This window comes from Pinus tabuliformis, chromosome 7, assembly GCF_031772625.1.
Source record: "Pinus tabuliformis cultivar Carrire ecotype Pingquan chromosome 7, CPIR1, whole genome shotgun sequence".
Taxonomy (NCBI): domain Eukaryota; kingdom Viridiplantae; phylum Streptophyta; class Pinopsida; order Pinales; family Pinaceae; genus Pinus; species Pinus tabuliformis.
Genome location: NC_142293.1, coordinates 1243969457 through 1244257814, shown reverse-complemented (window position 1 = coordinate 1244257814; position 288358 = coordinate 1243969457).

Below are 288358 nucleotides of genomic sequence, written 5' to 3'. Positions count from 1 at the left end.
ATAGAATCCCACTATTGTTATTATTGTTCCCTTACATTATTATTGTTATGTTGGCTCTGATTATATTGACCCCTTAGACTCCTATATATGGAAAGGAGGTCTTGTCATTTGTATCATCCAAGAATTGTTCATTTGTGTAATGTAAAGGAGGTTTCCCCCTTGAAGAGGTTTAATTATAAGGCGTTCATCTATATTTTCCATCTTTTTGTGAGCTGGTTTCATAACATTTGGTATCAAAGTTGTGGATTCTAGGTTTTTGCTGCTTGAAATAGGTCATCGTGGAATTTTCACTATAAATTTTTCGCTACAAAGTTTGATAAGCTAAAACAAAAACCCATTTTATAACAACTCAGTATGAACCTTGCATCCAAATTTCAGATCCTATCTTGCTATGTTTTAGGAGATATAGTCTCAAACATTTATGGTTTCTGTAGGCTCCTGAATTACAATCTAAATAGGTGATCTTGGGAAAATCATCATAACATTTTCTATGAGCATCAAATTGCAATTTCGTCAAAAGCTATAGCAAGAAGATAGACTTTAGTTTTTTGTGTATCGGTTTCAGGTCCTAAGGTTGAAACAGTGACATGTGGCACTTTTTTCAAGATTTCTCTACTGAACGAGTCTATAATCGGGTCATCATGGGATATTTGACATAATGCTTCCTTACATAATCCAATCTTGATCATACCTTTGGGGCTAGAAACAAGACTCAGAGGGCTACTACAAGAGGAAATTTTAGAACTTGTAGATCTGAAATTATAGAGGTACAATCATTTCAAGGTCGAGCACCTAAAATCAAGAAAAAGCGAGATGAGGAAGTTTGATGGCAAGGATCCGATAAATTGGATACTACAGATGGAGAAATATTTTGATACACATGGCATGCCACTGTTACAAAAGGTATGTATTGCATCTTATTATTTAGAATCTGACCATACCTTGTAAAGAATTGGCAAGAATTACAACTCCTCAAACTCTCAAGATAGAAGGACACATCAAGAAGAAAAAGGTTCAAGAAGTGAAATATCACATTGAGAAAGAAGAAATGAATCTGACCATATCTTTTAATGCATTGGCCGGAATTACAACTCCTCAAACTATCAAGATAGAAGGACATATCAAGAAGAAAAATGTTCAAGAAGTGAAAGACCACATCAAGAATCAAGAAATGAATCCGACCATATCTTGTAATGCATTCGAAGAAATTACCACTCCTCAAACTCTCAAGATAGACGGACATATCAAGAAGAAAAACATTCAAACAGTGAAATATCACATTGAGCATCAACAACAAGTTCTCCAACTTTTAAAGGACAACGCCACTTTGCTTCAGAATCGAATGAAACAACAGGCACATCAACATCACAATGAAAGAAGTTTTGATGTAGGCGATTTGGTATTTTTACAGCTACATCTCAAACAAGAAATTTGTGAGAAGGAAATGTTGCCAATATTACATGCACTTAAGAAATGGTGACCTTACCTAATGGGAAGACACTTCAAGGTAAAAAATGGATCATGATAGTCTTAAATACCTTTTAGAAAAAAGATTATCTTTAGAAGAATAGAAAAATGGGTCACAAATATGTTGGGTTGTGACTAAATCATCTACAAAAAAGGGAAGCAAAATGTTCTTGCACATGCACTCTCAAGAAAGGATGAGGATGTGGAAGCTTTGTTTTGTCTTATTTCTATTATCCAACCAAATTGGATACACGAAGTGAGGGATCAATGGAAGAAGGACGAAGAAGTGTGGCGACTCATTCAAAAGTTGCAGAAGATCCCAATTCAAACAATATTGCCAGAACTTTACAAGGAAGGAAAAATCATATTGGAACTTGGAGCATTCACAGAAACAAGAACCCGACAACTATGAAATCGATCAATTTCAGAGTATCTCATCAAGTGGAAGAACTTACCCGCTGAGGATTCCACATGGGAGGACAAGAATTTTGTACAGAATCATCAGAAAATACTCGAGCGTTGAGGACAACACTTTTTGAAGGAGAGGGGCATGTTAGGTCCCTATACTACTAGTGTAACCCCTTATTGTTATTAGTACAACCCCCTTATTATATTTTTGTGCCCATTCAGTCTCCATATTGTTATTATTGTGCCCCATAGAAGCCCACTATTGTTATTATTGTGCCCTAAAATTATTATTTTTATGTTGACTTTGATTATATTATGACCCCTTAGACTCCTATATATACAAAGGATGTCTTGTCATTTGTGTCATCCAAGCATTGTTCATTTGTGTAATGTAAAGGAGGTTTCCCCTTCAAGAGGCTGAATTCTAAGGCGTTCATCTATATTTTCTATCTTTTTGTGAGCTGGTTTCATAACATATTAATACTAAGTTATTTTCATTTCCTCCATTATGGATTCCTAGCATGTATTCAAGTTTTCTTTTTTTTATTCTACGATTTGATTTGTGTATGTATTTACATTCTTTACAACATAGTTTTAATATATCATATGCATATACCTATTCACCAATAGAGTTATGCGCACAAAGTTTCTAACCAGAATAGTGGAAGAATCATTTGATGAGCACATTGTCCACCCAACCATGAAGTATCCACCAGTTCCCCCAAAGCCAAGACTAGTTTCTAGAAAAATCTCAAAGAGATAAGAAACCTCTTCATCTTATCAATAGGTATTTTTCTACCTTTATTCCATAATTTATTTTTTCATTTGCGGCATCCCAATCTTATGGAAACCTTTTTTTTTAAAGCCCACTTTTCTCTGTAGCAGTGCTTTATCCTTCAATATATTTAGCGTCTTTCTCAAGCTAGAATATTTAATAGATCTTTTTCTCCCATCCATTAAATCCTCACATTTTGGAAACATATGTTTCCAATGGAATATTTATATGAATCTTATGTATGATTGAGATTGGAAATAATCTCTTTACTCAAGTGTCTCATTCCAAGTAATTTTCCATCCTAAATATTTGTAAATAAAATTTACTTATTTCATAATCAATTTACTATATCTTGTTCATTTGCAAAAGTTATGGCATTTCCACCATCCAAAATAACACATTTTAGTCTAAAAATAAAATATTTATTTCAAAAGAAAAGTGATATCACATTTCCCCCCTGCCTTTTTATTTACATTTTCCTCGTGTTTAGTTATCCATATTATTCTTTATGGAACAATGTTGGATAGTTCTTCTACATTTCATATTCCCACTCCCATGTAGCCTCTTATAGAGTAAAATCATTCCATTGCAATTTAACCTAAACGCCAGCTCAAATCCAGAGCTAGATATCTTTCTAGTCTAGAATACAAAGAGGTTTTGCCAAGAAGTCTCCTTCAAGTTCCACCTGTAGCATTTTCCAATCAATAATATGATAATTATCATCTCCATATTTATTAAGTACATTATGAGCTATCATGTACATTATCAATTTTAATGTGATAGGTTAATGCTAATTGATAAGCTATGGGTCCAACCTAGTCCAGAATTTAAAATGTTCCAAAAAACCGTGGTGCCAATTTTGCATAGGTTCCCATTCTTAAAGTACTTTTCCTTGGTTCACCCTCAAATAAACATGATAACCAACATTGAATTCTCTGTATATTCTTTTTTGTCTGCATAGATTTTCCATCTATCCTATGCAGTTTTAATGTTTTGTTGAATCCTCCTTATTGTTTGTTCCATTCCCTGCAAAGCATCTGGTCCGAGTATCATCCTATTCACTGGTTGAATCCAACTAAGAGGATTATGGAATTATCTGCCTACATGTCTTCAAAATGACTCATTTTGATGGAATCTTGGCAACTATTGTTGTAAGAAAACTCAATTAAATGTAGAAGATCCTCTCATTTAGCAGGTTTGTCCATGACATACATTCTCAGCATGTCCTCTAAAATCTGGCTAGTCCTTTCAGTTTTTCCATCTGTTTGAGGGTGATATGTCATGTTGATATTTAATTTTGTTCCCATGCCCCAAATAATGCCTTCTAGAAATTTGAGGTGAATTTGGTATCCCTGTCTGACACTATCATCTTAGGTACTCTGTGTAACTAGAAAATATCTTTCATGAAGATATTAGGATTTTGTGTCATACCGTAACTGAATTGTACTGGTATGAAATAAACTTCGTTACTTAGAGTATCCACCACTACCATGACGAAGTCGTTTTGCCTTTCGGTTTGCAGTAATCTGGCAATAAAATCTAAAGAGATTATTTCCCACTTCCATTTTGGAATATGTAGTGGATTCAACAACCCAACAGAGTGTTGATGTTCAACCTTTACCTATTTACACTCTAAGCACTTTAATAAATATTCAACCACTTCCTTTTTCATACCTAGTTAGAAGATTTTGTTTTCTGATTGTTGTGAACATATTTTGGTACCCAGGATGCCTTGTGTATCGTTTGTTATGATATTCATCAAGTATAAATTATTTCAAGGCATGTACATTGGGAACATACAATATTTTCTTTTAAATCAACATCTTTTTAGAGTTTTCTACATAACCATGGGTGTTAATTTGTAGTATTTTTTAATGAATTTCTAAGTATTTTGGGTCATTGGTTATTGAATTCCTAATTTGTTCCATCAAATATGTATTTGTACTACTAACAGTCACTTCCATTAGAGTGTAGGCATGTCTACTCAATGTGTCTGCTATCTTATTTACCTTCTCTTTTAGATGTTTTATGTCGAATTCAAATTCACTGAGGACCGCCATCCACCTCGCCTACCTAGAATTGAGATCTGGTTGACTAAAAAGATATTTCAAGACAATATGGTCAGTTATCAAAGTGAATTTATTTCCTAACAAATAATGCCTCCACATTTTTAAGACATGAATGACATCAACTAGGTATAATCATATATAGCATAATTTCTTTCATGATTTTTCAACTTCCTTGACTCAAAGGCTATTAACACATTGTCTTGCATTAAAAATCCCCCTAATCCTTCAGAACACACTTTTGTTCAAACTATACATTGTTTATTCAGGTCTGCAAGTTTCAATATTAGAGCCACTATGTGCAAGTGTTTTATTTTATTAAAACTATCTTCACATTGAGGAGTCCATTTAAATTTTACTCATGTTTTCTATAATGTTGTGATAGGATATGCTAACTTTGAAAATCCATATACAAACATTCTGTAGTATCTAGTAATTACCATAAATGACAGGAAAACAGATATATCCTTTGGTATGGGCCAATTTACCATGGCCCTAATATTTTCAGGATCCACTGCTAAATCTTCCTTAGAAATGATGTGATGTAAATAATGTATTTTGTTTTTCTATAACTCACACTTATTGAATTTGGCATACAACTGATGTTCCCTGAGAGTTTGCAGCACCAACTTCAAGTGTTCCTTATGTTCCTCTTCATCTTTAGAATATATTAGAATATCATCTACAAATACCAATACATATTTCTACAAATATTTGTTGAATATGTTATTCATTAGACACATAGAGGTTTTTGGGGCATTAGTAAGGCCAAATGGTAATACTACAAACTCGTACTGACCATATCGGGTCGTGAAAGCGATCTTATGAATATCTTCATTTCTGATTCTCAATTGATGATATGATGTTCTTCAGTCCCATTGAAAAAATGTTTTCCCCCCTTGCTTGGTTAAATAGGTCATCAATACGGGCCAAAGGGTACTTATTTTTTATGGTTAAATTGTTTAACTATCAATAATCAATGTACATTTTGAATGTTCCATATTTCTTTTTAAAAAATAACACATGAACCACTCATGGTGGCACACTAGGCCTAATGTAGCATTTATCCATCAACTCCTGTAGCTACATCTTTAGCTCCAATAATTTAGATGGACTCATCTGATAAGGTGATATAGACACTAGGGTTGCAGTGCATACCAAATGAAAGGAAAATTGTATACTTTGTTAGGTGGTAAACTAGGAATTTCTTCTGGAAAAACATCTATGAATTCCTTAAGAAATGGAAGGGTATCTGAGTTTTGCTCCTCACTTTATTGTTTACCTACTTCTACATGAACCATAAATAATCGACACCCATTCTATGCATTGTTTTTCATTTGGAAATATGAGATTTCTCTAACTCATATGGGTTTTAGCATGCCCTGAATTATTTGAGTTTGTCCTTGATGATTCACAAAAGTCATTGTTTTTGCTAATAATTTTATAATGGCTTTATGTCTTTCTAGCCAGTCCATACTTATTAGTATATCATACAATTCTAGGGGAAGTACATTTAGGTTCACTGTTGTTAAATAACTATTTAGATTAATATGAAATTTCATTACTTGGTTGGTTACCCTTGTGTTGGTGCCAGTTCTTAGCTGTACCAGCTAGGTAGTTCTATATTTTTTAGTTTTTAATTTCACTTTTCCACCATCTATGGTCCAATATAATTTAAAATAGCCTTGAGATCAATTAAAACAGAAACAATTTGATTGGAAATAGTACCTTATATTTCAATCATTGTGGATTGATGTTCTACTTGTACATCCTCCAAGGCTGCGCTTATTCTAGGAATATTCCTATCAAGGTCATTCATTGTAGTGGCTTTATATACAACTTTCATGTTTTGTATAGATATGGAATTATGTGGACAAGCCCTCAACACTTGAGTGGTTATTTCTCCTTTCCCCTATTTCTCCTTTTAACATTTAGGTCCATGGGTTTTGACGCCACTTGAGAGTGTGTCTGTTGACTTATATTCACCTTAATGAACTTTTCTCGTTGATGGTCCTTACCAAAATTCTTAAGATATCCATGTTTTTGTAACTTGGCTCCCACTATAGACTTGGTTCTATCCTTGTTCTGCCAAAATTTAGGGCCTTTAGCCTTATTTTTGAACTTCTAGTAACACAACCTAACCTTCCTTACTGTTTCATCCATCATCTTCGTATTTCCGAACTTAATTCAATCCTTGTACATAGTAGGCAAACAATCCACAAACTGCAGTAACTTGGATTTTTGTTCTTTAATGTAAGGTACGTACCACAACAAATTGATAAAAAATTTGCATAGGTTCATCCATCGTTATTTTTCCTAACCTTAATTCATGAAACTCCTTGGCACGATCATCATAATAACGTTCACTTGAATATCAATTTTACAACTATTTTTGGAACTCCTCCCAAGATATTGTTTTTTCCTCAATCAAATGCATACTATTAGCCTCTTCCCACCAGAGGGTAACTTTACCTTGGAGCTAGTAAATGGCCAATTTGGCCTTCAAGTTTCTCTCATATTCGTAGATATGGATGTATTTAGTCATATTAAGTAGCCATGCCTCTACATCCTCCTTTGTTTCCCCGTCAAAAGTAGGGGGCTTGAGTTTCCAGAATTCCCCTTGTAGTTTTCTTTGTTTCTTTCTATTTTGCTTCTAGGATATCTTCTATCATACTCTCTCCCACTTTTAGATTGTTCCAATTTTGTGTTTCTTCTATTTCCTTTCTCCACATCGAGTTCTATTTTTTATTACTAGAATTTTGAGTCAACCCTCTAATCATTATTTCCTTCTCTTTGCTGGCCTTTAACAAACATTCGTTAATTGTTCTAAGGTAACCTTGTTCTCCCTGTAAACAACTGATAATATCCAACAACTCAGCTTTTTTTATCTTTTCCATTCCCTAACTCAACATACAATCCTGCACCTTTCCTTATACCTAAAGGAGGGTCCTCTCTCATTTGTTGTTACCATCCTTAATAACTATCCTACACAAAATAATACAACCACATAAAATAAATTAGCTATACATTATTCAGTCATATTTACATTCTACACCGTATATCTACCTTCTCTACTTAATTATTGTGGTAGTGGTTTCATTAAGCCCCAATTATTGAACTTGAGGGGCTCTAATACCATATGTCACAACTCCCATTTCCAATACTTTATTTTTTTATTTTATTTTTTATTTATATACATCTGCCTTTCTTACTCTTATAATAAGACTCTATCATGAATTTATATTCATGTTTTGCATGGTGTGATCTTCTAGGTCACTCATCATGTTTATATATAAGCTCATGCTTGGTTAACTACATATATGTCTTGTTTGTCCCCCTCTAAAAAAGCATGTAAGTGGCACAATTCTTACAAATGAACTATATGCTACCTAAAGCGTCATTTATGAATATTTAACCCAACTATTTCACCTAATTCTCCATTTAATGCAAAGTGGCAAGTGGGAAGAAAGAACAAAACAGAATGTGGGAAGAGGTGGCAGGTGGATAGAAGGCGAGGAGAGGTGGCAGGCTGATAGAATTTTCAGCAGCAGCCAAACTACTTTGGATATCAGAAAAATAGATAAATATTTGAAAACTACACTTTGGATATGATTCAAGAAAATTACATTTGAAAATTTATGAGAATTGAAACTTTGGATATGATTTCAAGAATTTGTATATGAGAATATATTTAGAAATGAAAATTCATTTGTCCAAAATTATATCAAACAAAGCCGGCGACAAGACCTCCATTATATAAATCAAATATATTATTAAGTTAGGCTAAAATGTTGACAAACATATGTTTTTAATATATAAATCAAATATATTATTAAGTTAGGCTAAAATGTTGACAAAGATATGTTTTTAACGGTGAACATCTACCTTAATAGCCATTCAACGATCTATCGAACGCATCCTGGCCAGGACTAATAGCTAGTGTGGCCTATAGCTATATATGTAGAGTATCATTGAAATATAAGTTACATTGAATTGAATTGAATTGAAATGAAATGGAATATATTTATAATAAAATATCAACCTCTTCTATGCATCCTATATATTTATCAAGTTTTGGGGAATTTTGTGATGTGTTAAGAAAAAGGGATTATTAAAACTAAAATTTCATTTCTAAGTTCCATTCAACCCTTGAAGTCATATAATTACTTATGGTTGATATCATTATACAACTATTCCCATTGTATGATTTTAGAGGATTGTTAAGTTGTTTGATTCTTACTCTTTCACGAGGGATTGTATTTGTTTGTATTTTTACAATTCAATTTCAGGATGTCTAAAATTTTATGGAAAAAAGTAGATAAAAAGACAAAGCTAAAACTAGTACTGGTGATAAAAATACAAGGCTTTTAAATAGCCTAATAATTAAGAAAGAAAAGGGTGGAAGAAGATATATTTGCGTGGAGCATGTGGATTAATGGAATGCGTATGAAGGTTGAATCATTAATAACCATATTTCTTATGCTGTTGTCGAGTTAAGTCTCCTGCTACAAAGCGAATATCAAACCTTTTAGCACTTATTATTTCATGTATCTTTTTGTTTTTCGTATAGAAAAATGTCCATTCAGGTAAAATCTTTTCTCTCTCAGCTTCTATCTCCTCAGACTGTTTCTCCAATTCCCGATACCGGGCATCCGCTTTTTCAGAATCGCGTTCTAGTTCTCTGACAATTTTACGCACTTCCTCTCTTGATTTATTCATTTCCATCAGCGAGTTGTCCAAAATGCCAAATCTCTTTTTGCACCGGGAGTAGACCATTCGAGCGATCGACATATTTTGTTTTTGCTTCAAAAGATTTTGAGCAGTTCCAACAATAGGCTGATAGTTTGCCATTCTAGCTGTAAGTCTTTTCTCGAGTTTTGCTAGCATGTCTAACCAGACCAAGTCTTCTGGTTTGATAAACTCTTCATTCTTGGCTTTATCTGCATGTTCATTTGGTGAAGAATCCTCCTCCATCTCAGAGTCATAGCCAGGTTCTGTGTTTTCTCTTTCAGTTTCATTCTCTGTGGAAGTGTGATTGTTACGGCTACTTGCAGGCACATTGGAATTTTCAGATGATTGCAATGTGGTCATTTCAGATTGATTAGAATTAGAGTGCTCCGCTTTTGCAGACACATGGGAATTTTCAGATGATTGGAATGTGGTAATTTCATATTGATTAGAATTAGAGTTCTCCCCTTCTGCAGACACAAGGGAATTTTCAGATGATTGCAATGTGGTCATTTCAGATTGATTAGAATTAGAGTGCTCCCCTTCCGCAGGCACATGGGAATTTTCAGATGATTGCAATGTGGTCATTTCAGATTGATGAGAATTAGAGTGCTCCCCTTCTGCAGGCACATGGGAATTTTCAGATGATTGCGATGTGGTCATTTCAGATTGATTAGAATTAGAGTGCTCCACTTCTGCAAGGACATTGGAATTTTTAGATGATTGCAATGTGTTGATTTCAGATTGATTAGAATTAGAATTAGAGTTAGAGTTAGAGTTAGCATTAAAATTAGAATTAGAATTAGAGTGCTCCTCTTCTGCAGGCACATTGGAATTTTTAGATGATTGCAATGTGGTCATTTCAGATTGATTAGAATTAGAGTGCTCCCCTTCTACAAGCACATCAGAATTTTTAGATGATTGTTTTGTGGTCGTTTCAGACAGATTAGAATTAGAATTAGAGTGTGGCACATTGGAATTTTCAGATGATTGCAATGTGGTCATTTCAGATTGATTAGAATTAGAGTGCTCCCCTTCTGTACTATCTGTTTTGAGTCAACACATTTTGTTTCCTCGTTACTACTGCACACCTCCACCTACAATATAGATATAAAATATGCTCCACAACCTGTTAATAGGAATGACGAACGCTATATACGCACACATTCCCTACCGTCGTAACGTTCCAACCCATGCCCATGTCGATTGCCGCAATGTTCCAACCATGTTATAATGGATAATTAATTAATTTTCACCATGTTATTTAATATTTTATTTTTAATAATTTGATTGTTGTAATTGTAAAAAAATCTCTCAATAAACTAAATAAACTAAACTTATCTCTAAATAAACTAAGTGTTACATATTAGCCTTTGTGCGCGTTAAAGTTTCAAACTATGTTCGGGGAAAAATGGTATAAAATTAAGGTGCTTTTTCTGAGAGATTTTTCAACGATGTACTACTCTGATTTAATTAATCTTAGACTCTTGAATAATAATCAAGTAGACTATTGAATAATAATCAATTAATAGTTAATAATAATTAATTAGTGATGCAATCCCCTCACCAACATTTCATATTAACTGTCACCTCCTCTGAAAAGATTGCCTGTCACATTTTCCTGGGTTATGAAGCCTTTGATCTTTGAGAAGAACATCAGTCTTGTTTCACTGCTCAGAGTTTGCTCGGGAACGGCCGCCAACGATTTCTCAAATGACTCCCATTTCCTCGATGATTCTGCCATTCATAATGGCTTTTTATAGTTGTTAAAGTAATATTAATGTTGTTAGAAGTATTATAATTTTGGTTTTATGGTAGATGTATCACGTACGATAAAAAAAACTTGGAGTTCAAAAAAAAAATGAAAATAACTTTATTATTTTAAAAGCTTTAAACTCTTACCATACACAATGCTAATAAATTTGCAATTGAAATATAATTGCTTTGATATAAAAATAAATTACATTCAAACTTAATATGTTGCTAAATCATAACATTGAATCATGTAAAACCAATCTTCAAAAAGAAAATTTTATTGGGGATTAGAATGTAAGTATTATTATGTTATGATAAACTCGAAATCATAAAAGTAAATTAGGACTCCACGCGACTTAAGATGTAAGTTTAGTTTTGTTGGAAAAATTCTAAATCCTTTAGGCTTAATATGTGAGTATTGCTTTTCCATAATATTAAATAAATGAGGTAAAGACATGGATTAACCTAATAAGTATTAAAACAATGTATCAATTTTTCTATTAAATCTTTAAAATAGTGAATAATTTAAAATATTTTTTATAAATTCATTTTTATTAATATAATTTATATATCAAATTTGTTATAAAATTAATTAATTTATATATATATATATATATATATATATATATAATAATGATACATATTGCATAATTACATATAATTAAAATATTTTAATTAAAATTTATTTTAATTTTGAATGATGATCACGAAGATGAAATAAATATAAATGTTATTTTCATTCCAAAGGAATTTATTCCTTTCTACGCATGATTGATGCAAAGTTTTAATATATATATATATATATATATATATATATATATATATATATATATATATATATATATATCAAGTATCAATTGTGTCAACTCCAAATTGGAATTACACATTCCATCGTATTAAAAAACACTTATTTAAAATGTTAAATATACAATTTAAAAAACAGATAATTAAAATGTTAATTATACAATTTAAAAGACACTTAATTAAAATATTAACTCTATAAATTTTTTTTTCTTTCAATAAAACTGATATTAAAATAACATAAATGTTTTACTTTATTTCTGCTCTATTTCATGTTATATAAATAGTCGATATTAATGTTTTTTATATCAATTTTTTTTAATTAATGTATATATTGTATTTTATTATAGTAAATTTGGAAAACTTACAGATTTCTTTATATATAGAGAGTAATTAGGTATTTTATTATATTACATTTGGAAAACTTATAGATTTCTTTATCTATATATACAAAGTAATTGGAAAGAAAACAATAACTTTTTATATAAAATTATTTTATTTAAAATTAATTATATAAATTTTTAAGTTATATATATATAATTTAGGAATGTTTAATTAGTTTTTACATTATATATCTTTTATCTAGGATTTATTATAAAGAAATAATATTGAAGTCATATAAGTACTTAGAATACTAATTTGAACCATTTTCTTTTTTTTTAAATCGAAATTCTATTTATTCATCAAAAGGAAAGTACATAGTTTTTAAAAATGCAATTAATATCACCCTCACAAGATTTGTTGACTAGAGCTATCACCATATGAAAAAGAAATAGTATAAAAACTAAGGGACAAGTCAAAATCTTAATAAGCTATAAACACTAAAAGACAAACAAAACCAGAAGAACACTTGAGTCTATACATAATCATCAGAAGTAATGGATGCTAGATTATCTGGCCTAGTCCCTAGAGGGGTTGGACGACGATATAAAAACTAAACATGTTCCTTGAAGTAGCCATCCATGTTTCCAGCTTCTCAACCTTTTCAGGTAGCAAATTTTGTCCATGCCAAACCACCACGATCCTTTCTCTCACATGGCATTGAAAGTAATGCAATTGATTTAGTGTGGTGATGAAAACCTCATGTTCTCCCTTCGTGGTCTAATCACAAACTTCCAGGTGATCCAGAATAGTTTGAAGCAAGTCACGATAGGCATCAGAGAAAAGTTATCGACCAGTTCCTCCTACGCGTCCTTGCCAATGACTATGACCCTGCACACCTGCTCAAGCCTGACGTGCTACACTACCTCTCTTGACAACACTAGCTTCACACCCACCTTGCACTGTGCTCACATCACCTCTACCTCCACGGGCTCTCCATGTCGATTAGATCACACCACTAGCATCAAAACAAACCTACTTTGGATGCTCTGTAGCCCATCCCTCTCATGCCACCTTCATCTTGATGTCGGGACCACCTTAACAAGTCGAAGCTTCCCTTTTACTGGGGCTGGGAGTGAGAATTACGAGACACATGATGTATGGTGAGTGCCTATGGAAACGCTCCCAAAACAGGACAAACACCAATCTGCAACACCTCCCGACAATCCTTGAAGAAAAGCGGGCATAAATTCAGCCCCAAATTATCAAGCAAAAGCCTACTCCTGAGAGATGGCAACCACCACACACCAGACAGGATAGTTGCAAAGAATCCTACAGGTAATAAACTCTCTAGCCAAACTGAAGCCTCTTCTTCTCCTCTCACAGGGGAAGCATCTGGGCACAAAGACACTGACATAAGTACTAGACACCAGATCAAAAACACGTGATAAATATACCCTAAAAAATTTATACTCATCACAATCACCTTTAGACCGCCCTTCCACCACCGAGCCCAATTTTTTCTCACCCAGTGGAGCGCCTCAGGATTATAGGGTAAGAACATCGCAAGCATAAGACCCAATTGATAGTCGATGAACAAAATACAGAGACCCCACCCCAAACACTAATAAGACTCAGGGATAAAGATAACAAACAAGGTAGAAATAGACACAAACGCTGACCAAATTACCATGTAGAATTCCCTCAAACCATTGACACAAGCGAGAAACCAAATACTAGGAGAGATACTTAACATTTTTAGTAATCGTTCATGGTGGAGGAGGTGAGGATGGCATCTTCTACATGACTCCCAAACTACCTGAGTAGTAAAGAAACCAGATAGATTACCATTACTGAGACCATAATCTACCAGCCACCATACCAGTACAACAATATGACAATTTAGAACCTCGACGATCATGATAAACCAAATTACCATACCCAGACACATTCACGTAGAGAGTAAATGAGTTTTTGCACACAAGACCGTTAAACTCACCTTACACCTTACATTATGGGAGAATAGGCTATCTATCCTCATTCCCATTTATCGAATGTATACATTCATTGCACGGGCATTTAGCACCTCCATGTTCGTCACCCCTATCTTGAAATAAATTGAATAAACTTTAATAATAAAAAATAGAAATATTAACAAAAAAAAATGGGCATTTAGCGCCTCCATGTTCGTCACCCCTATCTTGAAATAAATTGAATAAACTTTAATAATAAAAAATAGAAATATTAACAAAAAAAAATGTAATTGTTAATTTAATAATTAATAAATAAATGAATTCTCTTTCTTTTTATAGATAAATGAATTTTTATATAACAAAAAAATATCATTCTTTCCATTAATTATATATATATATATATATATATATATATATATATATATATATATAAATAAATATAATTAATGTATCATATATCAAAGCCCCTATATATTAAATAAATTAAATTTATATAATTTGTTTTAATATTTTAGTTTTATCTATATATCTATATATGGAAACGCATTTTTTACGCTATTTACTATTTTTAAAATTTAATAAATAAATAAAATAATGTAAAGACAAATTGAGTAACATAATAAGTATTAAAATAATGTAAAAACAGATTAGTTAACATAATAAATATTAAAATAATGTATTAATTTTCTATTAAATTTAAAAATGTGAATAATTTAAAAAAATAAAATTATAAATTCATTTTTATTAATATGATTTATATTTAATTATTATAAAATTATTAAGAAAATTAATTACATAAATTTAAGTTTAATTCATATTTAAAGGGTTTTGACACATCTTCATATATTATATATGATATATTCAATATATATAATATTGAAAAAATGATATATCTGTTTTAGTTAGATAATTAAAATGTTTTAATTAAAATTTATTTTAATTTTGAATGATGATACATTAAGATGAAATAAATCTTAAAAAAATACACAAAACAAAATCTCAAATTAAAAAAAAAAAAACAAAAAACCATTTTAAAATGTAAATAATGTTTTCACTTTAAGGGACTTTATCCCTTTCCATGCATAGTTAAAAGTTAAAATAGATAGGTCTCTCTACTCACACACCTCATGTATCAATGGTGTTCAAATTGGAATTACACATTTTCTCCTATTAAAACACAATAAATTAAAATATTAAAATTATAATTTCTTTACTTTCAATTATTATTTTTATATATTTATATATTTATGAACAAAATTGATATTAAAATAATTAAAATAATATAAATATTTTATTTTATTTATGCTATATTTGATATTATATAATAAGAAATTGATATTAAATTCTTTTAATTAATGTGAATATTGTAGTTTATTATATTAAAGTCGGAAAACTTATATATTTATTTAGAAAGTATTCTAAAAATAGATAATATTTTTTTATGTAAAATTATTTTATTTAAAATTAATTATCTAGTTTATGAGAGATCTTTTGGCCTAAATCACATGATTTTGATTTGATGATGCATTTCGAACCAACCAGTGTGATTCATCGTCAGGATAAGTTGAAGAAACGGATCTATGTTGCATGTTAAATAGACAGAGTAGAACATCCAACGGCTATAATTTTTGACCAGGCAACGACTATATTGACTAGCTAATGGCTATATTTCACTAGGAAATGGCTAGTTAGACCGGTCTCACAGAAAAAGGAGCATAACTGTATTTACTTAAAAATTAAAAATTAAAATAAGTTAAAGTAATGGATTTAAATAATTATTAAATTAATAGTTAGTTATACTATTATTAAATTAAAAGTTAATGGGAAATATGAATTTACATAAAAGGTATTAACAATTTGATATTTATTTTAATTTTTATGATGATGATGATGATGGTTAACGTCCACTGAGACCAAACAATGGTCTATCGGACCTAAAGAAACAAATTATTTATTTTGATTTAAGATTTTATTCCTATGCTCAAAAATCTTGGAGAGAAACCTCCCGAGCTCACTATAATTTTGACATCGTAAAAGGCTAGGAAGGTCAGTATTGTAACAAAGATTGTGAAACTAAGATGTAATGTGGTTGTACGTGGGGCACTCTAAGAGGAAGTGGTTTTCATCCTCGATGTTCCTATTCTCACATATATGGCAGATCCTTTCCATCCATGGCGTTTTAGGAACTGCCCAACGAACTGTTTCACTATGGAGCTCATGAGAATTTGTTCTAATCTTTGCTATATTAATTCTCTTCTTTGAGCTACTTAAAATAGAGAGATAATTTTGATCTTCTAGGGTGGGGTTGATGACCTTCTAATAATAACTTAATTTTATTTTAGCTGCTAAATCTTTCTCACACCACATTTTTCTTTGAACTTAGAAGTAACAATATCTTTAATGTTATTTATGTTTTGCAATGCATCATTTTCATTGATCTCCCAATAGTTTAACCAGGCCCTGGTGTCTTTATGCCACCCTCGATTGAGCCTTAGGTGGTTTTGGCTAGAATTTAAAGCTAGCTTAGGAAGTCTATGATCGTCTATGTTATTGAGTTTGTGCTTGTACAACAGAAACCTAAGCATAGCTAGGCTCTCAATAGGAGAAAGACCTGCTTCTATAAGGAGAATAGGATAGGGTATATTACTTTTAACTTTCAGGTTATAAGTTATAAAACGCTTCCATATTTGCTCAATATTTCTCCATGATTCTCTAGAGATGCTGCAACCCCAAACCTCACATCCATATAAGATAATAGGCGTGACTGAAGTTTCAAATAGGAACTTTTTTTTATCCCACATTACGAGGTTTTCTATTTTACAATTATTTTCAAGACAAAAATAAGCTTTCCAACCCCCATTAATCCTTTTCTCAATGCTATGGTTCCAATTGAGCTTGTGATGAATATCAATTCCTAGGTACTTGTAAGAATACACTTCCTCCAAGTTATTATTGTCATACATAAAATTAGCATAAGTGTCCTTCTTGGATTTGATAATCATAACTTTTGTTTTGTCAGTTTTAACAGTCATACCCATGGTAGAGTACAAGTCCTTAAGAAGCATGAGTTTCTTATCAAGATCAGATGGGCACCTTGCCAAAAGAATAATATCGTCAACATAAAGAAGAAGGATGACGAATATCCTAGCTAATATCGTGTCATCACATCCTGCTTCCTCTAAATAGCCTTCGAGCTTATCGATGTAAATGCCAAATAGGGTAGGGGAGAGGGGGCAACCTTGTTTAACTCCGATGTTACACTTAATATCTTTCGACCAAACCTCATTGCTCTTTAGCTTGGCAACTATATTCTCGTATAACCTTATAGCGGCAGCTCTCAACTTGAGAGGAACCTTTAGCTCTTCTAATCTATTCCAAAGGTTGTATCTAGGAACTGTATTGAAAGCCTTTCTAAAGTACACAAAGCAACAAAATAAATTGTATTTATCATTACCACATTCCTCCACAATGATCCTAAGTATAACAAGGTGGTCTATTGTTGAGTGATGCCTTCTGAAACCTGCTTGGCCTTTAGCCCGCTTACCTTCACATTCAAGCCATATGCTTAACTTCTTTTCCAAAATACTACCATATAACTTGGCTAAGAGAGGGCTGATCATAATTGTTCGATAATTAGAGGGGTTATTTGTATCCCCACTTTTAAAAATAGGGATAATGAGGCTCTCAGTCCAAGGTCTAGGGAACCCTTGCTTAACTGCTTGATTGAAAAGCTTGTGGAGGTGGGGGATGAGGACATGACCTCCAATTTTTAAGATTTCCACTTGGTAACCTTCAATGTCCTTAGCTTTCCCATTAGCGAGGCGATTAACCCCAAACTTAATGTCTTCTAAAGAGAAAACTTCTTTCATTTTGAGAAGGGTTTCCAAATTATCCATGACATTTGGAGATTCATAAAGCTTGTTAAGATAGGAATTCCAATCGTGAAGAGCAATTTTATTATTATCCTTAGTCTTCCTAGTTAGAATCTACCTCCAAAATTTCTTAGGAGCTACCTTAGAGAGGTGTAAGAGATTCTCCTGTCTTTGACGAATGTACTGCCTCTTTCCTTTTAGTTAGGGCTTTGTATATTTTTATCTTATCCATTTTAAGAGATTCATCAACAGCTTCCTTAATTGCTCTCCTCGCACTTTTACAATCTTTGTCATACCATGGATTGGTTTTGCTATTTCTTTTATTATTTGAAACTTCAATTGAGAACTTGTTAATAGAATATGAGAGGGTTGTAGTAAAATTATGATAGAGGTCTTCTATGTTGTCTATACTAGATAAAGGAAGCAAATTAGTTTTTAATTCATTTAGAAAGAGATCATTTTTATTTCTATCAAATATTAAGTTCTTTTGGCTGTAAGTATTATTTTCTATGGGAACTCTATGCATGACAAAATTGAGAGTTATAACTAAAGGCCTATGATCAGAGTTAGGTTCGTGGTCGTTTAAGATGTCAAAATTTATTATTTCGTTGTATAATTGGGCATCGGAAATAACGTAGTCTACAACGCTGCTACCAAGTCCATGGATGTAGGTCATTTTGTTGGAATTGGGCCACTTCTTTAGACCGTTGCAAATTATGAGATCCTGAGCACTACAGAGCTTGACTAGCTCCGAACCAAACCAATTTTCCCTGAGGTCTTCAGAGCTCCTTTTGTACCTGCTAGCTAGAGTAGGGTCTTCATCTAACCAAAGAGGATTAGGGTTGGAATGATTGCTTAGAATAATAGCTTGGTTGTTTGAAGTTAGAGCATTAAATTCACCTATTAAAAGGATATTACCATCATTCCTTAGGCTAGAAATATCATTCTGTAAACCATTGTAAGGGTTAGGTTTATCTATATTCTTCTTCTTATAGAAGTTAGAATTGATGGGGGGAAAATAACATATTGTTATGTAGGACTTTTTATTATTAATGTCTTTGATCTCTATCCAACTATATTGGTTGTGAGGGTCGTTTTTATAAATCCTAACATGGGGGAGATGTTCTTCTTAATGTAACATGCTATTCCCCCAATGCCTCTACGGGAGGATCACTTGTTCCAGGTAGACCATAGCGTAAAGCCATCTATGTTAGAGACCTTAGATTCTTCGTGCTCCCAAGTTTCAACAAGAAAAATAATATCAACATCATTTGAAATCCAACTTAGCTTGGGGCTTTTGTTCCATGGGAAGCCCCGACAATTCCAAGAAAGGATCCGGAGCATGTTTAATTGCTATTGATTACTATCTTTTTGGTTTCTATCTCAAATAAAGGCTTTTCTATTTTTGATTATTGCCCATTTTCCTTCCTTTCTAGCTTCTTTTACCTTTTGAACCTCCTTTCTTATTTTTGCTTGATCTTCTGGAATGAGATATTCATTTATGAATATTCCCATTCCTTTTAGACTCGAGGTTTTACTAAGTATGTCGTGCTTATGATCAGTGGAGCTCACCTTTATGCGGATTAGTCTTCCTTTATTCTCGGTTAATTTCCACAACCTTGTTGCTTCTGTGAGACACACTATTTCAATTTGTAATCTATTACGTAGTTCTGTCTGGGCTAAGGCTAAAGTATCCTCATCTACTTCCTCTTTTAAACCAAATATTATAAGGTTTAAGGCCCTTTTGTTACATTCGTGGTCTAATTCTATTAATTTTTTCATTTCATATTTAATTGGTTTGATATCTAACTTATCTACCACATTATTTAGGGTGAGGGGGCTATTAACTTTTTCTTCTAGTTCTTTAATCATGTCTTTCATTTTAAGACTCTCTAAAGTATCAGCATCTCCTTGCTGGGATGGTTGGCTAGTATCTTGGTTTTGTTTTTCTATAAACTGTAATCTAGTCTCCATTGCCTCCATTTTATTCTCCAGTAGTTCTATTTTATTTTCTATTTGTTTTTGGATCTTGTCTTCAAGAGATGCGAATTTATTTTCTAGCATGGCTTCTAACTTTTTTTGTAGCTTGGCTTCTCTTTCTTCTCTACATTTCTCTAAAGACTCTATATACTTATAAAGGCCTTGTAGAGTAACTGTGCTAGGTCTTCCCTTGCTAATCTTTGGTAACTGTGGCGAAATATTCATACTTGAAATTATATGAGCAAATATGTATTAGAAAAAGAAAAAGATAAGGAATGTGTGCACCTCATATCAGAAAACCTGACTGTAGATCGCCCGTGCCCACCGCAACCCGCAGACTGAAAAATATATGCGAAGAATATATAGAGTATGTTTTTAATTCTTTCACTGAGCCTTAGAACTCTTTCATTGAAGAATATATGAGAAGAATATATAAAGTACGTGTTTAACTCTTTCACCGAGCCTCAGAACTCTTTCACCGAAGTATATATATATATATATATATATATATATATATATATATATATATCTAAAATAAAATATTACAATTAATTAATTTAGCTAAGAAAAAATATTTATTTAATTGTTAAATTGTTTACTTCTTTTTAATTATAAATTAACATATTATCATAAATCGATTTCAATATCAAAGTAATTATTACGTTAAAATTTAAAATTTATAATATAACTAATAGCTTAAACTAAATGCTATTAAAGTCTCTTATACTATATAAACAACCCAACAAAGAGGATCAAATAACAAAGGTAAAAGAGAGATGGCTAGAGGATAACAAGGAGAAAACTAACCTATAAGAAAACTAGAACAAGCTATAAAAGGGAGGGGAGGAAGAACACGACTAGGAAGTGAGGGCTGGGATCCAACAACTACTGATCTTCCAGCAATCTTCTCTAGTGAGATTGCTCAGCCTTTTTTCAATCTCAAGGGCTTCCCTAAATTTACAGTGATGGAACTGCGAAACTCTAGTAAGAACAGTGGCCTCTTTGATACAAACATGGCTTGGGTTTCTTTGCATGCTCTGCTAAAGTGGAAGACTTCTTGGAGCCTATATCTTGTGGTCATTGTGTATTTCTATGATATTTCTATTTTGGAATTTATTTGATGAGCGATTGCAGTACACATTTTCTTAATGAAACAATCAACGTGTTGACAAAGGAATTTCAAGTCTACCATCAGAAGAGTACACCATATCACCCATAGGCTAATGGGATGGTAGAAGCTTCTAATAAGATATTGGAGAACATGGTTCTCCTATGTTTAAGGTCAACTGCGATCCGTTTCTTCATGCAACATAGATCTATTTCTTCAACTTGTCCTAACGATGAACCACACTCATTCGAAACGCATAGACAAATGAAATATCATATGATTTATGCCAAAAAATCTCTCAATATGGATATATGTAATTTATTTTTATTTAATTTAATTTATATATTTTTAACCAATTTTACATATATGATTCAATTATATTATCTAAATTTTATTATAAAGGAATAATATTGAAATGCCCATAAATATTTAAAATATTAAATTAAAAAAAAATATATATATATATATATATATATAGAAATAATAAAAAAAAAATTGTAATTTAATAATTAATAAATAAATAAATTATTTTTTTTATTAAATAAATGAATTTTATGTAACTAAAAAATATATCATTCTTTCAATATTATATATATAGAATGTACCATATATTTTCATGAGCTGGCAAAGTGGCTAGTTTTTGATCGCTAGTTTTTGATCCTGATTGTATCTTATGTAATTTTTATATTAATTCAATATAATACTATGAAGATTTTTTTCTCTGAAAAGAATGTACCATATATTAACATGTATCAAATTCCTTAAATATTAATTATAATTAATTTTTTAATAAAATTTATATATAAATTATATTAATAAAAATAAATTTTATAAATTATTTACCATTTATAAATTTTAATAGAAAAATCAATGCCTTATTTTAATACTTATTATGTTAATCTATGTCTTTACATTATTTATTTACTATTATAGAAAAATAATACTCACAAATTAGGTCTAAATAGTTTAGAATGTATCCAACGAAACTATACTTACATCTTAATTCTCGTCGAATCCTCGTTTTCTTTTATGATTTTAAGTTTATCAAAACACAATAATACTTACATGTTAGTCCTTTCTCAATTTGTTTTTGAAGATTGGTTTTACTTGATTCAGTGTTATGATTTAGCGCCTTATTAAGTTTGAATGTAGTTTATTTTTAGATTAATAGAAATATATTTTAATTGTAAATTTATTAGCATTTTAGTTTAAAAAAATAAAAATAATAAAATTTTATTTTTATTTATAAAAGTTTTTTTTAGGATACATGATACTGTTAGAACAAAATGAGGGTGATGGTGATGATGCAGCTGCTACAGCAACGAGACCAAATTGGTCTATCGTACCATATAAAGCCATCCTAAATGATGAGTCAGGGAGAAAATGGAGTAGTTCGAGGAAATGGGAGTAGTTTGAGAAATCAACGGTATGATGAAAGGTGAAAGGCGAGATGATGATGCATAATATATGGTGTTGCGTACGCATAACGGAAACAAAGGTGGTCGACAAACAAATGTTGCCGGCGTTTCGAAGGGTCTTCGGAGTCTTCACGAGTGGGCACCTTGAGGTCTCCAAAAATTCGCTAGTTTAGACGAACATCAGCCACCACAACGGTTTCATCACTTACATTTCCTCAAATTTGGCTGGCCGGATTTGTGGCCGTTATTGGGCCATGCTTAGATTTTTGTACGAAGAAAACCAATTTACATATGTTTCACATTCAGAAAAATACAAACTCCAATCATATTCAAATCAAAATCCAATGTCACTTGATTTTGGAATCTCATCTAGGGAGAAATACCAAAATAGAGAGACGATTATCCAACAACAACTACTACTCCTCAACATTTCAAATCAAATAACGTCAGCATTATATAAAAATATAGGTAAATTCTCAACATTTCAGATCATCTAATCTCAACATTATATTAAAACTTCTATGTATAAAATATCTTGCCAAAGATTTAAAGACTTCCCAAATAAAAACCACACTATTGGATCTTTTCCCATATAAAATGTTAGACCGAGCATCTATAAAGCATTCAACTATAGTGCTTTGCTCCCTCTAAATATAGAAAAACATACCTTTTGAACAGTCAATTCCGATTTTGGATTCCCCAATAGATAGTGTCTCATTACTAAGCCATCCTAAAGCGACTATCTCATTAGTAAGCCATCCAAAAGCGGCTATGCCTTTCGAGCTGCCGTAAGGGCTAAGGTGGGCTGAGAGCTAAGCTCTATATATATTTCGTATTGTATTTTACCAATCTATTTAATAATTATTATTGAATATAAATACTTTTAAATTTTGAAGTAAAGGTGGTTAACCAATTTATATGGTTATAGATGAGTATGTATAGCATTACATTTTATTTGGTTTTGATTACGTATTAGTTTGTTTTTGAGAAAATTTATGTCACTTATTTATAGTTTAACATTGACAATTTAATTTTTGTTTATTTTTTATTATTATTTAAATTTATTTATTTGTAATGTGATTGGTTGAAGTTTTATTATAAGCTTTTAGTAACTTTCATTTCGATTAGTTACTAATTTTTTATTTTTAGTTTTATTTCTTTTTTATTTAACTTTTTTATTTGGATTTGTTTCCAATTTTTTATTATTTCTATTTTCATGAAATGTAGTTTTTTCTCCATATTTTCTGTTTAAGAACACTTATTATTATATTAAAAATATATTTTATTATATATGTATATATATATATATATATATATATATATATATATAAGTGGTTATATCTAAATATAAACAATATTAGTTAATTATAATTTTTAATTTTTGGTGATGATATTCAATAAAACAACATTTTATTATTTGCTTTAGTTTTTTGATGAAATTTTAGTCTTTATTATTTTTTAATTTAATTAAGCTATATTTAAGCTAAGATGTACTTACTAAATACACAGCCTTTCCTAAGAATGAGATTTGCAACATTAAGTTTTTGTTTAACTTTATTTCCCATTAACACCTTTGTTAAAAATGAGATTTACAACATTGGGTCTTGGTTTAACTTTATTTCCCATTAATTTTACAAATATAAAAATAGAATAAAAAATATATATTTTTTAAAAAAATCCACACAGAAATAGAAGTTCCTAGCTACTCAATTATGAAAAAACGTAACAAAATAATTTTTCCAATCATAAATGAGTACCCCTTATTTTGTTCTTTTCATTATAGGTAAGAAACCATTATGTAATGAAACTAATTAAGAATTTCTACTTCGCCCTTTATAGAGAAACCTCCTTCCAATGACATAATTTTTTCTTTTTATTCTAATTTTATGTCTAAAGCTAAAGAGAGAAATGCAGTTGAAAATCTTCAACTTTAAATTTAAAATCAGCTATCTATATTCGTGAATAATTAGTAAATAAATTGATAGAAAATATTCGTGAATAATCATTAAATTAATCGATAGAAAGAATTACCAATACATGCAGAAATCTGTTGAGGTTAACCCTAATTTCGAAAATAACTCTTCTGTTAGTACTAAGAACCTAAATTCGAAATTAACACCTCTGGTAGTACCAAGAACTTCTACTTCGCCCACTATCTAGAGACCTTTCTCTTTTATTCTATTTTTACATGGGTAAAGCTAAAGAAGGAAATGAAGGTAAAGAGTTTGAGCTTTAAATTTAAAAGTAGCTATATATATTCCACAATAATTATTAAATAGATTGATAAAAAAAAATATTTTTTATTATTTTATTTTATAATCATTATTAAATACAAGGAGCTACTTTTCAATTTCAAAGTCAAGATTTCAACCTTTTAATATTATTGAGAATGTGATTTGCGACAATGGGTTTTCGTTTAACTTTAATCCTTATTAGCTTTACACACATAAAAACAAAAATTGTTAGAAGGCGGTGTCGAAGTAGAAGTTCCTAGTTAGCTTTATTGGATAAGAGTTATTCACTTATGACGAAGAAACGAAAGAGTTCTTTTATTCTTAAGTGAATAACTTTTATTTAGAGTTATTCTGTTATAGATTTACTCATTTATCAAGATGAAAATGAAAAAGTATTTTTCATTTTCATGAGTAATTCTTATTTGTTTTTATGATTGAGTAACTCTTATCCAATGAATCTAACTTAAAACTTTTACTTTGCCCTCTAACCATAAACATCCTTCTTCTGACAAGAGTCTTTCTTTTTTATTCTATTTTATGTCTAAAGTTAAAGAGAAATGAAGTTGAAACTATTGAACTTTAAATTTAGAACTAATATCTATATTCATGAAAAATTATTAAATAAATTAATAAAAATAAGTAGCAATGCATGCAAAAATCTATGTTGAGGTTAACATTAAGTTCGAAATTATTGCTTCTAGTAGTACTAAGAACTTCTACTTCACCTGCTATAGAAATACCTATTTGTTGTAACAAAATTCTTTCTTTTTAATTATATTTTTACATGTGTAAAGCTAAAGAAAGAAATGAAGGTGAATATCTTAGAACTTTAAATTTAAAATGAGCTATCTATATTCCATAATAATTATTAAATAGATTGATAAAAAATAAGTACCCTATGTTCGAAATTAACTCATTTGGTCATTCAAATATATGTAGAAAAGCATGGTTGCGTTAACAAAAAATGATCACAAAATCCCTCAACTGAATTTGCAGAGATGTAATTTAGGTTCTCTCTACTATCAGAAGAGAAACATAAATCAATGGAGAAAAATAATAATGCAAATATAAAGTCTCTTTTTAATAAACTGGTTCTTTATCCCTCTTTTTCTCGAATTCTGGTCCACTCCTAGTTTGACCCTTTCTAGTTATGATTGCGATAACTTCAAACCCTCCAAAAACCTATGACATGTAAAGAGTCATGAGACATTTTTAGGATGGGGAACTCAAAAAATCTATCTTGGCTTATGACTATGTTAGTTTTCTATTGAATTTTCCTTCTATTTAAACTAGTTTATGCCCACCTGATGTTAAGATGACCTTATCTACAAGGATGGATTCAATTATGTTGTACTCTGTGATAATTTTTTGGATAAGAATGTTGTATTGAACAACATTGAATCTTTCAAATGTGCTGCGATAACTTATTCCACCTCCATGAGTTTTCATGCTCAAATATGCTTACTCTTACAGTTTTTGCACTTCAGGACTTACATTTCATGAATTTATTTTTTTGCACCTGTAGGATGTTACCATTGTAGCAATGAGACCTATTCAAAACATTCCTAACTATAAGTAGTTTTGACACTGCATAATCTATAATTGAAAACTGAAGGTGATATACAAATTGCAGGTGAGATTTTATATGTGTCTTGGGTAATGGATTAAGTTACTAAACACATAAACAAGTGATATTTAAACACAATTAATAGTCAAACAGAGACAATAAACCATTTTAGAAACACATAACAACAAAACATGATAAAGGAGTTCACCCCTCTCATGGGATACATCTCTTGGTCCAGCTTCCAATGTAGGCCTCTTTCATTATGCTAAAAAATATGTGTTTACATGAATTTACAGTGCTCACAATGCAAAACAAATGTCCTCGGTGGATCTAGAATTGTCAAAAACCCCCATCTAGGCTCTTTCTGCACTTCATTTGGCCAAGAAATGACAAATTTATGTCTGTTGCATGATTTTACCAAATTCAATAGCTAATCGTCCTCCAATTTGACCCAAACCTTGGTTGAGGACCCCAAACCCAAAATCGACACAAAAAATTGGCTTACAATCCTGCCCAATGGGACAAATTGTCAGACAATTAAATTGTCCACTGACGCATAGTTTTCTAAAAATTAAGGTCATATGGGGCTACGTGCTAAGGGTCAGGGCTAACTTCCTGCCCTCGTTGCTCAGGCCCCTAATGAACAAATACGTGGTCATAAAACCGCCATAAAACTAAGATTGGTGTCAATTTTTCTACGCTAGGTGCATAACCATCGAGCGCACCAACTATCTCTGGTGATAATGTCCTATGGTGACCATATGGCCCAGGGATGGCCTCCTATGAGCTAGTCCCCCTTTTTCCTCCATGCACCTGGTTGTATGGTGGGTCATATGACCTCGGGTTGGCCCTAAGGGCTGGCCACTTATCCAAACTTTGCCATCAACTCTGAATTATGGTATGGTGCATGGTGTCGTGACCATGGGACTGGTGCTAAGCCCTGTCCCTTGGACCCGCCCCTTTGTTTCAATGACACGAGGACCACGGTTGGAGCTTAGCCTCGACCCTAACCTCCAATGCACATTATGTTAGACTTTAGATCAAAAACAAAACCTTTTAATGTTAGGTAGCATGGCTGTGGTGCATTGGTTTGGGCCTCTGGTTGCTTGATGCTAGGTCGTGGGTTCGACTCTAATGGGAAGCTTGGCCTAGTCTCTTAACAAAAATTTAACCCATCATTGGAAGCGATGTGGTAGCCTCCAATTGGCCCATGTGGCTCTCACTCATTGGCCCGAATATTACACATTCATCCACACAATCAACCCGAATATAATTAAAAAATTAAAACCCACAACCAATAGAATTGTGAATTTTTTTACCAATTAGAAGTGGCCAAGTGGAAATCTGCCTCTAGTATAAAATGTTCAATCACCTATCAATTTTTGTAAAATATTTACCTATTTGGCAATTTGATCAGAACACAATATCGTGAGCATCTGATATCAAATTTGATTGAAATAAATTGTGTTGGATTCAAATCACTGAGATATATCCAATTGTACAAGTTTCGACCCTTTTTGAACACTTTGAATTTTGAGCACTAAACTGATCCCTTGGATCAGTCCTCCCCATTGGAAGCTTTCAAACCCCCAAAAGACTAATTTCAGTCAACAAATAGATGACGGTGCAGTTCTGCACCCTTCCAACCTTAATCCATTTAGCTTTGCTTGGATTTATGCCTTTGAGACTGGCGCAAAGGTACTCTGCATTCCATCGTTTTGAAGTTGTTGTCCTTTTTTCAAGGATGGTATCCTATTGCAATTCTTCAATAAATTCTGGCAAAAAATATTCTATTTAAGGAATATGAAGATTCTCTCCTTCATCATCAATTAGAGGAGGTTCATAAAATCTCAAATTCTCAACATTAACAACTGCGTACATTTTCATATAAGGAGGCAAATCCAAAGGGAATTCATTTTTACCAATCTTTTCTAGAATCTTAAAATGTCCATACCTTATTGGTTTCAACTTTTTACCTTCCCCTTTAAGCCTCCTTTGTTAATGTAAATCCAAACTTCATCTCCAACTTAAAGACTATGGTCAATACGATGCTTATAATGCTTTGTATTGTACTCAAGGTTTGGATCTTTTCCAACTATTGTTGAATCATTTTAAGCACCAATTGAACTTTCTCAGTGAAACTATTGGCCTTATCAATGTCACTATGACCATTAATAGAAACATCCTTCCCAAAGATAAAATCTGAAGGATATTTTGGTAAGTAACAAAATCATGCCTCAAATGGTGATGTTTGAGTCGATGAATGCTTTGCCCAGTTATAGCATGTTGAATGTAGTGTAAGTGTTCATCCCAGAGCTTAGGATGTTTGCTACAATAACCACAAAGAATATGTACTACCGTTATGTTCACCACTTTTATCTGACAATTGGTTTGTGGATGGAATGTTGTGCTCTTTTTCAGCTTCGTGTCCATGAATCCCCATAAGCTTGACTAAAAGTTTCCGAGAAATCGAGAATCTCGTCCAGAAATAATTAATTTGGGAAACCGAAAATGTAACGATACATGTTGAAAGAACATTTGTGTAGTCTATTCATCTTACAAGGCATCAAAATACACATCTTGCTGAAACGATCCACCAGAACATAAAGATAATCATGATCCTTTTAGAAATGGGCAGTCCTCCTACAATGTCCGTAGAGACACTTTCCGAAGGACGAGAAGGAACTGGAAGTGGAGTATACAATCCTAACTCTCTATTGCTAGGATTACTTGTAGCACATAAATAACATCCTCTTACATACAGTGATACACTTTCATTCCATCTAGGCCAATAATAATAACTTTGTAATTGTGCCACTATATTTCCTACACCGAAATGGACAGCAATAACAGAAGTATGTGCTTCCCTTATGATATTGAATCTTTCAGCCCATGGAATGCATATCTTGCCAAGATGATACAAAATTTTATCATGCACATGATAATACAATTCCTCTATATCCTTTAAGTCCTCTAGAGGATATAGCAGTGAGTTCCCCCTTGACACAAAGTTGCATATACATCTTTAAAGTCATCATCTAAAGCATATTGTTCAACATAGTTGTCATGCATGATAGAATTATGCTTAAGAATCACTGAAGCACTAACAATTGGTCTAGAAAGCATGTGAGCAACCTTCTTGTTGGCCGGATAAATCGCTCTTGTGGACAAGACCGATCTCCCTAGTATTAACTGATATCTAGCAACAAGCAGAACAAGCAAATCTACCTTTCTCTAAATATTGTGATTTATAAATAAAAACCAAGAGGTGTTTTAGACCCTACCTTAAGTCCAATGCTAGTTTGTGGCTACCACGCTTTGACCGTCTGAATGAGCTTCCTTTTAAGACCCGCAAACACAAACAAGCACACATCAAATAACACCTGCATAGCCAATATAATAAATCATATTCATCATGGTGATCAAGGAATCCATGAAATAAACCATAAGAGACAGCTTATTGAGAAAAATAAATGTGATTGTGTTAACTTTAAACAAAGAATAACTTTACAACCTTGGTGCCTTGATGTTGTACAAGCTCCACCCACGGTCCAAACAAGAATCTCCTCTACTTTCACAAGCTTCACACTCTTTCCAATGAGGTCAAAAGATATGTAATCTCTCCTCTCAAGCTCAATTAGGAAGTCTAAATTCCAATAGCATTTACCCTTAAAAATATTCAGCTTTCAACCTCCTTAGTAACCAGCCCAATGCCTCATTTTATAGTGTAGAGGGAGGAAGTTACCAGGTCCACCTATGAAGGGGTAAAGTCCTCCTTCAAAGGGATAAGCTCCTCACATAAAGGGGTTAGCTGCTTTAGTTATGGGATGCATGAACCACCAAGGAGCGAACTTGCCACCTCAAGATTCCCTCTATAAGCTTCCAGAAATAACTGAAAGTGAGTTTTTAAGAATGTACTTGTGCCTTTTTGACTTTTACAGGGGTCCGCACCCATTACACAGAAACAGAGCGGGGAGGTTCGAAAGGGACATGACCAAGGGGTGCGGGACCGCAAGTAATGCTAAGAGAAAGTGAAGAACCAGAGTTTTAAAGATTTTTAAGGATTTTCTCTCATTTTTCAAGGCTTGACATGAAGAGCTGAGGTTTAAGGGTTGCATAGGAGGAAAATATGAGTGGTGATAGACTCACACTAATTGCAAAATGTCATGGTGACAATATTCTGTGCAACAGATTGCCCCCTAAAGTGCAAAGTCTGTAATAGATAGAATTTGTCATCTAAGAAGAGTGAAGTACTTTAGCATTTCAAGGATCATCTTGTGGAGAGCCTAGTTGGAACCTGTAAAAACATTAAATACAAAATATATATATATGTGATCATATCATTGCTGAGGTAGGCATTCCCATAATCAGATCAAAACTAACTAGAAAACTAACTAAACTGCTCTGATATAGGAATGATCTTGTAATACATCACAAGTATAGACATATGTAGACACAGTATGGGCGCAGCCATCTGTTTATGAATATTCCACTGTATAATGAATAACAAATTCGTTGGAACTTGGATGGTGTAAACTAGATCTAGGGTCTCGATTTCCACTTCCGGAAATAGTATGATTCTATTCATGTGAATGAATCTGTCGAAGTCGAACATGGTATAAACCACTTGATTACTAGTCAATGATGTAAACTGTTAACAAGTGTGAGAGAAACCACTAGTAATGTTAATGGCTCTCAAAGTAGTCAGTATAATCCATGAAATGTGAATAGATGAGTTGATGTCAAACATGTCACGGAATCCTTTGATCGAAGGTCAATGATGCAACCTGTCATTGAAGGCGAGAAACCTGCCATTGAGGCATGCAGATTCCAAGGTACTGACGATTTCTAGATCATCTTTCTAGATAATGAGCTGAAGTCAATAGGAAGTGATCCGTCGTAGGCAAGCCCACAACTCGAAATCATAGATCAAGTTTGAAGAAATATGTTTGAAATGACTGACTCAGGGATGGTCAAGATGGATGACAGATATTTTGCAGATGAATGGTTTATTTGCACTGACCTCTTGAACACATAATGACACTACAAATGGTTTGGTGACAATTGATCCAAAGCTAATACCTAGAAACTAGCTGAAGACTTTCAATATGGTTTGACTAACTATTATGCAAAGGATTTCCCAACCCAGGGGAACAAAAAGTGTCGTGTTCAAGAGTGGTTGAATGCTTTTTTGAGACAGACAGTATAACAAACAGGTTCATTTTTCTCTCTTTTCCCCGACCATTTCTGGAAAGTACCTCTTTATTTTTGACAAGGTTGAGGAGGATAACATTTGCTTGACTATAAGCTCATCCTTCGGATGAGTCCAACTTAGTTTAAAATTCGAACCCTAAGAAGGAGTGGTCCGTTCCTATTTATAATTGAGCAGGTCCTTTACTGTTAAATTTTAATGAGTCCAGTATAGGAGAAACCTGGCGTTTTTCAATTTTAGGGAGTCAGAAGAAAAACTTAATAAAACTCCATGGTTGTCCTTTTTCGTAAATTTGTGTCTCCCAAGCCCGAAAAGGTATAAAATAATACTTGAGAGAATCGCTTGACCATTACGATCAAGGAGTACTTTTCATAATTAGTGTCTCTGATCTGAAAAAGTAAAAAAGCGATCAACAACACACTGTTTTATAACCAATATTGAATTTGAAACGACAAAAATCTGGCAACCTTTTCATGTTTATGCAGTCAGAAAAGAGTTGTAAGTGGACCATCCTTTTAATTCTGTTTTAATGAGCTTAAAAAGAAAAACTCAACAGTATTTTCATATTTTAGGAGTCAAAAAAGAGCTTAAAGATGACTCTAATGTTTTTTGTTGAAAATGATCAATTTTGCCTAAAAAATCCTATATTCTGCACAAAAACTCGAACATTACTCATACCTGTTTAAAATAAATAAAAATTTATCAAAATGTTACCTCTTTAAAGTGAAAAATAAACAAATTAAAAATTGATTTATTCAAAAAAGCTTATAAAAAGGGTTTTTGTAAATTCATTTTTACCGTTTGACTTCAGAGTGAGAAAAAAGAGCTTTTGGGTAAGAAACTTCCTATGAAGATTGCAGAAAATCCGTCCGTTGGAATCGAAAACCGTCACCTCCAGGTAATCCACATCACCTTAATCTTGCATTTCAACAATTCGAATTTGGTTTTTAGGTTTCTATTTTGATTTTTAGGAAAAATTTAGTTTAAAAGACTACTCGCGGGGGTCTGCAGCCGCATCATGCGAAACTTGTGGACCCTGACTTTTTCCTACAAAGGGAAGAGCCAGGGGCCCGCACCTGCTGTTTAGACAACGTGTGGACCTACGCACTATCCATAACTAGAGAGTGCGAACCCCGCAACATAGGTTTTATAACTTCAATTTTTTCAATTTCTGCCCAAAAACTTTGAATTAAAATGTTCTAATCCGCCTTTTCTTTCAATATAAGATATAAAAAATGCTCAGTTAGTAGTAACGGGAGCACAAAGACGTGGAACTTGCCGCAATTAATCATCAACCTTCAATAGATGCATTGAAGGCATGCGGGTTATTTAAATTTTGGGCCATACCTGGCATGAGGGCCCAAGTGGACTTTTTGCAATGGCTAGTGGATAGATGGAATATACAGGACCAATGTTCCATTATTGGTGGCCACTAGCTCGAAATGGAGCCAGAGGACATTTACTTCTTGACTGGTTTGCCCAAGAGAGGTGAGCAATTGACTCTGTTCAAGACTAGGCCACGTGCCCAGTCTATCGATAGTCTCCGGTTAGAGTTTTGTAACGACCAAACAAAGGACAAAGGAATTGATATCAAAAGCATCTCCTGTCCTGAACTCAAAGTGATTGCATTTACTATCACCAAACTCTGCAGAAGAACATCACTGTATGTAGCCACCAGATCCCAGATGCGAATGGCAGTAGACTGTTATTGAGGCACCATCTTCAACTGGTGCAAAGCTGTGTTGGCTAATGTAAAAGGCCAATTGACTAGAGCAAAGAACGGACAACTAAAAAACTTTGGATATGGTTTCTTAGTTGTGAACTTTGGTCCCATAGCATCTTTCTGATGGAGCTTGACTTCCCCGAGAGCCCAAGCTGATGCGTTGGGTTGCAGTTATGGCCCGTCATCCTGAAGAGGGTTCAGAGGTTGTTCGATTTCATCCTGAGTATTTTCATTGGTTGGAGAACAAAGTTTTCACAATTCAGGATTTTCCTTATGCTGGGATGGATTATCGTGGTGACCCAGACATGGCTCTTCCACCAGGAGAGTAGTGGGATGACTTAGGTAAAATCATTCTCAACATTTTCTACTTTTAATTTTTTTTTTTTTTTTAAATCGTCCAAAACTGATAGTAAAAAGTTTTAAATGCAGATGTGGGTCCACGGCAACCAGCCACTCTCTGTCCCTATGAGAGAAGATAGCCGGCTGCAATAGTACCAGCCCCACGGGATGAATCTACAGAGACTCTGGCTGAATTGAAAAACCATCTAGAGCGCTTGACAACAGATATTCTGGAGACTAGCATAGATGACATCCCTCTTAGGTTAGACCACTATGTGATTGGGGTCCCAGGACCTTCCAGGAGGTTCCTTTGTAGGGTGGCCTGAGCAGTGGTTTCTTATCGTGATCATCAACAGTGATAGGATGATCGCATTTTTTAGACTCATATGACGTTTTTGCTTTTTGTACTTTCTTTTTTGTCGATCATAAGGTGTTTTTCAACCTATGATCGAAGACAATGTATATTTGACACACTTCCATGCTATGTTATATCACTATTACTGGCTATCTTGTAAAATATGTTATGGAATGTTTTTAAATTTACTGTTTGATTATTGCAAATTTCTACTTAACATTCGAGAAGCAATTGCATATGCTAATGTATTTAAATATCTTCGAATATGCTGATATTCAATATAGTGAAATTCACGTTCCAAGAGACGAACTCTCAAAAATAATGTTAATAACACTAGATTTCTAATGGGATAAACTCTATTAAGCTGCAATACAATGAGTTCAGAATCTAACCTCACAATCAAACTCCAAATCCCAAATGAGATGGATTCAGGTAATAACTCAATCACTGCACTATACTCTGCAATGTTGTTCGTTGTTTGACCGAGGCTTACCCCATGCATAGATACCAACTCATCGGAGGGTGAATAGATAACCCAAGCTACGGAAGAAATGTTTCGTGTATTACGACAAGCACCATCAACAAATTTACCAATGTATGTTTGAAGAGACATCGACATATGCAATATCAAGAGTAAAATCAAAATAAGCAGGAAAAATGACAAAAACACTCTCTAAACTAAGCACACATTTCTAATCTAGAACACACCAGCTAGAAAGAAATCTAATCTAACTAAAATCTCCACACCCAGATTTAAGCATAATATCTCTTCAGATAAAGACCATTGCTGGGATTACCTAAAGAGACACCATCAAAATCTACCAATTCATAGGCCCTTTTTGCTAGTTTTTGCTTAACAACATAAGGACCATGCCACATAGGTACAAATTTTCCAGCCCCTAGCTTATCATTTCCTTGATCGTATAACAGTTTGATCATACTGAGCTTTAATTCATTTGGCATGAGTTTTGATTGCTAGTGCAGCATCATGTTGATTCTCATCTAGCTGAGCCAAGTACAACAAATGTTTCTCCTTTTCAGAAGTGTTTGGAAGTAACTCTATGGCTATTTGCAATGACGAGATTTCACATTCAATGGGTAACACAGCTTCCAAACCGTAAACTAGTTGGAAAGGAGTGGAACCAGTTGATGTTTTTACTGAGGTTCGATACGCCCAAAGTGCCAAAGATAACATGTTATGCCAATTTGACCTATGAATCCCAATGATTCGTCGGATCATAATGACTAGAACTTTGTTGATGGCTTCAACTAGACCATTGGCCTATGGGCAATATGGAGTAGAACTATCATGACACAGGCTAAGTTGATCTGTTAGTTCAGTCATCATGATGTTTCGAAAATGACGTTGATGATCAGTGATAATCGCTTGTGGAAAACTGAATCTAGTAATTATATTATTGAAAACGAAAATTGCAGCAGTTTTTCCGTCTGCCGAAAATGTAGGCATCGCCTCGGCCCACTTGGTAAAATAATCTACCCCAAGGATGATAGACACATGCCCCCTGGCCAAGTGAGGGTTACATGTAATAAATTCAATACCCCACTTTGCAAAAGGACCAACGACAATTATAGGGTGGAGAGGAGCAGGTGGAGCATGCATCTTTCGATGAAAAATTTGACAATTGTGGCATTTTCGGACTGCGTAAATACAATCTTTAAACGAAGACGGCGAGAAATAGCCAACACGCAATATCTTTTGGGTTGTGGCATACCCAGACATATGACCGTCAGACGCTCCAGAGTGACAGTCATTTAAAACCTCTTTAGTTTCTTCATGCATTAAACAACGTCGGCAAACAGAGTCCGCCCCACGGCGATAGAGTGTATCTCCAATGATCTTGTATTGTTGGGATTGGAAACGTATTTTCCATCAATGAGACCATGAAATATCATGCTGAAAAGTTGGGTTTGGAGATAAACAATGATATCTCCATACCATGGATCAAGGGTGCTGATAAGAAACAAGGATTCGTTCGCAATGGGCTCTTCTACCACAGTTTCAGTATCAGCACACGGGAAGTCATACATCAACTCCGAAAAAACTAAAGATTTCTTTGACATGGATTTCTCAAATTCCAAGTCAAATTCCTACAGGATAACAATCCATTTGGAATACTTGCCCCCTAGCAATTGTTTGGTCAAAATGTAGATCACAGGGTTACAGTAAAAAATTACGGTAGTTCTGCGTAGTAAAATATAATGAATAAATCTTTGGACATCTTGAACAGCTGCCAAGCACAATTTCTCCACATGTGAATATTTTAGCTCAGTCGGATTAAAGTTCGACTAAGGTAGTAAATCACATGTTCACTACCGAATTCATCTTCCTGAACTAACACCATCCCGATGGTGGAATGAGAGGCAGCAAGATACAAGAAGTAATCCTGGTTGTAGTTGGGAGGTTGCAATAACGGTGCATGGGTCAACGCGTGTTTAAGTGCATCAAAAGATTTTTCAGCTATCTCATCCCAAAAGAATGGAGTATTCTGTTTCAACAACCTGGTAAAACCCTTTGTTATCTTAGCATAGTTAGGAATGAATTGACGTAAAAAGTTTGCTTTCCCTTGCAAACTTTGGAGTTGGCGAAGAGTTGAAGAAGGAGGCAATTTGACAATAGCTTCAACCTTCGAGGGATCGACACTAATGTCGTCTTTTGAAACAAAAAATCCCAGCAAACAACCCGTTTCTATACAGAAAACACATTTGTGTGCATTCAACCTAATTCGATAATGCCTACATCTCATAAAGATTGCTCATAAATGAGTGAGATGATTGGCTCTACCTAATGAATGAGTAGGTAAATCATCAAGATAAGGTTGCACAATGTGCTTGATGTTGTGAAATGCGTAAGACATAGCTCTTTGAAAAGTTGCTTTGGTGTTCTTCAGCCCAAAAGGTAATTCACTATAAGAAAACGTCCCCCATGGACAAATGAAAGCCATTTTTGGTTGATTAACAAGTAGAATGTTGATTTGATTGTAACCAGAAAACCATCCATAAAGAAAAACATTTCACTTCCGGCACAATAATCAATGATTTGATCGATATAGGGAGTTGGGTAATTGTCTTTGGGACAGGATCGATTAATATCCCTATAATCGATACATATTCTTATTGTTCCTTGATTTTTGTTAACAAGAACAATATGCGATAGACAATCCATTAAGGGAATTGGATAAATGAAACCGCTTTAAGTAATTTTTCAACTTCTGCTTTAATAGTAGCAGCTTTTCGCGGGTGGATCTGACGCAAATGTTGTCGGATGGGTTTACCATCCGGGTAAGTTTTGATTTCATGAACAAAAATTGTTGGATCAATTCCTGGCATTTCTTCATATAACCAGGCAAACATGTTGCATAATTCTTGAAATAAGGCCTTATATGTTTGAAGTTCATTTTCCGTACAGGAGGCACCTATATGAATGTTTACAACAATTCCGGGTTTAACTGAAATGTCAATAGGAATCGTTCGAGAAATATTTCCCAAATTTAACTCAGAATCAAGATTTTGCAATGGATTCTGTGGTTCCTTGACATAATCAGTAGTAAAAATAGATGAAAAATCATTTTCAAAACAATCAATCTCAGTTAAGAACAAAGATCTATGATGAAGATCTTCCCATGGTAAGTCATCAATAGACATAATTTCACGAATCCGCTCATCAGTATGAACAAGTTCGGAAAAAGTTGTTGAATCTGAGTTTGATGTTGAAAGTGATTCTCCATGGACCACATTGATTAGATCAATTTCAGTTGAAGAACATTCGGAAAATGACTGTACAACCTAATACGCAATTTCATAGGGACTCAAAGGCATAGCATTACCAAATGAATCCATCTCAGATTTGGAAGGTACGATCCAAGGATCATCATAACCAATAGCGTTTGATGAAATCATATGAATGGTTGCAGTAGAAGGCGATACGTTAGGAGGAGGGAAGGAAAAATTTCCTAGTAAACCAGAATATTTAACCAATCCTACCCCAACATCCTTATAAGGGATAGTTGTTTTGCTGACATGCTGGATACTTTCAAAAGAGGCTGGGTTAGATGAAAAGTAAGTTAGCTGGTCTATAGTTACAATATTTCCATTATGAGGAAAATTTATAAGTCGAAAGACCGATGAAACAACAACAGTCATAGTGTAAGACCAACTACGACCCAAGAGAAGGTTGTAATCTAGAGGGGCATGAACCACTTCCACATATAGATTAATAGTTTTGCCTTCAACCCCTATAGGTAAATCCCGTAGAATGCCAAAAGGACGGAACCCACGGCCATCAAAATCCTTTAGAATCGTCGGGGATTGATTAAGTGTAGGAGAACTAAGGGATCTCCAACATTGGATCGACATAATATATGTTCAAGCTCCCTCATCAATTACAGTCCTAAAGCAAGGTCTGTTTTTTACTAACACTGGAATCTGGAAAGCCATTTGATGAGGTAAGCGAGGTGTACTATTTTCTAAGTCGAAGAATATAAGGTTTGAGTCCTGAATATCAATAGCTCCTATAGCTGATAATAGTAATTTACATTGTGCTGGACATGATTGCAGCACCTCCAAAGCCGACATTGCTGAAGGGGAAATAACTAGATCTTCAACAATGTTATAGTTCTGAGCATCTCTCACATGCAGATTGAAAGCTGGCTTTCGAAGTATACCTTTAGCAGGCGGTTTGATTACTAAGTCTGGGTTAGGTTTCTCGATCTGTAGCGGATCAGAACCAGGAGTTGAAGTTGATGGGTTTGAATTAGAAGATTCTACTTCCTTACCATCAACAAGACTTTTACTTCCATAATCTTGCAATCGTGTCGCAATCCTAACATGGGACATCATCATTATGGGTTCTTCTAAGGCATTTGAGGAAGAACCTATCGTCTTACTATCTCGACTAGGAAAAGGATCCTTCAAGACAACAGGTGTTTGAGAACCTTTGACGATTTTTGCAACCTCAACGCAATGAGGGCAGTCTCTTGTAAAATGCTCTTCGTCACAAATGAGACAAGGATAACGAGGTTTATGTGTCTCGTCAATAGATTCCATTTTATCTGATTTCTCTTTCAAATTTTGCTTGTTTTTCTTCTTCCCCTTCTTTTTACTGCTAAATTTTGATTTGGTCGTAGATGATTCTACAAAATGAATATCGGCAGGAATTTCAGTGGAAGAGTCTCCTGTCGAGGAATCTGGTAAAGTTATAATAGGAGATGATTTATTTGAAGATTTCTTCTTACTTTTGGTATTAACTGAACCAATCATACCGTCAGTGGCATGAGACCCTGAAGGAGCTGCAGTTATTTGATTTTCTTTTGGAAGGTCGGGGTTTTTTTCATGTAAAGTACCCGACTGTGTATAAACGAGGTCAAGGTACTGAGCTTGAGCAATTACTTTCTCTTCAATAACAACTCCTTCCTTAGCTACATCCTCAGTGATTTTAGGTAATAATGATTTAACAAATCATTCTGCTAAGAGTTGATCTGGAATAAAAACTTTCACTAAACGACGTCAACGTCTCCATTCGTGGATGTGATCTAAAATATAAGTGGATCTTGACTATTTTAATGAAGTTAATAATTCCGTGCCATTTTCATATCCGACTGGCAACTGAAAATGAGTTAAGAATGAAGTTGCTAACTAACTAAAGTTATAAAAAGAGGCTCACAGTAATTCAATGTACCACTTGGCCGCAAGACCAATCAGAGTGTGCTAAAAAAGACGTAAATGAATCGAATCATCTATAATGGAGTTACATGCATACCAGAAGTGATAATTCATCGCATGGTTTGATGGATCCTCTCCTGATTTACCTTCAAACTTTGGGATATCACTTGGCAACTTATTTGGCATTAGCGGACAAAATGGAAGATAATTAATCAGATCGTTCGTAAGGCACAACAAATCAGGCAAGTCCAAAGTTGGAATGAACGGTAACTGAAAATTAGGGTCTCGAAAACCCTGGGTCATAAGACCAACCCTAGGAGGAGATATCTAGGATAACTTGGAATTGGAAATTTATTTGGGATATTATATCCTCCCAGAAAACCAGGATTAACCAGACCATACTGGGGTTGTTGACGTTGTTGATAAGTGTATCTAGGGTACGCCTGATACTGATAGACTGGGATTTGAATAGCATGACCGAATTGGTACTGTCCCTGGTACGGTTGATAAGTAAATTGAGGTTGACTTGTGATAACCGTACTTGGACCAGGTTGTCCTACAGGCATCTGAATTGAAGTCTGAATTGTAGGTCCAGACTGGGGTAAGGACACTTGAGGAGTTGATGCAGGAACAGTAGAAACCGGAGCTGTCGATACTCCAGAAGTAGCTGGGGTAGATTGAATAGAAGTTGTAGTAGCTGCAGCAGTCGTTTGAGGTGGAGTTCGAGGTGAACTAGGTCGAGACTGATGAGCTACACTAGGTGCAGAAGTTTTAATAGTAGGCTGGACAGGTTACTGGGTTGAACCAGAAACTAAAGGTTGTCTAGTTTGAGATGACAACTACACATTAGGTTGCAAGATCTGTTGAGATTGAGATGGATCCCACACCATGTTCATTCTGGGGTATGGACCCATAGAAGGTTGAGCATATTGAGGACCATAATTGGGTTGAGGGTGTTGGATACCTATAGTAATAGGTTTCATATTTCATGATTGGCAAGAGAAAAGCCAAATATGCTCTGCTCTGCTATCCCAAAGATCCCATATTTCCTAGAAAGCAAGAGCTGGGTAAAGTGTTTCAAGTATTGAGGACCTTAGTTCAAATTTTGTGGATGATTCAACAGTCTAAGCTGGATCATGCCATGTTTCAATTTTGAGTTGTAGAATAGAGAAAGTGGTCTGTCCAAACAGCTTAATCTTGGCAGACAAGTAGTCCAGGTAGAGAAGCAAAGGTTCCCAAAAGTTTAATCTGGGACCTTGGAAGACATAAGGGTAGAAGTAGATAGAGAGAAAAGGAAAAAAAGCCAAAGAAAAGAAAAGGCAATTGAGGGTTGCAAGTCCAAGTGCCCCTCCAAGAAGAAACAAAAAAATGCTAGGCAAAATAGTTGGGTAGGCAGTTGTGGTCGCAGAAACAATATGATCACCATTACTCAGGCATCAATAGGTCTCTTGCCAAGGCAACAAATCTATCAGCAAACAAAGTGGTGAATTCCATGAAATTACAGCAAAGAGCATCACTAACTTCTGTTCTTTCCCTCTCTACTCCATCACTAACACCCCCTTTCTAATTCCCCTCCTTCATTCATATTAACTCCTAATTCTACTATATAACCTCCCCTATCTTACCCCCACCCCTAATATTATTAACACTAAGGTGTATAAAACCCCAAATCTTATGTATATTCCCTCCCCTAGGCATAATAGCCGTGTATTGTTCAAAAGGGACCAAAATGGCATCTGGCCACTTTGGTGAACCTATTCCACCCTATTTCCCCTTTGCTGCAAGTCAATTTGCCCTCAAATCACCTCTGCACTGATAAAACCCCTCTCCAAACCCCTTTTGCCTATAAAACCTTTGCAAAGGTTAGTACCCGCCTCTGGCACATTTCCCAATCCTACCGCATGGTTGGTTAAGCAAAACATTTGAAAAAAACCCATAAAACCCACAAACTTTAATTTTTCCGCCCGCAGTATTAAACGCGCGTCTTTCCCCTCCGCCAGCCGTCGGATCAAGCCCATCAGATCCGACGGTCCACAGCAATATCGGAGCGCATCCTATGGCGGCGCTTTAACCTCCGGGAAAGTGACGTTGCGCCTTGTCACGCCTCCTCCACGCGTCAACCGTTGAACCATCTCGGAGCCCGCTCTGACAGCCTCTGCGCCGTACCTAAACCGCCCCGAGAAACCGCGGCGGTTAAGGCCTTAACCGTGACCGCTGCAGTTTGACCGCCACCTACCCGCCGCTGACTCACCGCCACGTCCTTGCCTGCTCGTACCAGCCTCTCTTATTGGCCCACCTCACTGCTGACTGGGCTGCCACCTCGCCGCCCCTTTGACCAGTCACCCACTGCCACGTCGCCCGATGACGTCAGCTGACGTCACCTCACCATGACCCACCAATGGCGTCATGCTGACGTCAGCAGGAAAAAGCGCCAAATTGGTAAAATAACCCATATTTACCAATTTTCCCGTGTTTTTTACCATTTTCACTGTGATTTCTGCTGATTGCTCTGCATGACCGTTTGAACTCGAATTTTCGCCAACCAGTCAATTAGCCCGGGCGACCTCCTCAAACAGCAACTGTGCACCTGTGTTTCAACCTCTGCTCGTCGAATTACAGGTATTTAGACCGTTTCGCCCTCCATACGACCTTCATTAAGCTTAAAATTGCTCAGAGGGATAATAGAACCATAAAAACGATATTTACACCGTTCATTTCCATTCATTCATCCACCATTGTCATTGTGAGGGCCAAGAAGTACCTGCAGAGCTTTAGAAACCTGCAATTCACATAAAACCTCTGTAATTCTGCGTTTTCCCGGCAGAACTCCTAATAGACATAATTCACCCGATTGGAGAGTTCAGTTAGGCCACAGAGAAGTTCTGTCACTAGACTCCAGTAGTATTTCAATTGCTATTGAGAGAATTCCCCTTGAATACTCAAAACATCAACTGTTTCCACAGAAAATTGCCTCCAGACTGTGTTTTTACCATTTCACCTGTCTACCTACAATTATTGCAACTTGAAGAGCTATGGAGACCCCTATTGCACTGAATATTAAGCCCATCAATGCCCCTCACCAGGAATTAGCATGGAAAGCCCTGGGGGACATGGACTACCAAATGCTGGATTGGTTCCCCATGGGAACCAAGTACAATGTGCTAATGTTGAATGAATTAAGAGCCCAGCACCTCAGTGGGGCAGATATCTTGGGGATTTGGGAGTCAAATTTGCCCATATACAACCTTCCCCAAGTCAATCCTATGCCAGAGCTCATTTATAGCTGCCAGGAATGCTATGACCCCAGCCAAAGAGCAGTCATAAGCCCCACAGGCCTAGTCCTGTTCCAGATCACCCCAGAGAGCATAAACCAGATGCTGTGCTTCACAACAGCCAAGAAATTGACCCCTCTGTCCATGCAGAATCTGATTAACACAGGGATCAAGCTGTCCAGTGACCAGATTATCAAAATTAACCAACTGTTTGTCACACCAGGCTCTGAAACAGTCAGAACCCCTCCTATTGGGCACCACTATCTAAATGAGTTGGGCAGGATGTTGGTGGATCTAATTGGCTATGTCCTAGGATTCAGGGGGTTGGAAGATGTAGATGACAGCATAATGGCAATGCTGTCTATGTTTGCCCCTGGTAAGCCTCCAGCTGTGCAGTATGATTATGCAACTTACATAGCAGAGAAAATCCATGAGCAGTTCATGAATTTGAAAAGGGAGAGACTGTTCAGGTACAGCTCCTATATATATCATTTATTCCTTTTCTACCAGCCAGCTACCTTCTCTGTTCCTTTGAGGCCACTCAATGCCCAAGGAATCCCAAGATCAGTTGTTTTCTGGACCTCTTTTTTTTCATTCTACCTCAGTATCACCCTATACATACTGTGAGTTTATTGATTTATTTGTTCATCCAGCCCTAACAGCGCTGCAAGGTACTCCTCCTCCTAGATTAACCGATGAAATGAAGAGGATTCTACATTTGAACAAATCTTACAATATTGGCAACTGGTACTTCTACCAGAACCACACAGTCATTAGGATATATGGCTGTGAATTGAACCCATTTAGGTTGCCAAGGTATGTCCCCATGAGGCTTTTTGCCTTAGAGTATTTCAGGCAGTTTGGGAACTCAGATTACCTTCACTTTCAGAGTAGAAACAAGAAGTCACAATTGAAGGTAAGAAGCCAGCTAGGTTCCTTCCTGTATAACAAGAAAGAGGAAGGGTGGAAAGAGGCACACAGCATCCTGGAAGGCCTCAGATTGCAGACCAGTTTTGAGTGGATTCCTTATGACCCCAATCATACTATCTCCCTCAGGAGAATTAGATACAGACTGGGCAACTATGCGCATAAAAGACAACCTGAAATTGAAAAGTATGCCAATGCACTAGAGTGGGAAGAGGGTACACTAGTAGAACAACTCACTGAGGTAGAACTACTTGAGAAAGAAGCTAGGAATGTGCAAAAAGAAACTGACTTGGAAACTTGTGGACAGGTGCCCTCCTCCTACAGAAAGCAAATTGGAACAGCTGCTAGATCTTCAGCAGCACAGCAGCAAACCACTGAGAAGACATCCCAGGCAGCAGGCAAAGACAAAGGTAAACAGGTGGAACAGCCACCTGTATTGACAGAGGAACAAGTTGACACCTTGCTACAGCAGCAAGAAGAAATGGAACAACAAGAACTGGGGCAGCAACAAGAAAAAGCACAGTCCAGTGAACAGCAGCCCTTGCAGCAGGAAAAGGGGACAGATCTACCTAGTAACACTGAGCAGCAGCCCCAAACAGAGGTGCCTCCCAGGACAGACACCAATGTAGACACCTCAGTCCTCCAAACACCACAGAAGGAGGATGTGACCAGGAAAAGGGAGAGAGAGACCCCCCACACCTCATCCTTCATCAGAGGAGAGAAGAGACAAAGACTGAATGACTCCCAAGAGGAGGACATAGCAGTAAGGCAAGCCATGGGCATGGGCCCACCCAGTGGAGAACTTTCGGCCAGCTCATCTCAGCGTGGACATGACATGACTATGGGAGGAGAGGTCAGCTCCTCCGGTCAACACAGAAAAGGGCAGTCAAGTATAAAACAGCAATTCATTGACATCAAAAGGAGGAGTGATCCCATAAAAGTGCAGCTGTATGATCACTTGTTAAACCTAGCTCCTAGCAACCAGCAGAGACTCATGTCTGCTTTCGATGTGAGTGAAGGCAAAATGATAATGAGCCACTTCATGCCCACAACTTTGCAGCCTCAGTCCACCTCGGACTATCTAAGAACCAACATGGAGGTTCTTGCCAAAGACATACACCCCATGGACAAGATTGAATTACATAAGCAAACTGGTGAAATGGTGTATGCCTCCCTGGCAGATGAGACATTGGAGAACTATAAACTAAAGAGCAGCCTGGATAACACAGCTTCTCAGCTGGAATTAGAAAGAGCATCATCACAAGCCAAGGACAATAGGATCAAGTCCTTGGAAGAGGTAATTATAGAAATAGGGCATGATCCTAAAGATGTCAAGGGCATCCAAGAACTCCTGAAGATAAGGGATGCAGACATGGCGGCCCTAAGAAAGAAAATCAAACTCCCGGCCACCATCCATCCACAAACAGATGAAGTTGCCCAGCAAAGGCAAGAAAAGGATGCTACAGATCTGCTGGTATCCCTATACAAAGAGCTGGTTAGGACTCAAGACCAGCTAGGACAAACTGAAGCTGCAAAGGCAGCACTACAAGAAGCACTGAAGCAAAGAGAAGAGGGCCAACCCTCCCAGCCTCCTCCTGTGATAATAAATCTTGAGGAAGTCCCTCCAAAGTCTACTCCTCCTCCTCAGCAAACAGAAGCTACAGCACCAACTACAGCGCCATCCACAGCAACAACAACTACAACATCGGAACAGGCTACTAGTTTAGACATGCAAAAGCTGCAAGCTGAGATCAAAGCCATGGAATCTCAAATGAAAGAGCTGGATGAACTTAAGAAAACCTTGGCTAAGGTAAATGAAAAGTTTGACAAGAGCAAACAGAATGAGGCAGCCAAGGAGAGAGAGGTAAAAGCTCTTAAGAGGAGAATTGCTGAACTAGAGAAAGAGCTTGCACTAGAAAAAGTGACAGCTGAAATGAAAGCAGTGCTATGGAGCAACATTGGGCGGTCCATTGCCAACCAGTGGCAATATATTGAGACCATGGATGAGCAAATGGTGCTCATCACTAAAGCAAACAAAGAAATACAGAGAGCCAGGGCAAGCCTCGGACACATGCCAGAAGCTGCTACTAGGATGATCAATATTCTGAACTATAAGACTAGCTCTCAATTAGCTGTCATGGGAATCACCAACAGGACAGAAACAATTGCTGTAGCCAAAAGAGTCATAACATTGAGGAACTTGGTTGGAACACTGGAGAGGAGGACACAGGATATGCAGACTGAAATCAACAGATTCCTGGAAAAATTCGTGGCACTACAGAACAGAGGCCTCCCCAGCATTTTAAGCAGTGTAGGAAGACTGCTCACCCTAGACAATTACAATAAGAGAATTGATGCCCATGCAGTAGCAGAGATTGCAAAACCGCCCAGCACTTCAACAGACACAGGGCCAGCCACCGGGCAGACTATGTATGACAGGGTGGAGAACCTGTTTTTACTCATGAATGAAGTTGAGCATCTGTTTGATACACCACCTAACTTCTTCAAATTCACAGAAGCAGATGAAACTCTAGGGGCAATCTTAGCACACCAACTGCCCACACAGGATGTCTGGAGAAATTTGACACAGACAGTTTTGACAGGCCAGAATCAGTAGCGCTAATTCTCCAGGCGAGTGAGCATACATGCGCAGGCACAATTTTGAAGAAAGATATCTACAGAGAAGAGGCAGAGGCTGAGCCAACTCAGCAGGACCATTGACTCACCACAAGCAACAGTCACAATCACAGGTGACAAGTCCAGGATACAGCGTACAAGCCTTAAAGACAGGTCTTCCAGCATTTATTCAGAATATCTCGACCGACTTAGCTGTTTCCAAAAGCTAAAATATCTTCTGACAGAGCATTAAAATGCCTGTACTCTGTAATCAATGCTGTATTAAATTTTGGTCATAATATCTTAAGTAGTTGGTAAGAATGTAAAATCTGAGATAACTCAGAACTCAGATATTTTGTAAATCACCGCAAGTATATATTCACCCTTCACAGCAGTTGAAGGGGTTGTTGGAATTTTCCTTTGAGGAGCTCTCGCTCGTTGTAATATTTTCAGAGAAGTAATACAAAGGAAGAATGGAATTTCCAAGGCTTGGTGTTCTTTGATGTATTGTGGTGAAAGATGAAGGTTACAGGATTCCAGGGTGTTGCATAAAACAATAAGTATTCTCAAATCTCTTTGTTATATGTTTTCGAGTCTTTTGTTCTCTTTTGTTGTTCAAATGTTTTACACTTGATAGCAAGGTGAAAGGATAGTTCCAGGACTTAACCATGATTACCCTGGACTCAAACTGAGCTATTATACATGTTTTCCTCAGATACAGTGACAGAATTGTAATTCTTAATTGCTGCATTTCAAAACTGTGTCTTTTACTGTGATAGGCATTCTCAGGGATTCAATTTTTGCCCCTGAGACCTCTGTCTTTTCCTCTTAAAGCTGTCTGTTGGGAATATATAGACAATAAGTGAAAATTCTTAAATGCTTTCACTGTTTGTGTTACCTGTTTCCAGTCATCTAATCAAAAATCTGTTCTATTAAGTACTCAAATGGCCCTGTAAGTCCCATCTTTCATCTCAAAGTTTCAAACACATATAGCCACAGACTCCATTGCCCAATGGTACTCAACCTCTCTGAAAACTACATCACTGGAATCTAAAAGGAGTTTCATCAACCAGAACATCAACAAAACCTGTGCATAATAACTAGCCTAAAACCCTATCATAAACAGTTACAAATCATAAAGAGAGAGCCCTCTCTGATCACAGTTTGGCTAGAAACAGTGATCCAAAGATTGGTTAGTGGTTACCCCGGCCGTATTCCCTTGGGAGTCATAGGGAACAACCTGGGTGTTAACAGAGGGTAGGGTTGATAATTCAAAGGTACATTTCTAGCTCCTTGGATAAATGATTGACCTGAAGGTGGTTGGAAACCTTAGGTTTGGTACTGACCTTGAGGTTTATAACCTTGAGGCACGTACTGAAACTGGGGTTGACCTTGAGGTACATATTGATATTGGGGTTGACCTTGAGTTACGTACTGAGTCTGGGGTTGACCTTGAGGAATGTACTGTCCCGAAGGTATGTAATGTCCTTGAGGTTACCCCCTCAGGCAGTAACTGAGTACCTTGAGGTTGCCCCCCAGGTGATAATTGAGTACCTTGAGGTTGCGGATTTGGAATAGTACCTGACATCATAAGAATATCTTCTATACTCAACGGTTTAGCTCCGTTATTACCAGTTGATAATCCATGTTCAACAAGTTGAGGAAATGCTCCTAAAAAAGTACCAGTGAGTGACTGATACCTAGAAGGAACAGAAGGACTGCCATACAAAATTTTTTCCAAAGATTGGGAAAACATGGATGACTGTCTCGACATATTCAAAGGAAGATAATAACCTCTAGGTGTTGGATGAAAAGGAACTTGAGGTGGTGAAAAATTGAGACCCGAATTTTCTAAAAAGTTGGTCAATGAAAGATACCAAGTGTCCCTCCTAGGTGGACTGTAAAAAATTGATTCACGCTCCCTAAGTTCTATAGTTGGTTGATTTTCGGGGATAGATAGACCTTCTTCCAGATTAACAAGTTCTTCAATAGCGATAAGTCCTGAAGGAAGATTTTGGGTAATGATTCTTCCTACCCTGGGTAAACCAAGACCACTGGAAGTTGGAGAAGCAAATCCTAATGATGGAGTAGCAGTAGGTTCAGTTTCAGGCTTAGAAATTTCAGGTTCTTTAGCTAATTCACTAGTAGAAGAAAAACTACCAGTAACATCGGAAAATCAAATTGGTTCGAAAATATACTCTGTTGCTTGAACTTGATAATCAAGATGAACAACTAAAGAAGATTCTCTTTCTTCTGGTGACCCAACTCTACTATCAATAGGAATTACAAGAGCTTGTAGCCGTTCAAGCTGGCTTGGTGAATAATAGAGAGGTTTCCCCCGAAGTCTATGGGATTGTCTTAGTAATTCAGCCATTATTAAATATTTTAATTACCTCACATGCAAACAAAGAAAAATATCAATAAAACCACCTAAAGTCTCTAAAGAACCAAAAAATTTGAATCACACGCCTAAAAAATCAAGGAGTTCAAACCACACACAAATAGTAACTTTTCGTATCGAAAACACTAGTTGGTGATGAAATCCATCGTCGCAGAATTCAATACAAAAATGGCAGTTGGAACAATTACCCCGACAACCTACTTAATGAAACAGACTGGCACAAGTTTCTTCACTAAACCATCTCGAGTGAAGAGAACCCCCCAGAGAGTCCAAGTGAGTCTAGTCGATGTCTGCTCCAGGTACAATGGGATCTTCCCTCCATCGTCACCTTAGGAAAGAATCCTATAGATTATGGTCACTATGGTTACCAACAGAAACAAATATACCTAGGGGAACAGTTTGTGATCCGATACACACGCAAGGGTAGAGTAACAAAGCTCAATCCCCTTGAAGGCTCCTTGACATAATCTAAGGTTTACCAACAAGTGACCCCAGGCTCCTCGATAATGGGAAATTCGAGGTTTACCATTTTTAATACGTGTATATCTTCTATCGTTCCCAATGAGGAAAGATTGATTACCCCACTGGTTCGGATATGATCTCGTGCTTGACTCCTTTAAGAGGATCTTCCCAGAGCATAGATGTAACAATTGGAATTTATCTCCTACTGCAAGATATAGCTACTTGTTTGTTTTAACTATATTGGAGAGTTAATTACTCCCTACTCCAAGATACTAGCCTAAGCTATGTTGGTGATAAAGAGCCATAGAAATAAGAATATTGCTAGATAAATTTTACTTTAAGCGTTATTTTTATGGTTGTTTCTTAAGTCAAAAGGTATGGAGATGAAACTTTAGGGTGTGAAGACTTGACTCCAAAACATTAAAAATGCACCTAAGATGATAAAAAATCATTTTTCTTCAATGAATTTCTAGCTAAAGAAAGAGTTGAAAATGCAATTGCTTGAAAAAGAAATCTGTCCTTAACATATAAGTGAAAAGAATTTTTTTTTTTGTATTTTTCAATAAACTCAAAAATGATACTACTAATTATGCTCATGAAAAATATCCATTTCTTTTCAACACTCAAAAACTACAAAAAACAATTTCTTTTCAAAAGAGATTGTAAAACTTCTAGAAAACACTCAAAACTATGAAAAATCTAATCTTGAAATCTACAACTTCTAAAAATCTACTTGAAGCAAAAGCTTACAAAATTTCTTTTCGAGGACGTTTTACCTAGTTATTCAGCAAACTAAGGACTAATTCGTTCCGAATAACAAATTAATCAAAAAACACCCAGCTTATGTTTTCTTTCTAAAAATGAAATTCAAAACTTTCAATACAAGTTCTTTCAAAATTTTGCAAAGAGAAAACGAGATCTATTCCTCACCAAAGGAAGATTTCACAAATCGGTCGGACTCATTAAGAAGACCAACAAAAACGAGGGTAATCTGATGTTTCTTAGGCTTCTAAACTCTGAGTTACTACAAAGACCAAACGAAAATCAAACTAGGCAAGCAAAACTTCTAAAAAATCACCTAAAACCAAAATGCCAATGGAACTTGCCTACAAGAAGTTTCTAACAAGACACATGCAGATCTGGGCAAAGGCTAAAAAAACATAAACAAATCCTAAGGTTAACTGCATGAATAGATTTTAGGTTTTTCAAAAGTTTGACAGGGTCCACAGGCATCCGGTATAACCAGATGCGGTATCGCTCTGTGTAGTAAAGAAACAATGCGAGGATGTCTGCACTGTGTTACAAATAGAACATGCGGTCCTCTTTCAAAAGCGTGAAAAACAAAAAACAATACAGGATCTAAAATAACTACACAATCCCACAAACATCAAGCAAAAACCAGAAACAGAGAAAAAGTTTCTGAAGTCAAAGTAAAAGTAAAGGCAAAAACCAAAATTCAAATCCCGAGCGGAGTCGCCATTTTGTTGGCTGGATAAATTTTTCTTGCAGAAAAGACCAATCTCCCTAGTATCAACTGATATCTAGCGACAAGCGAAACAAGAAAATATACCTTTCTATAAACATTGCAATTTATAAATAAAAACCAAGACATGTTTTAGACCCTATCTTAAGTCCAACGCTAGTTTGTGGTAGCCATGCCTCGACTGTCCGAATGAGCTTCCTTTTAAGAACCTACAAACACAAACAAGCACACATCAAATAACACCTCAATAGCCAATATAATAAATCATATTCATCATGGTGATCAAGGAATCCATGAAATAAACCATAAGAGACAACTTATTGAGAAAAATAAACTTGATTGTATTAACTTTAAACAAAGAACTTTACAACCTTGGTGCCTTGATGTTGTACAAGCTCCTCCCAGGGTCCAAGCAAGAATCTCCCATACTTTGACAACCTTCACATTCTTCCTAATGAGGTCAAAAGGCATGTAATCTCTCCTCTCAAGCTCAATTAGGAAGTCTAAATTCCAGCAGCATTTACCGTCAAAAATATTCAGCTTTCAACCTCCTTAGTAACCAACCCAATGCCTCATTTTATAGTGCAGAGGGAGGAAGTTACCAGGTCCACCTATGAAGGGATAAAGTCCTCCTTCAAAGGGATAAGCTCCTCACATCAAGGGGTTATCTCCTTCAGTTATGGGATGCATGAACCACCAAGGAGAAAACTTGCCACCTCAAGATTCCCTCTAGAAGCTTCCAGAAATAACCCAAAGTGAGTTTTTAACAATGTACTTGTGCCTTTTTTACTTTTATAGGGGTCCGCACCCATTACAGAGAAATAGAGCAGGAAGGTCGGCAAGGGACATGACCAGGGGGTGCGGGACTGCAAGTAATGCTAAGAGAAAGTGCGGAACCAGAGTCTTAGAAATTTTTAAGGACTTTCTCTCATTTTTCAAGGCTTGACATGAAGAGCTGAGGTTTAAGAATTTCATAGGAGGAAAGTATGATTGGTGATAGACTCACACTAATTGCAGAATGTCATGGTGACAATATTTTGTGCAACACTTGTTATATATATATCTTTCTTATACGTTATCACCAAGTGGAAATTCTGCAAGAAAACCATCCCTCTGAATTTCCTCGCTTGATGTAGCTTAGTTTGTGACTGCAAGTATTGCAATGGATAATGATCAGTGCGAATGATAGTTTCCTTCCCCATCAAATAGTGTTTCCACTTTTGTACACTTTTCACCAATGCATACAATTCCTTGTCATATGCAGGATAGTTAACTATTTCACCATTAAAAGTTTCAGAATGGAAACATATAGGCTTATCATGTTGGATCAAGACCACTCCCATGGCATAGTCACTTGCATCTGTTTCTATCTCAAATGGTTGTCTTAAATCAGGAAGTGCGAGAACTGGAGGTAAGATGATTCTCTCCTTCAATGCATCAAAAGTTTCTTTTTGCTTGCCTCCCCATTGAAAAACCTACTTAATGCTTGTCAAGGCATTTAATGGAGCTACAATTAAAGAAAAGTTAGATATAAATTTTCTCCAATATTGGGATGCTACCAAAAAGCCTCTAGCCTCAGTTACATTATTGGGCTTGGGTCAATCTACAATGACTTTGACCTTTGAGGGACCTATCTTCAACTCACCCCCTCCAACAATATGTTCAAAATACACTAATGAGGTTTTTCCAAACTCAAATTCAGACATCTTTAAAAAAAAATCTTTCTTCAAGACATCTAAGTCTTGTTTCACATGCCTGCCATGTTCTTCATGAGATCTGTTGAATATCAATATGTCATCTAAGTATAAAATTACAAAATCATCAAGAAAATGTCTTAAGACACAATTCATAAATCTCATGAATGTTGCAGGAGTATTACAAAGCCCAAATGGCATAACCAACCATTCATACAAACCTTGCTTTGTTTTGAAAGTTGTCTTCCATGTGTCTCCTTCATTAATCCTAATATGATGATAACTAGTTCTCAAGTCCAACCATGGAATGTTTTAGGGGCTAATATTCGCCCAGTGGGCTAATTTTCCATGATATTTCCACAAAAAAGATTCGCCAATTTCCAGTTTTTATAAAAGATGATTCACCCAAATTTTATAATATAAAATTATTTTACCTTAAAAATCGCCAACGTTATATAAGGACTATATACAAAACCATTATAAATTTGAATAATTTTATAAATATATCAATAAAAATTTTATATTTTGCATATTAGGGATTAGTGAGATTTGCCAATGTTTTTAAACTTCAAGAAAAATTTCCATCCTTAAAATTTTCGTTCAGTCCAACCTATTGAAATACACAACATCTATCAATTGATCAAGAAAATCATCAATTCGAGGAAGAGGGTAGCGATTCTTTACCGTAATTTTTTTCAAAGCTCTGAAATCTACACACATTTTTCATGTACCACCTTTTTTTGGTACTAAAAAAACTCGTGACACGTATGTCAATGTGCTCCATGACCCCTTTGTCTAGCAACTCATAGATTTGTCTTTTGATTTATGCATTCTCCATGACCGACATCATGTACATGCCAATGTTTGGAAGAGGACAATCTTGTTGCAATTGGATCTCATGTTGAATACCTCTTTTAAAAGGAAATCCTTTGGGCTCTTGAAACATCTCATCATATGTGTTAACAACATCATAAAAATCAAGTTTTAACTTTGCATCACATCCTTGGAAAGCTTCATTTTCAACATCCTCTTTAGGTTTAATCATCAAGAGTACAAAGTTCTTACTAACATTGACTAACATATTCATTTTCCCACCATTCACAAGTGACAAATTCAATTTCTTGTTATGTTCTCTACCAATGTACTCATTGATCTTTCTTCCTTCTCACTATTGGAAGGACTAGTCCCACTTTCTTTAGCGCCACCCCCCCCCCCCCCCCCACTCATCCCTTTAGATTTCTCACTATCCCTCATAGATATTTACACTCCATTATTTCATCTCAAGTGAAGCTAGAGCCTCACCCTATCTCAAAAGATCTAAGCATTTGATATACGACTCCGTTAAGTTGTAACATGGCACCAATTTATCCCCAAGCTATAGGATTGAAACTTTGTCAACACTCCTTCTGAGATAGAGCCTATCTAGTCCAAGTGTTCAACTTAGAAGCTCTTATACCACTTTGTAACGTACCCCTTTTTAATCCCACCCTAAAACGAGGGTTATAAGGAGGTAGTTACAATGTTGACCCAATCACCATGGTCTAGTTATGGAAATGGGGTCTAATACCTTTCATTTTTTTTCAACTTCCCCATAACTAAAAATGGATACCATCATCGCGTTGATTTCATTGAGACCTTTACAATAGTATAAATTTTACCTCAACCTAACATACAAATCAAGAGGTAATGCCATTCAAATATAGGAGAGATAATATCCTACCACATCATCAGTGGCCCCACCTGGCACAATCGTGGCACATTATAAAGAACTTATGTGGTTTCCCTATCACCACAAACACTACAGGTGGTAAGAACATCTTCTGATATTTAAAGGTTATCATTTCCAGATAAAAACACAGATGCAACCAAACTAGAGTGTCGATATCATGTCATTGAATAGATCTCATCCAAACCTCTTTGACTCGTGCAACCAAACAATTACACCAAGGGCCAAACCTAACCAAAAGTCCGAATTTCTCCTATGCCCAAGTAGCTCGACCCCTGACCTAGTGAATCCTACTCAATTTACTCAAGATTTTCCTTGTCTCCTAGCCCCAAACTGCCAAAACATTGTTGATTTTCCTAATGACCAATCTGGTTGGTCATGTCAATAATTTTGTCTTGCTTATAAGAATTTTATGTGGAAACGTTTCTTCAGTTTCTCTCTTAATAATTTTACAGAAACCTAAAGAATTATGACCTTTCGACCTGAAAAAAGCATTCATCATGACTCTGCTTCCTCCCTCAGTATACAAACCAAAACCATTTTGTTGAGGCCTTAACATCAGTAAAAAATCGTAAAATGTGCATAGGGGCATCACTTGAAAACTTGATCATAGTACATTCTGAAAGAAATATATACTAAGGATGTGTAGCTAAGAACACTTTCTTAGTCAAAATTATGCTATGACAAGATATGTGTAAAGTCAAGGTATGCTCTATGCTTAGAGAAACTTATTTCAATTTTCACAGTTAGTTCAACATCTCTTCCAAATTAGCAATCACAACACCATTAAAGTAAACTGCAGATAGAACATAAACATAAATAACAAAATACAAGCCAAGATAGGAGGACACAAGATGTGGCACTAGCCAGTGAAAAACCCCAATGTGGGGAAACCCTTGATCGATTCTTGTTATATGTTCTTCAATAGTTCAGCAGAGAGAGAGAGAGATAGTACATTTACAACATAAGTCAACACCTGAACTATCTAAATAAGAGAATAGATCATCTCTAAGAAGATGATACGTGAGATCAGTTGAAGACATGCTGCTTCAAATGATTCTCCAAGGCGACTCCTTCACCTATCATTGTGTTGCATCTCATCATCATGCTGCACCTCACCGTGCTGCACCATGTTGCACCCATATTCAAAATGATGGACCTCATGATTGTTCCACCTTATGCTATACTGTTGTCCCATGTGCCATTTTTTAATCATGTTGTCATACAGCATGTCTCGTGTTCTTGTAGCACCATGCTTTCCACTATCGTTTGTACTTGCTCTTGTCCATGCTTGATGTACCAACATTGTTTTGTCTGATCATACTATTGTCCCAACATCTTATAGTTGTCCCGTCATTGTTCTATCTCATCATACTATTGTCCCAACATCTTATAGATGTCCCATTAAACATTTTTGTGCTATATCATTGATGTCCCGTCATTGTGCTGTCCATGCTTGCTGCTGGCCCTATCAATCATGCTATTCCATGCTGCTATCCCCTTACAGCTTGTTATACCTTGTTTTTGTCCCATGTGACTTTGTAGCACTATGTAGCCTTACTGTCCATGCATATTTGTAGCACTATGTAGTCTTGTTGTCCATGCATCTTTGTTCCACCAATCTCTGTTACCTAGTTTTCCACAACATTGTTTTTCCAATGCTTCCTTCATTGCTGCTTATGTGGTGACTAGTTAGGGCATCTGGCAGCCCTTACATACCCAGCCAAACAACCCCTTAAGGACTATGACCCACCTTAGCAAGCTTCTTCCCTTGTAGTTGCTGCCTCCATGGATTGATGCTCAAAACAGCTGTGTATAGTTCCCATTCTCCTCAGCCAAGCTTCTTGCCTTTCCAGCTCTAAACCATACCAAGAAATAGCCCTAACCTTACCCTCAAAAATTCACTTTCACACCACACTATCACCACATCCCTTCACGTTGTCTAGGGAAGCCTCTACATTGTCCCTTTGACCCTTCATACTGCAGCTAAGCTCCACTCTTCACACAACTCTTTACACTATCTAGGGAAGCCTCCTTCTTGACTGCGTAGAGGCCAACATATAGGCTAGGTCTTGTTCTTGATAGCGTTAGTGCTTAGGCTTCTTCTTCTAGACTGCTTATATACTAGTGTTTTCCTCCTTGTACCGTTAGGGCTTCTCACTTGACTGTGTCCTCTAAATTAGGGAAACATTCTTCTTCTTGACTGTGGCTAGGGCAACCTTAATCCTCCAACTTCTAGGGCTTCCACTCCTAGATTTATCTTCCACTTAAACCCAAGATAAGTGGAGATAAATCAAGATAGAAGTGTGTGTGAGAAATGACTCTCAAGTCATCTCCTTTTATACTAAAATGTTGAGCACATGTGGTGTTTGTTTGGTTGTTGGCCGACCTTGACGAATTTTCTTATAACACAAATAAATTCATAACTCCATGAATGCTTATCGAAATCAGATGATCTTTAGATCAATCCTACACCTATCGATGAGGGATCCTAGAAAAATATCATCTTCCATAAATAAGATGATCGACATGGATTTTGGCCCTAGTTTCTGATTTTAACACTCCCTCCCAACTAGGGAGAACTCCATCCATTGATCCATATGTCCAACTATACTATCTCTGCCATCAGTGCCCTACACTACTCTGCTATGCTCTGCTGAACCATGAAAAAGAAGAATTGATCAAGAATGTCGCATACCATTCTCTATTGACCCAAAGTCAGTTTTATTGATCCTAGATCAAGATCAAAAGATAGTGTCTCAAACCACTCATACTTATCCTAGATCAGTTCATTGGTCCAGATCAACAGAGTTCATTCTAGCATAGGGAGTACGGTAGATACAACGATCTGTCCATTTCCCTTCTCGTTGGCCAGATGAGAGGTACTTCCCATGAGTCCCAAATTGCATGGGTAAGATGCCATGATAGGAGGACCATTCATATTGTCCCTAAGTCACCTCGAGGTATCACAGGGGAAGGCTGAGCCATTCACCCCGCACACAATGCAACATTATGGGAGGGTGAGTCACCCCATGGTCGCTTGTTGCTCCAAGAAGTACCCCAATCCCCCCAGAGTTCCTAGAGCTCAATGCATGCATCATGTAAGACCCTCATACGAAGGTCTCTCAATGACTCCAAGTCATTCAGGAAAGTGACAAATTTGACCTTTCCCCAGGGTTTAGACAAAATGTCTGTGACCTATACATCAGTCTCAATGTGATGGAGTGTCCTCACTCATCCATGTACCATATCCCAGATAAGGTATTATTTGATGTCTATTTACTAGAGAAATTATAGAATACAAGATTCCTCAACAATCAAATCCCGCCCCTAGCTGACACAGAGGATTACGATGGTATCCATCATGTGTATAAACATCTCGCTAAAAATCTTCCACAACTAGGCAGCTTCACATGAGATCGTACTTGTAGCTATGTATTCGGTCTCAACGGTACTTATAGAAACTGACTTATGCTTCGTTCTCATCCAGGACATTGAAGCATAAACCAAAGAGAACCAACACTCAGAAGTGCTCTTACGATCCTCCACACTTCCTGCTCAGTCAACATTCGAATAATCATGCAACTTCATATTTTCAGCAGCTCATCCCAATCCATGAGAGATTGTGCCCCAAAGATATCTTAGAAGATTCTTGGCACCAATCTAGTGAGGCTCAACCATTATGAGCTCATTATGCTAACTCCAAAACATATGTCTAGAAAAAAGTTCTCCAAGAACATCAATGTGAATGAACTTATGAAACTTAGAGGCATTTCCCAAATCAGGTACATTATACCTACCACATAGCTTCTAAAAGTTAAGCTCCATCGAGGTATTCACGGGGTTTTTGTTCACCATTCCAAATCCGGAATCTAACTCCCTCTTACTTCTGCAAATGAGAGGGTCCGCACTTGATAGAAATAGGTTGTCCTCGGAAGGTGTCGATATGAGAGGTATATCATCCACAACCTTCAAGCAATGGTTTGGATCAGTTTCACTCATAGTAAATCTTAGCTTCATCATACAGCTACCAATCCTCTCATACTAAGCCAGGGTGATTTTCTTCAAGCCATAGAGGGCTTTCTTCCACCCACACACATGAGATTCCCGATCATGAATCTCAAAAACCTCCAGTTGCTCCAAACCTTTTGACCTGCTACATGAGGGGAATGCTCCCCTTCTAATATTTTCCTTCAGTACATCTCAGACATGTACCTTCATGCTCTTTTTGAATTCAGGCATTCCTATCACCATCTGACTCATATCGAACAGGGCCCCATAAGTAGACCTTGGGTGCTATAGATGAGATGTGACAACTGACATGGTCCCCAATGGAATTCCTGCAACTTGATAGAACCTCGAACTCAAAATCATCTTTGAAAACTCCATTTTCAAATACGTACCATTCCATTGATGAATGTCAACCCGAAACCTTTGACCTCTATTGCCTAAATGGACACCAGGTTTTTCTAGCAATCAAGTACACAAAAAAGATTCTTGTAAATGAATCGAGTTACCCTTATTCTATTTGAGGGGCAATGTTCCCTACACCCTTTCTGGGATAGGTGGCATTGGCTCCAAGTATCATCCCATGGTTGTTTCCATCTCTGCTAAATTAGAGAGAGCACCCTTCTATCTGATGAAGTGCCTTGAAGAAATTCAATCAATAAGCCAGATTCCCAAAGAATCTGAAGGAGAGGGCAAATACAAGATAACTCTTCTTTATCTTATCATAAACAACATTTGATTCTTCATACTTGGGGTTCCTTTCTCTCCTTGAAGACTCGGTGGTTTCCTTGATGACCTGCATTACCTGTCATAACTTCGATCATTGAAGATGTCCCTAGACTGATTATTATCTTCATCAAGAGATGTGTCCATTCCATTCAGACACTCCTTCGTATAATGACCGAACTTATTGTAAGTAATGCATCTACCTTTCCTTTCACCCGGAGATCTAGACTTCTCATTGAAGTGATCTATAGGTAGGCCACCAGAAGCTTTAACTATCCCATTCTGGTAATATACTCTGCTTCGACTTCACCCTTGGTGAATTTGAAGAGGGATAAGGAATCCATTGATCCTTTTGTCCTTTCTAAACTAAATTCTATGATTGCTCTTTCACTCTTGCTTAAGCTTTGTCTTAACCTCAACTCTAATATCATGTAAAGTTTAGGTATGTTCTATGCTTAGAGTAATTTATTTCAATTTTCATAGTTAGCTCAATATATTTTCTAGATTAACAATCACATCAAAATTAAAGTAAACTACAAATATAACATAAATGTAAATCATAGAAGACAAGCCAAGACAAGAGGACACAAGATGTGGCGCTAGCCAGGGACAAACCCCAATGTGGCAAAACCATTGATAAATTCTTCTTATATGTTCTTCAATAGTTTAGTAGAGAGAGAGAGAGAGAGAGGTAGTACATTTACAAAAAAAGTCAACACTTGGCTTATCTAGATAAGAGCATAGATCATGTCTAAGAAGATGATACACGATATCAATCGAAGACATGTTGCTTCAACTAAATCTCCAAGGTGACGTCTTCACCTATCATCATGTTGCATCTCGTCATCATGCTTCACCTCACCGTGATGCACCATGCTGCACCCATCATCACAATGTTGGACCTCATGACTGTCACACCTTATGCTACATTATTGTCCCATGTGCCATTGTTGAATCATGTTGTCATACAACATGTCTCATATGCTTGCATCACCATGCTTTCCACTGTTGTCAGTGCTTCTTGTTCTCCATGCTTGTTGTCCCATCCTTATTATGTCTCATCATATCGTTGTCCCAACATGTTACAAATATTCCATGATTGTTCTGTATCGTCATACTATTGTCCCAACTTCTTATCCCATTAAACATTTTTGCACCACATCATTGTGTTGTCCATGCTTGTTGTTGGCCGTACCAGTCATGCTATTCCTTATTGTTATCCCCTTACAAATTGATATACCTTGCTGCTATCCCATGTGACTTTGCAGCACTATGTAGCCTTGTTGTCCATGCATCTTTGCAACATTATGTAGCCTTGGTTTCCATGCACTTTTGTTCCACCAAGCTCTATTTCCTAGCTGTCCACAACACTATTGTTCCAATGCTGCCTCCATTGTTGCTTATATGGTGACTAGTTAGGGCATCTGGTAGCCCTTACACACCCAACCAAACATCCCCATAAGGACTACAGCCCACCTTGGCAATCTTCTTCTCTTGTAGCCATTGCCTCAATGGAAGGATGCTCAAAACAACAACATATGGTTCCCATTCTCCTCGGCCTGGCTGCTTGACATTCCAACTCTAAACCATACCTATAAACAACCCTAACCTTACCCTCAAAGCTTCCGTTTCACACCACACTATCACCACAACCCCTCACATTCTCTAGGGCAGCCTCTATGTTATCCCTTTGACCCTTCATACTGTGGCTAAGCTCCGCTCTCCACACAACTCTTTACACTGTCGAGGGAAGCCTTCTTCTTGACTCCGTAGAGGTAAGTATATAGGCTAGGGTTTGATCTTGATAGTGCCATTGCTTAGGCTTCTTATTATAGGCTAAGTAGATACTACGGTTGTCCTCCTTGTAGTGTTAGGGATTCTCACTTGACTGCATCTTCTAGATTAGGGCAACATTCTTCTTCTTGATTGTGGCTAGCAAAGCCTTAATCCTCCAATGTCTAGGGCTTCCACTCCTAGATTTCTCTTCAACTAAAAACCAAGACAAGTGGAGAGAAATCCAGATATAAGTGTGTGTGAAAAATGACTCTCAAGTCACCTCATTTTTTACTAAAACGTTCAGCACATGTGGGGTTTATTTGGTTGTTAGTTGACCTTGATGGATTGTCTTATAACACAAATAATTTCATAACTCCATGAATGCTTATTAGAATTGGATAGTCTTTAGATCAATCCTACACCTCTGAATGAGAGGGATCCAAGAAAAATACTAGTGGCGATAAATAAGATGACCCACATGGAGTTTGGCCCTAGTTTCCAATTTCAACAATATGCTTATCCTTTACTTATATGTTCAATAACATAGAACAAGAAATGAAATAATTACATTACATCCTTGTGATTATACACAAATATTTAATAAAATAACACTAGAGGCTTCAACATCTCCATGAAATTGGAAAATGAACGAGATATAATCCCATAACATACAAGAATTGCACCATTCCTTAGATATGCATACAAGAAATCCAAGATTCCATTAAAAAATAGGAAATGACATCCCTTAATATCAGCAAGGCCATTTAACAAATACCATATGCATATACATATTCTTAAACATAGGAAGACTAAGTAAACACTTATCTTATGTAGCAAGTTAAAATAGTAACTCAGAGTGGGACATTGACTCTCCACCAAACCATAGATTAGATACAACCACTATTACTTGTAGTTGTCACCCCTAATATTGACTCTCATGCTTGAGGATGATTGCTTTCAACCAAAAAACCAATTCTCCAATTGCAATAGGGCATCCCCAAGGCCACATTAATTTCACCCAGTGCTTTAAAAACAAGTCGACCTCAACTAGAAACTAGTCAAACTAGATGGTTCATTCACCAACCAAACCAAACCAACTAAAAAACTCAGTTTAGGCGCCTTCTTTACCCAAAGTTCATAAAAATTGGTTGTTACTAGCCAGTTTAGGACGAAACCGACCAATTTATGGTCAGACTGTTCAGTTCCATCCTAACTTGGTCAGCTTATTTCCAAGGCTGTGACAAACCCACACAACGTGGATTAGGAAGGTTCCAAGGTGTTTTGGAGGGAAAATAAGAATTGTTTCCCTCTAAAATCACCCTCTCCAAGACTTTAAAAGGAGCTCACCCCTCTCATTTGTCTCACACATATCATTTGGAGTTTTTTTGAGTTTTATTGGGAGCTTGGAGAGTGTTAAGTTTTGCTGGAGTAGCCATCTTGGAGGCTTGCAGTTGGAGTTGGACCTATTTTGGAGATAGTTTGGAGCAATCAATGGAGTTGGCATATTCAAGAGGAGGCTAAGGAAGCTAGCTTGCATTTCTAGGTAAGGATTTCACTTGAAAAATTCCTCATTTCACTATTGTCGATGTATTGAACTTTTTTATATGTTCTATGCTATCATATCTCCAATTCAATGCTATAAAATTTTGTAGGCATCATGTTCAATTTTTATCCAAAATTTAGATTTGTGTTTCCATTTTTCTTAGCCACAATTTTTTTTAAATGGCATATTTCTTTGCAAATTTTAATTATTTCAAGCCAACATGCCTCCAAAATCCAATGAAAGTGCATGGGATCATTGTGATGGTATTGGTGGAAAGATAATATGCAAGTTTTTCCATAAATCTATTGGAGGTGGGGGTATTCTCAAATTGAAACAACACTTGGCTGGGATAAGAGGCCAAGTAAAGCCATGTGAATCGCGAAATAACTTATTACAATTAGTATCTCATTATTTTAATCAGTTGTATTTATTAGGGATTAATAATTTATTTATTTAACATATAATTAAAATCAAATAATTAAAATAATTAAAACTAAAATAATTAAACTAGAATAAATATAATAATTAAAATTAAAATTAAAGAATTCATATATGTAAGGGTTGGCTTCTATATAAAAATTTATCATTTTCTAGGTTTACATATACTTTGGTTGGAAGATTCTTCTCTCAAAAACTATCATTCATATTCTATGAATTTTGGTCTTGATGATGGACCCCCTTTGGGGTTCGAAACCTTGACATAATGAACATAATATTGTGGATAATCCAGATCATGCTACTCCAAAAAACTACCACAGAAGCTTGAAGTCTAACAAACTGGGACTGTTCAAATCTCAATAAATCAACTTTCAAAAAAATACATTAAGTAATTAATTTTGAACGAATTTTTTTTTTTAAGATTTAAAACCGTGATTCCAAGCCAAAAGAGACAAAATATGCAAAGTTTTCTCATTTATAAACCATGTAAAGGTGAATATATCAAAATGGCACCGAGTGCAATACACATGGATTTATTAAGGGCACATCACATGGGAAAAAGGTACAAAATTATTAATTTCAAGTGTCAGTTTCTGGGTCAATGAGCACCATATATGCTACGCCCACTACCCTTTCTCTAGATTTTCCTTGCTTTAGTTCTTTCCTCTATCTTGATTTGAGGTGCTCAGGATTTCCATTTATTGCTATTAAAAAATGCTATGTATATTGTTTCCTACATGCGGTTCTTTTGTTCGAAATATATACGAAGTATTCAATTGAATTGAATTCGATAACAACTTCCATCGAGGATTATTAATGGCAGATGATTTTGGAAGAATGGTTTGGATTTGGTAATTTAGTATGCAGTTCCATCATGATGTGAGGTTACGCTTTTCATGCTTGGGAATGATGAATAATGTTATTTTTCTAATTGAGTATTCTGATGAGGATGATGAAGAGTTGTAAGGTATAGTAACAATGTGTACTAGCTAAGAGGAGTGTAAGCATCAAGCATTCCACTAGATCATTGGTTGGATTTCCATAGAATTACAATAATGTGTTTGAAGTAGTACAATGTATGTGAATACGTATTGCAAGTTTTGTCTACAGACTATGAAATGCATGTGGGTGTGGCTAGGAGGTGGCAAGTGTTGGCTTTCTTGATTTTTTATTTTGGGCTGACTAAGGTTAGGGTTTAAACACAATATCTTGTGGTGATCAAGTTTAGGGCTTAAACACAGATCAAAGTTTTGCATTAACCACTAATGAATTTTCAATTCCATGCACTAGGTTGTGAATTCAATTATCATGGGTCACCTCTCATTGTAGATATAAACTATATTAGATTTTATACCAGGAACATGCTCAGAATTGTGGGTCTTTGTTTGTTTGAGAAAAAGTGGTTATGAATAGTGAAAGGCCATTAATTCACCTCAAAATGATCAACAAAAAATTCAAACCCTACCATTGATGATGTTTTCTAAGCTAAGTTTCTAATTTTATCCTCATGGAGTCATTTTCCTTGGAAATAACAAAGATTATTAAATTTGTAGTATTTTTGATTTTGAGATTGTAAAACCCAATGTTAAAAAGGTAACTTCATGTTTCTTGGGTACCTGGGTTCTTAAAGTGACTTGGAAGATTCACTTTGAAGAAAAGGAAACTGCTAAGGAAACCTATAGTGCAAGATGACTACTAGTAAGTATATTAGACCCTATTTCTATGACATAAGATTCATGCTTGGAGACCATTTTGAAAATGTATATTAGAAATGTGTGTAGTGATTTTTGGTTTCTATGTATTTTTTGGAGGGAAGTTCGTTGTAGGGTTCAATGAAAACTAATGTTTTTTCTTGGGTAATGAGTGCAAGGGTGACTTGGTCAGTATGAATTGTAGCATGGAAGATCTATAGAACTTTGCATGTGAAATGTCATCTCATGGAACTTAAGATGGTAATTTTATATCTGAAGAATGTGAACACAAGGTGGAGCACCAACCTGAATATCTATTTCTTGGCTTAGATGATCAAATGGATATAAAATTAGGAGAGGATAAGGAGGATCAAAATGGGATAAGTATCTGAGGGGATAATATATATACGCATGGAGACTTTAATCCCCTCTAGTTTTGAATAGACAACCCATGATTGCATCTAAGCGTCGGCCTTGGTCTTTAAAATGAGACTCCATACGCAATCAACTATGAAAATAACAAATATTCAGGTTCATTTCAACATAAGGCTCATCTAGTTAAGTTGAAGGATGATGCAAAATTTGGCAGTATGACTCTGAGACAATGGCTTTTAAGACCAAAGAGGGTGGTGTATTGGTCGGAATTCCTACATATATTTTTGCAAATTATAAGGACGATAGACCTTGCACATTTTGAAAGCCTGGTTTTACAAAGTGTAAGGCCCTCATGTTTGAGAATATCATCAGTCACTCACATATATTTTACATATTGTACTAATACTTTCGCTAGCCCTGGTTCTAATTCATCAGATTGTTTTAATGGAAGGATTTCATTGGACATGAATAGACATAATAATATATGCAATATGAATGAAGAAACATAGATTTTTAGGACATGACAAGAGGATCAAAGCATTCCAGCACATAATACATGTCGTGAATGTCAAGAAAATAGGATTTCCGCAAGATTGTGCCCTTGTAAGGGCATAATACCTAGAGATGTCATGAACAGTGGGTGAAAAACACCAAAATGATGCACTCATTTTGGTGCCCCAAATACGACTGAAAGAAAATTTCATATAAGAATTTATCTTTTGTTGCATTGTCATATTCTTTGTATGATTAGACAGAAGGAAGGAGATGAGAAATACTAAAATGAAGGCCAAAGTTGAGGAAGAGACCATTCAAGGGAGGTTTTGGTAGAACCAATTAAAGAAGATCTCTGATATGTAACAAATGTGGTACACTAGTCTAGAGGAGCTAATGGGAGGATCATTCTCATTTTATTCAAATATTTACTCCCTAGGCATTCTCTTTGTTTTAGGTGAGTAAAGTTAAGGAAATATGGATTGCATAATTTTAGGAGATATGTTATGTATCACAATAATTAACAGAGTTAATGATTGAAACACTACAGGTAGTGCAATTGTTTTCATATGCCAAGAGGATGAAAATGAAATGTGGTTTTTAAAATTAAGTAATTGCATCTATTTGAAATACTCTGTTACAATCTATTATGTTGATTCATCTTAGAAGTAGAGAAATAAAAAATAATGTCATATATTAAACATTTTGTCCCTCCTCCTTGGTTCCTACTAGAGCGGCCAAAAGAGATTGCATTTTCTTTATGGTTGCTCCATCTTGATCCAAGATGTGATCAAAATATGAGTTTTGTAGCTTCAATATTATTGATTGGTCATCGCTCTTTTGTTTTACAATGTTACTGAGCTCAAACTCTTGGAAACTAGTTCATTTATAACCTATGACTTATCAATTATTTGAAGCAATTTAAATGTTCTGGAACTATCAAGATTCAATATGAGGTCTGATAAATTTTATTGCACTAAAATCTACCTATTAAAAGGAAAGTAAATAAGTAAGATTTGGATTTTTGTATCACAAAAGGAAAGTTCAAATTTGTTGTATTAGTAGACCTCATTTGTTTATGATATTATAAGTAAGAAGTTTCTCTAAAGAAAATGCATGTGGAAAAAAATTCTATGTACCAAACTATTGAACGTATAGTTGATTCAAGTATTCATCACTTGGCCCTAGAAAGGCAGTGATGAAATGAAAACAAAATACCAACTACCTATTACTAGCCTTCAAAGCTAATCTATTAAATATCATGATTGTAGTACATTTAAGTATACTCTTAGCTTACTTTCATTTATAGGAGTGGCCTAATTTTTAAATGACCTATTTTAGTTCACTTTTGATAGCTCCAAGTTGCCACTTAGTTAGAGGGACACAATGTTTAAGATCTAACATTATTTTGTATTACTCTACTTCTAAGATGAAAGGACAAAATAGTTGTTACATGATATTGCAAATAGATGTAACTATTGAATTTTGAAAAGCGCATTTCATTTGCCATCTTCTTGACATGTGACAATAACAACACTAATTTAGTATTTCAATCATTGAGTCTATTACTTATTATGATACATAAAACATATCTCCTAGAATTATGAAATCCATATTTCCTTAGCTTCACTCACCTAAAATAAGAGAATTCCTAGAGGTAAATATTTGAAGAGAGTGAGCATGATCCTCCCACTTAGCTTGAATTTTGTCAATATAATATTTTTCATCATGTGCTTTCAAAATAAATGAATTAGTTCGTGATTAGGAAAAAAATATAAACCTATATTCTTAGAAACTATTCAAAATAAATGAATTAGTTCGTGATTAGGAAAAAAATATAAACCTATATTCTTAGAAACTATTCCTCCAACTAGTTCCAACACTTGTATTCATGCCTACACACTACTATGCTCTACCACTATTTCGCCAAATAATAATTCGCTATTAAGAAAAGGGGGGATGGGATGACCTATGAATTTGAAATAAGCAACAAGGGTGGTGATTGCCTTGAATTGGCTTGCCTTTGATTCGGTCACTTCATGTCTACTGATTGTTCCTCCACCGGATAAAATAATAATAACACGTAATCTAGCGTGCCATAATCTTGCACCCCCATGATGTTACCTTTCTCGATAGGTTGAGGGAAATTTTTTATCGAGGCCACCCCTTTGGACTGTTTCTAATCCATTAGACTAAACAATTTGGCCTCTTCGCATAATTTTTTTCTAAAATCCTATGTTCGGAAGACAACATCCTCATGGGCACTATTCTCACATCGATTCCCTCTAATTGCACTCAATTGCAAGCATTGTTTCTCAATCTTGGCCGAACTTTGGAACTCCAGAAATCCACTCTCCTCTCGAATCGTGGATGTCAATGTTTTTCTTAACAAGTTCGGAATATCTAATTTTTTCATGTTGCCCAACTATGGTGGTATGTTGTCGTTGAGGTTGTTGCAGGAAAGGTCGTGTAGAGAAAGAGGCCCCGATAGTTTAGACAATGACTCAGGAGTTCTTCCCTCTAAGTCGTTGCCGGCGAGGGAGACATGATATAATATAGGAAGCTCCGATAGTACTATGGGCATACTCAAAAAATTGAAAATATTGAATCGAATATCTAACATTTTCATATCAGAAATATATAGTAAATTTCCACATAATGCTCTCGGAAAGATTGTTACGAGAGAGATAGAAAAACAAAAGATTAGAAACCTTTCCTATATATTTGGGGCTTGAAACTGAAAGTCTATTTTTGTTGAGGCAAGGCATCAAAAAATGCAGATTCCTTAGGCCTTCTAAACTATCCTGTAAGGCTCCTCTCAAACCGTTGTTAGATAGATCTAATTTTTGAATATTGTGAAGATATGCAAAAAATGGAGGGGCCCAACTGTCAAGCTTATTGGTGTTGAGGTGTAGTGTCTTCAACCCCCTGAGGTTCCCAAATGAGAAGGGAATAGATCAGTGTATTTTTTGAATCCCGTTGAAGGAGGGTTTTTCATTAGTTAGTTAGCTTATGTCACTACCTTCCATTGATCCAACGACGGAAAATGTTTTGATTGTCTAACACAGTATCAATGGCTCACAGAGGTACATAGTTCTAGCTCGGAAGTTGTTCTCAAAGGGAGATGCCTTACGATGTAAAGTAAATGAATTGATATTAATGCTCAAGTATTTTGTTAAATACTTTAGCATTTTGGGCGTGAAAAGTCGTTGGTTTCTCAAAGAAAATTTCAAGCCAAAAATAAATTATGAAATATCAATCGAAAGTCAAAGCAATAAAAATGCATTATAATGTAATCAACAATGTATAAAGAAGAATATATACACTATTTTATGTGTAGAATGAGTCTTACCCGTTACCTTAGATATATACATTCAACCTCTTAGATATATACATTCAACCATGTATAATCCAGTGAGAGGAGTGAAGACCAAACTCACTCAGCATTTGTAATTGTTGTGTAAATGTACTTTTAGTTTTTTATTTATATGATTGTGGAGCAAACACTAAATTGGAATGCACGAACTCAAGAAATGCAAAGACGATCAAATCCTAGTAGAACAAACTCACTCACTAATTGTAATAGTTGTGTAAATTTGTTTTTAGTTTTTTATTTATATGATTGTTTAGATTTGTATTTAGGCCAAAATTATTTATATAGTTTTTTAGATTTTTGTTCATACTAACATTAATTTTTTTTAAATAATTTTTATTTATTTATTAGACAAGTGTTATGTCTACTTTAAGCATAAATATACTTAGACATTACTTATAAAAGCGATGAAGCTAGTTATATTAGAAAATTAAAATATATTTAAAAAAATATTATAATATAATATTTTATATATATATATATATATATATATATATTTATAAATTAGTAAAAAGAAATTAAAAATAAAATAGTTATTAATTTTAAATTTTCATCTCCATTATTATTTAATTCCTATAGTTGAAATTTTGAAAAAACCTAAACATGTATGTATGAACCTTGTTTCATTAAATGCTATGACATTTGGTGTCTATTTAATTCGATATGAAGCTATGACTAAAGGAAAGCAATTTATATTTTGGGTGTATCTCCTTGGATCTAAGGCATTGGAATCTCATACTACAATTCTGTGAATAATGTATTAACCCAATGAAACATTGGGGATTGATTTTTGATTTGGCACCATGGGCAATGTTGCCTAAGTGTTCCGCTATGTTCCTTCACGGGTTAAGGGAACATAGAGCGACGACTATTGATTGCCAATCAAAGCCACCATCTATTTTTGTTGTGATGGATATATGAGGCGATTCACATGATATTATGTTTTGACACAAAATGAATAACATTAATTATCTCAAGAGTCACATGAAACTTATTGTACCAAAAAACGAATCACACGGAATTGTTTGTTACTGTGAGTCATGGCAGTTATGTGATGCAGACCATTCAATTTTCCTGGTAACTCAAAATACTGAGGTTCATTTATATGAAACTCAAGAAGGCATTCGAAAACCTTCACTTGAGGATCTGCAAGTACTCTTCCATCTGATATCTCAAATGATCATTTTGAAGACTCAGAATACTGTCCGGGAATTCTGTGATTGCAATCATTCAAGCGGGAACGGGAATATGCGTGAAGATTTTTTTGTCGCTTTATTTCTATGGGTAGGATTGAAATGGGCAGAATTGGAAAGAATACGCTATATCAATTCTGTGGTTTAACGTGCTCTTCTCAAAATAGGCCGAACCTAAATTACATCTCTGGAAATTCCTTTGAGGGATTTTGTGGTCGCTGTTTGTTAACGCAGCCATGATTTTCCAGATGTATTCGAACTACCAAAATAGGTAATTACGAACTTAGGGTACTTTTTTATCAATCTATTTAATAATTATTGTTGAATATAGATAGCTACTTTTAAATTTAAAGTTCAAGATCTTCACTTTCATTTCACTGTCTAGCTTTACACATGTAAAAACAGAATAAAAAGAGCGAAGTAGAAGTTCTTAGTACTAACAGAAGAGTTAGTTTCTAATTTAATGTTAACTTCAATATAGATTCCTGCATGCATGGGTACTTATTTTTATCAATTTATTTAACAATTATTCATTAATATAGATAGCTAGTTTAAAATTTAAAGTTCACGATTTTTAGCTTTATTTTTCTTTTTAGCTTTAGACATAAAAATAGAATAAAAAATAATAATTTGGTCAGAAGTTTCTAGATGTAGTAGAAGTTTTTGGTTAGTTTGATTGCATAGTAGTTACTCACTTAGGATGAAGAAAAGGAGAGTCTCATTTATGATGAAAAAATTATTTAATTTTCTTTTTCATAAATGAGTGAATAATTTTATAAGTGAAAAATTTTATATAAGAGTTATTCATTTATGATTAAAAAAAAAAAACAAAACAAAAAACTAAACTGTGAACCTAATGTAGCAAATCTCATTCTTAATAATATTAAAAAGTTGAAAATCTTGACTTTAAAATTTAAATATAACTATTTATATCTTGTAATAATTCTTAAATGGATTGATAAAAAGTAGCTATTTTAATCAATTGATTTAACAATTATGGTTGAATATAAATAACTACTACTAAAATTAAAGTTCGTGATCTTCATCTTGATTTCTTTCTTTAGCTTTACCAGGTAAAATTAAATAAAATAAAAGAAATTATGTTACAGGAAGGAGATCTTTAGATAGTGGGTGAAGTATAAGTTCGTAGTACTATAAGAAGATATAAGAAGATCTTAGTACTATAAGAGGATTTAATTTCGCACTTAAAGTTAATGTCAACATAGATTTTTGCATGCATTGATACTTCTTCTTATCAATCTATTTAATAATTATTCATGAATATAGATATCTAGTTTTAAATTTAAAGTTTAAGATTTTCGACTTCAATTCTTTCTTTAGGTTTTTACATAAAAATGGAATAAAAAAAAGAATTCTGTCACTTGTGATGAATAGAAAACTGAATTAAAAAAAAAATTTATGTCACTTATGATGAATAGAAGTATAAATCTTTAATGAGTTTCATTAGGTAAAAGTTACTCACTTATAATGAAGAAAACAAAGTAAGAAGTACTCATTTATGATGAAGAAAACTATATTATTTTCTTTTTCATAATTGAGTAACTCTATAAGCGAATAATTCTAAATAAAAATTATTCACTTATAATTAAAAAAACTATTTCATTTTCTCACTTATAATTAAGAAAACTGTAATGCCCCACTTAAATCTTATCCTACAAATTGTGATAATATTTACATTATCTGAAAATATTGAGAAATATTGGTCATAAAATAAATTTATGATTTCCATTATTCAAATTCCCCACTTACCTTCTCAATTTGAATATTATGTAGGATATGGCCTCCTTCCATTAATTCAAAATATATTTATTCATTTCACATACCCCAATGTACCCTCACATTTACTTGGGAGAAGACATAGTCCTCGCCATCTTATCATCAATATATTTTATTCATTTCACATTCCCCAATGTACCCTCACATTTACTTGGGAGAAGACATAGTCCTCTCCATCTTATCAACAATATATATTTATTCATTCACATTCCCCAATGTACCCTCACATTTACTAAGGAGAAGACATGGTCCTCTCCATGTAATTACACTTCACATTCCCAAATGTACTTTTCAGATTTACTTGGGAGAAGACATGATCCTTTCCCATTAAATTCTCAATTTTATATTCATGTCACAATTCCAAATGTACTCCTAGCTTAGAAGAGAAGTCAACCAAGGATGGGTGAGAGTTAATGACATTAATGAGAGGTGGTTGAGGAAAGAGGGTATAAAAAGGGAAGGGGCAAAGAAGAAAAGGGGGAGTTGGAGTCTTGCTTAGGATTGTGGGGGTTGGTTGAGATTGTTTGGCCTTGTTATGATCTTTGGGAGACCTTGGAAACCTGTGGAGGTTTCTTGGGTTTGAGAGGAGGAAAATACCATTATCTAGTTTTGCACATTCTTCTTGAGGACACACTATATCTGGTTGGACTTGGGCACGGAGGGCTAGGGAACCTGTGGAGGTTTCCTGGGCTAGGAGTTTATTTCCTAGTTGGCTGGGAGGTAAATCCGGTTGGGTCGGCCAGAGGGAGCGTTCAGCAGGAGCTATAAGACAAAGGTATCATCATCAACCGCCGGAACAGGTATTTTTCCATGGACTACTCTTGTTAAGTTGATATCAATGGAATGCTCACCTTAATTTATGCTGCTTATGATAAAATGATAAGATGTTAAATGTTTAAAGCTATGTGAAAAGGTCAGCAAGCTCCTTTTATTATTTATAAATTAACAGGAAAATAGATCTGTTAGTGTATAACAAAATAGAGGCTCTAATAATAGGATTCAGGCCCTTACACATGGTATCAGAGCTTTGGTTCAAAACCTGGACCCAAAACCCACTAAACCCCAAAGACCGCTAGAAGGAGGGAAGGGGGAGTTACAAGATTAGAAGCTTGACAACTCTTTAGAGTTGAGATTATTGTTGCATTAGTGCATAAGACAGCTTACTGTTCTAGTGCAGTCTATCTATCTGCCTTTCTTTGGGATCATGGACAGGTTTCGATGCCATGAAAATCATTGTGCAATGTGCATTTTATTGTAAATTAATGTTTTCTCAGTCTTGTATTGAATGAACATTTTAGGGAAATGAGAAAACAACCAAGAATGTGGAATTCATAATTTTATTTCTCCATCTGGAACCGCGGACACTTATATGCGACAGATGTTGGTTGAGCCAATACAGAAGATAGGATTTGCCTTGAATAAATGACACTTGCCGCAACACTATGCCAAATAACATTTTCTTATTCCAAAGGGTTTTTAATTCCTGGGACTGGTTTAAAGAGACTAGTATTGACAATATTTTATCACCAAGTCCATACACAGAAATTGAGTATTGAATCGACCCTTATATGCATACTTTTGTAAAGATGCTTGGAAAATTCACGCCGTTTTCTTTAACGATAGGTAGTATTGTCAATATTTTATCACCAAGTCCAAACACAGAAATTGAGTATTCAATCGACCCTTATATGCACACTTTTGTGAAGATGCTTGGAAAATTCACGCCGTTTTCTTTAACGATAGGTGCATGAAAAGTGTAATTCCAGTAGTCTTACTCGTGTTTAAATTTCCAGAAGTGTTACTCGTACTTATATATACTTATAGAAGTGTAATTCCTGTAGTCTTACTCATGTTTAAATTTCTAGAAGCGTCACTTGTATTTATATGTACTTATATTTGTAGCTTAAAAAAATATAAAAATATGAAAGTAAATTTTATTACTAATTTTAGTTTCTTGAATAATCTCAAAATATTTTAGATTCAGAAAAATTTAATATTTAAAATCGATTTACAGTAATTACAAGACCAATGTTCTAGATTCAAAAATTTAAAAACAATCAAGGATGTGGTGCTACAGCCATTTGAGTTGTCTTCCGCATGAGTACAGTTGAAGGTGACATTTTAATGTGGTTCTGTTATTCGATTGGCCCAAATGTCAATTTAAGGATTTTGGTCGTATAGGTTTTGGGTGGCATCGCTTTTGAGACATGAGCCTGATCTCAGAATCGGAAAAAGGGTTGCTCTTATGTATTTCTTTTGGTTATATTGGAGGCTGAGGATGATTTATTTTCTGGGCTATGTGACAAGCAGGCAAAATGTGGTCATATTGCTTCACATGTGAAATCCTGAAATGCTTCAAGGAAATTATACTCCAGGTGTTTTTTTTATATTTACATTTAGCACAGGCTAAACTATACTGATTGTCAGCTTTGACATTGCAGAAAGCATTACTTTGTTTGACTCCTTCCCACAGATTTTTTTTTTTTTTTTTCCTTGCAACTATTCTCCCCATCTTTCAACTGCCAAAGATGGTTCCTTCTATCCTGTTATCATGCCATGTAAATATGTAAGGTCGATAACTTTATTCAGGATATAATACAAAAGAATTCAAGTTTCACTCCAGCCGCTGGACATCGGAAATATTCAACAGAAAGGTTTATGACTGTTACCAAAATTAGTATAAAAACAATGATGGATATCTCCTGCCTTAAATCTGATAGACATCATTCCGAAATTACAGCTTTGGAAAAACTTCAGAGTGTTTTGTTTCATAGCAGTGAAATCAATTTTCCTTTTTCACAATAATCCTCATATTTTTCCTTTACCTTTCATGTTATTATCCTATCTTGTTATCGAGTACCGTTTCTATCTTGGGTAGTTTGATAAGATTCATGGGTCAACCAGGCTTAGGAATTCTGTTCTTAGCTTTGTAAAAATTTCCAATATGTTATGCCATTCACCCTTTATTTGATTTGTCCTAAAAATGGGCAAAATTTGATATTTTGAATCCATATTATGATTGATTCGGGAGGTAACTTTAAATATAGCCAATGCATATTCAGTTCTTTTCATTTGTCATTTACAGTGGATATAAACTTTCCCATTTGTTTGAGGGTAAGTGCACATATGTATCAGAAAATACCCATTGTTGCATTTTCCAGGGGAAAAGGGTTCTAGGCTTCATATTTATCTTAACCAAGATTTTTTCCATCCCATATTTTGATTTCTGAGGGTTTCCTCCAAACGCTTTTATAAAATTTATTGTTTATGTGCTACAGAATCTCCTCCGCATCACTCGGTTTATTTCATGCTTTTGTGTCTCTGCAGCTTATCTGAATCTCTTCATTAACATTTCTGCTTTAGTTGAGAATTCCTGTTATGTTATCACTTATAAATACTTCTGTAATTCCATTCAAAATTAAATGCCATACATTTTACAATTTAGAATTTAAATGCCTTCATTATTGCCTGGGTCTCTGCCCAACATTTAAGATGTTTACATTACGAAATCTTTTCTAACACTTTTTGAAACGTGATTTTTGACAGCTAATGAACATAATTTTTGCTGCTAAGAGTTGAGCCTTGTGACATTTTTTGAAAAAAAAAAATTGAGATTACTAAATATGTTTTCTAACCACACTGGTAATCTGACAACCATCAAAAGGATACTCATGATGTCATCTACCTATATGTTTATACTGATAGGCTTTATAGTATCAATTTTTTCAAAATATATTATGTTCAAGATATGCCTGTTTTGTTGTTTTGGTAAAGGGGAGGATTTCAGTTACTTCATTGTAAGATAGGACAATTTCAGTGTTGTCAGTTCAGTTATTGATTTCCTTAGTCTGACAGATTGGCAGTCTCGCTCCTCGTGTTATTTCAGGGTGCTGCATTTTTTTTAATTCAACAGGACATGTAAGGTCCAATTTTTTTACTAATCTATTGTCCAGGACTTATTGAGGATGTGTGACTACCACATAGCTTGGTTTCCCTCTGTGGATAGATAGCATTTGAGCGATATGGTTTATAATTTTTGTTTGATTATGTGATATCATCGGATTAGGGATGGTAGTACTTTAAAGTGAAAAATGATATTCTTCCAATTTTGAATCTAATGTAGTTGACAAAGACAAGTGAAAGATGCAATGGTTGATTTCCATTTGACACGAGGGGTAGTCTTTCCAAGTTAATTTTTTCAAAGCTACTATGGCCACGACTGGGGTCAGAGTATTATCAGTTCTATTGAAGTGGGGTCCTGTAGTGGTTTTATTAGAATTGAACTGGTATCCTGACAATATTTGCTTCGTGCAAAAATGGAGACAGCTGACTAAACCGCATCTGTTTCTTTAGGATTTGAATTGTAACATCATTTTTCTTGGCATGCCTGTGAGTGCTGTAAGCAGTACCTTGCAGATTCACAACATGAATGGACAACTAAACATACAATTGTGTGTGCACTTTTTGTTGTCGTGAGTACTGAATTACATGGTGGAACATGGAGTAAAAGGGAAAGGAGAAAAATAAAAATTATTCTTTTTTTTTTATCCTGCTAGCATGTCAGTGACTTGTGGGGATTAGCCTGTCTAAGAAACCAAACCCAAGGGCATCTAAGCTGTCAAAATCACCCAGGGATTGCACATGATCTGGTTGATGCCAACTTTTGACATGACTACATTTTAGGTGTCTCCTCCCAGCTACCGCAGAGTTTTGAACCTGAGTCACGTTACAGAATTTCTAAAATTGTCTATGGACATTTGGCAGCATTTGTGGCAAGAAAAGGTTCAGAGGGAATTCTCGGTACTGCATTTTCAGGCCATTTTATCTTTTCTTAAAGTAATGTAGAAGAATATAAAGTTGAAAATCCATATACTTTAAAGAAAGGTTCAAGTCTAGTCAGTGCACTGCTTTGCTTTTGTATAGTAAAAGGCTAAAAAGGGTATTGAATGCATCCCCAAGTAAGAAGCAAAGAAGGCAGAGGGACTACAGGTCACTGTATTGTTTCCTTGTTTCGCTGGGCAGTCTAGTAAGTTTTTGGAATCCTAAAGCTTGTTTATGCACTGCTTTGCAAGATAGGCTGCCAGCTAATAGGACTTGATCTTTCTTGGCAGATACCAACACTTGGGCACAGCCAGAATTCTCTGCATGTACCCAGAGTTTAAATTGGGTACCATAGAATAGCATAGACCTTTTTGCTTTGAGCTGGAGTTCAAACAGAATCTTTTATTCAGTGGGCAAACTTTAGGCAAAATTCTTTGTTGTGATATGTCGAGGTTATTATAACCTTAGCAATGGCAGCAGTAGTCTAAGTAATATTAATGATGGTTGAAAGTTCTTAGAGTGTTTGAAAATGAGTGTCTTAGTTTAATAAAATATGAAGATATTTATGTTGAAAGATTTAGTTCGTTATTCTGATGGGTTGGAAGCTACTTTTGAAAAATACATGGGGTATAAAATTATAAACTACCTCTTAAGAAGGTAAAATTTACATTGGGCATGGAAAATTAATAGCATAATGGTTTCCCTCGGAAGAGGAAAGAAGAATGACCAAGCTGGAGAATGGAGCAAAGGAATCACTTTCTATGAACATGAATTTCAACAAGTAAATATGGAATGGGGGCCATGCAAGTTAAGAGCACAGAGTAAACATTCATGATCGATTCCGGATAATTCATATTTATTCCTATGTAAATCTGGGCACAGTACGAATCAGGCTTCGGTAAGCATCCCTTAGTTATTCGGCATGCTGTCATGGAGATGTGGGGTAACGTGTGCTTATGAGATACTTCTTCTGGTTTTATGTGGAATGATAATATCACTTTTAGCATTCTTTATTAAATCATTTTTATTGGCAGGCAACCAATTCTGTGTATGAGAGGTTTATAGATTTAGGGTAAATATAATACGAGATGTGGCTCTATGAAATGAACTGTTTTGTCTCATAGTCCCTTCATGATTCAACACCTTCATTTTGCTCTCTTATGGCTATTACAGTGGTCATTGCTCTCTTGCACTTTGGAAACTTCTAATTATAACTGGAGATTTGCCATGACGATTGAAGGATTGCAATGCCTTAAAGGTTGTTCCTAACATGTGGCACCATAGTATGGGAAGATTGTGTTTTCTGGGTCTGAAGAGCCTACGTTTTCGATGGGGTTCTGAGTAAAAGAAATTCGTATTACTCAGGAACTCCTATTCTTTTTCATTTGTTTTCCTCGTTGAGAGCCGCTGGTCTGCCAGTCTCGCCTCGATGAGAATGAAAGTGAACAAAACATGTTTTCAAGCGATCTCTGGAGCTTGGAATGGCTCACTTGCCGAACCCTTGAAGAATCAGTTCAATCCCAGGAGGTCATATGGCCTGATCCCCATGGTGATAGAGCACACCTCAAGAGGCGAGAGAGCATATGACATATTCTCCAGACTTCTCAAGGAGAGGATCATATGCATAAATGGGCCCATAGCAGATGACACAGCCTCAGTGGTTGTGGCGCAGCTCCTCTTTCTCGAGTCCGAGAATCCCCAGAAGCCCATCAACATGTACATCAACTCCCCAGGTGGGGTGGTCACTGCAGGTCTTGCAATCTATGATACCATGCAGTACATAAAGTCCCCTGTGACCACACTGTGCATAGGCCAGGCTGCCTCCATGGGCTCCCTCCTGTTGGCTGCAGGGTCACATGGGGAGAGAAGGGCCCTCCCCAATGCAAGGGTCATGATCCATCAGCCCTCGGGTGGGGCTAGTGGACAAGCATCTGATATTGCAATTCATGCCAAGGAGATATTAAAGACCAGGGAGAGGCTTAATGGGCTTTATGCAAAGCACACAAAGCAGAAGATTGAGAAGATTGAGCAGTTTATGGATAGGGACACGTTCATGTCACCTGATGAGGCCAAGGAGTTTGGGCTTATAGATGAAGTCATTGAGCACAGACCCATTTCATTAGTCACTGATGATAAGAAGAACAACAAAGAAGGGTCCAATTAGGGTTTGAGGTAGGGTTTAACAGCTTTTACTACAATTTTTGAACCCTATGTTGGGTTTAGGTTGAATTAAATGCAAATTTTTGTTTTATGATGTGAAGTTATTTGAGTTAAAATTGATTAGAATGCAGTTTATGACCTAATTCATCTGTTTTGGTCCTAAAAAGTTACATGGACTGGAATCCATAACAATGGATTTCTTGTTGATTTGAGTTCTCTAATTTATCATTCATTCAGGTGAGCATAAAATGACGACCTCTGTTTCTTTTTTAGCATTGTTGGATTTATTCTTTATTTATAAATTGTAGTGCCCCTGGAGTATACCCATACAATCAGTTGTTCATTTGGCCTGCAAATGGTTGGAACCTTGCCTTGCTAGGGTTTCTCAACCCTCCCGAATGCAAACCAGTTCCGGAAATATATATTCATATTACAGAAAATTCTTAGAAAGACAATATGTTGGAAAAAAGCAGCCCAAATAGAAATATATTATTTGGGGAAAAATTAGTAGTTGCCAGGATACCCAAGTTATCAGTCTTTTTGAGTCTAACACTTGGCTCCTTTTTTTTGGAGAAACCATAGCTCATTTCCTTCCTCAGTCGATCGCTATCTCCTTTGTTACTGTTATGGACAATAATTCACTGCCCAATTTGGCGAGATTCCCTGCCCATGCAAAAGCGTCAACTCTCTCTTAATAACTCACCTCTCATGCATAACTAGCTATTGACTATTGACGAGCATTACTTACAGCCAAGCATGCATTACCTCCATCGCAGTTCATGCCTATCGTTACTTCTAGAAGGTAGACTTTATGTTCCTGCATCAGATTTTCTCCAAATAAAAAATATTTGGATCTCATTGTTCAAAAAACTAGGATTTCAAAATTGCTCTAATTTCTGGTTTATATGAGATTTCCTTCCCATTGCTCGGTAAGATCATTTGTCTAGTCTTCCTCTTTTTGCAAGGTTATCATCCTTGTTTCTTGGTCACATCTTCCATATGTTTGCAGAGCTAAGCAATGTTCATCATACGTGCGATATCCAATTCTTTAGGTGAGTTAGAGTAGGTTGCTCTACCTCCACCTTCTATATTATCTTGCATGATCCAAACTTCTTCATGTGAAGTTTAAAAGTTTCTTTGGGAAAATTAATTTCCAGGAGCTGAAACAATACTATGTCACCTTTGTTGTCCTCTTTTAAGCTTGTGAGCATCCACAACCTATCAAGAGTTGGGACAACATTTACAGTGTATATTGTTCGCATATACCACCCCTCCTAAGAGAATGACCTTGAGGCTCAACCACTGAACAAACAATTGCCTCCTTGTGGGGTGAACTGAACCCTTTGGGAAACAACCACATGATGTAGGAGGGATCTCGAGCCCAAGTCTCCACTGCCCCACTCTCAGTGTCCCAGCTCACCTCTCATTGTTATTGACGGAAACCTTAATACAATGCAGTTGGCAGTAACTACAAACTTATGGATATATGATAAATTAGCTCCATTTTCATGGATATATGATAAGATCTAAATTTATTAGAGGATGAACCTGTGGGGAGCTATTTCTCTGTTGCCTATGTTAATGATTTTGTAATTGTCTAATAGTAGAGGCTAAATTTGCAATTAGACTTCTAATATTCACTCTTAAAGGTATTTTACTTGTCATCGAGGATATAAGGTTTTCCCTTCAAAACAAAAGAGTGCCATATTTAAGTTATGGAAATATTATTTCTTGATAAACACAGGGTTTGGTGATTAATGTATATTTCTATCTGGCATAAGTTCATCCTTATAGTTCTCTAAGCACTAATGATATTGATGGTGGCCTTTGTGATGTTCTCTGTTTCGTATAGCTCAGATGTTATCTCTGAACTTTTGAATGTTGCTATCAGGCCAGGGTAACTCCAGAAATTAATGAGCGCAAGAAAGAACTGATAATTTTATTCATTAGCCAACTATTATTTATACATACATAAAACGGATCAGTTCATCTTCTAGATGACTGTCCAGTTCACCCATCCATTTCGGATTAGGTGTCAAAATTCCCCCCCTTAATCTGAAGGGATGTTGGTGAGTCCAAGCATCGTTCTGAATCTTTCAAGCTTTTCTCTTCCAAGCGCTTTGGTGAAGATGTCTGCAATTTGCTCGTTTGTGGAACAATGACGGAGATGGATTGTTTTGGCCTCAACATGATGTCGAATCAGATGATATTTAGTATTGATGTGCTTAGTACGATCATGGAACTTTGGGTTCTTGGCCAACTTTATTGCAGATGTGTTATCAATCATGAGTGGAGTTGATTGTATTTGTTTTACCTGCAAATCTTCAAGAATTTTCCTGAGCCACACAATTTCTTTCGTTGCTTCAGCTACTGCCACATATTCTGCTTCTGTTGTGGAATCTGTTGGTACTGATTGTTTGCGTGATCTCCAGGAGACAGCTCCCGATCCAAGACTCATAGCATATCCTGAAGTAGATACCCCAGTTTCTTTGTCTCCATCGAAGTCTGAATCAGAGTATCCAATCAAGTTGAAGTCGTCCACCTGTGTATACTTGATTCCAAGGTCTTGAGTTCCCTTCAAGTACCTTAGAACTCTTTTTGCAGCAGACCAATGTCCCTCACAAGGCTTTTGCGTAAACCTAGAGAGGATTCCAACAGCAAATGAAATGTCTGGTCTGGTAGCAGTGAGGTAGATGAGACTTCCTACAAGCTGTCTATACTTTGTTGCATCCTCAAATTCCTTTCCTTCAATAGATGTGAGCTTCAAGTTTTGTTCCATTGGAGTAGAAAGGGGATTGCACTCTATCATGCCAAATCTGTTTAATAAATCTCCAATGTATTTCTTTTGAGAAAGAAATATGGACTTTGGATGTTGGGTTACTTCAATGCCAAGATAGTAATGAACATAGCCCAAATCAGTCATTTCAAAAAAATTTCCTAATTCTTTCTTTATGGATGCAATATAGCTTTCATTGTTCCCTGTCATTAAAAGATCATCTACATATACCGCAAGATATACAACTGTTTTGCCAACTTTCTTGACAAATAAAGTTGCATCATCAAGATCAAAATGATTGAAGTTGAGTTTCAGAAGATGCTCAGTTAGTTTTTCATACCAGGCTCGTGGTGCTTGTTTGAGGCCATACAAGGACTTCACAAGTTTGCATACTTTGTGTTCATGTCCTTTCACAGCAAATCCTTCAGGCTGGGACATAAAAACATTCTCTTTTAGATCTCCATTCAAGAATGCAGTTTTTACATCCATTTGATGCACTTTCCAACCGTTCTGAGCAGCTAGTGCAAAGAGTGTCCGGATGGTGGCCCATTTTGCTGTGGGAGCAAAAGTTTCCTCATAATCGACCCCTTCCTTCTGTGCAAAACCTTTTGCCACAAGCCTAGCTTTGTGCTTGTCAAGTGAGCCATCATCTTTGTACTTGTTCTTGTAGACCCACTTGCAGCCAATTGGTTTGGTTCCAAATGGAGGATCAACTAGCTTCCAAGTGCCATTCTTTATGAGGGCATCATACTCCTTCTGCATCGCTTCTTTCCATTCATCATGAGAAGCAGCTTCTTTGAAGGAAGTTGGTTCAAAATCTGTAGACAAATTCAATTCACAATCATAAGTAACATCCATATCAACAGGTGAATTAGAGTTATCTACATCACCTCCATCTTGTCGGTTTGTATTTCTGGTTCCTGGTTTTCCAATTTCATCAGGATGAACACTTTCAAGTGTCTTTGTCAGCCACTTTGGGGGACCTTTCTGAGATGGTCCAGGCTGCTCTGTTGATTGAGTTGGGTCTGAATCAAAATTGAGTCTCCCAATTCTATCAATTACATCACTTAAAGCATCATCCGTTGTTGGAGTGTCATGCAGGGGAGATTGTTCTTCAGAAGAAGATTCCACATGTTGATCTAGTATAGGAATGCCCCCTTCAAGATGTGGAATCTGATTATCAAACTCTTGAAATGATTTCGGTTTTGTGAATTTATCCAAGCGATCAAGTTGCCGCTCAACAACACTGTCAGATTTGGATGATTCAAGAAAAATGACATCTCTAGATAAAACAAACTTTTTATTTACTTCATCATAGAGGCGGTATGCTTTAGATGTGTTTGAATACCCCAGGAAGATACACTTACGACTTCTAGCACCAAGTTTGTTTCTATGTACCTTTGGTATTAAAGCATAACAGGTGGAACCAAAAATCTTGAGATGTTTTACCGAAGGAACATGTCCATACCACAATTCATAAGGAGTCTTGTTTCTTATAGCATTAGATGGACATCTATTCTTTATATATGCAGCACATAGAACAACATCAGCCCAAATCATTGTCTTTACATTTTTGAAGAAAAGCATGGATCGTACCATATTCAAAATTGTTCTGTTCATTCTTTCAGCTACACCATTCTGTTGAGGATTATAAGGCACAGTTGTTTGATGTTTAATCCCATGTTGGCGAAGATAGTGTTCAAATTCATTTGATGTATATTCTTTTCCATTATCAGTGCGAATAGACCCAATATGAGATTGTGCATCATTTTCAATCCACTTATGAAAATTCTTGAATGTTTGAAAAGCATCAGATTTGTTCTTCAATAAGTAAACCCAACACATTCTGGTGTAATCATCAATAAATGTCATGATATATTTATTTCCATTTGCAGAAGGAACAGGCATTGGACCACATAAATCTGAATGAATAAGTTCAAGCTTCCTATGTGCTCTTGAATGTGAATCATGAAAAGACTGTTTGCTATGCTTTCCTAGAATGCAAGCATCACATTGTTTATGTTTTCTAGGAATTGTAGGCAAACCAGCAACACCATTTTTCTTCAACAAGCGGAGACTATCATAGTTTAAATGTCCAAATCTAGCATGCCATAATAAACTTGATGGAAGTGTACCTTCTTCATGATGAGAAATATATGAAAAATGATGTGCATGAGCAGAGGTTCCTTGCAGTTTAAGAAGTCTTTCTTCTTCTATACCCCTCATGACAAGTGAATGGTCAGATGCCTTTCTTACCTCAAGCTTTCCATCAAACATATGAATGGAGTGACCTTGCTGGCGGATGTGGACCAGGGACAACAAGTTTCTCTTGAGCTGTGGGAGATATAGAACATGATCCAGAAGAAAGTCTGGAAGACCAGGCAGTTTAAGCCTGATTGTGCCAAGCCCTGATGGCTTGATTTTTGACTGATCTGCAAAGTATACTGCTCCATCAACATTATCAGTGAAATCTTCAAAAAAATCTTTCCTATGAGTCATATGACAGGTTGCTCCTGAATCAAGCAACCAGTCATTTTTCGAAGAAGCAAGTGAAGCATTAAACAAGTCTTCATTTACTCCAATGTTACATTGTGCCTCAATATAGTGATCGGATTCAGGTGCTTTACCTTTGTCTGTGTCATCAGTTTTACCTTTCTGCTGGTTTCTTCTCTGCTCAACCTTGTCCCATGGTAGTTTGCATGTAGAAGCATCATGTGATCCATTTCGTTTGCAGCGAATGCAATGAAGATCTGCCTTTTTTGCTTGAGAATGTCTGCCCCCCCTGCCTCTGAAGTATCTTCCTCTTCCTCTTCGTCCACCTCTTCCTCTTGTAGAGTCTTGAGGAGGATGCTTTTCTTTATGAGCAAGGCAAACAGTCTCTTCAGAAGATTCAGGGACTGTTTTCTTTCCAAAGGCTTTCTCTCTTTCAGCAAACTTTTTCACAAGAGACTCAAAGGTTATGTCTTTAAGATTTCGATTTGCTTGTAAAGACTCAAGATAATTGGAGTAGGTAGGATAGAGTGCTTTGAGAAATGCAATAAGAGAGATATCCAGCTCAACCTTAGTGGATTTAATATCATGCATTATAGACTTTATTTCAGATGCAAGAGCAAGGGGGTCATTATTTTTCAGTTCAAGAGTGAAGAGTTTAATCATGAGCTGAACAACTTCAAGTGCAGAATGTGAATCATAAAGTTCTTTCAGCTTTAGTAAAGCTTCAAAGGCAGTGGAATAGGATGAAATATGACGACTTACTTCTTCATTTACAGATGCTGTGATCAATGCATAGGCTTTGCTGTTCTTGTTTTCCCAAATGGAGAGTTCTTTGTCTGATGTGGGCTGCACAGGGTCTTTGTCTTCTTCTCCGACACACACTCCTTTCCACAGCTCATTGTAGATGAGGGTGTGTTTTACCATCCGAGACCATTCAGAATAGTTCTCCTTGCCAGTGAGAACTATTCCAACCATAGAGATGATTGAATGCATTCTGTAAAAACTTTTGCTTGATAAAAAAATTCTACAAATCCCTCTAATGTGTGACAGAAGGCATCAGAATTTCATTGAAATATTATAACACTTTGTGCTTCAATACAGCATAAAACAAACTGTGCAAATGTTCTGACTGATATGACTTTGAATGCTTTCGAAAACTGCTTATATAACCCCTTTGAAAACACAATTAATGTAGCATTGACAATAACTAACATGATCTCATTTTTTAATGCAGAAATACTCCACGCTCATCGAACCACCATACACAGTCTTTGATGTCAGTAATGGAAAATGTCTCGAATAGGAGCAGTTCTAAAAAAACGCAGTCATTCTTTCACCAAAAACGTAGTCACCATTACAATAAAAACGCAGTCGCATTTTTTACAATAAAAACGCAGTCTTCAATACCATGTCAGTCTTCAATACAACGCAGTCATTCTTCAAGAAAAAACGCAGTCACCATATCATCAAACACAAGATTCACCTTCAGAAATTGATTTCTAGAGAGATCTCTCATTGAAGAGCTGAAGAGTGGTCGGCGGGGGTGCCGCAGTGGGCTGGCTATCTCCCTACCGCATGGGAATCCGTCGGAAGTCCTTGGCCTGTTCACCGCTTCATGATCGAAATCAATTGCATGGGTTTTTAATTTTGAAATGTCTGTATCCAACAGGCATCTCGATTCAGCCCACGGATTCTTACACTGCTATTTACGCTTAGGATGCCAATCGAAGCATATACAGTGCCACTGCAGCAGTGCGTATTGCATCAGTGTAGTGAACACTTCGAAAGGTGAGCTTGGGCTTCGACTCTCTACCCTGTAAACAAGTTCAGCTTAAACGTTGTTGCAGTAAAAAGTGTTGAAGATGGCAAGGAAGGGTTTGGGTACTGATGCGGCAATAGGCTCGTTAATGTCATCAAAGAAGTGGAAAGAGAGCAGTTGAAACGATTGCAGAGACAATAGATGTTTCAATACCTCCTGCTGCGTCTTCCATAGCAGCCGAAGCTTCAACAGGTGCTCATCTAGCGTTACACCAGAATGAGCGGATTTGTCAGGATAGAGAGCAGAGAGCGTATGCAGCGCTGGTGCGCCAGGGAGCAGAGGAGCAGAGGTGTGTCAGGCAATGCGCTCAGGCAGCGTATACAGGCCAGAGGGCGCAGAGGCAGGAGTTACAGCTAATTTTAGGGACTGGGACCTGAGCTCTGATACCATGTCAGGCCAGGGTAACTCCAGAAATTAATGAGCACAAGAAAGAACTGATAATTTTATTCATTAGCCAACTATTATTTATACATACATAAAACAGATCAGTTCATCTTCTAGATGACTGTCCAGTTCACCCATCTGTTTCGGATTAGGTGTCAACAGTTGCATTAGATTGTAATGCTTGTAAAATTTGGAATTCTTATGGTGCCATTAGAATTTGATCTTGGACAAATTTTCATAGATGTTGAAATTAATGATATAGAATTTGGCTTTTATTTTCTTATATTGGGAATTAACCAATATATTTGGAATGGAAGTTTCTGTTCTGTTTTCCTACTGTTGTCCTACATTTTATATCTCTGTTGTTCCGATAATGCACCCACTTCAACGTTCCTAAACATCACTAGTTGGGTAGAGTAGCATTTTTCTATATGTGGATCTACGAAGACCAAGTTGTGGATTTTTCTATTTGACAAATGTTGATGCAAAAGAAAAAAAAAAAGAAAAAAAAAAAAAAAAAAAAAAAGAGAGAAAAAAAAAGAAAAACAAACAAACTCTTCATGCAGACGCAACTTCACATAGACCAATATATCTCTGATTTTTTTTTTCTTAAAAGAAAAATTATCTTATGTAAACTAGATTTTAATATCTTCCAAAAGAAAATAAAAAAATTAAAATTCTCTGTTGCCTAATAAGCTACTCCAAGAGTCATTCAGAAACCCTGGAATGCAGTCAATGAAACTTAAAGTTAGCCCTAACAAAAAAATGTTAACGGGCTTCTTTGCCAATCCAGTCAATATATAAATTTGATATTTGTTTTACATGCTGTAGCCGTCATTACAAAGTGGTATTAAGTTTAGATTCCATGCTATTCTTTTCCTTTATTTTTAAGAAAGGCCTGTTATTGCAAGTCATTCCATAACAGTGCATCTCTATTTAGTAATAATTTTTTTGTTTGTTTGTTGGACACCTTGGAAATCTGACACTACAAAGTGATGTTTATGAAATTGGAGTAGTTCTTCTCGAGCTACTAATCGGTCGTAGACCTCTAGACTTAAACCAATCCCTGACTAACAAGAACATTGTATCATAGGTACATTGTTACAATTCTCTGTTTATAAGCAGTTTGTTTCCCTTCCCCGTTTGAACTGATGGAAGACATTGCCTATAGTGTCGAGAAACCCTAGATTATATGTATTCCTGTGGTGTTAGGAAAACCTAGATGGCCTAAAAGATCTTTTTATTTTGATCTTCCTATATTAACACATGTGCTCTTATAACAACTTGTGCAGACTTCCCAACCATTGGCAAGAATGTGGGTATCTAATAAGCGGAGTTACCTTTAATCCTTGAGCATTGCCAACCCAAAATTAACATATTGAATCAGTAGATGAATGATGAATCTAATGCAGAGCATAGACACAAATTTTTAATGTATTGAAAAAATAAAAATAAAAATAGTCCTTGCTAATTTTTGTGCAGTACTTCTTTGATTTAGGAATCTAGGATCATTGTCATTAACAATAGCATAATCCTTCTCAGTTATTTTGTTTTTGTTCATTTGATCTAGGATCTCTGCTAGTAACTTTCCTTAGTTTCCTACTCTCTGTATCCTAGCATTGCGACTAGATAGCATAGCAAAATATCTCTCTGTCCATTCAATTTTAGATTATGTGATTTTCATTGGATGGCAATTTCTTAGGTTAGGAACAAATTGAAGGAAAAGAGAAAGCTAAAGAAAAAAAAAAGTTATAGATTCAGAGGTGAATAAAGATTCATATAGCATGGAATCTATGTCATAGATCCTGAGGTATTAAAGAAATTATATGCATCAAACTTATACTAGCGCCTTCTAGTGGAATTGGTAGTGCACTAATCTGTTGCTTGCCAATATTTTGGTTGGTACCACCTTATAGGATATTCGGGTTCAAATGCTATCTTCCATGACGGATAGTTGAATCTATTTCAACTCTAATTGTTATTGAAGGGTTCCACAAGGATGTCACATGAGCATTTATGATGCCCCCTTTTTAACGTAGATAGCCACCTATGTTAAGGTTCTTCCATGTTGTTATTTATCAACATTATACACATTTGGTTGGACACGTGAAAATCAATTGATGGATTTGGTATTGATGATGGAAATGTTGGATGTATGACCAAATGTGTGACTTACTTGGTTACAATTTATCTAGTGCATAACTTTTCAGAGTTATTGTTGCATCGTATAGGCTTATATAGATATGATTTATCTAATCAATGACTTAGTGGAATTATGATTTATCTGATGTAAGATTTATTTCCAGTATGAACAACAAAAATTGACACGTGGAAACTGGGCTTAATAAACATGATGTTTAAGATCATGTATCTATATCTATTTTGTGGTTGTATATATGCATGGATGAGAACTAAACTACAGGTTGGAAAGAACCGTATGATGACCAAGATCTACTATTCCATTGGGGGAGGTTGAGACGACCAATGAGGAAAGGTACGATGTACATTGTTCTATTACATTTGGTATCTACTTGATATGCACTCTTATGACATGAGTAAAATGCAAATGACAGGTGGCAAGATGACCTGACTGGATTATTCGATGACAAGTCCAACCAGGGGTGGAGGTGTTTCCCACCGTGTATCCTTTGAAACCTGGAATCGTGGGGAGGATAGCTGAACACTCCCCCTAGACGTGTGATGACGATTGCCAGATGCCTGCTGGGGAAAGTTTGGTCGAGGTATTCGATGCTTCAACCATGTCGGTTTTATCAGTGGTTAGTATGGCCGTTGCCACTGATAGAGCAGCAGAGGATGGATAGGGTGGGAACGGAAGTAGGCCAGGGTGGATAGGAAGATATAGATCAGTTGGAGACTCTTGATGGGAAGTAATGTCACTGTCCGACTTATCAAATTTTAATGCTATAACTCTCTCTGGTTTGCTATGCTTTCAAACTCCTTGTATCTTTTCATTCTAACTTCAGGACGAAGTTTTCTGAAGGAGGGGTGTATGTAATGCCCCACTTAAATCCTATCCTACAAATTGTGTTAATATTTACATTATCTGAAAATATTGAGAAATATTGGTCATAAAATAAATTTATGATTTCCATTATTCAAATTCCCCACTTACCTTCTCAATTTGAATATTATGTAGGATATGGTCTCCTTCCATTAATTCAAAATATATTTATTCATTTCACATACCCCAATGTACCCTCACATTTACTTGGGAGAAGACATAGTCCTCTCCATCTTATCATCAATATATATTTATTCATTTCACATTCCCCAATGTACCCTCACATTTACTTGGGAGAAGACATGTCCTCTCCATCTTATCAACAATATATATTTATTCATTTCACATTCCCCAATGTACCCTCACATTTACTAAGGAGAAGACATGTTCCTCTCCATGTAATTACACTTCACATTCTCAAATGTACTTTTCAGATTTACTTGGGAGAAGACATGATCCTTTCCCATTAAATTCTCAATTTTATATTCATGTCACAATTCCAAATGTACTCCTAGCTTAGAAGAGAAGTCAACCAAGGATGGGTGAGAGTTAATGACATTAATGAGAGGTGGTTGAGGAAAGAGGGTATAAAAAGGGAAGGGGGAAAGAAGAAAAGGGGGAGTTGGAGTCTTGCTTAGGATTGTGGGGGTTGGTTGAGATTGTTTGGCCTTGTTATGATCTTTGGGAGACCTTGGAAACATGTGGAGGTTTCTTGGGTTTGAGAGGAGGAAAGTATCATTATCTAGTTTTGCACATTCTTCTTGAGGACACACTATATCTGGTTGGACTTGGGCACGGAGGGCTAGGGAACCTGTGGAGGTTTCCAGGGCTAGGAATTTATTTCCTAGTTGGATGGGAGGTAAATCCGGTTGGGTCGGCCAGAGGGAGAGTTCAGCAGGAGCTATAAGACAAAGGTATCATCATCAACCGCCGGAACAGGTATTTTTCCATGGACTACTCTTGTTAAGTTGATATCAATGGAATGCTCACCTTAATTTATGCTGCTTATGATAAAATGATAAGATGTTAAATGTTTAAAGCTATGTGAAAAGGTCAGCAAGCTCCTTTTATTATTTATAAATTAACAGGAAAATAGATCTGTTAGTGTATAACAAAATAGAGGCTCTAATAATAGGATTCAGGCCCTTACAAAAACAAATTGAGAATAACTCATATTTAGGGTGAAGAAAATTATTTTATTTTCTTTTTCATAACTAAGTAACTCTATAAGTAAATAACTCTAAATAAAAATTATTAACATTAAAATTATTTCATTTTCTTACTCTAAGTGAATAAATCATTTAGTAAAACTAATTAGAAACTTTTACTTCTCCTTCACCCTCTTTGTAACGTCCTGAGGTTCTACCCGAGAGTGCGATGCGTTTGGGCGACAGGCGAGCCGGGCGCACGTGCTGTTGAGGGCGAGCTGCGGTTGAGCGACGATCATGCGACAGACTTGCGAGAAACATATGCGACATTATAATGAGGGAGCATTGGTTTATAGATGCACCATTGGGGCGTTGAACATATGCGTGCGACCGACCTATGATGGGAAGGAAAGCCGATGGTGTTCTGGGCATTTTAAGGGTGTGCACAAGGCGTTGGGCAAGTCGGTTGGGCGCCAGACTTAGCCCCAAGCCTTGGTATATATCATGGATGTGTTGGAGCGTTCATTCAACATTGGATCATCACTCGTAATCTTCGCACAAGGAAGAGAAGTGCGCAGGTTCTAGTGTGCAATAGGGGAAGGAGAAGGCGCAGTTCTCATGCGCCCATCCTTGGGCTAGTCGCACGGTAGAAGAAGTCGCACTTGGTGTTGGGCAAAGGTGCGAGCGAAGGTGCGCCCGATGATCGGGTGAGGCGTGCACGGTGAACGTGTGGCACCCGTTTGTGCGAAGTCTTGGCTTGGGTGTCTTGGTGGCTCAGGTGAGCGCCCGCCCATCATGCAAGTGTGCACAAAGGTGAACGAAGGTTGGAACCGGAGCTCGTAGAGTTGGGCAGGTGGTACTACGTGCTGTTCACACGATTTGGGAATTTTCCAAGAGTTGGCAAGTGGCACTGCGTGTGGGCAGGTGTACACGGTTTGGGCATTTGTGACCAAACGAAGAGCGAACCGGCGAAGACGTGTGACAAGGTGAACGACAGGTTGGAGAGTCGTGCGGCGACCATGCAGAGGTGCCGAGGAGCTGGGCAATTGAGTTTGCTGAAGTTGTGAAAATTGACTAAGTGTAAATTTGGGGTTTCACAAGATTTAGCTTGTACATTGTAAAAGTGAAGATTATATAATATATTGATTCGGGCAGACTCATATTGCAGGGAGTTTCCCCTCCCCTTTATACTGTGGAATTGTGTTCTTGTTATAATTGCTGTTGATAATGAATGAGTATGGGTGTTCATTGGTATAAAGGATAAACACAATAATACTTGGTTACGAAACACAAACTAAGTAGGAGAAAGTGAATTAAGGCATATTCCACGAACACAAGTATTGGTGAAAAGAAAGTGTTCGGTGGTGCCGCACCTCGCTATAAGCGGTTGAAAGACTACCACAGGTGTAGGGGCGTGATATTTGGTATTAGAGCTGGTACGTGACGAAGTGCAGGTGTGGATGCACTTGACAGTTGGCACCAGAGCAAAGTTGCTCGCGACGAAATGACAGTGGAAGCAGGTACTTGCAGGTGAAGGGAGTTGGTTTCACGTACAAGTGGAACAAGGGCTGGTTCATGGTTGCAGGGAATTTGGTGAAGCTGGTGAATGGTGAAATAGGTTTAGCAGAGGTGAAGCTTAGTCCTTGGACCAAGCTTAACGACAAGGCATGGCAGGTTTGGAAGAATGCGAAGTGAAGCTCTTTCTTACCTTATATAGGTTGAAGCGGATGAAAGAAGAGAACCCCCGGATTCGAGATAAACTGGACGTCTTGGAAAATAATGTTGAAGACGAACTTCTTCAACTTGGTTGGACAATGGAGCAAGATGAAGTTGCAGATTGTGCTATCAAGGAAGAGAAAGCGGTGATAGTTGAAGATGTTGCAGATATGACTGTAACGATGGAGGATGAACTTGAGATTGATCAAGTTGGACCAAGATCATGCAGTTTGCAGACGTGGATGAATGAGGATACTCACATGGAGGAGCCTCATGATGATGATGAAGTAAGTATTGATACTTGTGTTTCACTTGAGCGTTTGGTAGATGGATCGTATACACGGAAGAGCAAAATCAATTTGCCGATGCTAGGGAGGATCTTACAATGGATGTCTGCGATGAGACCTTATATGGAGAAGCAAGGATTGTTGATTGTTGCAGGACTTGTTGGGGTTGTTTGTGACCTTATGGTAGAAGGTGCAACGACCCGTGACAAGGGAGGAACATGATGATCGTTGTGGAGGATTGGGTCATGCTTTAGCCACTTTGGCTAAGTGCCCGACATGGCTCATGGACAGATTGGAGGGCACACTCTTGGGTATGATGATGCTTAGGTGGACTTCTCATGGCCGAGACTAAGAGTAAGTCTTGGTGAAACCTTTAGTGGGGGAGCTATGATGGAAGGGACTCGTGATGATGTTGATATGGTTGGGTGACCGAGTTCACTAGACTGAAGATTGCAGACTTGGATGAGGATGATCGATTGTTGTGATGGGTCTACTTGATTAGACTACATGGGAAACTTAGTCATGGACATCAGGTTGGGGACATGGATCATGGCAGTCTTATGCAGGGACATTGTGCAAGAGCACTTGAAGAGGTGTCACTTATGGGCATCCAATGAGAAGCACCAAGGTAGAGGTTTTGTGCAGGTGGATTTGCTGATGTGACATGGGGACTTATTACTTATGAGTCGATGGAGAGGTTGTGCACTTATGTACATCAAGACCATGGACTTGGATGGAGTTGTGAGCAGACTATGGAGCATTCCTACTACATGGAGAGTTGAAGCATCTTGCAGAGACCTTTGGGCCGAGACTTATCTGCTTGCTGAGATGATGGTTGGAGATGATTCATGGAGCTCATGATGACATGAGATTGTTGTGACTTTTAGAAGGACTTCATATATGGTTGACTTGGAGGATCTGATGCATTAAGGAGCTGAGGTCAGAGACTTTGATGCAGGATGGGGTGCATACTTTCAAGTACATGTATGGGAATGGCTTGAAAGAGTGACTTGATGTAGAGGATTGATATGAGACACTTTGGATGATGGAGTTACGATGATGATGACGCCTTGGTGACAACACTTGGGCATGGGTTGAGCCAAGACACAACTACTTTTGACACATGGGAGCTGATTGATCTATGATCATGGGCAGCACATGGATAGATGAGACAGGTGTATACTTGTTTCTACAGCAGAGTTGAGGGATGAAACATTGCAGATATGATGGAGGTTGCTTCATGGACCTGGATGTGACACACCGAGAGTTGGAGATTGATGAGATGATCTCTTCATATGGAAGAGATACACATATGGATGATGTTGGGATAGATGTGGTTGATTTCATGTAGCACATTGACACCAAACATCATGGATAGCATGTTGCAGATGAGATGAGGGCTACTTCATGGACCTGAGCATGACTTACACTTGTATGGAGATGGATTCTTGATCGGGTTGAGGATGTGACAGGATGTTTGGAGAAACAATTGATGGTGGCATGAAGATGTGCATTCTCATGGTTTGAGCGTGACAGTTGGATTAGCTACCCAACTAGTTCAGACATGGGGGTCGGCATGTACAAAGATGTGTTAGCATTATGTTGGAGTACCATGGCAGCAGTTCACATGATGACACATGATGAGGTCGACACGAGATGTTGCAGTGGGCATGTAGCTTGGATGGAGGGACCAGCCTTCCACGACGGGGAGCAGCATGTGGAGATTGTGACAGGGTGATCAATGATCATGGATTGAGATGATCTCTGATGTATGACATACTGATGAGGTGTATACCTTGGTATCGTGATCTTCGTGACAAATGGTTGCCGAGGTGAGACATGGTGGAGACGGTGGTTCTAAATATGATGCAGAGATGTTTGCAGTGTGTGGAGGAGTTGACCATGGATATTTGATGATCTTGGTGGATGGCTACCAGGATGATATGTTGTCGAGGACGACAACGATTTCAGGTGGAGGAGGATGTAACGTCTTGAGGTTCCACCCGGGCGTGCGACGCGTTTGGGCGACGGGCGAGCCGGGCGCGTGTGCAGTTGAGGGCGAGCTGCGGTTGAGCGACGGTCATGCGGCAGACTTGCGACAAACATATGTGACGTTATAATGAGGGAGCGTTGGTTTATATATGCACCATTGGAGCATTGAACATGTGCGTGCGGCCGACCTATGATGAGAAGGAAAGTCGACGGTGTTCTGGGCGTTTGAAGGGTGTGCACAAGGCGTTGGGCAAGTCGGCTGGGCGCCAGACTTAGCCCCAAGCCTTGGTATATATCATGGATGTGTTGGAGCGTTCATTCAAAATTTGATCATCACTTGTCATCTTCGCACAAGGAAGAGAAATGCGCAGGTTCTAGTGCGCAATAGCGGAAGGAGAAGGCGCAGTTCTCATGCGCCCATCCTTGGGCTAGTCGCACGGTAGAAGAAGTCGCACTTGGTGTTGGGCGAAGATGCAGGCGAAGGTGCACCCGGTGGTCGGGTGAGGCATGCACGGTGAATGTGTGGTGCCGGTTTGTGCGAAGTCTTGGCGTGGGTGTCTTGGTGGCTCGGGTGAGCGCCCACCCATCGTGCAAGTGTGCACAAAGGTGAACGAAGATTGGTACCGAAGGTCGTAGAGGTTGACAGGCAGTACTACGTGTTGTTCACACGATTTGGGCATTTGCCAAGAATTGGCAAGTGAGACTGCGTGTGGGCAGGTGTACACGGTTTGGGCATTTGTGACCAAACGAAGAGTGAACCGGCAAAGATGTACGACGAGGTGAACGATGGGTTGGAGAGTCGTGCGGCGACCGTGCAGAGGTGCCGACGAGCTGGGCAACCGAGTTTGCCGAAGTTGTGAAAAATGACTAAGTGTAAATTTGGGGTTTCACAAGATTTAGCTTGTACATTGTAAAAGTGAAGATTATATAATATATTGATTCAGGCAGACTCATATTGCAGGCAGTTGCCCCTCCCCTTTATACTGTGCAATTGTGTTCTTGTTATAATTGTTGTTGATAATGAATGAGTATGGATGTTCATTGGTATAAAGGATAAACATAATAATACTTGGTTGCGAAATACAAACTAAGTAGGAGAAAGTGAATTAAGGCGTAGTCCATGAACCTAAGTATTGGTGAAAAGAAAGTGTTCGGTGGTGCCGCACCTTGCTATAAGCGGTTGAAAGACTACCGCAGGTGTAGGGGTGTGACACTCTCCCTTTAACATTTTTTTATTCTATTTTTATACGCGTAAAGCTAATGCTAATGAAAAATAAAGTTAAACCGAAATCCAATGTAGCAAATCAATAAGTTATCAAACTTGGCTTGAAAATTTAAAAGTAGCCATTTATATTCAATAATAACCATTGAAGGGATTGTTAAAAAGCAGTGCGAAATATATGGTGACGTTAGCTCTAAGCCCACCTCAACTCTTATGGTAGCTCGGAAAGCATAACCGCTTTTGGATGGCTTACTAATGAGAGTCACTTTTGGATGGCTTAGCAATGAGACATCGTATCTGTTGGGCACTCCAAAGACGGAATTGACATGATTAATGAAAAATCTTCGATAGTGTGCAAAAGTTATATTTTTCTATATTTATAGGGAGCACATCACTATAGATGAAATCTCTATAGATGTTCGGTCTAACATTTTATAGGGAAGAGATCCAAATCTGTGTTTTATTTCGGAAGTCTTTAAATCTCTTGTACATAGACGCTTTTATATAATGCTAACATTAGATGATCTGAAATGTTGAGAACTTATGTATACGTTTATATAATGCTGACATTATTTGATCTGAAATGTTGAGAATTTATGTATAGTTTTTTTCCGTTGAGAATTTATCTATGTTGCACGGGAACCGTTCCTGAGAGCTGGGAAACCCGTTCCGGTGGTTCCCACGCTCCTTGGAACTTTGGAGCTGCATAGGAACATTCAGTTTTCTGTGGGAACGGTAAAAGAAACTTTGGACGGTTTCCGGAACTGGTCAGACTTAAATTTGCAACGCTCCAGCGTTTCCATGTGGACCCATGTGGAAATTGGAATCGGCAGCGGTCTTTTAGCTATGACAGCTAGTTTCGAACCAAACATTCCTGTATGGTTTCGGTGGAAACTGCCAACGTGATATGAAAATTGGCTACTTGAATTCACTAATTTAATAATTTAGTAGTTTTCACTTTGAATTCACCCACGAAATTGCAGAATTTAGTAATTGAATTCACCCATGAAATTGTATAGTGGATTACGAACAATATGGTAAGTCAAAAATACTGTAAACCCCAAAGAAAAGGACCTGGGCAGAGAAAGACGCACTTGCTGTTACAAACTGTATGATCAGAGAGGGAAATATGCACTTGTTATTAATAGACGATGCACTATTCGTCTTTCCACCAGTTTCTGTGGATATGAATGGGCGGGAATGTTTTTAGCGCCAAAAAAACCCTTCAGTTTTTCCATAAATGCTGGTTGCTACACCTCTTTTCACTGAGAGCTATAGTTGTTGTTTGGCGTTGAGAGCGAAGAGCTAAGTGTGTTGGGAGCGGAGAGCTGAGTGTGTTGAGAGAGCTAAGTGTGTTGGGAGCGGAGAGCTAAGTGTGTTGAGAGTTGGAGCGCTGCCCTTCAACAATAAACTACTTGTTTCGTTTTCATAAGTTCGGGTAAAAAAACAAATCAAGCATATTTTATTTTTATTTTTATTTTTGTTTTTTTATATATTCGAGTTGTTTGGGAATGCAGCATTTAAAAATTTAGGCGGAGAGCTCATGGCTTAAACATTTACATGTACGATCCAACATTTTACTCAAAGATGTTCATGGATACAACGCAATGATTAATTCAAAAGAAAATGATAAGACATGACTTCAAACTTAAAATTGGTATCTACACTACACTACTAAAAAAGTGCCTTTAAATTTGTTATGGATCACTAAATTTTTTAAAGAAATATCTGCAAATTCTTTTTCTTACCTCTGTGACTTATATTAATGTAATTTTAGTAAAGGTTCACTGTATTGGTAAATATTATATTTTTTTGGTAATATAGGAGACATATGTCAACACTTATTTTTGGTAACATAGGTCAACATATATATCTTTTTGCTATGGCAGCGGTCTTTCTATTATATATATTAATTTTTTATTATATTATTGCCGCTCCCAATTAGCCGTTTCCTGGAAAATTTGGGGAAACTTCTATTTGTTCCAGACACCCGTACCCAAGTTCCCAACGTTCCCAAGTTCCAAAAACTCGTGCAACATAGGAATTTATGTATAGTGATAATGTTTGTTTTTGTTTTTTTGGGTCTCCATACAGGAGAGATTTCAAAATCAAGCGAGGTTGGATTTTTGATTTAATCAGTGAGGTTTATGACTATGTATCTTTCAGAATGTGAAACCTATGTAAATTGGTTTTCTCCATACAAAAATCTGCTTTTTTTTCCTTAAAAGAAATAAAAAAGCATGGCCCAATAACGGCTACAAATCCGGCCAGCCAAATTTGAGGAAATGTAAGTCATGAACCATTGTGGTGGCTGATGTTCGTCTAAACATGCGAATTTTTGGAGACGTCGAGGTGCCCACTCGTCAAGCCCCCGAAGACCCTTCCAAAAACGTCCCCCTCCTACTTTTGTCGACCTTTGTTTCCGTTATGTGTCCGCAATGTTACACACCATACCTTATGCATCATCATCTCGCCGTCACCTTTCACCATACCGTTCATTTCTCAAACTACTCCTATTATGATGGCTTTTTATGTTAAAGTAGTGTAAATTTGTTTTTACAGTAGATGTGTTAGGTACCATAACAAAAAAAGGAAACTAAAGATGTATTAGAGACTTGAAAATAGTTTTCATGGATAAATTGTAAATTATATGGTCTGCTTAATTTGTGAGTATTATTTTTCTATAATAGTAAACAAATAATGTAAAGATATGGATTCACATAATAATAAGTATTAAAACCATTATTAATTGTTTTTTAATAAATTTGGAAAAGAGTAAATAATTTATAAAATATATTTTGGTAAATTCATTTTTCTCAATATAATTTATATATAAATTTCATTATAAAATTATTAAAAAAAATAGTTTTAAAAATTTAATTGTAATTAATAGGGAAGGGATTTGACACATTTTAATATATGCGGCTATATATATATATATATATATATAACATTGAAAAAATGGGTTTTTTAGTTACATAACATTTATTTATGTAAAAGAAAGAGAATTCATTCCCTTATTAATTATTAAATTTACTTGGTTTGTTAATTATTAAGTTACCAAGTAAATTTTCTTGTTATTATTTCTATTTTTTATTATTAAAATTTATTCAATTTATTATTTTAAAGAGTTATAGTAACTTTAATATTATTTCCTTATAGCAAATCCTAATTGAATGTCATATTATATAGAAACAGTCATATAAAAATTAGTTAAACATCTCTAAATTAAATAGAAATAAATATATATATATATATATATATATATAAGACCAAGCAGAATTAAGAAAGGAGGTTCAAAAGGTAAAAGAAGCTAGAAATGAAGGAAAATGGGCAATAATCAGAAATAGAAAAGTCTTTATTCGAGATAGAAACCAAAAAGATAGTAATCAATAGCAATTAAACATGCTCTGGTTCCTTTCTTGGAATTGTCGGGGCTTCCCATGGAACAAAGGCCCCAAGCTAAGTTGGATTTCAAATGATGTTGATATTATTTTTCTTGTTGAAACTTGGGAGCACGAAGAATCTAAGGTCCCTAACATAGATGGCTTTACGCTATGGTCTACCTGGAACAAGCGATCCTCCCATAGAGGCATTGGGGGAATAGCTTGTTACATTAAGAAGAACATCTCCCCCCATGTTAGGATTTATAAAAACGACCCTCACAACCAATATAGTTGGATAGAGATCAAAGACATTAATAATAGAAAGTCCTACATAGCAATATGTTATTTTCCCCCCATTAACTCTAACTTCTATAAGAAGAAGAATCTAGATAAAACTAACCCTTACAATGGTTTAGAGAATGATATTTCTAGCCTAAGGAATGACGGTAATATCCTTTAAATAGGTGACTTTAATGCTCAAACTTCAAACAACCAAGCTATTATTCTAAGCAATCATTCCAACCCTAATCCTCTTTGGTTAGACGAAGACCCTACTCTGGCTAGCAGGTACAAAAGGAACTCTGAAGATCTCGGGGAAAATTTGTTTGGGTCGGAGCTAGTCAAGCTCTATAGTGCTCAGGATCTCATAATTTGCAACGGTCTAAAGAAGTGGCCCAATTCTAGCAAGATGACTTGCATCCATGGACTTGGTAGCAGCGTGGTAGACTACGTTATTTCTGATCTCCCATTATACAACGAAATAATAAATTTTGACATCTTAAATGACCACGAACCTGACATTGATCATAGGCCTTTACTTATAACTCTCAATTTTGTCATGCATAGAGTTCCCATATAAAATAATACTTATAGCCAAAAGAACTTAATATTTGATAGAAATAAAAATGATCTCTTTCTAAATGAATTAAAAACTAATTTGCTTCCTTTATCTAATATAGACAACATAGAAGACCTCTATCATAATTTTACTACAACCCTCTCATATTCTATTAACAAGTTCTCAATTGAAGTTTCAAATAATAAAAGAAATAGCAAAACCAATCCATGGTATGAAAAAGATTGTAAAAGTGCAAGGAGAGCAATTAAGGAAGCTATTGATGAATCTCTTAAAATGGACAAGATAAAAATATACAAAGCCCTAACTAAAAGGAAAAAGAGGCAGTACATTCGTCAAAGACAGGAGAATCTCTTACACCTCTCTAAGGTAGCTCCTAAGAAATTTTGGAGGCAGATTCTAACTAGGAAGACTAAGGATAATAATAAAATTGCTCCTCACGATTGGAATTCCTATCTTAAAAAGCTTTATGAATCTCCAAATGTCATGGATAATTTGGAAACCCTTCTCACAACGAAAGAAGTTTTCTCTTTAGAAGACATTAAGTTTGGGGTTAATCGCCTCGCTAATGGGAAAGCTAAGGACATTGAAGGTTACCAAGCAGAAATCTTAAAAATTGGAGGTCTTGTCCTCATCCCCCACATCCACAAGCTTTCCAATCAAGCAGTCAAGCAAGGGTTCCCTAAACCTTGGACTGAGAGCCTCATTATCCCTATTTTTAAATGTGGGGATACAAATAACCCCTCTAATTATCAAACAATTATGATCAACCCTCTCTTAGCCAAGTTATATGGTAGTATTTTGCAAAAGAAGTTAAGCATATGGCTTGAAAGTGAAGGTAAGCGGGCTAAAGGCCAAGCAGGTTTCATAAGGCATCACTGAACAACAGACCACCTTGTTACGCTTAGGATCATTGTGGAGGAATGTCGTAATGATAAATCCAATTTATTTTGTTGCTTTGTGGACTTTAGAAAGGCTTTCGATACGGTTCCTAGATACAACCTTTGGAATACATTAGAAGAGCTAAAGGTTCCTCTCGAGTTGAGAGCTACCGCTATAAGGTTATACGAGAATGTAATTGCCAAGCTAAAGAGAAATGAAGGGCGGTCGAAAGATATTAAGTGTAACATCGGAGTTAAACAAGGTTGCCCCCTCTCCCCTACCCTATCTGGCATTTACATCGATAAGCTCAAAGGCTATTTAGAGGAAGCAGGACGTGATGGCACGACCTTAGCTGGGATAGTCGTCATCCTTCTTCTTTATGCTGACGATATTGTTCTTTTGGCAAGGTGCCCATCTGATCTTAATAAGCAACTTAGGCTTCTTAAGGATTTCTGCTCTACCATGGGTATGACTGTTAACACTGACAAAACAAAAGTTATGATTATCAAATCCAAGAAGGACATTTACACTAATTTTATGTATGACAATAATAACTTGGAGGAAGTGTATTCTTACAAGTACCTAGGAATTGATATTCATCACAAGCTCAACTGGAACCATAGCATTGAGAGAAGGATTAATGGGGGGTGGAAAGCTTACTTTGGTCTTGAAAATAATTTTAAAATAGCAAACCTTGTAATGTGGAATAAAAAGAAGTTCCTCTTTGAAACTTTAGTCACTCCTGTTATCTTATATGGTTGTGAGGTTTGGGGTTGTAGCATCTCCAGAGAATCATGGAGAAAGATTGAGCAAATCCAGAAGCGTTTTATAACTTATAACCTGAAAATTAGAAGTAATACACCCTATCCTATTCTCTTTATAGAAGCACGTCTTTCCCCTATTGAGAGCCTAGCTATGCTTAGGTTTCTATTATACAAGCACAAAATCAGTAACATAGACGATCATAGACTTCCTAAGCTATCTTTAAAACCACCTAAGGCTGAATCGAGGGTGGGATAAAGACACAAGGGCCTGGTTAAACTATTGGGAGATAAACGAAAATGATGCATTGCAAAACATAAATAACATTAAAGATATTGTTACTTCTAAGTTCAAAGAAAAAATGTGGTGTGAGAAAGACTTAGCGGCTAAAAGAAAATTAAGTTATTATAAGAAAGTCATCAACCTCACCCTAGAAGATCAAAAGTATCTCTCTATTTTAACTAGCTCAAAGAAGAAAATTAATATAGCAAAGATTAGAACGAACTCTCATGAGCTCCATAGTGAAACAGGCCGTTGGGCAGTTCCTAAAACGCCATGGATGGAAAGGATCTGCCATATATGTGAGAATAGGAACATCGAGGATGAAAACCACATTAGATCTCAGTTTCACAATCTTTGTTACAATACTGACCTTCCTAGCCTTTTACAATGTCAAAATTATAGTGAGCTCGGGAGGCTTCTCTCCAAGCTTTTTGAGCATAGGAATAAAATCTTAAATCAAAATAGATAACTTGTTTCTTTAGGTCCGATAGACCATTATTTGGTCTCAGTGGACATTAACCACCATCATCATCATCATATAGATAGATATAGATATATATAATTTTAAATTTAAATAATAAAAAAATTATTATGTATTTTTAAATACTTTTAACATATAGATAAAAAAATGTAAGTTTTCCAAATTTAATATAATAAAGTAAAATATTGATATTACTTAAAAAAAATTAATATCAACTTTTTTCTTATATAATATCAAATAAAACACCAATAAAATAAACTATTTATATTATTAAAATTATTTTAAAAAACTATAATAAGTTATTTGTATCCCTATATTGTTATAGAATAATAGTTAATTTATTAAACTTTGTTAATGTTATTATTATTAATAACATGTTACGGAAAAAGAATGAGATTATTATAATTATATTAATTATATTAAAACCATTATTAGTGCATCGATATTCTTTATTTAGAAGAGTATCACTGTTTATATAATAGATTAATTAAATATATTGAGAAATGAAATTGTAGGTTAACCATTGTAAAAAGGTTAATGTGAATTACCTAAAGATGTTAAATTTAATTTTATAAAATTTAAACTTTTAATTATGTAAAAGAAAAAACATAAAATGTGAGAATAATTTAGGAATATTTTAAAAATAAGTTGAACTCTTCACATTAGATACCATTAAAATAAGTTATATTAGTTATGAAGATATGTTTTTTTAAATAGATTACATGTTGGTATTTAAATAGATGAGAGGTAGATTTCTTATTGCAAGGTTTTATATAATAATTTGGTGTCTAATTTGATCATTATAATTAATATTAACTAATTGTGAGAGAATTAAGAGAATTAATTGTTTTATCAAGAAACACTCTACAAGCCTATATAAGATAGATTGTGTAGGCCCTAGATGTTAATATTTTTGAAATTCAAATTTTTTATTTTATTTTATTGCAATTTTGTTTTTATTTATATATATATATATATATTATTTTTTTATTAATTTTTTTTTTTTTTTCTGAATAAAGACTAATTCTATTAAGATAAGAAAAGTATAGTACAATCAAGCTTGCAAGCAAGCAAAACAGAAAAGAAAGGGAGCCACAGGTGATAGGCTATCCACCTCGCGTCTTAGAGACATTCCATGAAAGGGCTAAAGAAGACAAAGGAGAACAAAAAGAAAGAACTCAGCTAAGAGAACTACCCTGAGGGGTCATTTCCAGCCACACGACATTTTTTTCCTTTTTTCTTGTTTACTTTGACACACCCAGTGGAGTTTGGATGAGCCATGACAAGCTGTAGACTATTCCGCACTGGCGGGGGAATACCCTTATCAGAATCTAAGGAAGAAGAAAAATGAGAACGTTTCTGAGAAAACTGAGGGTCAGAGGTGACTGCTGGAGCACCCGAGGGAGTGTCCATCAGAATCACATCATTCTGCATATCTGCTTCAATATCCTCATCATTCTGCAAAACAGCTTCAATTTCCTCCTCCTCCGAACTAGAGAAATCTAGATCGTACATTGAACGGGGAGGATCACAAGGATTTCAGCAATTGGATTTGGGTTTGCGATTTAGATTCTTATTTTTATTGAGGAACTGAGTACATGTACTCTGTAGGTGCCCCGTTTGATGGCAATGGCGGCATCAGAAGGCTTTATTCTCGTAATCCAAGGTTTGAGTCCAGTGGAAATCCCCAATCTTGAGATTAATCTGATCCGGTAGTCCTTTGCTGATATCTATTTCTGCACAAAGTCTGTCGTAGGTGTAAAGACCATTTTCCTTTCTTGAGGTGTCTGTAGCCAGGTAGCGTCCTAAAGTATCTCCAATGGCTAAGAAAATAGATGCATGCCATAGATGAGCCGGAAGATTCGGGAGCCTGACCCAAATGGGAAGCTTGGTGATGACTGCTGTAGAAGGGTCGAAGTCTGGAAACCAGGGGGTGAGAAAAAGCCCAGCCGCACCCCAGAACCAAGGGCCTCCCATTAAGGCCTTCTGGTAATCTTCATTTGAGTCAAAAACCACAATGAAGAATCCTTTTGAACATAAGTAAATCTTGCTTTTTTTAGTCCAAGTGGAGTAGATCCATTGGTATAGATTTGCTGTGCGAGGCCAAAGCCCATTAAATCTGCAAAAGAGTGTTGATTCTTCAAAAATCTGTAAGCGATTTTCAATCTCAGCATGAGAGAAATTGATGGAAGGAATTTCCTCTGATTTGTGTACCAAAAATGGCTTTGGAGCCCCATTTGGATGGGCTGCTTTTGGAGAGGACTGAGGTTGGGCAGCGTCTTTGCGAGCTGCATCTTTATAAGAGAAAGAAGGGGCAGATGAGGTCTGCCCAAAGGAACCACCTCTTAAACGAAAAGAAGCCCCAATGCAGGCGTCCTTATGAATGTTGTAAAAAGAGAGAGGAAGGGGATTCATAAGTTGCTTACCCTTATATAACAATCTGAGGAAGGAGGAGGGGATCCCCAGCCGGCATTCGAGCTTTTGCAGAAGATCCTGGACTAGATCCATTGCTCGAACCCAATGCATCCTTGTCTTGCCCAGTAGTTTGACTTGGATCTGAAATTCCTGAGATTCTTCCAATAGATCTGTCTGATTCAAAAGAGGAACCTCTGCAAGAAAATCTAACGAGAATGAGGAGCAGATTCGCTGCTTGCTTCCGGTAGAGAGGAGATCTGGAGCAATCTGGCCGCGAAAATGGAATGAAGATGAGACAGAGATCCTGAAATCCGCACTAGGGGAGACCAATGCCTTGGTCTGTGCGTTCTCCTCTAATTCCTCCTTCAAGTCATCCATTTCATCGGACAAATATCCGCAAGTTGGCTCCTTTCTGTCGACTCTTCCCTGAGGAGCAGGATCGCCATAGAGATTATTCTGTTGAATGGAGGGGTGATTCTGCGTGAAGTTTTGAATCTCGATTCTTCTGAGGGGCTCACTGACTTCATGAACTAGAGAGGGCTGGAAACTCTGAGCGGGATTTACAGGCAAATCGTGTGATGCCCGCAAAGAATCACTGGTATCGAAACTCCACCCTACCAAGTCCACGGCATGGGAATTAGATGGGGAGATGGGCACTAGAGAACCTGCGTTGCAGTTCCCCTGCATGAGATCTGCGAAAAAACCCAAGTCGATTTGAACGCCGGCGGCGGCTTCCATGAATGCGAGGGTTTCGAGCCTGGTTTTGCGCTGCCCTATTCTGTAGATTTTTAATTTCCCTGAAACAAAATATCTAGCAAACTCTTCAAGTTCGTTTTTATTAATAAAATTACAAACAATATTTTAGATAAAATAAAATCATAATATAACTATGACATTAAAATAATATTTAAATAATGATTATAAATTAACATTCATTTTACCATGTAGATTAAAGTAAAGATTCCATAACTATATTTAAATTTAATTAATAAGCACATAAATATTTAATAATTACAATATAGCAATATTATTCACCTCATTTGAGCATGGATATTATTAACTTCTAAATAAGCTTTCTTACAATACCATGGGCCAATACCACTGCTTATCAATACCAAATATAAAGAAACCATAACTCATTTCAAAATAAAAAATGTATATACATATTTTATTTTAATTAAAATTTATAACATTTTAAATTAAAAATTAATACCTATACTAAACATACAATATAACATGATTCTTAACCATGGATAGTCATCTTCATTTTACCATGGATATTATTAACTTGTAAATAGGCTTTTTCACAATACCATAGGCCAATACTATGGTTTATCAATACTACTTGCCCAAAAAATATAACTCATTTCAAAATCAAACTATTTTATAAATATTTTATCTTTATTTTATTTTATAACATTTTTTAAATTAAACCTAAAAGGGAAACCCGAGGGGATGTTGTAGTGGTGTAAAAATTTGTAAAAATTTACATGTGGACTTAATTAAAAAATAATAGAAGGTCAAGGGTAATTTCCTCTGGAAGTAACATAATATGTATAAAAAAAAATTCAATTCAATTAAATTAATAATGATAATTATCAATAAAATATTTTGACTTTTTTCAGTTACATCTGCCTTCCAGTACCACGTTGTGTATCATTGATTCTAGTGTTAGACAATTGAAATAGTCTCGACCCTAAGATTGAAGATCAATACTACAATTACAATTCGGTATTACAATTACAATTCAGTGTGGATACTCAAATCTAAAGCATTAAAATGAACCCCTGATGCAGCGAATTGGAACCCCTCCTTTGGGTTTATCCCGTGTTGTGAAATTCCTCAGCAGCTCATGCCCTATAGCACACCATCCAATAATCGGCGTAGCCGGGGAAGTTAGTAGCGAGCCTCTTCCTTGCGAGAGTTGTTATCCTCCAAATTATTCATAATAATGCAAGCTCCTTGGTAGAAAATCCAGGAGGAGATTAAATAAATGAGAAACTTCTTTTGCACTTTGCGTAGAGAAAGCAACGATCAATCTTTGTTGATGTTCACAGGGTCCTTATTTCCATTCTCTGCTTATTGTATTTCACTTATATTAGAATCAAACATTAAGTCCTTATGTAGTCACTTGCATTGGGGGAAGGACATTAACTAACTTTTGGGTTTAGAATCAAACATTAAGTCCTTATGTAGTCACTTGCATTGGGGGAAGGACATTAACTAACTTTTGGGTTTCTTGTATGCATGAGATGATATTTCGTGGCACAGACGACTCTGCTCAGAAGTGGACCATGGAAGAATTGGTGTTGAACCCTAAAGCTCAGAAGAAGGCAAAGGCAGATTTGGTTGCCTGCCGAAGCTTGACTCATTCAGACATTCCAAAGTTTCGTACCTCCAAGTACTGAAAAAAAGGTGTGCAGAAAGGGCTTGGGTTTATCTTTTAAGCGATATATCATAGTGGAGGCTCCCTTCAGTCCTGGTTCTAATGGTTAAATCTACATGTTTGATTCTAGGTATTAGTGTAATTTTAAAAAGTCATATGAGGGAAGCAAGTGAAATAAAAGTATAAAAAACTTTTTGCATGATTTACTTATTTATTTAAATATTAATATGTATGAAAAAAAATTGCGTTAATATTGTGTGCGTGAATGGAAAGTTATTTCTCTTTATTTTCTAGTCATTTTATTTATTATTTTTATCTTCAATGATGTTTTGTATGTCATGTTTTTTTTGAATTTACATTTTACAAAGTTTTCTTTGCAACATCTTGATGCAATTGCTAGTTAAGTGTCTTCTAATATGAGTGAATGTGTAATTTCAATTTCAGATTGATACATGAAAGCTTTGTGTAGAGAGTGATATCCTTTACAACATCTTGGTGCAATTACTAGTTAAGTGTCTTTTAATATGAAGAAATGTGTAATTTCAATTTTGAATTGATACAATTGATACATGAGAGATATGTGTAGAGAGAAATATTTATTTTAGCTTCACACCAATCATGCATGGAAAGGAATAAAACCTCTTGAAGTTAAAACATCGTTTACATTTAAAAATTTAAAAAAAAATTGTAATTTTGAGAGAATTTTTCCATCTCGATACATCATCATTCAAAATTAAAATGAATTTTAATTAAAACATTTCAATTTTGATGGAACTAAAAGAGATGTATCATTCTTTCAATATAAATTTATATATTCTTTTCAAATATTAATTAAAATTAAATTTATATAATTAACTTTTCTAATAATTTTATAATCATATTATATATAAATTATATTGATAAAAATAAATTTATTTATATATATATATATCTATATATATATATATATATATATATATATATATATATATATATATATATATATATATATATATATATATATCCTTTTAAATATAGATTAAAATTAATATTTTTAATAATTTTATAAAAAAACTATATATAAGTTATATTGATAAAAATGAAATTATGAAAATATTGTTTTTAAATTATTCACTTTCTTTAAATTTAATAGAAAAATTAACACATTATTTTAATACTTATTATGTTAATCAATGTCTTTACATTACTTTATTTATTTATTAAATTTTTAAAATGGAAAATAATGTTAAAAATATATTTCTATAAATTCATTTTTATCAATATAATTTATATTTAAATTTTATTATAAATTTGTTAAAAAAAATAATTATATAAATTTAATTATTTATATATATTAGTTACATAAAATTCATTTATCTATCTATAAAAAGAAAGAGAATTCATTTATTTATTAATTATTAAATAATCAATTAAATTTTCTTGCTAATATTTATATCTTTTATTATTAAAGTTTATTCAATTTACTCCCCAATGGGGGTGATGAACATTGAGGCGTGCTAGATGTGTGTGCAACGAATATCTACATTCAGTCGATGGGAAGGAGGAAAGATAACCTATCTTCCCATTATGTAAGGTGTAAGGTGTAAGATGAGTTCAATGGTGTTGCATGTGAAATCACATTCACTCTCTAAGCGAATGTGTGCTAGTATGGTAAGTTAGTTTGTGACAATCATTGGGTTTTTGAATTGACATATTGTTATAGTGGGATGGTGGTTGTCAGATTGTGTTTTGAGTAATGGTCATCTATATGGTTTCTTCAGTGCTCCAGTAGTCTATGAATGTTGGAGAAAATGTCATTGTCACCTCCTCCATCGTGAATAGTTACCAAAAGCATTAAATATCTCTCCCATTGTGAGGTTCCTCGCTTCTGTTAGTGGTTTGCGGGAATTCTACATGGTAATTTGGTCAACCTTAGTGTCTATTTTTTCCCTCCTTGATATCTTTCTCCCTGAGTGTTATCAGTGTTTGGGATGGGGTCTCTGTCTTATGCTCGTCGATTATCATTTGGGTCTTCCACTCATCGTGTTATTACCCTAGAATCCCGAGACACTCCACTGGGTGAGCAACAATTGGGCTCGGTGGTGGAAGGGTGGTCTACAGGTGATTGTGGTGACTAGAGATTAGTTTTGTTTCATTTCTCACTTCTTTGTGATCTATGGTCTAGTCCTTCTGCTTTTTTCTTTGTTCCAAGATGCTGCCCTTGTGAGAGGAGAAGAAGAGGCTTCAGTCTGGCTGACATGTTTATTACCTGTAGGATTTCTATCAACTCTCCTAGTTGGTGTGTGGTGGTTGTCATCTCTGAGGAGTAGGCTTATGTTGGATAATTTGGGGCTAGTTTTCGGGCTGCATTGGTTCAAGGTTTGTCAGGAGGTGTTGGAGATTAGTGTTTATCATATTTTGGGTGTGTGTCTCTAGGCACTCACCATGTGTCCTATGCCACTTAATTCTCTCTCCCACGAGAAGAGGAAGATGCATAAAGGGAATTTAATCCTAAATCCACATTCACCTTCTCAAGTTCACAAATGATCACGTCCTAATTCATTATAATCTTTTCAAACACAGAGTATATAATATTCGAATCCGCTATCCAGTCACAAGCCAAACTTGTAAACAATATTGGGAACATTAGGCAATGGAAAAAAATGAAAGTACCATCTCAAATGTTGACGCCCATAATCTGTGTCTACTTTGTCATGATACAATAGAAGAAACCCCACAATCTTCTCGTTGAAAACAACATTATGTAGGTAGATTGGCCTTGGCAATGCCCACACTCTTCCATGAGTTTAAAAAGAATTGTATATCTTCATGATCAGGTCTTAATTATTTTGACCTGATTTACCTAGAGAACAAAGCTGATCATATACTCATTTTCAAGCTTATCCTCTCCTTGCAATGATAGCAAAACATTAACAAAAGATTGATCACCGCTTTCTCTATGCACAGTGGAGAAGAAGTTTATGATTTATTTAATCCCTTTCTGACAGTGAAACATCAACAAAATAATTATCATCCCATTCTCTACCCACAATGGAGAAGAATTTTGTGATTTATTTAATCCCTTTCTGAATTTTTCACCCTCAAGAAGAAAGAGTGATTCAATTTTCCTACGTGCTAAAAAACTCAATAAATAATCAGGTTGAATTTCTTGGTTTTTAGAAGGGTTTGGAAATGGCTTCCTCCAGACTCTTCACCAACTACCACTTTTTTGAGACTCTATGAGAGTGATCCAACAAGTGATTAAACTTCAAGGAAATAATGAGTAGTTCCTCCCCATAGATCTACATCGAATCAAGCTAGCTACGGATAAATGTGATTGGATTGAATTCTTCTAGATTAAGAGAAACCTCAATAAGGAAGTTTATGTCTTGGCCACTTAGGGAGCATAGTTGGAACAAGGAATATTAAAATTTAATAATGTTGATTTTATAATTAAATCAATCCCATAATGAACAAAATTTATATGAGCCTTAATATGTTTACGGGGAGTGGAGTGGTAAGCATTGGTTATTGATCTAAGTTCATTCCATCAATCTTGTTGCACATTATAAAGGATCCGCATTAATTAGGATTTTATGGAGGTGTTTATTTGTAATGGAGAGATTTGTTGCAGAGGAAAATTGTGAAGCAAGCATCATATTGAGATTGACACAAGACAAATGGATACTAACTGATTTAATACATCGAGCATCTTAGATGTGGAAAATTTTATTCACTACATCTATTCCTCAATTCATTTAGTCCTCAATTCATTGGAGATCTTCGCATCAAAACTTGTTGTGTCTTCCATCTTTCCATAATGTAGTATGCATATTTGGCATCAGTATCCATATCCAGATATTAACGATGATTTGAGTGGGAATGTTTCTAAGAGGGATAATCCAAATATATTTAAGATCAGTGAGGGTGATCATGGAAGCAACAAAATTATATTAAGGAATGCAATTTTTCAAGTTCTCAAAAATATTTCAATGATGTTGTACTACACCTTATGGAATGTACGTCTCAATTTTTGTTGCACTATTGCTTGTTTTAATGTAGGTGGGAAAATAGGTTTGATAAAGTTGTCTGGAAAGTGGAAGAGAAAAATGATGGAGAGAATCCAAGTGTCAAGTTTACTTACCATAGTTATGATGGTGAACAAGGTAAAATTTAAAAGTTCTGATACATTTCCCTTCATATGCAAAGAGTGTGATAGATCCTATGAGCTTTACTTTTCTTATTATTGACCAACATATCAAGCATATGAATGTTATACCATATGAAGTGTTACTGTAGATCCAAATTTTCCATTTACAAGCCCAATCCATAAATATGGAACAAAATGAGTATAATACCATGTAAGGAAAAACAAAAGTTGTGAATGTTTCAGGATATGTATTTTCACTCTTTACAACATTGTGTGAGTGAATTTTCCATTCTATTCTCTTTTGAATAAAAATTAAGAACTCTCAGCCACCATTCCATGATTAAATACAATATTTTCAATTGTGATATGGTAGCTGAGATTGCAGAGCAGCTCTCAAGGGTTCACATAAATTTGTAAGCATTCTCACCACATGTTGCAAAGGAAACGACGTAAGGCAACGACATAACAAAAAATAGAATAGAAGAAAGGAGTCAATATTTCATGCAATTTTGTTTCTTTACTAGGTGTTTCTTTTTTATCATATGTCATGTTTTAGGGAGATTCCAACCACCGTATGTTCAAAGTAGGCAATGCACAAAACTCCACTCCAAAGGATTTATGAAAATTCTCTTCATTAAGATTCTGGAACCTTTATAAGTAAACTCAAAGATCAATTATTCAACCACCATGTAGCCTTTTCTTCTTTCCTATCACCATTATCAGTAAGCCACTTTTCACATTTGCGAAGACCGTCAACTGTCAAAATGCACAGAAGTTTCCATATTTTCCATGGTCTATTCCATGTCCCCACCTAAATGGTATGAGGCCATGTAGGTTGCTTGCAAGTCCCGAAGTGATTTTGGAGAAATGGTTACCCGATAGGCATAGTTACTGCATAACACACCAATGATCATATTTGGGATGTTTTATGAACTTCAGAAAGTGAACTTGATTTTATTGTGCTTATTTCATCTTCCACTATAATACCCACTCAAAGGGAATTTGGTTTTATTGTGGTTATTTGAATTTACTATTGTAATACCCCCTCCAAGTAAAAGAATGATATATAATAATAAATGACATGGTATAGGTCATTAATCACCTTCTCTCATTCAAACTCCTGATGTAGCTTTCCCAGGGATCTTGATGTCTCTACAACCTACACTCTAAGTAGGAACTTGGAATTCTCACTTGATATGAATGTCATACCAAGAAATAAACAGAAGCAGTGAGCTTGGCTCAACATACATATTTGAATTTAGCTAGCCATAAGAGTGGAGATAAACTTAGCCATTTTTTTCAAATTTTGAGCTGCCACATAACCCAGGTGGATGAGAATTTCATTACGACAGGGGAGATTTTTCTAGTTAAATGAATTACATTTCAAATCTTCAAGAGAATGGCTAATATGTATAAAATTTTTGTAGGTTAACCCGATATTGCAATATAAATCAAAGAAGAATACTATAATCTACTTCTACTATCAATTTGCGGAAGCTTAAAGTTCGAGCTGAACAATACAACCAAAACAAGAAGAATCAATGGCACAATACACATGAAAATACTTTCGGGAAAGCCTCAGCTAAAAACCCCACACTATTGTATTATCATACATGGTGGAAATATATAGGAGTTATATAAAGCCTTAGCTTTCACAGCTAGCCAGCTCTCAGTACAATCCTCACAGATTCTCATGGGAAATCATGGCTTCTCTCCAGCCTTCCACTCTGCCCTCCAAGCTCCTATTTCCTTGCGTTGTTCCTTGTGTATGATTAGCCTTTACCAAGTGGAAAACCAGTCTTCAAAACTGTGCAATCCTCAGGGATGAATCCTTGAATGCATGCATGATTTTTCTCCATGAGAAAACACATGCAACTGATAGTTCACTATGCTTGAAAATTAACCTCAACTGGGTCTTTCTCGGAATAGACATGCATGAGTTTCTGATGAGGGAATCTTCATTTAACTGGAGTAGCACTAGTTGAGTGCATTAATGCATCAACTAACTGTTAACTCAGTACTAGTTCCTCAAACATTTTGGAACTAATTTAACTGGACTTAACTCAGTAAATTGAGTTAGCTAATTGCAACTCAAATATAACTCAATCTTATCTCCTTAATTTAAGGGATAACTCTTGCATGACTTCAAAAAGACTTCTAACTTGAATTTCTCCAACTAATTAATTTAAAATAAATTAATTAATTATTCCCAAGTAGCTGTTAAGACTAAATTCGATTTTAGTTCACAATTTAATTCAAGGACAAACTAAATTGGAATATTCTTGTTGCCATATTTCAACACTCCCTCTCAACAAGAAAGAGATTATATGCCACCCCAATCTTGTCTCTATGGAACTCAAATTTTTACTTTGACAATGCCTTTGTCAAAATGTCAGCATCTTTCTCCTCTGTCGAAATATATTGTAGCAACATGATCCTCCTCACTACACAGTCTCTGAGATGATGATACCGGATGTCGATGTGCTTGGACCTATCATGAAATACTAGATTCTCAGAGAGTTTGATACAACTTTTATTATCACAATAGATCACAGTTGGATCCATCCTCTGATCAAACAAACCAACTAGAATTTTCTGCATCCATATGGCCTCACATGCTACCTAAGTTGTAGCCATGCATTCTGCCTCTGCTAAGCCAAGTGCAACCAACCTCTGTTTCTGGATGTACCAAGAAACTACCGCTGAGCCAAGGTTGAAAATCCTTCCTGATGTGCTCTTCTAATCTTATGGACTCCCTACCCAATTTACATAAGCGAAGCCCTGTAGCTTCACTCCCTTTGTCCATCTATACCATAATCCATACTAAGATGTGCCTTTGAGGCATCTCAATACATGCTTTGCAGCCTTCCAAAACATCTTGGTAGGTTGAACCATCGCTTGAATAAAATGGTTCACAGCATAACACAAATCTGGTCGTTTGGTGGTCGTGTGTTCACCAAGTACATTAGCGAACCCACAAGCTGCCTATACATAGTAGCCTCTACCACTTCTCTTGAAGTAGCAACCTCCTTCTTCCAGTTACTTGCTAGAGGATTCTGCACAGGCTTGCACTTCTCCATGTGGAATCTCCTAAGTATCTCGTTGGCATACTTTCCCTAAGACACAAACAACTCCCCATCCTTATGCCACACTTCCATGCCAAGGAAGTAATGCATGATACCCATGTCTTTCATCTCAAATTCTCTTGCAAGGTCCTCCTTGAAAGACACAATCAACTGATCATCACCAATCAACATGAGATCATCAACATAGAGTACAATTATTAACAACTTGTCTTTCACCATGATGTGGTACAAGTTCGCATCTCCTTCACTCTTTGTGAAGCCGAACCCGGTGAAGTATTTTTCTATCCTAGTGTACCAATCATAAGGTGCTTGATTCAACCCGTACAATGCTCTCTTGAGTTGACACACATGGGACTCCCAATTAAAGGTCTCAAAAAATTTCGGCTACTCTATGTACACCTCTTCCTCAATCTGGCCATTGAGGAATGTAGCCTTCACATCCATTTGATGGATCTTCTGACCCATCTATGCTGATAGTACGAACATATATCCGATAGATAAGTACCTTGTGACAGGATAAAAAGTCTTATCATGGTCAATCCCCTCGACCTGTGAAAAGAAATGGGCAACAAATCTTGCCTTATGCTTCTCCACACTACCATTAGTAGCTTGCTTTACGTTGTAAAGCCAACGGGAACTCATAACTGACTTGTTCTCTAGTCTCAGAACCATGTCCAAAACACTTTTACGAACTATGGAGTCATACTCCTCCACCATAGCATCAACCCAAATCGGCTGTTGCACTGCTTCCTCAAAGGAATATGGCTTGGTATCAACACATTCCCCAACAAGGGCCATGTATCTAGTGTACCTCTCAAGTGACCTCCTCTACCTGCGCTGAGAAGATGGTGCTCCTACGTTCTCTCTTGCATCCTCCAACAATCTGTCAGCTTCTCTTGTGTGATTTAATCCATATCTGGAAGACTCTGCTTGAGTGGATGTCTCCACTCCTGGAACCTCTGCATGAGGCTGCTCCACATCAGTCTGAGGCTCCTCCTCCTTAGGAACGAACAGTTTGTCCATAGCCTATAGTTGGAGCTCCCTAACAAGGAAAACACACATGGCCTTCTGCTCATCAAACTTGAGATCTTTACGAACCACTATCCTCCGACTAGTAGGCAAGTACACCCAATAGTTGTGAGGTGTGTTAGTGTACCCAAATAATATCCACAACTCTTCTATCAGCACAAGCTTCTTCCGTGCATCATTTTTCACATTGAACTATACCGATGAGCCAAAGATTCTGAAGTGATCCACATATGGTCTCTTACTGGAGAAAGCTTCCTTTGGTGTCTTCATCCCAAGTATGCGGTGTGGATTTCTATTATGTAAATAGACCACTGTGTTGCATGCCACAACCCATAAGTGAAGTGGTAGGCCTTGGCCGTGCTACCCTTACAATAGTTCTGTTCTTCCTCTTGGCCAACCCATTCTTCTGTGGGTTATGAGGTGCTGTTAACTATCATTTAATTCCTTCCATTGCACAGAAGTCCTTAAGCTCTTGAGACACATATTCTCCACCATTATCACTTCTTGAGGCCTTGATCTTCTTCCCTGACTCTTTCCTGACCAAAGCTTGGAACTCACAAAACTTTGTTCAAGTTTGGTCCTTCTTCTAAATGAAATAAATCCGGCATTTACGAGAATAGTCATGAATGAAAATCATATAATACCTTTGCTTCACTGTGGATGCTGTCGAGAATGGTCCACACAAATCAGTATGAACTCACTCTAAGATAGCCTCTGCTTGATTGTCTCAATCATGAGAGGAAGACTTCGTGTACTTTCCCAAGGTACAACCTTTGCATGTGTCAACTTGCTCAAGTTTACCTCTGGGAAGTACTGTAGATATATGTTGCATTATCTTGAAAGCCCCATGATGTAAATGGCCCAACCACCTGTGCCACAACTCACCAATTTCTTGGCTTTACACTAATTCTTTTTTTGTACTCAATGTTGCACAATCATCTACCTCTATTTTATACAGATTCTTCACCTGAATCAATATCCTCTTGGTCTGACCCATGGCTATGTGCCTTAGGAATTACTTTCCTTTACTGAAGACAACATCGTAGCCTTTTTTCTCCAACATCGCAACCGATAGCAAGTTCTTCTTCAGTCCAGGCACATAGATCACATTTGTCAAGGTGAGAGGAACTCCATGCTTCATCTGAAAACCAACTGTGCACACTCCTAAAACACTATACCTTCTCTCATCACCCATCTCTATGCACATCTTGAGGTCTTTCTCCTCCAAGGCACTAAATAAATTTTTATCACAGGTCATGTGGAATGAGGCTCCACTATTAAGATACCAAACAAAACCCATCATCGATGACACCATGCATGTGATGAGGGTAAAGTCCATTTTGAACTGAGAGGCTAATGCCTCACCTTATAATCCTTCTGGGGATCCCTTCTTAGACTTCTTTGATGGGCAATTAGTTGCATAATGTCCCACGTTATGACAATTAAAGAATCTTACTTTAGACATGTCACACTTCTTCCCTCCATGAGAAGAATTCAATTTGAAATGAGAATCCTTCCCCTTCCCTTTCCTTTCCTTACTTGCTAAGGCAATTTTCTTCATCATCATTCTTGGATGAAGAACCATCTCATGTGCTCCTCCTAGTCTCCTCCTACATAAGATCCAGCCACAGTCATTCCCAATTCGGTAGTTTCTCCCTTCCATTCACGAAGTCCTGGTAGTTATTCCAACTCCTTGGAAGGCCAAGGAGAGTGAGGCTCACCATATCATCATCGGTAGTAGTTATTCCCACACTGCCAAGCTCATTTATGTAGGTGGTGAGATTGCTCAAATATGTGGAAATAGTATTAGCCTTCTCCATCTTGATTCTTCGAAGCTTATCCTTGAGCGCCAATTTCCTCTGGTCGCTACTGTTCTGGTAGAGGTCCTTCAAGGTCTTCCACATTGAAAATGGGGTATCCTTCCCATGGAGACTCGAGACAATTTGGTCTCGAACTCCCTCAAGGATGATCCATCTCGCCTTCGCCACACACTTCTTCCACTCAACCAACTCTTGTGCATTAGTTGAAGTTTGCTTTGGGATTTCTTGATCAATGAATTCCTTCAAGCCATTTTCTTCTAATACAACCTCCATTCTATCTTTCCATGTTATGTAATTCGAGCTACCTTCCAAGGCATACTCGAGTCTCAAGCCATAGAACACCATTAGCCAACCTTGAAGTATGATATGAACTCGATTTGCACCTACAACCCCAAACTTCAGACTTCAAATTCTCTTCTCAGTATACTGTTCACAGCTCCGATACCATGTAGAAAATTTCTACAAATCCAACTTTGGTACCATGTAGAAAATCTGTGTTGGTTAACTCGATAATGCAATATAAATCAAAGCAAAATACTATAACCTACTTCTACTATCAATTTGTTGAAGCTTAAAGATAGAGCTGAACATTATAACCAGAAAAGAATCAATGGCACAATACACATCAAAATACTTTGGGGAAAGCCTAAGCTAAAAACCCCAGACTATTTTATTATCATACATGGTGGAAATACATAGGAATTATATAAATCCTTAGCTGTCAGAACTAGCCAGCTCTGAGTACAATCCTCACAGATGCTCACAGGAAATCTTGGCTTCTCTCCAGCCTTCCTCTCTACCCTCCAAGCTCCTATTTCCTTTCTTTGTTCCTCGTGGATGATTAGCCTTTACCAACTAGAAAACAATCTTCAAAACTGTGCAATCATCAAGGATGAATCCTTGAATGCATGTATGAGTTTTCTTCATGAGAAAACACATGAAACTGATAGTACACTATCCTTGAACATTAATCTCAACTAGGTCTTTCACAGAATAGACATGCATGAGTTTCTGATGAGGGAATATTTTGTTAACTGGTGTAGCACTAGTTGAGTGCATTAATGCATCAACTGAATCTTAACTCACTATTAGTTCCTCAAACAGTTTGGAACTAATTTAACTGGACTTAACTCAATAAACTCAATTAAATAATTACAACTCAAATATAACTAAATATTATCTCCTTAATTTAAGGGATAACTCTTGCATTAATTCAAAAAGACTTCTAACTTGAATTTCTCCAACTAATTAATTTAAAATAAATTAATTAATTATTTGCAAGTAGCTGTTAAGACTAAATTCGATTTTAATTCACAATTTAATTCGAAGACAAATTAAATTGGAATATTCTTGTTGCAATATTTCAACATAATATTCAGAACATTAGTATTTATGCTTGGTCACATCTTGTTAATTGCAGAGACACTGTCCATTTTTATTTAACCTATTTAATATATGTTCAAACTTTCCATTTCAATGATGTTGTACTGCATCTTATGGAACATATCTATCAATTTTTGTTGCACTATTGCTTGTTTTAATGCAGGTGGGAAAATAGGTTTTGATAAAGTTGACTGGAAAGTGGAAGAGCAAAAGGATGGAGAGTTTAATATTTTACATAGTAAAATATGTTAGTAATTATTACAAATTAGAATTTGGTTTTGTTTAATTAATTATCAATTAATAATCTATACTTTATAGAAATTAGAATTTGGTTTGGTTTAATTAATTATCAATTAATAATCTATATTTGAAAAGAATGTTTGCACATATTTAATATATGGTTTCATTCTAAACATAAAATGCATGATACATTGTAATGGGGAATCTGTATAGAAACTCATTTATATTAAAGATTATACTAGAAATTGCACCAAATTTTGCAAAGGAAACGTTGTAAGGAAGAGCATAGATGAAGAAAAATATGATGTTTTACACGATCTAAATGTAAATGTAAACCAATTTGAGTGAAAGATAAATTATTGATGTGAATATATATAACAAGTTCTTGAGATTTAAGGCTACTGTGAATCTTGAAGTCAATGTTCTACAATGCTAAAATTTACATGATTTTTATTTTTTGGGTTCACTCCCTATGTTGGTTGCCTTCAAATAAAAGATTTATCACATGCAATATGGGATAAAGGTGCCAAAAATTGCAGTTTTATGCCTTACAATATGGACTCCCATGGCTAATTTGTACATTATAACAACAACCAAATGATGGAATGAAGCATAAGATGTTAGAATCTTTTGGTAACACAATATGTCCTTTTATTACAAATACAACATGATGGATTGAGGCTACACAAGCATTTTGTCAAATTAAATAACAGTTAGCATGTGATAAGATTGATATAACAATATGAATTGAAGATATTATACTCCATTATGTCTCGCATGTGAATATGGCATATAGCTAGGCACAATTATATATAGAGAAGACATATTTATCATCTAAGACATGTTATTCTTTCAATGTGGATACATCCTCATTAACCCTGGTGCCTTTTTCGCAATGAAATGATTTAGGAAGTGTTGTGTAGCTCCTAATGTTATGATCACCATATCAATCTACATCACTTGCTCTGCAACACCTACTAGCTTCTACCATAACCTCAGGCAAGCGGGATGGAAGCAGAATTAGAAGAATATGTCCCTCGCTCCATAATGCCTACTGGCATCTACCAGAACCTCAAGCCAAGGCAAAGGAAGCTAAATTAGAAGAATATGTCCCTCTTTTTACAACACCTACTAGCTTCCACCTTAACCCGAAGCTAGGGTTGAGGGAGAAGAAGTAGGATATAATGAATAATAAAAAGCAACCATCATAAAGTACTAAGAAAACCCATGAGAGTTTGAGAATGAATGTGAAGGGAAAAGAGACTTGATGGAATGGGAAAGGGATGAGACAATGGTTTCTTTGACTTTCCTTCTCTTGGGGATATCCCTGCAGTGAGAAGGAATTCTTATGTGTGTGCACTTGGCCTATTATGGCATGGTGAAGATGCTATGAAATCTTTCCAATTAACCAATTTACATAAACTCCATGGAAATATTGGCGAATTATAAATGTGCATAGACTTCGAGAAAATATTTGTGAGAAAGTCCAAAGAAAGCACTATATATTTAACATGACTATGAAATATTTAAGATTCTATGAGTGGAGCATAATGTCAATTGCACAACTTAATAGCGTGCAATTAACTAGGAAAAATTATATAATTTATCAAATAGATTACCGAGGCACAACTAGTCAAGCAATAAATTTATTTATCACATTGATTACTGAGTTTGAGTACAACTAATCAAACAAGCCTTTATTTCCTATACTGAATCAAGAAATTTATTCACATGCACTATGGATGAAAAGGATAAAAATGACATTGGATGAAAAGGATAAAAATGGTGTTGTCTACCAATGCCAAAATTCACCTCGATGACATATTTCTTACTAGAATATGGTAAAAAAAATTCAGAAAATTAGAATACTGGAGTGTTTGAATTATTTTTTTTAATGGTGGAAGTGGATTCACCACTATCAAGAACCACTGTGGCACCCAATGTCAAGAAGTTTGATAGCTATAACCGAGATTTTCAAAAATTTAGGCTGAATTTTGTCATAATATTGCTAAAATTCCATTATTTTTGAAGCTAATTTGTATGTTTTTTAGACGGCATTGATAAAAACTTGCAGCTTTATGCTCTACAAATTTATGAAAACATGTTTCTTTAAAAAAATAGATAGAAACATTGGTTTGCATTTTTCGATATTAAACCCTCTCATTTGACAATTTACATTATTCTTATTCAAAGTAAATTGTTAACAAATTGAATGACCAACAAAATCATATGCTTCCATTATAAAATAATAATATATTTTATATTAAAAATAATATTCAATTTGTTAAGCCACACAAGACCTTTTTTTAATGGTAGGATTTCCCGTCCCTGGGACGTTTTGCTTCGAAATCCGTCAATGGATATAGTTGGTGGAGGAAACTTTGTCGACGTAACTAGTATATCTAATGGTTGTGTCTCATCCTTAGCACTTTCAAATATCATCGCTACATCACTTCAATATTTGGGCATTTGAAACCTGTTTGCATTTACAAGTAATTCAAGAAAACCCAAGTTGATAATCATGGACGGGGACTTGTAGGTATAGGTTCAAGTATAGGTATAGAGATATAATGTTTGATTGAACCATGTACATGGAGGGCATCCCGGTAGATTGGAAGTTGCATCGGTTGGTACCCATGCATTCCAATAGATGGTTGTTTCTTTATATTGACACCAACATATATTTTGATCATGTTGGACAACAATTAGACTTTGTTTATTTAGATTGAGACAAGTAGGGATTAAGCTGGGACTTGGAAAACATAATTCCTACTTGTCTTACCAGAGGCGTTTGTCCCTAGTGTATAAGAGTTTGTTAAGGCCTAGTTGGTTGAGAGTTTACTAAATTGATGTGTGGTTGAGATATTCATTCAACCAAGAGATTATGTGCCAAAGCTTGATTAGCTTTCTTGGGACATAGCTTCTTGCATTTTTATTGCATTATTTTTTTGAAGTGAATATGTGTTTAAGTGTCTTATGCAAATTTAAGTAAAATTACATGATAATGGGATTCATAAACCATTTTTTTTTAATAATGGAAAAACTTACCATAATTTAGTTTTCAAATTACTCAATTGTCAAACCAGTACTGAGCACAATCATCTCTTGTTGATATCTAAGAATGCAAGCTAACTCATTACCATTATTCACGGAAAACCACGTCACTTAGAATGAACTGTTGGTCATGCATAAAGGGGAAGACTTTCACTCTCGTTAAATGCCTCTAAGTTTTCAGTTGTTAACTTTTTGTTTTTCCAAAGAAAAAACGAACTTTTTTATAAGAAGTAAAAAAAGTTACATGCAGATGAGTTAACATTCTGAAATGTCTGCCTAATAAAAGGCCAGCCTCCTCTAGAGAGGATCCTCAGCACACCTACCTCGTGCTGCCCAGAAGTAAAAACACAAGCCCTCGGCCTAGACAGCCGAAACCAAAGGATGAAAACATAGTCCAGATGACCCAGATCCAGCTGGGCCTCCTTTCAAAAGGAAAACAACCCAGCTGATCCATACCCAAGTATCATAAACACAACAGCTCAACAAAAACGGAGCATCAATGTATCTGAAAGTAGTAAAATAAACATGAGTTTTTTAGACTAGTGCTACTAGATTTCCATGAAAAAACAACAGAAAGAACTCTAGAGCAACTAGCAAAAAGAAAAGCTATGCATATGGAGGGAGATCCGACACACGGATCTGTTCCTGGATCTGCTCAGTTATTCTCCACGAGCCCAGATCTTGTTGTAGACCTGCCTTAGAAAGCCCATCTGCGACCTCATTGAATTCCCTGTATATATGTTCAATGGAGAAGACATTAAACTGCTGTTTTAAAGATTGTATTTCTTCTAAAAGGGGCAGCAACATATAATTCTGACATCTGAATTTCCCAATGACCCAGTTTATAACATTCAAAGAGTCTCCATAAATCTGAATGGTGTGGATGTTTTTTTGGATGAGGCAACAGAGCAGAAGTTTTAAGGCAGAGAGTTCGGCAAAGTTATTTGATCCCGTTCCAGTTTCGACCGCAGCCTTGAGAGTGTGAGCGTTATTAATGTGAATGCATATCCCAGCACCCGTAATGTTATTTTGAGCAGCACCGTCGAAAAAAGCCCACGGGATCCCTTCCCGAATATTTGGTGTTGTTCTCTGATTTCGATTGTTTTGCTCCTCATTCAAGGGAATGCTATCAAAAATGGCGATGCTTTGAATGGCCACTGCAGCCACGGGAGATAACTTTTCTCTAAAAATGCTACGATTTCTTGCAAGCCAAACACCCCAGCAGATGATGGGGGGCAAATTCCTCAAGTTCCTCTCCTGAAAATGATTCCACCAGTATTCCCAGGTTGCATTTAAATCGACCCCTTCCCATCTTAGTTTTACATTCAGGAGCCTTTCTGCCTCTATCCAAATCTGTTTTGTGAACGGACATAGCAAGAAAAGATGGTCAATGGTTTCTTCATCCGCGAAACACAGAGGGCATCTGCTTGGTCCCTGTTTAAACCGAACTTGCAGAACATCCCAGGAAGGGATTTTATGGTTTAAAGCACACCAGAAAAAAATCCTAGATTTTTTTGGGCATTTTAGCTTAAACAAAGGTTTTGACCACCAAACAGGAGGAGTCCATCCTTTATTCTTCACCAAGAAGATATAGCCAGCCTTTGGGGAGTAGAGTCCTGATTCAGCATGTGCCCAGACCAGAGAATCTGGCCTATCCATAATTCTGACATTTGATCTTCTCAACTCCTGAATATAACGCTGCCAATCATCTCGCCAAAAGACATTTAGACCAATATCCTCTCCAGTCTTCCAGGCCTGGCCCCAAATAGAAGTCTGCTCCATACTAGCTATCTGATTTAAACTTTTTATACCCATGCCCTCCAGATGAGTAATCAGTTCCGGGGAAAGGGCAAAATCTTCACTGCAACCTACCCAAGGGTCTCTGCCAATCCTCAGACTTTCTCCATTCCCAACTCTCCATGCCAAACCTTGTTCAATTACCTTAAAAGCCTCCGAAGTGGCTTTCCAAATGACTGAGCAATTCCTCCCTTTCTTATTAGGCCTTCTTATCCAATCTTCAATCGGGATGGGATCAATGTATTTCCTTTTTACCACCTTCGTCCAAAGATTCTCCATTGTTATGATTCTCCATCCTGATTTAGCAGCTAGAGCCTGGCTAAAATCTACAAGATTTTTTAGCCCCCAACCTCCCCAATCTTTTGGCCTTGCGATTTTGTCCCATGCCACCCATGGTAGAACAGACTCTTCCTTGGACCCCGACCAAAGAAATCTACTGCAAAGCTGCTTTATTTTGTGGAGGATTCCTTTGGGTATCCATGTCAAGGCTGCCCAGAAAACTGGTATAGCCTGCAGTACTGAATTCACCAAAGTGAGTCTTCCAGCCCTCGACAGCCATTTGAAACTCCAATGGGCAATTTTTTGTTCAATCTTTGCTACTAACCAATTCCAGTCCTGCTTCCTGTAGGAGGTTGGCTTGAGCCAAAACCCAAGGTATTTAAAGGGCTGCTCCATATTACATGTTCCAAAGGGCAGCTGAGTCTCAATTGCTGTCTCCTCTTGCCTACTGAAACCCTCAAAAATCAGCTGAGACTTTCTGTCATTTATTTTAAGTCCTGTTGCTTTTAGAAACAGATCAAGTATAGACTTTAGCTCTAATATTTCAGATATATTCCCATTTGTAAACAACAGAATGTCATCAACGAAAAGCAGATGGGTGATGAAAAGGTTAACAGCAACTTCCAAACCTTTGATCAAACCTGAACTTTTAGCCTTTGAGATAAGCCTACTTAGACCTTCTGCCACAAGGAGGAAGAGCAGAGGGGAAAGCGGGCACCCTTGGCGAAGTCCTCTTTGGCTCTTGAAGAAATGGGAAGCAGCTCCATTTATCAGAACAGCAAAATTTACATTTGTGATGCATCCCATGATCCATCTAATGAAACCTGCTTGAAAACCAAGGTGCATCAAAAGCATCTTGAGATATGTCCAATTGACCCTGTCATAAGCTTTGGCTAGATCAATTTTAAGCACTGCCCCCTTCTTATTTGCCTGCCTGAGACTGTGTATTGTTTCTTGTGCTACTCCAATAGCCTCATGGATCTGCCTCCCGTTTAGGAAGCCAAATTGTTCCTTTGAGATATAGCAGGATAGGATAGGTTTCAGGCGTACCGCAATAATCTTTGCTATAATCTTGTAGATGGTATTGCATAGAGAGATAGGCCTGAAATCTTCAAAAGAGCCAGGATCCTCTTTTTTCGGAATGAGGGCAATGAAAGTTGCATTGAACGGCCCATATATTTCTCCTTTAATTCTAGACTCCTCCACCACCTCAGAAAGTTTTGCCCCAATGGATTCAAAGAAATGAGTGAAAAGTTCTATGGACCAGCCATCAGGTCCAGGACTTTTGTCTTTTGCCATGGACTTTATAACACTCTCAACCTCCTCTTTTGTCACCTCTCTAAAGAGGTCTTCTGCCTCCTCCTCCTCCACAAAACGAGGAAAGGCCTGAGCAATTCTGATGATTTCTGGTAGATTAATATCCCCCGGATCAGCAAAGAGGGACTGAAAGTGATCTTTCCCCATAGCAGACAAATCTTCGAACGAAGATGCCTCCCTACCTTCCGAGTCCCTCAGCTTCCAAATAGTGTTTGCATTCCTCCTCCCTTTTGCATAGTTGTGGAAAAATTTTGTATTTTCATCCCCTGCTTTTAGCCAGATAGCTCTGCTTTTCAACCTCCACTCTTCTTCTTTATCCAATAAAATCTTCGCCCTCTTCTTTTCCAACTCCAAAATTTTCTCTTTAGATTCCAAAGATGCATAGGCGCCAGCCTCTGGTTCTTCCAGAACCCTCAGGGCTTCATCAATGCTTACTAAATCTTCAGATTGTTTCCTCCTCCTTTCAGAGGCCCAGACAATGGTTGCTTTCTTCAACCTTTTTAAATTTTCCATGAACCTCCCAGCGTTGCTCCCCTCAAGGTCAGGTCTCGGGTGCCTCCAAGTTTCATGGAAAAGCTTTATGTAAGCTTCCTCCTGGAGCCAGAGAGCATTGAATTTGAAAGGCGAGGCCGGCTTATGAGGGGGCTTTGAGAACTCAAGGAGAATGGGGAAGTGATCTGAAATTCCACCTTCCCCTACCCACTGCCTGAATAACGGAACCAGAGATGCCAATCTCTCGCTGATGAGGAACCTATCCAACCTTTTAGCAATTCTATGCTCCCCAGTCCTCCTGTTTCTCCAAGTAGGTTTAGCTTTTATGATGTTTACATCAATCAGCTGATGAGACAAAAGAGCATTTGTAAAGAAATTCGTCAAAGGATCCTCCCTTGCAAGAGGTCCCCAGGCTTCCGAAGTTCCCATGGAAAAATTAAGGTCTCCTCCAATGATGAGATTCTTGTCCTGTACCAAACTTTTGGAGAGAAACTCATTCCAGAACGTTGCCCTTCCTTGACATGGTCCATAGACATTTACAATTGTCAGAGGGAAATCAAACTCTGATGATACAACCTCCATTCCCAGGACATTTTGGAGTCCCCATGAGGAAAGCACTTTCAACTTTCCTTTTTTGAAACCCATAGCAATACCTCCTGAGTGACCAGAGGCATCTGCAGCCATGAAAACCCATCCCGGGAGAAGGGAGCAGAGAGCTGCTTCAACTTCCATACTCTTTCCTAATGTCTCCTGGAGGAAAACAATATCAGGGTTGCAGCGAGAAATAAGGTCTTTTAGAGCTAGTTTTTTAGGTTTACTAGCTAAACCCCTACAGTTCCAGGAGAGGCAGATCATTTGATAACCGTCTCAGGGGGTTTTGCTGCTCTAAGCGCCCCAGGGATTGTCATCTGTTTCCCATCAGCAACATCAAAAATTGCTTTTTCCTGAGTAATGTGTAATCTCGATTTTCTACCTCTGCTCTTTTTTGTGTGGCATTTTGGAGTTTCTAACCCTAATCCTCCTACCGGTTCCATGACCTCATTCGGGACAATCGGTTTTTTGCTAGAGGATCTCAGGTTATAGGGCCGTGATACAGAGCTAGGTTCACCACCAGTCTTCAAAGGGGGAAAGTCCTCACCACCCAGATTTATGGAGACTGACTCAATAGAAAGGTTATCAATTTTTTTCATCACATCGTTACATGTGTTCAAAACAGAAAGCCCCCCAATACAAGAATCAGATATAATAGAGGAATGCTTTAAAGCTGTGGACGGCATACCCGATTGATTGCAGTTTGTTTCGACATTCGGCTCCATGGTGGTGTCCTCCATCGGCTCTCCTTCCTCCTTGGAAAAAACTGCCTCTGTCTGATGAGAATGGTCCTCCCCGTGAGTCCCCGCGCGCACAGGCTCCTCTACCTGAGTCTCATCCTGCCCTATAGGCTCTTCCCAGCCCTCTGTCTCCTTTTGAAACCTCCTCCTTCGTCTTCCCAGCGGGCAATCACGCGCCAAATGACCATATTCGTGGCAACAGTGACAGCGAAACGGGAGATGTTCGTAATCGAGTTTCTGCTCAATTCTGTAATCCTTATAACGAAGAGGAATAGATTTTGCTAGGCCCTCCTTTGGATTGAGTTTAACCAGAATCCGTGCCACCCTTTTCTCAAAGGTTTGTAGGTAGGATCTATCTGCATCCAGATAAGTCCCCAACACATTCCCAATCGACCTGAAGACCGAGTCCGCCCAGAGGTATGGGGGAAGATTTGGTATTCTTATCCAAACCGGAAATTCGTCCATCCTTTCTGTTTCAGCATCAAACAGAGGCGTCCATCTCTTGAAAAATACCGGCCTATTCCCATATGCCCAATTCTGACCTTCGCCCCACTCCATAGCCTCCTTACAGTCGAATTTGACCATAAACCAACCCTTGACCAGCGCATTTGATTTGAAGGTGGCCGCCATCGAACCCGCCCACTGATTCTCCGCCCAACGCCTAAAGGCTACACCTGAAACAGGCTGACCTCTAATTCTGCCCACCAGCGTGACCCCATCCACATCTAAAACATCCTCAACCTGCATATCCATCCCCAGAACCACCTCTTCAAACTCCCTTGTCTTTAAAGGTTTTGATTTCTTGCGTTTCCCCCCTAATCTTCTAACATCAGATGTCTCGAACTTGTCTCCAGGCTCCTGAGATTGTTCTTCATACCTCCTTCGATCTCCATTATCCGCTCCTTCTGCATGCTCGATCCTATTACTTGTCTGGGTCTCGACAAGCCCTTCAATCGGACTGCCACTATTCCCTTCCCCGGCAAGAACATGAGGCAAACCGGGGCTTTCACCCAAAATATGCCTGACTTCTCTGGCCGCTTCCCCTACTTTCGGCCCCAAAAAACCCTGATCCAAATTTTTAGGGAACAAGTCCCTATTGACCGCACACTGCTGTGAACTCTTCCCAGATTCGATTCCAGAGGATTTTATACCCCCAACAGGTCTCCAGACACCGACATTTTGAACCGAGTTTATAATATCTTCTAAACCCCCAGATGGGGAGAAAATTTTTGAAGGGGATGGTAACTTACCAGACTGCGGATGAGTGCCCTCGTCTTCCCATGATGGCTTCGTGTCAAAGGTGGAGCCTTTTACAGCTTCTTTCCCAGGAGTTCCCAACAACCCCGACAGGTCCCAACTTGCTTCTGACAGAACTTTGACATAACTTGTGGCTCTGGTTGTATCCCCCACGCCCGCAGCAACTCCTGACCCTTCTTTCTTCTTGCCAAACGACTCTCCCAGAGCCTGTGCAGCAAACTCCCTTCCCCAAACGGTTATCAGGTCTTCCGGAGAGGGTTCCAGCTCCAACGCTTCGCTCGAGTTTACCATTGTTTTGGTTTTGACCGGGAATATAGCCTTCCAACCACAGCCCGAGACAGTCGCTTGGTAAACCGCTTACAGCTTATGCTCTTAGGGTTGCAGCTGGCCAGAACAGTGAAAACTTCCACGAAAATTACTGAAAGGTTAAAAGTATTGAAACCGCCCCCGTGACCAAGTAAAGCAAAATCAACAAACCGCCGTTTGAAAAGGGGTTTTTCCTTCCTAGCTGTCGCCATCGGCTTCCCACCACGCTGAGTACTGTACTTTCGCCAGCGCTGCCTTCGCCGTACCTGCGTGTCGCCTGCGGAAGCCTGCTCTACCTAGGCCTAGGGCCTAGGGCTTCAGGAACGAAACCCTCCTCTGCCATCTCTTGGACATGTGTTTCAGTTGTTAACTTATTTCCTTATGTCCAATCTCTTAACCAAGAAAAAACAATTTTAGGACACACTCCATACCCAATTTAATACATGAATTAATACTTAACTATAATGTTGAAAACTAAGTAAATATTATTATTATAAGATGTAGATAAACAGTTTACATGCCTATTCCACATAGAGAAATCTATCCAAACCTTCTTCTATTGTTTGTCTAAGGTAAGGTAGTCCATGCTAGCCGAGTTTGATTTTCCTTGACACTTTGTATTCTATTCCATATTTTTGGCAGCATGCTACCGAAGTTTGATTTTCTTTCATTCTATGTATTCTATTAAGTTTGATTTTCTTTCATTCTATGTATTCTATTTTAGATTTTGGATCCATTTCTTCCCAATCTGTTTTTACAAGTTGATGAGGTGCACTAGCATGAACACATAAGCATCTAGTTCTAGGTGGTACTCCGTGGGACCCACAATTGTTGGAAAGAATGATGATTGATGTCATCAAAGGATTAAGTATAGCGACCCCCGAGACTTTTTACTTTGTTTCCACGGGGTGAGACATTAGAAAAACATGAAATGTAGGCCGGTTGTGGGTCATGGTCATTTCATGTGGATTTCAATTGTCTTGCTTCACATGTGTGCAGCGGAAGACATGTGTAAGAAATAGGGGCTTATTTCGTTCCCCTAGAGCTTTCACGACAGACACCTATAGTAGTCTTTTTAGTGTGTTTTAATAATGTATTTCACAAAAGTACACAAGGGCACATGGACATGACCCCTCCCTTCCCTCTTTTTCATTTCTACTTTTTCTTTGATAATGTTTGTTCAACTGAAATTTTTGGTTTTCTATAACTATGGGGCGGGGGAAATAATTTTTTACTTAGAGTAATTTTATGATCTAATTTCTAAAAACCATTTAATTATTTTAAATATAAATTAGTATAAATTATAAATTAAATGACTGGTATATATTGATAGATATCAAAATATTTTCTTAATGATCATGATGATTAACATATACTAATGCATCTTATTAGTAAAATAAAAAAATTAAATAAAAAATCAAAAAATAAATAATTATAATTTTATTTTTAATTATTGGTATTAATTATAATTGCACCATATATTGCAAAGGAAACGCCGTAAGGAAGGAGGGTAAAAAATAATATAATAGAAGATAGAAGTAAAATTTTCATGCAATTATATTTATTTAATGATGTTTCAAAGCAAAAAATTGAAATCTAAACTTTGCAAACTTGAGCTATATCATGGATTATAATTGCAAGATGGGTTGATTGCTAAAAGACTTTCTGTTGAATTAAGAGAGTAATTTACTCAAATGTTTCGTCATTAGAATACATTTTGTGGCAAGTTCAAAGCTTTGAAATTTAAACTTTGCAAAATTGAGCTATATCATGGATTATAATTGCAAGATGGGTTCATTGCTAAAATTACTCTGTCTAGAATTAAGAGAGTACTTTATTGAATGTTTCATCATTTTAATATACATTATCTATCTTAAATATGAATGGTTAATATCAATATACATTTTGTGGCAAGTTTTTTTTCCTTCCTTATATGAACCAAAATCAAATTTGGGCATCCTATATCTCAATAAATTACCACACAAAAAACACTACCAAGATCAAATGCCTGAGGATTTTAGCACCACTTGCTATAATAGCAGAGCATAAATCATCTACTATTGTAAAACTCAAATCCAAAATTTGCAGATTAGTACAGAGATTGGTTGCAAAGAACGAATGTATAGTGAATGGAATAGGAATGGGAGGAGTAGAAAAGATTGATGATATGAAGCAAAAACCACCTTAGCATATGCTCCCACTCCTCAAGACTTTAATCAACATAATATGTTCCTTTCCTTCTCACAACCAACTATGAAAAGAGGCCTTCTCTAGTGAAACATGATAAGCTAGTAGCATACGGAAGAAGAATATATATGAAGAGATATGTGACATCTTATGTGATATAGATGTTATCTAGTTTAGAATTGTTCCCTTGCAACATAAACTATTGCCTATAACAATAGATAATAAATTAATTTAACTTTGAAACATGATTACCTGGGCCTACGTGAATGGAGACCTCAATTTCATGAGGTATGTATGAGCATATTATATGATAGGGCTAGTTGTAGTTAACATTTCCCAAGAGTGGCACATATAGTACTCGATAATTGGTTTAGAGCAAGATTTAATTTTTCTAGTTGTTGGAGTTGGCCAATGGATTTCGAGATTATTCTACATAGATTATAGTTATTATGTTTAAATATTTATTATTTTTATGATGAAATTGAGATTGAGATGTTTACTTTAGAAGGGATCTTATAAGTGGGAATTTCTAATCTGGAGAAATCTATGCTCTGAGTTATGCTCAGTGGTTCACCTCTCAGACCTCTCCAACCACTTATAATTCTTAAATTTGAAGGAAGCACCTCAAAAAAAAATGCTAAGTATTAATTTCTAAAACTAAATTGCAAAGAGTTGTTTCCAGTGGCACATCTCTCAAGGGCCATTTTTCTGACATAAGGAAGGCATGTGTAGTGGCTAACTTTCTGGGCCACTTATAATATTGTCTAATGTATTGCAAGAAATAACTTTAAAAGGATACATAGTATTAATTTCCCAGCTAAACAGTATAAGAGTTGGTGAATCTATATTTGTAAAAATTGACATACTTTGCAAACCCAAGACATATTAGGTTGTGTTAATGCAAAATGTAAAAACTACTTGCAAGTGCAAAGACCACAAATGAATTCTACCAAATAATTTGTTCGAGGAAAGAAATATTATATTGTCAATTATGTTTAATCAATTATGCTTCTAGCATAAATGAAGTTTTGATTCGATAATCCAAAACTTAACTTTCCTTTTGTATTACAAAAATCACTCAAATTGGAGGTTCTTCCAAGGATCTTATTGTTTCTCTAAAAGATCTATATTTTATACAAATATAATGAAAGGAAATTCTTTATATTGAGGAAACTATCCTTTCTTTTGAAGTGATTTTTTTGTTATTTCTTTAATTTATTCTAGACTAGAGTATTTAAAATAAATTTGTTGCAAAATAAAAATCATAAATTGTGAAACACATCACCAAATTAAGACTTTGCGAGGCTAAAGAGAATGAAAAGAAGAAATGTTGAATTCACTGCTTGTTGCATTGTATCACTTGAAATAGATGTGATAATATAGAGAATTTCAAGGGTGATGCCCTAATTTTCAAAGTGATAAGAGCAACTAATGAAAATATTCAAATTCATTGTTACTACTCATATTTCAATTCGAACTATGATTTTGTCATTTAACTCTGCCAACCTACGCTTGATTTATCAATCAATGGTTAAATTCCCTCATGTTTGACAAAATCAACAAGTTTTTATGTCTATAAAGGAAAAAAAAATTGAATTTCTTTCCACATTTACTTTTCCATCTTGTGCTGTGAAAAAAGGTTTGCAACAGCTTTGGTCCTTGGACACTTAAATCTCACTGATTTTGTCTCATCTCAATGTTTGAGAATATACATAATATACATAAATAGTGGGTAGTCTTGCATATCAATTGGGCATTGATTGTTTATAAATAAGGGCATTCTCAATAGTATATTCATCTTCAAGTATAGCATTAATGAAACCTGGTTTGAAGGCCATATGCTTTTACAAAATATTCCACTACATGTATTTATAGACTTCACTTCAGACTATCAAAATCAACCCCTAGATTACAAAGTACATTTTAAAATAGGTTCCTGTCATATACTGTCCAAAAACCACGATGAAAAACTACAAATATACATAACATGACCGAAATATAAAAGACTAAAGAACTAAAATTCATGCAGTCCAGGAGCAACTTGGACTTCCTTTATTGTCACTTCGAGCTAAATTGGAATGAATCCAGGTTCATTGATGTCGATGCCTTCTTCCTCATCCATCTTATCTTCCTACTTAGTTTGATCCTATTGCTCTGCATCCTCGTGCATGAGCTCATGCCCACCATGCCTTCCCTCATTCCTTACTTTCCACACTAAATTCAAGAATCTCATTTGCAAGTTGTAAACAATCCATCTTGAGATCTAACATACCTAAACGTTGGGAGAGCACTTCAGTTTGAAACTTGGATTCTGTCAAAATCATCTCATAATGGTTGGAAAACATGGTGATTACAAACTCCAAAGTTTCAACCACCATTGCGAGTAGAAGCCCAAAATCCTCCTGTGCATATCCTCCATTATGCTTCCATACTTGAGGATATTTGTAAGGTTTCATCCTCAGTTTTGGGTTACAAACGTGTCTCTGCATTTGAATTGAGACCTGATGTGAAGGTTATCTAAAGCGTAGGGACAACTGCCTCTTCCACATGCACCACCATGAAGTAATTTATTTCTCTTATAAGAGAACAAGCTTGATTTCCATCTTGACTTGTTTTTATTATCTATTTTTCAATCGGGTATTTTATTCTGTTATTCAGTGTTAAGTTGTTTGAAGAGTACAATACAACAGATTACAACGAAGCTATGTATTTTCGTTTTTTAAAACGTGGTGTTTGTATATCTGTCTCATTTTACTAAGTTGTATTTCTTTAATTATGAGTATATAACTGTTCATGTAAGTAATTTTCCTAAAGGATTTTACATCTATAATACAGGTTTCGCAGGATTTGCATATTGCAATGGTTGTGGTTGATCAACGTTATTACTTATTTCCCATTTGCATTGATTCACACATTAAATATATGCTTTAAGATAGTTATCATGTCAAACCACATTTTTGTATGGTGCAATTAGGTTATCATTAATTTGTTAATATCGTAGAAATGTAATTAATTCTTTATCTTTGACATTTGGCTTTGTTTCATAGAAATTTGATTATGCTTTAGAGATGAAAAATTCTAACCATATTGTTTAATGAGTTTAAGGTTTGTGTTTAGCTTAATACGAAAACTAGATTATTTGCCTCACATATAAATAAAAATAAAAAAGAATTAAATTATTTAAAAAAATTATAATAAGTTATTTGTATCCATATAATGTTATAGAATAATAGTTAACTTAAAAAAAAGTTGTTAATGTTAGTGTTATTAATGACTTATTATTAATAATTTGTTATCGAAAAAAAAAATGAGATTATTATAGTTATATTAATTATATATATTTTTTTACATAATAATAATGATTAAAATCATTATTAATGTATTGAGAGTCTTTTATTTAGAAGAGTGTGATTGTTTGTATAATAGATTAATTAACTATATTGAGAAATGAAATTGTAGGTTAACCTTTGTAAAAAGGTTAATGTGATTTAAATAAAGATAAAAAATTCAATTTTATAAAATTTAAATTTCTAACTGTAAAAGAAAAAACATAAAATATGAGAACAATTTAAGGATATTCTAAAAACAAGTTGAACTCTTCACATTAGCTACCATTACAATAATTTTATATTAGCTATGAACATATGTTTCTTAGTAATATATTACATGTTGCAATTTATTTAATAGATGAGAGATAAATTTCTTAGTGCAAGGTTTCATATAATAACTGCTATTTAACTTCACAATTATAATTAAAATTAACTAACTAAATGTTTGAGAATTAACGGAGTTAATTATGGTCCCAAAAGACACTCTGCAATCCTGTATAGATTGTGTAATGTTAATATTTTTAAATTTAATTTTTATTTTTTTATTTTATTTTATTGTAATTTTTTTTTATTAATAAAATTATAAATAAATTTTCAGATAAAATAAAATCATAATATATATATCGTATTAAAATAAAATAATAATAATAATTATAAATTAACATTTATTTTATCATGTAGATTAAAATAATGATTCCATAACTATATTTAAATTTAATTAATAAACACATAAATATTTAATAATTACAATGGGGGAAAATTTTAGGGGTTAATATACTCTGGTTAATTTTCTCTACTTTTTCCAAAAAAATGTTTTGCTAATTTCCATTTTTTTTTGTAAAAATGATTTGCCCAAATTTTATAGAATGAAATTATTTTACCCTAAAAATTGCCAAAAAAATTATATATAGACTATATAAAAATATTATAAATTTGAATTTTTTTACAAAAATATTTCCAAACATTTTATAGATTTCATATTATGGACTAGTGGGATCTTTAAGATAAATTTCCATCCTTCAAATTTTCCCTGATTACAATCTAACAAGATTATTCACCTCATTTCACCATGGATATTATTAACTTCTACATAAGATTTCTTACAACACCATGGGCCAATATCACTGCTTATCAATACCAAATACCCAAAAACCATAACTCATTTCAAAATTAAAAATGTATACAAATGATTTATTTTAATTAAAATTTATAACATTTTTAATTAAAAATTAATACTTATATTAAGCATACAATATAAGAATATTCTTAACCATGGATATCTATCTCCATTTTACCATAGATATTATTAACCTGTAAATAGACTTTGTTATAGTACCATGGAACAATACTATTTATCAATACTACTTTATAACTCATTTCAAAATCAAAAATATTTTATAAATATTTTATTTTAAACATTTTTTAAATTAAATCTAAAAGAAAAAATCTAGGGGAATGTTGTAGTGGTGTAAATATTTATAAGCATTTACATGTGGGCTATATTATAAAATAATAGAAGGTCAAAAGTAATTTCGTATGGAGGTAACATAGTATGCAAAGATGTTGTAATGTCCTCTAAACATTTTTAATCTGTCAAAATAAAATAAAACTAAAATTCAATTAATAATGATTATCAATAAAATTTTTTAACTTGGTCCAATTACATAAAACTAAAACTATATATATATATATATATATATATATATATATATATATATATATATTAATAATTACGATGTAAGGCGTTCCCTCTGAGAAGAACTCCCCTCCCATGTTACCTGTGCATTTGTGCGCCATTGATTTTTGTGTTAAACGATTGAAATAGCCTCAACTATGAGATTTAAGACCAATATTACAGTTACAATTCAGTATTATAATTACAATTCAGAATGGATAATCAAATATAAAGAATTGAAATGATTGAATAATAAAACGTAGTGCAACAAATTGGAACCCCTCCTTTGGGTTTATCCTGTGTTGTGAAATTCTTCAGCTGCTCATGCCCTATAGCACACCATCTAATAAGTGGGCGTAGATGGGGAAGTTAGTAGCAATCCTCTTGATTCCCATAGTTGTTATCATTCAAATTATTCAGAATAATGCAAACTTCTAGGTAGCAAATTTAGAAGGGGATTACATAAATCAAAATCTTCTTGTGCATTGCACATAGAGAAAGAAATGATCAATCTTTTTTTGATGTTATTCTGTTAGAAAGGGATTAAATAAATCAAAAACTTCTTCTCCATTGTGGGTAGAGAAAGGGATGATCAATCTTTGGTTAATGTTTTATTTTCATTGCAAGGAGAAGATAAGCTTGATGAGGAATATATGATCGATGTTGTTCGTTGGGTCCTTATTTCCATTTTCTTCTCATTTTATTTCACTTATATTAGAATCAAACATTAAGTCCTTATGTAGTCACTTGCATTGGGGAGGGACATTAACTAATTTCAAGGTTTTTTTGTGCACATGAGATGATTGTTCATGGCACATACGACTCTACTGATAGAATGGACCATGGCAGAATTGGTGTTGAACCCTGAAGCTCATATGAAAGCATAGGTAGAGTTGGACATCACCGAATCTTGAATGATTCTGACATCCGAAAGTTGTTGTACCTCCATGTGGCGGTGAAAGAGGCTTCATTTATTTTTCAATTCTTTTTCATCTTGTGTTATGAAAAAATGTTTGTAGAAAGGGCCAGGGTTTAGCTTTTAAGATATATATCTTAATGGAAGCCCTTCAATTGAGGTTATAATGTTTAAATCTACGTGTTTGATATCCTAGGTATTAGTGTAACTTTTAGAAGTTATATGATGACATGAATTGAAACAAAAAAAGACCTTTGCATGATTTAGTTATTTATTTAAATCTTAATATAAATTGATTTAAACCATCTTTGAACATCAGAAATGACAAGATTATATAATATATATATATATATATATATATATATATGAATATGAATATGAATATGAGTAAAGGAAAAATGCAGTGTAAGATTAGCTAATAATTATTTAACTACCTACAAGCCATTTATATTAATTCTAATATGATTTAATTATTTAATAAAATAATTAGTTTCTATATAATTAAATATTAATCTATATAAAACATAAATAATAGAATAATAAAAATATTAGGTCACTGCCTATAGTATTCATGTCTCGATATTACTATACGCTAGTACAAAAAAATTACAAAAAAATATTTGCAGCTTTTAAGGTAAACATTGGACTTTGGAGCTTTCAAGGGAGTGGCGTCGGTCAGCCATGAAGAGGTTTTCAATTACAGCAAAACCCATAGGTGTTGGTAAACATTCCAAACAAGTAACTAAGATCCCCAGGGTGGAGATTACAGATTCCATAGACGTGTGGTGATTCTTTCAACAACCCCCCTTAAATGCAACTTGGGGGAATCAAACCTGGTTTCAGGACCTGATAGCATTACTAGGTGAAGATCCCAAGGTAATGCACCATAGTGGTGATCAATGAGAGGACTCAGCACCTACAACAAGTTTCAGAGAGAACTAGCCAGTTGCGGAGTGAAATGAGGAGCAAATCAGGGAGTAAATCATGCAGAAGAACTAGCCAGCTGCAGAGTGAAAGGAGGAGAAAATCCGGGAGTAAATCATGCAGAAGAACTAGCCAGTTGCAAAGTGAAAGGAGGAGAAAATCAAGGAGTAAATCATGTAGAAAGGTTCTTTCATGTAGTCCCATGCTCTAACTAAGTGTCTGCATGTGCCAATAATGAAGGTCCTAGCTGTGTAGTACCTCCAACACCCCCCCCTAAACACCACTATGGGGAAAAATAGAAAATGGGCCTTGGAAACTAAGGGAAAAGGTCACCCAAAATATAGTACAACTTGTACTAAAATTGAGGAAAGAGGGAAAACGTTGTGCAAACCCCCCCCCTCAAAATACAATGTAATCAAAAGAAAAGAGGAAGAAAAGATAGTTTCTAAGAAACTATGTCCTTCACTCCAAGATGATCACACAGAGAGTGAAACTTCTGCTCAGTAAATGTCTTGGTGAAGATGTCTACAGTCTGTTCTGCTGAAGGACAGAACTGCGAATCAATGACACGATCATGTACTAAGTCCCTGATGTAGTGCATATGGATCTCTATGTGCTTCATCTGCTGTTGTTGTACTAGATCCCTGCAAAATTTGAGAGTGCTCTGGTTGTCACACCAGATGACAATGGGCTGGTGGGACTCGACGCCCAACTCTGTGAGGAAGTGTTGTAGCCGTAGAGCCTGAACGATGATGTTGACTACCCCTCTGTACTCGGCCTCAACTTGAAGAGAGAGAAATAGCAGCTTGATTCTTACTCGACTAAAAAATAGGGCCAGACCATAGACTAAGTGAATATCTCGAGGTGGACTTGCGATCAATGTTGTCGCCTGCCCAATCAGAATGTGTGAAGCTAAGTAGATTTAATGCAGTTCCTGCTGCATAGTGAATCCCGAAGGCAATGGTGCCCTGCACATATCGGAGGATGTGCTTGGCAGCATTCTAGTGTAGCTCATGTGACTCCGGCATGTATCTAGAAACTTCCCCTACTGCATATGAGAGATCTGGTATAGAATGGGTGAGGTACAGTAAGCTCCCCACTAGCTGTCCGTAGAGAGTATTGTCAACTAATGGAATGTCACCTCCATCTTGAAGACAGACCCTAGATACAAAAGGAGTCCGTGCTGGCTTGTAATCAGTCATGCGAAATCTCTCGAGGAGATCGTGTTCATACTTAGCCTGAGAGAGTTTAATTCCTATGGCATCTTCGCTGATCTCAAGACTAAGAAAGAAGTGTAATGGACCCATGTACGTCATCAAGAACCTATCATGCAAGGCCCTCTTGACTGCAGTAATGGTTAAATCTGAGCTACCGGTGATGAGGACATCATCCACATACAAAACTAAGGTAAGAAGAGAATCATGTGTCCTAAGCATGTAAACATTCAGATCATACTTACATCTTTCGAAGTTTTCTGATAAGAGAAAATAATCCATCTTTGCATACCAAGCTCTTGGGGCCTGCTTAAGGCCGTAGAGAAACTTCTTCAGTTTACTGACCAAAGATGAATCCTGAATGAAACCATGTGGCTACTCCATGTAGATCACCTTAGATAGGTCTCTGTGAAGAAAGGCATTCTTCACATCCATCTAATGTACTTCCCACCCCTGGGTAGCCGCAATGGCAAGTGGAAGGCGTATCGAATCCATCTTTGCTACTGGAGCAAAGGTCTCATAATAATTAATGCCATGCACTTGTTGGAAGCCTTTGGCTACTAATCTAGTTTTCTGTCTGGTGATTTTCCGGCTGTAGCACTCTTGGTCCTATAGACCCATTTTCATCAAACAAGTTTCCTTCCTGAAGGAAGGGGAACCAGATCCCAGGTTTGGTTCTCGAGGAGGGATTTATACTCCTCCACCATCGAAGACTCCCAAGAGGGATGCCCAATAGCCTCAGCATAAAACTCTAGATCAGAAGACTGCACGAAATGACAATGCTGAGATGGCATTGGTTCGGTGGCAGTGAGGGTAAGAGGAGGCTCAATAAACTTTGAGCTACTCCTCTGCAGATCAGAATTATCTTCCACAAGACCATTTCTAGCAACTTAGTGGTCTTCCGCATATATCTCACTTAAGCTCCTTCTTCTTTGATTTATGACAGGGGAAGTTGATTCACTGCTGAAATCCTGATCTAGGCTTGGATGTGGATCATCATATGCATGCACTGGATCTGGATCTGAAGACTCTGTCTCTACATCTACATGCTCTACCTCGGAAACTGCATGCTCTTTATCTACATCTAAGTGTACTAAATCATCATCTCAGACATGAGGTAGATAAAAGGTGTTTGCATGTGGTAATTGAGGTGCATGTGAGAGACTTTCCTCAAATTTGACACTTTGCTCAATGATGAGCTTGACCGTAGAGGAAATCAGGAGTCGGTATCCCTTCACACCATTAGGGTATCCAACAAACATGCACTCAATTATCTGTGGATCAAGAGCTTTCCTCTTTTCACAGGGGATCTTGGCCGATGCTCAGGAGCCGAAAACAGGGAAGTGGGTGACCTTCGATTTAGTGCCACTCCAGGACTCAAAGGAGGTATGATCCTTGACAGAGCTATGAGGAGATCTATTTTGGATGTAGTTAGCAAAATTAAGTGCTTCAACCCTTATCTTATGAGGTAGTGACTTAGCAAGCAGCATGCAGGAAGTCGTCTCTTTAAGAGATCGGTTCTTTCTCTCAACAACTTCGTTCTCATGTGGAGTGTATGGAATTGTGTGTTGCAATGGTATGCCTAACTCAAGGAAAAGGTTATGAAGTGATATTTTAACATATTCCCCCCCATTGTCTATACGGAGGGCTTTGATCTTTCTCTCTGACTGTGTCTCAGCTGGTGCTTTGAAATCTTCAAAGTGCACAAAAAATGCAGATTTGGCCCTAAGAAGATACACCCAAGTATACCATGAGAAATCATCAGTAAATGTAAGCACATTCCTTGCTTTGTTGATGGAAGGATGAGGAAAAGGCCCCATGATATCACTATGGATCAGATCTAGAGGAGAGGATGCTTTGTGAGTCTTTCCAGTGTCAAACTTTTCTCTAGGATGTTTGCAAAGGACACACCCTTCACAAACTCCTTTGAAGAAACTGATATTTGGCAAGCCTTCCACCATCTCATGCTTGCTTAGCTGCTGCATATACCTGTAATTTAAGTGACCAAACCTCTCTTGCCAAAGCCTACTACTATCATCAGCATGTGTAAGCAATAAGGAGGATTCAAATTCAATAAATTCAGAAAATGTATGCAGTCTAGCTCCATTGTTTACCTCACCAGTTGCAATTTTGGAGCTGCTATGTAGGTCATATATGTTCATTGCATCTAGAGCGAATTCCACTCTCTTTTCAGTGCTGGAATGAGTGATCTAATAAAATGAAAGTAGGTTTACAGAAATTTTTGGAACATGAAGCACATCTTCAAAGCTTCCATGTAAAAGTTCCACTCTACCTTTTCTGGTGACCTCAATAGGTGAGTCATCTCCCATGAGAATGGCAGGTCCTTTGCTATAATCAGCTTGTGTAAGCAATAAGGAGGATTCAAATTCAATAAATTCAGAAAATGTATACAGTCTAGCTCCATTGTTTACCTCACCAATTGCAATTTTGGAGCTGCTATGTAGGTCATATATGTTCATTGCATCTGGAGTGAATTCCACTCTCTTTTCAGTGTCGGAATGAGTGATCTAATAAACTGAAAGTAGGTTTACAGAAATTTTTGGAACATGAAGCACATCTTCAAAGCTTCCATGTAAAAGTTCCACTCTACCTTTTCTGGTGACCTCAATAGGTAATTCATCTCCCATGAGGTTGGGAGGTCATTTGCATGCATCCAGAGAGGAATAGACTTCCTTTACAGTAGCCATATGATGTGATGCACCAAAATCTATAATCCATGCATCAACAGAAGAGTTAATTGCGACTAAAGCATGAAAATTATTACCTTTCCCGTGTGGCGAATCCTTAGTTTTCTTCTTGGCACCCTAAGGGATGTGGTCAATTTGTTTCCTCATGGAGGAGGACAGATGGAATCCTCAGTGAGAATAGGTGCATTTATCTCCTTGCTTCCTTTTCTCATTTCTGGAGCCGGAGGAGTCATTGAAGGGCTTGGTGTACCCTTCCTTCTTTGGATGGGAATGTTCTTTTCCCTTGTCTTTTTGCTACTGATTTTTTTGATTTCAATTAGATCTGTGATTTTTATTATGGCTGCCATCATGCACAGCAAGTGCATGCACTTTTGGAGGTTTGATTTTCCCCATGCCAATGAGTTTATCTTGCTCAAAAGTGAGGAACTCGAGAGAAGGCATAGTGTAGTATTTACCTATTGCAAGCCTTACTGAATGAAATGTAGACACAAAGACGGAGTATTCTAGTCCGAGCTATGACATAATATAGAGAACTTGGCGACTCTCCTCCTTGGATTTGTGAATTCCACAACCCTTGAGTTGCAGAAATACATCATTATATTTGGTGAAGAAGTCTTGAATTTTGTCATAGTTCTGTGGATCCAATGAGAGCAACTCCACTTCGAGCAGATTTCCTTTCATCTCATCCTGTTTCTCGTAGAGTTCTTCAACCTTTTTCCAAATCTCATTGGGAGTACTGTAGGTAGATAGATGAAACTGAAACTCTTGGGAGATGCACATGCATATGGATCCATGGGCCTCATCCATGTGGTTGAGGTACTTGGATTTCTCTATGGCTAAAGTGGGTTCCACTTCTGCATCCATGGTAATCCTGTACAACCCTTTCTAACGAAGGTATCGAACCATTTGGTCCTTCCATTCGTGATAGTTGTACGGTGTTAGGATTAATGCTTTGGGAAACTCCATTTTTTTGTCGATCTTCTATCTCCAAGTTGTAATATCTGCAAAATAAAGTACTGGTGCACCGTTTATCTAGCAACCTGTGGACTTTGATACCATGAAGAGGTTCTCCATTACACCAAAACCCACAAGTGTTGGTAAACGTTCCAAACCAGTAACTAGGATCCCCACGGTGGAAATTACGAATTCCAGAGAGGTGCGGTGATTCTTCCAACAAGCTGCCCTCACCCTCACTAGGCCTAGAGAGCCCGTGGCATGACATCATCCCCTCTTTTTCTATCCGGATGGAGTAATGTATAGGTTGGCCAATAATTGGGGAGAGACCATGACATGAGGTGTTTACTACAACATTCACAGATCCAGCCAATGAGCAATGACATTAATGACCATTTATGCAATGACAACCCATACAATAGGTTATACCTCCTTTGCCCCTCGGCTTCACGTGGTGTTCTTATAACACTAAGGGTTCTTCTTTTGGTTCTCCGTGTATGTGGCTGAAATAAATCAATGTTGGTCATGCTTACATTGATTGTCAATGAGTAAGATTACTGAAAATTATCAACATTTTAAATGGAATTTTGAGTTTTAGAAGGGGATTTTGGGGTTTCGGGTGGTTGTTTTACTGAGGGAACATTTAAATGTGGATAGAGTTCACATTCACTCTTATTATTATTATTATTATAATTATACTCTTCTTAAATCCAAAAGTGATATCTACTAACAAAAATGATTTTTTTGACATGATATTTATTTTGTGTCACTGATAAGGAGAGCTCACATTTTAAAGAATCAATTTTATAATAAGGTGAATAACCAAAACACTAATGTTATTGGGTTTGTAATGATTTTTTTAAAGTTATTTTTTACCAAAATTTAGTACGGGTTTTAAAGAATTTGAGTTTAAATTGTCTAATTTGTAAAAGTATAATATTCTATATCTATTTATACATTCAAAAATATATTTTAAACAACACAAAATCATAATATTGTTTGAGATTATATCACCAAATTTTAATGAAAACGTCACTTGTTCAATAAATTGAATCTAAAATACACCTCATAAATATTAAATTAAATATTAACATCTCTCGAGATATTTAAAAATGTTGAATCCATTTATGGATGAAGAGTGATGATACTATCTATACATTAAAAGTAATGACACTAATTCATTATTTCAAAATTTGAATTTTGGAAAAAAAATATATGTAACCTAATTTTATGACAACAAACCCAAAAAATAATATATTTAAAATTTGTACCTACCTTCTCAAACACAAATTAACATATTACAATTAAACTTTACCTCCTTTAAATTACACTATTTTATCTTATACATATATAGTTATGTATATACTGTTTTTATTGTTCTCAAGTTTTTTTACAACTATTTCTAAATATAATTTTTTAGAAAATTTAATATTCAAATATTTATAATGAACACAAAATAAATATAAATTTATATTCAATTTTATTATATATATATAAACGCTATATTAAAAATTAAAAACATTATTTTAAGTTTTTTTTTTTAGATTTTTAAACATATCTTAGTATTATACAATAAGTAAACAACATTATTTTAAGTATTTTTTTTTTTAGATTTTTAAACATATCTTATTATTATACAATAAATAAACAGGTAATATGAAATGTTGGTGAGAAGATTGCACCATCAAGTATTATTAATTATTAACTGACTATTAACTTCAAATTATTATTAACTATTAACTCACTAATTAATATTAACTTTCTAATTAATATGATAATTTACTATTATTCAGTCATCTGAAACTAAATCTGAGAGTTGTGCCAAGTAACGCCCAGGAAAGATTTTCTTAAAGAGAACACGTCAATCTTATACCATTTTTTTCATAACATGAGCTTCAAAAAGAGGCTAATCTATAACAATTATTTAGTATTATTTTATTTATAAATGAGTCAATCGACATGGGCATGGGTTGGAACGTTGCGACGGTAGGGAATGTGTGCCCATATAGCGCTCGTCATTGAAACTGAGATTGAAGCCACCAAGCACGCAAGCATTTCTTTTGTTCTTAGCCATTCCTATTAAAGGGCTGTAGAGCATATTTTATATTTATATTACAGATGGAGGTGTGCAGTGGTAACGAGAAAACAAAATGTGTTGACCCCGAACAGATCGATAGTACAAAAGCGGAGCACTCTAATTCTAATTCTAATCCATCTGAAATGACCACATTGCAATCATCTGAAATTTCCAATGTGCCTACCAGCAGCGGCAACAATCACACTTCCAATGACCCAGATCTTGAATATGACTCTGAGATGGAGGAGGAGGGTGTGTCATCATCAGAATCAGATGAAGATGAAGTCAAAGAGTTTATAAAACCAGAAGACATGCCCTGGTTAAAAATCTTGAGAAAACTGGAGGAAACACTTAGAGCTAGAAAGAAAAACTATCAGCCTATTGTTGCAACTCCTCAAAATCTTTTGAAGCAAAAACAAAATATGTCGATCGCTAAAATGGCCCTCTCCCACTGCAAAGCGAGATATGATATTTTGTGCAAGTCGCTGCTTCAAATCAAGAAATCAAAAGACGAACTGATTGAACGTAAGCGTGAAATAGAACGCGATTCTGATTCTGATTCTGACGAGATAGAGGATTTGGAAGAACAGATTGAAGAGATAGAGGCTGAGGGAGAAAAGGTTTTACGTGAATGGAATTTCTTCTTTAGGAAGAAGCAAAAGCTGCAAGAAATAATAACTAGTAAAATGTTTGATATTCGCTTTGTAGCAGCAGAGTTAACTCGACAACAGCATAAGAAACATGGTTATTAGTGATTCAACCTTCATACACATTCCATTAATCCCCATGCTCCACGCAAATATATCTTCTTCCACCATTTTTCTTCCTTAATTATTATGTAATTTAAATGCTCTATATGTTATCAACATACAAGTTTTAGCTTTGTTTTATTATCTATTTTTTTTATGTGGCTTTTTTATGTTTTTCCACATTTGAAAACCATTAAACAAGGCATCGTCCAATAGTTTTATTGTAATATGATATAAATCATTAGACATTGTCAAATTGAATTATAAACTTTAGCTCCATCAAAAAATATTAATATAATAAATAATTTACAGAGGCTTTCATACTTCCCAAAAGAATATAACATTATAAGAAACATAATATAACTATAAATATATGGTGTTTAAGTCAATCATTGATATCACTATGATGTTTAAGCCATTAATTAACATCACCACGTTTTTTTTAATAGCCTGAGGTTGTTTATTATGTGCGTTATTAAAAAGTATTTTCAAATTTTGATTCTTATATTGAATAAAATAATGGGTTTTAAGTAATTGTTAGGTATTTTTGGATTTTGTTGGTTAGTAATGATATATATTCAAAATTATTGAAATTGTATATTTAGTATTATATTTAATTTTTTTTATGAGTATGTTTAGTTTAGAATGGGATTTTCAGAATTTTAATTTAATTATTAATAATTATTTACTTAATGATAGGGATTTAATTTTTATAGAATATTTTAGAATAATTTTAGTAATATATATAAATTAAAAGATAAAAAAGTTATTTAACTTATGTCTTTTTTTTCTTTTAAATTAAATCCATTAATTAATAAAAATCTCATATTAACTAGTGTCATACAAAATAAGTTATGGGTTTTTGGGCATATGGTATTAATAAGCAATGGTAATGACTAGTGATATTGTAACAAAGCATATCTACATGTCAAGAATCTCTACAATAAATTGTGTTTGATCTTCATAGTTATGAATATTGTTACATTTTTTTTTAAATGTATATATTTTTATCTTATATATTAATTATTTTATCATTAATAATAATAATAATAATAATAATAATATAGTTAATTCTATGTTTTTTTTAACAACATGAGAGGTATAATGAAGTATTTTCATGCTTATTATCAATTGTTGGCTATCAATATTTACTAGGCATTTAATTTATATGCTTGCATGAATATGATTGTCATTATGCCATTACTTTATTGTGAACAACGTCTCCAATAATGGTTGATATGGAAGTTGAATATCTTATCACTTCATTATGATGCATCATGTTGTCGTATTAATGGAGGTTAAAAAACTTGGAGAGAATATTTTGGGGCTCAAAATTTGTGCTTTATGATGGTTCGAAATGGTTACAAGAAATGCTCATCTCCATTAACCTTCACTCCTCCACCTTTGCATTTCTATTTTGATTTCTAGCTCCTCTCACCATCCTTTTGTCTCTCTACTCCTCTTGTTGGGCTTTCTTCCTTTTCACTAGGGGAAGGACTAATCCTACTTGCTTTAGTCTACCCCCTCATTCCTTGATATTTCTCACTATCCCTCATAGTTTTTTGCACTCCATGATTTCATCTAAAGTGAAGCTTGGAGTTCAACTTGCAAGTATCTTGATCCCTCCTAAGATCAAGCACTAATAAGAAGCTAGCCTCACTTCTTTAGAATGAAGGAAACTACCGAATAAGTAAGGGATTAATTCAAGAAGTGGTATAGGTCAAATCGATAACTACGAGGTTCAAGCATTGTAAGTATATTCCTAGCCAGTGGGTTCAAATTAATTAATCCAATCGTATCGACCTTGGCGGGCTAGGTCATAGCATAGTGGTACCTAGAAGAATCTCTAAAGTGTTATTCCAGGCTGATGAATGCAGTTATGTAATGCCCCTATCCAACAAGACTCTATGAAGCCTGCCCTTTGATTCTTTCCATCGGATCCAATGCTGGTAAGTAAGGCAGGCAGCACTCCATCCACTAAGTTTGTTGAGGCAATAATAAAGTTAAGGGTAAGGGTTGGTTACACTAGTTTTTATAGTACACAATTTTGATTTCACAATATATTTGCATTTGGTATATGTTATTCAAGTTGAATTTTTCTAATAGCAGTTATAGGTTGCAAGACATTGCATTTACCGTTTTGTTACTCTGAATTTATTATATTGGTGTATTTTCAAGGGGATCTTAGATATTTTAGATAATTTGTCTCTCTCATATCTCTCATTTCTAAACAACCTTGATTGTTGGTATTTCTATATTTGGTTATCACCATTTTGAGGATTTCTTTCATTGCTTGTTTCCATATGGATTGCATGATTTGGGATTCTCTACCCCATTTCCTCTTCCCCAATGGATAGACATAGAGAAATCTTGAGTTTTGGAGTTGGAAGTAGAGGGCACACAACATATCAAGATTTCAAGTTGGATCTTAGTCTTCAAACCATCTACACCACATGTAGACACCTCTGAGAAGTAGGAGGAAATTGAGGAGGTGGAATAAGGTATTTATAGTGATAGGGTTTTGGAAGCTATTTAGTTATCGATACTTTTTCTATTATTGTAAAATCGATTTCTTTTATAGGACACAATGGAGGTTTTCAAAATCCATACTTATATACAACAAAACTCTATTGGTAAATAAAGTACTTTCTTGACAAATTCCTCCTCAAGAGGAATGAGGCTAAATATGAAGTTCTTATGTAGTCTGATGAAATCAAGAGGAAAAGTATGGAAATTGAGACCTTCCTGGCTCACATTAAAGCCTAACTGTTATGTGAGACACACTTAGATAGCCCAGTAGATCTAGTTTTGGTTGATATTTCCACCGCCTCTTGATGGTTTCACTTATAGTTCTAAATGGTTCTTGGTATTTCAATGCTTGTGTATTTTTTATAGTTTATATAGAGAAGAATATAATTTAATTTTTTTTATAGAGAATAATATTTTTAGAATAGATTTTTATTAGTTTCTACAAATAGAGAAAATCTAACAAATGTTTAGTACTTTGATATTCACATTTTGATATTTTGGATAGAGATCCTCTTTGTCAACCACTAGTCTAGTTTCTCATGTAGTTAATTTACATCATCAATTGTCCACAAAACATTGTGAGAGACAAAGGCATGATAATCAACCATTGATGCCAAAGAAGGAGGATAGTAGCTTTGATGGATATTGGAACAATATTAGAGTGAGAATGGATAATTTAGTATAACATTAGAATGGATAGAGTTAGATTTATCATTTGGAAGGAAGGAGTCCAAGGGAAGGATAACTTACAATTGCTAATCATTCAGGACTGAGCATATAGGTATAATTCTTCATGATGAGAACTTTGTAAAAGGATACGAAAGTTGTGTGGTGAGTTTGTTCTAGAGATAGTCTATTTTTGGTTTAAGTTATTCGCACATGTTCATCTCTAATAAGACCATCTTGGAGCTAGAAGGTAATTGGATCCTTAATATGGGTACCATGACGACTGAACTAACCAAATACATCTAGTCAGATGGCATTTACTGGATAGTAATGATGACTATCAGAAGGGTACTAATGGGCATATCTATGCATAATTAATAAATTCTACTCCATGTTTATGAAACCCAAAAGAAGTACAAAAACTAAACAACAAAGTGATAATGATTTCCCAAGTATTGGCTAACCTACAATTTTCATATTATAGAGATACCAACACACCTATATCCTAGTAAATAATATAGACCATAATCATCCAAAGAGATAATCCTTAAAAAACCTTTATTTCACTTTGATGCTTTTGCAATAGTCATAATCAATTATTTTATTGGAATAATCTAGTTTTAATAATAATAATAATAATAATAATAATAATAAAAATAAATGCCCTTTTACTTTGATCTAATACAAAATATTAATATTTTCTTAATTTATAGGAGGGAAAAGATAATAAAAAAAAATCTTGTTATGTATGGAGTGAAATAATGAAAATATGGAAATATTTGAAAAATATATAAATCACTCTTGAAAAAGTAAGAATCAAGCAATTCAGCAATCTTATACAACCATGCAATGGGGATGGCCATATGGTGATATCAAATGTAAAAAATTATATGGCTTCATGGGTTGGATGAAACCTTCAAATGAAATTTTAGTTTCGATAATTCCTTTTCTTAACCCATCACAAATATATAGGATGCATTAAAAAAAAAAATTAAGAAAATATTGATATTTAATTATCAAATATTCTAATTGAATCCGATGTACCTTATATTTCAAAGGGGTGTCATATATAGTTATAAGTCACACCGGTTATAATATTTTCTATTCTTTCTAACCTACTTTCACACCCTTAATATTCTTATGAACCAATGGAGTTTTATATCTTAGAAACATCAACAATATTAAAAAAAAAAATGATATTTTGATATAACATATTTTATTCTAATTCAATACACCATTTAACAAAATGAAGTAATGTCAAAAGTATAGGTTACATAAGTGGTGTGTGAGATTCTGTGGGCATTCATTTAAATTTTGAAATTTAGTCAACCCGGGGTTGATATACTTTATGAACTTAAAATAATTTTTCTTTAAATTATATTTTATTAAACAATATTTTAATTCACGTGGCATGCGGGAAATGTTACACATAGTTTTGCTTAAACTTATTAGGTGCATTGAATTTTTTTTTCCTTATGTAAAATTATAGACGTGGAACACCACTCACAATATGGTGACATACACATGTTATGTGATATACTAAATAAATTAATAAGGATTTCTTGAAATTTTAGTTCATATTATTTATCTAATATGTTATCCCACCTTGCTGCTAGGTTGCATAATAATTCCAATTGTTAATGGACACATTAATGTGAGAGTATGGCTAAAGATCATTTAGTATTTTCTGAGAGCTCTGGGTACTTATTGTTGCTATCTTTCACTAAAATGGAGAAGGAAAAAGGGATTTCACGAAAACCTCCATTGTTAAGGTGTTTTCCTTACACTGAATTTATCTTTGCAGGTTTTAATGCTAATTTTAATTGGGACTCATTAACAAAATTATGTCTCGACGTTATTTCCTTAACAACCATTTCGTGTTCTTTGGTATTGGTATTTGTCAATTTAATAGCTAAAATAGTGCTTACTTTCGAGAGAAGTATGAATGGATGGGATCAAAAACATGAAATGAAAATATCACAGCTTATAAAATGTAGGATACGTTCTCATGTTGAATTGATTAACAAGCCATACATTTTATATGTATTTAGTAATAACTAATTTTGTTCAGAGATATTATTGATTTACTTTTGAAATTATTTTCGGTTACACAATTTATTTAGAATATATAACATTTATTTTCAACAATAACATATAATTTAAATTAGAAAAAGTTGAAGGTAAGAAACATTGCATTCAGAAGCCATATATATATATATATATATATATGCTAGCTTATACTCTACCTTATGAATTCAGAAAACAGTAAAAACACATGAAAAATACATAACAAATATAAAATAAATTAAAAAATATGTCCATAAAGAAAATTAACTTAAGACCACCTAATTCCCCAATGTTGCATTTTCCAAAGCACATTTGCATGAAAGGTTTCTATGCAAAGATATATATTAACTTGTAATATAAATTAATACAAACACATTAAAACTAAGGATGCCCATGTCCTTGTTGGTGGTCCAAGAGAAATCTTGTAGAGTGGAGTTCCATACAAATACAAAGTCCAAGCTAGAAAATGTGAACCATCTCTTCGGGAATTTCAAGATGAGTGGAGAATTTTCTAATCAAACATTTCGTACAACTAATATGAGATCCTAGCTCTTAATCCATTTGAGGGTGGATCTACATGGATGTGATAACCTCATCCCCTATTTATTTAAGCTCCAACAACAGGGTTGTAGTCTCCCTAAATGTTATTTCGTTACCTTGTTTTCATGTTTCATTTCCATCACCAACAATCTTCTTCCCATGCTTTCCATCTAATTGTGGAATTCTTCATACAAAAATATCTTCTTTGATCCCGTTCTTATAACTCTTCACCTCATGTTGAACATCCTTAATCATACATAGAATGCATAATTTCACCTCATGTTGAACATCATTAATCTCATATAGAATGCATAATTATTTTCTCTATTGGTACTAGGTCATTTCATCTCTCAAAACATGAATTCTTATGTTGGATAATTACTAACTAGATCTATACAAAGTGGCACCCTCAAATGGAGAGACCCATCAATTATTTTGTGATGACTACAACAAGGGGTGGCACAAATGACTTTGACACCAAATTATTTTTCTCTAAATTTTTTATATACCACATGCTATTGAACAAGGAATATGGAGTAATGGTCATTGAGGGGATAATCAACTCCTCTTCCATGCATGCATGCATGATGAGGTGACTATTATTTTTTGGCACAATCTTCATGATGTGAAACAATTTTTTTTCAATTGCAAGGGTGTGGGGCCATGAAATATGAAGCTTGTTGATGAATGAATTTAATAATACTTTGTGAGATATGAGAAAAATGAATTTTATGAAAATTAATGTGATTCCACAATGATATTTTGATTATATATGAGTCCATATCCACTATGGCATGATGAACCCTTCTCTAGTTTAGCATTGTAGAAATTAGGTTGTTGATTGGCAACAGGTCATGAATTTTTAATCAAAATCACAAGACAAAAACCTACACTACTAATCTATGGACATTAATTCATAATTTAGAACAAAAATCTCAAACATACAAGAAGAAATAACATACATATAACAAGTATTTTTATCTGGGGAAAGAAATTTGCTTAAAACCCCAATTCTCGCTTACCTTAATCAAATGAACAGAGATGTATTACAATTTTTTTCTCAATTAAGCTCACCCTATAAGTGAAAACCTATCTCTATTCTCGTTGAAGGCCTCTAACCCAAAATTAGTCAAATTTTGCCTCAACTTGAGCTAAGGAAAAATCAAATTGAATATTTCTTGTTGCAATTTTCAACACTCTCCCTTAGCAATAAAGGGATTATCAACCAACCCTATCATACACCTATTGAATTCGAACTTCCATCTTGACAAGGCCTTTGTCAAAATCTCAACATCTTGTTCCTCCATCGGAATGTACTGCAACAACATTATCTGTATCTACACATAGTTCTGTAAATGGTGATACTAGATATCTATATGCTTGCATTAATCGTGAAAAACAATATTTTTAGAGAGCTTGATGAAAATTTGATAATCAAATTAGATCACAATTGGATCCATCATCTAATGAAGCAATCCAACAAGAATTTTTCTGATATAAATTTCCTCACATGTTTCTTGATTGGAAACCATGTATTCGGCTTCTACCGAGCAGAGTGCCATAGATATTTTCTTCCTATTATACCGAGAAACTGTTATTAAACCAAGACTGAAAATTTCACTTGATGTACTCTTTTTGTCTCAAGGAATCCTTTCTCAATCTACATATATGAAGCCACATAATTTCACTCCCTCTCTCTATCTATACCATAGTCCATATTGGGTAGTACTTATGAGGAACCGTAGAAAATGCTTAGCTATCGTCCAAAATAACTTGGTTGGTCTAACCATAGCTTGACTTAGTTGGTTGAATCCATAGCATATATATGGTCATGTGTTCACAAGATACATTAGTGAACCCACCAACTATTGGTAAATAGTAGTATCCACTTCCTCACCTGAAGTGGTATCCTCTTCCCTCTAGTTGGTCCCTAGAGGTGTCTCTATGTGTTTACAGTTTTCCATGTAGAAAATTTGAAGTATCTTATTGGAATAATTTTCATGAGAGACAAACAGTTCCCCATCACCTTGCCATATTTCCAATCTGAGGAAGTAGTTCATGAGACCCATATACTTCATTTCAAACTCTCTTTCAATGTACTCCTTGTACGATCTGATTAACTTCTCATCACTAGTTAAAATAAATTCATCAAGATATAAGACAATAATCAACAATTGACCTTCTACGAAGATGTGATAGAGGTTGTCATCCACTTCACTTTTAGTGAAGCCTAAACCAGTGAGACAGCTATTGATCCTGGCGTACCAAGCACAAGGTGCTTGCTTGAGATTGTACAATGCTCGCTTGAGTATGCACACATGAGACTCTTTATCAAAAGTCTCGAAGCATTTTGGTTGCTCTATGTACATCTCCATGTCAATAACTCCATTGGGGAAGGTTGTTTATACATCCATCTGGTGGATCTTCCACCCCATCTATGCATCAAGAGCAATAATTGATCTAATGGATGAGTACCTTGCTACATGAGAAAAGGTCTCCTCATAGTTAGTCCCCTCAACTTGACAGTACCCCTTAGCCACAAATTTTTCCTTTTATTTTTATATTCTTTTGTTCATTGCATGTTTTACCTTCAAGATCCATCTCAAACCCAAAATTGATCTATCTTCTCGTCTTGGTACAACTTCCCAAATATTGTTCCTCAAAATGGATTCGTATTCCTTGACCATTGCATTAACCCACATAGGTGTCTCTACTACTTCCTCAAAAGAGGAGGGCTTAGTCTCTACAAGCTCAATTATTAGATTCATGTAGCCAATGTACTGATTTTGTGACCCTCTTTGCACGTGATTATTTGAAGGAGCACCCACATTCTCCATCGCATCCTAAACAAGTATCTCAACTTTCTTGGTCCTTTTCCTACCTTCTCTAGATGGTTCTTCTTTAGTGGCTATCTCCACTCTATGCTCCTTAATTTTTGGTTTCTCCACAACTTCCTTTGGATCCTCCTTTAGAGCTAAAATCTCCTCTTCTGGTGGTATCTGAAGCTCCCTCTCAAGAGAGAACTGCATGGCTATATCTTAATCAAATTTTACATCCCTTCACACAGCTTTCATCCTGAGGGGTGGAAAGTAAACACAGTAGCAGTGGGGAGTTTTTTTGTAACTCAATACCCCCAATTCTATTGCCTTATCTAACTTATTTTTTGATTCTTTGGAGACATGGAAATAAATAGGGGCTCCAAAAACCATGAAGCACGACACATATGGATTTCTCCCCATGAAAGCCTCCTTCGATGTAGTCATGCAAAGAATCCAATGGGGACTCTAGTTCTACAAATAGATTGTTGTGCTGCATGCCTTGGCCCATAAATACAAAGGTAGGCCTTGATCATCAACATCACCCTCACTTCTCCCACAGTGATACAGTTGTTTCTCTGAGCCATTGCATTATGTTGTGGGTTGTGGGGTGTTGTCAAGTCTCATTGAATGCATTCTTTTACATGAAATTTTTTAAATTCATTCGGCATGTACACACTTCCATTATCGCGCCTGAGAACCTTCACCTTCCTGCCTATTTCATTCTCAACCATTGCCTTGAATTTTATGAAATTGGAGAATGTCTCATACTTCTTCCACATGAAGAAGATCCAACACTTCTTTGAGAAGCCATCAATAAAATTGACAAAATATATGTGCTTGGCAGTGGAGGTTGTCGAGAAACGTCCACAGACGTCAGAGTGGATCCTTTCAAGTATTGTTTTGTCACCTACTACACATTTTTTTAATTAGGTAAAATGATTTCAAATGGTGGACAAAAAGGGGAGCCAAAGTGAAAAAAGGCCAAAGAGGAGAGTGAATATCAGAGGTTGAAATCATGAGGAGGAAGCCAAATCAAAAACCTAAGTCTCGAAGCTAAAAGCAAGGCAAAAATCTAAAGAGGAGTACTGAAATTTGGGACCCAATCACACATCAAAACCCTTTTAAATTCCTTTTGAAAAAAAAATTGATGATAGGGGCATCGATATTATATGGCACCCAGTCATGGAAAACGAAAGGGACCAAGGGCCCAGAATTGGGTGGAGCTCCTATGTGCTCAAAAGAAATAATAAAGGATGAAGCCATTGGAACTCTTTTTAATTCCTTTTTAAAAAAAAATTGATGAAGAGGAGTTCTAATACAGACTTGCACTTATCCATGAAAATACAAAGGAAACCATCCCAAAACTAAGGACCCTAGGGACCTTTTCACTCTTGTCTAAAACGGACACATGGCAGTATATAGTTGGTTTTGAGAAGTTGGCAGTGCAGCTTAGGGAAAGATGAAATGGCCGATAAACAACATGTGGTAGGCGATTTTAGCAGTTTGGAGGGCTTAAAGTGACAAATATGGTTGACATGTGTTATCACTAAGGAGGCACCATGTGGAAATGATGACGCCAGCATGATGCCATTTTGAAGATCTGTATTTCGGAGGTGAGATAAATTGAAAATATTTTATAATTAGTTTTTGAAAATGTTCCAATGAAGAGGGATTTGATATTATATGATTCTCGGTCATTGGAGTTCCAGAGAACCAAGGGCATAGAGTTGGGGCGAAGCACAAAGAGCTATGAGCTCATCAGAAGTGGGATTTTTTGTAAATCCAATGTTAATTCCTAATTTTAAAACTTCCAATGAAGAGGGCTTCTGATGCAGATTGGCACATGTGCATGAGATATCCAAAGAACCTAGAGCCAAGGGAATATTTATCACCTAAGTTATATGGGCCATATCATGGATGTGAATATCGTAACTCCTGTGTAAATTCTAGTTTGGAAAAGTTCTGATGGTGAAGGGGTTCTGATATGTGGTGGCTCTTGGTCATGACCATCCAAAGAACCAATGGTGAAGCACATATTACAAAGGTAGATAGGCCCTTGACAAGATACCATGGGATAAACATGAAGAGGGCTAATGGAAGAAGATCCTGGAGGCATCAAAATTTTCTGTTTTTTCAGAATGCATTAAGCCTTTTGTCACAGGAAGTGGTCCCATGGTTGATAAGCGACAAGAATCTTAATGAAGAGGATCCAAGGGTGATTAGAGTTTTTTGTTTTCGTAATGATATTTTATAAGAGTTAAGAGATGTACTGTATTCTGATACTATAGCCTAGAGTGTATGCAAGTGGATGGGTCAATCGTTATGTCACGAGACATCTTCAACACCACCACACCTGATCATGGAAAGTTCAGAGAGGGGAGATTGAACAATTAGGGTGAGAAAGTGAAAAGAATATTGGCTAGTAACCACGGAGGAACATTATGGCAGAGACGTGGCCTAATCATCAGTGGTAAGCGCAATTGGTATGGATATTTTTATGTTGTAGCTATCATTTAGTTTTCCCATGTATTTTTAATTTTTAATTTTTGTGTTTTAAAGAAGGAACCAATCTGTTATGTATTCATTTGAATATGCACACACTGAGATAGCTAGTTGATTAGACAACTCCAACCTTATAAGATATTTTTTAAATATTGAATCAAATCTCCCCCTTTCCCCATAAATATGGCAAAGAAACTCATTTGAGAGTTTCCAAAATCGTGTTCCCAAAGGTCTAAAATCTGTCTTTGCAGGTATTCTAAGTTATGTATATAAAAAGAGATTCCAACTCTTGGTTTAATGACTTTCTCATAAGATGCTAATGCTTATAGAAATGTCAACTGTGTTGGAACAATGATATGGATTCCATTTTCAAAGATTAATGAAGCAGATCAGGTGATTCCATGCGGAGTAATGTGTATTATGTGGTCCCTCTGTTTGTCATTTCATGTATGTTTATCTTCCTTTGAAATTTTGTAAAGTTGTTGGTTTCACTCTCAAATTATGGATTTAATTATGTTATAGGGTTAGAAACTGCACCTGTAAAATTACAGATTTACCAATGTTATTTTGATGCATTCTGTCAAACACTTAATAAATATGAAACCTATAGTTGTAAATAACATATTTGAGCTTAGAGGTCTCATACTTATCTAAGATTCGTTATGAAGCATTATCTCCTTATCACATTAGTTGTCATTTAATAAATTAGCTCATAGATACATTGATCATTCAATAACAAGTAAAAACGTGTTGAACACCATACATAATTGTTGTCATAAAACGTGCATATAACTGGCATAATAGGAATAGAAATATAATAAACATGATATCCATCCAATCCATAAATACATCAGTACCTTTACACATGAAAATCAAGAAAGGATTTATCATTAATGAATGTAATGAAACAACCGGAGATGGGACTTCCACGTTCCACCCAACCATAGAATGGCTGAGCCAAATCTCTCTTTAGTCATTCACCCTCGAGCCATATTCCGAGAAATAATGTGGGATCTCATAAAACACATCAATCAAAACTCATCTAGGGCTTTCAAAGACAACTCACCTGAACCCATCAAAAGAGTGATTCCACCTCACACTTAGAAATCACAAAACCATCATCAGGTCGGTCTTTATTGAAGCCTTGCATGGCTCTAGCAAATTTGTCCATCCAAGGCTCCAGGACTAGTAACTCAACCCATAGCTTTTACTGAGCTCCAGAGTGATCTTCCAACCAGGGTTCTAGGACTAGTATCTCAACCCACCAAGCGCTCTAGAGTGTTTTTCCAACCAAGGCTCTAAGACTAGTAACTCAACCCAAGCTAGTACAAGTCTCTAGAGCTTTTGTCCAACCAAGGTAATAGGACTAGTAACTCAACCCAAGCTAAGGAAACACGAGAACCAACAAAAGAAAAGAAATGAAAGTAATCCCACAATCACTACAGCTATGTAGTAAATGGAAAGGCCAGGCAAGCCATTGTCAATCAAGGCAATCCTACATGCCAATTACATATCACAAGCAGAAAACCACCTACATACTTCATGCATGTCCAAACCAATGAAAAAATCGTACATGCAACTCAATACCTACAAGAAAATATGATGTAGGTGTTGATGTCAATGCCTTCTTGCACTTTCCAGCTCTTCTTTTGTCTTCTTCCTCCAAAAATCCAAGTGTGCCACACCTTGCAAGAGTGCTCGAAGACAACTCCAAGTATCCAAGAGTATGAGAGAGAGAGATAATAATGAGAGAGAACTCCAACACTAAATTGACTAGGCCTTACCCACTGATCCTCATAAGCCTTTTTATTAATGAGGCCTCTAATTTCTTCTTTTTGCAATATTTTCCTTCATTTTCCTCCTCACATGCAATCCGTGACCCTTTACCTTCCTTGTTTCCTAATTTCAATTATTTTCATAAATTAATGTGACAAAATACCTTTCTTTTTCTTTAATGCCTTAATCATTGCCTTTGCCAATATCCTTAGCCATAAACAACTGAATGAACACGCCCTAGGATGTCCTGCCCATCATTCAACTTGGAATATGTGTCCCATAATCCATGGTATTTATATATTTTTGCATGGAATTGTCAGTAGGGTTGTTACAGAACCCTCCCCTTTGGGGGCACACCGTCCTTAGTGTTCAGTCACACATATACCTCACTAAACCGTTGGAAATAAGACTTACTACTCATGGAGTTTTATAACGCAACTTGTTGCAATATCTACAACGAAATACCCACTAAAATGTGACAAACATACTATCTATTAGAGCTTTATAATACAACTCATTACAGTATTTACAATCCACATATACACATATGCACATTTTCTAAACCAACAAATAAGGATACGATACCTGTATAAATAAAAAACGGAATCCAGAGGCTCACATCTCCACCCTCAAAGTAGTACTAGGATTCATTTCCTTCTCAGGAAGTCTAAAAACTACTGCCATATTCAAAGTTGCATCCAATGTCTAGCGTTGCAACTCGTGCCACTTATTTTCTTAGTGAACAGTTAACAACTCGTTGTTCAAGGTCCCACTCCAAATGTGCATCTAATTCCATCTAGAAATTCTCATGGCCAAAAAAATACATTCTCGACCTTCCCTTCTCTACTACATACTTCCTTGGGAAATCCGATCAACCCTTTCGCGCAATCACTCACCTTCCAAGTTCCACTATCACCCCATCCCGGGAAATCCATCCCTTGCCAAGGCTTCCTTGCATCGAAAGATAAAAAATAAAGGCATATCCCTATTTCGAAATCATCATATTGGTCATAGCATGCTCATGAAAATCAATGGACTCTATTGGGTACGAGTGTCCCGTAATGGCCCTACTCCTAATGTTCTTTACCAACATACTACGGCATGATCAAATTTCTTTTTCTACTGTTGCCAATTCTTGTAGTCTATTTCAACCACCCAACTAGGCATGTTCACACATTCCTTTTCCAAGAACATAACTTCCATTAGATTTAAAATAAATCGAAATAGATTCACATCTTACCTCATTGGTAGCTCTTCACTAAGGTACACTTGCAATTTTGCTCACTTCCTATCACAATAAGTCAAACTAACTATTTGATCAAAACTTCATGTATAAACATATCATATTAGGTTATCTCAAATACAACCATCATAGATCAACATCATAAATCACATGTAACCATCCTAAACCAAAGTCATAGATGACATATAATCATCGTATACCATAATCATAAATCACATGCATAAGAAAACTGAAATCATATATTGATGCTTATCCTTTAATTGATACTTACTTCTACCTTTGTTCTTATTTTGTATGCACACATGATCAGTTCCCACACCTGAAAAACACCTAGTGCCTTCTCCTCATCCTAGTTCACATACACATAGTGTGCATTACACACATATTACCACAAACAACATACAACTCCATGCAATAAGTTAGTTCCAGTCTTTGCAGCCTGTCACTAGGGATCAACATGAGCTCTTACTATGTCTGGTTTTGTTAGATGTTTTGCACATGATGTTCAACACAAAACATGTCACAAGTGCTTCTAGCATAAGAAGATCAGAAAAATCCTTCCAATGCTATATCACACTCCCATAACCAGTTCCTGGATTAGAAGAAATGAATGAGTGATTCTTGGTTATGCATGTTTTGAGGTTAGTTGCTGCACACAATGACAAGTTTAGTACAAAATCACTTTCTAAAATAATGGTAAGGAATTTTTCAAAAGTGAAAGAGGTTTTTGTTCAAAACATACTAGATAACAAGAACCTCCTTCAGTTTATGCACAGGGGCTACTATGTGGGAGATATACAATGACATTTGGAGCCTACATTAAAACAAAGCAAAATTTTCATAGTTTTTACTGTTTTAGTCATGTTAGTGCGGGGCAATTTTACAGCATATGGAAAGTAATTTTACAAAACCCAAGGATTTTTTTGTTAAAAATGAGCCATATAACAAAAAACTCTTTCATTCTTTTAACAGGTGTCACGGATTGGGATATGTGACTAGATCTTTACAGCTCATTTTCACATATTTAAATTTTTAATGATTTTCTGTTTTAGAGATGATTTTGTGGAACAGATTGCGAGCTACTGGAAACGAATTTCCCAAATTTGAGAGAGGTTTTGCTCCATCATGACATTATCTACAAAAAAAATCTTTTAGTTTTGTTAGAGGTAATATGGTTTGGGATATACGAGTTCATCTTCAACAACTATTTTCAGAAATTCGGCCCAAGTTTAATGTAACTAATTCTATTTTGAAGAAAATGGTTGAGCTCAATCCCTTAGTACAAGGATGAAAAAATGTATATACTTTATGAATTTCATAGTGTAGGGGTTGGATTTTGATAGAAGGTTGGACATTTGGGATTGCTTGGCACTCCATTGTACATCTGATTTCTCCATTTTTGGCAAAGGAAAGACCAAGGTTTTGCAGCAATTGTTGGGATCCTTGTGGCTCTGTGTTCTGATGGTGTTTTTATTCATGTAATTGTAAGTTCATTGATGTTTTATGTATGCCATTTACCTTCTCTTTGCTTCTGAAATTAAACAAATTGAGTGACAAAGGTAGAATTCATGAATTTGTTGTGCTCTGCCTTAAACTTTGTTTAGTTTTACATGTTTTCATCTGTCTGGAGAGGATTCTTGCAGGCTCTTGCCCTCTTCAGCTCCTCAGAGGTCTTTTCTATCCATTCATTTAATATAAAGCATCAAAACTACTTCCTACCTTGCCCCAACCGGAACTCTGCAAAAGTTTGGCCTCATCCCCGGACCCAAATTTGCCTTTCCCTTTATTCCAACAAAACTCGCAAAAAATAAAATCAAATCCTTGCAATTAATACCTAGCCTAAAATTAGTTTATATTTCAGTCATATCAAGCCCCATAGATCATCTTTTGCTGAGATTGACATGGACAGAGCCCTCTCTTGTCCTCGTAGGGCTAGCTACGAGGCTGAGCGTGGTTTGATGTTGGCCCTGGATCCTACCTTTTTAGCCTAAGGTAAATCTAGGCACTAACACAATACATGCACATACACCTAACATACAACACATACACCTATACCCATTGTATATGTATATAATACATATGCTTACATCCCGTGCATAACATAATACATACACCTACACCTGATGTGTAATATAACACAAATATGTATATAGAGTGTAACATAATGAATGCATATGTCTCAATCCCATGACAACACAACGCACATACATAGTACCACATGCTTGCAACACAACATGTACGACATGCACTCAATCCCACATGTACACAATACCACATGTACCAAGCACTACCTACACAATGTGTGCACATCATCACATGTACACGACACCACCTACACAACACCATATGTACATTGTGCAATGTGTACACAATACCACACACATGACATATACTCGACGCCACATGTACACAACTCCACATGCAAGACATGCACACAGCACCACCTTCACACAACACCACTTGAAAAACATGTACACAGTACCACATGCACACAACACCTCTTTTATAGTCATGCACAACACACCATATGTATATAGCACTACATGTACAACATGCATGCAACACCACTTGCACATAGCACTACATTTCCAACATGTACATAGCATCATTTGTACACAACACTGCATATCGAACATGTACATAGCACCATCTATACCCAACACTAAATATGAAACATTCATACAACATTATAGGTACTACACCATGTATATAATGTTACATAATCAACATGTACACACAGTAAATATACACCACACCACATGCACACAAAATCACAGGTGAAACAAGTAAAACATGTACGACATATGCACAAGAGTCATACCACACATCCAAAACCACATTGTCTCTTTACCAAGAAACCTTGCTTCCAATGTCTTATCCATGCTTGTCCCAACATGCCGCAAACCACATTGATTTCAATTTGCTGATGTATCCCTCAATATATTATGTCCATAAAAATAGCATAGGCATAATACAAGCATACAATATAAATTCATATTGACATGATATTGACCTCATATGTTTGTCATGACTACCCTTCCCACTTGATTCTTCATAGACTAGGAACCTCTTCATGTCATTTTCCTCCACAAGCAATCATTCATCCACAAGGATTATTCCTGATGACCTTGTCAGACAGTGACATAGATACATGGATACATACATTCATATACATAAACATTAGCATACCACAATCATGGTCATTTCAAGCAACGATATGCATACGCACATATCGACATATAAACATTAGCATTAAAGCATCATGATCCATGTTGACCCTATCATACATGACATACATACATACATACATGTATTCATATATAAACATCAACATAATCATGATCATAACATAATTACCAGATATCAAGGTCAAGATTAAGAGAACTTCCTTTACTCATGCACAACATTGAGAATAATCATTCCCAACATAGCCAAGGAAACTGACACCCGAGATCCATTTAATTTACCTTTTCTGGTTACCTTTCTCATGATTGTACTGCCACTATCCATTTACCACAATGGACCCAACCATTCCAACCAACTATCATACTCTTACCTTCTATTACGCTTACTCATGCACCGAGATTCATCTATTTCTTAGATTACATGTTCAATACCACACATCTCTCGTTGAAATCCATTAACTTTCCTCTTTCACAAAAAATTCCCAGTACACTCAAAACATAAAAGGAAAGACGAGAAACAACCAAGAAGGAAACCATGAAACCAATAATGACACCAGAACCCAAGTGGCATGACTATGCACCAGACATACGCAAAATCAAAAATCAAGCGCAAAAATCATAAAATACAAAATCACAAGACTAAAAATAGACACCATGACTCATTGCCCATGGTTTACAATGAACTCAACCAAAGCCTTCTTCAAAATTTCATGGAAACATCTCTTTCCATGCAACTCATTCCATTAAACTTCCATAAACACATAACTTTTAGTGCATAAATAAACATAATACACCATTTACCTCATTTTGTTGTGCCAAGAATATTTCTTGCAACTGAACACATCCACACAATCTCTCAAGGGACGCCCATCCTTTGAAAAAACCACCTGTAACTAAAGACTAGCTAATATTCCTATCAAGTACATGTTCATGAATATAAGATGCATCCACATAATGTTAGACAAAATCAAGGTTAAGAAGATTTCTTATATGCAAAGCACTCATTTGTTTGGAATTAGGGTCCCAGACATAGCCAAAGGAATTCTTACCCGATTCCTTTATCTTACCTTTACCCTGCTACAACTGAGTCTTACTATATATTGTCACATCACCCAACTATTAGTTATATAAACACATCAATTATTACCTCGTCACACTAACGCCAAGCATGTTTCTTGCAATTACTCACACATGTCAACCACATGTTCCAAATATCAAGACAATCATATCTCTCAATTTGAAATCAACCTTCACAAATAATCGTGTCCTAATCCATCATCAACTCATAGACGTTAGACATAATGCTACATCTATCAACTACATTTGAGTACATATCAATTGTCTCAACACATATGTGTTAGTAAAATCATTTTAAAACAAAATTATTGGAACACATACTCATAATATGAAATTCATCAAACATTCAACCAACTTTCATACATGCCATGTTAAATAAATCAACTAGCCACAAAACACTCAAACACCAAATATATGACATAATCAAACAATCAAGAACAAGGTAGATGACATAAGAAAGTTCATACCTTAATGTGTCTTAGGGGAGACTATCTTGTTTGCACAATCAAGCTTGGTTAGCATGATACAAATTCACAACATATCAACTCAAACATAAATCATGATATCCATAACAATAGCTAACTAACATGTTCACGTCATAAGCTCATAAGCATTTGTAGTTCATGCATAACAAAAATATATGTACAATTAATCTAGATTAGTACGACATGATATCACAAATATGTCGGCTCATACTTTAATATCACAACCATAACCATCTGCATAGGTCAAACTAGGCTAACACAATACAAATAGCATCAATATCTTTATTGTAGTGAACATAACCATCACACATATAACCAATCCAAATTACAACATCAAGATCTCAATGAAATAATTCTAATCATCAAGTTAATAGCATATAATGAAAATAACCTATATATCATGCTCATCAAGAACATATAACCTAACCATCAAGTTATCTAACATAAAACAAAAATAGAGATGTATACATCCATAGGTTACTATCATTCATGACTATCTGACACATGTCCTTATGACTATACTAATCAACTATCATCTATCATTTATGTAACCATAACATCAAAATACATGTATATAAAACTAATGCATATAACAATCCTTAACTTACATACCTGTGTACCAAACATACAATACTTGTTTGTTGATCTTCTCTTACCCCAAAGTCTAATGCTGCAACCTCATTATGATGATCTGCATCTCCTGTTCTATCTCAGCCAACACATTAGCATCATAACAACCAATAGCACCATGATGACCTAAATTGCATACCATGACTTCACAAGGCATGTTTGACCTACTATTCATGCATGACTATAACCAAAACTATACATGCATAACATCTACATATATACATATAACACATGAGTACCAAACCATATACACAACATTCTAGCTAGATTTTAGTCATCAATGCATGACCATATCAAATTTGAAAACCATAACATCGTGCATGAAAATAACCATTAATACATTGTAAACATTGCCACATGCAACCATCAATATGCATAAGCAATGCCTAACCAACTATGCATACACGTAAATGCATGTATTCGAGCATAAGTGATCAATTCTTGTAATCAAACAACAAGACTGATACATGTAATCAAAATATTCAAGAATGTAACCTAGCATACAAGGATGTAAGTAAGTGACATAAAATCAATTAGTAAGAGACATATAACCATATGCAACTAGTCACATACTCATGACAATGCATTTCATGAAATCAATATCAAATTCTCCATGATAATCATACTACAACCCTAAGCAATCGTCAAGCAAATGTAAAAAGTATACAAGTGTAAGAGACACGCATGCAACTGACATGCATGCATGACCAACACATAGCCCAAACAGTCTGAGGGGTATACCATGCTTTGATACCACTCTGTAACACCCTGCCCCCACATCTACTTGAGAAACTAGCCAGCCGGGGTAAACATGCGATGAGAGGCCACTATGATATGATTTGACCTCCTAAGTAACCTTCATCCCTTAGGTGATTCAGGAATCCCAAGAGCTAATCCACCAATCCAGGTTCCCAACCCCTGAATTACCCTATAATTTCAATGAATTATACCCAGAGTCACTCCCATGACAAGGCATGAGTGTGATGGTAAACCTATAGTCGTTCCCATAGTGCTTGCAAGGGCAGTCTCTATTAGAGAGTTCTATGCTAGAGACTACGTGATTTAAGCCACATTTTCAGTGCTAGACTCCAGACCAATTCCTAGAACTTACTGAGACTATCCAAGACATTAAATGACACCAAGCCAAAGGCTCTAACACCAAACTGGATCAAGGGATTGACCTAACCAAGCCTATCCATGACATACATTTTGTCAAACAGTTAGTAAATATGAAACTTACAAGTGTAAATAACATATTTGAGCTTAGGGGTCTCATAGTTATCTTAGATGCAATATGATGCATTGTGTCCTTACCAAATTAACTTACATTTCATCTATTAGGTCTTAGATGCATTTATCATTCAATAAAAAGTAAAAACATGCTAAAATCCATACATAACTGCTGTCATAAAATGTACATATAACCAGCATATTAGGAACATAAGTACAATAAACATGACAACCATCCAATCCATAAATACATCAGTACCTTTACACATGGAAATCAAGGGAAAGGATTTCTCATTAATGAATTCAATGAACCAATTGGAGATGGGACTACCACATTCCACCTCACCGTAGATTAGTTGAGCCAAATCTCTCTTCAATCATTCACCCCCGTTGCATATTCAAAGCATGAACGTGGGAACTCATAAACACCTTAATCAGAAATCATTTAGGGCTTCTAGAGTCCATCCACCTCAACCCATCAAACAATGATTCCACCTCATGGTTGGACATCACAAAACCATCATCATATTAATTTCTATCCAAGCCTTCTAGGGCTCTAGAGTGTTTTTCCAACCAAGGCTCTAGGACTAGTAACTCAACCCACAAATTTTACAGTGCTCCAGGGAATTTTTCCAACCAAGGTTGCATGACTAGTGACTCAACCAAAGTTGGTATAGGGCACTATAGAATTGTCCAACCAAGGCTCCAAGACTAGTAACTCAACTCAAGCTAAAGAAACACGAGAACCAACCAATAAGAAGCAATGTAAGTAAACCCAAAACCACCATGGCTATCGAATAAATGGAAAGGCTAGGCAATCCACTGTTTATCCAAGCAATATTCCATGTCAATGACATATCACAACCAAGAAACCACATGCACACTCCATGCAAAAATTATACATTAAACTAGCTACCTGCAACAAAATCTAATGTAAATGTTGATGTCGATGCCTTTTTGTGCTTTCCTTCTCTTCCTTTGACTTCTTGCTACCAAAATCCAAGTATGCCACACCCTCCAAGAGTGCTCGAAGAAAACTCTAAGTATCGAAAAGTATGAGAGAGAGATAAAATAATGAGAGAGAGCTCCAACACTGAATTGACCAAGCCTTGCTCACCGATGCTCAATTTTTTTATTTATTAAGGAGGCCTCTAATTTGTTCATTTTCCATTATTTTCCTTCATTTTCCTCTTCGCATGCAACCTGTGACCTTTCACCTTCCTTTTCTCCTAATTTCCATTATTTTCATAAATCAATGTGCCAAAATACCCCTTTTCCACTTTGGTGCCTTAACCATTGCCTTTTCCAATTACCTTAGTCATAAACAACCAAATGAACACCGCCTAGGATGTCCTTCCCACCATTCAACATGGAATACGTGTCCCATCATCCATGGTATTTATATATTTTTACACTGAATTTTCAGTAGGACTATTATAGAATTGTTTAAATATCCAAATTACATGGTTTAAGCATCTTAGTTCATGTGTCCTCCGACCACGACCCCTCTGCAATATAGCCTAAACCACGAAGAAGAAAGACCCATGGTTCTATTTGGACCTCATGTTGAGGAAAGAGACCCTTCTACTTTCCCTTTCTATGTCACTTTGGTGATTCATGAACCTCTCTTACATAAATGCATGCTTGAATTAGGAGCTTCTCACAATCTAATGCCATTGTCTCTTATGGATCAATTAGGGTTGTAAATAACAAAACCATATAAATATTTGTATTCTATTGACTTCAAGAGAGTAAAATTTCTAGGTTTGATTAAAGATCTTCTGGTTAATTTGGTTACTATCCCTGTGAAGTGTGTTGTAGTGGATATTGTAGTGGTTGATATCCGTGCAAGCTTTGGTATTCTCTTCTCCATATCACGGGGATTGAAAATTGGAGGATCCATTAAACTAGATTAAGCTTATGCTACCATTGTTGTTTTCGGTGGAGAAGAGCGTCAATTATATAGAGAAGTGAGATTTGTTAAGATAGTTACAAGGACCGCCTATGAGAATAATGACCCTGTGTATGATAAAGACAAATATTTCCCTTTTTTTGTTAGAGGAAGATGATGAAATCATGGATGACACACAGGTGGAATTTTTTTTCTTTCTAGACTAACAATCACTGGATTGTGACAAAGTATGGAAGCTATATTTTGATGGTGCTTAATCCAGGGAAGGAAATGAGGTAAGTGTTTTCTTGGTATCTCTAGAAGGAAACTCGATCCCTCTATCTTTCAAGATGGAGTTTGAAGCCACAAATAATGTTGTTTAATATGAAGCTTTGGTACTAGGACTACAAGCTGCCAGAAATCTCAACATTAGTTTCTTGGAAGTGTTTGGGGATTCAAATTTTGTTGTTAAACAAATTTGAATTCAATGCTAAACTAAGAATCCAAGACTGAAGGCCCATTGAGATGAGGCATGGGATCTGATTGAGCATTTTTTCTTAGCTTTTAACTTCCATTTTTTGCGAAAACATGGAAATCGAATGGTTGATTCCTTTGTTATAGTTTCCAATAACTTCAAGCCTCATCATAACACCTTGCTTAGACACAAAATTGAAGTGAGATATTGGCCTTCAATACCAGACAATGTTAAGTATTGGCAATTTTTTGAAGATGAGGAACAAATCAAACACTTCATGGAGGTCGTTGGAGAATTCTAAAGCTAGAAGATTGATCAGGAGGAAGAGAAAGGGAGAGATGAAGAACAATCCAAGTGGGAAGAAACCATTATAGGGAAAAAGATTTTCCAATTGGAAGGTAACACTATCCCCAGAGGTTTGGTTCCCTTGGAAATATTCTTCAACTCAAATGATATGGCTATCAACCCAACCGAGCAATAATTTGAAGAACGAGTGGAAGAATACAATATTGGTTTAGATCAAGGTCCTAAAAACATTATGTTGGCCAAATGAGTTCCTATAGAATGCAAACAAAGGTACCTGGACCTTTTTAAGCAGTACATGGATGTTTTTTCTTGGTATTATGATGATTTGAAAACATTTGATATTAATATCATCTAACATGAAATTCCTTTGAAGAGGGGCGAAATCATACAAACATAATATTATGTAGATTAACCATTTGTTACTTCCACCAATTGTGAAATAGGCGAGGAAGTTGCTCTAGGATAAAATTATCGTACCTCTAAGGCAGTCAAATTGTGTGGAAAATCTAGTTCCTGTCAGGAAGAAGAACGAGGAAAAAAGGTTGTGTATTGACTTTAGAAATCTGAACAAGCCTCACTAAAGGATAATTACCCTCTACCTAAAATAGACTACATTCTACAAAAGGCGGTGGGCTATGCTCGTATGTCTATGATAATTGGTTTTTCTTGATACAATCAAGTAGTTGTGCATCCCGAGGATAAAGAAAAAAATTCTTTCACCATGACTTTGGGAACGTTTATGTATGCAAGAATTCACTTCGGCCTCATTAGTGCAGGACCCACTTTTTAGAGAGTAATGGATATAGCTTTTGTGGAAGAACAAGATACATTTATCATAATTTACCTGGATGACATGACTATTTTTCAAAAACAGATGAGAGAATATTGAAAATATTTGAATCACTTTTGAGAAATGCATAAAATATATCCTGTCATTAAATCCTAAGGAGTCTCAGTTGATCGACACTTAATCGATTGCATCCCTAGTTGTGTTCTGAAAGGTGTCATCAACTCTGATCTCCTGGAAGCCATTGTACCTGTGATGTTGAGAGGTAGAAAAACACATGTGATACCTGGAGACACAAAAACACTCATGACAAGAAATTTATCAGTTGAAAACCAAAACAAACTGGAGGACTGACATGAAACATACTTGTGTGATTGTCTGTGAAGATTGCGCAATTTTCACCGGGAGGCTGGGAGACTAACTACAAAAACTATGAATTACATAGTCTGGGCTATTAAGAGGCTAACTAACTACTGGAACTGTGTAATGCATAGTCTAGCCTAGCCTGTTAAGGACTGAAACTACGCAATGCATAATTTTCCGTTAGCAGTGACATGCAAACCAACAAATTGCATTGTGTAGTTTTTGGGGCCAAAAAAGGACTGCTTCCCATAATTACTCAATGCAAGCCTAGAGGTCAGTTCTAGGCTAGATTTGCACAATTTCTGAAGGGAATGCAGAACCTTCACTTCCAGAAATGCGTAATGCTAGCCAGGCAACGCAAGGTCTGGGCTAAGGCAGCTTAGACCTATCGATGGGCGACTGAAAACATGAGATGGTTGAATGCATGGTGGTACTGAGTGTAAACAAGAGTGCTTGATGATGTATGCAAACAACAAGTGCAGGATTCAAAAAATGGGAAAATGTGCATGCATAGAAAGCGAGTCACTGCAATGGCGACCGTTGGTGTAAAAACAATGCCATGCATGCGACAATAGTGAGATGCGAATGAAAGTTGAAACGATGATTCTAAGAGCTAACATACATCAAAATGATAGCAATCACTCACTGAAATCAAGAAGACAACACACAAACAAGCCAAAACATAAAAACTGATAGAAACAGAGCAAAAGACATGCAAAGCGGGCTTACCCTGAAACAACTGAGGTGAATGTGTTGACAACTCCTAGATGTGATGTAAGATGCTACAGATAGAAGGTCGATGTGAGGAATGAGATCTGTAGTGTCTGGTTCATAAGTTTTGATAAAATCAGGGTTATGACACGCATGCCAAAAATCTAGGAAAAGTGACACTTGGTGGGAGGTTTCTAAAATGAGCATTGCATGTAACTTCTAGCTGCTAAATATAGATCCCTAAATCTAGTGATGCCTTTACATGCTGCCTTGGAAAAACAAGTCCTTGCATGCAAATTAGTTTTTATTGGTCCCAAAGGCAATAATTCAACCTAAAGGCACATGCATCGGTTTGCAAGCCTCGGATGAAAATTTGTGTAGTTCCTAAGCTGAGTTGGGATAGTTGTCCCAGAGGGATTGTGCAACTTCTGGGGTCAACAAGTGACTGCCTTGCAAAATTGCATAATTCTATGTTGAGTAGTAACCCTTAGTGAGATTTCTTCATTTTCTGGAGGAAGACTATCTGACTGCTCTGCACAATTCTAGAGCCCAGCAGGCCTCCAGGATGATTTTTGCAGTTTCTGGAGGGAAGGATGGTTCCCCTCCAGAATTGCACAATTTTTTGAGGGAATCATGACAAACTGATTTGTGCAATTCTTGAGCTCAGCATGCTGGCTAGCTAAATTACACAATTTATGGAGGGAACGCTAGTTCCCCTCAAGAACTATGCAATTTTTGGGGGGATCTTCATAGCCAGCACATGGTCGAAATCTAGAAAGACAACCTGTGAGGGGAGTGAAGAAAACTGACATGCACAGGCCGATGAGACACTGAGAAACAACTGAAGGATATAGGCTTGACGGTGCAAGACATGCTATTGAAGATGGTTGGTAGGGATGATCCAAAATGAAGCTAAGGAAAAATTTTGGAGGGTGCTTATAACTGCTACAACACTTGGCAACACAATGGTATAATTCCAACTCTCTGAATGGATCTTGTTCATGAAAAGCAATTCTAACACCTCCAGAAGTATTATTCAGTTCTCTGTTTATCTTGGTTTCAACACTTACTTGATTGTAATATGTAGCATCTACCAAGCCCTTGGTCAGTCAACACACATTCCAAGCTAAGTCAACACACTTGTTTCGATTGGGGATGAGGGGTATATCTGTGCACAAGTCATATGATTATTAGAGTTTTAGTTTCATATTTGGTGTCACTCCACTTCCAGCAGGCCTTGACATTACCCTGGCAAAGTCATGCAGGAACAAAAGCATTGCTTCACTGCCAACGAGCTTGGTCAGTACCTCGGCGGAGTTACTTGCATCACCTCTATGTGCAGGGAGCCTTTTTCTTCTTTCACCTTATTCATTTTTCATTTTTCAAAAATTTTCACACTTTCATTTTTTCATTTTTAATTTTCATAGCTATGCATAACACTTATTCATTTCAGAGGCGTAAGAGGGATCTCGACGTATTGATAGGAGAAGGGGTTGTTCCTTCAGGAAAGTAGTTTATATATTCCTTTGACGTGCTTTTCAAGTTCCCCCCACCTCCCCCCCCCCCCCGTACCTTACTCTACTTGACTAAGGTGACAACGGTTAACCCAAAAAACACCAACTATAGCAGGTGAAACTAGTTAGTGCACAAGCATTGTGTTTTTACCAAGGTTCACTTCGAACAATACGTATTTTCCATTAGTGTATCATGGATTGAAGATAACAAGTTCTTCATAAAGAGGTAGGATGAAAGATAACCAAGTATTGATAACTACACAAGTCCTCTTGTGCTTTGCCTTGCTTGTTTCAAGAGTCACACATGATCCATGCGAAACTAACCTACTACTGCAAAAAAGCAAACAAACTAGAAAAAAAAGTAAACAGGATAAGTGAATGTGTAAGAAAAGCGAGTAAGAAAACAAGCACAAACAACAAATGAACATGCAAAGCGAGTAAGGAAACATGCAAGTAAGAAAAAAAACCAAAAGAAAGCACTACTCCTACTCCTAAGCTAACGGTGCATGAGTCTGCTCATGTGAAGTGATACTTCCAATGCAACCATCGATGCATTGTTTGACCCATGTTGGTGAAGGCATGGTTCGCAAACAAGATAGTTGTGTGAACTAGCAAACAAGAAATATATAACAATGAATACAAACACACTCCGAGTTTAAAAGCATCCACGAAACATAAGTGAGTGAAAATGTGTGACATGCAATCTATGGACTTTCCATGGTTCTATGCTACAGTGTGTGTAGATTTTAAGTGTACAAATTCTCTTGATTGTGACATGCAAGAAAATGTGAAAAAGGTAGACCACTTATGTTGCACAAGTGTGCTTTCTGTTAAGATTCCTCCAATGCATGATCGATGGGATTGTGTAGTTCGAGTGGAGGAAGTATAATCTGTGTGTGAGATTGATCTTCAGTGCATACATATGAGCGATGAGGAGCTTTGGATGTTTCAAAAATTTCTTGATTGGAAGTGAAACCAACCTCAGAGCAGTGAGGGCCTGACATAACCATCAGCTTAGGCTAAAGTGCCTCGAAAGTCTGGGGGATTTCAACTTCATCGATAGATAGATCATCATGGACTAGTGTCTTAGATAGACTAACAACAGTTGAATCAATATCGTGATCAGATGAAGAAGTAGAGAGGTCACGATAATCAAGATTAGAAAAATCAAGATGTTTTTCAGTATCCTCATGGTTTGACGAATCACGCAGAGGGGTAGATGAGAAGCAAGAATGTTCAACCTCTACATTTCTAGAAAATGAAGATGAAAAATCAATTGGATTTTCAATGAATGATTGTTCCTCTCCATTGGTGGATGATGGGCTGACATATAGTGTGTCATGTGAATGATCAACAATAGGTGCATCCATGGATGGAGATACAAATGAAATATCAGGAATGGTAGGATCATTAAGGATGTCAAGAAAAAATGGAGGAGGTATGGATAGATAGGGATGGCCTTCTAGTACTGATGGGTGTTGAAGCTCCCAGTCATACTCTTAATGAATGACAACACATGTTGGTTGTGCAACCCCAACTTTATTGATGGCTTGATCCTCGTTCACAAGACTTGTACATTCTGGAATGGAAGAACACAAGACAATGTCATTGGGAGGATCATCTGGTTATGAAGACAAAGGTCGAGGTACAAAATGCATGTGATAAACCAATGGATTCACAACAAGGCTTGCACAAAAATCAGAAGTAGTGATGTCAGGAGGATGTGACAATTGAACAAATATGTGTGTATGCTCTCCCACATCACTTTGCAATGGTGGAGCTATTTGAAGAGGGGATGATGGACGGTCACTTGTGAGAACAACTATTTATGTCCGTGATTGCATATCTTGATCATTGAAGTATGTTGAGCAGGGCTTGATATTGAACTTATTCTTAGGATTGACTGATTGGTTAAGACAGTATTCAAATCTGTCCCAAAGATATGGAAATTTCATCTGGATTTTCACAGCTTCAAACTCCAAATCACAAAAGCGCTGCCAAAAATCCATAGGTAATTCATGCAAGGCCTTCCATTTTTGTAACAGTTTTTGGTCAAGAGATTGTAGGTCAAAATGATGGAAAGTAGATTCAATGAGATCACATAACTGGTCAAGTGAGTACACACTGCTAAGAGGTGACTGCAGCACCACCGTTGGGGGGATTTTCAAAGTGTTATGATAGCAGTAGGCTGACCTCTTCTGTATAAGAATCATTTACATTCTTAGGGAATCCATAGAATTATTCTAAGTACTCAAGCAAGGCTACTTCACCTTCACCTTCATATATGAATTCAGACAATAGATAAAAAAACGCCCTCGTGATGTTGAGAGGTTCGACATGTGAAAGACATCATGGAGGGATGAGTACTATATAATACATGATAGATGTGCAAAGGTTAAAAACTACATGAGAGGACATAGCTTGTCATCTGGCCCTCCTTCTAGCACCAAATATTTTGACAGTTTTGGATGCACCAACATGTCAAGGGATCTCCTGCTAAGAAGTCACAACTAGACCTCAGACCATTTGGTGTAGCTAAGACAAACTCTTCGACATCCTTGCGATGATCGATAATGTTGAACTGATGCTAAGCTTAGTTGTCTGTGATGGTGTTTGTGCGCCCAATGGTGACATCCTGCTCAAAGTGAAATCTTGCCTCCATTGCAACTGGGTACACTGATATGGCTCCTCTGTCCAACTCATCTGATAACATGTGCATCATCGTCTTGAGTGAAGCTGGACTAGAAACATATTGATGCATAGTGTTTGTGCCGATCTCCAAGTGTGTGCTGGTGACCTTGTGCATCAACTTGTTGAAATACATGTTCAGCTCCAATCGGACTTGCTTCTTGTCTTCACCTCGATGAGTGTGCCAATGGGTGGGATCACATGTGTGGGCACAATGACGTCCATGCCCCTAAATACCCTTGCATGAGACCAACAATGCTTCTCACCCTGTCTACTCTATGTTAGCTGCTGGATGGGTCCATAACCTGTATGGTCACAGTTTCATCAGTTTGTGCATGTTGCACCTCCCACTATTCCTGTTCTCGCTACAACTCCTTCTATTGTCTGTGCACCTCATGTTCTTCCTTGAGTTGTCACTTGAGAACCTGTAACCCCTTCTCTATTTATCTTTCTGCCTTTGTGCAATCCTCTTGCCATGACATCACCTCATAGCCTCAATCTCTAAAGCTGATTTCATCATAAGTGGATTTACTTGAGCTTGCAACTTTTTCCACCTTGGCGCTATCAACAACCTTCCCCTTGCATTTGTCACATGTAGGTGTGTTACCTTCTTCTGTTGCTGATGTTTCTTCTCGTTGTGACGCTGCTGCCTTTTTGTCTTGATATCCTTGTCTATGAGCAACTTGATGTCTTCATAGATAGACAAGTTCATAGACACTTGATCGACTACATGCCCAATTGTGTTCTATATGGTGTCATCGACTCTACTCTCCCAGAATCAATTTCACCTATGCTGCTGAGAGTCAGACGAACACCTATGATACCTAGAGACATAGAAACACTCATGAAGAGCAACCTATCAATTGAAAACCAGAACACACTAGAGGACTAACATGCAACATGCCTGTGTGACTGTCTATGACGATTGCCTAATTTTCACTCGGAGGCTAGGAGACTCACTACCAAATTTGCACAAGGCACAATTTGGGTTTTCGGGAGGCTACCTGACTACCAGAACTATGCAATGGATAGTCTAGCCTAGCCTGCCAAGGTATGAAAGTGCACAATGTGCAATTTCAGTCAGCAGTGACATGTGAACTAGCAAACTACATTACGTAGTTTCTTGGGTCACCAAGGCACTGCCTCCCATAATTTCACAATGTATGGTTGGACATCAGTTCTGGGCTAGAATTGAACAATTTCTAGAGGGAAGGAAAAGCCCTCACTTCCAGAAATGCGCAATGCTAGCCGGGCAAGGCAAGGTGTACGATAAGGTAGCCTAGACCCGCTAACGGGTGACTGAAAACATGAGAATTCTAAATGCATGGTGATACTGAGTGCAAACAAGAGTGAATTATCATGCATGAAAATAGAAATTGTAGGATTCAGAAAATGGGAAAACATTCATGTGTGTGAAGCGAGTCGCCATAACGGTGATTGTCGGTGCAAAAGCAATGTTATGCATGCAACAATAATGAGATGCAAACAAAAAATAAAACATTGCTTCTACAAGCTAGCATACATCAAAACGATAGCAAGAGATCACTGAAATCAAGAAGAAAAAACTCACACAAGCTAAAACACAAAAAGCGACAAAAACATTGCACAAGACATGCAAAGCGGGCTTACCCTGAAACAACTGAGCTAAATGTGCTGACGACTCCTAGATGCTATGTGGGATGTTAGAGCTACAAGATCGATGTGAGGAATGAGCTTTTCAATGTCCGGTTCATAATTTTTTATTAAATTGGGGTTATGACGCGCATCCCACAAATCTAGGAAAAACGACACTTAGCGAGAGGTTTCTAAAATGAGCATTGCATGTCACCTCCAGATTTTAGAAATAGATCCCTAAATCTAGTGATGCCTTGGCATGTTGTCTTGGGAAAAGAAGTCCATGCATGAAGATTAGTTTTTCTCGGTTGCAGAGGGAACCAGTCAACCTGAAGGTACATGCATTGCTCTACGAACCTGGGATGAAAATTTGTGCAATTCTTGGGCTAGGCTAGGCTAGCTATCCCAAAGGGATTACGCAATTTCTGGGGTCAATAGCTGACTACCTCCCAGAATTTCACAATTTGTTTGCTGAGCAACAGTACTGGGTCAGATTGCGCAGTTTTCTTGAAGAAGACTACATTACTGGTCTGCACAATTCTAGAACCTAGGAGGTTGCCAGGCTAATTTGTACAATTTATGGAGGGAATGCTAGTTCCTCTCTAGAATTGTGCAATTTTCTAAGGGAAACCTAACAGAATGATTTGCATAATTCTTGAGCTCAGTAGGTTGGCAGGCAGATTTCTCAATTTCTGGAGGGAGGTTGGTTCCCCTCTATAATTGCACAATTTTCTCAGGGAGCTTCTTGGCTAGCAGATGGTCTAAGTCCAGAAAGACAACCTGTGACGGGAGTGAGGCAAACTGACATGCACAAGATGACGAGACAATGAGCAACAACTGAAGCCTTTATACTTGATGGTGCAAGACATGTTGTTGAGGATGGTTTGTAGGGCGGCTCCAAAACATAGCTAAGGAAAAAATTTTGGAGGGTGTTTGTAGCCGCTACACCAGAACATTGTAGTTATTGAACACACAAATGAAATCATTACATTTCTTTAAAATATCTTTTGAAATCAAAATTACCAAAATTACATATTGGTAGCCTATTCGGTGTAGGATAAAATTCACCGGTTTCATTCATAGAAAGTGTGAGAACAAACCTAATACTATATATAAAACCAAGAAAATTTCAAATTCTTCACTTCTAGGGAAAACCAAGAGAAATCTCTCAAGACCCTATTAATTAAAATATATTTTATAAAACCCTACAACAAAGTGGAATAGACATTAATCTTCACCATGCTTAGAGCACATGGATTTGGCCTCTATTCTATTAAAGTGGTAGAAAATTTCTTTACAAGTGTCACAACTTGTCCCTCAATCAATCATACCAATTATAATAAGATAGGGATCTTCTAGTTAATTAGGTAAGGTTTCCCACTCACCCTAACCCTCTATGTAATGTCTATTGAATCCATTGGCTATATTCTTCATAGTAGAATAGCACATCACCTTATCAAACGTTTCTTCTCTCCCTTGTATATGGAAATAAATGAATGAATAGTCACTTCACAAATAAAACTTAACACAAACATCTTTGAAGAGAATCAAAATTTGTACAACACCATGGATTGGTTGCAAATATTTTGTGAGGCTTCTAGGTGGAAGTTATAAATGTAAAAATTCAATGCTATCGACATAGTCAAAAGGATGCCCATAATTGATTGGTTAGGATCTGGCCAAGTGTTAAATTCCTTTGTATTCCCTTTTATTTTGAACCCCTTCCAAATGAACTATAAGAAGCAATATCAATAAATGGATCTACAAGCCTCTATTCCTCATAGGAAAATTCAAATTTGTATCCAAAAGTCAGTTTCTACCCACATTTATTATTCATCACATTAAGTCCCTTCTCCCCAAACTTATGCCAATCTAGAAAATATTTTCAAAAAATTTCTCTACACTAACTCTAGTGGAGATGAGGGTTTTCATATAGTTGGCTACAACCACTATTACGCCCCTAAGGATAAAGGAGGATTGGGTGCTCTAGCCACCCAAATGAAATCCTAGGCTTTTTATGCCAAATGGGCCATTGGAGTAGTGGAAGGGAAGGAGGAATAGAAGAGACTACTTGGGAATCAATCACCTCAGGGGCTTTACTCTACTACAAAATATGGAGTAATATAAATTTATAAACATTCACAAGCTATTGACCACCCCAACATCTAGCCAACTGATGAGACCTTTGTAGCCAAAAGCACTTAGGAAGCTTGGGAGGTCAAATCGGTGTGGAAAAGTGACTTCCTTGAAGCCAGGATTTATTTCAAGGATCATTATATAATGTTTCAAAGTAGTTCGTCAACAAGGAAATCTTCTTGCGAACATCTCTTGGCTCTAAACCAAGAGACTACATAAGAAAGGCATTTGGGTCCTCATGACTTTTATGAAAAAAAATAGAGATTGGAAGCATTGGAAAACCTTATAGCAAAATTTGATCTTAGTCTTACAAATAAAATTACGCTAGAAAAAGTTCAAATCTCAATATTAAAACACATTTTTCTTATGCTTGACCTTCTATGATCGCTAACTTGGTGGAAAGATTGGAGATGGAACCAAAGAAAACGTTTTTTGAACAACAATTGATTTGATGGTTATAAATGCCTTTGGCATTGACCTAAGGAAAAGGGAAACATCTAGAGAATCAAGTCTAAGGAAAAAAATTGTCTTTAATATTTTAAATCCATCTAAAACTGGCACTTAGAGCCCAAAACGCCCTACTTCCATTGGTATTAAATCCATCTCAAATATATAGTTACAACCAAAAAGTCCCTATTTCGATTGGTCTTTAAAATGTGATGACTTAGTCGTAGGGAAATTATTGAACACCTAATAATGCTAAACCTTGAAAGTCAACTATGTGGCAGTAATGAAACCTTGAAGCACTTGTTCCAATTTTAAAAATATGTTCATTTTAAGCTCTTTCCCTCCTTGTTCTCATATAATATTCCTTAGAATATTTCTATATTGGGATATTCTCCCCCTTGGACCATAGATTTTCACACAACATAGTACTATATTAGAATTGGTATCTTATACCATGTATGGAACACAAGAAAAACATGTGTATCAAGTTTCAGCCAGTTCTTAGCATGGTGCCAATGTACTTTGCAAGAGGGGTCTCTCATTTATGTAGTTTTTAATATGCATATCCAAGTGCAAATGTGGGGCGGGGGTGGGGAGATGGAAATAATCCACCCGTGTGAGCTAATGGGCTACTAGACAACACACAATGAATAAAGTGCCACCTTAAGGATATTATCTTGCCCACTCTACACACTCTCAACCTTCAAGAAATGACATAAACATAAAGTAAGTCGAGTTGCAAGACAATTCCCAGAGAAGCAAAGGCATTGACGCCCAAAAAAAGCCCCAAAGTGGTTTTTCACTTCGACAAATTTCTGACTATTCCTCTGGCCATCATGATTAAACCACACATGACAATGATGTATAGTTGATCTTAAGCCCACAACTGAAGAAATATATGTATCAACTAGTTCTTAGCATGGTGCCAATGTACTTTGCAGGGGTCTCTCATTTATGTACATTTGAATTTGCATATCCAAATGCAAATGTGGAGGGGGAGATGGAAATAATCCACCCACATGAGCTAATGGGCTACTAGAAAATGCATAACGAATAAAGTGTCACCTCAATGATATTATATTTCCCACTCTACATACTCTCAACCTTCAAGAAACGACATCAACATAAAGTAAGCCGAGTTTCAAGAGAATTTCAAGAGAAGCAAAGGGATTAACCCCCAAAAATATCTCCAAAGTGGTTTTTCACTTTGACAAATTTCTTACTATTCCTGTGGCCATCATGATTAACACACACATGAAAATGATGGATAGTTGATCCTAAGCCCACCACTTAATAAAGATATGTATCAACTTAGTGTGGTGACAATGTACTTTGTAAGAGGGGTCACTCATTTGTGTACATTTGAATCTACATATCCAATTGCAAATGTGGAGAGGGATATGGAAATAATCCACCTACATGAGCTAATGGGATACTAGACAATGAATAATGAATAAAGTGCCATCAAGGATATTATATTTCCCACTCTACACACTATCAGCCTTCAAGCAAATACATGAACATAAAGTAAGTTGAGTTGCAAAAGAATGTCAAGGGAAGAAAATGCATTGAACTCCAACAAGAGCCCACGAGTGGTTTGTCACTTTGAGAAATTTCTAACTATTCCTCTGGCTTTCATGATTAACCAACACAAGAGAATGATGGATAGTTGATCCGAAGACCCAACTGATGTTTTTGGGCCTCCTTCCAAGGATGAAGAGTCTCCTCCTCAAATGGGTTTAATTATTCCAACATCATGGTCTATCCACTGACTCTTTCCCGATGACCTGGTTGTTTATATGCTTATTTCTTTATGATTTGGGCTTTATGGAACTTTAGTTTTGGAGACCTTGCATGGCCTTTTTTAACTATATAGGCATTTTTCCATACAATTTTATCTTGTGTTGGTTTCCTCACCACCTTTTTTTTTGTAAAATAGATGTCAATGGAAATCTGAAGAATTTTATCCAAATGCAAAATGCTAAAATATAAAGGACATTATATCATCAACTGAAGTAATTGCTCGAACTTCATGGGACCCTGGGTAAAAATCAATGGAAACCCATTTGAATATCTTATGGAAAGACCTTGGCATGAATACCTGCATGTATCTCTCCCTTTGGATTCACATGTATAATATATGTTGTTGTCTTGGTCCCTTTTGATTTCTCAATTACTTTTGGGTTCTACATATATTCATAAAATAGTCTAATGAGAAGATGTGTGAAAACCAAAATACTAATTATTTTGTCAGCTCAGCCTAGAGAAAACAATAAGGACTTTAGAATTCAAGAATAAATAACTAACCTTCCCTTCCATGATTGCCACACATGAGTTGGGAATAACCAAATCAATACCAATCAAATTATTCCCAGCAAACCTTGAGTTGTAAGCCCTAACAGCCATTAGTGAAAGTTTTAAAAAGAAAAATGAAATTTTCAATGCAGCAAGGCCATCTTCTTCTTAATTGTTGGATATTGAAAAATCTTACCACAAAGGAAGGTCATTGTATAAACCTGAAAGATGTTGGTGTATTTGGTCATCTCTGTATATGAGGTGACCCATGACTTGACATGTATGTTCTCTAGCAGCCCTACAAAAGTATTGTGTCACAATATTAATGAAAATCCAAAATAATCCCATTAAGGAAAAGTAAAGGTAGTAAACCCACGTAACCCCAAAGAAAATTTGTCAGTGTATTTGAGACCGTCAAAATGTTAGCAAAAAATTAAAAACCTTAATAAGTATACACAACTCTACATCTAACATGGAGAATGCATGGAAATATCTATCATATATTATGCTAAAAATATCTATTACACACACTCAAGGACCACTTTCATCCAATGTTGAATCCAAATAGTAATTGAAGTGAATCCCAAAATAAGCGCAAATCAATACCCTATTGATTGCAAAACCAAATTAACTAAGAAACTACATGTGCCTAAAAAGAGGCGATAAAACTCCATTTCAGTTGGCGACCATTAGAGCTTCAATGTGTACAAGATTTGGAGAAAAACATACCTAATAAGGTTCGTATATAGTTACAACAATTGGGCTCTGCACAATATGCTTCTCGTATGTTGTTGGAAATAATACTGATATGGTGGCTTGAATCAGTATTATCAAATCAAACACATTTTCATTTCCATACTCAGATTCATATAAGCTACTTCAGTGAAGGGAACCTGCGTGTACACACAACTATGTCTAATGCAACTAGCATATATCCAGTAAACTTATGATTCAATTAATCCATTAAATGTTGATATTTAGTTAGTGCATCAGAACTTTTATTAACCATATGAATAGTAAATAGGTGCAGTGAAACATAACAGATCATCACACACAAGAAGCACACATGAACACCATGATGTAAGGTGGAAATCCAATGTGGGTGAAAACCACCTGCTGTAAGTCATCTATATCTACTTTTAATAAGAAACTTCATTTTGCAATATTTTTGTACTAGTGCAGTCTTATACCAGTACACAGGCTTCTACCTACAGAAGGCTACAACCTTCTCTCATTCTCCAGCTTCTCTGAGAAGGGAGCTACAACCCCCTTAGCTCTTGTACTAGCCGATGTACTAGTACGTAGGTGCCAGCCTACTAAATGCTCCAACCTTCACTCGTTTTCTAGCTGCTACTGGAAGGGAGCTACCACCCACTTAGCTCTTGTACTAGCTGATGTACTAGTACGTAGGTGCCAACCTACAGAAGGCTACAACCTTCTCTTTCATCCTCCAGGTACTGCGTTTCATAAATTTTAAGACTAGATACTCCTCAAGCACAACACCATAATCTGAAAGGCCACGTTTCATCCAATTTTCATACTGGACCCATCAATATCATTGAAGCACAAAATCAATCAACACTAGCATCATCAATCTTTCAATCACCCAATTCTGAATCACTGAAACCCAGTCAACAAACTGCAATCACCAGAACACAGAACAGAACATAGAACTATACAACAATATTTAGAACCAACTGTATCATCAGAAATCATCCATATGCTACTTGGAAGAGTTGAACGAGCGTGTATACACAACTTCACCAAAGTGAACCAGTGTATATGTCAACGATTACTTACTGATAACATTGTTGCACTTCTTGACTTCAGACATACCCACATCATTACATATACAAGGATAATACATATGTTACCAACCAGATCTAGTCCATCAGATCACATAAAGATAAGTCATTATGATCCTGATCCATTATAGATCTCACAATCAACCAAATTGAATATGCAAAATACTAACACCAGTAAATAGTCACCAGAACTCAGACTTTGCATCAACAACTAGAACCACCTGTAACTTCAAACATCATAGTTCATATTGTATACGCTACTTAGATGTATCTATCCTACATATGTACGCGCTTTTATCAATGTCAACCAGCGTATACATCTATAAATATTCATTCATGTTTTGTAGCTATTTCAATCTTAAGTTATACCCAGATCAGAACATTACATGCGTTAGTATACAGATCTAGAACAAGCATGATCAAACCATATAGATATGATTCATTCTAAACCATTTGATCCCGATCTATTCTTAGATCTTGTTCTCCATCAACTACTCAGATTCCTCCTTAGCTTAGATCAGGAAAAGCATCATGAACCCATAACCTGCATACTAGATCTCATACACCATTAGATATTCAAGACTTTCTTAATGCCTTTACCTAATGATCTTCTTCTCCTTTTATACTCTTAGGCCTTACTCAATACCATGGTCCAAAACCATAGAGAACCAATACTAGGGACCCAAAACCTCGGTTCAATACTTTGGACGTAATACCAAGGTCCAAAACCATAGGTCCAAATACCATGGTATTAAAAATAAGCTTTCCCACATGTACGCGCTTTTCCATGAATTAAAGTGTGTGCATATGCATACGCGACCTTTGATTGGAAATATCGTGTGTATACATGACTTCGTCAAAGGAAACCTACATATACCTCTTTTCCTTTCATTCTGAGAGCCTAAACAGTGATCTGCCATCTGAGTGAGTTGCCATCAAGGACAACACCTGTGTCATAATGCAAACAATCTCCCCCTTTGGACTTGATGGCAAAGATAACTTGCGATACTAAGAAATGTCAACTTAATGAGTTGTCATTGTACATTACATTTGAACTGATTCCTTTGAGTTGCCCTGCATCCCTTGTGTTCTCTCACATCTGATGTAGATTCATCTAGTTATGTATAAGTGAGATGTTATGCTACAAGTGGGTTGCCATCAAGTACAACACATCCATCATAATGCCAAAAATCTCCCCTTTTGGACTTGATGGCAACAACCATACCAGGTCACTCTCCCCCTTTGACATCAAGGGCAAAGGGCAGACCAAGATATTCTCTTCCTTGATATACATTCCACTATCCATACTCCCCCTGAGTACCTACTGAAATCTTTGATTGAGCTCCCCCTTTGTATATGGCAAGTTGTACCAATCTGTCCATGCTCCCTCTGAGTACATGCTGAAATCTCTGCTCTGCTGAAGAGTGTTGATCATGCTCCCCTTGACTCTAAGCAAGGTCTACAAAAAGATGTTCTACAAGAAGAACATGACTCTATCATAAATGACCATCATATCACCAAAGACACATACATACATCCATCTCCCAACCAAGTGGGGATATACCAATATTGACTCATCCACCCATCCATGTGGGGGTACAAATTACATCATATGACCAAAAGGGATTTGTCAAATGACTACAATAGATAGAGACAAAATATTACATAATGAGTCTTGATATGACCTTTACATGACATTTATAACAGAGACCAAACATCTAAATAAGACCATGATAGTCATCAGCAACTATCATACACAATGTATGATTTGCTCCATAAGCATATGTCAACAACATCTAGACCAACAACCTGTATATGTCCATTAGTGTATAAGTCATCAACCTATAACAAGGTATGTCTGCATATAGATATCAACTCATCCTTTTGAATAGAATTCTGCATATGACATACAAAATCATTCACATTATATCATATGTGAAAAACACCATAGCCGTCTCATCAAGATCTGCATGATCCAAGTATCATCACTTTGGGAACATCTGCATCAATCAACATATGTAAGTATCAACCTATCATCATATAGGTAAGAACTCATCATCATCATGTCTCCAACAATGCAACTTTGAGTAATCATTCATGTATCCAGCACTATGTATCTTGAGCTCAAGATCATTTGTCAAGACTTCTTGATATCATCAACAGCAACAATCCTCATCCACATGAGCACCAAGAACTATAGGAATCCTGCATCATAACTGTATTATATGATCTTTATGCATATGATGACAGCAGCATATGAGTGACTCATCATCAAGTAATGAATATGTGTATTCAAGCTTTGTACTTCTCCTTATCCTTACGAAGATCACCTTGTAATCACCATATATGCATCATCAGAGAATCAACCACAAATATTATCTAAACATCAACTATGTAACCCAAAGAATCATATGAGATTTTTTCATGGATAACTCATAACCATATCATAGCAAGATATATCATTTAGCCATATAAGCATCATTACCAAGGACTACTAACCATAATGCCAACAATGCATTATTAAAAGCATATGCCTCCCCTAAACCCGTGCCATCTGTTCAGTATCAGATCTCATCATGCATATATCAGCAAGAAGTAATAAGGCATCAAGTTTCCTGAGCCTGTTCTACTGCTTTTCTCAAACTGACATAAATGTGACTGTTCACTATCGAAATTGCATATATATGCAACTTCTCTTTATGAAACTTGCGTATGAGATGGAGAACACTGAAGTTTTACACTTTAAACTTCCTCTGAGTTTGTTATGTCTGTACATTGTGCTGTGCCACATCTTTCTAACTGTACTTCCTTCTTCTTCCATATCTTCAAGTGTGATGATGTTTTCTCCTTTTTGTATGGTGCGCGTACTTTGTTCCTACATTCGTTTGCTATATGTCCCAGCTTGTTACATGCGTAACATCTTACATGTTTCATATTCCTTCTATAGCCTTCAACAACTTTGTGACCAAAAATGTTGCAAGAAAAAAAATATCCCTTAAAGTACCTGGAAAGTGATGATCTTTCTGTGTGATGGTCTTGAACCATTCTACTTCTGCATCTGGCTGCAACATGTCCAAGATTTTGACATACATAACATTCAACATTATTCATCGGAGGAGTAAAGGATTTTCTTTGAAGAATTTCTTTCCTCGGTTGTTGATGGGATTGACCTCTCATCTCCTTGTTGAGTATTTCAGATTGTGCATTAGAGTTCCTTGTCTCATTTTGTCAACTAGATTCATGAAAACCAAGACCAGTTTTGATAGCAGGAGACCTTTGACTGCTAAGAATATCATCCAAGATCTTAGTACTCTCTTGAAATCGTAAGAGCTTATCCTTTTCTTCTAAGTTATCATTTAGAATATTTACCTCAACCTGAAGTTTCTCTTCCTTTTCACGATACTGCTTCTTCATGTTTTCTTCAGCTTTTCTTCCCTCTTCCAACTGGTTTCTTAATTCAATAACTTCGTTTTCTTCTTTTTCAAGAACTTGGAGTAGTTCTTTATTCTTCTTATTTGATTCTTCAAGATCTTCTTTTAGCGAGAGGATCGTAGCTTCAAGACTTTCATAGTAACTGGATCTATCTATGAGTTTCTTGATTGTTGTGCTCCTTTCATTGACTTCATTTCTTAATGATATCACTTCATCCTACAACTTTTGACATTGATCTTCCTTGTCCTTGAATAACTTCCTTACCTTGTTTCCTTCCTCTAGTTGAGCTTTTAGTTTGGTAGCTTCTTCTTTGAAGGCACATTCTCTTTTGTTCAATAGATCTTGCTGATATCTAATTTTTCTGTAAGCCTTTTAAATTCTACCTCTATTTGATATATTTCTTGCTCACCCATAAGATAAAATTCAGTTGTTTCGCTATCACTTTCATCATCTTCAGCTGGATGGATAAATGTATCACCAGAGGATAACAAATTCATACCTGATAGTTCTTTTGCTTGTTCATATTTTTTCTAAAGTGATTTTGAAGTTGAAGTGCTTCTTCCACATATTCCCCAATCGATTCTCCCACTGTCATAGCTCTTCTAAGATGTCTTCTTCTTCTTAGGTGCTTTCTTCTTAAGCTTCTCTCCCATTGTTCTATGGATCTCCTTCAAGCGATCAAGCTTCTACCAAAGGACTTGCTCTGATTCCAATTGTTGGAAATAATACTCATAGTGGGGGGTGAATGAGTATTATCAAATCAAACATTTTTTAATTTCCATACTTAGATTGATATACGCTACTTCAGTGAAGGGAACTTGCGTATACACGCAACTGTGTTTAATGAAACTAGCGTATATCAAGTAAACTTATGATTTAGTTAATCCATTAAATGTTGATCTTTAGTTAGTGCATCATAAATTTTATTAACCATATGAACAGTAAACAGGTGCAGTAAAAGAGAATAGATCATCACACACAAGAAGCACACATGAACACCATGATGTAAGGTGGAAACCTAATGTGGGTGAAAACCACATGCTGCAAGTCGTCTCTATCTTATTTTAATAAGAAACTTATTTTTATAATATTTCTGTACTGGTGCAGTCTTATACCGGTACACAGACTTCTACTTGTAGAAGGCTACAACCTTCTCTCATTCTCCAGCTTCCCCTAGAAGGGAGCTACAACCCCCTTAGCTCTTGTACTAGCCGATGTACTAATACGTAGGTGCCAGCTTATTGAATGCTCCAACCTTCACTCGTTTTCCAACTTCTATTGGAAGGGAGCTACCACCCCCTTAGCTCTTGTACTAGCTGATGTACTAGTACGTAGGTGCCAACCTACAGAATGCAACAACCTTCTATTTCATCCTCCAGGTACCACGTTTCATAAATTTTCAAACTAGATACTTGTGAAGCACAACACCATAATCTGAAAGGCCACGTTTCATCCAATTTTCATATTGGACGCATCAATATCATTGAAGCACAAAATCAATCGACACTAGCATCATCAATCTTTCATTCACCCAATATTGAATCACTAAAACCCAGTGAACAAACTGCAATCACCAGAACACAGAACTCTGCAACAATATTCAGAACCAACTGTATCATCAGAAATCAGGCATACGCTACTTGGAAGAGCCGAACCAACGTGTATACGCAACTTCACCAAAGTGAACCTGTGTATATGTCAACAATTACTTATTGATAACTTTGTTGCACTTCCTAACTTCATACATACCCAAATCGTTACATATACAAGGATAATACATCTGTAAGCAACCAGATCTAGTCCATCATATCACATAAAGATAAGTCATTATGATCCTGATCCATTATAGATCTCACAATCAACCAAATTGAATATGCAGAATACTGACACCAGTAAACAGTCACCAGAACTTAGACTTTGCATCAACAACTAAAACCACCTGTAACTTCAAACATCATAGTTCATATTGTATACACTACTTAGATGTATCTATCATGCGTATGTACGCGCTTTTATCAAAGTCAACCAATGTATACATCTGTAAATATTCATTCATGTTTTGCAACTATTTTAATCTTAAGTTATACCCAGATCAGAACATTACATGCGTCAATATACAGATCTAGAACAAGCATGATCAAACCATATAGAGATGATTCATTCTAAACCATTTGATCCAGATCTATCCTTAGATCTTGTTCTCCATTAACTATTGAGATTCCTCCTTAGCTCAGACCAAGCAAAGCATCATGAACCCATAACCTGCATACTAGATCTCATACATCATCAAATATTCAAGACTTTTTAAATGCCTTTGCCTAATGATCTTCTTCTCCTATTATAGTCTTAGGCCTTACTCAATACCATGGTCCAAAACCATAGAGAACCAATACTAGGGACCCAAAACCTCGGTTCAATACTTCGGACGCAATACCAAGGTCCAAAACCATAGGTCCAAATACCATGGTCATAAAAATAAGCTTTCCCACATGTACGCGCTTTTCCCTGCATGAAAGTGCGTGCATACGCATATGCAACTTTGATCTGCATTACCGCATGTATACGTGACTTTGTCAAAGGAAACCTGCATATACCTCTTATTCTTTCATTCTGAGAGCCTGAATAGTGATTTGCCATCTGAATGAGTTGCCATCAAGGACAACACCGATGTCATAATGCCAAAAATCTCACCCTTTGGACTTGATGGAAAATTTAACTTGCCATACTAAGAACTATCAACTTAATGAGTTGTCATTGTACATTACATTTGAACTGGTTCCTTTGAGCTGCCCTGCATCCCATGTGTTCTATCACATCTGATGTAGATTCATCTAGTTATGTATAAGTGAGATGTTCTGCTACAATTAGGTTGCCATCAAGTACAAAACATGCATCATAATGCCAACAATAACCCCCTTTGTACTTGATGGCAACAACCATACCAAGTCACTCTCCCCTTTGACATCAAGGGCAAAGTGCAGACCAAGATATTCTCTTCCTCGATATACATTCCACTGTCCATACTCCCCCTGAGTACCTCTTGAAATCTTTGATTGAACTCCCCCTTCGTATATGCCAAGTTTTACCAATCTGTCTGTGCTCCCTCTAAGTACATGATGAAATCTCTACTCTGCTGAAGAGTGTTGATCATGCTCCCCCTGACTGTAAGCAAGGTCTGCAAAAATATGTTCTACAAGAAGAACATGACTCTATCATAAATGAGCTTCCTATCACCAAAGAGTCATACATACATCCATCTACCAACCAAGTGGGGATATACCAATATTTACTCATCCACCCATCCATGTGGGGATACACCAGATACTAATTGTTTATACATGATCGAAATATTACATCATCTTTCCCATGCATAGTGGGGCTACAAATTACATCATATGACCAAAAGGGATTCATCAAATGACTACAATAGATAGAGAAAAAATATTACATCATAGGTCTTGATATGACCTTTACATGACATTTATAACAGAGACCAAACATCTAAATAAGACCATGATAGTCATCAGAAACTATCATAGACAATGTATGACATGCTCCATAAGCATATCTCAACGGCATCTAGACCAACAATCTATATATGTCCATTACTGTATAAGTCATCAACTTATAACAAGGTATGTCTGCATATAGATATCAACTCATCCTTTTGAGTATAATTCTACATATGACATACAAAATCATTCACATTATATCATATGTGAAAAACACCATACCCGTCTCATCAAGATCTGCATGATCCAGGTATCATCACTTTGGGAACATCTACATCAATCAACATATGTAAGTATCAACCTATCATCATATAGGTAATAAATCATCATCATCATGTCTCCATCAATGGAACTTTGAGTAATCATTCATGTATCCAGCACTATGTATCTTGAGCTCAAGATCATTTGTCAATATTTCTTGATATCATCAACAACAACGATCCTCATCCACATGAGCGCCAAGAACTATAGGAATCCTGCATCATAACTGTATTATATGATCTTTATGCATATGATGACAGCAGCATATGAGTGACTCATCATCAAGTAATGAAGATGTGTATTCAAGCTTTGTACTTATTCTTATCCTTATGAAGATCACCATGTAAGCACCATATATGCATCATTAGAGAATCAACCACAAATATGATCTAAGCATCAACTATGTAACCCCAAGAATCATATGATATTTTTTCATGGATAACTCATAACCATATCATAGCAAGATATATAATTTAGCCATATAAGCATCATTACCAGGGACTACTAACCATAATGCCAACTATGCATTATTATATGGCACCCAGTCATGGAAAACAAAACGGAGCAAGGGCCCAGAACTGGGTGGAGCTCCTATGTGCTCGAAAGAAATAATATAGGATGAAGCCATTGGAACTCTTTTTTATTCGTTTCTAAAAGAAATTGATTAAGAGGAGTTCTGATACAGACTCTTGCTTATCCATTAAAATACAATGGAAACAATCCCAAAACTAAGCACCCTAGGGACCCTTTCACTCCTCTAAAATGGACACATGGCAGTATATAGTTGGTTTTGAGAAGTTGGCAGGGCATCTTAGGGAAAGATGACGTGGTTGAAAAACGACATGTGGTAGGCGATTTTAGCAGTTTGGAGGGCTTAAAGTGACAAATATGGTTGACATGTGTTATCACTAAGGAGGCACCATGTGGAAGTGATGACGCCAACATGATGCCATTTTGAAGATCTATATTTCGGAGGTGAGATAAATTGAAAATATTTTATAATTAGTTTTTGAAAATGTTCCGATGAAGAGGCATTTCATATTATATGATGCTCGGTCATTGGAACTCCAGAGAACCAAGGGCATAGAGCTGGGGTGAAGCACAAAGAGCTATGAGCTCATCGAAAGTGGGATTTTTTGTAAATCTAATGTTAATTCCTAATTTTAATACTTCTGATGAAGAGGGATTCTGATGTGGACTGGAACATGTGCATGAGATATCCAAAGAACCTAGAGCCAAGGGAATATTTATCACCTAAGTTATATGGGCCATATCATGGATGTGAATATCGTAACTCCTGTGTAAATTCTAGTTTGGAAAGGTTTTGATGGTGAAGGGGTTACGATATGTAGTGGCCCTTGGTCATGACCATCCAAAGAACCAAGGGTGAAGCACATATTACAAAGGGAGATAGGCCCTTGACAAGATCCCATGGGATAAACACGAAGGGGGCTAATGGAAGAAGATCCTGAAGGCATCAAAATTTTATGTTTTCAGAATGTTATTTCAAATGAATTTATGAGGATATAAGGCTCTAATATTGAAACACCTATGTATTAAGCCTTTTGTCACAGGAAGTGGTCCCATGGTTGATAAGCGATAAAGAAGATTAATGAAGAGGATCCAAGGGTGATCAGAGTTTTGTGTTTTCATAATGATATTTTATAAGATTTAAGAGATGTACAGTATTCTGATAGTATATCCTAGAGTGTATGCAAGTGGATTGGTCAATCGCTATGTCACGAGACATCTTCAACACCACCACACCTGATCATGGCAAGTTCAAAGAGGGGATATTGAACAATTAGGGTGAGAAAGTGAAAAGAATATTGGTTAGTAACCATGGAGGAACATTGTGGCAAAGACATGGCCTAATCAGTGGTGGTCAGAGCAATTGATATGGATATTTTTATGTTGTAGCTATCATTTAGTTTTCCATGTTTTTTTAATTTTTAATTTTTGTGTTTTAAAGAAGGAACCAATCTGTTATGTGTTCATTTGAATATGTGCACGCTGAGATAGCTAGTCGATTAGACAACTCCAACATTATAAGATATTTTGTAAATATTGATTCAAAGGTCCCCCTCTTCCCATAAAGATGGAGAAGAAACTCATTTGAGAGGTTCCAAAATCTTGTTCCCAAAGGTCTAAAATTTGTCTTTGCAGGTATTCTAAGTTATGTATATAAAAAGAGGTTGCAACTCTTGGTTTAACATCTTTCTCATAAGGTGCCAATGCTTATAGAAATGTCAACTGTGTTGGACCAATGATATGGACTCCATTTTCAAAGATTAATGAAGCAGATCTGGTGATTCCATGTGGAGTAATGTGTATTATGTGGTCCCTCTGCTTTTCATTTCATGTATGTTTATCTTCCTTTGAAATTGTGTAAAATTGTTGGTTTTACTCTCAAATTATGGATTTACTTATGTTATAGGGTAGAAACTGCACTTGTACAAATACATATTTACCAATGTTATTTTGATACAATCTATCAAACACTTAGTAAATATGAAACCTATAGTTGTAAATAACGTATTTGACCTTAGAGGTCTCATACTTATCTAAGATTCATTATGAAGCATTGTCTCCTTATCACATTAGTTGTCATTTGATAAATTAGGTCATAGATACATTGATTATTCAATAACAAATAAAAACATGTTGAACACCATACATAATTGTTGTCATAAAAAGTGCATATAACTGGCATAATAGTAGTAGAAATATAATAAACATGATAGCCATCCAATCCATAAATACATCAATACCTTTACACATGGAAATCAAGAAAGGATTTATCATTAATGAATGCAATGAACCAACCAGAGATGGGACTTCCACATTCCACCCAACAATAGAATGGCTGAGCCAAATCTCTCTTCAGTCATTCACCCTCGTGCCATATTCCAAGAAATAATGTGGGATCTCATAAAGAACATAAATCAAAACTCATCTAGGGCTTTCAGAGACCATCCACCTGAACCCATCAAAACAGTGATTCCACCTCACACTTAGACATCACAAAACCATCATCAAGTCGGTTTTTATCGAAGCCTTCCATGGCTCCAGTGAATTTGTCCATCCAGGACTCCAGGACTAGTAACTCAACCCATAGCTTTTACCGAGCTCCATAGTGATTTTCCAACCACGGCTCTAGGACTAGTAACTCAACCTACCAAGGGCTTTAGAGTGTTTGTCCAACCAAGGCTCCGAGACTAGTAACTCAACCCAAGCTAGTAGAAGTCTCTATAGTTTTTTTCCAACCAAGGTTCTAGGAATAGTAACTCAACCCAAGCTAACGAAACACGAGAACCAACAAAAAACGAGAAATGAAAGTAATCCCACAATCACTATGGCTATCTAGTAAATGGAAAGGCTAGGCAAGCCAGTGTCAATCAAGGCAATCCTACATGCCAATTACATATCACAAACAAGAAACCACCTACATACTTCATGCATGCCCAAACCAATGAAAAAATCATACATGCAACTCAGTACCTACAAGAAAATATGATGTAGGTGTTGATGTAGATGCCTTCTTGCACATTACAACTCTTCTTTTGTCTTCTTCTTCCAAAAATCCAAGTATGCCACACCTTGCAAGAGTGCTGGAAGAAAACTCCAAGTATCCAAGAGTATGAGAGAGAGATAATAATGAGAGAGAACTCCAACACTAAATTGACTAGGCCTTACCCACTGATCCTCAGAAGCCTTTTTATTAATGAGGCCTCTAATTTCTTTTTTTTGCATTATTTTCCTTCATTTTCCTCCTCACATGCAACCTGTGACCCTTTAACTTCCTTTTTTCCTAATTTCCATTATTTTCATAAATTAATGTGACAAAATACCTTTTTTTTCTTTAATGCCTTAGTCATTGCCTTTGCCAATTTCCTTAGCCATAAACAATCGAATGAACACCCCCTAGGATGTCCTGCCCACCATTCAAGTTGGAATATGTGTCCCATAATCTATAGTATTTATATATTTTTGCATGGAATTGTCAGTAGGGTTGTTACAGAACCCTCCCCTTTGGGGGCACACTATCCTTAGTGTTCAGTCACACATATACGTCACTAAACCATTGGAAATAAGACTTAGTACTCATGGATTTTTATAACGCAACTCGTTGCAATATCTACAATGAAATACCCACTAAAACGTGACAAACATACTGTCTACTAGAGCTTTATAATACAACTCATTATAGTATTTACAATCCACATATACACATATGCACATTTTCTAGACCAACAAATAAGGATACGATGCCTATATAAATCAACAAGGGAATCTTAAGGCTGACATTTCCACCCTCAAAGTAGTACCACGATTCATTTCCTTCTCAGGAAGTCTAAAATCTACTACCGTGGTCAAAGCTGCATCTAATGTCTAGCATTGCAACTCGTGCCACTTATTTTCTCAGTGAACAGTTAACAACTCATTGTTCAAGGGCCCACTCCAAATGTGCATCTGATTCCATCTAGAAATTCTCATGGCGAAAACAAATACATTCTTGTCAACCTTTTCATGCAATCACTCACCTTCCAAGTTCCACTAGCACCCCCATCCCGGGAGATCCATCCCTTGGCAAGGCTTCCTTGCATCGAAAGATAAAAAAATAAAGGCTTATCCCTACCTCAAAATCATCATATTGGTCATAGAATTTTCATGAAAATCAATGGACTCTATTGGGTACGAGTGTCCCCTAATGGCCCTACTCCTAATGTTCTTTACCAACATACTGCTGCATGATCCAATTTCTTTTTCTACTATTGCGAATTCTTGTAGTCGATTTCAACCACCCAACTAGGTGTGTTCACACATTCCGTTTCTAGGAACATAACTTCCATTAGATTTAAAATAAATCGAAATAGATTCACATCATACCTCATTGGTAGCTCTTCACTAAGGTACACTTGCAATTTTGTTCACTTCCTATCACAATAAGTCAAACTAACTATTTGATCAAAAAATCATGTATAAACATATCATATTAGGTTATCTCAAATACAACCACATAGATCAACATCATAAATCACATGTAACCATCATAAACCAAAGTCATATATCACATATAATCATTGTATACCATAATCATAAATCACATGCATCAGAAAACTGAAATCATATATTGCTAATTATCCTTTAATTGATACTTACTTCTACCTTTGTTCTTATTTTGTATGCACACATGATCAGTTCCCACACCTGAAAGACACCCGGTTCCTTCTCCTCAACCTATTTCACATACACATAGTGTGCATCACACACATATGACCACACACAACATACAACTCCATTCAATACATGCACCTACACCTAACATACAACACATACACCTATACCCACTGTGTCTGTGTGTGTGTGTATATATATATATATATATATATATATATATATATATATATATATATATATATATATATAATACATATGCTTACATCCCATGCATAACATAATACATACACCTATGCCTGGCATACATCGCAACACAATACATTTATACCTGATGTACAAAACCACACAATAGATGCACCTACACCTGATGTATAATATAACACAAATATGTATATAGAGTGTAACATAATGAATGCATATGTCTCAATCCCATGGCTACACAATGCACATACATAGTACCACATGCTTGCAACACAACATGTACGACATGCACTCAATCCCACATGTACACAATACCACATGTACCAAGCACTACCTACACAATGTGTGCACATCATCACATGTGCACGACACCACCTACACAACACCATATGTACATTGTACAATGTGTACACAATACCACACACATGACATGTACTCGACGCCACTTGTACACAACACCACATGCAAGACATGTACACAACACCACCTTCACACATCGCCACTTGAAAAACATGTACACAATACCACATGCACACAACACCACTTTTATAGTCATGCACAACACACCATATGTACAACATGCATGCAACACCACTTGCACATAGCACTAGATTTCCAACATGTACATAGCACCATCTATACCCAACAATAAATATGAAACATTCATACAACGTTATAGGTACTACACCATGTATATAACATTACATAATCAACATGTACACACAGTAAATATACACCACACCACATGCACACAAAATCATAGGTGAAATATGTAAAACATGTACGACATATGCACAAGAGTCATACCACACATCCAAAACCACATTGTCTCTTTACCAAGAAACCTTGCTTCCTGTGTCTTATCCACACTTGTCCCAGCATGCCCCAGACCACACTGATTTCACTTTGCTGATGTATCCTTCAGTATATTCTGTCCATAACAATATCATAGGCATAATACAAGCATACAATATAAATTCATATTGACATGATATTGACCTCATATTTTTGTCATGACTACTCTTCCCACTTGATTCTTCATAGACTAGGAACCTCTTCATGTCATTTTCCTCCATAAGCAATCATTCATCCACAAGGATTATTCCTGATGACCTTATCATATAGTGACATAGATACATGGGTACATACATTCATATACATAAACATTAGCATACCACAATCATGATCATTTCAAGCAACAATATGCATACGCACATATCGACATATAAACATTAGCATTAAAGCACCATGATCCATGTTAACCCTATCATACATGACATACATACATACATACATGTATTCATATATAAACATCAACATAATCATGATCATAACATACTTACCAAATATCAAAGTCAAGGTTAAGAGAACTTCCTTTAATCATGCATAACATTGAGAACAATCATTCCCAACATAGCCATGGAAACAGATACTCCTGATCCATTTAATTTACCTTTTCTGGTTAGCTTTCTCATGATTGTACTACCACTGTACATTTACCACAATGAACCTAACCATTCCAACCAACTATCAAAGTCTTACCTTCTGTTACACTTACTCATGCACCGAGATTCATCTATTTCTTAGATTTCCAGTTGAGTACCACACATCTCTCCTCGATATCCATTAACTTTCCTCTTTCACAAACAATTCCCAATACACTCAAAAAATAAAAGGAAAGACAAGAAATAACCAAGAAGGAAACCATGAAACCAATAATGACACTAGTACCCAAGTGGCATGACTATGCACCAGACATACGCAAAATCACAAATCAAGTGCAAAAATAGAAAAAGCCAAAATCACAAGACTAAAAATAGACACCATGACTCAATGCCCATGGTTTCCAATGAACTCAGCCAAAGCCTTCTTCAAAATTTCATGGAAACATTTCTTTCCATGCAACTCATTCCATTAAACTTCCATAAACACATAACTGTTAGTGCATAAATAAACATAAAAATACACCATTTACCTCATTTTTTTGTGCCAAGCGTGTTGCTTGCAACCGAACCCATCCACACAATCTCTCAAGGGACACCCATCCTTTGAAAAATCCACCTGTAACTAAAGACTAGCTAATATACCTATCAAGTACATGTTCATGAATATAACATGTATCCACATAATGTTAGACAAAATCAAGGTTAAGAAGACTTCTTATATGCAAAGAACTCATTTGTTTGGAATTAGGGTTTCCAGACATAGCCAAAGGAATTCTTACCCGATTCCTTTATCTTACCTTTACCCTGCTGCAACTAAGTCTTACTATATACTATCACATCACACAACTATTAGTTACATCAATTATTACCTCGTCACACTAACGCCAAGCATGTTTCCTGCATTTACTCACACATGTCAACCACATGTTCCAAATATCAAGACAATCATATCTATCAATTTGAAATCAACCTTCACAAATAATCGTGTCGTAATCCATCATCAACTCATAGATGTTAGACATAATGCTACATCTATCAACTACATTTGAGTACATATCAATTGTCTCAACAAATATGTGTTAGTAAAATCATTTTATAACAAAATCATTGGAACACATACTCATAATATGAAATTCATCAAACATTCAACCAACTTTCATACATACCATGTTAAATAAATAAACTAGGCACAAAACACTCAAACACCAAATAGACGACATAATCAAACAGTCAAGCACAAGGTAGATGGCATAAGAAATTTCATACCTTAATATGTCTTAGGGGATTCTATCTTGTTTCCACAATCAATCTTGGTTAGCATGATACGAATTCACAACATATCAACTCAAACATAAATCATGATGTCCATAACAATAGCTAACTAACATGTTCACGTCATAAGCTCATAAGCATTTGTCATTCATGCATAACAAAAACACATGTACAATTAATCTAGATTAGTACGACACGATATCACAAATATGTCGGCTCATACTTGAATATCACAACCATAACCATCTGCATAGGTCAAACTAGGTTAACACAATACAAATAACATCAATATCTTTAATGTAGTGAACATAACCATCACACATATGACCAATCCAAATTACAACATCGAGATCTCAATGAATTTATTCTAATTATAAAGTTAATAGCATATAACAAAAATAACCTATATATCATGCTCATCAAGAACATATAACCTAATCATCAAGTTATCTAACATAAAACAAAAATAGCAATGTATACATCGATAGGTTACTATCATTCATGACTATTTGACACATGTCCTTATGACTATAGTAATCAACTATCATCTATCATTAATGTAATAATAACATCAAAATACATGTATATAAACCTAATGCATATAACAATCCTTAACTTACATACCTGTGTGCCAAACATACAATACTTGTATGGTGATCTTCTCTTACCCCAAAGTCTAATGTTGCAACCTCATTATGATGATCTGCATCTCCTGTTCTATCTCATCCAACACATTAGCATCATAACAACCAATAGCACCATGATGACCTAAATTGCATACCATGACTTCACAAGGCATGTTTTACCTACCATTCATTCATGACTATAACCAAAACTATACATGCATAACATCTACATATATACATATAACACATCAGTACCAAACCATATACACATCATTCTCGCTAGATTTTAGTCATCAATGCATGACCATATCAAATTCAAAAACCATAACATCATGCATGAAAATAACCATTAATCCATTGTGAACATTGCCACATGCAACCATCAATATGCATAAGCAATGCCTAACCAACTACGCATACATGTAAACGCATGTAGTCGAGCGTAAGTGATCAATTCTTGTAATCAAACAACAAGACTGATACATGTAATCAAAATATTCAAGAATGTAACCTAGCATACAAGGATGTAAGTAAGTGACATAAAATCAATTAGTAAGAGACATATAACCATATGCAACTAGTCACATACTCATGACAATGCATTTCGTGAAATCAATATCAAATTCTCCATGATAATCATACTACAACCCTAAGCAATCATCAAGCAAATGTAAAAAGTATACAAGTGTAAGAGACACACATGCAACTGACATGCATGCATGACCAACACATAGCCCAACCAGTTTGAGGGGTGTACCATGCTTTTATAACACTCTGTAACACCCTGCCCCCACATCTACCTGAGAAACAGGCCAGTCGAGGTAAACATGCAATGAGAGGCCACTATGATATGATTTGACCTCCTAAGTAACCTTCATCCCTTAGGTGATTTAGGAACCCTAGGAGCTAATCCACCACTCCAGTTTCTCAACCCCTGAATTAACCTAGAATTTCAATGAATTATACCCAGATTCACTCCCATGACAAGGAATGAGTGTGATGGTAAACCTATAGTCGCTCCCATAGTGCTTGCAAGGGCAGTCTCTATTAGAGAGTTCTATGCTAGAGACTACTTGATTTAAGCCACATTTTCAGTGCTAGACTCCAAACCAATTCCTAGAACTTAATGAGATTATCTAAGGCATCAAATGACACCAAGAAAAAGGCTCTAACACCAAACTAGATCAAGGGATTGACCTAACCAAGCCTATCCATGACAGACATTTTGTCAAACAGTTAGTAAATATGAAACTTACAAGTGTAAATAACATATCTGAGCTTAGGGGTCTCATAGTTATCTGAGATGCACTATGATGCATTGTATCCTTACCAAATTAAATTTCATTTCATCTATTAGGTCTTAGATGCATTTGTCATTCAATAAAAAGTAAAAACATGCTAAAATCCATACATAACTGCTGCCATAAAATGTACATATAACCAACATATTAGGAACATAAGTACAATAAACATGACAATCATCCAATCCATAAATACATCATTACCTTTACACATGGAAATCAAGGGAAAAGATTTCTCATTAATGAATTCAATGAACCAATTGGAGATGGGACTACCACATTCCACCTCACTGTAGATTGGTTTAGCCAAATCTCTCTTCAATCATTCAACCTCGTGCCATATTCCAAGCATGAATGTGGGAACTCATAAAACACCTTAATTCGAAATCATTTAGGGTTTCTAGAGTCCATCCACCTCAACCCATCAAACAATAATTCCACCTCATGGTCGAACATCACAATACCATCATCATATCAATTTCTATCCAAACCTTCAAGTGCTCTAGAGCGTTTTTCCAACCAAGGCTCTAGGGCTAGTAACTCAACCCACAAATTTTACAGTGCTCCAAGGCATTTTTCCAACCAAGGTTGCATGATTAGTGACTCAACCAAAGTTGGTATAGGGCACTAGAGAATTTGTGCAACCAAGGCTCCAAGACTAGTAACTCAACTCAAGCTAAAGAAACATGAGAACCAACCAATAAGAAGCAATGTAAGTAAACCCAAAACCACCACGGCTATTGAAGAAATGGAAAGGCTAGGCAACCCACTATTTATCCAAGCAATCTTCCATGTCAATGACATATCAAAACCAAGAAACCACATGCACACTCCATGCAGAAATTATACATGAAACTATCTACCTGCATCAAAATCTGATGTAGCTGTTGATGTCGATGCCTTCTTGTGCTTTCCTTCTCCTCCTTTGACTTCTTTCTACAAAAATCCAAGTATGCCACACCCTTCAAGAGTGCTCGAAGAAAACTCCAAGTATCCAAGAGTATGAGAGAGAGATAGAATAATGAGAGAGAGCTCCAACAATGAACTGACCAAGCCTTGCTCACTGATGCTCAATTTTTTTTTTATTAATGAGGCCTCTAATTTCTTCAATTTCCATTATTTTCCTTCATTTTCCTCCTCACATGCAACCTGTGACCTTTCACCTTCCTTTGCTCCTAATTTCCATTATTTTCATAAATCAATGTGCCAAAATACCTTTTTTCCACTTTGATGCCTTAGCCATTGCCTTTTCCAATTACCTTAGTCATAAACAACCAAATGAACACTGCCTAGGATGTCCTTCCCACCATTCGACCTGGAATACGTGTCCCATCGTCCATGGTATTTATATATTTTTACATTGAATTTTCACTAGGACTATTATAGAATTGTTTAAATATCCAAATTACATGGTTTAAGCATCTTAGTTCATGTGTCCTCTGACCACGACCCCTCTGCAAGATAGCCTAAACCGCGAAGAAGAAAGACCCAGGGTTCTATTTGGACCTCATGTTGAGGAAAGAGACCTTCTACTTTCTCTTTCTATGTCACTTTGGTGATTCATTAACTTCTCTTACGTAAATGCATGCTTGAATCAAGAGATTCTCACAATCTAATTCTATTGTCTGTTATGGATGAATTAGGGTTGTAAATAACAAAACCATATAAATATATGTATTCTACTGACTCCAAGAGAGTAAAATTTCTAGGTTTGATTAAAGACCTTCTGGTCAATTTGGCTATTATCCCTGTGAAGAGTGTTGTAGTGGATATTGTAGTGGTTGATATCCATGCAAGCTTTGGTATTCTCTTGTCCATATCAAGGGGATTGAAAATTGGAGGATACATTAAACTAGATTAAACTTATTCTACCATTGTTTTTTTTGGTGGAGAAGAGCGTCAATTATATAGAGAAGTGAGATTTGTTAAGATAGTTACAAGGATTGCCTATTAGAATAATGACCCTGTGTATGATAAAGACAAATATTTCCCTCTTTTTTTGTTAGAGGAAGATGATGAAATCATGGATGACACATAGGTAGAATGTTTTTTCTTTCTAGACCAACAATCACTGGAGTGTGACAAAGTATGGAAGCTATAATTTGATGGTGCTTAATCCAGGGAACAAAATGAGGTAAGTGTTTTCTTGGTATCTCTAGAAGGAAACTCGATCCCTCTATCTTTCAAGATGGAGTTTGAAGCCACAAATAATGTTGTTGAATATGAAGCTTTGGTACCAGGACTACAAGTTGCCAAAAATATCAACATTAGGTTCTTGGAAGTGTTTGGGGATTCAAATTTTATGGTTAAACAAATTCGAAGTCAATGCTAAACTAAGGATCCAAGACTGAAGGCCTATTGAGATGAGGTATGGGATCTGATTGAGAATTTTTTCTTAGCTTTTAACGTCCATTTTTTGCCAAAACATGGAAATCGAAGGGTTGATTCCTTTGTTATAGGTTTCAATAACTTCAAGCCTCATCAAAACACCTTGCTTAGATACAAAATTGAAGTCAGATACAGGCCTTCAATACTAGACAATGTGAAGTATTGGCAATTTTTTGAAGATGAGGAACAAATCAAATGCTTCATGGAGGTCATTGGAGAGTTCTCAAGCTAGAAGATTGATCACGAGGAAGAGAAAGGGACAAATGAAGAACAATCCAAGTGGGAAGAAACCATTGCAGGGCACAAGATTTTCCAATTGGAAGGTAACACTATCCCTAGAGGTTTGGTTCCCTTGGAAATATTCTTCAACTCAAATGATATGGTATCAAGCCAACCAAGCAATAATTTGAAGAATGGTTGGAAGACTACAATATTTGTTTAGATCAAGTTCCTAAAAACATTATGTTGGCAAAATGAGTTCCTACGGAATACAAACAAAGGTACCTAGACCTTTTTAAGCAGTACATGGATGTTTTTTCTTGGTATTATGATGATTTAAAAACATTTGATATTAATATCATCTAACATAAAATTCCTTCGAAAGGGGCGAAATCATACAAACATAATCTTAGGTAGATAAACCCTCTGTTACTTCCATCAATTGTGAAATAGGTGAGGAAGTTGCTCTAGGATAAAATTATCGTACCTCTAAGGCATTCAAATTGGGTGGAAAATCTAGTTCCTGTCACGAAGAAGAACAGGGAAATAAGGTTGTGTATTGACTTTAGAAATCTGAACAAGCCGCACTAAAGGATAATTATCCTCTACCTAAAATAGACTACATCCTACAAAAGGTGGCGGGCTCTGCTCGTATGTTTATGATAGATGGTTTTTCTAGATACAATCATGTAGTTGTGCATCCCAACGATAAAAAAAAAAACTTCTTTCACCATGCATTTGGGAACGTTTATGTATGCCACAATTCCCTTCGGCCTCATTAGTGTAGGAGCCAATTTTTAGAGAGAAAGGGATATAGCTTTTGTGGAAGAACAAGATACATTTATCATAATTTACCTAGATGACATGACTACTTTTTCAAAAATAGATGAGAGCATATTGAAAATATTTGACTCACTTTTGAGAAATGCATAAAATATGACCTGTCATTAGATCTTAAGAAGTCTTAGTTGATCGACACTTGATTGATTGCATCCTCAGTTGTGTTCTGAAAGGTGTCATCGACTCTGATCTCCTGGAAGCCATTATACCTGTTGTTATCACTGACAAAATTTCAATGCCAAATGTCTTACATTTTTTTGATGGTAAAACACCTAAATCCTTTTCAGCAGTTTCGCAGCTCATAGATCCCTTTAGCAGTTTTGCAGCGCAACATCTTTTAGGTGATTTCGTAGCGCATAATTCATATTTTGTACTGGCTGCGCTACGAAATTGGGGATTTTCTCGAATCCATAGCAGACCTTACCCAGCGGTCATGTTTATCAAAATCCATTTGGTTTGCATCAACAGTTGTCAGCTTATAAGGTTTTTAGTACCCCAACAGATGGTGTTTCATTGGATTTATCTGGAGCACTCTTTCCTTGGAAAAAAGCCTCCTGGGGTAATCAGTGGAAGTCTGTCTGCCTTTAATATATGTTGCACTTCAAGATACTGAAAAATATCTATTTCATAAAGGTTGTCTATTAAAGGTTTCCTGCAAAGATGCATGTGAAGAAAGCCTGCTCAGTGATATCAACTCTAAAAATGTCCTTGACAGGCTCCAAGGTGCATTATTGTATCGTTTGACAAGAGCTCGGCCTCAAACCTTGGGAGTTCAATTGTTTTATTTTCAAGACTAGGCAAATTTGAGGTCGGCATATTCTGTTACACTGGTTCATGTTGGAAACAGGCTTTTTCATTCAAGGATCATGTCATGCTTGCAGGAGCACCTGCTAGTCATATTGACTTTGGAACGCAGATCGAAATCATTAGCTGTGCTAATGCAAGTTCTGCATAACCTCGTTTTTATTTCTTACTTTGCATCCAATACTTATCCGATTACCTAAAAGAAAATAAACGGTTTCCTAGTGATCAAACTCCCATACAAGAGGGTGGAAAGTCAAGTTTCTGCAGTGATGATTGAACGACAACAACATGCACACATGGCATGCATCAGAGCAGGGTAATGAACAAATGGCACTTTAAATTGAGGATGCTCGACGGTGATATCGACGGATCCAGCTCTCAACAGGTATACCTTATTGAATGATAAACCAACCCATACTTATCCTATACTAAAAGCATTGCAAGGTTGGAGCAACTAGGAAAGCTGTGGCAGTAGCAAAAGACTAAAGATGCTTGACGGAGAATACAAAGATCCTTGAAGAATTGATCCAATTAAGGCATAAGATGGCACGCTTGCTGGGATATCCTAATTATGCAGAATATGCACTAGAGAATCAGATGGCTAAAACACCTTTTAAGGTTATGGAGTTTCTAGTGGATATATCAGAGAATATATCAAATTCAGCTGCTAAGGAACTGCAAAGACTTAAGGATTTGAAGAGAGAGGAGGAAGGAGAAGCTGTATTGGGAATGGAGGATTTACAATACTATATGCACAAAGCAGAAGAACTAGAGTTTGAAATAGATTATGCGACTGTGAAACAATATTTTCTAGTGGATTCTGTTACATCAGGGATTCTGAAAATTTATGAACAGTTTTTTTTTGCCTAAAATTTGAGACAGTACAAGCAATCGAAGTTTGGCATCCTGATGTGTCACTATACTCAGTTTTTGATTCATCTTGTAATCAGCTTCTGGGTTTCTTCTACCTTGATGTGTATATTAGAGATGGAAAGTTTTCCCATGCATCTGTTATCCTTCTTCAGGATGGCTGCTTGATGCAAAATGGCACTCGCCAGTTTCCAGTAGCTACATTGATTGCAAACTTCACAAAGCCTACGGCAGATAATCCTGCAGTTCTGCGATTTGCAGAAGTGGTTACATATTTTCAACATTTTGTCCATGTGGTACATCATATTTGCAACCATGTATCATTAGCAAAATTTTCGGGGATTAGAGCGGAAACTGATTTTGTTGAACTTTCTAGCCAGCTGCTAGAGAATTTGTGTCATGAAAGTGTAATCCTAAAAATGATGAGCGGATTCTATAAGGATATCCATAAACCAGTTCCAGATGAAGAGAGAGGCAGGTAGTTCAATATGAGAACGAATGCGCTGTTATCTCTCAGGGTCTTATAGAAGCAGCTGCACATGCATTGGTGTATGCCAGCTGCCGAGGTTTTGTGGAGATTGTTTCTATTTTAATCAAGAATGGAGTGGATGTAAATTCATGGGATACAAACTCTGGTGAAGAGTTGCGTGTTGGGGCATGTCTAGCAGAGCCATATAATGAAGCATGGTGTGCTGATGAATATTATGAAGCAAAGGAAGAAATCCTAAAAATGTTGCTTGAATACATATGCCCAGATAGTGAACATCGAGGGAGAACTCTTATTTGTCATACAGTTCTTTGCCGCAACTCAGGGGCAGTTGGTGCACTTTTAGATGCTGGTGCGAATGCTGGGGTTTCTATCAAAACAAAGAACGGATATGAATTCCGCCCTCTTCACATGGCTGCCAGGATGGGTTGTCATATAATTTTAAAACAGTTCATAGAACATAAATGCAATCTGAATGCAAGAACATAAACTGGTGAAACTGCACTGATGCTATGTGCAAGGGCTAATCATCATGAATGTTTCATGGCTTGGTGATGTCCGAGGTTATGAGTCTACAAGACCAGAATCTAATTCAGGGCGCAACGATATATCAAGAGGTTCAGTTCCTGGCAGAACAGGTTCATTAACATGAAGGGGACTGATAAAGTTCCAGGGCTATTTCAATAACACATCTGAGTACCTTCGAGTTGGGAGCCATTTTGAAATTACACAGCAGTTTCGTAGCGCGCTACGAAACTGCTGTAGCTGCATGTTTCAGTTGAGCCAATCAATTATGATTGACAAATCAGCAAATCTTTCTGAAAGGTGTTGTCTTCACACATGAAAAAATGGCCAGCACATCGAAGACGTGGCAGCCTGTTCAATTTTGAGTAATCAAAGATAAAAGGCATACTGCTTTGGATTCGAATATCGTGAAGCACATCAAAGACCGACAAACAGGGGCCTATGTTTCAGGGTAACGGAAAGGATGTGTTATTAAAGACAAACATGGGGCATTAATTGCTCATCTCATGCCATCTCAGCCAAACGAAAAGGAAACCATGTGTCAAAGCTGCAAGGAGGAATCTTCTACGAGGAGGATAGAATTAGAGTTATAGTTAAATTAGGACTCTTTAAAATCCAGTTTAGCACTTATTGTATTTAATGAGTCAGTTGAATAGCAGATAGGGGTCATTAGTGACAGTGATCGAGCTCCCCTCATGCTGGAGGAGGAAGCTCTAAGTAGTTAGGAGTATGTATCTATATATAGCTGAAAGATCTATGTAATTGGGGTTGGATGTTTTTGGAGAAGACTGTTTTGGTTTATGTATAGCAGATTTCAGTAATGCAAATGACTGTTGTTTCTTCTCAGGATTCACAATAGATCTTATTGTTCAAATATATGATGGTTTATTCTCTTTAATGTTCTTTTACAGTTTGGTTAATGCATAATCACTCAGAACTCATGAATCATGCTCTGACTTCCTGTATGCCTAGGCAAACTGTGTTTCATGTAAGTTATGTTTGAACATTAGATGTAAAGTGCCCTGATTTCTATGAAAGGATAGTGTTATTGTTTGCTGAGATATTAGTGACTCCATAAGCCCAACGGGAAGCAATTCTGTCCAGCCAATACATTTTTCATGTGTCTTGTAAGAGTTAGCCATCTTGTTCAATATCAATAACCTATGAGAGAGCCCTCTCAGACTAAGGAGGCTAAGCCTTAGTTAAAAGCCTGGTTTGAAACAGTTACACAGAGTCTTGCTGATTAGCAGCCTTCAGTGCTTGATTTTGTGATAACATTTTGGTGCGTCTGCCAGGAGTCTGAAGATTACTCATTCCCGTAGTTATAAAATTGAATTTCTGAAGGTAGCAGGAGCTCAGAAGGTTTTTGAGGCTGCAAATCTACCTTGGCGACTCCATTGTTGAAGAATTCAAAATTCATACATTCATGGTGATTCCACTAGAGTTATGAAGGACCCAGATGCTACCATTCTTATCTCAAGGTATGCATGCATAGATTTTTCAGGAATTCATGGTTTCCCAAATCATTTTCCCAAGGATGCATATTTTCTAAGGAATGGTCCAAGATTCAATGGAGAAGATCTGAGTTTAACTTTGAAGCATATATCAGATTTTTGTGATTTTACACAGCTTCTTAGAGTTAAGCATGAGGATGTTTGCATTATGTTGTTCTATGATTCACTTCAAGGGAAATGCAAATAGTGGATTGAAAGCTTTCCTATCAAATCCATTAAGTCATTTCAAGACTTTTGGCTTATGTTTTTGGAGGAATGGATAGATAGGTCAGAGGTGGTGGCAAACTCTCCTTCAGTTCAAGGTTTCAAACAATGGAATAATGATCATAGTAATGGAGAAACAAATGAAAATTTTCCTTTGTCCTTGTCCTCATATCTAAAATCCTTTGACTGCAAGGCAGAGGATAAGATGAAATTTTTGGATGAAGTTGCTGAGGACATTGAGAAAGAAATTGAAGGTTTAGAAGGTCAAATACAGGCATATAATCTTCATAATCATGATCATTATTTTCAGAAGTTTTCTATGGCAGAAAGTAAGGAGAGAATGCTGGTTCCTTTCTCTTTCACGATTGAGGAACTGAACACTGTTGTTGAAGATCAGTTTGCACAGCCGGAAATTTACAAGAAAAATCAAGCTGATTATGTATTCTGGGATCCTATAGCTGATTACATGGAAGAGTTTTACTCTCCAGTGTTTCAGTTTTCCTATAAAGATCAGAGACAATTTCAGTGGCAGCGGTCATCACACTATCATATTGGTTCTGAACTCCGATGCAGTCAAAGAAATCAAACATCAGATAAGATAAATGATTGGCTACATTGGAAATTTCATATTGATTGAGCTGAAAGAAGTTTGAAATTGATAGGGTAGGTAGGTAGGAAATTGCAAATAAGATCAAGGTTGACTGAGCATTTTTTTCAGTAGATGTAGTTTTCTTTCTCCTACAGTGATCATCCAGCTAAAGCCCGAGGTGAAGTCCCAAGGAACTTAAAGAAGATGTTTGTCAAATAAATTTTATAAGGCACTGGAACTGCAGGTTCTTAGTGTACCACAAGGGCGCACTATCCCAAGTGGAGCCACTGTTATCACTGACAAAATTTCAATGCCAAATGTCTTACATTTTTTTGATGGTAAAACACCTAAATCCTTTTCAGCAGTTTCGCAGCTCATAGATCCCTTTAGCAGTTTTGCAGCGCAACATCTTTTAGGTGATTTCATAGCGCATAATTCATATTTTGTACTGGTTGCGCTACGAAATTGGGGATTTTCTCGAATCCATAGCAAACCTTACCCAGCGGTCATGTTTATCAAAATCCATTTGGTTTGCATCAACAGTTGTCAGCTTATAAGGTTTTTAGTACCCCAACAGATGGTGTTTCATTGGATTTATCTGGAGCACTCTTTCCTTGGAAAAAAGCCTCCTGGGGTAATCAGTGGAAGTCTGTCTGCCTTTAATATATGCTGCACTTCAAGATACTGAAAAAGATCTATTTCATAAAGGTTGTCTATTAAAGGTTTCCTGCAAAGATGCATGTGAAGAAAGCCTGCTCAGTGATATCAACTCTAAAAATGTCCTTGACAGGCTCCAAGGTGCATTATTGTATCGTTTGACAAGAGCTCGGCGTCAAACCTTGGGAGTTCAATTGTTTTATTTTCAAGACTAGGCAAATTTGAGGTCGGCATATTCTGTTACACTGGTTCATGTTGGAAACAGGCTTTTTCATTCAAGGATCATGTCATGCTTGCAGGAGCACCTGCTAGTCATATTGACTTTGGAACGCAGATCGAAATCATTAGCTGTGCTAATGCAAGTTCTGCATAACCTCATTTTTATTTCTTACTTTGCATCCAGTACTTATCCGATTACCTAAAAGAAAATAAAGGATTTCCTAGTGATCAAACTCCCATACAAGAGGGTGGAAAGTCAAGTTTCTGCAGTGATGATTGAACGACAGCAACGTGCACACATGGCATGCATCAGAGCAGGGTAATGAACACATGGCACTTTAAATTGAGGATGCCCGATGGTGATATCGACGGATCCAGCTCTCAACAGGTATATCTTATTGAATGATAAACCAACCCATACTTATCCTATACTAAAAGCATTGCAAGGTTGGAGCAACTAGGAAAGTTGTGGCAGTAGCAAAAGACTAAAGATGCTTGACGGAGAATACATAGATCCTTGAAGAATTGATCCAATTAAGGCATAAGATGGCACGCTTGCTGGGATATTCTAATTATGCAGAATATGCACTAGAGAATCAGATGGCTAAAACACCTTTTAAGGTTATGGAGTTTCTAGTGGATATATCAGAGAATATATCAAATTCAGCTGCTAAGGAACTGCAAAGACTTAAGGATTTGAAGAGAGAGGAGGAAGGAGAAGCTGTATTGGGAATGGAGGATTTACAATACTATATGCACAAAGCAGAAGAACTAGAGTTTGAAATAGATTATGCGACTGTGAAACAATATTTTCCAGTGGATTCTGTTACATCAGGGATTCTGAAAATTTATGAACAGTTTTTTTTTTGCCTAAAATTTGAGACAGTACAAGCAATCGAAGTTTGGCATCCTGATGTGTCACTATACTCAGTTTTTGATTCGTCTTGTAATCAGCTTTTGGGTTTCTTCTACCTTGATGTGTATATTAGAGATGGAAAGTTTTCCCATGCATGTGTTATCCTTCTTCAGGATGGCTGCTTGATGCAAAATGGCACTCGCCAGTTACCAGTAGCTACGTTGATTGCAAACTTCACAAAGCCTACGGCAGATAATCCTGCAGTTCTGCGATTTGCAGAAGTGGTTACATATTTTCAACATTTTGTCCATGTGGTACATCATATTTGCAACCATGTATCATTAGCAAAATTTTCGGGGATTAGAGCGGAAACTGATTTTGTTGAACTTTCTAGCCAGCTGCTAGAGAATTTGTGTCATGAAAGTGCAATCCTAAAAATGATGAGCGGATTCTATAAGGATATCCATAAACCAGTTCCAGATGAAGAGAGAGGCAGGTAGTTCAATATGAGAATGAATGCGCTGTTATCTCTCAGGGTCTTATAGAAGCAGCTGCACATGCATTGGTGTATGCCAGCTGCCGAGGTTTTGTGGAGATTGTTTCTATTTTAATCAAGAATGGAGTGGATGTAAATTCATGGGATACAAACTCTGGTGAAGAGTTGCGTGTTGGGGCATGTCTAGCAGAGCCATATAATGAAGCATGGTGTGTTGATGAATATTATGAAGCAAAGGAAGAAATCCTAAAAATGTTGCTTGAATACATATGCCCAGATAGTGAACATCGAGGGAGAACTCTTATTTGTCATACAGTTCTTTGCCGCAACTCAGGGGCAGTTGGTGCACTTTTAGATGCTGGTGCGAATGCTGGGGTTTCTATCAAAACAAAGAACGGATATGAATTCCGCCCTCTTCACATGGCTGCCAGGATGGGTTGTCATATAATTTTAAAACAGTTCATAGAACATAAATGCAATATGAATGCAAGAACAGAAACTGGTGAAACTGCACTGATGCTATGTGCAAGGGCTAATCATCAAGAATGTTTCATGGCATGGTGATGTCCGAGGTTATGAGTCTGCAAGACCAGAATCTAATTCAGGGCGCAACGATATATCAAGAGGTTCAGGTCCTGGCAGAACAGGTTCATTAACATGAAGGGGACTGATAAAGTTCCAGGGCTATTTCAATAACACATCTGAGTACCTTCGAGTTGGGAGCCATTTTGAAATTACACAGCAGTTTCGTAGCGAGCTACGAAACTGCTGTAGCTGCATGTTTCAGTTGAGCCAATCAATTATGATTGACAAATCAGCAAATCTTTCTGAAAGGTGTTGTCTTCACACATGAAAAAATGGCCAGCACATCGAAGACGTGGCAGCCTGTTCAATTTTGAGTAATCAAAGATAAAAGGCATACTGCTTTGGATTCGAATATCGTGAAGCACATCAAAGACCGACAAACAAGGGCCTATGTTTCAGGGTAACGGAAAGGATGTGTTATTAAAGACAAACATGGGGCATTAATTGCTCATCTCATGTCATCTCAGCCAAACGAAAAGGAAACCATGTGTCAAAGCTGCAAGGAGGAATCTTCTACGAGGAGGATAGAATTAGAGTTATAGTTAAATTAGGACTCTTTAAAATCCAGTTTAGCACTTACTGTATTTAATGAGTCAGTTGAATAGCAGATAGGGGTCATTAGTGACAGTGATCGAGCTCCCCTCATGCTGGAGGAGGAAGCTCTAAGTAGTTAGGAGTATGTATCTATATATAGCTGAAAGATCTATGTAATTGGGGTTGGATGTTTTTGGAGAAGACTGTTTTGGTTTATGTATAGCAGATTTCAGTAATGCAAATGACTGTTGTTTCTTCTCAGGATTCACAATAGATCTTATTGTTCAAATATATGATGGTTTATTCTCTTTAATGTTCTTTTACAGTTTGGTTAATGCATAATCTCTCAGAACTCATGAATCATGCTCTGACTTCCTGTATGCCTAGGCAAACTGTGTTTCATGTAAGTTATGTTTGAACATTAGATGTAAAGTGCCCTGATTTCTATGAAAGGATAGTGTTATTGTTTGCTGAGATATTAGTGACTCCATAAGCCCAATGGGAAGCAATTCTGTCCAGCCAATACATTTTTCATGTGTCTTGTAAGAGTTAGCCATCTTGTTCAATATCAATAACCTATGAGAGAGCCCTCTTAGACTAAGGAGGCTAAGCCTTAGTTAAAAGCCTGGTTTGAAACAGTTACACAGAGTCTTGCTGATTAGCAGCCTTCAGTGCTTGATTTTGTGATAACACCTGTGATGTTGAGAGGTAGAAAAACAGATGTTATACCTGGAAACACAGAAACACTCATGACAAGCAATCTATCAGTAAAAAACCAAAACAAACTGGAGGACTGACATGAAACATACTTATGTGATTATCCGTGAAGATTGTGCAATTTTCACCGAGAGGCTGGGAAACTGACTACAAAAACTATGCAATGCATATTCCAGGCTATTAAGAGGCTGACTAATTACTGGAACTGTGCAATGCATAGTCTAGCCTAGCCTGTTAATGACTGAAACTATGCAATGCGCAATTTCAGTTAGCAGTGACATACAAACCAGCAAACTGCATTGCGCAGTTTCTGGGGCCAAAAAAGCACTGCTTCCCATAATTTCTCAATGCAAGCATAGAGGTTAGTTCTAGGCTAGACTTGCACAATTTCTGAAGGGAATGCAAAACCTTCACTTCCACAAATGCACAATGCTAGCCAGGCAATGCAAGGTATGGGCTAAAGTAGCCTAGACCTGTCGATGGGCGACTGAAAACATGAGACGGTTGAATGCATGTTGCTACTAAGTGTAAACAAGAGTGATGATGATGTATGAAAACAACAAGTGCAGATTTTAGAAAACAGGAAAACATGCGTGCATGCGAAGCAAGTCACCACAATGGCAACTGTTGGTGTAAAAACAATGTCATGCATGCGACAAAAGTGAGATGCGAATGAAAGTTGAAACGATGATTCTAAAAGCTAGCATACATCAAAATGATAGCAAGAACTCATTGAAATCAAGAAGACAACACACACACAAGACAAAACATAAAAGGTGACAGAAATAGAGAAAAAGACATGCAAAGCAGGCTTACCCTGAAACAATTGAGGTGAATGTGTTGACAACTCCTAGATGTGATGTGAGATGCTAGAGATGGAAGGTCGATGTGAGGAATGAGCTCTGCAGTGTCTGGTTCATAAGTTTTGATAAAATCAGGGTTATGACATGCATGCCAAAAATCTAGGAAAAGCGACACTTGGTGGAAGGTTTCTAAAATGAGTATTGCATGTAACTTCTCGCTGCTAAAAATAGATCCCTAAATCTAGTGATGACATTACATGTTGCCTTGGGAAAAGAATTATATGCATGCAAATTAGTTTTTATTGGTCCTAGAGGGAACCAATCAACCTGAAGGTGCATGCATTGATTTGCAAGCCTCAGATGAAAATTTGTGCAGTTCTTGAGCTGAGCTGGGTCAGTTGTCCTAGAGGGATTGCACAATTTCTGGGGTTAGCAAGTGACTTCCTCGCAAAATTGCATAACTCTATGTCGAGCAACAACCCTTATTGAGATTTCTTAGTTTTCTGGAGGAAGACTATTTGACTGCTCTGCACAATTCTAGAGCCCAGTAGGCCTCCAGGATGATTTTTGTAGTTTCTGGATGGAAGGATGGTTCCCCTCCAGAATTGCACAATTTTTTGAGGGAATCATGATAGACTGATTTGTGCAATTCTTGAGCTCAACAGGCTAGCTAGCTGAATTACACAATTTCTGGAGGGAAGGCTAGTTCCCCTCGAGGACTGCACAATTTTTGGGGGATTTTCTTAGCCAGTACATGGTCAAAATCTAGAAAGACGGTCTGTGAGGGGATTGAAGAAAACTGACATGCATAGGCTGACGAGACACTGAGAAACAACCGAAGGCTATATGCTTGACGGTGCAAGACATGCTATTGATGATGGTTGGTAGGGACGATCCAAAATGAAGCTAAGGAAAAATTTTGGAGGTTGTTTATAAACACTACAACACTTGGCAACACAATGGTATAATTCCAACTCTCTAAATGGATCTTGTTCATGAAAATCAATTCTAACACCTCTGGAAGTATTATTCAATTCTCTGTTTATCTTGGTTTCCACACTTGATTGTAATATGTAGCATCTGCTAAGCCCTTGGTCAGTCGACACACATTCGAAGCTAAGTCAACACACTTGTTTCGATTGGGGATGAGGGGTATATTGGTGCACAAGTCCTATGATTGTCAGAGTTTTAGTTTCATCTCTGGTGTCAGTCCACTTCCATTAGGCCTTGACATTACCCTGGCAAAGTCACGCAGGAACACAAGCATTCCTCTGCTACCAACAAGCCTGGTCAGTACCCTGGTGGAGTTGCTTGCATCACCTCTATGTTCAAGAAGGCTTTTTCTTCTTTCACCTTATTCATTTTTCATTTTTCGAAAATTTTCACACTTTCATTTTTCATTTTTCATTTTCATAGCTATGCATAGCACTTATTCATTTCAGAGGCATAAGAGGGATCCCAACTTATTGATAGTAGAAGAGGTTGTGGCTTCAGGGAAGTAGTTTATATATACCTCTGACGTGCTTTTCAATTTCCCCTGCCCCACCCCCCCTACCTTACTCTACTTGACTAAGGTGACAACGGTTAACCCAGAAAACACCAACTATAGCAAGTGAAACTAGCTAGCGCACAAGCATTGTGTTTTTACTAAGGTTCACTTCGAACAGTAAGTATTTTCCATTAGCATATCATCGATTGAAGATAACAAGTTCTTCATACAGAGGTAGGATGAAAGATAACCAAGTATCCTTTCTTGATTCAAGAGTCACACATGATCCATGCAAAACTAACCTACTAGTGCAAAAAAGCAAACAAACTAAGAACAAAGTAAACAAGATAAGTAAATGCGTAAGAAAAGCAAGTAAGAAAACAAGCACAAACAACAAACAAACATGCAAAGTGAGTAAGGAAACATGCAAGCAAGAAAAAAAACCAAAATACAACACTACTCCTACTCCTAAGCTAACGGTGCATGGGCCTGCTCATGTGAAGTGATACTTCCAATGCAGCCATCGGTGCATTGTTCAACCCATGTTGGTGAAGGCATGGTTCGCGAACAAGACAGTTGTGTGAACTAGCAAACAATAAAGATATAACATTGAAGACAAACACACTCCAAGTTTAAAAGCGTCCACAAAACATAAGTGAGTGAAAATGCATGACATGCACTCTTTGGACTTTCCATGGTGCTATGCTACAATGTGTGTGGATGTCAAGTGTATTCATTCTCTTGATTGTGACATGAAAGAAAATGTGGAAAAGGTAGACCACTTATGTTGCACAAGTGTGCTTGTTGTGTAAGATTCCTCCAATGCATGATCGATGGGATTGTGTAGTTCGAGTTGAGGAAGCATAATCTGTGTGTGAGATTGATCTTCAATGCATACAAATGAGTCATGAGGAGCTTTGGGTGTTTCAAAAATTTCCTGATCGGAAGTGAAACCAACCTTAGGACAGTGAGGGCCTGACATAACCGTCAACTCAGACTAAAGTGCCTCGAAAGTCTGGGGGATTTAAACTTCATAAACGGATAGATCATCATGGACCAGTGTCTTAGATAGGTTAACAACAGTTGAACCAATATTGTGTTCAGATGAAGAAGTAGAGAGGTCACGACAATCAAGATCAGAAAAATTAGGATGTCTGTCGATATCCTCATGGTTTGACGAATCACGCAGAGGGGTAGATGAGAAGCAAGAATGTTCAACCTCTACGTTTCTAGAAAACAAAGATGAAAAATCAATTGGATTTTCAATGAATGATTGTTCCTCTCCATTGGCGGATGATGGGCTGACATATAGTGTGTCCTGTGAATGATCAATAATAGGTGCATCCATGGATGGAGATACAAATGGAAAATCAGGGATGGCAGGATCATTAATCATGTCAAGAAAAAAAGGAGGAGGTACGGATAGACAGGGATGGCCTTATACTACTGATGGGTGTTGAAGCTCCAAGTCACACTCTTAATGAATGACAACACATGTTGGTTGTGCAACCCCAACTTTGCTAATGGCTTGATCCTCATTCACAAGAAGTGTAGAGTTTGGAATGGAAGAACACAAGACAATGTCATCTAAAGGATCATCCGGTTACGAAGACAGAGGTCGAGGTACAAAATGCATGTGATAAACCAATGGATTCACAACAAGGCTTGCGCGAAAATCTGAAGTAGCAATGTTAAGAGGATGTGACGATTGAACAGATATGTGTGTATGCTCTCCTACATCACTTTGCAATGGTGGAGCGATTTGAAGAGGGGACGATGGACGGTCACTTGTGACAACAACCGTTTCTGTCTGTGATTGCATATCTTGATCACCGAAGTATGTTGATCAGGGCTTGATCTTGAACCTCTTCTTAGGATTGACTGATTGGTTAAGAAAGTATTCGAATCTGTCCCAAAGATATGGAAATTTCATCTAGATTTCCGGAGCTTCAAACTCCAAATCACAAAAGCACTGCCAAAAATCCATAGGTCATTCATGCAAGGCCTTCCATTTTTGTAACAGTTTTTGGTCAAGAGATTCTAGGTCAAAATGATGGAAAGTAGATTCAATGGGATCACATAATTGGTCAAGTGAGTGCACGTTGTTAAGAGGTAGACTGCAGCACCACCATTGGGGGGATTTGCAAAGTGTGTATGATAGCAGTAGGCTGACCTCTTCTGCATAGGAATCATTTACATTCTCAGGGAATACATAGAATTATTCTAAGTACTCAAGCCAGGCTACTGTGCCTTCACCATCATATATGAATTCAGACAATAGATTAAAAAACACCCTCGTGATGTTGAGAGGTTCGTCATGCGAAAGACATCATGGAGGGATGAGTGCTATATAATATATGATAGATGTGTAAAGGTTCAAAACTACATGAGAGGACACAGCTTTTCATCTGGCCCTCCTTCTAGCACCAAAAATTTTGGCAGTTTTGGACCCACCAACATGTCAAGGGATCTCCCTGATAAGAAGTCACAACTAGACCTTAGACCATTTGGTGTAGGAATCTTACCAGTGGGTCGTACGGTATCAACTTGACCGTGGTTGCACACAAAGGAAACTAAGATGTTCCTGTTGGTAGCAAGGGTGTGACATATGCAAAAGGTCAAGGAAGGTGCATGAATGGTTCTAACACATAGAGGGTGAGGTGATTGCACCCCTTTGGAAACCTATGAAAGCACGGAGTTAAGAAGGGAACGCACAAGAAAAGATGCATCACAAACTGGAAGGAAAGTAAGCTAGCAATCCAAAGTGATGGTTAAACCAACAACACGTTTTAGTAAGATTCATACATACATATACAGAAAGAGTCTATACACACATGTGTAAGAAAACATATAAATATATCATTTAGAGTAAACAAGATAGCTGAAGTACAATATGGCATATGCATGAAACATGTTGGCATTGTTATATTAAGAAGTGAAAGTTCCAGTCATACAATACAAGCATGACCAACCACTAGTTCTGATAGTGGAACTTTATAGTCATTGTTTCCTGCTCCTCCAAAGAGATATACTAGCTCTACATAGTGGAGAAGCCAAGGCTCATTACAATACTCTCTAAGATTTCTCTAAGATACTCCTAATGAAAGCTTAGCTGACAAAAATCCTATATAATGAGTTATGAGGTACTATATATAACAAAGGGTGGGCTGACCCTTGACATCCCCCTTTTTTATTGTTCACCTACCCTCATGACTCTTCAACAATCTATGACTATTAAATTCAACTATTGACAATTGAACTTCAACTTGACATGATGTTACATATAATTTGTACATGCACCCATGTGAGACAAAATAGGCTTGATCAAGCCATGCAAGACATCACTAACACTCCAACAATTGTGCTAAGACAAACTCTTCGACATCCTTGCGACGATCGACAATGTTGAACTTATGCTAAGCTTAGTTTTTTGTGATGGTGTCTATGCGCTCAATGGTGACATCCTGCTCAAAGTCAAATATTTCCTCCATTGCAACCGGGTACACTGATATGGCTCCTTTGTCAAACTCGTCTGATAACATGTGCATCATCCTCTTGAGTGAAGCTGGACTAGAAACATATTGATGCATAGTGTTTGTGCTGATCTCCAAGTGTATGTTGGTGACCCTGTGCATCAACTTGCTGAAATACATGTTCAGCTCTAATCGGACTTGCTTCTTGTCTTCACCTCAATGAGTGTGCCAATGGGTGGGATCACATGCATGGGCACAATGACATCCATGCTCCTAAATACCCTTGCATGAGATCAACAACACTTCTCACCCTGTCTACTCTATGTTAGCTGTTTAATGGGTCCATAACCTATATGGGCACAGTTTCATCAGTTTGTGCATGTTGCACCTCTTGTTGTGCCTGTTCCCACCACAACTCCTTCTATTGTCTGTGCACCTCATGTTCTTCCTTGAGTTGTCACTTAAGAACATGTAACTCCTTCTCTATTTCTCTTTCTGCCTTCACGCAATCCTCTTACCACGACATCACCTCATAGCCTCAATCTCTAAAGCTAATTTCATCATAAGTTGATTTACTTGAGCTTGCAACTTTGTTCCACCTTGGTGCTATCAACAACCTTCCCCTTGCATTTGTCACATGTAGGTGTGTTACCTTCTTCTGTTGTTGATGTTTCTTCTCATTGTGACATCGCTGCCATTTCGTCTTGATATCCTTGTCGATGAGCAACTTGATGTCTTCATAGATAGGCAAGTTCATGGAAACTTGATCGACTACATCCCCAGTTGTGTTCTAAATGGTGTCATCGAATTTTCTCTCCCGGAAGCCATTGCACCTATGCCACTCAGATTCAGACGAACACCTACGATACCTCGAGACATAGAAACACTCATGAAGAGAAATCTATCATTTGAAAACCAAAACACATTGGAGGACTAACATGCAACATACATGTGTGACTGTCTATGAAGATTGCCTAATTTTCACCCAGAGGCTAGGAGACTGACTACCAAAATTGCGCAAGGCACGGTCTAGGTTTTCGAGAGGCTGCTTGACTGCCAATACTATGCAATGGGTAGTCTAGCCTAGCCTACTGAGGAATGAAAGTAAACAATGTGCAATTTCAGTCAGCAGTGACATGCGAACGAGCAAACTGCATTGCGCAGTTTCTTGGGCCACCAAGGCACTACCTCCCATAATTTCGCAATGCAAGGTTGGACATCAGTTATGGGCTAGACTTGCACAATTTCTAGAGGGAAGGCAGAGCCCTCACTTCGAGAAATGTGCAATGCTAGCCGGGCAAGGCAAGGTCTATGGTAAGGTAGCCTAGACCTGCTGACAGGTGAATGAAAACATGAGAATTCTGAATGCATGGTGATACTGAGTGTAAACAAGAGTGAATGATCATGCATGCAAATAGAAATTGTAGGATTCAAAAAATGGCAAAACATTCATGCATGTGAAGCGAGTCGCAATAACGATGATCGTCGGTGCAAAAGCAATGTTATGCATGCGACAGTAATGAGATGCGAACGAAAAAGAAAACATTGGTTCTACAAGCTAGAATACATCAAAACAATAGCAAGAGATCACTGAAATCAAGAAGAAAACACTCACACAAGCTGAAACACAAAAAGAGGCAAAAACATTGCGCAAGACATGCAAAGCGGGCTTACCCTGAAACAAATGAGCTAAATGTGTTGATGACTCCTAGATGCTATGTGGGATGTCAGAGCTACAATATCAATGTGATGAATGAGCTTTGCAATGTCCAGTTCATAAGTTTAGATTAAATTGGGGTTATGATGCGCATCCCATAAATCTAGGAAAAGCGAAACTTGGCGAGAGGTTTCTAAAATGAGCATTGCATGTAACCTCCATCTTTTAAAAGTAGATCCCTAAATCTAGCGATGCCTTTTCATGTTGCCTTGGGAAAATCAGTCCATGCATGAAGATTAGTTTTGCTCAGTCACAGAGGGAACCAGTCAACCTGAAGGCACATGCATCGGTCTACGAACCTGGGATGAAAATTTGTGCAATTCCTGGGCTAGGCTGGGCTATCTATCCCGATGGGATTGCGCAATTTCTGGGGTCAATAGGTGATTGCCTCCCAGAATTGCATAATTTATGTGCTAAGCAATAGTGCTAGGTCAGATTGCGCAGTTTTCTTGAGGAAGACTGCCTCACTGGTCTGCGCAATTCTAGAACCTAGGAGGTTGCTAGGATAATATGCACAATTTATGGAGGGAATGCTAGTTCCCCTCCAGAATTGTGCAATTTTCTGAGGGAAACCTGACAGAATGATTTGCGCAATTCTTGAGCTCAGTAGGTTGGCAAGCAGATTTCTCAATTTCTGAAGGGAGGTTGGTTCCCCTCTATAATTGCACAATTTTCTCGGGGAGCTTCTTGGCCAACAGATCGTCTAATTCCAGAAAGACAACCTGTGAGGGGAGTGAAGCAAACTAACATGCACAAGATGACGAGATAGTGAGCAACAACTGAAGCCTTTATACTTGATGGTGCAAGACATGATATTGAGGATGGTTGGTAGGAAGGCTCCAAAACAAAGCTAAGGAAAAAATTTTGGAGGGTGTTTGTAGCTGCTACACCAGAACATTGTAGTTATTGAACACACAAATGAAATCATTTCATTTATTTAAAATATCTTTTGAAATAAAAATTACGAGAATTACATATTGATAACCTGTTCGGCATAGGATAAAATTCACCCGTTTCATTCATAGAAGGTGTGAGAACAAATCTAATACTATATATAAAACCAAGAAAATTTCAAATTCTTCACTTCTAGGGAAAACCAAGAAAAATCCCTCAAGACCCTATTAATTAAAATATATTTTATAAAACCCTACAACAAAGTGGAATAGACATTAATCCTCACCATGCTTAGAGCACATGGATTTGGCCTGTATTCTATTAAAGCAGTAGAAAATTTCTTTTCAAGTGTCACAACTTGTCCTTCTATCAATCATACGAATTCTAATAAGATAGGGATCTTCTAGTTAATTAGGTAAGGTTTCCAATTCACCCTAACCCTCTATGTAATTTCTATTGAATCCATTGGCTATATTCTTCAGAGTAGAATAGCACATCACCTTATCAAAGGTTTCTTCTCTCTCTTGTATATGGAAATAAATGAATGAATAGTCACTTCACAAATAAAACTTAACAAGCATCATTTAAGAGAATCAAAATTTGTACAAAACCATGGATTGGTTGCAAATATTATGTGAGGCTTCTAGGTGGAAGTTATAAATGTAAAAATTCAATGCTATCGACATAGTCAAAAGGATGCCCATAATTGATTGGTTAGGATCTAGCCAAGTTTTAAATTCCTTTGTATTCCCTTTTGTTTTGAGCCCCTTCCAAATGAACTATAAGAAGCAATATCCATAAATGGATCTACAAGCCTCTATTCCTCATCATAAAATTCAAATTTGTATCCAAAAGTCAGTTTCTACCCACATTTATTATTCATCACATTAAGTCCCTTGTCCCCAAGCTTATGCCAATCTAGAAAATATTTTCAAAAAAAATCTCTGCACTAACTTTATTGGAGATGAGGGTTTTCATATAGTTGGCTACAACTACTAATATACCCCTAAGGATAAAGGAGGGTTCGATTCACTAGCCACCCAACTGTGATCCTAGACTTTTTATGCCAAATGGGCCATTGGAGTAGCGGAAGGGGAGGAGGAATAGAAGAGACTACTTGGGAATCAATCACCTTAGGGGATTTACACTACTAAAAAATATGGAGTAATATAAATTTATAAACATTCATAAGCTATTGACCACCCCAACATCTAGCCAACTGATAAGATGTTTGTAGCCAAAAGCATGCAGGAAGCTCGGGAGGTCGAATTGGTGTGGAAAAGTGACTTCCTTGAAGCCAGGATTTATTTCAAGGATCATTATATAATGTTTCCAAGTAGTTCGTCAACAAGGAAATCTTCTTGCGAACATATCTGGGCTCTCAACTAAGAGACTGCATAAGAAAGGCATTTGGGTCCTCATGACTTTTATGAAAAAAAAGAGATTGGAAGCATTGGAAAACCTTATAGCAAAATTCAATCTTAGTCTTACAAATAAAATTACGCTAGAAAAATTTCAAAGCTCAATATTAAAAACACATTTTTCTTATGCTTGACCTTCTATGATCGCTAACTTGGTGGAAACATTGGAGATGGAACCAAAGAAAACGTTTTCTGAACAACAATTGAGTTGATGGTTATAAATGTCTTTGGCATTGACCTAAGGAAAAGGGAAACATCTAGAGAATCAAGTCTAAGGAGAATATTTCTCTTTAATATTTGAAATCCATCTAAAACTAGCACTTAGAGCCCAAAATGCCCTACTTCAATTCGTATTAAATCCATCTCAAATATGCAGTTACAACGAAAAAATCCCTACTTCAATTGGTCTTTAACGTGTGATGACTTAGTCATAGGGAAATTATTGAACACCTAATAATTATAAACCTTGAAAGTCAACTATGTGGCAATAATGAAATCTTGAATCACTTGTTCCAGTTTTGAAAATATGTTCATTTTAACCTTTTTCCCTCCTTGCTCTCATCTAATATTCCTTAGAATATTTCCCTATTGGGACATTCTCCCCCCTGGACCATAGATTTTCACACAACACAGTACTAGATCATAATTGGTATCTTATATCATGTATGGAACACAAGAAAAACATGTGTATCAAGTTTCATCCAGTTCTTAGCATGGTGCCAATGTACTTTGCAAGAGGGGTCTCTCATTTACGTAGTTTTTAATATGCATATCCAAGTGCAAATGTGGGGCGGGGGAGGGAGATGGAAATAATCCACCCATGTGAGCTAATGGGCTACTAGACAATGCACAATGAATAAAGTGCCACCTTAAGGATATTATCTTGCCCACTCTACACACTCCCAACCTTCAAGCAATGACATCAACATAAGTGAAGTCGAATTGCAAGACAATTCCAAGAGAAGCAAAGACATTGATGCCCAACAAAAGCCCCAAAGAGGTTTGTCACTTTGACAAATTTCTGACTATTCCTCTGGCCATCATAATTAAACCACACATGACAATGATGTATAGTTGATCTTAAGCCTACAACTGAAGAAATATGTCTATCAACCAGTTCTTAGCATGCTGCCAATGTACTTTGTAGGGGTCTCTCATTTATGTACATTTGAATCTACATATCCAAATACAAATGTGGAGGGGGAGATGGAAATAATCCACCCACGTGAGCTAATGGGCTACTAGAAAATGCATAATGAATAAAGTGTCACCTCAATGATATTATATTTCCCACTCTACACACTCTCAACCTTCAAGAAACGACATCAACATAAAGTAAGCTGGGTTTCAAGAGAATTTCAAGAGAAGCAAAGGGATTGACCCCCAACAAGATCTTCAAAGTGGTTTTTCACTTTGACAAATTTCTGACTATTCCTATGGCCATCATGATTAACACCCACATGAAAATGATGGATAGTTGATCCTAAGCCCACCACTGAATAAAGATATGTGTATCAACTTAGTGTGGTGCCAATGTACTTTTTAAGAGGGGTCACTCATTTATGTACATTTGAATCCGCATATCCAAGTGCAAATGTGGAGAGGGATATGGAAATAATACACCTACAGGAGCTAATGGGATACTAGACAATGAATAATGTATAAAGTGCCACATCAAGGATATTATATTGCCCACTCTACAAAATATCAACCTTCAAGCAACTACATCAACATAAATTAAGTTGAGTTGCAAGAAAATGTCAGGGGAAGAAAATGCATTGAACCCCAACAAGAGCCCCAAAGTGGTTTGTCACTTTGACAAATTTCTGACTATTCCTCTGGCCGTCATGATTAGCCAACATATGACAATGATGGATAGTTGATCCTAAGACCACAACTAAAGTTTTGGGGCCTCCTTCCAAGGATGAAGACTCTTCTCCTCGAATGGGTTTAATTATCGCAACGTCATGGTCTATCCACTCACTCTTTCCCGATGACCTGGTTGTTTATATGTTTGTTTCTTTATGATTTGGGCTTTATGGAACTTTAGTTTTGGAGACCTTGCATGGCATTTTTTAACTATATAGGCCTTTTTCCTTACAATTTTAGCTTGTGGTGGTTACCTCACCACCTTTTTTTTGTAAAATAGATGTCAATGGAAATCTGAAGAATTTTATCCAAATGTAGAATGCTAAAATATAAAGGACATTATATCATCAACTGAAGTAATTGCTCGAACTTCATGGGACCCTGGGTAAAAAGCAATGAAAACCCATCTGAATATCTTATGAAAAGACCTTGGCATGAATACCTACATGTATCTCTCCCTTTTGATTCACATGTACAATAGATGGTGTTTTCCTGGCCCCTTCTGAGTTCTCAATTACTTTTGGGTTCTACATATATTCAAAAAATAGTCTAATGAGAAGATGCGTGAAAACCAAAATACTAATTATTTTGTCAGCTCAGCCTAGAGAAAACAATAAGGACTTTAGCATTCAAGAATAAACAACTAACCTTCCCTTCCATGATTGCCACACATGAGTTGGGAGTACCCAAATCAATACCAATCACATCATTCCCAGCAGACCTTGAGTTGTAAGCCCTAACAACCATTAGTGAAAATTTTAAAAAGAAAAATGAAATTTTCAATGCAGTAAGGCCATCTACTTCTTAATTGTTGGAAATTAATCAAGAAATGCAATCCTACCACAAAGGAAGGTTATTGTATAAACCTGAAATTTGTTGTTGTATTTGGTCATCTCTGTATGAGAGGTGACCCATGACTTGACACGTATGTGCTCTAGAAGCCCTACAAAAGCATTGTGTCACATTCTGAATGAAAATCCAAAATAATCACATTAAGGAAAAGTAGAGGTAGTAAACCCACCTAACCCCAAAGAAACTTTGTCAATGTATTTGAGACTATCAAAATGTTAGCAAAAAATTAAAAACCTTAATAAGTATACACAACTCTACATCGAACATAGAGAATGCATGGAAATATCTATCATACATATATCATCCTATGCTAAAAATATCCATTAGACACACTCAGGAACCACTTTCATCCAATGTTGAATCCTCTTAGTAATTGAAGTGACTCCCAAAATAAGCGCAAAGCACTACCCTGTTGATTGCAAAACCAAATTAACTAAGAAACTACATGTGGCTAAAAAGAGGCGAAAAAACTCCATTTCAGTTGGTGACCATTAGAGCTTCAATGTATACAAGATTTGGAGAAAAACATACCTAATAAGGTTCCTATATAGTTACAGCAATTGGGCTCAGCACAATATGCTTCTCGTATGTTGTTGGAAATAATACTGAGAGGGGGGGTGAATCAGTATTATCAAATCAAACACTTTTTCATTTCCGTTCTCAGATTCATATATGCTACTTTAGTGAAGGGAACCAGCGTGTACATGCAACTGTGTCTAATGCAACTATATATATCTAGTAAACTTATGATTTAGTTAATCCATTAAATGTTGATCTTTAGTTAGTGCATCAGAACTTTTATTAGCCATATGAATAGTAAACAGGTGTAGTAAAACAGAACAGATCATCACACACAAGAAGCACACATGAACACCATGATGTAAGGTGGAAACCCAATGTGGGTGAAAACCACCTGCTGCAAGTTGTCTCTATCTTCTTTTAATAAGAAACTTCTTTTTACAATATTTCTATATTGGTGCAGTCTTATAATAGTACAGAGGCTTCTACCTGCAGAAGGCTACAACCTTCTCTCATTCTCTAGCTTCTCCTGGAAGGGAGATACAACCCCCTTAGCTCTTGTACTAGCTAATGTACTAGTACGTAGTGCCAGCCTACTGAATGCTCCAACCTTCACTCGTTTTCCAGCTGCTACTGGAAGGGAGCTACCACCCCCTTAGCTCTTGTACTAGCTTATGTACTAGTATGTAGGTGCCAACCTACAGAAGGCTACAACCTTCTCTTTCATACTCCAGGCACCACATTTCATAGATTTTCAGACTGGATACCCCTGAAGCACAACACCATAATCTAAAAGGCCATGTTTCATCCAATTTTCATACTGGACCCATCAATATCATTAAAGAACAAAATCAATCAACACTAGCATCATCAATCTTTGAATCACCCAATACTGAATCACTGAAACCCAGTCAACAAACTGTAATCACCAGAACACATAGCAAAACACAGAACTCTGCAACAATATTCAGAACCAACTGTATCATCATAAATCATGCATATGCCACTTGGAAGAGCCAAACTAGCGTGTATATGCAACTTCACCAAAGTGAACCAGTGTACATGTCAACAATTACTTACTAATAACATCGTTGCACTTCCTGAGTTCATACATACCTAGAAAATTACATATGCAAGGATAATACATATGTTAGCAACTAGATCTAGTCCATCAGATCACATAAAGATAAGTCATTATGATCCTGATCCATTATAGATCTCACAATCAACTAAACTAAATATGTATAATACTGACACCTAGTCACCAGAACTCTGACTTTGCATCAACAGCTAAAACCACCTGTAACTTCAAACATCATAGTTCATATTGTATATGATACTTAGATGTATATATCCTACGTATGTACGCGCTTTTATCAAAGTCAACCAGCGTATACATCTATAAATATTCATTCATTTTTTGCAGCTATTTCAATCTTAAGTTATACCCAGATCAGAACATTACATGCATCACCATACAGATCTAGAACAAGCATGATCAAAACATATAGAGATGATTCATTCTAAACCATTTGATCCTGATCTATCCTTAGATCTTGTTCTCCATCAACTGCTGAGATTCCTCCTTAGCTTAGATCAAGCAAAGCATCATGAACCCATAACTTACATACTAGATCTCATACATCATTAGATATTCAAGACTTTCTGAATGCCTTTGCCTAATGATCTTCTTCTCCTTTTAGATTCTTAGGCCTTACACAATACCGTGGTCCAAAACCATAGAGAATCAATACTAGGGACCCAAAACCTCGGTTCGATACTTCGGACACAATACCAAGGTCCAAATACCATGGTCCTAAAAATAAGATTTCCCACATGTACACGCTTCTCCATCCATGAAAGTGCGTGCATATGCATATGTGACTTTTGATCGGAAATACTACATGTATATGTGACTTTGTCAAAGGAAACCTACATATACCTCTTTTTCTTTCATTCTGAGAGCCTGAACAATGATCTGCCATCTGAGTCAGTTGCCATCAAGGACAACACCTGTGTCATAATGCCAACAATCTCCCCCTTTGGACTTGATGGAAAAGCTAACTTGCCATACTAAGAACTGTCAACTTAATGAGTTGTCATTGTACATTACATCTGAACTGATTCCTTTGAGCTGCCCTGCATCCCATGTGTTTTGTCACATCTGATGTAGATTCATCTAGTTATGTATAAGGGAGATGTTCTGCTACATGTGGGTTTCCATCAAGTACAACACATGCATCACAATGCCCACATATGTTTGGGAAAGGAATCCAATGGGTGTGCCTGTGTTACCAGGGAGAAGGTTCATATGCTTTGTGGTTACAGTGACAGTGTAGCTCAGTCTCTAGTTTGCCTCAGTAAAGACCAACTTTCTTGGCTTGACAGTCATAGTCACGACTCACACCTCTACTTGGAGTAATGACCTTGAGTTTGTAGACAGGTCGAGGAAGACATACATTAATCAAAGTTGTAAAGAATATAGTTGAGTGCTTGTTAGGTTGAATGAGATGAAAAACTACAGAGAATGAAGGATAGTCAAGATTCCCAAGACTTATCCTTCGTGTTGGGCACTGGGTAGGCTTTTGGGTGATAACCTAAATGGATTTTGTGGTATAATTAGGGCTACACATATAAAATTAAAAATACAAAATGGATGAAAAATGATACGATGAAGGATAAAACAAAGTGGAAAGACTAAACAGATGAATAATGGTACCATGAGAAAAAAAGAAATAAAAAATCGCTATTGCAATAGTTACCAATATGACATCCTGGGAAACCTTGCCTTGTATTTTAGTACATATAACTTTAGCTTTACACACATCAGCCTACATGAAAACCTCAACTTTCCTGATATGTCAACATTTCATTAAAATCCATCTCTGGTTAGATGAATTCAGTATAAGAAGACATATTAAAAGATTGGGAGAAAAAACATCATCTACAGGGATTCTGAATTGATTAAGATATCATGATATCATCCCTGGATTTTGTATAAAATGGTAGAGAAACAAATTTTACGTATCAATACTTCACAAGTAAATATATTTTACAGATATAACTATATGAGGTAAGGCATTATCAGTTACTCCAATATTTTAGTGCAATATCAAATCATGCTCAAGGATGTTGTGCCTCATGTCCCGAGGTGTTAGGTTTATCATTATGCTCTCAAAATTTTCTCTTTCCTTGTCTCTGATAGGAAAAGGGCATGGATCAATCCAACACTAAAGTACCTGACGCAAGGCTGACCTTGGCTTCAAGTAGCTCTAGTTGATGCTCCAATGTACTTAGTTTGTAATTAAGTGTTGCTAAGTTTCTTTTAGTTGATGCCTTTGAATAATGTATAAACATCAAATAGTCTTATGTCATGAAATTACACTACAAACAAAAGAAAAACTACTGTATGTCTAACAATTCCAAATGATTTTTTTATTCTCATAACTCGATGCTGGAAAAATGAAGGAGAGCCTATTTATAGGAAACTCTTGTTATGGAAAAACAAGGGAGAGACTGTTTATATGAAACCCTTAGGATTAGTAGTGTTGGGTATTGTTCCACCATTCTTTCCCTAATGCATTTATTATGGATAATTTTATTTATGATTTCATTGTTTGGCCATTTTCGTTTTTATTCTCTTGTTGCAACAAGGCACAGGGTGTTTATGAATCCTTTGCCCACTCGTTCACAGATTACATGGTTTGGATTAATATTTGGTGAGTTATAGGATCCTCCAAATGTGAAAAATGTTGTTACCATTGCCTGAAATTATGCGAAATTGAACAAAATTTCAATTGTCCCAATGTGTTTTCTATTGTTTAAGCTTTCCTACAGAGAAGATTCTAGGAGAATTGGCATGTTCATAAAATTCTTTTCTGAAAGTTAAAAGTTCTTGGTTTTCGTGGGTATGTTTTTCTTTATGATATGAATTCTTCAACTTTGTTGAAAATCAATTTCTTGCCAATGTTGCAGTGATAATTGATGTATACAAAATTATTCAACATTCTAGGACAAGGCAGAGGATATATCAACACATTATGTGTTTGTATGTGAAATGGTTTAGTGAATCTAGATGATGAATTGTGTGAATTGAATATGAACACTAATACAAACCCATATAAACCAGCATGTGATATACATATCGAGGTTGCACACTTTCCAGCTACATAATGCACATCTAAGTTCACAAAATGAGCAATATATCATATATTGAAATTCAGGAGATCTGTAATCAAGAAATCCATGACCTTGAGGTGCATAAAAGGGAAGTCTAGATGGGCATGTTTTAGTTCTTGAAACTAAGAGCTAGAAGACCATATTGGAGATCACCATAGAAAGTTGTCACATATACACTAAGACAAAGATGGTATTGTTTAAAAGTATTCTCTGTAATTGGAAAATATTGGATTTTGTATTTACAGTACACGGGATTTCATTGGAAAATATAGATTTTTGTATTTAGAGTACACATGATTTCTACAGATCCATTGCATAATTGTATTCATAGATAAAATTTATTAGTGCATTTAATACTAAACATATGGAACCCAAATCCATTCTAAGCGAAATGGAAAACAAAAGCCTCAAATTTTTTAGAGCTAAAAAATTGAGATAATAATAGAAACCCATATGAAACCCAAATCCGTTCTAAGCCAGATGTAAAATATAAAAAAACCCCAAATTGTCAAAGCCAAAAAAGTGAGAAAAGAATAAAAAACCACATACCAAACTACAGCAGAAATTTGAAAAGACAACGACTATTGAGAGTTAAGGAAGAGAAGAACTCTCAGTTATCCCAATCAGATTGTACTGCTACACCCAGATTCACTGTGCTGGTAATGCCCCTAGTTTTTTCCATTATGTTGTTTTTCCTAACACTGATGCTAAAGGTAGCACCTCACCAGTGCTATTGCTAGAAATCGAGGGTGATTGAGAGCAATCCCACCTGCAAACAAATTTTCAAGGTGAATCCAAAGCTTGAAATGAAATTTGGTAATGACCCCAGTATTGATTTTGTAAACTATATGTGGTTAGAAGAAAATAATAGTGCCTGTAATCAAGTTCCTTCCTTCCTATGGCTCCTCGCTAAGCAACTTCTTGCACAACCAAAAGTGAACAACTCTATTCTCTTCTCTATGATGAACCTGGCACTAACTTGTTGTCTTGTTTTTCCAATGCCTAGCTTTTCTTGTTGTGTCTCTCATTATGCCTCTATTGTTTTCACTTATGTGTTGAAGTATGTTGTCCTATTCATTCATGAGAGTAGGGTTTTTGTATCTTGTTCAACGACAAGCAATATTCTACCACTTTTCTTAAACACCAATGATAGTGATAGCTCCTCACTAGTTTCCTTGCTAGAAATCGAAGGCGATTGGTAGAAATCACACTTGTAAACATATTTTCAAGGTGAATCGGGAGCTTGAAATGAGGTTGCTCGAAATCAAGGGCGTTTGGGAGTAATCCCACATGCAAACATGGAAAATTTGGAGGTTGAAATGAAATTTGGGGAGGTGAAATTGAATTTTATCTCTCTTATTTTTTATAATATTGGTGGCTAAAATATAGTATTTATTTATTTTTGAAATAGTTTTTGGGTGAACTATAGAAAAGGGGTCTAATATAAATAATTCGCTCCTCTAAAATTTAAAGACCCCTTAAATTTTTCCCATGGGCTAAGATTCGCCCCTAAAATTTTCTATGCCTTGATGTTGATCCTCACTTTGTCCCATACTTGGATTTTGGAAGGTTGTTTATCTTGAAAGATTGCTCTATTACACTCCTTCCAAATGTTCTAGAGAGTAAAGACCTGAGTGAGAACCCATGCCCTGTTAGCTATCAGATTGTTAAAAGGAGTGGAGATAAATTGCAGGGGGGGAAGGAGTGGACATACTTCCAACAAGTTTTTGTGGGCACCCCCATCTCAAATTACCAACAGGCTCACACCTGGCCTCCCATTTCACTATTCCAACAACTTCTAGAGGGTGGGACTTTGTACACACTGCGGCTCTCATATTATCCACACCTTGACAAAAATATCACCATGAAGGTACCCATGATACAATTTATGCAATGCATGAACCACCTACATCAACTTTGTGGCCTTCCTTGACTAGCACTTTTCCTCACACAAAAAGACTAGCTTGGGTACTGCCACACTCCTAAATGTCCTCCCACTTGCATGATTATTCTTGAAAGGAGCCTGGCACAACTCCCAACCATCTTGGAATTCCTACCCCTGTCAACGATCTTAAGTCATTGACAAGTATTAGGCCTAGTGCTTCCATCTGGGGCTTTGGGCGCTCTAGTGGCCAATTTTAATGAATGGCCTAGTGTGATAACTCACATCCCTAGTTGGCTAGAAAATAGGTAACTTGGTTGCCTTCATGCCTCGTGTGTTTAGTGATGACATATGAAAATGATTAAAGGTGAGATTGATTTCCTCTAATGAGAGCTACAAACACTAGATGTTGGAGAGTTTAAACATTGGAGGTCCATTGATCAGTGTTGGAACTAGAGTCACCATAATTTGGGAGTCTCCTATGATTTGGAGATTGGTGTAACCAACCTATTTTTCAATGCTCAGACTTTGTTATAGCACCAAAAACTATGCCATATGGCCTTCACTCAATGAACGCATGGCATACCATGTGCATTTTTGGCATACTAAAAAGTACCCCTATTTTTACTACATATTGGAAAATACCTCTAAAAATCACATAATTTAACCCCCTACCAATATGAACCCATACACCTTCCCATTTTTAACAACCCCTAATTTCGGTAGATATTGTAGGTATCCATTTTTTCATTAACATTTTTTACACCCCTTTATATTTTTTTCATTGCTTTGAGCTCCATTTTTTATACTTGCCAATATAAAAACCCTTTATCCCCTATCATATGCTCAATATATTATTGCATTTTCCCCTCAATATATATCCCCCAATATGAATGCATGTGGTATGGTATTTCTCCCTTAGTGAAGCCCTCATGAACTCTACCACATTGTTGGTAGCAAACACATAAGATGTTTCATACACCTTTAGAGTAGCCCCTTCATCAGAGCAGAAGATGCCACCAAATATATCCTATTTTGGTTTCCCTATGGAGACCCCATCAAAGTTCAGTTTGAGGAAACCATCCTAGGGGAGAGTTAATCTATCAGCGAATAGACCAATAGGAGGGTGAGGACGAGTCTTGGTTTCTACCATCTTATCAACCTTGTTGTTCATCTTTGCTAATATGCTTGTGTCACTATTATTCGCCTTCTAGTCATCTCGGGCACATGTTTCTGATAGGATAGTCTCCTTGAGGTTGATCCTCAATTTATCCGATACTTGGATTTGGGAAGGTTGTTTATCTTAAAAGATTGCTCTATTACACTCCTTCCAAATGTTCTAGAGAGTAAATACCTGAGTGAGAACCCATGCCATTTTAACTATGAGATTGTTAAAAAAAAAAAAAAACTACATGTCTCTAGAGATTCTTCGACACTATTAAGAGATCCGTCTAGATCTCCAAATAGTATTAACACCATGTTGCACAATTCCCCATCAAAATCACATTGATTGAAAATATTATCCATAGTTTCCTCGCTTTCTTGGCATAGGGGGCATCATGAGGGGCGTAAGAATCCTTTTTTCCTAATTTTGTACCATGTTCATAGCCACCCACATCTTATTAGGTAGAGGAGAAAGGAAAATTTTTTCCATAGCTTATTTTTCCATATGAGTTTCAATTGTAAATCTGGCTAATCTCCTTACAATCTAGAGATGAGATTGTAAACTTCTTTGACAGTGAATGACACACTTGGGCAGTATCCACAACATAGTTTATTCTTCTCATGGCTTGTAAGGATGCTCTAATATTTAAGTAGAGAGGCCAACGAATTCTACTGAAGAGTGTGCTGATGTTCCATCCAATGTTATGGGTGTTTCCATTATTCTTCTCATGGCTTGTAAGGATGCTCCGATATTTAAGTAGAGAGGCCAACAAATTCTACAGAAGAGTGTGCTAATGTTTCCATCCAATGTTATGGGTGTTTCCATTCTCTCCAAGTTGAATTGGGGTTAGGTGCAATCCAAAATTAAACTACTTTTGATGCTCATATATGTCCCATGAAGGATTGGATATATAAGAGCTCTTCTCTCCCAAACATACAAAGAAGTTGCATCCAATTTTCCTCCTAGAAAAGGGCAGTTTTCCTGTCCTTGACTTCCCATAAATATTTTCGAATCATTTGAAAAAATATTATGTGTTTTTATTTGATTTCGGAGAAAATAAAATCAACCAACACTATTGTTATAAGACTAATATAGATTTAATATTAATCCTAATACAACCAACATAATCCTTATAAAAATAATATAAATCTTGGTGATACTCTTAATACATTACCATGTTTAAATAATTTAAAATTTTATTTACTCGGTTTCCTTAATTTTTATTTTATGGATATATGTCACTTTAATTTCCTTTTGATGAAATTTGAGGAAGACTAAGTCCATATGACCCCATTAACCTACATTTCATAAAAAACCATTAAATTAATATAAATTTTATTAAAAATAATTTTAATATTCTCACGAGGTTAACATTATTTTAAAATTTATTCACACTATATAATTATTCACACTATATATATATATATTCCATTCCCACAACTAAAAATGATTATTTCGTTAGTCTAGCTTTTGAAATAGATTTTTAATTATCTCGGTTAAACTGGAACTTCTTAATATTGATATAGATTCAAATTTATTGTCCTTGGATTGGAACATTATCTTAGATTCTTAAAATTTTAAATCATATATAGTGTAAGGGTTCAAAACATCACCATCCAAGAGAAAATAAATATCTATGATTTAAAACTAATTTAAGATTTTGTGGCACTTGTTGTGCCAGATGCAGTTACGTTACTCCTGGTACATGTGAAAATAGGTATCTATGTCCTTGATAAGCGAACTTGAAAACACATCACAATAAATAAGTGTCCATGAATATGACACATCTAGTGCAAGCATTATAGTTTTAAGACTTCTCAATTTTGGATCATATATTTACTAATTTTGAATCATATAAATAATATGAAAATAATAACAACTACTATACAAACCCTAACATGAAAAGGAAGTTGAAAGCAACATAAACAACAATGACCAAATAATATCAAAGTTAAATGTTAAATTCACAACCAATAATGGTTGAAATGATTATTGAACACAAACAACCACCAACCAAGAATCGATGTGAATGACAAGTGAACTTACAATAAAAACTTAAATAATCATCACAAACATAAACGATCATCAATAACAAATGTTTTAAGAAGTTCAAATCAACATTGAAATGTTGAAGCAATAATAATGAAAGAACTGATGGTTGTGATTTTCATATGTACAACAAATAATTACCAAACAATATAAAAGAATGAAAATATAATATTGTATACCTTTCACAAACACATAGTTATGGTCTGCAAAATCCTTCCATTCATTCCATTTCCTTACAGCTAGAATAAGAAAGCTCAATATGATTAGCTCAATAGAGATAGAATTCGGCCTCTCACTCCTATGATAGTATGATAATAATAAAAATCTATACTCACATCCATTGTTGTTGAAGCTCCTATCTCCATGGCTTCTACATAGATTTACAAATTCATCATAGATTTACAAATTCATCGATAAAAATGAACTAGTAAATATCATCAAGATTTCCAAAAAGAAAATTCAATCTATATGAATAAATGAAATAAATTATATTAATAAACATGTAAAAGCAACTAGAAATTCAATATTTATAAAAAGATATTTCTTACCAGTACTATCACAACTAGATATAAAACCAAAAACCTTTCAATAGAGTCCATAAAAAAATTGCATTACTTATTTCCAAAATTGTGTTGCAACTCCTACCAACAAACTTGAAGTGCGTGCTCATTCCTTCCTATTTCAATTCTTATTTCTTTCCTTTTCTTTTGCTAAAATGAAAAGCTGAAATTTCCATTTGTTTCGTCACTAAGGGACTTTTATTACTATTATTTTAGTTCTTCGCTGCAACGACACTTGTGTTTGTTGGATAATTTAATTTCAATTACTTGTTAGTATCATAAATGTCTATTTAAATGTCACATTTAGTTAGAGTTTAGTTCAGTTTGACTGAGTTGTAGTTTAGTCTCACTACTCTACTTTATTATTACGGGTGTTTTCTATATAATATTATTTAACTAATTCATAATATTGAAAAAAGTATTCACTTCTAAATTTTTATTTCAGGTATTTTCTATATAATATTATTTAACTAATTCATAATATTGAGAAAAGTATTCACTTCTAAATTATTTTTTTAAGCATAGTACCGAAACTAGGTCTACATATAACTCTCTTTGAGAGAAGTAGAGAGAAAGTGTGAGTGTGCATCAGACTGCCATGTGTGAGCGAACTGGTAGTGCCCAAGAATTTGAAAAATTGAAATGTAGAAGTTGTTAGCTTGAAGAGTGAACGAAGAAGCTTGTTGTGGCCAAGAGGATGAGGTAGATCGTTCCCTCCGCTAAAAGAGAAGACCAAATTTCCTTTGAAAACAATAATGCAGTAACGCACAGCAGAAGTCTATTGAGATACATTACTAACGTCGCTGAGAAGGTTTAAGAGTCGCGTTAGTTTCAATATCTTGCACGCACCGCAGAAGTCTATTGAGATACATTACTAACGTCGCAGAGAAGGTTTAAGAGTCTCGTTAGTTTCAATATCTTGCACGCTTTTTTCATACACATGGCTTCTTTTCTTCAAACTACTCGTCCCCAAACTAGCGTTAGCAAATATATAACAAAAGAAAGGAGAGCCTCATGCATCGGACCTTCCTATCAGAGTGCCTTAGGAAATATATAACAAAAAATGAGAGCCTCACGAGCAGGCAAAGTCAAACACTTCATATGGTGTATCAATAAGATTCTCAGGAACGAAAAGATGAACCACAGTCAAAGGTAAATGAAAAATGTCCCAAACGAGTTTTTTTTAAATGCGTTGGATAAACGATGGTATTAGTTTAAAGGGTTCATGTAAATATTGAAGTGAAGATCCATGGTATTATGGAAAACATCTTACGCGGTTTTGAAAAGGGTTCATTCAGTTTAACAAAAGGGCTTCATTGATTACGACAAAAGACATTCAATTTCTTTAGATTATAGTTTTAAATGCCCTTGTATTGTTTTTAAAAGGGCTTTGTTTGTAGTATTTTCTTAAGTACAATTTTTTTTTTAACAATAGACCATCACATTTGTTTGTTAAAGACAAAGCGGGTATTGTGCAAATCGATCGTGGGAATTACAATTTGGAAAAAGAAGGGCAGGATTTTCAATCTATATAAAAAAAGAAAAAACAAAAGGTTTTGTTATAATTTTTGTAAAAGAAGTATTGCTTTTTAGAGAATTTTTAGGTCTCTAGAGAGAATTTATTACATGCATTTTATTATAGGAAACCACCATGTTTGTAAGTGGATTATTTTTTTTAATTCGTAGTGAGTGAGTACTCAACAAAAGGGAAAATCTAAGAAGATGCGAAGGTCAAAGTGACAATGGGAATTGTTTCAAATCTATCTAGAAGAGTTGGAAAAGAAAAGGAAAAATAATGCCTTCACATTAAAATTCATAAAAGAATGCGTAGATGAAAACATTCTTCCCTTCATTGCAAATATATAGAAAACCAAGGGGGGCTCGGACACCATTGAGACGAATTTTGGTGTAAGGGGGATTTATCCACTTCAAGATGAAGAGTTTTGTGAATCCCACTATGGACAGTGACAAGCAGATGACTGTGAAGAATTTGCAAAAGAATACAGAGAAGGATCACATAGATTCTCGTGAATCCCACTATGCACAATTGCAAGTGGATGAACATTTGGTTAATCCAGCAACAATGTTTGTTGATGACAATGAAGCTTTCATTAGAGAAGCTAATGTTATGGTGAATCCAACAATTCAATTTATTGATGCTAGCTTTGATGAATACTTGTTCGCTAAAGATGAATGGTCGCAAATGACATGACAAAAACATGGTATCGACATGATGCTATTTGGTGAGAGAATCCCACTTGAGTCTGAAAACCAAGTGGAAGACAACCTATTTGCAACAACATAGGTTAGTAAAGAAGTGTAAAAGATAGAGACAGAGGTAGAGAAGGAATCTCACGAAGAGAAAGCTCACATTATAGAGCAAGAAAGAATATGATCTTGCAAATTCTTTTAATCTTAATTTTGAGTTTGAGTATGCAAATGTAAGGAACAACCAGGAAGAAGCAATAAATTTTGAAGAAGATTTAAAGATCCTTGAAGCATGGCTTGCAACACAATGTCTTGATGAAGTCTGAATTAAGGTTGCAGCAATGAAACTTGAAGATAGCTTGGATGATGAAAACATTAATGACATTTTTAGGTATTGGAGTCCTCAAGAGATAAATTTTTACTATAAACTTATGTTGCAACACAATATTGATGATGAAAAGCACACAACAAAGAATGACATGTGGGAGAAGTCCACATACAAGACGAATTTTGCAGAAGCTAAGGACATTCTTAGATAACTCGGAAAATTGGAGGAGCTGCACCAAAAATTCAAGAATTTGAAATTTGAAGCATATAAAAAAAAAAGAGTTAAAGTAATTTAGAGGATACAATGATTTGGAAGAAAAGAAAAAGAACCTTGAAATTTGGTTGATTTCATTTTTTTAAAATTGTAATCGTAGCTAAGACATAGACAAGCAGGCATCTTAGTTTAAATTTTATCTGGTTGTAATTAAGGGGGAGTGTTGGAGAATCATATTCTAACCACCTGTTAGGTGTCATAACTGTCCATCCAAGTATCACAGTCAATTAGAATTTAGACCAATTTGGTTGAGTTGTAGTTTAGTTCCATTGTAGTCATTTATTATTGATAACTTTTATGCAATCTTATTTAACTGATTCATAATATTAAAAAAATATTAACTCCACATTTTTCATTTTTAACAATGTTGACATTCTATCTAATCAAAAGTTCCACCATCAAGAACAACAAATTGTTTTTCATAAACATCAAAACCTTTGCCCCTTAACTGGTATGTGACTCTTTCTTCACTATTGATTGAAATATTCGATAACATGTGATTTTTTTTTTGTCACCGTGAAGATTGTTCTCAAATGCTTCGATGGCCCATTTTCCAAAATGATTCACCACTACAGTTTGATGTAAAAAATGATTCATTAGTTGTCAATTGAACAAAAAGAATGGACATTTGGATTGGTTTTTTAATTTAATTTCTAATTCATTGTAACACTCAAGATTAAAGCTTAGCATTAATCTAAACAACATTACATATATTCAATCAAACTCATATCCAAACGATACACCTATTATTTTTTCAAAGAAAATTGAAGATCTCTAAAGCCTAAACCACGCCTATCTTAAAAAATAAAATTAGTGCCGAAAGAAAAAGTAATTAAAAGATAAATTAGAACAAAAATAAAAAAATATATAAATGTAGTAGTCTCTTTAAAGCGACATTATATCTTGATTCAATATTTATTTTAAGCTTTCATCAGAACAACCTAATGAGATTTTATTCATGATATTGGGATGATAATCGTGAGGAATGGTAGAGGGAAGGAAACACAAATTAACATACAAAATGATAAACTTTTATTAATTAACCTTTCACATACACAATTACCAAGTTTTGACTCTAGGTTTTTCTAGCCTCGTACATTTTACACACAATAATAGTTACTTAATCATGGATATATAAAGCTCAATGTTAGTAAATATGGAATCATCCTATTTCAAACTAGACTTAACTCAACTGCAAACTTGTTTATGCAAACTCACACTAAATTAGACTTTCCAAATATAGACTAAACTCGAACTAAATCATGCTAACTCAAATTAACTCACACTCTTAATATAGATTTTACTACATGCGAAAGCAATTACCTATTTCCAAAACTCCCCCTCAATTACAACCATATGACTCAACATAACTCAAACATGACTCAACCATAAATTAATCATGAGTCAACTATGTTTAGTAGGATTACAATCAAAGGTGACCCAGTGATCACTTAAACATGCATATTGGTCTAAGTATTAGTTAGACTTACAATGACTCAATACTTTGACGATTTTGAATTTTGTTTCTCATTTCTTCCAGATTCTATACCCTCAAAACTGCTTCATTTTTTGCTTCATTTTAGTGTTGTAGGCTACATATTTCTTTACTTGTTGCTACAATTTTTCTTTGAATTCTTTTTTATTTTTTCTAAAAAACAGTTTAAGTCTTCTTCTGCAACTTCCTCTTCAAATATTATTTCATTCATGGACTAATGCCACAACTTTTCATCTTCAAAAAGTGAACTTCACTTCATATTCTTGACATTCTTTCTACCATATTTCTTGATAGAAGAATCTAATCTCTTCTTGACTCCATTGTTGAAAGATTATTTTAATTCTTTCTTCTTCATCTTCAAAAAATTCCATGTCCTTCTCTTTACTTTCATCATCAGGTACTATTGCTTTTTGCTTGTAATTTTCACACTCAAGATTATCAGTAGGCTTACATGTAAAATCATAATCACTCTCATTTTTCTCATTCACACTTTCAGTTAATTTTTTTGTTATTGGTTCTTCTTTAGGGCTCTCATCGATTTGTTCAATAGGATTCGCAGTCCATTCTTCAATGAACTTAAAATTTGCATCAAAATTATAAATAAAATTATTTTCAACTTTCACTACCATGCTATTTTGAACACCTACATATTCAAAACAATGTTAAAAGCATCTCTATTATGCTCTACAATGAGAACATCCTTTTCTTACTCTTCCTTCTTTGCCTTTTCAACTGTTTTGAGACTATCTTCCACTATTATGCAGTCAATGGATATTCTCATCAAAAAATCTTGAGTCACTTTATCCTCTTATTTATCATTAGTTGTTTCTAGATCACACACTTCTTCATGAGCAATTTAAACTACTTCATAACTTGTTGCTATAGTGATAGCTTCAAGATTCAATTCCTTTTCAAGTATGGCACTTACCATACTACAACAATAATTCCCCGTTTAAAAAAAATTGCATGTGTCATTAAAATAATGTTCATCAACCCTATGGTGGGATATCCAAGCATGCATGTGCTCATTAACAATTTCAACTTCAACAAATTCATCAATTGTGGTTGGATTCAACAATTCACATCTCACTTTGTAGTCATCACCCACATGTCTCATCAAAGTGGGATTCAGACTCATCTTGACGATCATTTTCACCATTAAAGTTATAGTGGATTTCTTAAGCATTTAGATATTATTTCTCTTCTTCATACACCGATGATTAAGCTTCTCTCTCTACAATCTTTGTTGCGTCTTCTTCGTCTTCCACTTGTGCGGATACATCAATCTCTTTGCTTTCTTCCGCTACTATTGCAAACATCTTTACATGTGGCATAACTTGTTGTTGCATGTCACTATCCCTTGCACCAAATTCTTCTTCTAGGATCATTCATGCTTCCTTGGAAGATGCAGCTTTCACTACCTTACACAAAATTGTTTCATCCTTTTCTTGTTGAATGAAACTCAAAGCCATGGCATCCTTTTCCTCATCATGGATGTTAACATTCCTCATAATAACATACCACAAATCTTTACAACATAGATAAGCTCTCATGTTAATAAACCAAATTTGAAAGTTCTTACCAGAAAACTTAGGAGGTGGTACAAAATCCACACTAAACAAATCAACCTTAATCTCTTCTCCATCTTTAGATTGACTTCTCAATTCCTCAGCTGTGACTTGGACATCTCTAAATGTGGAAATGATATCTTCCTCTTCTTTTGGATTTCTGCTTTTGATATGCTTGAATCGTGTTTTGCGACCCATGACTGATATATTTCTTTTGTTTCATGGTTTTTTCTTGATTGCATGAGGCTTCTCTCGATAGTGCGACCCCAAAAATAATGTTCTTAATATACACCCGAGTAAGACACAATCCATGAACTTTCACTATTGCTTCTACAATATTTTCTATTAATTCTTCAATAAATTATGCACAACCAACTACCAATTAATAACAAATCTTTACAATGCTTCCAACAATTCCTTAAAAAAAAAATCAATCCCTTCTTTCATCATTTTCAAATAAAATAAAATAATACCATACACCTTTTTATACCTTTAATACACTGCGCTTTATGCAACTTTTTTTAATAAAAAAAAGCTTCCCATTGAAAAACACCTTATCACAAACCTTTCCCAACCACCTCTTTTAAAAAAAAAAACCGTTTTGCTATGCCTTCATCATAAAGCTTTGTGATATAACCTTTTTCAAAGTCGTTGAACTTTTCCATGCTCTTAATCATTAACCCAAAAAAAAACGAACACCTTATCACAAACCTTTCCCAACCACCTCTTAAAAAAAAAAAAAACTGTTTTTCTATGCCTTCATCATAAAGCTTTGTAATATAACCTTTTTCAAAGTCGTTGAAATTTTCCATTCTCTTAATCATTAACCGCAAAAAAAAAACTTTTGAATGAATTTTTGAAACCTTACGATGATACTTCTAATAATATCTTTTTCCCAAAACACAAGTTTACGAGCTTCTCTATGGTGGCTTGTTCTAGTTTCTTATTATTCTGCTATAGCTAGCTATGTTAGACTAGAGCACACATAACGCACAACGGATTTTTACTCAGAGACAGACAAATGAACAAAAAACAAGATTACTCAATCAGAAATAGCGGAATAGATAAAACAATCACGGGAGAATAGAAATCACTTTGCATTACGTAATAGGCCTAGACCTGGGCTTGCATGCTTTCCTTGGCCAGAGAAATTACAAATTATAGAGGTAGAAGAAGGATCTAGAATCTTGTATGTGATTCAAATGGAGATCTAGAAGGATCTAGAAACTAATGGCAGTGTAGAAAGATCTAGAATCCTGGAGATCTAGAAACTGATGGAAGTGTAGAAGAATCTAGAATCATGCATGTGATTCATGAATTTGGCTAGACACTTAACATTCTCCCACTTGAAGCCAAATAAGATTCATCAAGTCACATCGAGTCCTACCATGCCTCTACATAAATCATGTTTATTTCATGGTAGAATCTTAGTGAGCATATCAACAGGGTTCCTATTTGTATGGATCTTTTCTAAGGATAATTGTTCTTCCTCCAACACATGCCAGATCCAATGGTACCTAAAGTCAATTTGCTTGGTTTTTGAATGAAATGTTCGGTTTTTCTCCAAGTGAATGGCACTCTGACTATCACAATATAACACATAGTTGTCCTACTTTATTCCTATCTCTACTAGGAATCGTTGCATCCACAACATCATTTTACAAGCTTCTGTTGCAGCTATGTACTCTGCTTCTGTTGTAGAGAGGGCTACTATTCTTTGTAGCCTTGACACCCAAGATACTGCTACACCTGCAAATTTATACAAATAACCTGTAGTTAACTTTCTGGTACAGCTATACCCGCATCTGTAAATCCTTCAAGCATAGTCTCATCATGACCAAAACATAAACAATAATGACCAGTACCCTTGAGATACCTCAAAATCCATTTTACTGCTTGCCAATGTTGTTTGCCTGGATTGGCAAGGAACCTGCTCACTACTCCCACTGAATATGCAATGTCTAGTCATGTGCATACCATGCAATACATCAAACTGCCAATTGCTGAAGCATAAGGAATCTTGATGATCCCTTCTTACTCCTTGTCATCACTAGGACATAATTCAGTACTCAGCTTGAAGTGGGCTGCAAGGGGTGTACCAAATAGCTTGACATCCTTCATATTAAACCTATCAAGCACTTTCTTGATATATTTTTCTTGTGACAACAACAACCTTTTGTTTTCCCTATCATGCATAATCCGCATGCCCAATATCTATTGTGCTGGTCCCAAATCATTCATTGCAAATTTACTACCCAAATCTTTCTTCAACCTATTGATATTATTCTTAACATGCCCAATAATCAACATGTCATCCACATATAACAATAATATGATATACTTTCCTTGATCATACCTCTTGATATAGACACAATGGTCAGCTTCTAACCTCTAAAAACCATGTTCCAACATGAATGCATCAAATTTGTTGTACCATTGTCGAGGTGCCTGTTTCAACCCCTAGAGACTCTTCTTCAACCTACAAACAACTCCTTCTTTGCCTTTTTCTATGAAGCCTTCTGGTTGCTCCATATAAATTTCTTCCTCCAATTCACCATGAAGGAATGTTGTTTTTACTCTAATGGGTGACATTTTAACAATAGGTGAGAAAATTTCAGTGAATTCAATACCTTCTTTTTGGGCAAAACCTTTCACCACCAGCCTTGCTTTATACCTCTCCTTCTTTTCATCACCTTCATGCTTAATCCTGTAAACCCATTTGTTTTGTAGAGCCTTTCTACCTTTTGGGAGGTTTACCAACTCCCAAGTTTTATTTTCTTGCAAAGAGTTCATTTATTCTTCCATTGCTTTCTTCCATTCTTTACTGTGCTCGACTTTACAAGCTTCTTGAAAAAAATTAGGTTCATCTTCATCAGTCAACAAAATATATTTTTAAGGAGGATACCTTTGTGAAGGCTTATGAGACCTAGAAGATTTGCGAACCAACTATGGTGGTGCATTATCAGGTTGAATCTCCTATAAAGGTTCCTGCAAGATTCTTTCTTCTTGTTGTTCATCATTTTCCACTTGTTGTTCTTCATGCTCCTGAATTTGTTGTTCATTTTTTTGTATTGGTGGTATGTTTTCCTACGACTCTTCAAACTTGTTAATAACCTTCTTGACCTCCAACTCACCTACAGTCCTCTTAAACATTTCTAGCTCATTAAATATAACATCCCTGCTTCTAATAATTTTATGTTTGATTGGATCCCATAGATGATAACCAAAATTTTCATTCACATATCCCAAAAAAATGAATTTCATAGATTTATCATCTAGCTTAGTTCTATTTTCTTTGGGAATATGTACAAATGCTTCACATCCAAAGATTTTCAAGTGAGAATAATTCAAATTCTTACCAGTCCAAACTTCTTCAAGGATACGACCATCCAAGTTTGTAGTTGTAGATCTATTTATGAGGTAGCAAGCAGTCCTGACTGCTTCAGCCCAAAAATTCTTCTCCAAACCGAAATTGGACAACATACTTTCCACCTTTTCCATAATGGTGTGATCCATCCTTTCTGTGACAACATTCTGTTGAGGAGTACCAGGCACAATCTTCTCATGCTTTATGCCAAACATGTTACAATATTCCTTAAATGCATTTGAGCAATACTCACCACCATTATCTATTCTTAAACACTTCAGCAATTTGTTAGTCTCTCTTTCAACAACAACATGGAATTTTTGAAATATTCAAAACACTTCACTTTTACTTTTCATAGGATATGCCCATACCTTCCTGGATGCATCATCTATATATGTTACAAAATATGATGCTCCTCCTAATGATTTGATGTTAACAGGCCCAAACACATCTAAGTGTACAAATTCTAACACATTTTTCTTTCTGTCATGGCCACCTCTAAGGAATGAAACCCTTCTTTGTCTACCATATATACAATGCTCACAAGGATCAATATTGTAGGATTTCAAACCTGGCAATAAATTTTTACCAACAAGGATTTTAAGCCCTTCTCGCTCATTTGACCCAAACGCTTATGCCACAGATCTGCTAAATTTCCTTCTTTTGTGACAACAACGAAATCTGATTTTCCTATCAGTGTCTTCATTGTCTATAATGTTCCTATCATGGGTTCTTTGGCCACGACCAATGCACCTTTGCTAATTTTCCAACCTCCTTTTCCAAAGCTTGTCGAATATCCTTCATCATCCAGTCATCTCATAGAGATTAAACTCATGCACATTTTTGGTACATGCCTGACCTGTTTCAACAATATATCTTGTCCATCTTTCATCTTGATCTAGACACTCCCACTCCAACAATACTCCAAAAATGATTATTCCCCAAATGCACTCTACCATAATCACCAGGATTATATGAAACAAAACTATCTTGGCATGCGGTTACATGGTGAGATGCCCTAGTGTCAAGGATCCAATCAAAGCTACTACTAGAAGTATATACACATGCATCATCTACTGAAAAAGTAAACAACACATCACCATCTGTGGCTATAGCAGTAGGCTCACCTTCATTTGTGTTGGATGACTTGTGATTTGTACTAGACGGTCTCTGATCCTTTTGTCCTTTCTTCCAAAATCAACATTCTTTCCTCATGTGCGCAGGTTTGCCACAATGAAAGTAGATGATCACGCCTCTCCTTGATTTTGGTCAACCTCTCGATCTTGATTGCCCTTGCCAACCTCGGTCCTCGATCCATTCTCCTACTAGGATCAGCTAGAGCTAAACCCTTTCCTCCCTGGTTTTCCGCAATTGACTTGTGTCACAACTCCTCATTCATTAAACTACTGTTGACATCATCAAACTTTAGGGTCCCTGTAGTTGTTGAAGTGCTCATAGCTACAATTAAATTTTCCCGACTCTATGGCATAGAACACATCAGCAATATAGCTCGAATTTTATCATCTAAAATGATTTTAACAAAGGCAAGTTGATTAGTAATAATATTAAATGTATCCAAGTGCTCAGCAACTGAAGCACCCTCCTTCATTTTGAGATTATAAAGCTTCCTCATCAAGAACACTTTGTTTGATGTTGTGTTCTTCTCATATAGATCATGGAGCTTCTTCCATAATCTTTCAACTGTCTTTTCTCCAGACACATTGAAATAAACATTCTTTGCTAAATATTGGCGGATTGTTGCAATTACCTTTCTATCTAGCTTATTCCACTCTTTATTTGTCATCGATGAGGGTTTCTTTGTAGTGCCCTCAATTGGCAAATACCGATCCTTTAAAATCAGAGTATCCTCCATCTGTGATTTCCATAGGGCAAAATTAGCCCCGCTCAACTTCTCCATATCTGTAACTCCTCTCTCCATTTTCAATCAAATTCATGCCCCAAAGCACAAAAAACTCCACTTAAAAATAAAAATTTATTTATTACTCTTTAAAATTGAGTAATAATGACCTTCCTTGTTTTAAAATACCCTTTTCAAAATTCTTGCTCCTTTTTAAAATATACTTTTTAAAATTCCAACATATAATTATTTGTGTATAAAAACATATATAATGTTTTAACCCTTTCACATTTCACACATACATATGTTGGTTTGAGAAACAACTTGACGTATACATGTAAGCTTAATGTAGAAAAAAACTTACGAACACCACATTTCAACTCCAATCTCCACGTTTCGAACTCCAGCAACATGTTTCAACAACGCGAGGTAACAACCAACATTTTAACGAATGCTGCCAGAGTAAAGCGATGGCACTAAGTGGCTTGCACAGTGGATATTCGGCCCTAGCTCTGATACCAGTTGTTAGGCTAGAGCATACATAACGCACAATGGATTTATACTCAGAGACAGACAAATGGAGAAACAACAAGATTACTCAATCAGAAATAGCAAAATATATAAAACAATCACTGGAGAACAAAAATCACTTTGCATTAGGTAACAGGCCTGGGCCTTAGCTTGCATGCTTTCCTTGGCCAGAGAAATTACAAATTTATAGCGGCAGAAGAAGGATCTAAAATCTTGTATGTGATTCAGATGGAGATCTAGAATGATCTAGAAATTAATGGCGGTGTAGAAACATCTAGAATCCTAAAGATCTAGAAACTGATAGTGGTGTAGAAGAATTTAGAATCCTGCATGTGATTCATGAATTTGGCTTCACACTTAACAAGCTATCTCCTAGATCCTGGCAGCCGCTGGCTGATTCTTTGTGAAAATGGCCATGTGGCTCACTTTAACTGATCTCTTCGCAGTAGCGATGGCAGGAGCCGGCCTATATGGGGACACTAAACAATGGACTATGACTTTACAGCTGTGGTCCTCTGTTTAAAAAAAATCTAGCTAGTCACAGGGTGTAGCTCTGCAAGCTGCGGCTGCAGGTTGTCACACTATAGATCATATATCTCTTATACTATTTTGATGGAAAGATAGAGATGAAGAAATAAAAATTAACATAAATTAATACACAACAATAATATTTTATCAATTAATCTTTCTCTCATATATATATATATATATATATATATATATATATATATATATATATATAATTAATTAACTGATTGTACTTATATATCTTAAACATTATTACAATGGGTAGTTTAAATATGTTTTTTGTCTAGATAATTATTAAAATTTCTTTGATAAAATTTGGCAGGGATTTTTGTAGATTTCAGTTATAGCTGTTAAACTTCAAGATTTTAGGTGTCTTAGAAATTTTTGATGGTGCTGAATTTATTTCCACCATCAAAAACATGATTCAAACATGGCTATTGCAAAAAATTTTAAATTTTTTTTGCCAAGATTCCAGCCACTTTTAATGATCCTATCAATTCCTCCACCTAAATATCCTTCTTCAATAACAACTACTCAACCACAAATATATCAATCTCATATTTACTAAATATAAAATCATACTAAATATAAGTCATCCTATTTTTATTTTTACTTAGGCTGGACTCAACTCCAACAACAACTCACACTAAATTAAACTTTTTCAAATATAAACTGAATTATAACTACCTCGCAGTGACTCAAATTAACTCGCACTCTTAATATAAATATATTAAAAATGTAGACAAGATATATTAAGAATGCAGATAAGACTAATTAGCCATTCCAAAAAAAATCGTCCATGTGAACCATTTGTAGATTCGTGGCACTAATTTGCAGATTCATGTGACTTTCTGTTGTCAACTCACCCTCGTTTCTAGAATATTTTTGCTTTACATAATATTTTGACACCTTCGTCCCAAAGATTCAGTGTCAATTTAACAGAACTCCTATCATTTTTATTTAGTTAACGCATTTCAATTCTCATGTAAAATTCCGTGCATAGTTCGTAGACTGCCAAACCTCCAGCTATCACTCTGACCCATTTAGCATATCACCGCCATGCTCTTATACTGAAATGATGTGATGTATATCGTACTGAATGAAACTTGTGGCTTTGTGATTTGTTTTCACTGCTATTACATAATAACATATTGTAATCAATCTGTATTTGATTTGGCAGTTCTATTTCAGGGACCCTGAGAACAATTCTTTTGCAATTTGACACTTACTCTCAGCGATGCGATGAAAACATGGCCCAGAAATTTCGTAGGAAGTCTCATCACCAACTCTAACTTTTAAAGTTTTGGTGTTTAAAATCAATTTACAAAAATCCTACCTATATTAATCTGATTAATCTGATTTGTAGAAGTTATACTGCATGAACTTGGGTTGGTAAACATTAATCTGTTGAACCAATTCGTGTTACTTTTGCTCTGCGATTTCGTGTTACTCAAATATGTAAAATTGTAGGGAATGCCACCGCGATATGTGCGTTGATATCTTTCTCATCTGCTATGGTGAGACCCAAGTGTTTCCCTGAAAAAAAAATGTTGAGACCCAAGTGTAATTTTGCATTGTTGGATACATTCGTTTTGGTCATTCCAGAAACGAATACATCGCTTTTCGTTGCAAACTGTCCCACTGCGTTTTCCGTGAGTCCACTCAGGAATCTCGTGTTCAACCGTTAAAAAAAAGAGATTAGAAGTTCGCAAGAATCGAAACGGCTACTTATCTTATTTGCATTAATATACAATCTATATGGATTAGCCACTTGGAATGCGTCTACATATCTTATTTGCATTAAACCACATTTTATATGGATTAGCCACTTGGAATGCGTCTACATATCTTAATTCATCTAAATTAATAAGGGTTCAGTTAGTAAGTTAAACTAGCTGTTCACTCATACCCAACATTTTAGGGATTTCAGGAGATTTATGAAAACAAACGTTGTTTTGCTTTTCCTACAAGCTTTTACCTCTAGAAAAGCTATTGCTTTTCCTACAAGCTTTTACCTTTAGAAAAGCTAACTTGAATGAGTTGTTTATAATTTTTTTGGTTGGTATATATATATATATATATATATATATATATATATATAACATTTTTTTATGAGGTTCATTTATATCATAAAAATGTAAATAAATATTTTTCGTATCAAAATAATTTGGACTTAACAATCCCATTTACCTGAATTATGTATGAAATTTTATTAAGAATTTCATTTTCAAATAAATCTCATCTTTTAGAGTTATCGTTCTTTGAAATATAAAGGTATTGTTTTATGAAGTGTAAAGTTATCATTTTATGACATACAAAGAAAAAATCAACACTCAACTAGAAAACTCAAAGAAGGAAGATAGTCCAATCAAAACTTCAAATGAAGCCAGACAAAATCAAAAGCCAAAGAAAATAGTATTTTCAAAATTTAAATTAAAACCGCTTTATGAAGATCATCAAACCAAAGCTTCAAATTAAGTAGGACAAAATCTAATACTAAAAAATCCATATTTTCAAAATTTAAATAAACTCCACTGTATTTTTTAAAATAAAATTAAAAAGAGTTACAAGCCCTTTAATAATTAATATATAAATTTTTTATGTGGAAAAATTATTTTATAAATAAAATACGAATATGGATTTTTTTAATGTCAATAATATAGGCTTACTACTAATTAGAAAATTCAAGCACAAGCTTATATAGTAATTACTATATTTTAATATAGATATGTTATAAAGAAAATGTGTTATTTTCCGTCTAATCTTAAATCACTGCAGTTTGAAGGGTAAATTTTAGATTGACCTACTTTCATTTAGTTCTCTCTACCATTCTCGATCTTCTCGTTATGGGATTTATGATGCCCACAGTTTTCGTATGATGGCATTTCATTGTCTTTGTGTACCCTATCGTATTTCTTCCCATCCCAATTCTGTCTCAAATAAATAAATAAAAATTAATGTTATATATATATATATATATATATATATTAAATTTGAATGGAAAGATTTATATATATATATATATATGAAAAGACATTAAATTTGGTATTATGTTTTAGTTTATTTTCTTAGGATAAAATGATAATTTAATTTTACATTTGAATTTATTTATAATAAATATGGTGTATTCATAATAATTGTGATTAGTGTAGATATTTTATTTAAATGTTTTAGTGTTATATTATTTAAAATATAAATAAATGTTTATTAATGAGCGATTTATGTGATATCATACTATTATCTTTGTATAATTTGTCATTAAAACATCTTTCTTTTCTTTTTGTACTTTTCTAGACATTCCAGAGCTACATATCTATGGAGAGTCAAAGTCAATTTTTTCCAAAGGAAAAAACGAAACTTTTTATTAAGTATATAAAAAGTTTACATTGCATATGCCGTGGCATCACTGCTCAAAACTGAGCTCTGTCAAAACTGAATATCAAAAATTTCTGCCTTTATACCTGTAGGCTGCTCCCTTCAGGTGCTGTCACTCTTTCTGATGTGTGCTGTCCAGTAGCTTTTAAAAGCCAAAAAGACACATAGCTGTAGCTATGTATTGTTCATCATGTCAAAAAAGCAAATAACAAAAACCGGGTCTCCTCAGTGGTGAGGAAAACAACCCATCGTTGTACATAATATGGCCGCATAGTTTTGCTGAATTGTTTTAAGCAGTACAAAAATATTGAAAATATACACAGTAAAACAGAGATTCCTGCCAAAAATATCATTGAGGATGGAAGTAAGGAGGCTGGTCTGATCTTCTGATGAGGCCTTGTTCTTCTTCTTCTATTTTCCAGCTGCCCAAATCCTGTTGAAGACCATCTTTAGATAGCTGATCTGCCATGACATTTCTTTCCCTGTAAATGTGACAGATAGAAAAACTGTTAAACATTGATTTCAATCTTTGGACTTCCCCCAAAATTTGTTTTAGAGCCTGATTTCTGCATGAACTGAGACCATTAACCCATCTGATCACGTTTTGAGAATCCCCAAAGATTTGAATAGTGAGGGTGTGCCGATGGATGAGCCAGCAAAGGAGGAGTTTTAGGGCGTTCAATTCTGCATAATTATTTGAGCCTGTTCCTAGCCCCACAGAAGCTTTCAGGGTGTGAGAAGGGGATAAGTGAATGATAAGTCCTGCTCCTGCTATGTTGTTTTGTGAATCACCATCGAAGAAAGCCCAAGGGACTCCTTCTAGGGTCTGTATTTCAGGGGCATTTCTTTGGGAGGGGGGGGTCCTTAGGCTCAGGAAGGCTTGAATAGATGGCTGCTCCCTGAGTGGCAGTGAGGGCTACAGGAGTATCTTTATCTTGAAAGATTCTCCTGTTCCTAGCTATCCATATCCCCCAGCTAATGATGAGAGGCAGGTTTCGAAGGTTCCCGGTCGCATGCTCATTCCACCACTTCTGCCACGCTTCTTGAATGTTGATGCCTTCCCAAACTAACTTTTTGTTCAGGATGTTTCCAATCTCACACCATACCTTAATAGATTCTGGGCATTTGAGGAAAAGGTGGTTAACAGATTCTGCATCTGCTTTGCATAAGGTACATCTTCCGGGCCCGTGCATAAATCTGGACTGCAGAATATCCCAAGTTGGGATTTTTCCCCTTAAGATGCACCAAAAGAGGATTTTTGATTTTGGAGGGCACTTGAGTTTCCACAGCTGCTTCGCCCACCACTCCGGATCTCCCCAGCCTTTCCTAGTCATAAGAAGATTATACCCTTGCTTTGGGGCATATTCCCCTGTTTCTGCATGGGCCCATAGGAGCTCATCTTGCCTGTCCCTCAACCTGATATTTGATCTGTGGAGTTCCTGAGTGAAACCATTCCATTCATTCCACCATCTTTTCTCCAGATCCAACTCTTCTCCATTCTTCCATGCTTGACCCCATATGGAAGAGAAACCCGGCTTTTCTACTTGGCTGAGGAAACGAAGATCCTTCCCTTCCAAGTGCTGAATCAGTTCGGGAGAGAGGGCATAGTTGCCATTGCATCCGACCCAGGGGTCCTTCCCAATCTTTACCTTTTCACCGTTCCCGATCTTCCAGGCTAAACCTTGTTCAATCACCTTGAACGACTCCAAGGTGGCTTTCGAGATTACAGAAACATTCTTTTGGGTCTTAGAAGGATCCCTAATCCAGTCTTCCAGGGGGATTGGATCGATGTATTTTCGCTTAACCGTCCTCGTCCAAAGGTTTTCCATCTTAATAAGCCACCAACCTGATTTAGCAGCTAATGAAAATCTGAAATCAGGTAGACTTTTGATCCCCCAACCACCCCACTCCTTTGGCCTAGCCACTTTCTCCCATGCGACCCAAGGGAGGACTGAGGAATCCTTAGTCCCTGCCCATAGAAATCTGCTGCAAATCCTCCTGATTTTCTCCAGCACTCCTTTTGGCACCCATGTTAGGGCTGCCCAGTACACTGGGATGGCTAGAAGCACTGATTTTATTAACGTCAATCTCCCTGCTCTGGATAGCCATTTGAAACTCCAATGACTAATTCTAGCTTCAATCTTGGCGATTAGCCAGGACCAATCCTCCTTCCTGTAATCGTTTGGCTTTAACCAAAAGCCCAAGTATTTAAATGGAACGCCCATGGAGCTTATATCAAATGGAAAGAGGGATCTAAACTGCTCCCTTTCGGCTCTGCTTAGACCTTCTTCAAGGATTTGAGATTTTCTGGGATTGATCTGCATACCAGTGGCTTTCATAAAAAGGTCAAAAATGGATTTTAGCTCCTTCGGTTCATTGAGGGATCCATTTGTGAAAATCAGGATGTCATCTACAAAGAGAACGTGAGATATAAACAAGTTTATTGCTGCCTCTATACCAAATAACTTACCTTCCCTTTTGCTTTTATGGATCAACTGGCTCAGGCCCTCTGCCACTAGAAGGAAAAGCAGGGGAGAAAGAGGGCAGCCTTGCCTCAACCCTCTCTGTCCTTTGAAAAAAGGGGTGGCTGCACCGTTGATGAGAATAGCATAGCTAACATCTGTTATGCACCCCATGATCCATCTGATGAAATCCACTTTGAAACCAAGGTGTGTAAGGAGCATACGAATGTATGTCCAGTTTATCCTGTCATAGGCCTTTGAGAGGTCAATTTTAATCACTGCTCCCTTCTTATTTTTCAACTTAAACGAGTGAAGAACCTCCTGAGCCACCCCTATTGCCTCATGGATTTGTCTTCCATCCAAGAATCCGAATTGTTCAGGAGAGATATGCCTTGAAAGAATTGGTTTAATCCTGAGGGCAATAATTTTTGCGATTATCTTGTAAATGCTATTGCATAAAGATATAGGCCTGAAGTCTTCAAAGGATTATGGAGCCTCCTTTTTGGGGATGAGAGCGATGAAAGTTGTATTGAAAGGGCTGTATATTTCTCCCTTCAATCTAGACTCTTCTACAACTTCGGTGATTTCTTCCCCTATCTGCTCAAAAAAATGTAGGAAAAGTTCTACAGCCCAACCATCCGGCCCAGGACTTTTCTCTTTCGCCATAGACTTTATAACACTTTCCACCTCCTCTTTGGTGACAAGATCCATTAGGTGGTCCGCTTCTTCCTCCTCCACATACCTGTGAAAACATTGCGCTGTTTGGATGACTTCGGCAATGGTGATCTCACCAGGGTCTTTGAAGAGGGATTGAAAATGATTAACTCCAAGGGCTGAGAGAGCTTCAAAAGTCTTGGCTTCGGAGAGTCAAAGTCAATTACTGATCATGTTTTTTCAAAACATAACATAGAAAACATCTATCTTGCTGGATGGCTGGATAGAATTGCAGCTTTATGGGATAACAAGAAGAATTATACTATTTCTCACACAGCCAGATCAAACGATAGGGAAGCTGATGCATTATCCAAACGAGGCCTAACTTCTCCCCAAGGTGTATGGAGAATGCAAATTAAAACGAAAATCAACTGTTGTCAGATTTCGGACTTTTGTCTTCCTGACATATAAATCAATAGTAATGGTTTTATATGGTTTGTATTTTTTTACTCTCTCAGATATTTTGGGACATTACACAGTTAGGTATGAACATATATTCCTCAGATGTCTTTAATATAGTTTTGTCAATTAGCTGATGATCTGACGCTTCTATATCCATTCGAATATTTTGTATATATTCTGGACATACAGCTTAATTCTACCATTTTGCTAGATGTGGAGGAATTCGCACAACTGTCTATGTAAAGCCATCTTGTTGAAATATACAAGATGAATATATAGCTTTATTCGTGCTGAAAAAGAGATTGCCATTAAAAGGTATTATGAATGATAAATAAATTAACAATTGCATTTGAAACAATAGTGACACTTATTTTTTTGTTTGTTGTACTAATGACATGATTTAAAAATGACATATGAATAATGGATAGTTGTATAAAATCGGTTTAGGTTGATTTATGTGACTAAGCCATCATTTATGTTTACTACATTTCTCTGCTCTAGAGATGTTTCTTTTTGAAAAGGGGAAGAAAAATATTACAAACTAAGAATTGATCAAAAATGAAATAAATGAGGGAGAGTTTTAGGGGCCAAATTTAGTTTGGAAATTTTCTCAAACATCATTTATGTCTACTACATTTCTCTACTCTAAAAATGTTTCTTTTTGAAAAGGGAAAGAAAAATATTACAAACAAAGAATGGATCAAACATGAAATAAATCATGGAGAGTTGAAGGGGCCAAATTTAGTTTGGACATTTTCTCAAAAAAAATATTCCCACATTTCATTAAAAAATTACCTATTTATTACATATATATGCTTAAACAAATGATAAATATCAATTTTACTAGTAAATTACATTTTTTTTTATTGAATATCTACCTACATTCTATATGTATGACTTTGCAATCCAAAATAATCACCTACAATACTATACAAGCGCATAATATTTGAATCCTTAAAATACCCTGAAATAAATAGTTGATAGAAGTAACTTATTTCTTATAAAATGTACATGACCCCCCTCACCCCTACCTCTCCATAAAAATGTAGGATAGAATAAACTTGCAATCACAATAGAAGTTTGAAATATATGGATAGGAAAAGGTATGAAGGATATAATACAAACCAGCAATTGATAAGGCATGAAATAAATGGTTGATAAAAGTAATGTGTATTAGAAGATATGCGTGAAGCCCTAACCCTATAGCCACCCCTTTCAACTTCTAGAAAAATGAGAACATGTTAAATTTAGAGATGTTTATAGGGAAATATTAGTCTCCTCCCTACCAATGTTCAATTCATACAAATGACTATTGAGGAATAGTATTAATAATTATGGATGATTAGTGAGAGTCATAATAATGAATCATATAATTCTAAGGTGTAAAGATATTGAAATGTGAACTCAAAGAACTCATGACTAACTAAGGACAAATTTGGAAAAATGGATAAAGGAATGCTTAAATGGAAAACACATAAATTATAGGATGGAATGTTGTTAGAAATTCTATAATGATATCTTGAGAAGAATTACATATAAATTGATTAAAAAAAGGTATGAATCAAATAATAAATGTACATAACTTATTTGTACTCAGTGTTTCATGATTGGATTTATAATATACTAGGACTTCATATAGAGAAAATTATCAAGTTGTGCCATTAGTATTGAAAGAAGGTATTGCCAAAGCACACCAAACATATAAAACCTGATGTGGATAATAATGATAGAACTCGTTAAAATACATATAGTTTTATAAAAAAACGATTTGATAAAGTAAATAATTTATATTCTAATTGTAAAATCAACACGAGTAGTTAGTGGTAGAGCTTACTATGGAGGTGAAGAATCCTCAAATTATTATCAACCCAAGATATTATTTCTCCTTATTCTCCTTTATTATATTGAGTCCTTCTATGATAAGGCCTAGTACCTAAGATATTATTTCTCCTTCTTCTCCTTTATTATATTGAGTCCTTCTATGATAAAGAACTTAGTACCTAGGATAAAATTTCCATTTATAATTCTTTCTTTGTCTTGATTTTTACATTTACAATATCTTAATTTTAATCGGTTTCTCGTTTGTTAAATAAATAATGTTTATTATTATTATTATTATTATTATTATTATTATTATTATTATTATTATTATATCATCATCATCATCATCATCATCATCGTCATCTATTTATGTAATACAGTGCGTAACATATCTAGTAGATTTTATAAAAAAAATTGGATTTATATAGTGCGAAAAGATAAACGATACCACACAAGTAGTTGTTATCGTTTAGAAAACAATAAGGTTAGATGATTTGTCTAAGAGTATTAATTTAGATAGACTTACTTGGTTTCTCATATAGTGCTGGAGGTATCTTTGAAGAATATGGCTTCCAAATTGTAATATAATTTAATGTAGCACCCATATTCACAAAAGTAGTTAACCAAAGTTTTGAAAACTTGTTGAGCAATTTTTTATTAGAACAAATTAGGTGAATAGCATTTGGCTAGCTCAAGTTGATTTCTACTACAACAATTCAATGAATAGATTCAATTGTGAAAGTCCATTTCAAATAGTGTATTATAGGTCTTGAAAGGCTGTTGCAGACTTGGTTCTGTTGAGGAGTGTTTGTGTACAAGAGTGTTCATATACATCATTTTGTAGAAAGCATATGACATTCATGAGCCTTGTGATAGATTAATAATAGCTATAAGAAAGGATAAATTTACAAAGTAATTTGAAGATTTTCAAAGATCATGATACAATAATCACACATTTAGGGTGAAATATATTTTGTAGAGAAATATCAAACTCAAAAAAGGATATATTTCTTAGTGTGAAATACAACAAACTCAAGTACAAGAAAGTTGATCCATGTAATATTTTTCAAGAAATATATGTACAAACTAGATTACATGAAGCTTTTGAAATTTGTCCAACATTTAATGTTTATGACTTATATAAGTTTCATGAAGAATAAGAAGATGGTGAAATAGGCATTGTGCAAAATTTGGAATGATATTTGATATTCAAACCAGTCGAAGTAAAATATAAAATGTTGACAAAGTGGAGATAGATGGAAGAGTCAAGTTTGAGATAAATATAATATTTAATCAAGCAAAAGAAAATAAATTCAGAAGATGCATGGTGAATTTCAAAAGAGGAGTTGAGTCACCCTCATTGAACAACATTACTAGAAGGATTCCAATTTTATGCACATGAAGTAGATGTTTTCAACAATTTCTAACCAAGAATATTATTGGGATCATGCAATCAACCTTATATCATTTCTTTTAATATACATTTCCTATTTTTTAATTCATAAAGAATGAAAAACATGGAGTAGAGGTTGTTCTTCTCAATATTAAAAATAGTTAAATAGCTTACATAGAAAGAATCAACAATAAATGGTTGGAGTGAAACTCAACTAGACTAAACTAAATTTGAACTGCCTATGACACCTAACAGACAATGGAATTAAATTAAATGGAAACTTAGTAGACATTGTGATTAACATCTTAACATTCCCTTTTAATCTCAACTATTACAAGTAGAGGCACTTACAATTCCTAATTTCTCTCTTTGAAATTCAAATACATTTTTTCCCAATGGCTTTATGAAAATATTCGTAAGTTGATCTTTGGAACTACAAAAAGTAAGTACCATGTCCCCATCATTGACAAGCTCACGGATGAAATGAAAACATTTGACAATGTGCTTTCTCTTTTTGTAGAAAGAGCAATTTTTTATAAATAAATTGTTGAATTATCATCACAATAAATAAGAGTTGGCTCCTTCTAAACATTTTAAATATCTTTAATAATCTTCTAAGCCACACTGCTTGACAAGCTACTGAATTTACAGCTACATACTTTGCCTCTACAGAAGATATTGAAATGATTTATTGTTTCTTGGATTCCCATAAGATCATATTGGTTCTGTGATGAAAAGCATACCCCAAGGTGTTTTTGTGATCATCTAAACTTCCTTCATAATCATTGTCTATATACGGTGAAAGTGAACAATTTTGAGAATGTGTGTTGAAGAAACCATAGTTTAGGGTTCCTGCAATATGTCTTAAGATATTTTTTGTAACCTTCCAATGAGAAATATTTGGTGATTGCATAAATCTAGAGACAAAACTTGCTGCAAACATGATATCAGGTCTAGTTGTAGTGAGATACAACAAACAACCAATTATACTTTGATACAATGTGGGATCAATTGGTGGTGCTACATTTTGTTTTCTCAGCTTGGTGCCTTAATCAATTGGTGTATCAACTGGTTTGCAATTGATCATTCTGAATTTTTGGAAGATTTCGATGGTATATTTTTGTTGACCAACATAAATTCCATTAGTATATTGCTCAATTTCAATGCCTAAAAAGTATTTCATAACTCCTAGATCAGTCATATCGAACTTTTGTTTCATTTTTTCTTTGAAGTGTTTTAACATCATATTACTTGTATAAAGTAGGTCATCAACGTAACGGAAAACAATGAGAATTTTACCTTCATGAGTTTTGATATATAAAGTTGGCTCATGGCTGCTTCTACAAAAGCCACTTTTGATTTGATAGGTGTCAATGCGACTATACCAATCTCTTGGAGCTTGTTTCAAACCATAAAAAAATTCTTCAATTTGTATACCTTATGCTATTGTCTTGGAACTTCAAGACTAGGAAGCTACTCTACATAAACTTCTTCTTGCAATATACCATTTAAGAAGTTGGTCTTACATCAAGTTGATAGACTTTCCATTTGTGTTGAGATGTTGTGGATAAAATAGTTTCGAAAGTGTCTAACCTCGCTACTAGAGCAAAGGTTTCACTATAGTCAACACAAAACTATTGTGAGAATTCTTTGGCAACCAACGTTGCCTTATGTTTCTCAATTTCTCCTTTTTCATTTAGCTTGGTCTTATATACCCATTTTACACCAATTTTGGTTTTGTCTCTTGGAATATCAACTAAATGCCAATTTTGGTTATTCTCTATGGAAGTAACTTTTTGGTTCATTGCATCAACCCAATGTTATATTTAATTGCTTATTCAAAATGGGTTGGTTGAGATGAAAGAAAGGAAAACATTTTATTTCGATCAAACTCATACTCCTGCTCATATATTTCTTTGATGCTTCTTGTTTTCTTACTATATTTTGAAGATGTTGAACCAATGGTGGATTCACTACTTGAAGATGTATTATTTTAAGAGTTGTATGGCTCTTCTTAACCTGCAATCTTGGTAGTTGGGGTGGATAAAAAGATTGATTTGAAGCTTCACCAACATTATCAAACCAAGATTTATTTTCAAAAGATTTAACATATCTATTTAAAAGCTACTTCTTGGTAACTAGATTGTAATTTCTATAGGCCTTTGACTATTCACTATAGCCTACAAAAATACATCTTTCACTCCTATCATCAAGATTCATTCCTAGCTTCTCAGAAACATGTGAAAATGTTATTGATCCAAAAATTGTAAAGTGAGATACATTTACCTTCTTACCATCTCAAGATCCTTGAGGTACTATATCTTGGACACTGATTATTGGAGATCTATTAAGAACATATACTGTAGTTGAAACTGCTTCAGCCCAATAGTCATTAGACAGCTTCTTTTCATGTAGCATACATCTGGCCATATTAATGATTGTTCGGTTTTTCCTTTCTGATACTGCATTCTATTGTGGAGTATATCTTGTTGTGTTCTGCATAATGATTCCTTGCTGTTGACAAAAGGCTTTGAAGTCATTGGAGTTGTATTCTCCTCATGGGTTGGATCTGAGTACTTTCAAAGGCTTTGCACTGCTCTTTTTTGCTTATTTTTTGAATTCTTTGAATCTTGATAATGCATCTAATTTGTTTTTGAGAAAATACACCCATATCTTCCTACTATACTTATTAATGAAGGTCGAAAAATAAAGACTAACACCAATGGAGTATGTTTGCATTGGGCCACATATATTTGTATAGACTAGATCTAAAGCCTTTTTTTCTCTAGTGGAAGATGTCAAAAATCTATCTCTTTTATTATTTGCTACAATACATATTTCATAGTTACAATATTTTTCATTCTTAATAGGGCGAGCAATGACCATTGAATATTTATGAAGCAGACTTAGACTCTTTAGGGGAATATGCCTATACCTAGAATGTCATAATTATGAATCATCTATTCTTGACACATTATGTGAAATATACTGTGAAATATTTCGACTTCTAAGAGTCGAAGGACACATCTTTTTATTATTTTTTCAACCTCTTCTATCATTCTTCTATTAGGCTATTTGTCATAGATATAACATGTTTTCCCTTGGAATATTACATCATAACCATGTTCGATCAATTGTCCTACACTAATGAGGTTATGCTTTAGATGTGGAACATAATAAACATCATGTATGTATTTCTACTGATTATGTTTGGTAAGAAAAGGGATGGTACCTTTCCGTTTAGCTTCAATACAAGAATGGTCTCCAAGAGTAATTTTAGATGTTATGGAAGCATCAATGCAAGAAGTTAGATTTTTGTTACCTATCATATGATTGTTGTGACCACTTTCCAACCCACAGGTCCTTATTGTGACTGTATTCAAAAATATGTCACAAAATATACATTGTTTCAGAGGATTCTCCTTCATTGCTGGAGATATGGACATTGCATATTTTTTGATCTGACTTATTTCTACATTCATGTTCATAATGTCCATATTTCTTGCAATAATAACATTAGATATTCGATTTTCTCCATATTATTCTTATTCGTGTTTGATTTTGTGAAGGTCTCGACTCCTCTGCTACATTATGATGTTCTGATATGCCTCTTCTTTTCTTGTTTTTGCCTCTATATCCTATGCCTCTACCTCTACCAAGAGAGATATGTGCTTTGAAAGCTAGTCCCATGGAATATTCTACCAGGGAAACCTTTGTTTCATGTGTCAGAAGTGATCCACTCAATCATTCTATTGAGAAAGTTGTAAAATATTTGGATTCCAAAATGATTGTTACAGTCATGTCATATTTCTTGCGAAGTCTTCAAAGGACATTTTCAACGAGCTTCTAATCTCTAATGGTTTCACAAATGAGCCTGATTTAAATGACTATTCCGATGACTCTAGTCATGCACTCCTCCAACTTCTTTGTGTCGGTCATCTTCAGCGTTTGAAACTGGGCTCTCAATGTCTGCGACTTAACAGTTTTCAATGTATCATTACTTCAATACACAACTTTAAAAATATCCCAAACTTCTTTTCTTGTTGATGCACCAGTTATCTTGTTGAAGATAGAGTCATAAACTGAGTTTTGTATCCAACGTTTGGCTTTGTGCTCTTTCTTTCTAAGTTCTGTAGCAACATTATTCTAATTCTTATTCATGGTTGTTAGTTGTTCTTGGGTCTGCTCTACATAACCATTCTACAAGTTATCCCAACAATCCTGGGCTTGTAAAAATGTTTTCATTCTTGAAGACCAAAAACTCATATTTTTTTCCAAGTAAAATCAAGGTCTATAGCAAAGCGTTGGAGGAAGTCATTTCTTTTTGATATAGAACAAACACTTTTTTAGTACAAATGTTTTAACCATACTTCTCAAATAAAACCCTTTGATTTATTTTTTTGAATCATCTTCAAATGGACTAACGCCTTTTCAAATGGCTCTTTTCTTAACTCAAATCTTTTCAAAAACAACGAAATCCCCTTTTTCAAATCTCACTTTTTTTTAAGAAAAATCCTTTTTAAGGTGATGAAATAAATCTTTTTTAATAAAGACTCCTTTTAACCTGAATCCCTTTAGCTTATTAAAAACGAAAACTTACTAAAAAATACGATGATGTCCTTTAAATTAAAAAAAGCATGCAAAGAACCTTCACGGATTCCCTTCGTTTAATTTTCATGAATAATCGTGGAGACTTTGATAAATGACTTACAATACCTTTATAAAATTGGTTATCTCTTTTTTTTAATTTCGCTTTGTCGTTTGCCTTGAGCTCAGCGCACTCCCTAACACAGACAATGTGTGCTGAGACGCAAAAATTCATCTTTTGGTAAGTTCTCCACCATCAACGCATTTATGCAAAGACAATAAGTGCATTGATCACTTAAAAAATAAAAAAAATTAGCTCACTTGCAACAACTTATCCACAACTTCGATTTTTAGTTCTCCAGCTCCTCTCGTCTATGACCTCTCACAACACGCTACTCTCTTTGGAGTCTTAAGCGATCTGAGGCTTTGATAGCATGACAATGAATGAAAAATGTGGGGCAGAGGTTTACATAGAAATAACAAAGAATGAAAAACATGGAGCACAGGTTGTTTTTCTCAATATTCAAAATAGTTAATTATTACATAGAAAGCATCAACAATAAATAAATGGAGTGATACTAAACTAACCTAAACTCAATATGAAGACACCTACACTACTACACCAAGTGCACTTTTATGATAGATCTAAGACAAAAGAAATCTTTTGTCTTAAAAATACACTTTTTATTTTATTTAGTTTACATTGAAATTTAGTATTAATTGAATTGTCTTGAATATAAAATTTAAGACAAAAACAGTTTGAGACAAAAATATTTTAAGACAAAACTTTATATTTAAGACAATAACCACATAAAATGAAACTCATTTAAGACAATTAACAATTAAGACAAAAACATATCAATTTAAGACAATATTATCTAACAACTATAAAATTGGCTTTCACAATGCACCCTAAGCTTGTCAACTTGCAGGCTACTACTATCCCATGCCTATATCGAGGTTTTTATTTCACTTAGCATTCATGTTATATTAAAAAAATACAATGATGTGTTGGGCTCTTCATTTTGTGGGGCTAACCGACTCTCAAGAATGCGACAACTTTTCCTGGAAAAACATAGTTACTGATCAAACGAGAAAATGACCTAGCACCTATTTTTTTGAGGTAGAAAAAACTCACTCGATTTTGAAAAATGGTGACTCAGAATACACATTTTTTTTGGAGCATATCTTTCCCCTTTAAATATTTTATGTATCAAATATGAACATTTTTTTTAAATATTAGTGATTTTCATGCTGATTTTGAAAAGTATTGATGCAGCATCAATGCATTTTTTTAGAGGGCTTATCTCTGACACTTTAAATTTTTTTATGTATCAAGTGTGAACATTATTTTTTGTTAGTGATTTTCATCTTGATTTTGAAAAGTGTTGATGAGTATCAACCCTTTTTGTTTAAAGGGCTTAGTTTTTACACTTTAAAATTTTTAATGAATTAAGTGTGGATAATTTTTTTTAAATGTCAGTGATTTTCATGTTAGTAATAAAACATAAAAATAAAAATAAAAAAACATGACAAAAAAAAATTCAAATACAAAAAATATGAAAATCAAAAAACAAAAAACATATAAAAATGTAGTAAAGAACAACAATTAACTCGTAAAAAAAATTAAAAAATAAATAAAAAACGAATTTTTTTCAAAAATATATATATATATATATAATTTAAAGAAAAACAAATTAAAAAAAAAAATCTTTTTTATTTTCTTAAGTGAAAAAACAAATAAAAAATAAAATCCTCATTGCAAAAAAGTAAACTTAGAATAATTGACCCAAAAAAATAAAATAAAATAAACAAAATAAAAACTAAAACATAAAATAAAATAAAAATTTAAGATTTATTTTTTAATGAAATAACATAAAATAAAATTAAAACAAAGTAACAAATTCAATAGAAAAATAAAATTTACATAAAAAACAACCATTCAAAACATATGGAAAAAAATTCAAAACAAATTAGGAAGAAATAGATTTAAATTTTAAAAATTTAAATTTAAAATTTAAAATATATATATATATATATATATATATATATATATTAAAAAAAAATTAAAAAAAAAATAATAATTAAATAAAATGTTAAATAAAACAATTAAATAAAATAAAATAAATTATATAAAAAAAACATTAGAAAATAAAAATTGAAAACAATAATAAAAAAAAATATGAAAATTATAAAATGAAATAAATAAAAAGGTTAAATTCAAAATATATTAATTTTTTTTAAAAATGAAAATAGATTAAAAATATTTAAATTAAAAAAAAAATTTAAAGATTGAATTTAAAAATTCAAATATAAATAAATAAAAACAGTAAAAAGTGATATTAAAAAAGAATTAAAAATAATAAATAATAAAAAAGAATTAAAAATAGAAAAATATCCCCGTGCCTCCCTGCCGCCCCTCACCGCCATCCCTTCTCCCCTCCCCGACCATCTGAACCCCTCCCTCACCCCTCCCCGACCATCCGAACCCCTCCCTCACCCCTCCCCACTCCATCCCTTGCCCTCCCCCTCACCCCTATTCCAACCTCTCCCTCACCTATCCCCCCCTCCCTCTCCCCCTGCCTCATCCCCCACCCCCTTCATTACGCCCCTCCCTCTCAGTTAACCCTCCCTCACCCTTATCCCCTCTCTGTTAACCCTCCCCTTCCGACCCCCAGCCAATGGCCTAGAGGAAGTTGGGTGGGGGTCGAGACGGGAGGAGGTTGAGGGAAGTGGGCGACTCGACCCGCCGCCTCCCTCATCCCCCTACCCTCTTGGCCCCCAGCAAGTGGCCTGGAGGCTGCTGGCCGACTCTTGAAATCGGCCTACGATGTCAAGGCCAATTGTAGTGGGTGAGGAGGGGAGGGTGTCACACCCCTACACTTGCAGTAGTCTTCCAGCCGCTTATAGCGAGGTGCGACACCACCGAACGCTTTCTTTTCACCAATACTAACCTTCGTGGACTACGCCTAATTCACTTGTCCTTACTTAGTTTGTATTTCGCAACCAAGTAAAATGAAATTATCCTTTATACTTAATGAAGCCCATACTCATTCATTATCCATAGCAATTATAACAAGAACATCAACAATTGCAACAAGTATAAAGGGAAGGGGCAACTCCTGAACAAGTCTGCCCGACAATATATTATAATTAGTCTTTCTTCAATAATACAATACAAGTAATGCTTGGCAAACTCCAAGCCAATACTTAGAATATTTTACAACATAGGCCACCAGCCTTTACAAAGTCTATGTGCATGTCTTGCACAAGAGTGGGTGCTCACACGAGTCACCGAGACACTCTACCCAAAACCCGGCACAATCTACACTTTAGAATGGCACCTTGGGCGCACCTCGTCCACCCTACAACCGGCCTTTACCACAACCCAACCTGCGCACTAGAACTGCACATGAGTTATGCGCATCCACAAGAGGAATGCGCACTTTACCTCTGCTCCTCCTTAGAAGTGCAAGCTCCTTTAGTGCGAGTTGCTTGACTCTCAAATGAACATGCGCCTTGGCTAATATATACGCATGCCTCCATAGGTGGTGGCCCTCAAGCCGACCCCTAAACATGGTGTAATACGCCCCCAAGTGTGTGCACATGTAGTCGGCCTTGCCATCGTGCAAGGCTTCTCCAAGCCAAGGTATAAACTCCTTGCCTCCACGCATTTTTCCACTAAGTGTCACAACGCTCCAAGTATCGTCGCATTGTTGTTCCATCTTTTGTCGCATTTCTTCCATAGCTCCATTGTGTCGTGCGCCCGCCCATGTGCCCGCTCCCGCCAATGCGCCCGCGCGCCCGTCGTGTATGCTGACTCGCCCGCGTTCATGCCCGGAGACCTTACATTCTCCTCCACCTAAAATCGTTGTCGTTCTCGACAACATACCATCCACCAAAATCATCATCATTCACGATGTCAACTCCTCTACATAAGGCAAACAACCTTGCAACATATGTAGAACTCCATCTCCATCATGTCTCACGTCAGTGACCAACTGCCACCAAGATAACCATACCAAGGTATACACCTCTATGGTATGTCCTCCATCAGATGTCATCTCGATCCATGATCATCGACTCCTCTGCCACAATCTCCACTGCAACATCTCGTGTCGACCTCATCATGTGTCCCTATGTGAACCTCTATCATGATATTCCAACAAAATGCTAACACATCTCTGCACACTTCGCGACCCCATGTCTGAACTAGTTGGGTAGCTAATCCAACTGTCACGCTCAAATCATGAGAGTGAACATCCTCATGCCATCATCCGTTGTTCCTCAAACATCTGCCACATCCTTGTCTCATCAAGAATCTATCTCCATAATCCATGCTCAGGTCCATGGAAACTCCATCCATCTGCAACATGTCATGATGCTTGATGCCAAGCCATCGCTGCACCATTAGTCACACCTGCTCCATATGTCTAAGGGACTCACTGCCATGAGCAGCTAACAATGAGCCCCATCTTCTTCATCCATCTAAGAAGATGTAGAGGGAGTAGAGCCTAAAGGCTCTCCCTCACTAATCAACTCAATCCATCTGTCAGGATCCTCAATCTCCATCCTTTGTAGATAGGCAACCCGGTCTTCCCCCTGGACATCCGGTCTCACATATACCTCATCATCATCATCATCATCCTCCACCAGCTCTAGCCTTCTTGTCAAATCCAAGATGCTATCTGAAAGTGATCTAATGACCAATGACTGCTCGGTAAGCTTTGCCTCAACAGTAGACAATCGCTTACTCATGTCTCCCATTCTTTTCTCATCCTCCATTTGCATCACTCCTAGTTTACAATCAGGTCTTGTCACACCAATGGTTGGAACACCAATGGGTACATCTTCCCTTCCATCATAAATGTAGAGCTTCCTCAAATGTGGAACAACCATAGCCTCAAATTGTTTCATGAATTCCATCCCCAATACAGCTTCATAGTCATCAATCTACACTATAGTGAAGTCCACCTTCCCGATCCATTCACCAAGTGTAGTGTCCACCTTCTCAGCTATACCAAGAATCTCAATAGGAGGAGAATTCATTGTCTTCATTTGTGCCTTTGCTGGTACAAATTTCAGCCCAATCCTTCTCGCAGTATCTTCACCCATGAAGTTGTGAGAAGCCCCACTATCCACCATAGTGAGTACATCAGCACCTCCAACCTTCATCTGAACATACTCCAATATGTTCCTCTCAGGATCCCTCCTAGAGACCACCTCCGTAGTAGCAGAAGCACCAAGTATCTGCATCATCCCCACAGAAGCACTTTCATTCTTCGCATCAGATTGTGCAATAGCAACCACCTTTGGTTTAGAAGGACAATTCTTCACCGTATGTGGTCCAGCACATATCCAACACTTCAAGGCTTTCTTCATCTTCGAATTATCATCCTATTTCGAAGCATCTTCCTTCTTCTTATCTTTTGGTTTATCGGACTTCTTCTTCCTATCATCAGAAGTCTCATCATAATGCTCCACCAACCTGTCAATAGCAGCAAAAGCTTCCTCAAGTGTCCTAATCTTCTGCCTCTTCACTTCATTGCGTGCCCAAGGCTTCAACCTAATAATGAAGTTGAACACCTTGTCTCTCTCCGCCATGTCAGGAAGTTCCAGAGCTACACTTGCAAACTCCCACTGATATGCTTGCAGGCTCCCAGTCTGCTTTATGTATTTAATCTTCGTCCTTGCTTCCCATGTTTCATCCTGAGGACTGAAATGAGTCTGCAAAGCTTTCTTCATGTCATCTCATGAAGTGATGTCATCAGCACTACCATTGGCAATCTGATCCAACCTCCTTCGCCACCACATCTTAACATCCTTTGTTAAGAACTGAGCAGCTACCTTGACCTTTGTCTCATCATCAGATAGACCCAATCATTCCAAGTATTGCTCCATGTCCCATAGAAAGTTTCCAAGAGTCTTTGCATTCCTTGTGCCATCATAAGATTCTGGTTCCTTGACTTTTACATGAGGCACTCCTCCACCTGAGTTATGCCTCATGGCCTTCTTCAACACCGCTATCTCGTCCTTGGCTTCGTTAAGAGTTTTCTTCAAGTTCATGATCTCTGCAAGACCCTAATCCCTTGCTTCTTCAACCTCCTTGACCCTTACTTCATGTTGTGTACACATAAGATCAGTGTACTCATACTGTGTCCGGAGTTCATCATGTTGTGTTCGGAGTTCCTCGAGCTCTTCCCTTGTCTTCAAGTTGGCCTCTTGTTCTTTAGCAAACAAGTCCATCTTCTTATCCCAAGAAGTCTCCATATCCTCCATATTTTCCAACACCTTTTCAATGAACCCAATAGTAATATCCTTCATAACGTGACTAGACCCAGCCTGAGATTCGACTGCCATCTCTAACAGCTTCTTTCTCCTTTGCAATCTAGTTTCGACCATCCAACAGCTTCACCAAGTCACATGAAATTAGAACCAACCCTTGTTCCACTTGTGTGAAACGGTTTCCTTCACCTGCAAGCACCCTTTCCACTATTACGAGCAACCCTGCTCACCAGCTTCAAACCGAAGTCTTGTTCTCACCTGTCAAGTGTACACCGGCTTCAATGCTTCAACACCTGAACCTGTTCACAAGCTTCAATCTTCACGAGCAACTCTGCTCACCAGCTCTAGACCGAGCTCTGATACCACTTGTCATGATAGTGCAGTGGGATCAGCACTTCATCATCAACCCGAACACAAGCAAACCTGGCTCTGATACCACTTGTCACGCCCCTACACTTGCGGTAGTCTTCCAACCGCTTATAGCGAGGTGCGACACCACAGAACACTTTCTTTTCACCAATACTAACCTTCGTGGACTATGCCTAATTCACTTGTCCTTACTTAGTTTGTGTTTCACAATCAAGTAAAATGCAATTATCCTTTATACTTAATGAAGCCCATACTCATTCATTATCCATAGCAATTATAACAAGAACATCAACAATTGCAACAAGTATAAAGGGGAGGGGCAACTCCCGAACAAGTCTGCCCGGCAATATATTATAATCAGTCTTTCTTCAATAATACAATACAAGTAATGCTTGGCAAACTCCAAGCCAATACTTAGAATATTTTACAACATAGGCCACCAGCCTTTACAAAGTGTATGTGCACGTCTTGCACAAGAGTGGGTGCTCACATGAGTCACCAAGACACTCTACCCAAAACCCGGCACAATCTGCACTTTAGGTCGGCACCTTGGGCGCACCTCGTCCACCCTACAACTGGCCTTTACCACAACCCAACCTGTGCACTAGAACTGTGCATGAGTTATGTGCATCCACAAGAGGGATGCGCACTTTACCTCTGCTAATATATATGCATGCCTCCATAGGTGGTGGCCCTCAAGCCGACCACTAAACATGGTGTAATACACCCCCAAGTGTGCGCACATGTAGTCGGCCTTGCCATCGTGCAAGGCTTCTCCAAGCCAAGGTATAAACTCCTTGCCTCCACGCATTTTTCCACTAAGTGTCACAATGCTCCAAGTATCGTCGCATTGATGTTCCATCTTTTTTCGCATTCCTTCCGTAGCTCCGTTGTGTCGTGCGCCTGCTCGTGTGCTCGCGCCCGCCCATGCGCCGCGCCCGTCGTGCACGCCGACTCGCCCTCGTTCGTGCCCGGAGACCTTACAGAGGAGGTTGAGGTAGCACGGGGGCAGGGGCGATGGATGGGGAAGGCTGTGAAGGCAAGGGGCCGAAGGGTGGGAGAGGTGAGCGAACGGTGGTGAGTGAGGGTGAGGCAGAGGGAGAGGGGAGGGGTTCGTGGGAGAGGGGCAGGGGAGAATGAAGGGGGTAATTGAGGAGGAGGGGAGAGGGAAGGGGGTGGATGAGAGAGGGTGGAGACGGGAGGAGGGCGAGTGAGGGCAGGGCAGGGGTGGCCAATAGGGGAGAGAGGGGTTAGTCTTTTTTATTTCTTATTTTCTAGTAATTTTATTAATTTTTTTTAATGTTTTTTTCATTTTTTTATTATTATTAATTTTTATTTTTTAATGGTTTTATTTTTATTTTTATTTAATTTTATTTCTAAATTTATTTATTTTTTATTTTAATTTTTTTTATTGCCTTAATATTTTTTTTAAAATTAAAAACATTTATTTCTTACTTCTTCATTTTTTTTTAATTTAATTTTTTTTGAATTTAATTTTTTTTTTATTGTTTTTTTTTAATGTTTTTATTTTGTTTTATTTAAATTTATATTTTGGTAATTTTTAAACTTTTTTAGATCATGTTATATATATAAAAATATATATAAACTCTTATATATTTATTTATTTATTTAGTTTTTATATAAAATTTTTGGTTTTACAAGTTAGTTTGGATTTTTTTTTTTTTTTTACATTTTTATGTTTTCTTTTTCATTTTTTTTATATATTTTATGAAATTTAATTTTTTTTTTGTCATCAATCATCTCCTTGCCACGCCTTGTCGGTTGGGCCCCGGGGTGGCCGAGGATTTTTTTTAAGGTTTTTAAATTTTTTTAATGTCGTATTTTATTTCTGTAATTTTCTAATCTTTTATTTTGTCTTTATTTTATTTTAATAATTTTTTTCTTTTTTTTCTCGGAATCGACCTATTCGCCCATGGGTGGGGTTGGCCACCGGTGCGGGCGGGGAGGTGGGGTGCATGCAGCCACCTCCCCGTCCACGCCCACGGCCAAACCCTTCCATGGGGCCTGATTTTTATTTTTATTTTTTCTATTATTATTATTATTATTATTATTATTATTATTATTTAATTCTAATTTTTTTTAATTGTTTTATATTGATTTTTTAATTGAATTTCTTTTTACCTTTTTAATTTTATGTTTTTATATTTTCTATTATTATATTGTTTTGACTTTTATTTTGATTATTTTTTCATTTTTTTTTTCCTTTTTTATTTAATTTAATCTTTGAGTTATGTATTTTTTTATTTAAAAAAAAATGTTTTTTATTTTATTTTTAATATGTTCTTTTAATTGATTTTTTTGTTAAATTATGTCTATTTTCGTTTTTTCCTTAATTATTTTGTGATATTTTTTATTTTATTTTATCTTGTCCAATTTTTTGTATTTATAAGTTGATTTTATTATTTTTTTAATTTTTTTGTTTTTTTGTTTTTTTTCAAGAGTTCATTTTTTTCATATTTTTAAGGTTTTTTAATGCTTTATTTCTTGTTTATTTCTTAATTATTTTATCATATTTTTTATTTTATTTTATTTTGTCTAATTTTTTATTTTTTATATTGATAAGTTGATTTTATTTTGTTTTTTACATTTTTTTAGTTTTCTTTGTCGTTTTTTTTGAGAGTTCATTTTTTTTTGTCATATTTTAAAGGTTTTTTTAATGCTTTATTTCTTGTATATATATATATATATATATCTGTTTTTTATTATTTTTTCTATATTTGAATTTTTGTTGTCTTTTGCATTATTTCTTGTGTTTTTTTTACTGTTTTTAATTTTTTAAAATATTTTATTTTTTTTCTTTTGTATTTTTTTGGTGATTTTTTATTGTTTTTTTTCAATATTTGAATTTTGTTTTTTTAATTATTTTTTGTGTTTTATTTATTTATTTTTTTTCAATAGTTGAATTTTTGTTTTTTTTGTACTTTTCATTTTTATTTCTTTATACATTTACTTTTTTATTTGGGTTTTTATTTTTATTTTTTTTCTAGAGGGTCCGTGTCAATGCTCATCTAACAACACGATCCCATTATGGGGAATTTGATAGTTGATTTTAAAATTTTCGTTATAATGAATTGAGTTTGCCCCCACAATGTATCAATTTCATGGTTGGTCTTTAAGTTTTCATTATAACGGGTCGAGTTCACATTCAACTGTGTCAATTTGATAGTTAATTTTTAAATTTTTGTTGCAATGTATCAAGTTGTCTTAGGCTAAGATTTTAAAATCACTATATGTTTAGCTTTTAAAGAATAAATTACTCTTGGATATCATTTTCAAAGTTTTCTATCATAAAATTTTTCCATAATGTCATGCTTGAAATATTTTGAAAACTAGAGTTTTTTTGTAATCATAATTTTTCGCTTTAATTGTATGGTTGAAAAACTGTCAAGATTTTAATGTTTTTCTAAGTCATGGTATCTTCTCTTTAATGCTATGGTTGAAAACAATTACAATTTCAGGGTTTTTTAGAGTCAAGATATTTTATCTTTAACAACATGGATGGAAATTGTTGGAATTATCAGGATTTGAGATATGATATTTTATCTTTAACATCATGTCCAAGAATTGTTGGAATTTTATAGCTTTTCAAAGCCCGTATATTTTATCTTTAATTCCATTGCTAAAAAATGTCGAAATTGTAACCGATTTTTCTTTTTGATATTCCAGAATCAACACTTATTTTTGTAAGGGTGTTTTCTTCATCCATATTGCAAAAAAAAATGGTTTCTACTTCCATTTAAAAAAAGTGTTGGAAATTTACCCTTAAAAAAACTATATTTTTGGAATACAAAATTTTCATTTTTGGGTTTTTTTTCATGTTTTTTGGGGTTTTTGGGCTACAGTACCCATTTTGAGGTAATAATTCTTGTTTGATCAGTAACTATGTTGCAATATTTTCTAGACATTAATTCCACTTATGTTCCTCCAATCCTTGCTGATACAATTAGCGACAACGTGTTTATCGTTGCATTCGGCCGGCAAGTCACTTTGGTGCTTACTATTGCAAAGCAATTGATAAACTAAAATAATAATGGAATACTTCTCCTAGTTATGCGATTGAGCCTAGAATTTGAATTTCCCTTAATATGCATCCCCTCAGACTTTCGATCTATCTTAGGGTAATCAGTTGCAAGAAAGATTGCAATGTGGATGGATTACAATTAAGTGGAGAATTGAAGTCCTTCATTAAACAATCATCATTAAACACACAAATAAGTGTACATTGCTTATGTGTATTGCCTTATGGAGTGTGATGGATCTTGTTGCATTGTGAATTGTGAAAGATCTTGTGTGTTTGTAAATGTAAATGAATGTCTGAGTTTTGATGCTCACTGTATCTTCATGATTAGAATTGTGTCATGTATGCACATGAATTTTAAAGTGTGCCTAGAATATGTTATTCATTATTATGTGCATGGTGAATGCGCAATTATGTGTTCATATTCAGTTAGTTGATTTCAAAATTTATGGGTATACTTAGTTTAACCAATCCTACAATAGCTATTCTATCAAAAATGAGAATTTAGTTATCAGGAATTGGGCCATGAATCTACTTGAAACTACAAGAGGGTTGGTGCACAACAATTGTAGTTCTACTTTATGAACCTAGCATAGGTTTCTTTTTAGTCCATATACACTATGTTTTCGAGGTCAAGAGGAAGTTTGAGAACATGAATTTTTTGACATGTTAGCAGGTCTAACACCTAGTGGGTGCTGGTGAAATGACCGCAATGATCAAACTTGAGGTAAGGGCAGGGTATATACACTTGACCAAATGTTGTTTTTATTTTTGGTGAGAAGCCTAAAGGCCAAGAGCGTCGTCCAGGTAGAACTGGGAGTGTCAGAAACATTTTCAATTGCCCATCGCTAAGATATTTGTACCCTACAACACCCTACGAATGTACAAATTAATATAAATTTTCTACTACTAATGTATTGAAACTGAAAACAAGAGATTAAAAATTTCCTCTACTATTTTGTGAAATGGAAATCACAGTTTACAAACACATGCAACCCTCAAAACAACATGAGAACACAATTATTTATAGGGAAACCCAATAGGGAAAAACCTTTCCACGTCTTTTCATTAATCATATGACAATGATAAACTATTCCAATGTCTTGCTTCACTCCTAAAGCACACCCTACCCTATAAGCCTGTTCTCCTACTCATTTTCCTACTCTGGCCAACACTTCATTAATTCAAGGCCCCATATTTATCTTATTTCCTTACACAGTTCCTGAGGAAATTAGCTCTTAAATAATAAGGTAATTCACTATTTCATTGTGTAAATCCCAAGTAATTGATCGCCCGCCTCAATGCCTAGCATGTACACTTAACTAGTATACAATTAATAATTACAATGTGCCTTTTGCTCCGCTTCAATCTGACAATTGAAATTCCATTCATGTCGAGGCTATTTTTAGTAGATTGACTAGTTTAACTAGAGATCATTGAGTTAAAAACAATTCTACTATTCAATTGTCCTTCAACTAACTCGACTAGTTGCTTATGCTCATTTAACTGAGTCAAACTAAAAATAACTAAATTAGATTGCTAAATTTTAGCAACACTACATGCGCAACTCTACTTCTAGCCTATAGCTCGAATTTACTAAGTAAACAAGTAGACAAGGCCATGTCAAATAAGTTAACTGCCATCCAAGTCATCTTGCTAATTTGGAAAATTTAGCCTTTCTTGCTACATTTTCTTACACTCCCTCTTAGCAAGAAAGGGATTTTGCACCACCCATATCCTACACCTATGGAATTTGAATTTGCCTCTTGAAAATGCCTTTTTCCATATATCTGCATCCTGCTTCTATGTTGTAATTTACTATAGCAACATAATTCTCCTTTGCACACAATTCCACAAGCGATGGTACCTAATATCAAGGTGCTTGGACCTGTCATGGAATACTAGATTCTCATAGATCCTGATACAAATTTGATTATCACACTAAATCATTGTTGAATCCGTCTGCTGACTAAAAATACCCACAAGTATTTTCCTCATCCATATGGCCTCACACACTTCTTGACTTGTAGCCATGTATTCAACCTTTGTTGAGTTGAGTCCCACATTCCTTTGTTTCCCACTATACCAGGAAATAACTACAGACCCAACACTGAAGATAGCACCCAAAGTGATTTTCTTATCTGATGGAGTCCCTTCCCAACCTGCATTAGTTAAGCCTTGGAGCTTCACTCCCTTTCTCATCTTCTACCATGCATCATACTCAATTATGCCTCTGAGGTACCTCAACACATGCTTTCTTGCCTTCCAATAAAGGTTGGTAAGATTTACTATGGCTTGACTCAACTGATTAGTTGCATAACATATGTTGGGCCTTGTTTTCACCATATACATCAAGCATCCCAGAAGATGTCTATAGATGGTAGCATCTACTGCCTCTCTTGAAGAAGCACTCTCCTTCCTCCAATTTGTAGTTACAGGTTTTTCCATAGGCTTGTATTTCTCCATGTAAAATATTTGAAGTATTTGGAGGTGTACTTCCCTTGACTCATAAACATCTCACCATCACCTTGCCATACTTCCAGCCTCAGGAAGTAATGTATCAATCCCATGTCCTTCATCTCAAATTCTCTTGCAAGGTCCTCCTTGTAAGACCAGATCAACTGCTCATCTCCTCTAAGTATCTGTTATGAAACCAGCTCAAGAAAAGATAGAAAAGATAGATCAACGCCTTAGAATTTAGCCTCTTCGAGGGGAAAAACTCCTTTATATTACATAAATGAACAATTCTTTGATGATTCAAATGACAAAACCTCCTTTCTATATATAGGAGTCTAAGGAGTCACAATATAACCGAGCCGACCTAACAATAATAATATAAAGCCACAAAAATAACAATAGAGGGATTTTATGGGGCACAATAATAACAATATGGGGATAATAGGGGCACAACAATATTAATAAGGGATGCAACTACAATAGTAATGGGGTAATTACTAGTATTATAGGGACCCAACATGCCCCTCTCCTTAAAAAAAAGTGTTGTCCTCAACACTTGAGTAGTTCTGGATGCTTCTGCATAAATTCTCATCCTCCCATGTGGAATCTTCAGCGGATAAGTTTTTCCACTTGATAAGATACTATGAAATTGATCGATTTCATAGCTTTCGAGTTCTTGTTTATGTGACTTCTTCCGGTTCCAATATAATTTTTCCTTCCTCGTCAAGTTCTGGCAATATTGTTTGAACAGAGAGCTTATCGCCTATAACCTTCTTTAAACATGAAACATGGAAAAGTGGGTGCAATTGAGAAGCTGCAGGAAGCTCCAATTTGTATGCCATAGTTCAAATATTTTGCAACACCTTGTACAGACCATAATACTTTGGTGATAATTTATTATCCTTCTTAGCTTGCTTGAGGGACATTTGCTTATATGGTTGTAGCCGTGGGAATACACAATCACCTACATCAAAACTTCTTTCACTGCGATGTTGATCTCCCTGTTGTTTCATTCTATTCTGTGCCAACACGAGGTTATCCTTTAAGAGTTGGAGGACTTGTTGTTGATGTTTGATGTGATGTTCCACTGCTTGAACCTTAGAATTTTCTCTTAAATATGATGTGATGGATGGTGGCTGATATCCATAAAGTGCCATAAATGGGGTCATTTTTTTTGCTGTATGGAAGGAAGTGTTATACCACCATTTAGCCAGAGGCAACCATTTGACCCATTGTGTCTGTTTATCAGATAAAAAGCAACTAATATATCCTTCCAAACATTTGTTTACTATCTCAGTTTACCCATCAGATTGAGGATGATAAGATGAGCTATGAGCTAAATGAGTAGCAAGACAAGAAAATAATTTTGTCCAAAAATTTCGAGTGGAAATGGGATCTCTGTCACTTACAATAATCTTTGGGTTTCCATGTAGCTTTTGAATTGTTTCCATAAATGTAGTAGAAAATGTAATAGCTTTAAATGGATGTGATAATGCACAAAAGTGTGCATACTTGGGTAAGTCTGTCAACTACCACCATGATGACACTCTTTCCCTCAGACTTGGGTAAACCTGTGATAAAATCCATTGAAACCTCCTCCCAACATTGGCTTGGAATGGATAAAGGTTGTAACAGACCCGGTGTCTTAATTGTTTCAACTTTATTTTGTTGGAAAATCTAACATTCCGCCACAAATTTTTGAATATCTGATTTAAGGCCATCCCAAAAAAATTCCTTCTTAACCCTGTGGTAAGTTTTTGAAAATCTTGAGTGCCGTCCTAAGGGAGAAGTGTGCAATTCCATAAGAATATTTTGTTTTAGTACGGAATTCTTACAGAGGTATAAGCGATCATTGTACCATAAAGAATCATTTTGCCAGCTAAATGTATCAGACATATTGGAATCTTGTTGTAATTTTCGAATAAGTGCCCATACTTCTTCGTCATTATTCCATTCCTCCCTTGCTTCATTTATCCAATCTGGTTGGATAATAGAAATGGCGCACAACAATGCTTCCACATCCTCATCCTTTCTTGAGAGTGCATCTGCCACCACATTTTGCTTCCCTTTTTTGTAGATGATTTCAAAGTCATAACCCAACATCTTTGTGACCCACTTTTGTTGCTCTTCAGAGGATAATCTTTGTTCTAAAAAGTATTTAAGGTTATCATGATCTATTTTTACCTTGAAGTGTCTTCCCATTAGGTAGGGTCGCCATTTCTTAAGTGCATGGAGTATTGCCAACATTTCCTTGTCATAAATAGCTTTGTGTAAAAACTTTCCCTTGATTGGACGACTTTCAAAAGAAATGGGTCTTTCATCTTGCATTAAAACAGCACCAATTCCATTTCCTGAAGCATCACATTCCATAATAAAGGTTTTTGTGAAGTCCGGTGTAGCTAAGACCGGTGCTTGGTACATTGCCTCTTTAAGATGTTCGAAGGCCTTTGTTGCTTCTGAAGTCCATGAAAATGCATCTTTCTTCAATAATGTTGTTAGAGGTGCTACTATTCTCCCATAATTCTTAACAAACTTGCAATAATCCCTGTCAACCCAAGAAATCCTCGTAGATGCTTTATGGATGTGGGGATTTTCCATTCCTTAATGGCTTTAATTTTGCTAGGGTCTACCTTAACTCCTTCATGAGATACAATATGACCCAGATATTCCACCTCTTGTACTCCAAAGGAACATTTGGATCTTTTTGCATATAATTATTTCTCCTCCAATAGTCGTAGCACCCTGTCAACATGTTCAACATGATCCTTCCAAGACTTGCTATAGATTAGTATATCATCAAAAAATACTAACACAAATTTTCTAAGGAATGGTTTGAAAATGGAATTCATCAAACCTTGAAATGTTGAAGGTGCATTGGTAAGGCCAAAAGGCATGACCAAAAATTCATAATGACCCTCATGAGCTCTAAATGTTGTTTTTGGAATGTCTTCAGTCTTCATTATGATTTGATGATATCCTGAACGAAGATCCAACTTGGTGAAGTAAATTGATCCCTTCAATTCATCCAGTAATTCATCAATGACGGGAATGAGAAACTTATCTTTAATAGTGAGCTTGTTGAGCTCCCTATAATCCGGACACATGTTCCATGATCCATCCTTTTTGTGCACTAATACTATTGGAGGAGAGAAAGAACTTTGACTCGGTTGGATTATACCAGCCTCTAGCATTTTTGCAACCATACATTCAATTTCAATCTTTTGGGCATAGGGATATCTATACGCCTGATGTTTGGAGGAACACTTCCTAGAATCAAATGAATAGCATGATCATGATCACGAATAGGTGGGACACCTTTGGGAGTCTCAAATACCTTGGAATGATTGTCCAACACTTTTTGGAGATCTGGAGAAATAGATGATTGCAATGTGGAAACATCTAGCGAACATAATTGTGCAATTACACCCCTTTGTTCCTTTTTTAGAAGCTTTGTCATACAATTAGAGCTAATTATATTTCCTGGTTTCCCTGCAATACCCCTTAATTTAACTTCCTTTCCTTCCATGGAGAATTTCATGAAAGGTTCTTGAAAATTGAAAGCTATTGTACCCAAGGATTGTAGCCATCGTAATCCTAGTACAACATCAGCACCTCCCATTGGAATGAAAAGCATTGGGCTAGTCAATACATATTCTCCCATCATTAGCTTGATATTATGGCACTTTCCAGAGCAATTTATTGTTCCTCTATTTGCAACCATCACTTGACACTCTGATGCTGGGTATAAGAAGCAATTCAATTATTTTTCTACCTTATAATGAATAAAATTGTGGGTACTTCCTGAATCAATCAACACTAGTACCTTTTTCTTCTTGATTTATCCTTCTATCTTAATGGTTTGAGGAGTGGTAATTCCTTCCAATGCATTACAAGATATGGGCGGATTCATTTCTTCTTTATCTAGGCTTTATTCCTGGAGTATATCCTCTTCTTTTGACCTTTCTTGCTCCTTTTCTTCTTCCTCTTCACAATCTATGTAGAATAATTTCTTTTCAGCACAGTTATGACCTTCAATGTATTTGCTATCACAACTGTAACAAAGCCATTTTGCCCTTTTTTCTTCCAATTGTTGTGGTTTCAACCTTATAGGTTGTGGAAGACTAGGAGCAACCACACTTCCATCTCTATAGTTGCGAGTGGTATGCTTCCTGGTTGCCATAATTTTGATTTCCATTTTTCTTGCTAACCTGAATGCCTTCTCTAATGAATCAGGTTCCCAAAGGTGAACATCATGTTGGATATTATCCTTTAAAGTCCCTATGAACACATCAATCCTATGCTCCTCTAGAATATCTTTTACCCTTATGTTTAATTTTTTGGAACTCCTCAATGTGCTCCATTATTGAACCCTTTTGTTTGAGACTTATCAATTGGCTAAAAAAAGTGTTGCTTTTTGTATCCTCATAATGTGCTATTAATTCTTCCGTAAAAGTTTCCCAAGTGATAAATTGTTTACGAGAGCAAAGCCATTGATACCATACAAACTGATTTGGTTCCAAATACAAAGTTGCAATACTTACCTTTTGTGTGTTTTGCACATTATTGAGATCGAAAAATTGCTCCATCTGTAATATCCATGTTGCAAGATCCTTGCCATCAAACTTCCTCATATCTATTTTTGGAATATGGTGCGTCTTTGATCCAACATTAGAGTCTATGAAATCATGATTAACATTTCCTTTGTTTGCATCATGAGTTTCCTTTACTACCTTTTCACCATTGGTAAGTATTTCTTGTAGAAAATTTGTCAAATCTATCTTCAAATATGCCATGCCTGTCTTCAAATTTGTGTTCAAATATATCTTCAAGTTGTCCATCTTAGCTTCCATGGCATTCATCTTAGCTTCCACGCCATTTATCTTAGCTTCTGTTAGCTTTTGTGACAATGACATTTGTTGCACTTGTTCTTGTAATTTTGATATATCATGTAGCATTTCTTCTTCTTCTTCATGAGTCATACTAGAGCTTTCAGGTTCCTTACTAGCTTTTTTCATTTTCTTTCCTCGGGGCATTAGTTACCGATAATAATGCTCTACTATGCCTTTTGAATTCCTTCAAAATAAATTTTCAAACCAAGCTTAAGCAAAAATTTAAGAAAATCTACACACCTTTTTTCACTTTTTAGGAGCTCAATATTTCCTTTGATGAATCTCTGTACTTTCCAATCATCTAGTTCTAAATTTGTGACCTGCAGTAGCCCTCTGTGCCCTCTTTCGAATGCCACAATTCTGACCCAAATTGGATTCTCCAAGGAAGAGTTATACGAAATCTCTCACAGTGACTTGATTATAAACTAGTTCAGTAGAGCGAACTTGTACGACATGCCACGAGTCACTGTTTCGACCTTTGGATCTGAAAAAATGCATAAAAGAAACTACAGTCCATCCTCTTTCTGTACCTTTTTATGAAATTTCAATCTGATCCTCAGAGAGAATGTTATGACGATTTTCCCCAGGTCACTTGTCTGGAATGTAATTCAGGAGTTTGCAAAAAGACCAATTTCCTCAGACCATATCTCCGTAAATATAGCGAGAAAAGATCTGAAATTCAGGCCAAAGCTTCAGCGTGATTTCTTCTCAAATGGGTTTTTTTTGCAACTTCTGAAACATCGCAGAAAAAAAGTTATAGTGAAAATTCAATGATAACCTGTTTGGAGCAGCGAAACCCTAGAATCCAAAGCTCTGATACCAAATGTTATGAAACCAGCTCAAGAAAAGATAGAAAAGATAGATCAACGCTTTATAATTTAGCCTCTTCGAGGGGACAACCTCCTTTACATTACATAAATGAATAATTCTTTGATGATTCAAATGACAAAACCTCCTTTCTATATATAGGAGTCTAAGGAGTCACAATATAACACAGCCGACCTAACAATAATAATAATAAACCACAAAAATAACAATAGAGGCATTCTATGGGGCATAGTAATAACAATATGGGATAATAGGGGCACAACAATATTAATAAGGGATGAAACTACAATAGTAATGGGGTAATTACTTGTATTATAGGGACCCAACAGTATCCAGTCATGAACATACAATACCAAGACGAGCAACTTGCCATGTACCACAATGTGATAGAGGTTAGCATCTATTCACTTTTGGTGAATCCCAACCCACTGAGATATTTATAAGTTTTATTGAACCATGCTCAGGGTTCTTTTTTGAGACCATACAAGGCTCTTTTGATTCTACACACATCTCCCAGTCATACGTCTCAAATCCCTTTATCTGCTCTATGTAAATTTCTTCCTCAACAACACCATCGAGAAACGTACTCTTCACATCCATCTGGTGGGTCTTCTACCTAATCTATGTAGCTAATGCTAGAATGGTTATGACCAAGGAATATCTTTCCACTGTCCACTCCCTCTACTTGAGAGAAGCCTTTGGCCACAAATCTATCGTTGTACTTCTTGATGCTCTCATTAGTTCCATGCTTCACTTTGTGGACCCATTTGGAACCAAGTATTGGCTTGTTCTCTTGCCTCAACACCACCTCCCATACATTTTTACTCATGATGGAGTCATACTTCTCCACCATGGAATCATCTCACACTAGTTGACAAACTGATTCCTCAAATGAAGAAGGCTCTGACTCAATAAGCTCTGTAATGAAAGGCATATACCCAATGTACCTTTTTGGTGACCTCCTCTTACTGTGCTAAGATCAAGGAGCTCCTACATGCTCACATACATCTTGTACCAATATGTGAGCTTCTTTGGTTCTCTTCCTCCCCTCTACGAAAGATTTTAGTTGAGCGGATGTCGCCACTCAGCTTCTTGTTTACTCTACTACATGTGGCTACTCCAAAGCCTCCTAAATATCTACATGAGGCTCCTCCTTAGGAACTATAAGCTCATCCTATGGTGGGATACTCAAATCTCAGTCTAGATAGCAATTTGTAGCCTTCTCCTCATCAAATTTGACAACTCTCCTCATTACTGTCAGCCTAGGTGATGACAAAGACACTGTTATGAAACCAGCTCAAGAAAAGATAGAAAAGATAGATCAACGCCTTAGAATTCAGCCTCTTCGAGGGGGAAACCTCCTTTACATTACATAAATGAACAATTCTTGGATGATACAAATGACAAAACCTCCTTTCTATGTATAGGAGTCTAAGGAGTCACAATATAATCCAGTGACCTAACAATAATAATATAAAGCCACAAAAATAACAATAGAGGGATTCTATGGGGCACAGAAATAACAATATGGGGGTAATAGGGGCACAACAATATAAATAAGGGGTATAACTACAATATTAATGGGGTAATCACTAGTATTATAGGGACCCAACATGCCCCTCTCCTTCAAAAAAGTGTTGTCCTCAACGCTTGAGTAGTTCTAGCTACTTCTGCATAAAATTCTCATCCTCCCATGTGGAATCTTCAGCGGATAATTTCTTCCACTTGATAAGATGCTCTGAAATTGATCGATTTCGTAGCTGTCGAGTTCTTGTTTCTGTGACTGCTTCCGGTTCCAATATAATTTTTCCTTCCTCGTCAAGTTCTGGAAATATTGTTTGAATTGGGAGCTTGTCACCTATAACCTTCTTTAAACATGAAACATGGAAAACTGGGTGCAATCGAGAAGCTACAGGAAGCTCCAATTTGTATGCCATAGTACCAATATTTTGCAACACCTTGTACGGACCATAATACTTTGGTAATAATTTATTATCCTTCTTAGCTTGCTTTAGGGACATTTGCTTATATGGTTGTAGCCGTAGGAATACCCAATCACCTACATCAAAACTTCTTTCACTGCGATGTTGATTTGCCTGTTGTTTCATTCTATTTTGTGCCAACACGAGGTTATCCTTTAAGAGTTGGAGGACTTGTTGTTGATGTTCGATGTGATGTTCCACTGCCTGAACCTTAGAATTTTCTCTTAAATATGATGTGATGGATGGTGGTTGATACCCATAAAGTGCCATAAATGGGGTCATTTTTGTTGCTGTATGGAAGGAAGTGTTATACCACCATTCAGCCAGAGGCAACCATTTGACCCATTGTGTCTGTTTATCAGATACAAAGCAACGAAGATATCCTTCCAAACATTTGTTTACTATCTCAGTTTGCCCATCAGATTGAGGATGATAAGATGAGCTATGAGCTAACTGAGTACCAAGACAAGAAAATAATTTTGTCCAAAAATTTCCAGTGAAAATGGGATCTCTGTCACTTACAATAATCTTTGGGTTTCCATGTAGCTTTTGAATTGTTTCCATAAATGTAGTAGAAATTGTACTCGCTTTAAATGGATGTGATAATGCACAAAAGTGTGCATACTTGGTAAGTCTGTCAACTACCACCATGATGACACTCTTTCCCTCAGACTTGGGTAAACCTGTGATAAAATCCATTGAAACCTCCTCCCATCGTTGGCTTGGAATGGATAAAGGTTGTAATAGACCTGGTGTCTTAATTGTTTCAACTTTATTTTTCTGGCAAACCAAACATTCCACCACAAAATTTTGAATATCTGATTTAAGGCCATCCCAAAAAAAAATCCTTCTTAACCCTGTGGTAACTTTTTAAAAATCCTGAGTGCCCTCCTAAGGGAGAAGTGTGCAATTCCATAAGAATCTTTTGTTTTAGCTGGGAATTCTTACAGAGGTATAAGCGATCTTTGTACCATAACGAATCATTTTTCCAGCTAAATGTATCAGAAGTACTGGAATCTTGTTGTAGCTTTCGAATAAGTGCCCACACTTCTTCGTCATTCTTCCATTCCTCCCTTGCTTCGTTTATCCAATCTAGTTGGATAATAGAAATGGCACACAACAATGCTTCCACATCCTCATCCTTTCTTGAGAGTGCATCTGCCACCACATTTTGCTTCCCTTTTTTGTAGATGATTTCAAAGTCATAACCCAACATCTTTGTGACCCACTTTTGTTGCTCTTCAGAGGATAATCTTTGTTCTAAAAAGTATTTAAGGCTATCATGATCCGTTTTTACCTTGAAGTGTCTTCCCATTAGGTAGGGTCGCCATTTCTTAAGTGCATGGAGTATTGCCAACATTTCCTTGTCATAAATAACTTTGCTTAAAAACATTCCCTTGATTGGACGACTTTCAAAAGCAATGGGTCTTTCATCTTGCATTAGAAAAGCACCAATTCCATTTCCTGAAGCATCACATTCCACAATAAAGGTTTTTTTGAAGTCCGGTGTAGCTAAGACTAGTGCTTGGCACATTGCCTCTTTAAGATGTTCAAAGGCCTTTGTTGCTTCCGGAGTCCATGAAAATGAATCTTTCTTCAATAATGTTGTTAGAGGTGCTGCTATTCTCCCATAATTCTTAACAAACTTGCAATAATACCCTGTCAACCCAAGAAATCCTCGCAGATGCTTTATGGATGTGGGGATTTTCCATTCCTTAATGGCTTTAATTTTGCTAGGGTCTACCTTAACTCCTTCATGAGATACAATATGACCCAAATATTCCACCTCCTGGACTCCAAAGAAATATTTGGATCATTTTGCATATAATTGTTTCTCCTCCAATAGTTGTAGCACCCTGTCAACATGTTCAACATGATCCTTCCAAGACTTGCTGTAGATTAGTATATCATCAAAAAATACTAACACAAATTTTCTAAGGAATGGTTTGAAAATTGAATTCATCAAACCTTGAAATGTTGAAGGTGCATTGGTAAGGCCAAAAGGCATGACCAAAAATTCATAATGACCCTCATGAGTTCTAAATGTTGTTTTCAGAATGTCTTCAGTCTTCATTCTGATTTGATGATATCCTGAAGGAAGATCCAACTTGGTGAAGTAAATTGATCCATGCAATTCATCCAGTAATTCATCAATGACAGGAATGGGGAACTTATCTTTAATAGTGAGCTTGTTGAGCTCCCTATAATCCGGACACATGCGCCATGATCCATCCTTCTTGTGCGCCAATACTACTGGAGCAGAGAAAGAACTTTGACTCGGTTGAATTATACCAACCTCTAGCATTTCTGCAACCATACGTTCAATTTCACTCTTTTGGACATAGGGATATCTATACGGCCTGATGTTTGGAGGAACACTTCCTGGAATCAGATGAATAGCATGATCATGATTACGCATAGGTGGGAGACCTTTGGGAGTCTGAAATACCTTGGAATGATTGTCCAGGACTTTTTGGAGATCTGTAGAAATAGATGATTCTGATGCGGAAACATCTAGCGAACATAATTGTGCAATTACACCTCTTTGCTCCTTTTTTAGAAGCTTTGTCATGCTATTAGAGCTGATTATCTTTCCTGGTTTCCCTGCAATACCCCTTAATTCAACTTCCTTTCCTTCCGTAGAAAATTTGATGAAAAGTTCTTGAAAATTAAAAGCTATTGTACCCAAGGATTGTAGCCATTGGACTCCTAGTACAACATCAGCACCTCCCATTGGAATGGAAAGCATTGGGCTAGTCAATACATATTCTCCCATGGATAGCTTGATATTATGGCACTTTCCAGAGCAATTTATTGTTCCTCCATTTGCAATCATCACTTGACACTCTGGTGCTGGATATAGGAAGCAATTCAATTCTTTTGCTACCCTACAATGAATAAAATTGTGGGTGCTTCCTTAATCAATCAACACTATTACCTTTTTCTTCTTGATTTGTCCTTCTATCTTGATGGTTTGAGGAGTGGTAATTCCCACCAATGCATTACAAGATATGGTTGGATTTATTTGTTCTTCATCTAGGCTTTGTTCCTGGAGTATATCTTCTTCATTTGACCTTTCTTTCTCCTTTTCTTCTTCCTCTTCACAATCTATGTAGAATAATTTCTTCTCAGCACACTTATGACCTTTAGTGTATTTTCTATCACAACTGTAACAAATCCCTTTTGCTCTTTTTTCTTCCAATTTTTGTGGTGTCAACCTTATAGGTTGTGGAAGACTAGGGGCAACAACACTTCCGTCTTTATAGTTGTGACTGGTATGCTTCCTGGTTGCCATAATTTTGCTTTCCATTTTTCTTGCTAACCTGAATGCCTTCTCTAATGAATCAGGTTCCCAAAGGCGAACATCATGTTGGATATTATCCTTTAAAGACCCTATGAACACATCAATCCTATGCTCCTCTGGAATATCTTTTACCCTTATGTTCAATTTTTGGAACTCCTCAATGTGCTCCATTACTGAACCCTTTTGTTTGAGACTTATCAATTGGCTAAAAAAGTGTTGCTTTTTGTATCTTCATAGTATTCTATCAATTCTTCCGTAAAAATTGCCCAAGTGATAAATTTTCTACGAGAGCAAATCCATTGATACCATACAAACTGATTTGGTTCTAAATATGCAGTTGCCATACGTACCTTTTGTGCGTTTTGCACATTATTGAGATCAAAGAATTGATCCATCTGTAATATCCATGTGGCGGGATCCTTGCCATCAAACTTCCTCATATCGATTTTTGGAATATGGTGATTCTTCGATCCAACATTAGCGTCTATGGAATCATGATTAACATTTCTTTTGTTCTCATCATGAGTTTCCTTTACTACCTTTTCACCATTAGTGACCCTTTCTTGTAGCAACTTCTTCAATTCTTCCATGTTTGTCTTCAAATCTATCTTCAAGTCATCCATCTTAGCTTCCATGCCCTTTATCTTAGATTCCACGCCATTTACCTTAGATTCCACGCCACTTATCTTAGCTTCTGTTAGCTTTTGTGAGCGTGACATTTGTTGCACTTGTTCTTGTAATTTTGATATATCATGTAGCATTTCTTCCTCTTCTTCATGAGTCATGCTAGAGCTTTCGGGTTCCTTACTAGGTGTTTTCATTTTCTTTCCTCGGGGCATCAGTTACTGATAATAACGCTTTACTATGCCCTTTGAATTCCGTTAAACCAAGCTTACACAAAAATTTAAAAAAAAAACTACACACCTTTTTTCACTTTATAGAAGCCTGATATTGAATATGATGTATCTCTGTAATTTCGGATCATCCAGTTCTTAAATTGCTACCTGTAGTAGCCTTCTGTGTCCTCTTTCCAATGCCACAAGTCTGAGCCAAATTGGATTCTCCAAGGAAGAGTTATGTGAAATCTCCCACAGTGACTTGCTTTTAGACTGATTCAGAAGAGCGAACATGTCCGATGTGCCACGAGTCACTGTTTCAACCTTTGAATCTGAAACACACATACAAGAAACTACAGTCTGTCCTCTTTCTTTACCTTCTTATGAAATTTCCATCTGATCCCCAGAGAGAAAGTTATGACAATTTTCCCCAGGTCACCTGTTTTGAATGTAATTCAGGAGTCTGCAAAAAGACCAACTTCCTCAGATCATATCTCCGCAAATATCGTGCGAAAAGCTCTGAAATTCAGATCCAAGGTTCAACGTGATTTCTTCTCAAACGGGTTTTTTTTGCGACTTCTGAAACGTCACAGAAAAATGTTATAGCGAAAATGCCACGATGACCTCTTTGGAGCAGCGAAACCCTAGAATCCAAAGCTCTGATACCAAATGTTATGAAACCAGCTCAAGAAAAGATAGATCAACGCCTTAGAATTCAGCCTCTTCGAGGGGGCAACCTCCTTTACATTACATA